The sequence below is a fragment of the Mytilus edulis genome, chromosome 14 (assembly GCF_963676685.1).
Source record: "Mytilus edulis chromosome 14, xbMytEdul2.2, whole genome shotgun sequence".
Classification (NCBI taxonomy): Eukaryota; Metazoa; Mollusca; class Bivalvia; order Mytilida; family Mytilidae; genus Mytilus; species Mytilus edulis.
Window position 1 is genome coordinate 16203602 of NC_092357.1, and position 288358 is coordinate 16491959.

Consider the following 288358-nt stretch of genomic DNA (forward strand, 5'->3'; position numbering starts at 1 on the left):
ATGTTTTTTGTTAAATTTTGGACGGGAGGATTTTGCAACAGCAGTTACAATTTTAACCTTTGGTAATATACCAAACAACATGTTGGTGTGGTTCATTAGTATTTCTCGTTGCTCGTTTTTTTTTAGAGATACGACCGTTGGTTCTCCTGTATGAAGTTTTATACATTAGTCATTTTGGGGCCCTTTACAACTTGCTGTTGAGTATGAGTATGTTTAAGGCCGTATTTTCATCTATAATTGGTTTACTTTTTACACATTGTGATTTGGATGGAGATATGTCTCATTTCCTATGACATACTGAATTTGCATAGAGAGGTTGTTTTTATCATATTTTCACCCACTTTGATGCAATTTACAATTTAAAATCAGTATTATAGCAGTCGCCCATGGTGTTTTGCTTCAATATCAAGACAGACCCCTGTTCGTTTACAGTTTATAAACTTTTCCATCTTCAGAGAATTATTGTACCCAGCACATGCATTACTTTCCTATGACATACTTGATTTGTGCATAGAAGTTGTTTTTTTTTTCATTATTTCCACCACTTTGATGACATTTACAATTTATATAGATTTACATTCAGTATCTGACAGCTTTCTTTTTTTTAACAGGGTCCTGCATGCTATAAAAGAACAAAGATGTTGATCAAATTTACCTGCATCAGTGCAGCACACAAGAGATATAATATCATATCATGAATGTAGGACTCCCAAGTCTTTCTGATTGAAAATAAGACTCCCTGGCAAACAGAAACAACTAGTGATGACTTTTTCCAAAAGTGACGGCACAGTCATGTAGTGGACTGATTACTACTATCAATGTGATACTTAAAACTAACAATGGTTATGTAAGAGAGAAAAGTACATGTGCTTATCCTGACTGTAAAATGGATAAAAAAGCAAATAAATATCTTGTGTTCAACTTCATTAGTCTTATTTATGTTTACAAAGTTTACATAGTTTTAACAAGAAACCATACATGTAGATGTATAACAATATGATGATTTAGTATGATTGCTAATGAGACAAGGATTTACATGTATGACTATCATTAGAAGGCCACTCTATTCACAAATTCCTTCCTCTCCATGGAAAGTAACATATGTAATTGTTTACATAAAATGACAAAATGTGTAGAAAAAGAAGCAAGAAATGTTCACTCTGCTACTGTACACTAGTCGCTTACATTGGTCACCATCTATGTTTGTTTAAGTCCTTTAAAAAATTGTCAATGGTGCTTATTTATATTTATCTGTTGTGTTGTTTAAGTTTACATGTCCTCATTCTGTGATCACTATTTCATCTCTCCTGTTTTGAAAAAATGTTTATGGTAATATTTTCTGCAATAAGTTGAAAAGGCACAGATGCTATGACTAAACAGAAATGTGAGGTATATATGTCAATGAGACAACAACCCAACGACAACAATATTCTTTGCACATTTATGAATGTTTAAGAATTCTTGTGAAGGTCTAAAGCACATAACGTGTACTTATATTATATCCATGACCTGGTACATGTATGTACCTATTGATGCATTCCGTCCTAACTGACACAAGTTGTGGGAAGAGACCACGCAGTTGATATGCTTATAAAAATCTGATATTAATATGAATTCCTGTATAACAAATTCCGGGAATGAGACTATTTTATTTAAAACAGATGAGATATTTGTGGTAAAGGTTTAAACAGAAGCAGGAGATGTCAAGGGGCAAATCAAAAAGTACAAGGTCGTGTAACACAGAGGAAAAAAATAACAAATGAAATGAAAATAACTGCACAGAAAATTACCTTGAACAACATAAACCCACAAAAGATCAGATAAAACTTGTGCACAATTTTAAATCTTTCTAATTTCAAACTCAAGTTTCACTGTGTATATATGTCTCTGGAAAGAGTAAAGATAAGAATGTTGAAATACTCCAGTGGTTTATGAAACAAAACATTAAAATTCTACAGTTGAGCAGGAACATATTAACGTTAGATATAATGTTCCCAGAGTTGAGCAGAGCATTTTACTGTACTTATGAAACATATTGTTTTTAATCAAAGTCTGTGATATTAAGTCTTTAAAAAAACACAAATAATGACGGATTCATATTCAATATTTCATGGCAGCAAAAAATAGTGATTTCGACAACACTATAATGTACTTTCATTGAGGAAATTTACGCAAATGTTCCATAAATAATTTTATTTTAGGTCAATCGACAATTTAACATTATAATTAAATTAAAACAGATATAAATTCAGTTCCTCACGAGACAAAATTCGGCCACAAAATTCTACTGGCTACATATTTTTATATATATGACCAGAGACATATAATGTCTCTGATATGACAAAGTTGCCTCATTTCTTTTTTTTTACATGTTAAAAGACTCTTTTTGTTTTCCTGATTGAATATACACTATAGTATTGCCGAGTGCTTCTGTTAAAATAAAGTTCTGGTCATGGTTAAAATAATATGTCAGAATTTGTAAATTTTTAAAAAAACAATTGCCAAGTAATAATCCATTTAGAATTCACCTCCGGTAATATTCAGGTGATCGGAGGGCAATAAATTGCGTAATCGCACACCTGTGAATCAACAGTCACAACTCTATTTAGGACCTAATTACCGGAAAATCGGACACACACAATTTCACTGTGTAATTAAACAAACTATTGCAAAGATATATGCCGTACCGAAAATTTTCTTGTTATAACAATTGAGCATTACCAGATTTGAAATTTTAATTATGAAATGCATATCATATAACAATATTTTTCTCAATAAATGCTTAAAGAGAAATATAACATTCAAGTTTTTTTTATTAGAAAAGAAATTATAATATGATCTGATATAATTTTCCCATTGCTTCTCTTGATTATCTATCGAGGTTATTCATCCCCGACTTGATTGCATGTTCTAAATTTTATCGACGAGAATCTCATTCTGGGCCGCGATCTTTAACGGGATTTCACGGAGTTGCCAATCTCTGTGTATATATGTCTCTGTTGGCACTCATCCCACATCGTCTTATTTTAAAAAAAAGCTTTGTATTACAATTCCTAAACGTATTTGCTTTTAAATGATAACAATACTAAGCTAGAGATAAAATATCATTCGTATTGATTTCCATCTTATATAATAAATTCCCTTCTTTGAGACAAAATGGGGAAAAAACTTATCAAAGATACCCGGATGTGAAATTTCGTCTAGAAAAGACTCATCAGTGATGCTCATATAAACAAATTAAAACGACATTAACAAATTTAGTTAAAATCTTATCATTCTGATACTGACTTTCTTATGGAACCATAAAGGCCGTCCGGTTTTCAACGAAATTTGTAAGTAGAAGTATTTCTTTTTTATCAAATCGATTATTTTACGAAATGGAGCAAAACAAAATAAATTAGAAATATTATGACAATTGCATTATGTAAAATCATGATTTCAGAATTGCGAAAATATCTATACAATAGCACAGGAAATACGTCAATTTGTAAAACATTTATTTCTAGCAGTGAAAACAAATATATTGAAACTACTGTAACAACACTTACAGCTGCTGCAATCTTCAGTCCATATGTAAGAACTGGATAATCTATGTCTTGGTTATTTAAACGACTTACATTAAATGTATCCTCGTGTTCTCTTACTAAAACTTGTATCTGATTTTCTAGATATTCATTAGACGAGATGTCATTATTCGGGGATGATCGATGTAAACAAAGCTTTGAATATAAGTGAAACAACACTAAACTAACGAGAAATTGTTCCACTGATTCGAATTGATCCGAAGAAAAGTTAGACATTTTTAACACCAACATTGTAAAAATGATAGGATACGTTCGAAAAATAAATACCATAAATTCCTTACAGAATATTTGTTTTATAGATAATGAAAATCCTACGACTTCTTCTAGGACTTTTCTGATCTCATAAAAGAATTTAGGCGTTATGTGTACATCTCCATGGTTATAAAATAAAATAACGTTTGAAGATATTTCACATTTAGTCGTATCAATTTTTGGATTTTTTCCCATAACTAGAAAGGCAACCTTTTTATCTTTAATACATTGATTCCCTTTTTTTTCCTGTTTTTTAAGAAGTCTAACTACAACTTTATAGCAATCCTGGTATACTTTGTTATATTCATTTAAAACATCTTTAAGATATGATATGCACAAAAATATTAATGGGATCCATATTTTAATTGAGATCATTAATATAACAGACTGATTGTATAAATTAAAAAGAATCTGCAAGAGGCTGCTTATATGATCCACAATAAAAAGCAAATATCTAAAAAAAGAAAGTTGAAATATATAAAAAGAAATATAACAGATGGCTACATCTTTTGAAATAAATTTCGACATTAGTAGCGACATCGAAAATTGGTTCCACATCAAATATAGATTTTTAGACATATTATAGTTCAACAGGACAGGAACAAGAAGCGTCGTATTAAGAATAGAAGAAGCTGCGCAAATGTGTACGGCCGATTTATAAATTGAAGCTAGTTTTGTTGCCACAAATAGAAATGGATTTTGTACTGTTAAAATACTGACCAAACTGAATGAAAGACATACAGGCAATGACGACATAATCGATGATTCAAATGTTTCAATAGGCTCTGGTAACAACTTAACACTTTTACCTATAAAGTTGGAAAGGCATTCAATCATAAATATGATAAATAATAGTACACTATAATACACCGAAATAAATATCACCTGATTCATATCAATCAGTTGGGTCGTTTTATGAAATATGAGTAACATAGTGTGTGTAGCGACATAACTACTACCAATTATTAATACCTTTCTAAACCAAGCTCTTTTTAAGATGTATGTTATTAACATATCCATGAACGGTGTATTGGTAGATATTAATAATGGGTTACAAATGTATATTTGAAATGACGTACCGCTGAAGCGGTAATGTGGTTTTGCCTCGGACATTTTAGATATAAAACGCCATATTTTCACAGTAAGAAAGCAGAATAAAACATAAAAAACGAGTCTAAAACATATCCAGTTCAATAAGTATGACTGTCCATCTTCAGTTATATATATTGTGTTCATGTCATGCAAATGTTGAATTATTGCGAGGTCTTCCTGGTATGGTTGATTTGGAAAAGTATATATACCTTGAACAAACCCAATTGAGGTTATAAATATAAGTACGTCATTCATAATCGTTGCACAATCTACATCCTTACTAGCAAATACCCGTATTCGTATTGTATTGTTCGACTTTGTAGTATACCTATCATGAAAAATATAATCTAAAGAGAACATTGTAGGTCTTTTTTCAAGAACAATTCCTGGGTTTCCATACATCTTATATTTATCAAAATCATTGCATAGTTTTAAATCTCCATTTGTGCTGTTGAGAACATCTTCAATCTCTGTCAAAAATTCTTCGGTTTGAAAATCAGGGAAAAACGTATGAAGTTGTATTGGATCATCGTGTTCAAGTTGATTCTGTTTTTTAGTTTGAAGCGCTCTAAGATTACCTATTGCAACAATTGTACCTGTATTGTTTACATTCAAACTCGATACACAGTTTTTAATATTCATGACTGATAAATTTTGTTCATCCATTAGAGTTATGTCCATTGGGCGTTTACATAATGATGACTGAACCAATGAACAATATCTTGGGTATAAAAGAAAAATATCTGTAGGCCCCATGCGATGATGGTTTATCCATTGCTCCATGCACGAAAAAGCACAAAAAGGTGTTGTTTCTTGTAGAACTAGATGTATCAATAATGCAACAAAAACTGAAAAAATAGAAATTAAAAGCAATTGTGTCATAATTTTTATCGGTCAATATTCTGTCATGTTGCAACACACAGTAAACCGTAAACAAGAGTGCACACGCTATAATGTATCGCCGTCTTTACTTGGCATTGATATAATGTTGATAATTCTAAATATATAGCTTTACTTCAACTATCACATACACTTAACTTAATCCAAGAAAATGAGGTCAAGATCATATACTGTGGATGCATTATTTTTCGTTTGATACCAAGTTTCATGGATTTCGTGGGTACAGGTAAACCACAAAATTAAATATTCAACGAAAGACAAATATACTGAAGGCGTTTATGCAGACCTCGGCAAAACCACAAAATTAGATATCAACAAACATACCACTTTTTCTTTATCAATGAAAATTGATACCCACAAAATGAAATCTACAGTAAACCGAAGGAGAAATACATGTACACCTTACAATCATGCAATACACTACATATAGTTGACCTATTACTTATAGTTTCTGAGAAACTGACGTAACAAACAAAATCTAAACCTTGACAGATGAACTAGGACAAGGTCAGATAAACAATACCAGGCAGACATGTATAGCTCACAATCTTTCCAAACAACAAATATAGTTGACCTATTGCTTATAGTTTAAGAAAAAATGACAAAAAACACAAAAACTGAACACAGAGCAATGAACCGTGAAAATGAGATCGACGTCAGATAAACCTGTCTGTTGGACATGTAACCCTTACAATCCAAACCATAAACCAAATATACTAGACCTGCGAGACTGACATGACATTGTACATTATAATTTTTTTCCCTACACCAAATATAGAAGACCTATTCTATATAGTATATATAAGAAAATCAGACAAGATTTGTGACTCCTATTTTTACTTTATTACATTCATTTGCCTGTTTAATAAGCGTTTTCAAATAATCGTAACTTATATTTCATAAAAGGGCAACATCTTCCGCCAATATCAGATGAAAATATATCTTATTAGAATAGTTTTATTTTAGATCTTAATTGCCCTTGAAATTGATGATTTTCTACATTATATGTAAACTAACAATCGAAAGGTACTTGGTGCAAAAACCTTTACAATTGGATATTTGGGTCATTGTTGAATGTCGTACGGTGACGTTTAATTGTTAACAATCACCTCGTTTGTTTTCTGTGACGATTTGTCCTTATCGGCAAACATACCACATAATCTTTTTATATAGGTATTGGATATTTTACACCGTATTTTGATGGTCATGCAAAAGGATCATAATCCCGCGAACCATATGCAAATGGTTTAGTAAATTCAAAATATTGATAACAGATAACAGAATTTTAAATTACCTAAGATCACCCCTAGTTTTTTGGTAGGGTTCGTGTTGTTTATTCTTTAGTTTTCTATGTTGTGTCATGTGTACTATTGTTTGTCTGTTTGTAATTTTCCTTTTTAGCCATGGCGTTGTCAGTTTGTTTTAGATTTATGAGTTTGACTGTCTCTTTGGTTTCTTTCGATCCTCTTTTAAATGAGAAAACAGAAAACAGTGAATTAAAAAAGAGTAAACAGGGGTAATTTTTTTTTCATCGTAATAACAGTTCACCACAATATCAATTTTAAGAAAACAGATAACATCTAATTAGTCAATAACAGTTATCAGCACATACATCTTCAAAACAAAAGATAATAACAGTTTAAAAATGCTTAAAACACATCAATAAAAAAGATCTTGCACCCCTTTCAAAAATCATATTAAAACATAACAAACTCAAATTTGCTTTTATGAAATATCCTAAAAAATATGTAATAGGTATATTTTTTTATAAATTACACACATTTTCTGCATCAATGATCAATGAACTAAAATATAAAGGCACAGATCCAGGACGCAGGTACACAGAACCAGGACCGTTTAACCAGCACGTCGTCAGGACAATTTTCTTTGGCAAATTTGTATGACTTTGCATAAAAAAAAGTTGTAATATTCTTTGCATGGCACATAGTATTATCTGAGAAAAAAAATAAGCAACATAACGGTTGTTTTATTGCCGTTCTGATTAAATGTAAACAAACTCACCAGCATAGAATCGTTCTATCGTAGGACAACCTTAACCGCCGTATACATGTATTTTTTTTTAATCAAGTGTATTATGTTTAGTATGTATAATATGTATATTGACGAATAATGAATGATATTGTCCATTTGTGTTATCATTTTGTAAAATATCAATTTTTCAAAGCATCATGATTTAGTATTTTATCATGGGAATATGTCAATGCTATAGCTTGCATGACTCATTTCTTAAATAACCACTTTCAAAATGTGATTGATTCTTTTAATTCTCAAACCCAACATTTGCCATTTTGAATTTACATTTTTTTTCGTAAGCTATCGTCAATTTTTTAAAATAGACATCAATCCAAACGTGTTGCTTTAAGCAATATGTTCCCGTAGTTGTATTGTCCAAGATTGAAAGTGTTTGATTCATACCGGAGTGACTTTTTAACAAAATGACCATATTGACATACACTCCAGTTGTAATTTTGTGTAACCTGTCGTGCTACATTATCTGATGCCTTAACAGTTTTACCTGACATCGTATTATCTGCATTAACAAAAGGTTAGTTCAACTTATTACCTGACATCCAACGTTGATAAATTGTTGAAGATGCTGCAGTTTGTGGCCTTGATGGCCCAGATTGGCTTGAATTATCTGAAATATAAAATAAATTTGTTAAGACAATAAGAATCAAAACCAAGGAGTAAACAAAGACTCACAAAACCAAGGGACATTTACAGTTATAAAATATAACATATTAAACATATTTGTTAATTATCTTGTTTGGGGTTATTCAAATAATATTGATATATGATGCAATATGTCATATTCTTACTATTAAAAAATATTCACTAGAATACCTCGATAAATTATGCTAATACAAAATAGTTCCAAGGACAACATGGCATTTATAAGGTGTAACACCACTAATTCGGGCCCGACCAGAAAGCACATACCAGAAACTAGTACATATTTAACACAAAATAGTTCCTACGCATGCGTGTAACTTTCAAAATATGTAGAATATTTAGGTATTGTTGGTATCAAATGAAAGCTGAAGGACTGGTGATCATTGTAGAACACTTTTGGACTTTTAATTTTGAATATTAAAAACACTGCATCAAATTTTAAAAAGAGGGTAGATTTTGTCTGTTTGTTAGATCTGATGTACCTGTTTTTGGTACATCCGAAGTTCCGGGAACCAGTTCTTTCTTACACAATGTATATGCCATTAAAGGTATGTTGATTTTTTCAGTACAAGACACCATAAAGTGTTGCTTTGAAATGCAATGATTGCCACTTTATTTGAACTTAAAACAAAAGAGGTGTGCCTGCTTGAAACGGAGGAATAAAATATAGAAAGCAATGGGACCATGAATTAGTGGTGTACTTCCTAATAGAGGTAACCGGTGAGATCACGAACCGACGAATAATGACGAACGAACGTATTAGGAGCAGTGATTTTCATATTGGGTAAAGTTTATTAAAATCGAATAATCGACTTAAATACCCCTTGACACCTCACAAAGTTCCCTTTATTAGAAAACAACGATTTAATACGAGCTTTCAAGTATAAGGATGGATGTATAAGACTATGTATTTGTAACTTATATACCGGAAGTGCCTATGTACGGATCAAAACGAAATAGTACGTATTAATGTATACCTGTGGTGGTCACCTTCTACACTTTTAATAGTCACGTGGAATGATAGCATGATTTAATCATGGGGACAATCTATTAATTGATTACGGTGCATGTGTTTGAAAGAAAAACATATAGAAGATATTGAATATATATTTGTTCAAAAAGAACCATTTTAACTAGTAGGAACCGACCATTTATGCGGCGCTACAATTTTTTTTTTTTTTAAATTTAACACTTTTTTTTGGTGTGATTATCAAAGATAAGATTTTTTTCTTCCTAAGAAATCAAAATAAAATATATTTTTTCCAAAAGAACCCCCTCCCCCTCCCCCGCGCCACCTTTTCATGTTAATCTCAAATTTCTCAAGGGACTCTAGGGGACACTGTCCATTTCAAGAAATTTGCAACCAATAATAAAAAATAAATCAGTTAGATACCCAACCCCCATTCCCCCCCCGTCTTTTTTCTATATATCATTTTATATCGCAGTTAAAGTGGGTATCGATCATCTATCTTTGAGGATGGTATAAGGAGGCAATCATTTGATTCTGAGGGGACCGGTCGAGCAGATTTGACCAGTCAGATTATTTGTTTTAGAAAATCAACTGCTACACGCAAGATTATTTATTACCCATGTATCATTTTACCGTATAATAACACTATTTTTGGCACAAATGAAATATTGTTTGTGGCGCAAATGAAAGATTGTTTTTGGCGCAAATGAAATGCCAAATAGCGCAAAAGCAAAGCACCGGGGAGAAGGGCATGTTCAAGGAAGGACATGTTCAATTTTCTCGTCAGAAATTATTTTTGTCTCTGCCATTTCTAGCCATTCTTTATTCGTTCAGTCTCTAAGAATTTGGAATCAAGTTATTTATTTCAAAGAATACCCCCCCCCCCCCCCTTTTCCATGCCAGTTAAATGATCGGACCCTTAACTCATGTTTTGGTCACAATTTCAACGCGAGATGCGTGGTTTGGGAGAGTTTGGTACTGCATTCAACGAAAGTTGTTACTTGTTTTTAAAGGTTCAAGTTTACAATAATGAAAAATTAGAGAGCCTATCTTTTTATCTTTTTATGATTTCCTTATGGTCTGTCCTGCCTTTTTATTTCAGCCCTCCCCCTACAAATCAAACGGTCGTTTCATACTCTAGGTGCTGGCCAGAATTATTTTTTTACCAAAATCAGAATCAAAATATTTTGTTCTAAAAAAATATAACCCCTCTCTATTCCCACCAGAAAATGCTCCGTGACTGACGACGACATACAAAATAAAAAGAATAAAACAGGCAGTACGCGTATCAATCAATACAAAATGCACTTATAATCAAAGCGAGATACACATGAACAGTTAGGCATCCTTACTTGAAATTAATGATCCCACTTCGTGTCATACGGCAAATTAGGTGATACTTTCGTGATTCGTACGTGATTCGTGATCTCACCGGTTACCTCTATTAGAGGTCGGTCATTTACAAACGTATCAACCGTATCGTATACGTTGACGTATCCGCATCTGCAGATATATCGAAAAATATTATGTGATCCCGAGCTTATTAATAAGACCATGCTTCATTAAAAAAAAACTAATTAGAATCTCTTCGAAACAATCAAACATATAGTTACAATATTTATGAAAGTGGTATTTTGTAAAAAAAAAAAAATAAGGGGTTCTATCAACTTCTTTTACACGCTGTTGAAAAGAAGCCAATGTAGGGCAGGTACACGAATATCGTACACAATCCTTTAATAATCTAGTTAAAAAATATTTTAAGATCTTACATGAATAAACACAAAATAAAATCAAATGTACTACTTATATATATATGTAAGGAACTTTGAATAGTGTTCATTTGCGATTGTATCATAAAATGTAATAGAAAAGTACTGAGTATCACTCTATTTTTCAAATAACAATATGGTTCTCCGTGAGCACAAGTTCATACACAAACATTTGATTTTACCGTATTCACTCCTATCATCCCTGTAAACTGTTCCAACTATCCGGAATATCTTTTAAAGTCGGGTTACATATTCCACAAAAACTCGAAATTTCCTTATTGTTTTGTAAATTTCTTCATTAGAAATTAATCAGTCGTCCATTTGCATTATTGAAAGTACATAATATTAAATTTTCGGGATCACATACTGTTTTTTGGTATATCTGCAGATGCGGATACGTCAACGTATATGATTCGGTTGTTACGTCTTTAAATGACCGACCTCTAATACAGAGAATCATCAGAAATCCAATTTTTAGAAATTGTACCTATTCCAAAGAAAATAGGTCAAATTTGATGTTAGTAATCATGTTTGATCATCTTTTTGTTGGTGAACCATCCTTTTTTATGGGAAATTAAAGCTCTTGAATTGGCATACTCAAGTATTTTAGCCTTTTATGGTCATACAACATGCATGCAGTAAAGACTTGACTCCAAGTTCTTATTTTTGCATTCTTTTTGAATGGAATCAATAAAACATGTATTTTATTACTTGTATGTGGTACAAAATAGCTCTTGATCAAAATAATCATATGATTTTTCAAGTTTTATTGTTTTTCTTATTGTAGCCTTTTACAATCTAGGCAAATGGTATATACTCATATAAGAATTCTAAAATCTCACTGTACATGCAATTTTGAACCAGTTTAGCAAGTTATCAAGCTGAGGGATATATAAATTGCTCTTAATAATCTATATTTTTTTCACAGAATTATGGTTTATACAAATAAAAAAACTTTTCCAATTTAAAGAAAAAAGGGGGGACAATTTTCTTATTGATGTCTTAAGTTTGGACTAATGTATTTTTATTTAATGAGGAACCTCTGATAACAATATGACTATTGGTAAGCACATAGCTTTCCTAATAGAAATTAATAAATAAAACAATAATATTGAGAATAAAAAAAGTATATTGGCCATTGGTAATATCCATATGCAGTTTTCTTTCAATAACCGATATGTTACTACCAGTCCAATTTGAGCTTAAAATTAGTAAAACAGTATTTGGACTAAAGCTTTTTATGTTTTTTATTGCTTGAAATATATCATAGAATGAGAAAAAGTAATGCTCAAGTCAATATAGCAAGTTTGGTTCTGTTATAGGTGTAACACCACTAATTCAAGCCCGACCAGAAAGCACATACCAGAAACTAGTACATATTTAACACAAAATAGTTCCTACGCATGAGTGTAACTTTCAAAATATGAAGAATATTTAGGTAATTTTGGTATCAAATGAAAGTTGAAGGACTGGTGATCATTGTAGAATACTTTTGGACTTTTAATTTTGAATATTAAAAACACTGCACCAAATTTTAAAAAGACAGTACATTTTGTCTGTTTGTCAGATCTGATGTACCTGTTGGTACATCCGAAGTTGCGGGAACCAGTTCTTTCTTACACAATGTATATATCATTAAAGGTATGTTGATTTTTTCAGTACAAGACACCATAAAGTGTTGCTTTGAAATGCAATGATTGCCACTTTATTTGAACTTAAAACAAAAGAGGTGTGCCTGTTTGAAACGGAGGAATAAACATAGAAAGTAATGGGACCATGAATTAGTGGTGTACTACCTATTACAGAGAATTATCAGAAATCCAATTTTTAGAAATTGTACCTATTCCAAAGAAAATAGGACAAATTTGATGTTAGTAATCATGTTTGATCATCTTTTTGTTGGTGAACCATCCTTTTTTATGGGAAATTAAACCTCTTAAATTGGCATACTCAAGTATTTTAGCCTTTTATGGTCATACAACATGCATTCAGTTAAGACTTGACTCCAAGTTCTTATTTTTGCATTCTTTTTGATTGGAATCAATAAAACATGTATTTTATGATTTTTATGTGGTACAAAATAGCTCTTGATCAAAATAATCATATGATTTTTCAAGTTTTATTGTTTTTCTTATTGTAGCCTTTTAAAATCTAGGCAAATGGTGTATACTCATAAGAATTCTAAAATATCACTGTACATGCAATTTTGAACCAGTTTAGCAAGTTATCTAGCTGAGGGATATATAAATTGCTCTTAATAATCTATATTTTTCCACAGAATTATGGTTTATACAAAAAACAACTTTTCCAATATAAAGAAAAAAGGGGGGGGGGACAATTTTCTCATTTATGTCTTAAGTTTGGACTAATGTATTTTTATTTAATGAGGAACCTCTGATAACAATATGACTATTGGTAAGCACATAGTTTTCCTTATAGAAATTAATAAATAAAACAATGATATCGAGAATATCAAGTATATTGGCCATTGTTAATATCCATATACAGTTTTCTTTCAATAACCGATATGTTACTACCAGTCCAATTTGAGCTTAAAATTAGTAAAATAGTATTTGGACTAAAGCTTTATATGTTTTTATTGCTTGAAATAGATCATAGAATGAAAAAAAGTAATGCTCAAGTCAATATAGCAAGTTTGGTTCTGTTATAGGTGTAACACCACTAATTCGGGCCCGACCAGAAAGGACATACCAAAAACTAGTACATATTTAACACAAAATAGTTCCTACGCATGAGTGTAACTTTCAAAATATGAAGAATATTTAGGTATTTTTGGTATCAAATGAAAGCTGAAGGACTGGTGATCATTGTAGAACACTTTTGGACTTTTAATTTTGAATATTAAAAACACTGCACCAAATTTTAAAAAGAGGGTTCCTTTTGTCTGTTTGTCAGATCTGTTTTGATACATCCGATGTTCCGGGAACCAGTTCTTTCTGACATGCCATTAAAGGTATGTTGATTTTTTTCAGGACAAGACACCATAAAGTGTTGCTTTGAAATGCAATGATTGCCACTTTATTTTAACTTAAAACAAAAGAGGTGTGCCTGCTTGAAACGGAGGAATTTAACATAGAAAGCAATGGGACCATGAATTAGTGGTGTACTTCCATAACAAGCGCATCATGAATTGTGATATATAGTTTAGTTACTTCTCTTGGATTAATTATATTAATCTTATAGTACCCTTTTTAAAATCACATTTGCTATTCTAATAGCCATTCAGTTAGGACTAAAAACTAGGGGTTGTTTCTTATCTTTAATTATAAAATCAAATTTGTTCCTGTGCTACATTTATGTTTCTCTTCCCTTTTTGTAACACAACATTTCATTTTTGTAACACAACGTTATAGTGAAAATGCCTATTTTAGAGGTGGCGTGAATCAGATGTGGATTCTAAAACAATCCAAAGAACTTTTAGAGTACATACAACCTAAGACTCTTTCATCTTTAAGGTTCATCATAAGGAATTAATTTTCAAAATGGATACCAAAATGACAACTTTTTGTTTACACTATTATGAACAGTTTCCTATTGTTTTCCAATAAAAGTCTAGTGCAATGATATGTGTATGTTCTGAGGTCAATTATTCTGTACAGGTGGTCTGTATATGTGAGTGTTATTTTTCAAAAACATGCATTTCTTGTCGAGCTTTTCAAACTAACAACACATGTAAGCAAAAAAAATGGAACAACTTATTGGAACATTTTCATCCCCATTTAAACATACCAAATGATTTGTTATCTTCACCCCCAGTTCCTGCCATACCTCTTTTATTTTCTCTCTCTCTGGTTAGGACAGAACAGTACTTCAAAGTTTGAGTATGCTAAAAACATGGAGGCTGCCATGTTGCAAATAGGGGTTAAGAAAGTTTGAGGTCAATACAAGAATTTCTTTCCACTGTCAGTTCCAGTTTTATAACCATTGGTTATTTTTTAAATCTACTAGTGTGTGTGCCTACTTTTATAGAAATCGGAGTTATGTATGCAGACGTATACCTTCTTTTCGGTCTCACTAATTAGCGACAACAAGAATTTTAGCGACAACAAGCGTCAACAAGCGACAAGAAGCGACAACAAGAATTATTTTAGCGACAACAAGCGACAAGAAACTATTTAGCGACAAGAAAACATTTTTTTTTTAATTAAAATTAATTATTGCAATAAATATTAAAAGAATATGCAAAAGAAAATAATTTTAGGGACAAGAAAGTTAAAATTGATAGAAAAAAATGAAACATTATTTACATAATATTTTATCATCTATTATGAATAACAGCCAGTATTACGTTTAATTATTGTATTATGAGATTACTTTTCCTTGTGTTTTAGAACATATTATTTATCTTATAATTTGTTTTTTAAAACTCTTTTCGTGCAATATATATTAAGCTCGCAAAATGAATTATTTGTGCATCATTGTCCTGAAAATATTGACACAAATTGTAAAATACAAAGAACTGAAATCAAACAGGAGGAAAAGAAAATTGAAATGTGAATGTTTTCATCTTTTTATTTGTTTATTGCCTCATTAAACGATATTTATCATGTTTATGCATATTGATTGAAGATGAAAGGAAATTAATGACAATCTTGAGTTTTCAACAGGTGTTCATAATTTACAATGATTGTATATTCTGGCGCGTGTAATTGTATAGTCTGACGCGTGTACAAAGTTGAAGGTGTTAATTGTATGTAAAAGCAATAAAACAGGGCCGGGACACGCGACTCGTTAATCTCATTTGATGTTCCACATGTTTGCTTATCAAGATGGGACCACCATGTACAAAATGTATAAATATTATGTTAGATAGGAATGTACATATTACTATATTTTAAATGACTAAAAATAATTTAAAAAAAATATATATATGGACCCCAAGGTAGAACCACGTCCTCGTCGTGGGGTCTGGAAACACGCTTAAATTATAAAGATGGCAAAGCCTGGCTGAGAGTTCTATAAATAAAGCATCGAATTGACATAACAAGAGTACACTTAGAGCATAGTATTAAGCAAATGAATCAAAATATTATATTCCATTATGCCCGCTCCATATATATCTCCATTCGTTTATTCATACTTTGACTTTGATGAAAACAGATACATACATTATCTTAAACATATTCTTCATATTTAAAAATGAAAAAGAAGCTCAATCTCTTTCTTCTTCACAAATGTTTCATTTCTTTGTCTATCCATATATATAATAAAACATTTTAATTACACATATCTGCATATATTTAAAAAAACAACATTAAATACAAATTTCTTTATATCTATTAAAAAAAAAATGTTTTCTTGTCGCTAAATAGTCTTCTTGTCGCTTGTTGTCGCTAAAATAATTCTTGTTGTCGCTTCTTGTCGCTTGTTGTCGCTTGTTGTCGCTTCTTGACGCTTGTTGTCGCTAATTAGTGAGACCCCTTCTTTTAATTTGTAAACAAATGCTATGTTTACATTTCAGCAGCATGTCCGTAAAGTGTGCGTAGGAAATTATCGTAAAAAATATTAAGAAAGAATTTTATAGCTGAATAAAATATCTTTCATATGATTTTTTGATCTTTTTAGTTTGAAATCCAATTTTTATTCCGATTTCGATCGTATGTTATATCGTAATATATTTCGTTCTTTTGGACTATTTCAGGAATAAACACTTCCGGTTACACAGGAACGTTGCACTCTGGTTGATCTTTTGAACATACGAAGTGAAAGTACAGATTTTAAGGGTTTTTACATCTTCGTACGTCTTCAGCTGATTTCATACAGGTATAAATGATGTTATTTATGGATACCATGAAAAAAACTACTTAGATCTTTCTATCGATCTCTTTGCAGCATCACATTTCAATCATTGATCGGCATGCTTTGATGATTATTTTTATAATTTAATTTTGTTTTAAAATTGTTTTCAGTTAATTATATGCAGCCCTAATGTATTGGTAAGGAATATTTCACCAAATAAATATATTTAAAAAAATGTAATAAACAATTATTAGGTTCTATATTAATTGACCAATGTATGGAGGGCTTCAGTTGCAAGCATAATATCACAAAATCAAAGTTAAATAGTAAAACAGGTTTACAAGATTATTTGAGGTTCTTACAATGGTTAATAGAAAGAAGAAAACATATAAGAGGTTTGGGTTGCCTTCGGGGAGATTTAGAGTGGTTCGCAAATCTAAACACATATATAGTGGAAACAAAAGCAAAACATATGGTTGCAATGCAGGAGAAGGTTTACGGCTGAAGATTTTTAAGAAGCGATCCCTATCATCATTTACTAGGCGTCGTATAAATTTAAACTTACTTAGAAAACATTTGAACAGTTCAGATAGGGTATTTCGAGCAACTGATGGGTCTTTAAAATCTTCCAATTACAAATCTTGTAACTCACCGGCATCTGGATACCGATTAATTGCAATTCAGAAATTACAGCAGCATTACAACGATATTGCTAATCATGTTGTCTTTTGTGACAAGGCAAGAGATATAGCTGTAAGAGGAGGAAATATGGTTGAGATCATTTCACAGCCCGCTAATTATGGATTGGCTACGACACTTCAAGCCCGCTGCTCTGGTTGTCATCATGCAGAAGCTGTCATTTGACACTAGTCCTAGACTCGAAACAAACGCCAGTAGACATTTCGATGTTAATGTCCGTGCTGTATGGGGAGCACTGGCCAGAGGAAATGGGTTAGCGCATTTAAATGAAGTATTAGCGACATTAGATTCTCCGACTATGTCACAAAACACATTTACAACGATTGAGAACGAAATCAGTCAGTGGTGGAAAGATCTTCTGCAAGAAGACTTTTCACAAGCTATTGCAGAGGAAAAAAAAATAGCTATTGCAAAGGGTAACTTTCATGAAGGTGTGTACATGTTGTCTCTCATTAATATAAATATACTCTATTATAATTTATGGTGCATATCATCATGTTTTAATTGTCAAAAATTGGACACTGCAAAATGACTGTTTGAAAGGTTTTAATCAAAACTTACAAGGTGCAAAATGTCAATTCTGGTTGATGAAATAATTTCAGTTGATAAAAATGGAATTAATATCTGAATATAAAACATATTTTGAATATAAAAAAAATGACATGTTTACTCTATTTACATTGAAGTCCATCATAATTTTTATAAGCACCATTTACATGCATATATTAAACATTAAATAAATATTAATACTCCAACAGTTTAACTTATTGATAATTAATTTTTTTATGTATCACTATGAATGTAATATAGGATATGAGGCGCTTTCACTTTGAACAGTGTCTTTACTGTCCATACAAAAAAAAAAAATATACACTGTGTCAGTTAAAATCAAGGCATTTCAATATGCACATTATCCAAATTTAACTAATTGATTACTTCAATATTTTTGTTAAATGTCAAGTGGCAAATATTTCATCAATTTTAAAGACTATAATTAATAACCAATAAATATGATAAATAGGTCATTTAGGTCTTGCAAAAGTGCCCATCAGGATGATGTGGATGGACATTTTTTACTTCCACTGTAACATTACCAAATATTGGATCAAATACAAATATTGCAATGCCAATGTCTCTTCACAATGTATTTTATTTAACATTATCTGATCATGCTGATCTAACATGTCTGCAAACTTCTACATTTATATTCCATATGGCCCACTTAAGCAATATTTTCACTACTTGTCAAAAACACAGAGTTAACATATTTCTATTCAACATGTACCCTTTTAGGAGGATTTAAAATGTATAAGGTACATGTACATGTATATTTGCAACTGTACATTGTATATATAACATTTATATTTTGTTATTAAACAAATCATATTCCTAAATAGTTCAAATACTCATTTTGCCTAGTGGAAATGACAATAAAGGAATAATTTATTATTAAAAATTAGCACATGGCATGTAACAGATAATGTTTTAAAAAATTATATACCGATTGTAAGCTGACCGCATTTTTATGCACAACCTTCGATAGTAGACAACATTTGGTTTTCTGGTATGTTCGTCCGATTTTCAGTCTGTTCATACATTTGATTGACTGTATGTCCCGCTACAGATTAAGTTTTTGGTCAAGGTTGTTTTTAATGAAGTCCAATCAACTTAAAATGTAGTACACATGTTCACAATTCACTGTGACTAAACATACATAATCCATCTATCCCACTCCAATTTATAGCTTTTACTCTAGATAGTTTTCAATCAACTTGGACGCATTTTGGTGCATACATGTACAATGTACTATGGACACATTCTTGATTAAATAACCTCTACACTCAATAAGTCATATAAATTTATATATTTCCTATACATGTAACTCATGTAATTTACGAATGTACTTATGTAAACAAATAACCATCTAACATATTTAATTCATTTTTAAGAATAAACTGAATTATAACATATATATGCATGTCTAATCAGTCTTAAAAAACTTTAAAAGCATTTTTTTTCATTTTAGATATTAAACTGGTCCCTCAATAACAGGATTCGATTATCTTAATCATGATAAATGGACAAAATAGTAATTATAATTAAACATGAAACTTCCAGTGATTTTTTTATAAAAAGTGCATTTTTCCAGTTATCATGGTTATGTACATGCTATAAACAAATGATAGAAAACCTAACTACATGTGTCATAATTTATCATGTTTATAACCTATTGTAACTATTGACATATAAAAAAATAAAACTTAGATTTCAAAATAATTATTACAATTAAAATTATAATTCAACCATCATTGACCATTAGATTTTTATCAGATTATATCACAAGTTTTATCTTTATTGTTGACTTTCTGGTTAATCCTAGGAAACATTATCAATTATAAAATTATTATTATAATATAATCTAATTGATATTATACGTGCATGACATGTACCCGAGCAACTATTCAATATTGTGTTTTATGGTTGTTAAAAACTCTAACTGTAAACTTTTAATTATGACTCCTTGAAAAAATTTCAATAACAGAGTTATCTTGTACACTGGATAAATATCATTTCATACCTGCCAACTTTTAAAAATGTCCATGGGGGTTTTGGGTTCAAGATGGCTGTCATAGTCCTTAAATACCTTAGGTGGGACTGCAAATACATGTTAATGTTACATGTTAATGTTGTTTTTTGGCTTCTTCATACTTTTTATAAGCCTAAATTCATTGGAAAATGAATTGTTTTGTTTAAATTGTAGACAAAATTGGTCTTTCAAAATTTCATTGATCCTACATGGGGAAATCCCCCGCAAATAGTGACAGTTAGCAGGTATGTCATTTCCATCATATAAATGAAACATTATGGTAATCATATATTGCATGTTTAGTTTAAACATATTTATTCTAAACTAAACATGCAATATATTGCATGTTATTATTAAAGACATGTAAGATACTTGTTGAAAAGTTAAAAAAGATCTTTCAACAATGAGCAAAACCCATACAGCATATATCGTGTTATAATATAATAAAAAATTACAGAATCATGTGTATGTAAAATATCTCGATACAGAATATTCCTTACGGTTTATACGATTTCATTCAAAACATTTATACACAATGCTTATAAAGCATTTAGGCTTCTACAAATTGTTGCTCAATATTCAATCTAAGTGTTATATATTTCATGATTATTCAGGGCAATACAACAATCCAAAAATTAGATATATCTAAACATCTTCACATGAATTATTCAAGGAATTACAATAAAAAATCATGCTATCTTCTTAAAAAACATCCATTTCTATGTTGCTTTCCTAATTAATGTTGATTATTTATTAGTTAATATTGCCACAGTCAGGGAAAATACTTGTTTTATAACGAATATATATATATATATATATATATATTGATTATAGTTCATGCATCAAATGTATACACAACTAAGATAGTGAACGACATTTTTTATTATGTATAACTTTAAATAAAGATGAATTGGGGAGATAACTACATGAACTAGTGTTAATCGACCTCCTACATGTCCTACGGAAAAGTATTTACCCTGACTGACTTACCGTTATACTTATTTACCATTTTTTTTATTAAGTTCATTTCATAACCTTACAATTATAGAATATAATTTTAATTTTTATGACTTTATTATTTTTATATAGTATAGTTAGAATTGGTATTGATGTAAACCTTTTGGATAAAAAAAACAATTAATGGAGACTATTTAATACTTATCATTATGGTTATTAATTTTGGAAGATGCATGTATATTATTTTACAAAACAAAATACCAAAAAATTATGTTCAAATTTTAAAGGGTTATGAAATGATTTGTTTTCATGAGATCTTAGTCTCCTTTGTGCCAAACCAAATTGAGATATTATTCTATTTTATATTATCTTTATTTTGTTCATTATCCTTATGATATCCTAATGCAGTTATGTGACATTGTGGTTCACAGTGAGGACATATATTTAAATTAATTTACCCAACCAATATATAATATTTGTTTAAATTTAAGATCACGAAAATGAGGAATATTATTTGAAATTTGGTTTGGCTGAAGATTTTTTATACTTTGATTTTAAGTTAATTAATTAGTTTTCATCATCGCTTGGCTGTCTTGTCGTCATTCTAAATATATATATATATATATATATAACCTAATTCACATGATTTATTAGTCTGAAACTACTACGCCGCTATCTGACTATCATCCGACATATAAGTTTAACTTATCTACAAAATGTACAATATAGGCTTCAGGGGTATACAGCAGTTTTTGGCTTATACATCATTTGTACATGTATCTCTTCAAGTAAATTTAAACATAAAAAAGTCCTCATATTGACAAAAATAATGCATTAAATTGAATGATATGAATAAAATTCCAAGATGCACATGACACATTCTATTTAGATTTTTATGTCCCACCTTCAATAGTAGAGGGGCATTATGTTTTCTGGTCTGTACATCCGTTTGTCTGTTCATTCGTCTGTTTGTTTGTTCGTCCGTCTGTTTGTTTGTCCGTCTGTCCCGCTTCAGGTTAAAGTTTTTGGTCAAATTAGTTTTTGATGATGTTGAAGTTCAATCAACTTGAAACTTAGTATACATGTTCCCTGTGATATGATCTTTTCAATTTTAATGCCAAATTAGAGTTTTGACCCCAATTTTACGGTTTACTCAACATAGAAAATGATAGTGCAAATTTCTGGTTAAAGTTTTTGTTCAAGGTAGTTTTTGATCAAGTAAAAGTCCAATCAACTTGAAACTTAGTATACATGTTCCCTTTGATAAGATCATTCTTATTTTAATGCCAAATTACAGAATTTATTCGAATTTCACAGTCCACTAAACATGGAAAATGATAGTGCGAGTGGGGCATCCGTGTACTGTGGACACAATTCTTGTTTTGAAATAATTATTTTTAGTGTACATGTATGTCATTTGAATGAAACCAAACATGGAATGAATGTTCCTTATAAGGTGCTGACTACATGTTGTTACTTAGTAGCAGCTCCATCATTAAAAATGGCCACCAGCTGGGCAGCAGGGGACTTAGTTTAACTTAGGACCTTAAGGGAAAAACATAAAAAAGTGGTCTTTTAGAGAACCACTGAATGTAATGAGACATAGCATGAATGTTCCTAATATGAGATGGTGACTAAGTGTTTTTACTTTGTTGCCGATCGATCATCAAATATGACAGTGGTAGGGGGGCTTAGTTCAACATAAGACACGTTGAGAAATACATGCAAATGTTTTCTTTTTGAGAACCACTGAATTGAAAGAAATTTTAAACTAGATCTCAATCATTTTTTAAGTGTCTGTTATGATTTTTATATTTTTTTATATGAATTAAAAAACACAAATATAGTCAGGTGAGCGACACAGGCTCTTGAGAGCCTCCAGTTTGTTTTCCCTTTTTAGCTCACCTGGCCCGAAGGGCCAAGTGAGCTTTTCTCATCACTTGGCGTCCGTCGTCGTCCGTCGTCCTGCGTCCGTCGTCGTTAACTTTTACAAAAATCTTCTCCTCTGAAACTGCTGGGCCAAATTAATCCAAACTTGGCCATAATCATCATTGGGGTATCTAGTTTAAAAATTGTGTCCGGTGACCCCGCCAACCAACCAAGATGGCCGCCATGGCTAAAAATAGAACATAGGGGTAAAATGCAGTTTTTGGCTTATAACTCAAAAACCAAAGCATTTAGAGCAAATTTGACGTGGTGTAAAAATGTTCATCAGGTCAAGATCTAACTGCCCTGAAATTTTCAGATGAATCGGACAACCTGTTGTTGGGTTGCTGCCCCTGAATTGGTAATTTTAGGGAAATTTTGCTGTTTTTTGTTATTATCTTGAATATTATTATAGATAGAGATAAACTGTAAACAGCAATAATGTTCAGCAAAGTAAAATCTACAAATAAGTCAACATAACCAAAATGGTCAGTTGACCACTTTAGGAGTTATTGTCCTTTATAGTCAATTTTTAACCATTTTTCGTAAATCTTGGTTATCTTTTACAAAAATCTTCTCCTCTGAAACTACCAGGCCAAATTTAAACAAACTTGGCCGCAATCATCATTGGGGTATCTAGTTTAAAAATTGTGTGGCGTGACCCGGCCAACCAACAAAGATGGCTGCAATGGCTAAAAATAGAACATAGGGGTAAAATGCAGTTTTTTGCTTATAACTCAAAAACCAAAGCATTTAGAGCAAATCTAACAGGGAGTAAAATTGTTAATCAGGTCAAGATCTATTTGCCATGAAATTTTCAGATGGATTGGACAAACTGCTGTTAGGTTGCTGCCCCTGAATTAGTCATTTTAAGGAAATTTTGCCGTTTTTTGTTATTATCTTGAATATTATTATAGATAGAGATAAACTGTAAAGGGAAACAATGTACAGCAAAGTAACACCTAAAAATAAGTCAACATGACCTAAATGGTCAATTGACCCCATAAGGAGTTATTGCCCTTTATAGTCAATTTTTAACAATTTTCATAAAATTTGTAAATTTTAACTAACATTTTCCACTGAAGCTCTTAGGCCAAGTTCAATATAGATAGAATGATTGTAAGCAGCAATAATGTTCAGTAAAGTAAGATATACAAACACATCACCATCACCAAAACACAATTTTGTCATGAATTCAAATGCGTCCTTTGTTTAATATTCACATAGACCAAGGTGAGCGACACAGGCTCTTTGGAGCCTCTAGTTTTTTTAGTTTTCATTGTTATTTTTAGGTGTGCCTTCCGTAACTGTAATATGTGATGGCGGTTGGAGTAAGCGCTCTCATAAACACTCCTATAATGCTTTAGGTGGAGTAGGTGTCATAATAGGTGCTGAAACTAAAAAAAAATTACATTTAGGAGTGAGAAACAAATATTGTTATATTTGTAATAGAGCAAGCAATTTGAAAGTTGATGCCAAAGAACACGAGTGTTTTAAAAATTGGGACAAATCCAGTCAGGCTATGGAGGCAGATATAATTGTAGAGGGATTTTTGAAAGCTAATGAACATGGTGTTCGATATATGCATCTGATTGGTGATGGTGATTCTAGCGTATATGCCCAGATTATGCAAAATGTACCTGTATGGGGGAAATATGTAAAAAAAATAGAATGTTCAAATCATGTTTGTAAATGTGTGCGCTCTAATCTTGAGAAACTTGTTAATGAAAACCCAGAGTACAAAGGCAAGGGGAAATTAATGAAACAAATAAGAGTAAGAATTGTTAGCTCAATCAGATGTGCCATTAGAATGAGATCTTTGGAGAGTGATAAAAGAAAAGCTGTAAAAAATTTAGAGCATGACATTACCAATTGTATCAACCATATTTATGGAGACCATTCGAGATGTTCAGATTTCTGCAAGGCCAATTCAAAAGATAAAATTTCACCACAAGCTCATGAAGCTATCGATAATGATGACACCGAAAATATTTTTGATGAACAAAGTTGTTTTTGGAATGAAGGTACAAGTAATGATGCATTGGAAGAGTCGCGTTTATCCTCAAATTTATCCATAACTGATTTGATGTCATGTATGAGACAAGATTTATCATTAATTTTAAGTCGTGTTGCAAAGAAAAGCGCAAGTTTGCTTGGAAATTTCACATCAAATTTAGCCGAAATGTGGATGCATGTTCGCACCAAGTATGATGGGGGTAAGATATATAATCATTGTAATCGTGGGTCTTGGCATAACAGATGCTATGCTGCAAGTTTGCGCTTTAATAAAGGTATTCAGTGGTCACCACAAACCTGGGAAGAGACAACTTCATCTGTCTCTGGACATTATTATACTACTTTATATAATAAGAGATTACAATGCCTGAAAACCAATACAAAAACAAAAGGAAAGCAGGAAATCAAAAGTAGGCGGTATAAGAGAAAAATAAAATCTGCCAAAGAATCAACAGCTGCTAGTTCTAAAAAACATTATGGTCCAGAAGCTATTCAGGTTGAGGCAGACATTTCCTCAGAGGAACTAGACAAGAGAAAACAACAGTACCTTAAGAAACATATTGAAATTACTCCTAGTGAAATTGATGATATTGAAATAAATACCCGTTTACAAGGTTCTTGCAAAAGATGGCGTGATGAAAGAGCAACACGACTAACAGCATCAAACTTTGGCCTAATTTTTAAAAGAAATCCGAAAATTCTTGTAACACCATTACTTAACCAATTATTGAATTCAAAATTTTATGGAAACAGTGCAACAAGGCATGGGTTGAGTGAAGAAAGAATCACAATTAAAGAATACATTCAATATAAATTAAAACAAAATGTTCATGTAAAAGTGGAAAGAATGGGATTAGTTATAGATAAAACACATAAATTTCTAGCTGGAAGTCCAGACGGAAAGGTTACCGAGGAGGAAATAGGAAAACCACCCAGTGTTGGGTTAATAGAAATAAAAAATGTTCTGTATAGGAAAGACACATCTTTTACAGATGCTGTTAAACAAGTTAAAAACTTCTGTTTGGAATTAAAAGAAAAAAAGTTACAAGTTAAAAGATCACATAATTATTACTACCAATGCCAAGGCCTTCTTAATGTATGCAACAAACCCTGGATTGATTTAATTGTGAGGACAACGAATCCATATGAACTGCACGTTGAAAGAATTTTTAAGGACTCAGTTTTCTGGACACATCAAATGCAACCCAAACTCTCTTCATTCTTTTTTAAAGCGGTTTTACCCGAACTATCAGCACCTAGGATTTCAAAGTATCCAGGAATAAGAGAACCTGGAATTTGGGTATGAAAACAGCTGTTATTCTTGATAAAGAATAAGTTTATATTTAAACTCTATTTACATTTGTTTTCTGACTAAAATCAGAAGGAGTAGTCAAACTGTTAGATATTAGATTAAAAGATGTGAATAGGTACTTGATTATGGAAAAAACTATATATTTGAGTCACATTGACAACCATATTAATATAGACATAAATAAATAGTTAAATCTATGTTTGACTGATGGTGTTTATTTTTTTTTAAATAATTTTAAACCAATATTGAAGCACTGAATAGTGATTTATTAATATCATTTACAGATATTGACATGACGTCCACCGACAGCCATATCATAGTTCTTAAAGACAATTAGAAGTTAAAGAATATATGAATGTTAACATACAACTCTTAATTTAAAACTTCATGTAGGTTACACTACATGTATATATATATAGTGTACTTTTCCATAAATTTATTGACATAATAGCTTTTCAAACAGCAAGAAAGAATGCCAATATGTTAATTTGGATTTTTGTTTATGGATATCCTTAAATATACAATTATTGTATTTTTCATATCTTTTATTTTCAGTTTGTGAGTAGGCCATCACTTAACTTGGAAAACCAGCCTTCAACTAGTACTGCACACACTAAATCTAGGAAAAGAAAATCAGACCAGAACTTGGATAGCTGTCTTTCTAATATTAGTGCTGCTGCTTCAAACACAGTTACTTTGAAAAGGTATATTTTAAAATTGAAAACATTTGCATTTCACTACAGGGTAAAGAACTAATGAATAATGTTTCAGTGCCAATTAGACAACTGTACATGCAAGAAAGAATGTATTTAAAGTGAGGGAGCCACCATTTAATTTTATGGGGGGTAATGGGGTTTAAAAAAAAACTGTCCTGCCTTTTTATGATTCATTCTGTTGGCTAATTCCTTTATATAATAGTTTATCATCATTCCTTGTTTTTACTATAAAAAAAAGCCTGTCTTATTTTTTTTTAAGTTCATCCTCTCCTTTTAATCAATGTTTATTTAAAAATACTGATTTATTGAAGAAAAAAAAACATTCACATAATCCTAAACAAATATATTATAGAAATTAGGAAAAGTTTTAAAAAATTGCTTGTATTTAACTGTGAAGAGGAATGTTCTTTTTTAGTGATTAATAAAATTTGATATTCAATTGTCTTGACATACATTTACACACATATATATAAGAGAAAACTTTTGGATCCACCAACTCCAAACTTTAGAACCTGATGGTCTTAACGAAAAAGACGAGAAAAGATACAGGAAAGTTTAAGAATGATTTAAAAACTAAACATCGTCCTTTTATCCCGTAATATCGGCCAATGGACGTTGCTAATTTCAACTACCAATTATGTATTTTTAAATCCAAGAGCAACATATACATGGAGCTGCAAATATTTTTTTTATTTTTAAAACAGCTCAATCCAAATTCAACATAGACATTGAGCTGCAAAATTTTCTTATGTTCAAGGCAGCTAAGTTCAACATATACATTGAGCTGCAAAAGTATCTTATTATCTACATCCGATTTCACCTGGATAGATGCACGCTTGATAAAGCTAGTTGGTCTAGCTAATTATTGCGTTTATTTTCATCATTTTGTAAATATTTTAAACATTCTTATATTTACATACTAAATAGTGTGTTAAAATTACATTGTTAGGCAATCTATAATTTTATTTGTGTAATTGAATTAATCTGTGTACTGATTAATCCACACTCCCATAGATTTGTATGTCATGTGCTGCTATTTATAGGCACTTATATATATATATATATATATATATAGATATAAGAACATGTTATAAGGTTGCTAATAAAACACAAAACACAGAACGACATAGAATGTCACAAGAGATCACATTGCTGCCTTCAACAAGAAGCAGAGCCCATAGTGCATATTCAGCTATAAGATCCCCAAATTGGCAGATGTCAAATAAAATGGGTAATTGATGTGAAAAATACTAAATGAAAATGAAAAATATTATGCAGCAACAAAAGATAGACAACATATTTGTATTCATCATGTTCATGGAAAAAGATATGAAAGAACATTGGAATGAAATAAAGTCAGACGTTTGATACCTATGTCATGTATGTTATGAAATTAAATTTCAAACATGCAATAATCACAAAGATGTATAAAAATTAATTGCACAGTCATTTGCATGTACATGTGTTCATGAACTTGCAAATATTTAAAAAAGCATGACAGAACATGAAACATTATGATCCAAGTGAAATGCTTGCTGTACTTAGTTTGAGCTTTCCATTTTTTTTTTTAATTTAGGATTTCCTATTACTTGAAATATGTATTGTTATCTTTGCAGATCAAGGCGAAAGTGTAGCAGCTTAAAATTTGTAGGAAGGAGAATATCACATGAATGGATTGAGGATGATGGTACCAGCAAATGGTATAAAGGGACTGTTACTGCAGTGATAGATAAAAATGACGGAGACGAAGATGCTGAGTATGAGGTTTATTATGAAAACCACAAAGAAGCAAACATTATTGATCATCTAAATGACGATTTCAAGAAAGGATCTTTGAAATTTATTGATATTTAATGGTATTTATATAACATATTTATTTATATACATGATATAGGGAACATGGGATTAGATTTTCAATTGTTAATTAAGACTATGTATTTAATATAGAAATGTGAATGTTATGTCATTATTATTGACCATTCATTAGATATAAGAAGATGTGTTCATGCCAAAATTCAATCCAAGTCACAATTTTTAAAAAAATCATTTAATATTATTTTAATCATTTGTATTTGACATCTTTATATTAAATAAAAAGATCATTATCAATGAGTAGGTTGAAATATAAATGATTATTTTATTTGTTAATTTGTAACATTATCCTGGAATTACATTTGTATTACAATTTACAACCAAAACTAGAATTTGACAAAAGCAAGAGTAGTTTATGAATAAACAAGTGTCTGATTAATGTCAGTAAAATATATTTACTGACAATACACATAGATGTAAAAAAAACCAACAACCATTAATTCAAGAAAGGCCATTGAAATGGTTTCATTTGGTATTGATTGAACTCTTTAGATAAAATGCAAGAGAGGTAACTACTATTCCTTTATCTATAAGTTATTATTATTTATTTTTTATTAAATGGGTAAAAGGTTTATACATTTGAAAGTTTGTATAACCTATATCTTAAAATTTGTAACACACTGTAGGGTTTGAATGAAACATTCTGCTATATTTGAACATTGATATTAAAATCATGACACATTTATTGAAAACAGGCACACCATACTTTAATAAAAAGTAGTTCCTCATAGAGAAATCTTAAAAGAAAAAAGTCAATGACATGATTTTATTTACTAAATTACATTGTTATTATTCATAATAACCATATTTGAAGTATGGCAGGAACTAGTATATGATCAATTAAACCTATTTTTTTACTTTTTTTAGATTTGTATTGTATTTGGAGATAGGTGCATTTTTTTGCACATTGGTGTACAGATTCATGATAAAGACACTGTTTTACATATTTTGACCAGGAGACATTCAATATATCAGACAGAGCAATAAAAAACAAACATTTTGGTATGAAACATTCTGTTATTGTTGTTTGAAATATATTTTTAATTATTTTTTTTCTGTTTGTATAAAATATAGTTATGATGAACCTTAAAACATATGACTTTTCTACACTTTACACAAGTATTCCCCATTCTAATCTAAAAGACAAATCAAACGAGTGGGTATTGCTTTGTTTCATAAAAAAGGATGGCAAACGTTGATACAACTATCTTGTCTTGGTGAGGGATAAATCCTACTTTGTAAAGAATCATACAAACAAAAAAATTTGAAACTGACATTATCAAGATGCTTGATTTCCTTATTGACAACATATTTGTTACATTTGGAGGACGTGTTTTTCAACAGACTGTCGGAATTCTAAATGGAACAAATAGTGCCTCTCTTCTTGTCGACCTTTTTCTTTATTATTACGAAGCTGACTTCATACAGGAGAAAGATAGAAATTTACAATATCCTTTAACTTTACGTTCCGCTATATAGATGATGTTTTCTCACTAAATAATACAAAATTTGGTGACTATGTTGAACGAATCCCATCGAACTAGAGATCAAAAAGACTACAGATACAGTTCATCTGCCTCATATCTTCACTTAAACTTTCATCTTGAAATTGACAATGAGGATCGGTTGATAACAAAATTTTACTACAAAAAAAATGATTTCAGCTTCCAAATTGTAAACTTTCAATTTATATGTAGCAACATTCCAGCAGCGCCTGCATACGTAGTATATATCTCCCAATTGAAACGATATTCCCGTGCTTGTATTTCCTATTATAGTTGCATTGATAGAGGGTTGCTGCCCATAATTAATGCATTAAGCTAAGATTTCCAAATGGTGAAGTTTAAATTATCCCTTCGTAAATTATTCGGACGCCATCACGAGTTGGTTGACCGTTATTGAATAACCGTTTCACAGATGATATCGGATATGTTCCTTATTTCGTAACCACAATACCCTTCTCTTTTAACGAATGTGACATACCGAATTAGACTATTAACCGGATTTGTAATAACATAAGCAACACGACGGGTGCAACATGTGGAGCAGGATCGGCTTACACTTCCGGAGTACCTGAGATCACCCCCAGTTTTGGTGAGGTTGTTTTGCTTAGTCGTTAGTTGTCTTTAATGTGTTTTGTGTACTATCATTTGTCTGTTTGTCTACTTTTTAGCCATGGCGTTGTCAGGTTATTTTTAATAGTTTTGGCTGTCCCTCTGGTATCTTTCTCTCCTCTTTAAGGCCCTTGGTTTTCTCGTTTGAATTGCTTTACATTTGTCATTTCGGGGCCTTTTATAGCTGACTATGTGGTTTGGATTTTGCTCATTGTTGAAGTCCGTATGGTGACCAATAGTTGTTATTTTCTGTGTTATTAATGTCTCTCGTGAAGAGTTGTCTTATTCGCAATTAAACCAGATCTTCTTTTCGACAAGCCTTGGACATTTAACCTGTTGTTCATTGGCTAAGAGTGGTGGTCAAATACCCTTTGATCATATCAATAAAAAAAACTACAACTGTAACGTCGGGTGCCAATTGGACAAATTCCAAATGAACCCGGGCCAGAAATGAAAAGTTTGTCCAAAAGCTTGCAACTCTAAATATCAATCAACGAAAGTCCAGAAAAAAAGCAAACTCTGATCAACAGTATACACTTGCTATGATCTAGACTTGGGGTAATTGTAATTGTAATCGTTAATCAGCTGTAATTGATTACAATATTTCAAGTAATCATTGTAATCATTATTCAGCCTAATATTTGGTTACATGTACATTAATTTAATCAATTACTTTTCAAAATACCATGTAATCCTGATTTCTTTATGATTACATTCTGATTACAATACAAATGATCTTAAACTCTATTTATGGTCAATTAATGGTTTGTTTTGATGTTGATATTCTTATTTAATAAATATTTAAAATAGTTTGGTTTACTTTATAAATCATGTGCGTTGATTTGTATACTTCAGTCAAAATTACAGTATTAAATGAGTATTGAAAAGTCATCATTAGCCTAAGAAGAGACATATAATATAGTCCTCTGTGTGGTATGTTTTGTATATGTTTGCCTTTGCAATCTTTTACTTGCTGACTGTTCTCTCATTCATATGAGGCAGAATTCCTACAACAGCTTCTTCGGAAGAATGTAAAGAAGATAGCGTTATCCGTTAACTTCATGTTTAGCTATTTAAACAATATTCTCTTACCAAATAATAGGTTTAGTGACTATGTTGATCGCGTCAATTCAACCAATCCTTAAAAAAAAGAATACCATGTGCACTTATACCGTAAGTCTGCTTAAGAATTTGACTTACCCAAATCCATTGAAATCACTCGTAATATTTCCAATGACTCCAGATTACCTTCGTTATACAAATAAAGATAAATTGTAAGACAAACTAAATACTAATCATAATAAAAAACAACAAATAGTAAGTTTGAATTTTTGGCAATTTTTTGTCATGGATTTATAAGGACAGTTCAACTATTCATCAACCGGCCTATGAATTTGCATTCATCGACAATGTCTCATTAATGTCCAAGATAAAAACATTGAAGGGCAACCATCATATGTTTTCTCCAAATGGCAACTGGGCTACCAGACGCCAACTGTAATAAATTCAGCCAAATGCTAACAAACTTATTTGTATGCATCGCCAACAAAATTTATCAATCCATGACAAAAAAATAATTTTAACACACGACCTAAGTCTGAACAAACATATCAATTTAAACAAAGTTCAACAACAAAACATTAGTTCAACGAAGTATATCAACTATACTATACAACAGTTCAACGAAGTATATCAACTATGCTATACAACAGTTCAACGAAGTAAAACAACTATACTAACAACAGTTCAACGAAGTAATCAACTTTACTATACAACAGTATAAACAACTTGCGCAAAAACAAAAATTTATTCAACTATGTATTTACAACTAACAACAAAACTGTTGTATCTTCAACAGAGCTTTCAATTTGATTCATGCGTTTAACAACTGAATAAATTATTCAACTGACATACAACTTCATGAGTCCATGCACGATGGCTTACAACATAGAACAGTTTAAAGTTCATCTGGATATAAAAATCTGTTTGGATACTTAATGAACAACTCTAATGCTGACTGAATAGCATTTATAAAAATGTCATTGCCAATATATGACAAATGTACGCCATCATCAGCGAAAAGAGTTGGATGGATATCATCAAAATCAGTATGTTTAATAGCCATGCCCCAAACTTTGTGTAGGTAAGATCTAACACCCCTATTTACACGGGCCTAGATCGTTCTATTGCCTTTTTATTCATGGCATTCCTCTACATTCGTCTTGGCAAAATGTATGACCAAATAACAGTTGAGTTTGGTAACGATGACATTAACTGACGTAAAGTGTCCTTAATATTGTATAAAAGTTTACCATTTTGAATGTTACATAAAGCATTACCACCGCAATGAATAAGAATAATTGAAGGTTGCGATCTCCAATTCAACAATGCAGTTATAATTGAAGGAACCATATGCCATAACATTCCTGAATGACCTATCCGCACAATTCTGTAACCAAGTTTTCCAGACCCAGATCAATACCAGTTGCTCTAGTTTGAGTGTGTTCAGATGCCTTTTTTACCAAAGGTTTTGAAAATTTTATCATAACAAACAGCTGATTTTTTACATGGTCAATATAAACATCCCGCCTATGTAAAACATGCTCTTGCATAACATCGTTGTAATGGCAAATTTACTAACACGTAAAAATGCAGCAAAAGCTAGGTTAAATGCTGTTTGAAACAATATTGTTTCATATCTTGAAGAGCACACGTAGTTCAAAGCCACATTTAATCTAATCAAAATATCAATAGTCAAAGGTTCCCGAAGATCTTTAGACTTGTAAAGTCTATCACAACCACCCAAAAGTTTCTGAATGATAAAAGATTTAGTTAAATCTTTATTCCCTTGAATTTTTAATTTGTAACTTATTCCAGATATACAATGTATATGATATAATCGTAGATGATGAATAATGATTAAGTGACAAAAAAACAATATAACGAATAATTTGTCTGATACTTGGTGGCCAACTAAGGGGAATAGAATATTCCTCCCTGAACATATTGAACGAATGCAATGCATTTTCATTAACATTTCTGGTACTTTGAGAAATTGAATAATTCAACAATTTTGAAGCTTCTACATCAAAAGATCTAAGAATTCTTGTGGAATAGTCTGTGGCGTCGGGTCGGCATTGCTCGTTACTTCTCTGAACTTCTTCATCTGTCCACGAGATAAAGCATCAGCAATAAAATTGTCTTTTGAAAAAATATGCAACGCTTTAAATTGAAAATTGAATAATAATGTCCACAAAACTATTTTTCTCAACAAAAACATAACCCTGTCATTTTTTGAAGATTTTGAATTTAAAATTGTAACAACAGCCATATCATCACAATGAAAAATTTTCTTCTTATTCGTAAACCTTTATTTCCATAAATAGATGGCCAAAGCAAAAGGTATTATTTCCAAATAGGTAATGTCACTTAATAAAACTTTGCTCCAATTATATGGCCATTGTAAAATTGCCCATGACCCATTTAAATAAGCTGCACAACCCAGTGAATGACCACCTTCACTGTCTGTATACAAATGTAAATCAGCATTTGAAACCCAGTCTAAATCTTGGATATTTGTATAGCCATCAAATTCTTTTAGAAAATATTGCCACATTTGCAAATCATCTCGTATTCCTTTGGTCAATCTTAATAAATGATGAGGTTTTTTGAACATTTTTAAAAGAGCCATATAAACGCCTCAAAAATGCTCATTCATTTGCTATAGGAACTTCCAAGCTTGAACAAACATTTTCAAAATGCAGTCATAAGAAAAAGACATCTTTATTAGCTTCTCCAACAAATATAAAATCATCAAGATAATGATCAAAATTTTCAGAATGCGTTTTATTTTGAACTGACCAATGTAAAAAGGTTGAAAATTTTTCAAATGTAGCACAACTAATAGAACATCCATGGGCATTGTTTTTGGATATAGTAAAGACCATTTAGTTTGATGCCAAGTAAATCAAAATCACCAGGATAACATTTAAGTAAGGAAATGCTGATTTAATATCCATTTTAGCCATTAAAGCCGATTTCCCCATTCGTTTAACAATTTTGACTGCATTGTCAAATGATGAATAAGTGACCTTGGTAAACTGAGTATCAATAAAATCATTGATACTTTCATTCGGTGGGTAAGACAAATGAGTTATCAATCTAAGTCCACCAGTTTTCTTAGGAACAAAACCAATAGAGGGCATCGAATATTTGAAATAGGTTTATGTTTGCATGGGCCTGCCGTTCGACCTAATGATATCTCATTATTCAACTTCTTTTGAGCTTCAATAGGGTTTTTCAAAACAGACAACAAATTTCTATATTCACATGAATGTCTAGGACCTTCGTAATGAATTTTAAAACCATATTTAAATCCATTCAAAAGTTCAACAGCCCTTTGCTTATCATGATATAGTTCCCGAAGCTTAGAGAGTTCATTTACATTAACCGGAGATTTTCCTAGGGCCCAAATATTAAACTGGTCTGGATGTAGTTCTGAAAAATTGTAAATTATCTCTTGTTAAAACCACCTTTTGGGTTTTGTCTATTATCAGAGTTGTTTACCAAAGGTGTAATGTTATTTCTCTTAAACCTAGATGGACCAGTATTACCTTCATTGTCCATAAAGCGATGACATCGTAAAGCAGGGTGATTAAAACCACATTTGAGACATGCATGTCTGTATTGGCAATTGCGTTTATTACAAAAACTTTTAAAATTAAAATCATAACATTTATAACCAATCCCGTTGTTACTCTCAAACGAAATTGGTGGTCATAAGAATACCATGTGCCAATGGTGTTTTTATTTGTTTTACTGTTGAAATTGTTGCGATGCATAAGGGACAAATCAATATATTCAAAATTCCAAATCTTATCCTTAAGCTTTTGACTTATAAATATATCAACCTCATTAAAACCAGGCATCATTAGAGGTTCATCAAAAACTTCAATAACCTCACCTAAGTCACCTTCATCAACCCTCCGTCTTCTTACTTCAGGGGCATCTTCATCAACCTCAACTTGGGGACGCATTCTCTCATTCCTAACTGGTGGTTGCTGTTGTTCCCTAGGAGCCATTCTTAGACGAAGTTCTTGCCCTCCTCTAACCGGGTCCTGCCGCCGACGCCTGACTCTACTCCTGGTATTGTTATAAACTATTATAATTATAAAAACAGATTAGATACATACATCAAGTATTAAAAGCCCTAATCATATTTCAAAATATAAATTCAGGTTCTTATTCAATCATTCAATTTAGATTAAAAAAAATACCACATATAACCCACTACGTTGTCTTCAATAAACTTAATACATTTGAATGCATTAAACAACTGAAGTTGGTGAGTAAACACAATTAAACAAGTGCAATGTTCTTTTTAACAAATAAAACATCGTTATAAATGGCAAGTTAAATCACCAAGCTTATTTAATTATCCGCAAATTAATAACTTATAAAAGATGAACGTGTATCAAATCAAACATTAGCGGACATGTAAATGTTAATACGGCTAACACTACAAACATGTAATTATCTGTTTAATGTCATACATTACAATCAAAACAAATATATCACCTGTATTACAGCACGTTTCATTCAGTATGTAGCTAATGGTAATATCTTTGGTTAGCTTGCTTGTTAGCTGAACCGTGAAGTCATTGTTAGGTAAGGTAAACTCCCTCCTTTTAAAGTAGCTTAGTCCTACAGAGAGATAGATTTCTTATCTGTTTGACTAGTCTACTATTAAAGGAGGGAAGTTTACCTTACCTAACAATGACTTCACGGTTCAGCTTACAAGCAAGCTAACCAAAGATATTATCATTAGCTACATACTGACTGAAATGTGCTGTAAAGCATTTTAATTTTAATGCTATTCAATGATTAATATATGTGTGCACAAATATAACTATTAAATAATAGTCTACTCTGTATAAATGCTATCCAAGAACGCGATACATTGAATTAGAATCAAACTATTGCAAGAACAACTTTCAAATAAAATAAAATTATTCGTCACAAATTACAGAAATAAAATCACTGCAATAACTATATCTATTTATCACTAAAACATATGTACTTATCTTATGTCTGAATCAGCCTATCCTTTTGTGTTCCTTCAGTTCAAATCACGCAATGAACAATTCACGAAAAGCATGCAATTTTATACCAAATAAAAGCGGGAAAACCGCTTATGAAATTATGTAGGTAAATGAAAGACGCTCAAGTCCTTCAAAATTAAAGAAAAGATAACTCAAGTTTAGCAGACGATAATCTTAATTTATGGTGCAGAAGTTTGGGGTTTTGAAAATTGTAATATTATAGAAAACTTGCATATGCAATTTTGTAAAATAATTTTGAATGTTAAAAAAAGTACTGCTCATTGTATGATTTATGGAGAATTGGGTAGAATACCATTACATATTCTTATTAAAGCTAGAATGGTTGGTTTCTGGCAACGTATCATGTGTGATAAAAGAGAGAAAAAATTCATATACACTGTATTCTATATTGTATCAGCTTAGTAAAAGGGGTATCTACCACTCTAAATGGTTGTTAGAAATTAAAAGTACTTTATATGAATGTGGATTTAATTTGATGTGGGATAATCAAACAATTGCTAAATCTGATAATATTAGTAAGAATGTCAAGAAATGTTTAAGTGATAAATTTATGTTGAACTGGAGTAATAATGTTATGAATTCTGCAAAATGTCTTAATTACAGAATATACAAGTCTGATTTTTGTTTTGAGAAATATTAAACTGTGTTACCATCTAATCTAAGAATGTATTTATGTAAATTCCGTTGCCTTAGTAATAAATTGCCCATTGAAACGGGGAGATTTTTTAATATTGATAGATCTGAAAGACATTGTAATCTTTGTAATGCTAATGAACTTGGTGGTGAGTTCCATTACTTATTCAAATGTACCTTTTTCAACAATCTTAGAGCTAAATTTTTACCTTTAGATATATGTAAAAACCCAAATGTTTTAAAATTTAAAGAATTGATGAATACATCAGATTTATTCACACTTACTGGAATAGCAAAGTTTTGTAAAAGTGTTATTAAAACCTTTTAATACATGTGCTTAATCATGTTACTATATTTTGTACTTCCTGTCAAATATCTGTATTAATTATATATACTATTATTGCACCTTTGTTAACCATGTTCTAATGTAAATATGTTCATACTTTTATAGTTTGTTAAAAAAATGTTGTACTCACATACCCCATGTGGGGGCTTTAGTGAAATAAAATGTCTTATGTCTTATGTCTTATTTATTAAATTGATTTAATGCTTAATGATTAAATCTTATTAAAATTTTGTTAAAATAATTCAATACCTGCATATGCAGTACGCTTATATAAGTCCTGGATGATACGATATTTTTGCGCATATGTTTCCTATCATACTTTCTTCGGTAGATGATTGCTGTTTACGACGACGATATTAGTGATGGTAATGTTGAAGTCAAATTATTGACGAGTAGGTTGACCTTGATTGAGTATCCTCCAGGTTTTAGTGGGACTTGTGTTTCGTAGCCTGTAGTTTTCTATTTGCTTTAGTTTAAGGATAGATATTTGACTTTCGTCGTTTAGTGGGTTTTTTTGCCCTGACTTTGTCAGTTTGTCTTCGACACCAGTCGTTTTGTTCATAAAAGTATAAATCCGTGGAAAATTCTCATTCTGTTGTAGAACGTTCTAGAACTTTTGAATCAACTCGTTGTTTAGCGAATATGAGTCAAAGTTGCTGTCTTTGGCAAAACATTTCGCTCAAATCTATCTTATGGGCAGTCAAAAACTGGAAATGAGATAAGTGTATTTGCACCATGATATCTCGTTGTGACTACGAGATGGGGAAATACAATAAGAGCACTGTTCCAATGCTTATAATTTAGTATGCGAGACGTACGTTTCATTTACATGATATTTATCAGTGGAGCTCGAATCAAAAACTTTGAAAGCCTAACCCGACATTAACAAAACTAAGAGGAAAATCTAAAAGTTGACTACAATGAGTCTAGACAACGTGCACACAAATGCTTGAGCCTAAAGAGTTGGACGTCATCATATTTGTCACATTTCATTCTAGCACTGAATAATTCTGGATAATTATATCAATAGACATTAAATGTTATCTTAGTTTTATATAACCGACTTTATCAGTTATAAACTCTTACCTGACTCATTTTCGTCATCGAGTTGTCTTCCATTCATGTTCAATCTGAAATGATACCAATTATCAAGTTTTTACAATGATAAAAAGTAAAATAACAAAAATACCGACCTCCAGGGGAAATTTAAAATTGAAAACAACTGTCATATTCCTCACTTTGTACATGCATTTCATATGTTGAAATAATGGCTGAAACCTGTTTTTATAGCTGGCCACACCTCTAACTTGTAAAATTCCAGTAAGTTAACAACAATATGTGAGCAAAACAAACATATAAATAGGTAAAAAATGAGGTACATCAGTCAACATTGAAATATAATCTTAATCACTGTAAAACAAATAACTGTTTTAACAAAGAAACACAAAGTGGCATATAGACAAAGTTCTTCAGCAAAAATAAAAGCCAAAAACTGAACTTACTTTTTCTGAATATTTTAAAATGTTATCAGACGGTATTTGTGTATAGGGGAGCTATAAACACATTGCCACTTTCTTCTGTTATGAGGTATCCAAGCAAAATAACACAAAATGGAGATGTGGTTTGATTGCCAATAACACCTATTCAAAAAAGATCTAAGGAAGTTGATGGTAGTAGTAGTAGAGTAGTTGTAGTAGTAGAAGTAGTCCGAATACAAAATGAAATGTATACCGTGTTTTTCCTTCTCTAAATGACGGGGGTATTTTCAAAATGATAAAAATATTTTACCCATTGAACTTTTAAACGGAAAGTTGTTTTCGGCGATTGACAAAACTACCGCAAACGTCAACAATGGCTTTAAGGTTGTGACAAGAACGCTACAATATGAAAGAATAGAAAATAACAGGGTGCAAAAACAATTGTGGAAAGTAAACGGATTCGATCATACAACATTGATTACAAAAATTAATTATGTGCAGAATAAAGAAATTATGTTATTGGATAAAACTTTGATAAAAAAAATCATTTGCATGAAAATTTCAAAGATAGGCAAACGTCATTTACAAATTTATTAATACAGCAAAAGGCCCGCATGACATGTTCAACTGAGACTCGATTTCACACATTTGTCTAATTTATTAGGCCTCGTTTTTTTATGTCTAATAAACCTTACTCCAATAATATAATGATTATGAATAACAACCTTTGTGTGGATGTAATGAAAGTCCCCGTGACCAGTGTTATTTAAGAAGACAATAACAATCAAAACCCAGGAGTTAACAAAGACTAATAAAAACATGACATTTACATCAACAGGTACAAATAATAAATAAGAAACAACACGAACTCCACTAAAAACGGGAGTGAAATCAGGTGATCCGGAAGGGTCAGTATTTCCTGCACAGTACACATGCAGCCCCCTCGTGATATTTTCTTTGTTCAGTTCGGTAATGATGGAAGGTTATAATGACTGAGGAAGAATATCACATATGATTTCTGACACACTTTTGTCATAATGGCCAATCAGCTCATGATGGCGACCGTAAAATTCTTGAGTGATGATCTTAATTTGATTGATTCATAATCCTGTCTTAGCAACTTTTGAGAAAGCAGTATTCCTCGTTCAACAAAATCAACGTACTTTTAGCTAGCTCTAGAGTAACGTATCACTTGAGACACATATACGCCATATGCTGGTGCCGCTGGGATGTTGCTGCACAGAAATCGAAAGTTGACTATAGGAAAATAAAAATATCGCGCGTTTGTTATAAATTTGGGGTATTTAGCCTACCATCAGTAGTCATTTCGAGAAAAAAGGTCAAAATATGAATCCTTACATGGGACACACTTTCAATTGATTTTTCAATGCAAAATTTGAAAATGAAACTTTGAACTGATAAGCTGTAATTATCAGTCATCCCGCAGTTGTATCACTCTTCTCAGCTCTTATTAAAATTGCATACCACTGCTTTTTTTAACACGTTGACCAGAACTTTATTACCTTGACCTGGAAATATCAGCTACGTTATAATGTATAACCGACTTGATAAGCTTGACCAGAAGAACTTATCAAGTCATCTTCCGGTTTGCTGGTGAAACAAAGAAAACACTTGTTGCTACCAACATGACCAAGCAAAATACACAAATACGACCTGATAATTGGTACTTATAGAGATCGTGTACAAAAGAGGGACAAAAGCAAACCGACAACGCCATACCTAACAAATAGAGACAAACAGATCAATTATAATATACAAGACACAACATAGAAAACTAAAGACTACGCAAACGGAACCCAACCAAAACCTGGGATGAGCTCATGTGCTCTGGAATAGGAAGCAGATCCTAATCCACATATTGTACCTGTCATGTTGCTTATGTTATTACAAATCCGGTAAATAGTCTAATTTGGTAGTAGGTCACATTCGTGTATAGCATATTAATCTATTGCAATAAAAAATCATAATATCTAATGAAATTTGTAGATTTAGCTAACTAAGTCCTTATATTTGTATAAAGTAACATTCGTTTATAGTAGAAAGTTGTTTTAACGTTGAATAAGCTACAATTATAAATTGCTAGCCCGTCCCTCTATGTGATTACCAATGGATAACGCTGGTTCATTTGCCAATCATTCTATCATCAAGAGAAGATAATTTGTACGATTTTCGTTCATAGTCTTTTTCAAAACTGATGAAAGGTTCTTTATATTGGTATGTTATCATTTTAAACGTTTCAAATTTATGAAATTATATTGGTACATCAATGTTTCTGATACACCAATAACAAAAACTGAAATATATTGAATTGATACATTTTGTAATTATTCAAAATTATATCAGAAACGTAAACTTAATTATAGAACAATGAACCTGTTAAGGGGGAGAATACTCGCATAACTTTTTTCGAATTGGCACATAATACAACGGAATGTCACTCTTGCATACAAATGGCACATCAATAGAATTAATTAACTGTGCAATCGTCCTCCACCTTCAATGATGATTCTAAATTATAAATATAACCAAAAGTTGTTAATCTATAGATAGTGAAGACTAATGAAAGCTAACCCACTGTTAAAATATTTCTTTGCAATTTTTTAAAACTTCCTCAGAAAAATCCTCGAGCCACTTGACTTTCAAAGCTCAAAATTAACGTTTTTACACAATATTTGAAAAAAGTAGTTAAAGAGTGTTCGCTTTTCAAAGTGTAGGACGCAATAAAAATCGTATGCTTGCACTATCCTACCGAAATACGGATTTAATTAAGTCCTTCGTATATTTATATCAAAACCGGTTTTAACCAAATCACAAGTACGTGTTAAGATCCGACTAAATACCTATTTCCCGATATGGTCAGGTAAAGTTGCTATCGATATCATATATGAAACGGTAAATCCCTAACGGTTAACCAACTCGTGATGCCGTCCGTAAAATATACGAAGGGATGGTTGTGTCTGTTTAGTTTACGCACACAGGCACTTGTTTCAGAAAAAAAATCCTAAAGTCTCAGACAAAAATACTATATACCTTATTATAATAAGGTATATAGGATTTGTTTTTCTGAGACAAGTGCCTGTGTTTACGCATCAATGTAAATATAACAGAATTTGACGAGACTGTCATCAACGTGAGAGGGTCAGCGCTATAAAACCAGGTTCAATCCACCATTTTCTACATTTGAAAATGCCTGTACCAAGTCAGGAATATGACACTTCTTGTCCATTCGTTTTTGATGCGTTTTTTGATTTGATTTTGCCATATGATTATGGACTTTCCGAATTGATTTTCCTCTAAGTTCAGTATTTTTGTGATCTTACTCTTAACTTCACAATATGCATTGGAACTCTTGGTTGAATAGCATCATTGTGAGCAGCAATCGTATATCAAGGAACTCATGATATGAAATACAAGCCTATGAATTTTGTATCAAAAGGGAACTATATACTCCGTATTCAGGCGCTGCTGGAATGTTGCTACACAAAAATGGAAAGTTTACAAGTGTCTATTTAAAAAGAAGCCTTAATTATACTTCAAAAATCAGGCAAACTATTGCAAAGTAACTAGTTAGGGATAATGATTGGAATGACTTAGATAATTGATTGATTGTGTGTTTAACACCACTTTCTGCAATAATGTGATATTTCGTGGCGGTCAGTCAATCACCGACATTTGGTAGGAAAACTGATAATCCTAGTCAGGTAAGATTGGAGTCGAGCGCAACTGCCACGTTCGGAATTTGAATTGCTCTAAATCAATTTCCAACTTTCATGTTGTCTCCCATGAGATCTCAATTTTTTCTTGTACAATTTTAAAGTCGAAATAAGGGACGAATCTATACTTTACTGTACAAGAAAATAGAATAGTTTTAATGTAATGTAATCCTAGCGGATGATGAAGATGTGAAAGAATGTCATCAAAGCTTAAAGTGGGCGATCTGGAATTAGAAGACAATGCTAATGTTTCGCCCATGACTACGTCTGTGGCGTAAAGTGGTATTAAATAAGCTCATTTCATTCACATGACTGCAGACTGGACATTTTCTACTTATTTTATGTTATGATTGCAACCATATGGCATTGCAGTACTTAGTTCCCTGGTCCAAATATTTTCTATATCTTTACGGAAAGGATCGAGTTCTAAGTATAAGGCTATTGGTATACTGATAACTTAATTCGATGATGCGTACTTTAAAGATAAAGAAAGATCATGGTCCGGTTGAATAAAATGATTATAAAGAACCATGTGGATCTTTATATCAGACTGGTGTTAATTCATCCTTTTACGCAAAGTTTGTCCACACAAAGTACATTCAATTCCATACACGACAGGTTAAAAAAATAGGTTGATAAGTTCAATGTATATTTGTTTACCGCGTTTTGTTGAATTATATCACATACTACGTATATATTGAAGTTTAAACTCGCTCGACTTTAATAAAAGGGCACCTACAAAAAAAACATTGAATGACAGATCTTTTTCAAGGCGAGACATTATACAAATTACTTGTGCATTCTTTGTTCCATAATCAAAGTATGATCACAAGGGTTAAATTCTGATCACAAAGGCGTAGTAAATATTATATAGGTCATTCAAAATATGGTATTTAAACACATCTATGGTTTATAATAAGTAGTTAAAAATATTTGATCATCAACTTCAATCAATTCCAATTATCGATACACGGTATGACGGCTACGTGTTTGTTAAACAAACAGGGGGGAGACACAATCATAAAAAAATAAGATTTTTTTCAATAATTGGTTTCAAATGGCTTGGATTACACCTTATATTACCCTGTTTTAGTCCGTAGAAATAGATACAGCGCAATACAGAAGAGGGATCTCTCAAGGTTTTAACAGATTTTTTACACCTCATGCAATTCTACACACTTAGCAAAAGAAAGAAAAAAAGGATAAAAAAACACCTCCTATCCCTCTACCAGAATGCTAGACGCGATCGTCCCCTCTGGATTAAGAATTAAGTATCCACCCTAGCGAATAGTCGCAGTGATATTGTTGGCTTTTTTTTAAACTACATTTAGCCTTTTTTATTGGGAAAATATGCGTTATTTTCATCAAATTGGGAAATTTAGAATGAACCATGAATATTACTGAAACTTCAAATTACAGACCATCTTTCAAGAGTCAAGCTTTGATATAAGACCCCGTTTTGCCAGTGATGATACATAAATACGGTATATTAGGTAAAACCAACACTTTACGGAAGAAGCTTTTAAAGGAAAATATAACCAAATAAATATGCAATGTCGTTGTTTTTCATTAATTTAGAGTGAGTAATTTTTTTTAACCACTATACAGAAAACTGAAGACTGAGCAATATGACCCTAACAAAACCCAGGGATTATTTCTTGTGCTTGGGTTCGGAACCAACTCCTCATCCACATGTATCACTTGTCGTGTTGGGCTATCTAGATTTGGATAGGTCTATTATATATACGTTCCAGGATAGCGAGTATTTTTTGTTGAAGTCAGAAGATCTACTAAATGTACTGTCTAAACAAAAATACAATAATTACTTACTGGCTATAAACAAGGAATTATAATACATACTGTGCAATCGGCTTGAAATGTGTAAATAATTTTAATTTACATTGAAAACAGAATAAAGGAGATAAACATATTACTTACCTTGATACAATGATACTAAGCAATGATACTTTCTAAGGGCTTGTATCCATTTAAAACTCTGTCCAGTGGTGTGACCTGAATACTTTGGAATTTACATTTAATTACGTATGCATTATATTTAGCCTTTTGTTTATAGCTAACTATATTTAGCAACGACTTTTTGAAAATGTTTTAGTTGTGCTGAGATGACATATCACGACATTTTTGTCATGTGTCAATATTTTTAAATATACAATACATCATTGCTCTACTCAAAGCGATCGAAACCGAAACTAAAATCAATATTTCAGTCATATAATTCTTGTTTTATCATCCATATAAGTAATTTAAAATATACTGAAGATACCTCATTTCCTTGTTGATTTAACACGTGTTTTTAAACGTGTTCAATTTATGTAAGAACATTTTTAAAGGTATCATTATTCCATTCTTACGAACTCATATGTTGACATTCATGAAAAATTGTAAATTTACTGATTACATTATATTTTTCTTTATTAGAGGCTAAACGATTTATTAAATTCCAAGTATACATTTCCTTAGCAAGATTCTCTTTTTTTCTAAATTATTTAGTCTTTGAATTTGGATGCAATGTTTGGTTTTCTCTGGTTTTCCATGAACAGTTGTCATGTTATTTTTCGGGCTTTCCTTTCGGAAATGAACAATATCTTAAATAGAATTTACTACATTGAATACAATGTCTATACTTCTCCTACAAAATGTGTTTGGTCGAATATTCATACGATAAACTTCATTTCCCATTGATTTTAGTACGTTCATTTTTGTCGAGCCTTCGACTTTAGTCGAAAAAGCGAGACTAAGCGATCCTACATTCCGTCGTCGTCGGCGTCGTCGGCGGCGTCAACAAATATTCACTCTGTGGTTAAAGTTTTTGAAATTTTAATAACTTTCTTAAACTATACTGGATTTCTTCCAAACTTTGACAGAAGCTTGTTTATGATCATAAGATAGTATCCAGAAGTAAGTTTTGTAAAAATAAAATTCCATTTTTTCCGTATTTTACTATAAATGGACTTAGTTTTTTCTGCGGGGAAACAAAACATTCACTCTGTGGTTAAAGTTTTTAGAATTTTAATAACTTTCTTAAACTATCCTGGGTTTGTACCAAACTTGGACAGAAGCTTGTTTATGATCATAAGATAATATCCAGAAGTAAATTTTGTAAAAATAAAATTCCATTTTTTCCGTATTTTACTTATAAATGGACTTATTTTTTTCTGCGGGAAAACATTTCATTCACTCTGTGGTTAAAGTTTTTAGAATTTTAATAACTTTCTTAAACTATCCTGGGTTTGTACCAAACTTGGAAAGAAGCTTGTTTATGATCATAAGATAGTATCCAGAAGTAAGTTTTGTAAAAATAAAATTCCATTTTTTCCGTATTTTACTATAAATGGACTTAGTTTTTTCTGCGGGGAAACAAAACATTCACTCTGTGGTTAAAGTTTTTAGAATTTTAATAACTTTCTTAAACTATCCTGGGTTTGTACCAAACTTGGACAGAAGCTTGTTTATGATCATAAGATAATATCCAGAAGTAAATTTTGTAAAAATAAAATTCCATTTTTTCCGTATTTTACTTATAAATGGACTTATTTTTTTCTGCGGGAAAACATTTCATTCACTCTGTGGTTAAAGTTTTTAGAATTTTAATAACTTTCTTAAACTATCCTGGGTTTGTACCAAACTTGGACAGAAGCTTGTTTGTGATCATAAGATAGTATCCAGAAGTAAATTTTGTAAATAAATAAATCCATTTTTTCCATATTTTACTTTTAAATGGACTTAGTTTTTCTGCGGGGAAACAAAACATTCACTCTGTGGTTAAAGTTTTTAGAATTTAAATAACTTTCTCCAACTAACCTGGGTTTGTACCAAACTTGGAAAGAAGCTTGTTTATGATCATAAGATAGTATCCAGAAGTAAGTTTTGTAAAAATAAAATTCCATTTTTTCCGTATTTTACTATAAATGGACTTAGTTTTTTCTGCGGGGAAACAAAACATTCACTCTGTGGTTAAAGTTTTTAGAATTTTAATAACTTTCTTAAACTATCCTGGGTTTGTACCAAACTTGGACAGAAGCTTGTTTATGATCATAAGATAATATCCAGAAGTAAATTTTGTAAAAATAAAATTCCATTTTTTCCGTATTTTACTTATAAATGGACTTATTTTTTTCTGCGGGAAAACATTTCATTCACTCTGTGGTTAAAGTTTTTAGAATTTTAATAACTTTCTTAAACTATCCTGGGTTTGTACCAAACTTGGAAAGAAGCTTGTTTATGATCATAAGATAGTATCCAGAAGTAAGTTTTGTAAAAATAAAATTCCATTTTTTCCGTATTTTACTATAAATGGACTTAGTTTTTTCTGCGGGGAAACAAAACATTCACTCTGTGGTTAAAGTTTTTAGAATTTAAATAACTTTCTCCAACTAACCTGGGTTTGTACCAAACTTGGAAAGAAGCTTGTTTATGATCATAAGATAGTATCCAGAAGTAAGTTTTGTAAAAATAAAATTCCATTTTTTCCGTATTTTACTATAAATGGACTTAGTTTTTTCTGCGGGGAAACAAAACATTCACTCTGTGGTTAAAGTTTTTAGAATTTTAATAACTTTCTTAAACTATCCTGGGTTTGTACCAAACTTGGACAGAAGCTTGTTTATGATCATAAGATAATATCCAGAAGTAAATTTTGTAAAAATAAAATTCCATTTTTTCCGTATTTTACTTATAAATGGACTTATTTTTTTCTGCGGGAAAACATTTCATTCACTCTGTGGTTAAAGTTTTTAGAATTTTAATAACTTTCTTAAACTATCCTGGGTTTGTACCAAACTTGGACAGAAGCTTGTTTGTGATCATAAGATAGTATCCAGAAGTAAATTTTGTAAATAAATAAATCCATTTTTTCCATATTTTACTTTTAAATGGACTTAGTTTTTCTGCGGGGAAACAAAACATTCACTCTGTGGTTAAAGTTTTTAGAATTTAAATAACTTTCTCCAACTAACCTGGGTTTGTACCAAACTTGGAAAGAAGCTTGTTTATGATCATAAGATAGTATCCAGAAGTAAGTTTTGTAAAAATAAAATTCCATTTTTTCCGTATTTTACTATAAATGGACTTAGTTTTTTCTGCGGGGAAACAAAACATTCACTCTGTGGTTAAAGTTTTTAGAATTTTAATAACTTTCTTAAACTATCCTGGGTTTGTACCAAACTCGGACAGAAGCTTGTTTATGATCATAAGATAATATCCAGAAGTAAATTTTGTAAAAATAAAATTCCATTTTTTCCGTATTTTACTTATAAATGGACTTATTTTTTTCTGCGGGAAAACATTTCATTCACTCTGTGGTTAAAGTTTTTAGAATTTTAATAACTTTCTTAAACTATCCTGGGTTTGTACCAAACTTGGACAGAAGCTTGTTTGTGATCATAAGATAGTATCCAGAAGTAAATTTTGTAAATAAATAAATCCATTTTTTCCATATTTTACTTTTAAATGGACTTAGTTTTTCTACGGGGAACCATTACATTCACTCTGTGGTTAAAGTTTTTAAAATTTTAATAACTTTCTTAAACTATCCTGGGTTTGTACCAAACTTGGACAGAAGCTTATTTATGATCACAAGATTGCATCCAGAAGTAAAGTTTGTAAAAAGATTACTCTGTTTTTTCTGTAATTTACTTTTAAATGGACTTAGATTTTCTTGCAATCATAAAATAGTAACAAGAGGAATATTTTTATTGATTTTTTTTCCTCATTGTTGTTGAGCCTGCAATTGACAGCAAAAATAGGCGAGACACTGGGTTCCGCGGAACCCTTACAAATTTTTAATGATTTTTTCCATATCACATAAAAAGCAAATTATTATTGACGGATTTTCCATATCAAGCGTATTTACAAAATGTATTAACGGTTATAACCTTAAAATTGTTTGCTTTCATTTCTTAAAGGCATTTTTTTTTCATTTAGCCATGAATAAGTTCATGGGTTCTACATGTATATAATCACTATCAGTTCAGTGAACATATATAACTTCTGAAAATACATGGACTTAAAAAGGTTCCTGGTTTTACAAATGCACTTCAGCATATATACCCATTATAAAACCATTATGTATGACTGTACGTTCAATTCGCCATATATAATATAGTCAGTATTGTGTAGTTAAACATACGATGAAACCTCCAGTTCGGTAGGTCCTAGTTGGAGGAAAGTATACTTATATAATTCTAAAATAATTTGCATATTTATAAATACTTGAATGTGATTGGTCTATTCGGATTGTTCTTTTTGGTTTACACTTCGATAAACCAGGTTTCCGAAACTACTTTCGTAACCTTCACTGTGATCAATTCATGCGCGATACACATGTATGCATGTATCACGGGATTTTTAGCAAATTGAGATTAAAAAACAAATGAATAACCGTTGTTACTATCCCAATGCATTACAAAACAAAAAATAAATTTCAGGTAGGTGCTATTTCATTTTACATTTTGTGACAATTATCGAACATTTATGGATTTTATAAAGTCAATACGACGGCCAAATAATTAGTTACAACCTTTCAATTGTGCATTTGATGGTTGATATATAGTACCCATTTGTCAATGCAAAACGTGGAATGTTATTTAAAAATTTCCAATAATTGGCTTAAGAATTATAAGGATTAAACACTTTTCTCTAGAGGTTATTCGTATGTCAGTCTTTTAAAAAAATGTACATTTTTTGGTTATTGTCTTTGGTCTGTTTAATTTGTAAGTTTGGCATAATTTTTCAATTAAACATCAAGAGTTTACACATTGGTTTATTCCCGATTGTCCAACTTTTTAAAATTTTTCGAAAGTATCATAAGATATGTCATAAGATATATCTTAGGACATAGTTTATGATCATCTTATGACTATCATATGATATGTCATAGGATGTAAATCAAAGACGTCTTAAAAGAGTCATTGCTATGATGCTCTTATGACTGTCATAAGTAACATTATTGTAAATAATGATTAAAAAGTGATAAATATAAAAATGAAAATGAAAAGTTTGAACATATTAATTATTACCATTCTTAATATTTACGAATATTTGTGATTTTTTTCGTTATAATGAACATGAAATTTTATACAAAAAGGATCATAATATGAGTGGATAACTTGTTTAAAGGTTGTAATATATTATGATAAATCTTGAACTTCGCTTTGAATTTCGTGTATTATCATACATGCATTGTTATTTAACTGTGAATACTTTTAAGATTCGGTACATCGAGTACCCGCTTAACGAAATGCCCGTGCACATCACTAATATAGTACTATTAAATATACAAGGAACGAAATAATATGTATATTTATTATACAAAACCATGAGTAAGAAAAGAATTCAATATTGTATGTCGCAGGCAGTAGATTCAAGTTTTAATTTACGTAGTTGACTAAGAAAAATCAAATCTTTACTGATTGGCTACTGAGAAACACAACATATATTTTTTTATTGCAATTAACATGAAATTATACATGAAAAGTAATTGAATTTTTAGTTGACAATCATAAGACCATCATAAGTCATGTCGCGAGGGGTCTTAAGTTTACGACAAATGTTATGACAAATCGTAACTTGGGACACTTTCGAAAACATATCTTATGACTATGACATGTACTAAGACCATCATAAGACATGTCTTAGTCATAAGATACTTTCGAAAACCAGGCCCCTGATTGTCCGACATGAAAAGTTCTGATTGTCCCACATTATTTTATGTAGTAAAATGTTCTTAGATAAACAAGGTAACTGTTGTTTGTTCTGCTAAATAAACAAGAATTAATTATTGCACATTTGATAGACAAATAGACAAGACAAATACTTTATTAGAGTCTCACCTCAAAATTGACATACATTTGTACATTTATAAAATTACAGTAATATTTAAAACAACATGAGCCACTCTAAAAAGAGTTATGAGAAACTATAAAATTTCTACAAAACACATTATTATCTACAATTATATAAAATACCTTTTCTTTTTAATAATACATCATAGCAGATTTTGGCTAAAAAGTAACACATATTTTCATCAGTGAATAAGAATTTGAATTTATCATCATCAGACAAATTAACAAAATCACAATTAAAAGAGCTAAGCATGTCTAAATAAAATAGCTCGTAAATCTGCATATACTGGGCAGTTACTTGATATTAATTTTATAAAAGTATAAAAAAAAATGTTTTAAATCATTCGATTGATACACTTTTGATTAAAAAAATATAATATTTCTGATTTATGAAATAGATCTTTTAAGGTCTTGAATTATACTTTTTTTCTGAACCTGATTTTTTTCTGAACCTGGTTTATATATGACTCTAGAAAAATAATTGGTGACGAAAATCATATGGTGGTGCACTTATTTTTGCTACAGCTATTTGAAAGTACCCAATTCTGATGATTTTCTCAGTTTTCATCAAATGTTATCCATTTTTTAGCTATTATCATGAAAAAAATCACAGTTTTACAATTAAACTTTTTTTTTCTTCATACTTTCAATAAAGATAGAGTGGACCAATCTGAATACATCTAACTTTAAAAAAAATAGAAGTAGGTGTTAATACAAGAAAGTTTTATAAAATTTTATTGCTTTTTTGTGTCAAATTAACCATTCTGTCAATTTGTCAATTTTGGAATTTTCTCTTTTTTTAGAACACAAATCTTATTATTTCAACTTTTATGTTATAATTGATTGAAAAAATACATATTTGAGAAATTTGAAAGATTTTTTTTTATATTGGATGCACATGCTACTGGTAAAATCATTTCTTGTACCCCCATCTATTTTCTCTAAATTTGCTGCTGTCTAAATTTTTTCCAGATCAGCCTTTCCAAGAATCACTATGAAAGGTTGTTTTTCCAATTTTCTTATTGTTTTTGCAGTCAACAGGACTCTTCATCAATTATAAAGAAGAGCCAGACTTCCATAAGAAATAAGAAGATGTGGTATGATTGTCAATGAGACAACTCTCCCAAAGAGACCAAATGACTCAGAAATTAACAACTATAGGTCACCTTACGGCCTTCAACAAAAAGCAAATCCCATACCACATAGCTACAAAAGGCCCCAAAATGACTAATGTAAAACGTGAAAACTTATGGCATAATTCATGTACAAAATAATGAACGAAAAACAAACAAACGACAACCACTGACTTACAGGCTCCTGGCTTGGAACATCACCACAACAAATACAATAAGTACAGATCTGAGAGTACTCGCAGTACTGACTGCTAGTTATAAGCCAATAAAAAATAATTTTAAAAAATATGCATCTTAGACTAAAAAAAATTTTTTTTTAAAAAAAGACTTCATATTATATTATATGATACTTCAATTGTACCTACTATGAGCAAAATGATATATGTAAATATCATTATTTGTTCTTATTTTGTTCATATTTTATAAGTTACATTGATTAGTAACCTTTGATTAACTGCAACACGCTATAAAAACAAATTAATCATTATAAAAACAGTTCCCAATTGTCCCAAATTTAAACTTCCCAATTGTCCCACTAACATATTCCCGATTGTCCCACAAAATTTCATTACCTTTTTACCTGTAATTTCAAAAAGTGGGACAATCGGGAAGACACCTGCAAGATAGTACTTGCAAATATTAGTGTGCAAAACATTTCATTTTTTTTTATTCGTTGAAGTATGAAAATTCGCTAATTTCTATGCGTTCATTTTTGATAATTAACATTTTCATTCAAATTATCTGTACATAAAACTGCATTTAAAGGTACACAGAATGATTTTTTTTTCATTAAGTAACATCATAATTGAAAATAAATAATTTTCCATATTTCAAATCATGAAAACTCTTATTCCACAGTCACTGGACCAGTGGAATGTCTGTTCATGAATATTTGTCCTTCCTGTTTCTAATTATTTGTTTACAGAATAAAACTAGTTTCTCTCTCCAATAACGGCGTTTTTTTAAGGTGACGTCGTAGGCGTGGATACAGGACGTAACGACATGGTGATTTTTTTTATATGGAAAGATTGTGGTCACCAGAATGAAAAGATCGGTAGGTATTGATGTATGCGTACCTTTTTATAATGTCTTTAATTTTATCAGTTGATAGATAATTTTTAATTGCATAAGACTATAGCTAATTATACTGCACTCGTTCTATTTGAGCAGTCAAAATGTGTTGACCGTATATTTCTATGTCATATACAGTCACTGACCTGATATCACTTTTCCTCATGAATATTTAAATAGAAATTGTCGAAATAATATTTAATTATGCATACGACGGTACGACCTCTTCAACCTGCTCTTGTTTCCAATGTAAACAACGATGAGTTGAACGACTCAAACTTGTTTCTTTTACAATTTTTGGGAAAACATATTTCACTTATTAATATTTTTTGTTTACAACCTATAAATCATTATGTTTTATGTTTATTGTTGATATTTTAGTCTGTAAACAAACGAATTCGTTCACCATTGATTGCGGTTTTCAACAGGTCACGAATGATGTACATTTCATCGTGTTGTATATTTCTCTGCCTGTGTGACATGAGGCCTTTTTAAAGGGGGATTTTTCCAAATATTTAAATCAAATAAATAACATTAACACACAAAACAACAATTGCAAATGTTTTTTTAGATTGCAGTATAAAGACAATAATAGTGCATTGACTTGACATATCAACGATATAAGAATTCGGCACGAAAAGGGGAATTGCTCGGCACAGCCTCGCATTTCCCCGTTTCTAAGCCTCATCCTTATATCGTTGATATGTCAATTCAATGCACTATTATCAGATTATTACATGGCATTTTTCATATCGCATTTATTATCAGCCCTAGGTTCAATATCAGCCCAAGAGCCGCCGCCTCGAGGGCTGATATTGACCGAGGGCTGATATTGACCGAGGGCTGATAATACATGCGATATGAAAAATGACATGTTATGATCTTTTTATCATATGCTTCAACAATGGAGAAAAATAACTGATTCGTATATTGATCCTTTTACGTGGTTCTGTAATAGAAGTTTAAAGATTGAAAAGTTCACGGACGTCGGACGCCAAATTTAGTACATTTGATATGAAATTTGTCTATCAGTTGCCTCAACAGAGAAGAAACACATTTTAGTATGGACGAATCGACAAAAACAAACAAAAATTAACAATACACATAATGAAGACTGTTTGGCAATTTTTTAAAGTAACTTTCTAAATTATGTTTGAAACTTTTAAACAATGCATTTATTTAATAATTTGTTTGGGTTTTATTTTTGTTTTTAATTTTTTTTTTTATTTTACAAAATATACTTTGCAGTTTCCAAATGATTGTTTTGTACACTACTTTGTAATAGTTTTCACTGAAAACGTAGCATCGAGGTGTATTTTCCGGAATTTGCCGAGTATTACCGGAATGCCATGTGATAACGTTACGGACAGGCATGTGATAACAATCGAAGCATGTGATAAACTTTTCATATCAGCCCGCTAAGGACCAATTCGAAAAATATGGAATTTACGGTAATTCAATGGTATTATCATACAGTAAAAATCATATGTTATTTAGTCTAAGTATATGATAATATTGTTTATTGAAACGTTTATTACCGTTACTTATGCATGGACCGGGAGTAGTCTACAACTATTTTAAAACCAATTTAAGTTATGTTCTAATTTTTCCATCCTGCTACTGTCCTTCCTGTTACAAAGACAATGGTAACAGGAGGGACAGACATGGTAACAGGATAGACATACTTTGAAAGAAACTCAAAATGCCTCTTACATTATCGCAAATAAATTGTTACACATATTTATTACCGTACGGTTTATTAATTCATAAATGTACATTTGCATTGAGGTACAATGTATTTCTAGAACAAGTCAAGTGCTACCTTGGCTGGTAACAGGATGAACAAAATTATTAATTGTGCAACTATCATTTAGAATTCAGTTGCCGATATTACTATACAGCTATTATTCAAGCGTGTCATATAGAATACGCATTGTTTCTTTTCAATACTCTTTGAATGCTTTCAGTACCCTCTGCGATTTGTACTTAAATGTTTTCTTTAGTACCTGAACCTAATTTGGTTCATTTTGTTTCTTAATGTGTTATTTTGTTCTGCTTGGGTTGTAAAACTATCATCATAGTTTGCCAGCTTTTGTACTGGTTTCTTAGAGACATGATACTTTCTCGTTATAGACAAATAGAGATACAGACCTTGCGAGACGACAGCAACACTTATGACACAAAAGAATGTCTTTTATTCCCAAAAAAGGTGTGTGTGTGTGCACAACATATAAATGTGGGTATATTATACCTCATGTTGTGGTTTGAAACTGCCCTATTCATAAAATAACAATTTGAAAATCCCTTCTCCGTCACATATAAATTCACAGCTACCACGATAATACTTAAATGAGATGATATGAGGAGATATAAATATCAGAACACCAATTTTAGTCTACAGTAGGTGCACATCATGTACATATGGGTCGACCCATTACAAATGTAATTGATATAAGAATGTCTACCCGTTGATTTATTGCCTTCTTAAAGTTGCAGGTCATTGATATATTTGCCATTATTTACCATTCCAAATATAATAAATAAAATACACACACCAGCGGCAAATCTGTGTATTATTCATTTTTATAGTGAAATACCCCCCCCCCTTTTTTTTTCCTTTTTTGGACGCCTCCGTGCTTTTCTTTGCCAAAATCCGTGAGAGACAAAGGCTGTTATAACTTCTAGAATATTGGCTATCATTCCGAATCCACACAAAATCAGAACCTCTTCGTGAACTTATGGAGATGATCCAAAAATCCAAGAATGACAAACCTTCAGTGTTCATGAAAATGTGTCAGAAACTAGATGCAATGTACATGTTTATCAGAATCATTGACAATAAAAAAAAAATCGTTCAGTTGTATTGTTGTGTTCTTTAAATTGTTCTCATGTTTTTAACATATGAAATTAGTTTTTGTTTTTTACGCGTACATATTCTACCTCCTTTAAGACGGTACGATGGGTGGTTGTTCTGGTGATGGACACTTACAGACATATTCAGGAAAGAATATGGTAAATAAATAATAACCAACATGCTCAACTAGATCTTAAAAGTTGTAGTTGACAGAAAGGCATGTCATCTTATGTACTGATTTTTACGACTTGCGACAACCACATATATATTACCTCATACTTAGCGAAACAAACACAAAACAGCAGTTCCAAGTTTTCATTTGTTTTTGTTTTGTTTTTTTTGTTGAACCGGACAGGGATGATACACGTATAAATGGTTTGTGTATAATGTTTAAATACTTATATATCTCGTTTGTATCCCTAGGAAATTCAAAATCGAGTTTTTAAGGTCTTTCATCTTCGCGAGGAAAGACCTTATTGTTTTTCTCATGTACTTCCAACATTTTTTTTAATCCCAGCATTTTTTTACATGGCCTCCCGCCGTTTCTAATAGAGTTATCAAGACCAAATATAGACCATCGGTAGATCTCATCATGAAGTATTACCAGATGAGGCTGTGTAGAATTTAATCATCCCCTTTAGAAGTTATCTCCCTTTTATTGATTTTTTTCATTATGACCCCCCCTCCTTGTTTTTAAAGATATCATAACTTTATTTGGACAATATGTAGATCTCATCATGATGTATTACCATATGAGGCTGCGTAAGATTTCATCATCCCCTTTTTTCTTTTATTTGCATTTTTCTTTAAAAGTATTAGAGATAGAATCGATTTGAAAATGGCAGCATATACAATAACAGCTGGCAATGTTTATAAACATAAACAATTAATTTGTTACTAAGCTTTAAAAGGAGTTATTTCCCTTCAAAAATTATAAATATTTTTTGAAAAGTACTATTTCGAGAACAAGAAGTCATAGAGACTTGGAACCTTCACCAATAATCTTTAATTCATGTGACCTTTAATATGCACCCAAGGTCAAAGGTCACCGAGTGCAAAAAAAAAAATACGCTGCAATTTCAAGCTTACATATTAGATAAACGATAAGACTTTGCTGCATACATATAGCGTGTAAATTGTTCCTCTCGACGAGCTCTACATTTTATACAATAAGCCCAAAAATGTCCAACTGTCTGTTTAAAAGTTACAACGGGATGATTCTTAAAAGTATAGTATTGTGTGTATATCTTTTTAAAGGTAACAGATATCAACCTACTATAAACTGCAAAGATGATCAGTAATTCAATACCTATCTTGTGATAGTTGAAAGGTTAAGTGGTCCTGAGTTGAATGGTGCTAGTCCCATGTCTCTACGACTTCCGGTTCTTAAGTTTGGTATTGTATCATATATTTGATGATTAATTGTGACCTTGGTGAACTTTGAAATTGTCCCAATTCTTTTACTATAATGTTGTCCTTCAACTGTAGATCATTTATCATTTAACAAATTTGAGATATCTTTTGTCGTTTTAGAGATAATGCAGTTTGAATTTTTGCGAGCGGAGGCAGGTATTTCTGAATCAACAAGAGCTTGCCACTTAAAATGTTTTAGAAATTGAAGCGGTTAATACAGTTATATGTTTGACTAAATACCAAAAACATTCCATGGAAAAAAACGCTAAAATTCAATTTGAAATTTTCAAGTTTTGCATTGACTTTGTAAGTTTCATAACTTCTATTTATATAGTTGATATTGCATCATTATTTGCACTTTGTCAAATGGGGTCATCTGATATATCAAATTGAAGGTCTTAATAAACTCTAATTAAAAATGAAAATTTTAAACCCCCTTTTCATCCCAGGGGGGCGGGTGGGGTTATTTAGTGCACACATTCAAATTTCTCAGATGGTAAGGTTGTCGCATATCAAATGAAAGAACATAAAGCGTACATTTCAAATTTCAAATTGACGTCCCCCAAAAATGGATTTGATGGGGTTATTGAGTGCAGTTAGTATAATTAAAAAAGGACATCATAGTAAATTTTCAATGCCACTGTCTCCACAATATTTTTTTAAGAGCGTTTGAAAAATAAGAAATGTGATGATTTTCCTGAACGAACCGACATTCTTCCGATTTTTTGTGGTAGTCTTCATAAATGATAAATGTAAATATGATTTCAATTATTATGCAAGTATCAGCCATACTTTTGATTGGATATTTTCTTTTCTATTATCACTTTTGCTATCAGTTAAAAAAAGTAACAGGATGACAAAGTTTGACACAAGCTGGCACATAATTTTAAAGTAAAAATTTCTCAGGTATTGGTAAGATTGCATATTTTGATAAAATATAAACAAAGCAATATGCTATCCTTTTTTTTTAAATTAATTTGCATTGATTTTAACTCTTTTTTTTTTTGGATTCAGATTCCGAATTTGTACTTTATTTTGAAATGACTGAAGTAAAATCTTCCTCGTAAACTGAACATAAAAGTCCCTCTATACAGTATGTGCGTTAATCGCCCCGGTTTACACATCAATAACCTCTAGGAAAAAATGTGTTAAATCCTATAAAGGTCTTCATGTGTTTAATAATATGAAACCAAAAATTAATAAATATTATAACAACGTTTTCATTTAATTAAAAAAAAGTAGAAAAGTAAATGAAATATATTTTAATGTATTTCAGTGTATATGTTAAAGTGGGTCGCATATTTAGTGAAATTAAAAATAACGCAATATATGTTTTAACTCAATACTAATAGATACATTATTCATTATATCATACCTTGTATCCATGCGGCTTTTCGAGAAGTTTCAAATCTAACATCGAATATCTTGCTTCTTTGACATATGTCTGACATCTTCGAAAAATGGCTATTTAAAACACTGGGATCACAAAACACCAATACTAACGCTAATTACACCCCATGAATGCGCATGCTCGGATGGGAAAGACGTGTTTATATATCAGGTCGAATCTTCAGTAAAATAATGTGAATAAGCATTTTGTTTTGAATTATCCAATGACAGGAAAGAATTAGTAAGTCATGCACAAACAAACTGTATAAACTGTATATAATTTGAGACTTTCAAAAGACAGATAATTTGTAAAACATAATGCACACCTGATACTCAGTCGAGTGGACCGAATGCCAACGTGACCATTGTTCTACAAGAACTTTTATTTTTGGTAATGCCAGCAACTTATTAGATCATCTGTGTATTTAACTATGTAAAACGGATCTTTAATCCTTGATGCAGAAATCTAATACTACAAACAGTGAATTTAAAAAGCGAAGACGTCGCCCATCTTCTCAACCATCCCCCCAAAATCTACAAACAGATAAAAAGCAAAAAACGTTTGATACAGACTCTGTAGATATATTACACTCTTCATCTGATGAGAATTTATTTGAAACTAGCATGAGTAATTCCACAGCTGCACCGGTAGTAAGCATAAGTCAGGAAGATATTGTAAGAATAGCACAAACTGTGAAAGAATTTCTTATTGGTGACTTACATAACCTTATTGATGAAAAACAAAAACCTGTTCTACGAGAGTTAAAAGAGTTAAAAATCAAATATGATGATCTTGACAAAAAAGTGGAAAGTTTTCAGGATATTATTACTGTTCATGAAAGTTCTGAAGTCAGCAACAATTTAAAGGCAGAAATAAAATATCTTAAAAACAAATGCGATGACCTAGAGCAGCATAGTAGGAAATATATGCTCCGTTTTACAGGGGTTCCTTTCTCTTATGGTGAAAACACTGACAACAAAATACTCCAAATCGCAAGCCAAATGCATGTCCAAATGTCACAGAGTGACATAGTAATAAGTCACCGCACTGGGAAGCAACATTCTGATCGTCCGCGCCCAATCATCATTCGCTTATCTAGTCATAGAGTTAAGGAATCTCTACTTCGATTGAGCAAATTTAACAGAAAAAACCCTCAACTTGCTAATATCTCCATTAACCAAGAATTAACAATGCTGAGAAGTAAACTTGCATACTATGGCAGATTTCTGGTACGAAACAAGAAGCTCAAATCATCATGGGTGGTCGACGGCAAAATATATATTGTAGACAACAAAGATGACAAACACATAGTACGAAATAATGATGATTTCATTGCAATGTTAGATGAGCTTGAAATTGAACCCCCAACCGAATGGTCCGAACAACCAGATGAAGCACCAGCTGCTACTATTCCTAGAGAACGATTATTAACACATGATGATAATGCTATGTCTGTCATTACCGGAGATGTTGGAAACGGTGGACGCTAATAAAATTAACCATGTTCAGTTTGACTCTGTCTAATTTACTTTGTTACCTTGTGTTTTTGTTGTTTTGGTTTTTTTTATGTTATTTGCTACATCATACTGTTGTATTAATCATTCTATATTTACCTTTATATATTGAATTGGGAATGAATGTGTTTATACAATGTGTGTGGATGTGTGGGTGAGCTTATTTTATTTTGGCTGTAATATGTAAACTGGCGAGCGGGAATACATACAAAAACAAATCAAATCAAACCAAACCAATGATTTCCCCACTTTATATTAAGTCATGCAGTGATTCTTTGAGAACGAGTTGAGCGTGCATGTATAGGTGATCATTTGTTTTTGTCCTTTTGTAACACCCCCCCCCCCCCTTTTCTTTTATTGAAGGTGTGTGACTAATTGAGACGGTATTTTCTAAATGATAATCACTTTATGAATTCAGATATAAATGAACAAATTAAGGGTTACTCTTTCTTTGGATACTTCAAATTGAAATTAAAATGTGCATTAATATTTCTCTATCGTGCATTGTGATCTGTGTACAATTTATTTATTTTCCTGTCATGGGTAAAACTCCCAAGCCAAAGAAAATGCTAAAACTTGTTTATATAATTACATATTTGTTACTTACTGTTTATTTGCTTCCTTTTTGTTGTCCCGGCGTCGGATGTGTGTATCAGTGTTATACTTATCATTTTCTTACCACTAATATTATCATTATTGTAGTGCTCCCAACATGTGTTTTGTTCTGTAATATATTCGTCTACACTAAATGTAAACAATGGGAAGTGACCTAAATACATATAGGGCACGTGTTGGGCTACACTATGTCAGGTCTACTCGACTGTCTCACTCGATCGATTTACATACCGTTATATTAGTTAATCTGTTTGCCCAAATTGGCACAAAGGCTCTCACAATATATTTATACTTCGAATTAAAAACAAATTTTAAAAATCAAAGTTGTTCTACCTGTTTGCTATCAAGTTTGAATTCGTATTTAAAAAGTACAAGATGGGTTTTAGACACCAAAAAAGCAACTCCTTTGATGGGTAGATATGAAAATACAAATGACATTTGTTTATCGATTTGTCAGTTATTTTTATATATTTTTCTTATTATTTATACGGCAGGTGATATCGAACTAAATCCGGGGCCAACGTCCGACTCACCGAATAACTACATGCATAACCATAACGATAGTTCAACTGATATGTTAGATTTTTATCGTTATAAAGATCTTTTGACTTTTTCATGCCTAAATATACAAAGCCTGCTCCCTAAAAAAACTATAGTCGAAGCTGAGCTGGGGGACAGGGACATAATATTACTTACCGAAACATGGCTTAAGTCCGGTATAGCTAATAGCCAATTAAAATTAGATAATTTTAAAAATCCATATCGAAAGGATCGGGATGGAGACAAAATCGGTGGTGGGGTCTTAGTTTATGTAAAAGATAATATACCAAGTAAACGACGTCATGATCTTGAAATACAAAATCTAGAGTGTCTCTGGATAGAAATTAACACACAAAAATGTAAATGTCTGTTTGGAGTATTTTACAGACCCCCTGATTCTAATGCGCAATACTGGGATAATATGAATTTGTCCATAGAAAATGCTTTCAATTCGGGTATTGATAAAATAGTAGTAACGGGCGATTTCAACGAAAATTTGTTGAATTATCGAAACACAAAACTTACAAATATTATTTTGCAAAACGGCCTGAACCAAGCAATTGATCAGCCGACATTTTTCTGCGAGACCAGTTCATCTTTACTGGATTTAATTTTAGTAAATGATCCTGACATACTTTTATATACTGAAGTCGGTGATAATATTTTGGAAGCTAATGTAAGATATCACTGTCCTGTGAGTGGCATAATAAACATTCAAAAAACACCAAATAAAGTTTTTAATAGGAAGATTTGGGACTATGACCACGCAGACCTAACTAAATATAAATTTGATCTGAGTGAAGTTAATTGGGATGATACTATTGAAGTGTTTGTGTGGGCTTGCTAATAACTTACCAACAATAACTGTCAGATTAGCGTGGCTTCTATAATATCTAGACTTCTTGTAGGAGCTGTGTAACACACGTCAGACATAGACCATGGGTTAGAACAGGAAGCCCCGAATTGCAAGATCTCACTTCCGGCTAAGTATATATATTTCTCCTGAGAGTAGGAGCACCTCTGAGATTCACTACACTCCTCCCTGTCATATTCTTTTTATTGACCATTCTCGGAATTTTGAAGGCAATTGCAGTAATGTTCCTATCCACAGAATTTTCATTTTTATCCATGTCTTGATATACATAACACGTTATTACGAATTTCCACATATTAAAATTATAATTCAATGTTATTAAATGTTAATGACTTGTAGGAACGACAGGTGTGGCTGTGAACGTTCCTTCACCATTCCGATCTCCTTCCTTACACAAAACTTTAGGTGAACAGCACAGCTGTCGCACACTAGAATTCTGCATAATATGAATTACTCCTATTCTTGATCATCCTATCCTTACACAAAATCCTAGGTGAACAGCACAGCTGTCGCACACTAGAATTCCGCATAGCATAAATTACTCCTGATTCTTCATCCTCCTATCCTTACACAAAATCTAGATGGACAGCACAGCTGTCGCACACTAGAATTCCGCATAACACAAATTACTCCTGATTCTTCATCCTCCTATCTCATTCCTTCCACCAAGGAATTTTATTACATATATACACATAAATATCCATCATTTACACATTCTTTAAATCCTTTTAAAGAAGTAATATTGCTATAAGTCCACATAAAAAAAATATGTACATATATATATAAGAAGTCACAAGTATTTATATATCACTGTAATTTATAGATTTTCTTTGAATTTTCGGTAGTAATTTTGAAAACATCTTCAATGGGTTGTTGTAAAAGTTCAGATATTTTAAGTGCTACTGCATGAACGGAGTAAGGATTTCCAATGGTGTGAGAATGAAGTGGAATATATGGAGCATCTCATTCCAAAACTAAACGTGTAATGCCAAAAGTTTTCACAATTTCTACAATATTTGAGTATCGATCCTTCAAAATAAATGGAGTTATGCCAAAAACAATGTTCGAGAACTGACTGACGGCTGCTGAGTACAGTTGAGTGGAACAAGTGAAACAATGCCAATGAATTAATTGGTCTGGTTTGCATATTTCACTTAGAATGGCCAAAACATGTTCATGTAGTGATGGTTTTCCTCTTGAGTGTATGACGATAGTTAAATTCAATGCTGCTGCCAAATAAAGTTGTTTTCTAAAATATGTAATTTGTCGGTCGAAATCTCTCCTTGAAGGGTTGGTAGAATCATCTAAACCAATCTCTCCCACTGCCACTGTTTTTGATGATTTTAATAAATTTTGAAGATCAGTCCAATTATGTTCCAAAGATGAAATTGATGATGAACTTATAATTTTAGGATGAATGCCAAAGGTGAATCTTAACCGGTGATCTTTCCTGAATTCGGTACGCTGTGAGGAGTTTGGCCAAGCTGACGGAAAAACAAAGTTAGCAATGGCATATTTTAATTGCGTTTTGTACATGCTTTGGGAGCCAAGGTCATCCAGATCCTGGAAAGCTCCACTACCCATCTGCCTACATAGTTGGTCTAGATGGAAGTGAGCGTCTATGATGGGTAGTGGTCCGGATAACTTGGTGCTCAACTGTCCAATGTGAAGTCCGTCTTTGTTTTTCCTTTCCTCGAATTTTAAAAACCAAAGTTGTTCGTCTGAATTCAAATAACCAATGAGATTTTTGAGTATTTTCCAGTGAAGAATATGATGGATTTCCATAAGTGGAGTGGCAGGAATTTTGTAATCAGCAGCAGGTTCCATACAATTCAATTTCAAGAAAGAATCCACGAGTTTAACTTCAGAAATATGGAATTCTGTAGGCGGCAATTGTGTCCTAATTCTCATTATGGCATTCAGTTTCTCTTCAAGACCTACTGGGTAGGAAGTACCTAATGAACGTGCTAACTCTCGTAAAAGACCGTTCATTAGCTCAGCGTACATCACTTCTCTGTTCTTAAAGGTAGCATCAATAGCATTTGTGGGATGACAGCGAGTTATGTGCTTGTTCAGGAAATTGGCTGTCTGTTCCTGAGTACCACAAATCCAACAGGCAGTCTCTGGCGCCATATACCATGGTAGATGAGTTTGAATGGTGTGTCTTCTTGGGTTGGTAAATGTGTGAAAGCAAATATCACACTCCCTGTGTCTCAAGCGGACATTTGTAGCCTCACCTCTAATAGCTACCTGCCTTTTAGGTTCAGTTAAATGATCCTGGTCATCCTCATAATCCAATTCTTCCTCACTCATTATACCATGCAGTCTGGAAAATACTGAATGAGCCTACTCATTAGTTATTGTATTTAATTTTAATTTTTTATATATAGGTTTTGAAAATGAGCAAATACTATTACCTTTGTGTGTATTCATGAAATAATAATAAAATAATAGAAAAAACAAAATAAAAAATATTACATACTTTAACATACTATACAAAAATTTTTAAAAACATTTGTGATTAACATTGTCACTCAAATCTCTTCGTTAACTACATCCACCACATAATCTGACAAATAGCTTGGCAGACACCTCTTTCTTTTTTCTCTACCTGCTGTTCCAGTTTTATCAGATACTTTTAAAGTATTCTTATCAGAAGACAAGAGAACAGCACTGCTGTCACTATTGTCACTACTCATGTTAGCCAAATCCAATGGATCAGCAAAACTACCATGATTACTATCCTTCTCACTGTCTAAATCTAATCCAGGCACTTTTAAAGTATCCTCATCAAGAGACAAGAGAACAGCACTGCTGTCACTATTGCTTTTCAATTGGACAGCACTGCTGTCACAGTTTGAATATGGAGGTGAAAATAAATAATCTGACCAACCCTCAGGCAACTCGTTTTCTTCTATTCTTGAATCTATATTCCCCTTTGGAACACCCTGACCAAACAGACGGTTTCGAAGTCTCTTTATCCACAATGGAACAATTCCGTCGTCACATTGTTTAATCCTATCATGATGTATTACCATCTCCTTCTTTCTACCTGTAATTTCATACAACACAGGGGACAAAACTCTGATTACTACATAGGGTCCTTGCCAGGGAGCCCTGAGTTTCTTGCTCTGACCTACTTTTGATGTTGAATCCAACTTGAAAACAATATCACCTACTTCGTAAGTTTTATGATATAATTTTATATCGTAAGTTCTTTTCTGACGAAGCTGAGCTGCCTGTAATTTTTCGCGCGCAAACTTATGAGCTTCCTGGAGAGTATTTTTCAGGTCAATTACATGATGAACGGTTTCCTTGGCTTCAAAATTGACAGAACAAGTTCCTGTTAGTAAATTGATTGGATGTAGTACTTCCCGACCTAACATCATCATGTTAGGTGTAAACCCTGTCTGTCTACTCACAGTTGATCGTATAGCACCAGCAATGGTTTGTAAATGAAGGTCCCAATCTTTCTGTTTTCCCTTCAAATAACTTCTGATGGCTTGTAAAATGGTTCGATTAAATCGCTCAACTTGTCCGTTAGAACATGGTCTGTATGGAGTGGTCCTAGTTTTGACGATTTGTAACAGTCTGCAAATATCATGAAACAAATGACCGTCAAAATTTTTCCCTTGATCGGTGTGAATTTGGACTGGACATCCCAATCTTGAAATGAAACCATCTAGTAATGTTTTAGCCACAGTAATTGTGTTTTGATTAGGTAATGGAAACATTTCCATCCATTTTGTGAATTGATCTACTAACACTAATACATATTTGTTAGCAGAAGAACTCTCGTGTAGTGGTCCTAGAATGTCCATGTGCAATTTTTCCATAGGAATCCCTGCGTGAAATTGACCTAGAGGCCCCTTTGGTTTGACGTTGGCTTTTTTGTTGACATTACAAGTATGGCAAGACTTCACATAATTTCTCGCGTCTTCCCTTAAACCATACCAAATGTAATTCTGTTTTAATCTTTCAATGGTTTTTGCCTGTCCAAAATGCCCTGATAGTTTAGCATCATGACAACTCTCTAAGATTTTGTGTCTTAAAGATCTTGGAACAACTAATAACAGTCTTGAATGAACTGGATCTAACCATTTATAGCATAATATATCATCCTTAAGTACTAATTGATGTTTACAATTCCATAAATGTTTAATAGAAGGGCTACATAAATACAATTCATGCTCCTCTGGCTCTTTTTTATCCTCTAACCATACTATCAATCTGTTAAGTTCCTGATCTTTCCTTTGTTCAGCTCCCATATTGGTGATTTCAGACTCGCTTATCCAATTACAATTCACTAAACTATCTAAATTGGTTTCGTCCAAATCTTCTTCTTGCTCTGAAACACTCCTTACAGACAATGGAACTACATAATCGACATCATCTTCAAAGGAACTCCAGACTTTTTGTGCTCGAGTACAATATGAGCAACCACCGCAAGGTAGCAATTTTATATCTGCACCAGCATAATAACAATTACAAGAATCTAAATCATCTGGTCTCCTTGATAGTCCATCTGCATTTGTGTGTAGTTTCCCTGCTCTATGTTGTATTACCATGTCATATTGAGACAATTCCTCTAACCATCTGGCTAGTTGTCCTTCGATCATTTTAAACCTTAGTAGCCATGTCAAACTGTTATGATCTGTCCTTATGATGAATTGTTGGCCTAATAAATAATTCCTGAATTGTCTGGTAAATACTACAATCGCTAACAGTTCTTTCCTAGTGGTACAATATTTCCTTTGGGTTGGTGCCAATACCCTACTTGCATAACATATTACATACTCTTTTCCACCAATTACTTGTAATAATTCTGCTCCAATGGTGGTGTGGGAGGCATCAGTATCTAGAATGAACTTTTCCTTTGGATCTGGATATGCTAATGTAACTGAGTTGACAAGTGCCTGTTGTAATGATTCAAAAGCTATCTGGTGTTGCTTTTCCCATTGAAAAATTACTTTCTTCTTTGTCAGAGCATACAAAGGCTCAGCAAGGGTGGCAAATCTTTGAATATGCTCCCTATGATAGTTGGTAAACCCAAGGAAAGATTCAACAGCTTTCTTCGTCAGAGGAACTGGCCAATTCAATATAACTTCTCTACTAGAGGGATTAACAGATATTCCTTTCTCATTAACCAGTTTACCCAAGAAAATAACTTCTTTTTGGAAAAATTTGCATTTTTGTGGCTTTAATTTCAAATTATTTTCCCTGAATCTTTCTAGTACAGTTCTTAAATTTACAAGATGATCTTCAAAATCTTTACCCAGAACAATAACATCATCAATGTATGCTAGACATATGTTCCATGTCAAACCTGTCAAAATTAACTCTATCATCCGCTGAAAGAATGCAGGACTGTTACATAATCCAAAACTGAGTCTTATGTGTTCGAAAAGTCCATATTTAGTTATGAATGCTGTCTTGTGTCTATCATCCTCGTGTATCTCAGCCTGATAATATCCTGACGCCATGTCTAAACAGGACATAAATTTACTACCTCTTAAAGTGTCGATACAGGTCTCTATTCTTGGAATCGGAAATGCGTCTTTTCGCGTTATAGAGTTTAGTTTCCTGTAATCAATACAGTACCTGATCTTCCCATCCTTCTTGCGAACTAGTACTGGGGCTGCACTCCATTCTGATGATGATGGCTGTATGACTCCTCTATTTAATAAATCTTTGAGATGCTTTTCTTCTTCTTCTTCTAACCCTAGTGGTGTTCGTCTCATTCTTTCTCTTACAGGAGCTGAGTTTCCAGTGTCGATCCTATGCTTAACCTTGGTATAATGTCCAATGTCGAGGTCATGTTTTGAGAAGGTATCTTTAAAGTCCAGCAATAGTGACGCCAATCTCAGATTTTCGCTTAAATCTAAATTATCCTTTGACGAATCTAATAAAGGTTTTAATTGTACAGGAAAATTGGAATACATTTCATCCCATTCATTTTTTAAGTCTCTAAATTCCCTCTCCACTGTGTTAACTGACCTTACTGATGCTCTGTCCTCATAATCACACCTTTCCTCATCTATCACCCCACAAATTTCCATTGCTGTACCAATGAAGCGATTTTTCTTCAGACTTGTGGACTTATCTGTCAAATTGTTTAGGATAATAGGTACTCTTGAATCAGCTTTGGTCAAAATATTTGGCATAATCAGCCCATTCAAAGACTTACTTGGTTGAATAGCCACTTCATTTTCAAATTCCTCTGCCAATCTTACTGGTAGTCTGACAGATGAATTAGGTGGAACAATAAGAATCTCTTCCAACGTTATGCGGCAAATTTTAAAACTACTGTTTTCTGATTTTACTTCATTAATAAAATGTTTTTCACCTCTAATTGTTATTGACAAGTCAGTCAAATCTATCACGGCATCAAGATGTTTAAGAAAGTCTAATCCTAGTATCACTTGATCATTGATTTTAGCTACTATAATTTTCCACTTGGTATCAGTCTTCCCTACCTTAACTGTAACACATTCTGTATACCTTGCTGTAATGCTATTGTCTTTTCCAGCACCTTTCAACATTAGCGAACCTTTAAAAATTACCGGAGGCTTAAGTTTCTTTGCAAATTCTTCACTCATAAGTGTGACCTGAGCAGCTGTATCAATTACCGCGTTTACAGTTACCTCATTAATTGAAATACCTAACACAAGAGTATTGGATTCTGGATTTCGATCACTGGGATACAGTTGAACCTCACGTAATTGAGGATTATCAATACCATTCTTTGTATCTTCATTTTGACCACTATTGAAGTCTGTCAAGTTACAATGAACAGCACTGCTGTCACTAATTGTAACCTGCTTTTTCCCTAATACCTCTGGTTTTAATTCTCTAAGGCCACTATTAAAGTCTGTCAAGTTACAATGAACAGCACTGCTGTCACTAATTGTAACCTGTTTTTTCCCTAATACCTCTGGTTTTAATTCTCTAAGGCCACTATTAAAGTCTGTCAAGTTACAATGAACAGCACTGCTGTCACTAGTTGTAACCTGTTTTTTCCCTAATACCTCTGGTTTTAATTCTCTAAGAGGAGATAACTGGCCTTTTTTAGATTTTTGGACTGATGAGCGACCTACATCTTCAGTCCTTGTTCGTTTAAAGTCCCCTCTCTAAGACTGTTATTTGGAGATGGTGACCTGTTGCGTCTCATTGGCGACCAGCTTTTCTTCGGACACTGTGTACTGTAATGGCCCATTTCCCTACATATATAGCATTGTATATCCCGTATATCTCTGGTTGGACTTCGTCCTCTTGGTGAAGGCGACCTCTGGCGTTCAGCAGTGGTTTTGGGACTGATCGAGTTGATAAGCTTCTTGATGTCAGATTTAATGGTCCAGATATGTTGTTCTGTAGTTGCCATTCTTGTTTCCATAGTCTCATACTTTTTCTGTAAGTCTTGCATACTAGGACTATTTGCCGTTTTTACTTGACGTACTAGACATTCTGTACTTTCTTCATCTGAGTCATCATAAAACTGAACCCTTTTTACCTCTGGCTTTCTATACCCTAATAAAATCTTTTGGTTGTGAATGGAGCTCTTAACATATTGTAAAGCTTGATCCATGGTATTTGGGTCTTTCTCCATGGCAAATAACGCTGCTTTCTTGTCAGTGCACCCCTTCAGAAACGCGTCAACAGCTATAGTATCAACTACATTCTCTGGCGTATTGAGATAACCATCAGTTGCTAGTTCCTGTATTCTCTCAGCAAACTCTTCTATTGACTCATCAACAAACTGCCTAACCTCCTGCAATTGACGCCTTATGGTGTGAGGTAAATCTTTATTCCCAAATCTTTGACTCAACTTTTGAACTAACACGTCATAGTCCTTTTGAACTGTCTCTTGGCGAGTACTCACAAATTTCAGAGCCTTATCTCTGAGGCATTCAATTAGACGATCTAATTTTTGTTCATTAGACCATTCATACTTCCTGGCTATATGGTTAAATTGCATGAAATACGGTTTCCATTCTGATTTCCCATCAAAAATGGCTAGCTTTGGTGGTGTTGGTCCAGAACGTTGACTGTATTTGACTTCCTTGGAGCTCGAGTCATCTTTTCCCTTCCCTGATGTTGAAATTTTCTCATTGTTATTAACCTCTTCTTTTGAGTCTCCAAGTTTATCTGAACTAAATGTTTGTCTGGATTTAAGCTTTGCAGAATCACTATACCAGGAACTAGCTGACATCTCAGTCACTTTACCCCTAAATATATCTCCTGGAGCTAGCTTTTCAGAAATAAGTCGTGATGTTTTAAAATGCTGCAATTGCTCTTCTAATGCAGTTAATTTCCTGCCATATTCTGCATCCCTTTGCTTCATCTGCTTATATTGCTCCTTGCTCCTTTCTCTTTCTTTATCCATCTCTTGAGCCTGTTCCATGACTTTATCCATTAATGATTGACGTTCCCGTTGCATGCTCTCCATTTGTTCTGAAAAACCACCTTCTTTTTCTGCCATCGTACTCTCATACTGATGTTGTAACTCACTCATTTCCTGTTTAATTTGTGTATTTTCAAAACTCAACTCTTTTTGACTTTTTTCCCTTTCCAGTTGATCCTTCTCCACTTCTCTTTGAAAATGATCTTTTGTTTGTTGGAGTTCAGCAAGGCATTCCTCTATCTCTGCTGACTTACGCCATAGTTGCTTTTCAAAAGTTTCTTTTAAATCTTCAAGTTGTTTTGTATAATCCCTCTTTGAATGAACTTTGTCTTGTTCTGCAATTAACAACTTTGTCTTATACTGTTCTATTAATGCAGAAGTGTCGCCTTGTGCTGTTGGTTGCTTTTCTGGAGTTTCTTCCTCTGGACTAACTTCAACTGTGCCATTCCTTATCAATGGGTCCCAAATCGTGTTTGGTACACCTTCTATCATCTTTAGATTTTCTAATGTCAAGGTGCCTTTAATTTTTCTTGCTTTTATAATTAAATTGGCTCTGGCCTCCCCTATGTCTCTAATTCCCATTAACTCTTCTTTTGTTGCAGTATTGATGTTAATTGTCGACATCTTCACTTTTATTTAATACACAATAATTACTTCTATACTAAATAATTTTTAAGACAATATTAAATACAATTATAACTAATTTGTATATTCACTGCAACTGTTCACCAATTTCACAACTATATTTACATAGGCAGAAAAAAAGAAAAAAAAAATGTTTTAATTACAGCCAGCACAGCTGACTCACTCAATACACCTCAATTAATTTTAACACGGCCAGCACTGCTGACACGATCATGTAATTTAGTTTCACTTTTTTATTTTTTTTTTTTTTTTTTTCTATTAAGATTTCAGTTTATCTTCTAATGCTATTATGTTTTGTCTCAAGTATGCTCAATCAAAAATACAAAAATAAAAAATTTACTTTAATCAATATGATTAATCATAAATATATATATATAGAGAGAATGAAGACAATTACAGCAAAAATAACACCAAAAAACACAACACAGATAAATATAACACCCAAGTACAACAAATGAAGTATGTGTGTATTTTTTTTATTTTTTTTTATTTCAATGTACACAATTAGACTAATATAACTATTCTGAATATATATATAGCATCAAACCATTATCTTTCTTGCTTTGTAATATATATTCAATTACAAACATGTATATCACACAAACTGAATATAATATGTGGTATACTTTTATTATATACCCCAAAGAAAAATATACACACTGTAATAGTATCTGCAAATTGCTCAATTATGTCTATTTCTAATATCTTTTATTAGTTTAAATTAAACAAACAACAAACATTAGGACAGCACTACTGTCTCAATAATTATATATTTTTGAATTTTAATAATTGGCCAGTACTACTGACTCAGATTAAATAAAAATTTGCCAAAAGACAATTTCAATCTTTTTATTATTGTCTCCCTTTTCGTGTAATAACAGGTTTTGTTTTTTACAATTGTCTCCCTTTTCGTGTAAAAACTGGTTTCGTTTTTACAATTGTCTCTTTTCGTGTAACAACTTTTTGTTTGTTTTTATAATTGTCTCCCTTTTGGTGTAACAACTGGTTTTTGTTTTTATAATTGTCTCCCTTTCGTGTTACAAACTGAAATTCAGTTCATACCGTTTATATTTTATTTGTTTTCACCTTTATTCAAGTGAAGTGAGTATATTCAATTCAATGGTTCAAAGTTTTATTGGTAATGGTGTGGAAATAATGCGTGAATGTTTAATTCACAGGGATAACACGGTTCAATTGACAAATTTGACCCGCGAAAATCAAAATTTCAACACGACACGTTTCGCGTTGAAAAGACTATTTTCCACTTGTGTCAGTTACTTTTACATCTGACACCAGTGAAGTGTTTGTGTGGGCTTGCTAATAACTTACCAACAATAACTGTCAGATTAGCGTGGCTTCTATAATATCTAGACTTCTTGTAGGAGCTGTGTAACACACGTCAGACATAGACCATGGGTTAGAACAGGAAGCCCCGAATTGCAAGATCTCACTTCCGGCTAAGTATATATATTTCTCCTGAGAGTAGGAGCACCTCTGAGATTCACTACACTATTAATAATAATGACGTAAATGTTGCCGCGACAAAAATTACAGAAACTATATTAAAAATAGCTGCAAAACATATACCTTGTAAATTTGTCAAGTTTAGATCTCAAGACCCGCCATGGCTAACTGGTCATATAAAAAAACTAATTCGGCGCCGAAAAAGACTTCATAAAATGGCAAAAAAGAAAAATACTGCTGATTCTTGGCGACAATTTCGGTATGTTAGGAATCAATGCATAAATTTCATAAAAACAGCTAAACTTGACTTTTTCAACAAACAAATAAATATTATAGAGAATCCAGAAACCAATGTTAAGAATTGGTGGAAGCTTTTAAGAAATTTATCTGGACAGCCTTCGAAAGCGTCAAATTACCCCCCTTTGTTAGTAAAAAATGAATATATAGAAGACGATAATGAAAAATCAAACGCATTTAATCTCTTTTTTTGTAAGCAAGCTACCGTGGATGATTCTAAAGCGTCTGTTCCTAATACCCCCATGTCCGATGATATACCAATTTTAAACAATATTATAATAACCGAAGAGGAAGTGTTTGATCACTTGTCTCTGTTAGATGTCACTAAAGCGACGGGCCCTGATGAAATTAGCGGTAGGCTTCTGAAGTATGCTGCTCGAGAGTTAAGTAGGCCCCTGGCTCAGCTTTTCAATAAATCTATACGTGAAGCTGTGTATCCAGAAACCTGGAAATTAGCAAGCGTTATACCAGTTTTCAAAAGTGGTGATAGAGAACTGGTGTCAAACTATAGACCGATATCACTTTTGTCGATCATTGGTAAGAGTATGGAACGTTGTGTTTTTAAGCACTTCTTCAACTTTTTAACAAAACATAAAATAATAACAAGTGTCCAGTCAGGTTTCATGCCTGGAGATTCTACAATTAACCAACTTTTACACATAACAGATTTATTTGGCAAAGCTCTAGACGCAGGAAAAGAGATTCGTGTTGTCTTTTTTGATATAAGTCGTGCTTTCGATCGAGTCTGGCATGAAGGTCTTATTTATAAACTTAAAAATATTGGAATAAGAGGAAACCTATTAAAGTGGTTTATGAGCTATTTATCAAATCGAAAACAAAAAGTTGTTATTTCAGGTCAATCCTCTGATACTTTTGGTGTAAATGCTGGCGTCCCTCAAGGATCAATATTAGGCCCCTTACTTTTTTTAGTATATATAAATGACATTGTAAACGACATAGACTGTAATATAAAACTATATGCTGACGATACTTCCCTTTTCATAGTAGTTGAAGATGAATATGCAGCAGCGAGCAAACTTAATTCTGATATAGAGACTATCAACAATTGGTCAGTCCAATGGCTTGTAAATTTTAATGCAAAAAAGACTGAAGCTATGACAGTTTCCAAGAAATCAGTTAAACCCCATCATCCACCTCTTTATATGAATGATGATATGATTTCAGAAGTAGAAAGCCATAAACACCTTGGTTTAATTTTTCATGAGGATGGTTCATGGCATTCTCATGTCAATAAAATAATTGAAAAGATAACACCTAGATTAAATTTATTTCGTGCCTTGAAATTCAAATTGAAAAGAAAGTATTTACAAACTATATATTTAAGTTTTATCCGACCTTTATTTGAATATACAGATATCATTTGGGACAACATTCCAGACTATTTAAGTGACAAACTAGAAAATATGCAACTTGAAGCGGCTAGGATAGTTACTGGTGGTACTAAGTTATCGTCCATAAATAAATTATACGACGAAACAGGATGGGAGTTACTATCAGAAAGACGTAAAAAACACAAAATTATAAAATTTCATGAAATGTTTCACAATAAGACCCCCGATTATTTAAGCGACATTATCCCTCAGCAATTGTTTAATATTCATAATTATGACACACGACGAACGAATGACACGCAACATATAAAGTGTAGAACTGCATTTTACCAGAAATCTTTTCTCCCCTCAGTTATTCGATCCTGGAATGCTATTCCGGACGATATCAGACTAAGTCCATCTAAGTTTACACTTAAAAGTTACCTTAATCAAAATGTAAGAAAAATGCCAAATTATTATTTTTATGGAGACAGGAAAGGACAAATACTTCATGCCAGACTTCGGATGGATTGTAGCAATCTAAACGAACATTTATTTAAGAGAAATCTTGTAGAAAGTAAAAACTGTACCTGTGGTAGAATCGAGAGCAGTAAGCATTTTCTCCTCGAGTGTTATAATTACTCCCTTGTCCGAAAACGTACGATAAAAAAAATTCCCTTCCCATACAATATAGAAACACTCCTATTTGGCTGCAATAACCTTAATCAAGAGGAAAATGTACTCGTGTTTAAACAAGTGCAACAATTTTTGGTAGATTCGAAGCGTTTTGGCTAATAGCGTCGTTCGTGCATAATAAAGATCGTAATTGGGTGAGACACTCGACAATGTCCTGTAAACACACTCCGCCGCCGGCACATATATATATAGGAAAGATCTGATGAAAAAAAAATCAACTTTTTAGTGGCAGTTATTTCCCTTTATCTTTTTTCTACAGGGAGACGGATTAATATAAGGGAAACCTTGTTTCCGAATCCTTTTGTAATATGTTAACACTGTATTTATATGTGTATGCCTGTACATGATTTTTTTCAAATAAAATATGTTTAAAGTAATTACACCCCAATAACTTTACAAAAAGAAGGATCTATGTCTTTAATATTGCCCGTTTTATATGCAGAGTATAGACTTTCAGGATAACATGGGTTCTGCAATGGACGCTGGGCTATATTCTATCTTAATTTTATCATTGAGTTTTTCGTTGAATGATTTTATTTATTTTCTTCTTGTCGGGGTCTTTTTGAAATATAGCAATCGATAGGAAAGGCAGATGATTTGACTGGAAACTGATTGCGTGTTTACAATTAGTTGTTCAAATTGATAATTGATACAGCTTACAATTTCATGCATAGCCTGTCTCCTTGAATGCCTTCTGAACTAGTACACATTTTTTCCAGGGCTAACATAGGCGGGATTTTCACGTTGCGTTGAAAACCCATTGTTGGCCTTCGACTGTTTTCTACTCTTTGGTAGGGTTGTTGTCGCTTTGAAATATTCCCCATTTCCCTTCTCAGTTTTATTTTGGAAACTTGAACCAGTAGATTATGTCCAACAATCATGGTTTGAAAGTGGCTTTTATTGAAAAATAAGTATTTTAATTCAACACAAATTATAGACCCTTTAGATGTATTTTCAACATTAAAGTTAAAGCCACACGTGCAACATTTTAATACAATAGGTTTATGTTACATATAAATGGCATATGAATTCTTAAAATTGGCAATTTAAAATCAGTAATTTTCTCTTGTCCTGCTCCTGGCTAAAATATTGTACATACTAGTTGCAAATTACATTCAAGTATAATTTATCGTGCAGTGTCCTATATCTGGTTTAATTTTCAAAAGTTTTGATTTGCATTTATGACAAAAATAAATTGTTTCGTTCACTTTTTAATACGTTATTGTATAAAATATTTGAGTGGTCCAGCAGCTAAAGTTAAACGATAGGCAGGCACATCCCATTGTTAGCTTATGTATGAAGAAATATTCTTTCTAAAATCATTCGTATACTTCTATGGTTAAATTTCCTTTTTCCCAAATCCACATCCACAAATCTGACTGCCATGTAAAGGTTACACATAAATTGATTGTCTTTATCAAAAGACTTACAAGTAAATATATTGATAATGCATTGCTTTTTAACACCCAGTGATAAGTAATACATGTATGTGTTAATATAACAGAACTAGAACATGTGTATGTGTTTGATGTCCAGTTGCAAGTATTACATGCATACCAGGACAAGAGCATGCTATTTCTTTGATGTCCAGTAGCAAATATTACATGCATACCAGGACAAGAACATGTTAATGTTGGTTGATGGATTTATTTTTTTTTATGTTCATTGGCAAGTATTACATGCATATCAAGACAAGAACATGTTAATGTTGGCTGATGGATTTGTTTTAACAAGAACATGTTAATTTGTGTTATAGATATTTTCAATTTCCAGTGGCAAGTACTACATACTTATCAGGACAAGAACAGATGTATGTGATATCAATATGAATCCTGCTTTATATTGGGCCAACAAACTATTTAATCCGATTATGATGTACACTCTACCTGGACAGAATATTCTGAATAGAATATGATGTGTCTTTACTTTTACTTTTTCGAGTCACATGCTTAGTGGAGAAGCAGCAACAAAAATTGAAGACTATATAAAGAAGAAGATGTGGTATGATTGCCAATTAGACAACGATCCACAAAAGACCAAAATGACACAGACATTAACAACTATAGGTAACCGTACCGCCTTCAACTAGTTTGGTCTTGCTTTGGATTGAACCACCAACCTCTAACACTCAGTAGACATGAGTAGGTTGATTGAACCAACAACCTCTAACACTCAGTAGACATGAGTAGGCTGATTGAACCAACAACCTCTAACACTCAGTAGACATGAGTAGGCTGATTGAACCAACATCCTCTAACACTCAGTAGACATGAGTAGGCTGATTTAACCAACAACCTCTAACACTCAGTAGACATGAGTAGGCTGATTGAACCAACAACCTCTAACACTCAGTAGACATGAGTAGGCTGATTGAACTAGCAACCTCTAACACTCAGTAGACATGAGTAGGCTGATTGAACTAACAACCTCTAACACTCAGTAGACATGAGTAGGCTGATTGAACTAACAACCTCTAACACTCAGTAGACATGAGTAGGCTGATTGAACTAGCAACCTCTAACACTCAGTAGACATGAGTAGGCTGATTGAACCAACAACCTCTTACACTCAGTAGACATGAGTAGGCTAATTGAACCAAAAACCTCTAACACTCAGTAGACATGAGTAGGCTAATTGAACCAACAACCTCTAACACTCAGTAGACATGAGTAGGCTGATTTAACCAACAAGCTCTAACATTCAGTAGACATGAGTAGGCTGATTTAACCAACAACCTCTAACACTCAGTAGACATGAGTAGGCTGATTTAACCAACAACCTCTAACACTCAGTAGACATGAGTAGGCTGATTGAACTAGCAACCTCTAACACTCAGAAGACATCAGTAGGCTGATTGAACCAACAACCTCTAACACTCAGTAGACATGAGTAGGCTGATTAAACCAACAACCTCAAACACTCAGTAGACATGAGTAGGCTGATTGAACTAGCAACCTCTAACACTCAGTAGACATGAGTAGGCTGATTGAACTAGCAACCTCTAACACTCAGTAGACATGAGTAGGCTGATTGAACCAACAACCTCTAACACTCAGTAGACATGAGTAGGCTGATTGAACTAACAACCTCTAACATTCAGTAGACATGAGTAGGCTGATTTAACCAACAACCTCTAACACTCAGTAGACATGAGTAGGCTGATTTAACCAACAACCTCTAACACTCAGTAGACATGAGTAGGCTGATTTAACCAAAAACCTCTAACACTCAGTAGACATGAGTAGGCTGATTCAACCAACAACGTCTAACACTCAGTAGACATGAGTAGGCTGATTGAACTAGCAACCTCTAACACTCAGTAGACATGAGTAGGCTGATTGAACCAACAACCTCTAACACTCAGTAGACATGAGTAGGCTGATTGAACCAACAACCTCTAACACTCAGTAGACATGAGTAGGCTGATTGAACCAACAACCTCTAACACTCAGTAGACATGAGTAGGCTGATTGAACTAGCAACCTCTAACACTCAGTAGACATGAGTAGGCTGATTGAACCAACAACCTCTAACACTCAGTAGACATGAGTAGGCTGATTGAACCAACAACCTCTAACACTCAGTAGACATGAGTAGGCTGATTGAACTAGCAACCTCTAACACTCAGTAGACATGAGTAGGCTGATTTAACCAACAACCTCTAACACTCAGTAGACATGAGTAGGCTGATTGAACCAACAACCTCTAACACTCAGTAGACATGAGTAGGCTGATTGAACCAACAACCTCTAACACTCAGTAGACATGAGTAGGCTGATTGAACTAGCAACCTCTAACACTCAGTAGACATGAGTAGGCTGATTTAACCAACAACCTCTAACACTCAGTAGACATGAGTAGGCTGATTTAACCAACAACCTCTAACACTCAGTAGACATGAGTAGGCTGATTGAACTAGCAACCTCTAACACTCAGTAAACATGAGTAGGCTGATTTAACCAACAACCTCTAACACTCAGTAGACATGAGTAGGCTGATTGAACCAACAACCTCTAACACTCAGTAGACATGAGTAGGCTGATTGAACCAACATCCTCTAACACTCAGTAGACATGAGTAGGCTGATTGAACCAACAACCTCCAACACTCAGTAGACATGAGTAGGCTAATTGAACCAACAACCTCTAACACTCAGTAGACATGAGTAGGCTGATTGAACCAACAACCTCTAACACTCAGTAGACATGAGTAGGCTGATTTATAACCAACAACCTCTAACACTCAGTAGACATGAGTAAGCTGCTTGAACCAACAACCTCTAACACTCAGTAGACATGAGTAGGCTGATTGAACTAGCAACCTCTAACACTCAGTAGACATGAGTAGGCTGATTGAACCAACAACCTCTAACACTCAGTAGACATGAGTAGGCTGATTTAACCAACAACCTCTAACACTCAGTAGACATGAGTAGGCTGATTGAACTAACAACCTCTAACACTCAGTAGACATGAGTAGGTTGATTGAACTAACAACCTCTAACACTCAGTAGACATGAGTAGGCTGATTCAACCAACAACGTCTAACACTCAGTAGACATGAGTAGGCTGATTGAACTAGCAACCTCTAACACTCAGTAGACATGAGTAGGCTGATTGAACTAGCAACCTCTAACACTCAGTAGACATGAGTAGGCTGATTAAACCAACAACCTCTAACACTCAGTAGACATGAGTAGGCTGATTTAACCAACAACCTCTAACACTCAGTAGACATGAGTAGGCTGATTAAACCAACAACCTCTAACACTCAGTAGACATGAGTAGGCTGATTTAAGGATGTCTGCTGCTCTAATTTAAAATAACAAGGATTTCATGTGGTTGCTTAAAATGAAAACAACTTTGATATTTAAACAAAATAAAGTAATAAAATCATTAGTCTTGTGTGTAGTTTTCAAAATACGAGACATTTAGAAAATGGCGGGAAAAGGGTTTTCTTCAGACTTTACTATTTGTTAACATTGGAATTGTTTTTTACCCTTTAAACCAAGAAAAAATAACAAGGATTTCATGCCGCCGGATCACTAAATCTTAAATGATCTATTTAACAGATTTATGAAGACAAAAGTGGGGTGTCGTGTAAAAAAAAATTAATACATTTGGATGGATAAAACCTGAGAAAATCGAAAATATGACAAGAATTCAAAAATATGACCAGCAGACATCCTTAACCAGCAACCTCTAACACTCAGTAGACTGATTTAACCAAAAACCTCTAACACTCAGTAGACATGAGTAGGCTGATTCAACCAACAACGTCTAACACTCAGTAGACATGAGTAGGCTGATTTATAACCAACAACCTCTAACACTCAGTAGACATGAGTAGGCTGATTGAACCAACAACCTCTAACACTCAGTAGACATGAGTAGGCTGATTGAACCAACAACCTCTAACACTCAGTAGACATGAGTAGGCTGATTGAACTAGCAACCTCTAACACTCAGTAGACATGAGTAGGCTGATTGAACCAACAACCTCTAACACTCAGTAGACATGAGTAGGCTGATTGAACCAACAACCTCTAACACTCAGTAGACATGAGTAGGCTGATTGAACCAACAACCTCTAACACTCAGTAGACATGAGTAGGCTGATTGAACTAGCAACCTCTAACACTCAGTAGACATGAGTAGGCTGATTGAACCAACAACCTCTAACACTCAGTAGACATGAGTAGGCTGATTTAACCAACAACCTCTAACACTCAGTAGACATGAGTAGGCTGATTGAACTAGCAACCTCTAACACTCAGTAGACATGAGTAGGCTGATTTAACCAACAACCTCTAACACTCAGTAGACATGAGTAGGCTGATTTAACCAACAACCTCTAACACTCAGTAGACATGAGTAGGCTGATTGAACCAACAACCTCTAACACTCAGTAGACATGAGTAGGCTGATTGAACTAGCAACCTCTAACACTCAGTAGACATGAGTAGGCTGATTTAACCAACAACCTCTAACACTCAGTAGACATGAGTAGGCTGATTTAACCAACAACCTCTAACACTCAGTAGACATGAGTAGGCTGATTGAACTAGCAACCTCTAACACTCAGTAGACATGAGTAGGCTGATTTAACCAACAACCTCTAACACTCAGTAGACATGAGTAGGCTGATTGAACCAACAACCTCTAACACTCAGTAGACATGAGTAGGCTGATTGAACCAACATCCTCTAACACTCAGTAGACATGAGTAGGCTGATTGAACCAACAACCTCCAACACTCAGTAGACATGAGTAGGCTAATTGAACCAACAACCTCTAACACTCAGTAGACATGAGTAGGCTGATTGAACCAACAACCTCTAACACTCAGTAGACATGAGTAGGCTGATTTATAACCAACAACCTCTAACACTCAGTAGACATGAGTAAGCTGCTTGAACCAACAACCTCTAACACTCAGTAGACATGAGTAGGCTGATTGAACTAGCAACCTCTAACACTCAGTAGTCATGAGTAGGCTGATTGAACCAACAACCTCTAACACTCAGTAGACATGAGTAGGCTGATTGAACCAACATCCTCTAACACTCAGTAGACATGAGTAGGCTGATTGAACTAACAACCTCTAACACTCAGTAGACATGAGTAGGCTGATTTAACCAACAACCTCTAACACTCAGTAGACATGAGTAGGCTGATTGAACTAACAACCTCTAACACTCAGTAGACATGAGTAGGCTGATTGAACCAACATCCTCTAACACTCAGTAGACATGAGTAGGCTGATTGAACTAACAACCTCTAACACTCAGTAGACATGAGTAGGCTGATTTAACCAACAACCTCTAACACTCAGTAGACATGAGTAGGCTGATTGAACTAACAACCTCTAACACTCAGTAGACATGAGTAGGCTGATTGAACCAACAACCTCTAACACTCAGTAGACATGAGTAGGCTGATTGAACCACCAACCTCTAACACTCAGTAGACATGAGTAGGCTGATTGAACTAACAACCTCTAACACTCAGTAGACATGAGTAGGCTGATTGAACCAACAACCTCTAACACTCAGTAGACATGAGTAGGCTGATTGAACTAACAACCTCTAACACTCAGTAGACATGAGTAGGCTGATTGAACTAGCAACCTCTAACACTCAGTAGACATGAGTAGGCTGATTAAACCAACAACCTCTAACACTCAGTAGACATGAGTAGGCTGATTGAACTAACAACCTCTAACACTCAGTAGACATGAGTAGGCTGATTGAACTAACAACCTCTAACACTCAGTAGACATGAGTAGGCTGATTCAACCAACAACGTCTAACACTCAGTAGACATGAGTAGGCTGATTGAACTAGCAACCTCTAACACTCAGTAGACATGAGTAGGCTGATTAAACCAACAACCTCTAACACTCAGTAGACATGAGTAGGCTGATTTAAGGATGTCTGCTGCTCTAATTTAAAATAACAAGGATTTCATGTGGTTGCTTAAAATGAAAACAACTTTGATATTTAAACAAAATAAAGTAATAAAATCATTAGTCTTGTGTGTAGTTTTCAAAATACGAGACATTTAGAAAATGGCGGGAAAAGGGTTTTCTTCAGACTTTACTATTTGTTAACATTGGAATTGTTTTTTACCCTTTAAACCAAGAAAAAATAACAAGGATTTCATGCCGCCGGATCACTAAATCTTAAATGATCTATTTAACAGATTTATGAAGTCAAAAGTGGGGTGTCGTGTAAAAAAAAAATTAATACATTTGGATGGATAAAACCTGAGAAAATCGAAAATATGACAAGAATTCAAAAATATGACCAGCAGCCTCTAACACTCAGTAGACTGATTTAACCAACAACCTCTAACACTCAGTAGACATGAGTAGGCTGATTTAACCAACAACCTCTAACACTCAGTAGACATGAGTAGGCTGCACTTATGTGGAAATACCAACTAGCTGTAGTATATGATTAGATCATTTTTGATTGATGAACTGACCTAGCTGCGGAACCGTAGCTAACATAAGGACCTATAAAGAGCTACGGTTCCGCAGCTAGACTGACCTGACAAGGATTCGTTTTCTCTTTACTAATTGCAAACATTGTTGCTTTCGATCCTCACAACTTCGTTAAAATCATAAACAACTTATCAAAAATGTCAACATTAAAGTTGCAAGTTCAAACTTGCACATTACAGGTGCATTCAACTTGAATCTTAATTGACTAGAATTGTTCGTTTCCTACCAAAGGTCTGTGATTCTTTCCAGGTACTCCAACTTCCTTCACCAACTGAAAACAGTCATCACAATAAAATAAAGTGACATTACAAGAATGTGTATCCAGTACACGGATGCCCAACTCACATTATCATTTTCTATGTTCATTGGACCGTAAAATTGGGGTAAGAACTCTAATTTGACATTACAATTAGAAAGATCATATCATAAGGAGCATATATAATAATAAATATATAATATATAATAAGTTTCAGGTTGATAGGACTTCAACTTCATCAAAAACTACCTCGACCAAAAACTTAAACCTGAAACTGGACAGACGAACAGACCAGAAAACATAATGCCGCTCTACAATCATAGGTGGGGCATCAAAAGTCTTGTAATATCCATACCTGTTAACTCTTCAAAATGGGCATTGATCCTCTTGTATGGTCATATCATATAAGTGTTTTAATCTACTATTATATTGTTTGAATAAGTACATGCACCTGTCCCAAGTCAGGAGCCTCTGGCATTTGTTAGTAAAGTTTAGTTCATTTATAGGTTTTGGAGTAAGTATGTCCTCCATTGTCACTGAACTAGTACACACATTTTTGCTTAGGGAACAGCTCAAGCATGCCTTTGTTGAAAACCCATTGATTGACTTTGGTTTTTTATTTTTATCTTTGGTCAGATTGTTGTCTTATTGACACAATACCCTTTTCCATTCTTAATCTTCCTTTTGTATGTATGTGATTGAAGACCATACTTTGACCTATAATGGTTTACTTTTACAAATTGTGACTTGGATGGAGAGTTGTCTCATTGGCACTCATACCACATCTTTTTATATATTTAAACACCCTTTTAACTCATTTGAATGTTTTAAGGTGTTCAGTTTAGTCCTTTAAGTTGCATGCTTAGCAGAGAAACAAACACCAATTTTAAAGTCTATCAGTTGACTAGACCTAGGTTTTAAACCCATGACCTCTTGTACTTCATGTGAACTCCAGGTTGACATAACAACAAAGGCTGTATCACATGTTAAAAGTACTATAGCTGTGGGTACCAATTTTCATGGATTGTGGAAGACTTGACGTTTCATGGATATGTAATTTCTTAGTTTTGCCAAAATCTGCATACCTGATAGAAAATTTGTAATTTGTTGAACATATAAACTTGTGGTTCACCTGTACCCAGGAAAAGCATGAAAATTTGTATCCAACGAAAAATGACATATGGTAAAATAATAATCCGTAATATAAAAACAAACATTTATTTTTGAATAATTTATTTTTCATGGCATGTTGGTGACAAGTTTTAATAATTTAATGCAGAGACTAGGTCCAACAAACATCATAAGACAAACTTAATCATAAACATGATTACTATCTCCTAATCATGATTATCTTCTTAACATTAATCTTATACTAAATAATCCTATTGATAATAAATTCATTAACATATTTGATATTTATGGCAAAATCTGGTATGGACCAATGAAAAAAATGTGTATGTGTCTTGTAGCCTACATTGTACTTCATTATTCAAGAAGTCAATATCTTTTTGACGATTCGGAAGCCGAGGAGATCAAACTCTCCATATTAATTCTTTTAGATAAAATAATTCGACCATACTTTAGACTTCAAAGAATATATTCTATTTTTAGATGTTTCCACGATTTCTTTTTGTTTTTAGAAGAATAACCTGAAGACATTCAAAACATGCGCATCAATAAATATGGCATACCTTAATGTTATGCATTATAAATGCACAATAATTTTCACGTATAAATTATCTACCTTTGAGGATTTTTTATTTTTACTTTTAATTGTAGGAATATATTTTTTCTAATTTTTATGTATTTTTTGGCTAACCCCTATAGTGAGTATATTTTCCCTACTTTTAAAAAAACTTTTTCACAAAATTAATCCTAAAGGGCCTTCTTACTAACTGAATACTAATAATTCATTCAAAGTAAAGACTAGAAATAATTCTTTACATATTTATATGACATTAGAAATTTAAGAAAGACCTTATAATCACTAGTAAACATATTCTGAACCGAGACAGCCAGCTCCCACTTAAAAAGACTGAATCATAAATTTGTGTCATGTTTAGTTAATTCAACTTATAAGAATTCAGTACAAATCAGACAACAGTATTATTCAATGATTTTTCTAGTATTCAGTCATCGCTTTTTAGTTATGATTCAAAATGAGCACTTTCAGAGTTTTCAAAATTTGTTTGTCGAGCATTAGTTTAAATTAAAATGCAGGTTTCCTTCATTTATTTTCTATTTGTTGTATTTCCTTTCCTGTATAGAAGAAATTGAGTTAATAGGTTATTTTTATAATTAAATAATAAAAGCTGAAAGAGATTTGTCCTACATTCTGACCTCAATTCAAATATGGTAAATTCTGAAATTTTTGCAATGAATCTTTAATTACATATATATCATGTATATTAACATTTTCAATTTTTGATAGCATTTTTTGTATGCACCAATTCCTGATAAAGTAATAATTAATCTCACATTTTCTCCATTCTTCAACAATATCAAATAATAAATTGTATCACAAAAATTTCAGAATTTACAATGCATAGAATCTTTTATCTTTTTTATTAGTTTTTATCGGTTTTTCTTTTCTGTAGATCTGTGCATACATATTTCAGAAAAATACAATTCCCAATCTATCTTATCTATACATTGCTATATGTACATACAAATATATATATAAAGATAAATAATCTGCACATATTTTTTTTCTATTTGCTGCATCCTGAGTTATCTCCCATCTTAAAAAAAATGAATAAGTTCTCTCCCTTTGATAAATTCAATATGCTTTAAAACTTGCAAAAAAGTTATTGAAATCATAATGTAAACTTTTAATTGCATGTATGCTGAGTATTAAATCTACATAATTCTATCTTAACACTGGAAGACTGATAATCTTACATATACAATTTTGTTTCTGTTTTACTTCAAATGTATTTAACTACTGATACAATATTCTGAAGACATAGACCCTACCTTAGGCCTAACCAAAAACATTTCTCAGGGTCTGTGAAACATAAAACTATTTTCATTGGCCTGATGCTTATTTCATATAATATCTATTGGCCTGTTGGTGTTAAAAACATTTTAAATAAATGAAATGAAATATACATATTACACAAGACCTGTAACAAACTGATGTAATAAAAAATTATATCAAAAACCAGTGTAAAAATCCTATATAAAATGTGTGTACACAAAAAAAGCTTTTCAAACTGATGAAAAAATACAAAATGTCAAAGGTCAAATGAATCCAGGCTGTACAAAATGATAAAAAAATCTTTTGTTCTAAGTTCTTTAGGCTATATGTGTGGTTCCAGTTACCCGACCTAACCTAGTTTACCCCTCCCCCCTTTTTAACTAATTAAAATTCACAGACTTCTGTAATCTGAATTTTTATCAAAAGTATCAGATATGACTAAAATACAACAAATTCTTAACAGAATGCAACAAAATTAACTGAAAACATAACATATCTGTTATATATTTACAACCAAACACATTGAAAATGACAAACTTCCAGTTGGGACATTTATCATACCGTAATCTGACTTGATGTTCACACAATTTTTTTCTGGATTTTCACAATCCTACATAAAAATGAAAAGTTTTTCCTATTGCTGACCTACCAACACTATTTATTTAAAAGATGTAACTAGAACCACACATATAATATTGTTTGGCCTAAGTTTAAAAATTTAACCTTGTACAAATTAAAATAAATTTACATTTATATTTATATTTGCAGTCAATTTCCATTGTATAAAACATGCATTAGGAAAAAATTCCTGACCTTTAAAAAAAACAAAGTCTTTAAACTTCTACTGACAAACTTCAATAGTTCAGTTATTGCATAAAAATCTTCTATATATATTGTACAATAATGTACAGATAAATTATAAACGAACATATGAATATTCATGAGATATGTCCTATGGCACAAAATAACGTTTTTTTTTTCTCTTTGAAAACCTTTGGTATCTTTTTTTTTGGCTTAAATTTTTTTTTAAAATGAAATATGTTCCCCGCCACTTTCAGAGTTCGTATTTATACTATGAACAAATGTACAAACATGAAATAAAACGGAATTAATGGCATAAAAAATACTTTAATAATGAATTTATTAATTTTGACAAATTATCTAAAATATTTGTGACTGGTATTTTTCTGGATAACAAAACCATAGCACTTATATGAGAGGGTATAATTAGCCCTTATCAAAAAACATGAGTTGACCCATTTTTGCTGTAGGCATTAAATGAGTCTTAAAAATTGCATCCTCATTTGTTTTGTGGAATTCATTGGTGATTTTTGGCATTAAATAGGGAAACTTTATTATTTTTATTATTATTCTATTCACAAAAATTTGCCATAAATTTCCTGAGACTGCAGGGTACCCCTAGTCCACTGTTTTCTAACAATATTATATTGTAACTTCAAAAATTATCTCCCTTTTTTCAATACCACATTCTGTTTAATTAGTAGTTACAATTTATCAACAATTCTATTGTTTGTTTTTAAAGACAAAACATGTTCCTGAGATCCTGAATTGAAATGTTTTAAACCTGTAGATTTTATAGAGTTTTCTGGCATTGTTTTGACACTAAACTGCTTAGAAACTTTCCGTTCACTGCTTGAACTTCTGAACTTTGGAATTTTAGATTTTTCCTTTGGAGTCTCTTTGTCTTTTTCCTTTATCTCTTTACTTTTGACCTTCTTCGGAAGCTTGCTATCCTTTTCTTTAGAATTATCTGTAGATTTAGTTGATTTACTTCTTGTGAAATTGAAAAACTTTTTTTCCGGTTTTTGAAGTTTACTTTTATTATCTGTAATCCCTTTAATATCCTGACACTTTTCCTCTTTTGTTTGAGAATTTTCAGATTCCAATTGTTTTTGTTCTTGAACAGGAAGTGATTTGTTTTCTGGTCCCTTATTGGTCAATTCTGTTTGTGGACACTGAGACACTGTATTTGATTGGCTGATTGTTAAACCTGTCATCTGCTGCTGAAGAGGATCAGCAGGAATCTCATCCAGGAAATCAAAGGCTGCTACTGCTTCTTCTTCTGGTTCCCCATATCGAACAAAAAACTGAGACAGGTCTACAGCTGATCTGGTACCTGTGGATCGGACTGGTCCTTTGTCTGGAAAAAATTTACATCAATTATATCATTATGTTGCTAAGGCCAAAAAAACTAATATGGTTGTTTCGTATTACATCTTTGAAAAAAAAAATTTGAGGGACATTCTGACTTTAACAGTGCTTATTGTAAAATGACCAAAAAAAAAACCTTTAGGGTAGGCTATTTTTAGCTTAAAAAATAGGGTGGGTATTGTAATAAGAAACATGCATATTTTTTTAATTGGCAGAATGAAACTAAAAACTTAGTATATTTTTCTATTTATGTGTGTTTCCAAAGAAGAAAACAAATGTATTGTTGAAGATTTAAGTTATTTTAACTTCTGCTGATTTGAAATGAAATGAAAAACTAGTAGATGATTGACAAAGAGCCACAAAAAATAAATTGTAATACTGTAAATCGACTTGTCTTAGCAGATACGTCTCACATTAACCCCATTCCAACTGATCTTTCATATTTTCACTTGTTCTGTGCTTCAAAGAATATAATAGAATTGTTTTACAACTTTTTTTTAACCCAATGTCTTTTCTATCCAGTAGGAACAAATTTTATACAAATCTACCAATATATTCTTACTAACCTCCACCTAGGAGTCGAGAGCACATCACATGATCTACACCAATGTTATCATCTAGGCTGTCCATGCTAGCTCCGCTTAAATGAACCATGGCATCCAACATAGCTGCTCTCACCTACAACCAAAAAGAAATTTATTTGTACTTAAAATTAAGTTTAACATTTTCTTTACACATGTCATGTTTTTATTGGTGATTGTTTTAAGTTTTGACACTTACATGTAAACAAAACAACCAAGGAAATCTTGATTAATAAAAATAACACAATAAATTTGTTGCTTCTGAATCCCTAGCATTAAGAAAGCTACCCCTCCCCTCCAAAAAAAATTGATACCCAAATGTATGAGGATATGACAAATTTCCTAAGATTCCTAAAGAGAAACTGTTGTTAAGGATGTTACATTGTACATATAGGGGCACCTGTCTATTGTTAAGGATGTTACATTGTACATATAGGGGCACCTGTCTATTGTTAAGGATGTTACATTGTACATATAGGGGCACCTGTCTATTGTTAAATGTTGACCTCTAGATGTCTTTTGCTTGTTTGTGATGTTGGATTATTGTTACATTGACGTATACAAGACATCTTCTTCATATTTTTTTCTTCATTGTTTCATTGACGTATACAGGACATCATTTAACAATTCTTTTTATTTTTCTCCTCTTTGAATATTATCTAAGAAGGATTTTCAAACAAAATTGAATTCTAAATAAGATAGCATATTCACCCTGAAGATAAATGATAACCACCGCAATAAAAGGCACATATTCGTACATGTATAAATAAATATGGTAAAATGTTTGAAGCACAATCGTTTTTGGCAAATAATTGTCCAAAAAAATCATTATCTTCTTTAGTTTTGTCAAATATGTGGTTTAATTGAATTCATTTGGCTAAGATCATTTTTTTCTAAGAGTCAATAAAACCACATATTTACCACATCAAAAGACAATAATTGTATGTCATCATTCATAATCAAAAAATGAACATCACCAAAAAAATATATAAATAAAAAACTTAACTAAAAACAATGCCAATGGTCATATTTTTAATAACAATTTCAAGTTAATTTCAGTAAACTATAATTTACAATTGACCAAATGAAATTCCAAAAAGTGTTATTATTTGAAAAATTTAATTCATAATTTCAAAATAAAATTTCAAGCTTTTATCAGAGAACAATTTATTAAAAATTAATGAAAAAAATTCCCAAAAGTGTATTAAAAATAAAGCTATGCTTAGCTTCAAATTTAATGAATTATAAACATATAAACAGTTAGCTTTTAATAAAAAAATAAGAAAAAGTAAAATGAAGAAAGCTTACCCTAATTGTACCAATTCAAATATAAATCTTAATATGATTAAAGATCATTGTAGATGACATTTGTGAAATCCCTTCTTAGCAACAGGAACTGACTAAATACAGGTCTGAGTCATCTGACTGACATGCAATTTGACTTTTTAACTTTTTGAAATATACATTTATAAACACACATGTAACTAACTCCTCGGAGTGTGAATAAATTAGTATTGAAATTATTTTCAATTTTCTATTTATGCCTAAGGATAAAATTGTGGTGAAAATTGCATAAATGCATTACATGTATATATGCTAAGTGTTTTCCAATGTTGAGAGATGAAATTTTCATCTGTATTTGTATTCTGAATTCAAATCAATTGTCAAGTTTTGTAACCTTTTAAAGAACAATATTTGTTTGTGTTAAAGTTATCTTATGATAAATTGATATATGAAAATTAAATTATCAATTGGCTTAAGGCTGCAATTGTGCAACACCTGCATGTAACATGCATTTAAGTGTATACTAACAAATAAAAACACCAAAAGTCCCTCCCTTTTAACATTTCAGATTTAAAATCGAACTCACAAAATATTGTTATAACATAATCCTGTAATCTTTCAAGAATTGGGAAGTACCAGGTTTTTTATTTGTAATATTTTAGACATGAGAAATATAAGCCTGTAATCTTTCAAGAAGTCCAAGTTTTTTTACTTAAGATATTTCAGACATGTAAAATACATGTATAAAATGAGCAAATTGTAACATGTATAGGAGAATTATCAACCATTCTGCTATTAGAGGGCCTAACATTTTCCATGGATGATTTTTTACTTGATATATTTTAGAAATGAAAAATAAAAAATGTGCAGCTTTTGTAGGATATTTATCTATGAAATCAAATAAATTTGTGCTAAAGATGGAGTTTTAATTTTTTCATGGACGTTTTTTTCAATATTTCAGACATCTGAAATTTAAATTTCACATTTGTATGAGACTAATCATGGTTACTTTTTGCTACAAAAGGGACATTACATTTTTCCTGAGTGTTTTTTTTATTGAGATATTTTAGATATGTGAAAAATGAAATGTGCAGATTTTATAACTTACGGTACAAGAATTACCTATGAAATCAATAACATTTGTCTAAAAATGGGGCATTATATCTTTCATGTTTAACAGTTGATATATTTTGAGATATTAAGACATGTGAAATGTAAACATGGTAAAAGGTGCAGATTTTGTAACTAGTGTATGGGAATTACAAGTACATGTATTTACGAAACCAAATAAAACATTAAGCTATTAATGGGGGCATCACCTTTTTCGTAGATTTCCTGGTACACCAGGATGTTTAATGTAACACACTTGTAAAGACATAATTAAGTAATTTGTTTCTTGAAGACTCTCAAACCGCAAATTAGACACATCCATTAAGTTTTAATACATATAAACATGATAAATAAAAAAAAAAGATGGTTAAACGTGGATGAGAATTTTACATAACATACCATCAAAATTGGTATCAATGAAAATTTTGTTGCTGCAATTTATTATACATGTATAATCACAATTTGTATTCTGTTGGTGTTATGTGGTGTATGTTTTAGTGATGAAATGAATTTTAGAAATAAATTTAAATTATTTACAGTAAATACAGAAATTCTTTGTGGTGTTTTTGGTTTCACAAGAATAAAAATTATTTTTTAGCATTTATAAGTTTGATAGCTTTATATCATCAAAGATATAACCAATTTGGGTCAGAGAAAACAGGTTGATTATACATAAACTGCACTTACATTACTGTGGATTAATTTATTTTCGAGGGTTTCAATCTGCGTGGATTAAGGAAAACTTGCATGTTTGTGGATATTTAGTTTTATGGTTTAGCAGACGTCTGTATTCATTCCTATTGAAAATTTGTTATTTGTTGAACATTTAATTTCATTGTTCATCTCTACCCATAAAATCCACGATAATTGGTATACAACAAATAATAATGTACCCATAGTATGTTATGATGATAAATAAATGTGTTTGCATTTTTGGTATTTAGCTGAATTTTGTTTCCCAATGACCTTAGATCTGCTTTGAATAACATTCTGACATCAAACAACAATCACTTTTTTTTAAATTGTGATGTCAAAGATTACGTAATGGCAGACAAATCCGCATACAAGTGTAAATTCGTCTTTTAATTGATATATTTACCTGTGGATCAGACATCTTGTTATCTTCAGTTCTCTCCCTTGATCTATAAATAGAACCAATCCTTTCCTCTGTTCCATTTGCCTTGCTCTCATGATTGATTTTAGAAAGATGTCCATCACTATGGTGTCTTACATGACCTTCACCTCTTAGTTTTTTCAGTGCTTTCTGTTTACTGTAACTGTCGCATGGCTGAGGACCATTTTTACCTCTCTGAATTGGAGATTTACTTTGAGGTGGAGTTACTGTTCTTGATTCTTCATATTTGTGAATTTCTTCCTCCTCTTTGATTGGAGCTTGGAATTGACGAACATCTATTTTTTCGTCAGCAAAGTTTCCGTAAAATTCAAATTCATCATTACAGGAAGTATCATCTGCATATTCATTAATCCACTCGGCACAAGCACCTGTATCAGAAAACGGAGACGCACCCATAATGAGCTCACCTCCGCATGGTGTCAAATAAAATTCATCATCCTCAACCCATTGATAACCGTCACCATGGAAATCAGAATTTGGTGATATAAACATGTGGGAATGGTCTTCGTTAGATTCAGCATCAGAATCACAGCTATCCACACCGGTCAAGCTCTGCTGTAAGGCATTCACAGTTTTCGAAAGACTTTGAAGTTGTCGAGAAATTTCATCAAATTCTTCAGTATTTTTAGCTTTTGTACATTGTCTACAATTTAAAGGATCTTTGCAGTTAACACACTGTGGCTCATCAATTAAAATTTGGTCAGATTCACCTTCATTACTTCCCGAAAATAAACTACGATTTGATCCTACCATACACAGACTGTAGTAATCACTTCTAAACTTGGAAGGCTTTTCCCCCATTGGACTAGATTCTTTACTGGATTGTCTACCCTTATCTTCTCCTCTCTCTTCATTAGACGAAAAATTAGCCTCATTTTCATGGTAATTTGAAGAGAAAGAATCTTCAGGGAAATCACATTGGTTTTTGAATGGAGCTGGTTGGTTGAACTTTGACTGAAAATAGATTGATACAATGTAAAATTACCATGTTTAATTTTCATAAAAATTTTGTCAACTTTTACCTGTTGACAAAATTTATACATTTTAAGAAATTTGAACCACACAATTTGCAGGAAAAATTTCTTTAGATGTACAGCAGTTTGACAAACAATAATTCTAATCATTGAGAAGCTTGATTTCTATTAGGTAGTAATTAGTGTGTAATTTAAACATTCTTCTGATTTTTAAAGAGTTAACTTCCTTATGTGTTCTGTATCCACTATAAGTTTTTTATGTTGTTTCTTTTTTCCCTGTTTATTTTTAGGGTGGTGGTTGTTGTTATTCCATTTATGTTAATGAAAAAAAAAAGTCTTTGATCAAAACTATACAATTTTCCCAAGGTCAATAAATATTTAATTGTTCAAAAATGTAAGGGAAGTCTGTCAACATGGTCAATCGAAGAAAAAGGTTTATTTTACATTTATCAAATAATTAATTTTGTATTCAAAATAAGGCCCCCAAAAATGCTTGTTGTTCCCCATAAGGATGTACCAGCTAGTTTTGTGGTGTTCTTTTTTTAAACCTACCTCAAAAGACTGTGCCAGGTAGTTTTGTCTTTGTTTCTTTGCCAGAAGTTGATCAAAGCTGTAATTTTGGAGATCATCATCTGACTCACTGTCAACTGAATGGGCAAGCTGTAAAACAAATATTGTTCTTTGGTAACAATGTACAATGTCTACAATTTTTAACATTCTGAACTTGAGGTAATTTAAATCATGTTTCGATAAAGTTATAGATTTTATTTTGCCAAACATCAAAATTGCTTGATGTACAGTCCTATAACAATTGAGAGAAGTTAAAGAAAATAGATTTATTTAATGTGTAAATCAAAGCATTCATTCTCTTTATTTGAACTTTGGTGGATAGTTGTCTCATTGACAATCCTATACCACATAGAATCATATTCAAAACAGTGTAGCTGTGGCCATTGATTGACACATTAAAATCATCCATTGACTGGGACAGATTATGTGACATTTGTCTATCACGACCACTGCTCACTATGTACTTTCTAAAGACACTTAAACTGTGGGGTCACCAAAGGTTCTCAACACCTAAATAAAGTAATTCGAAAAACTAATCAGGAATAATACGATATTTGATTTATATCAATAATATAAATCAAAACATAAAGGTTACGCCTGAATATTTTTTCGAATTATCTTATTATTAAAGGCGTTAAGAACCTTTGGTGACCCCACAGTTTAAATTCTATAATAAGTAAGTAGTGATCAGTGGTCGTTACAGACACATGTTCACCTTATCTGTCCCAGTCAATGAATGAATTTAATGCGTCAATCAATGGCCACAGCTACACTGTTTTGAATATGATTCTATCCTTATTTTATAACCACTCTACCAGATCAATTGTATTGTTAATGTACTGCAGCTGTTTAAACAAAGGGGAAGCATGATATCCCTTTTTGAAGTCAGGAAAAGAGAAACTTATGGACAAGGTAGTTGACGGTCAAGATTGTTTGAAAAATTGCTGCAAAAGATGCTGCTACCATATGAATTTTTTCCGAAGGTATTGCTTTTCCTTTGAAAATCACCCCTCCAAAAAAATTAATAGGGTTGACGTTTTAGCCACAAAAAAATTAGAGTCGGTCAGTTGACTGGAAACATATATTTTTTTGGCCTAACCAAGATTTAATCAACATACCTGTTTTAGAATATGCTCCTTGACAATATCTTGCACTCTATCATTGACGTTAATCTCATTAATCAATGATTGACGACAACTTCTACGCAATGTTGGCGCTAGCTTCATGTTTGCTAATATCTCTGTTTTTGTATTAAGACCTGATAGAGACACTGATCTCTCTAATGCTTTTCCAGAACTGATATTGCCAATGTCTTTAAAATTGTCAACAGACTGCCTCTTTGATATTTCAGCAAGATCAGAATCAGACAAAAATCTACACAATCCCAAAGTGGATGACCAGTAATGCTTAGTTGTGGAAGTTTCAAAAAGCTGTAGATTTGATATTTGGTCTTTTTTCAAAATTTGCTTTCTAACAGGAAAATCTAATAATTTTTCATTAGAAGCTCCCGACATTTCTCCATAGTCTTCTTTTTCTTCTGGAATGTCCGAAAGAAAGTTCTCTTCACTGTCATTTAACATGTGATATATAGAATTTCTGTCTGATGTCATGTGGCTTCTGGAAGTTGATGTCACATGATCAGAACTCAAAGTCACATGATCAAGTTTTGAGACATAATGATCTTGTTCCTTTAAATTTGTTCTATCCTCAATTTGTTGCTTATTTTGTGAATATTTATTATCCTTGTCCAAGAGATCTGCGGTATCATTTTGATGCAAAGAATCGGTCACTTGATGAGAGTTGTTTCCCCATGACGATGACCTATTTTTAGATTCAGTCTGGTCAATTTCAGTAACATTAAGTTGAACATCATCACCAAGAGATCTGCGGTTTAAAGTTTTTTCATTGTGCCCTAATTTACTATCAACGGAAAATGATTTACGGAGAGGAAATCTTTTACAAGTATCATTTTGTTTTTGACATTCAGCTTCAAACATTTGTTTCATAGCTTTAACTCTTCCTAATGAATTATACCCTCCATTTTTATCTTGCATGTTTGGTGAGGAACGTTTTGGAGAATTTGAATTCACAACAGATGTGTCCAATGGAGAAGTCCCACAATTAACAAATTTGTGACTAGAATCCGTAACATGCATGACAGTCATATCGTTTCTAACCTGAAAATCGTTTCGGAATATAGCATCTCTTTTTAATGAAGAATCACTAAATTTTTCTAACATTTCTGGTTGAATATCACTAGACATAGTTGAATATCCATCATCTTTACTTCCCGATCTTTCCACTTTTTCATTTTTCACGCTTTCGAAACTTGAATCAGAGGACATGTATTTATGAGTCTGATTAACAGTTTGTTCAGCGATAACACTGACTGAATGAATAGCATCAACATTATCAAACACCCCAGTTTTGAATTCATGAGGTCTCAATAAGCTCAGTTCTTGGTGAGTTGAGAGCATTTTGTTACGTAATCCAGGGGATTGTATACCCATTATAATTCCAGGCGAGCGGCGGCCAGCTATTGGAGGTTTTTTAGGAATAGGAGGTGGAGGTCCTCTTTTCCTATTTAGAGAGTTAACATTTGAATTATCAATATTTTTTACAACAATCACCTCTCTATAAATATCCTTGTCCCTAGCCTCAGTTTGAGAACAGAATGATTTTTCACTCACGGTAGGTGTTAGTTCCTGTGACGATTTCAACTGGGTCTTTTCCGACAAGGAACCAGACATACTTCCACTTTCACTACTTCCTGATTTATTGCGAGCTTTGTACAGTTTTAACTGGTACTGTCTTGCAAATTGTGGGGACCAGTTTTCATCACTTTCACTACTACTCAAGCTTGAAGAACTATATCCATGTTTTATGTTATTTTTGTCTTTGGAATTCAACACAAGTGACGAAGGTCGATTTGGTTGTTTTGTTTTATTAGAATGTGGTAATGAACTTCTACGTCTATGTGATCGTGGACTTTTTATTTTATTCTTTTGTTCACTATATTCCGTATCCTTAACAATATCTGGCTTGCCACGTAAACTAGAAAATATTGATTTCTCCTTCTTTTTTCTAGCTTTTTCCTTTTTCTTTTCTTCAGCTTGCATAAATTGTGGAGTTTCAAAAAAAGCAAATTTTTCCGCAGTAAAGTCTGCATCTAATAATGTATCTGTATCGTCGTCATCATCTAAAATTTCGTTAATTGAAATCGTTGATCCGTTACTACATCCTGAGATTGGACGATTAATATCACTATCCTCGTCACTATAATCATAAAAATACTGGCCGTTTGGAAATGATGGTACTCTAGCTGGCTGATTATTTGTGGGAGTTACTTCCCTTAGTTTTGTATTTATATCAGACTGAGTACTAGTTTGATGGAGTTTCGATACAGATGATCCCTGAGTTTTTATAGATGGTACAGTTTTAGGCACTCTTGAGTTAGAACTACCATGAGTTAATTGTCCTGAGTTTTTTCTGCCTGAGTTGTGTTCTGTCTTTTTCTGAGGAAGTCGACTTTGTGATCCCATGGATTGAGGTAGTGATGATTGAGATTTACTCGTCTTTTTAGTTGGTATACTTGACGAACTTGAAGACTTTTGTAATTTTGAATTCAATTTACTTGGTGATTTACTCAATTCAGTCCTTGTAGGCTTGGAACCAGTTTTAGACTGGTTTACATTAGTAACAGCTTTATTGATATGATCTGGTTGAGACAGGCTTCTTCGTTTAACACTTGAATCTGATTGGTTAATTTGTACAGCAGTTTCTATCTGATTGGCTGATACATTTGAAGAACTCTGAGAAATTTTACCAGGAGGGACAATTTTACTTTTCCCTAATGATGCATTCGTTGAATTAGATCTATAAGTCCTGATTTTACTTCCTGTATTTAACGATGACGTGGAAGAGCTTCGTTGTTTGGCTTTTTCACTTGCACGCTCTACGACACTAATATGCTTCATCTTCGGACTAGAATTCGTTGCAGGAAATTCTGTTTCTATTTTTGTCCTACACTTTCCATTGTCACAATTAGTTCCACAGTTTGGTGAATTACATTTGTTATTGGTCAGAGTATTACAGTCTTCAAATGCCTGAAAATAGCATAAAAAAGATTAGAAACACAGACCTCTGTAAAGACAGTCAAATAACAAATCTTATCAATGAAAAAAAAAAGAAAAAAGAAAAAAGATACCAAACTTTTAGTTGGTTGTATGAAGTAAACGTACTGTGCAAGACTTTCATAAGATGTTAAGGTCAGTAAATAACAAAGTATTGGTAGAAGAAGTATTATTTAAATTTTCTATTTTTTCAATCTATTTTTTTATTTTTTTTATTATTATTGTATGACCTCAATCTCAGTCATATCTGTAATTTAATTTAAGTGATATTTTTCGCCACTTATCATGGATTTGGCTATTCTCTGTTTCGTGCTGTTTAAATATTTTTTTGTCTGGAGCATACCAGATGAAGATTATTCCAGGTACATGTGTCATGTGGTTTAACTCGCAAAAGGCTGATTTCGTTTGTTAAATAAATCTTTTCACTCTATTTGCATAATGTAAAATGAATGAACTTACAGGACAAATAATACTACCGACTAGCATTGTGTATCATGTTACCGTACTTTGAGCTGTGGAAGCAACCTCAGCCACCAACAAAAATAAACTAACTTCAAAGCCAACTAAAGTGGATTCATTTATTTTCGTTTGTATTAATTTTTCATTGATTGAAAAAAACTTGTGTTTTACGTGGATATTTGATTTCGTGGATAAGCAATCTCTGTAAACATTAAGCCTTTAAGATTTGTAGTTCGTTGAATATTTAAATTAGGGGTTCATCTATATTGACAAATCCACAAAAATTGGAATCCAAAGAAAAATAATGAATCCGCAGTAACTAAATAACTTATTCAACACATTAAGGGAAAATAGCTGTCTGCCAGCTACCCAATAAATAGTAAAACCAATGACTGAAATAAAGTGTACCAAACCAAATAAATAATAACATACATTGTCTGAACTGGGTAGAGAGTCTGTGCTTGTGGAAGGGTGATGCATAAGTGCAGTGGACTGTACAATACTATGTGATGTGGACGTGATGTGCTGAAATACAAAACATAGAAGTGAGAGTGTGTAGTCAATGGTATTGGTATATGTGTAAGTGTGTAATGCTAAGGGCATTTGTGCAATTAAACCAGGAATTCATTTAGCTATGGCAATACACCTTATCGCTAATCCCGGCTGACCCGGCCGCTTTAACTTTTGACGTCAACAACAATCACTTTTCCATTGGGGCATCAGATATTTTGCTTTATGACGTCAAAATTTTACGGGAACCTGTATGATATCCAGTAATGGCGGACAAATAGCGATAAGGTGTATATAAATAAGCAAAAACTTTGAATTAAATAATGCAATGTTGCTATATGTTGTAAAAACAATATTCATGGTGACATTTGTTGAACTCATGAATGCTGAGAAGTTGAGGACAAAGTTTTCTGAATAGGAGGGAAATGTAACATACATACCATAGTTTCTACAGATACAGATGATGATGGTGGAAGACTACAAACACTATTGTAATACCCTGTACTCTCACATAGTGTACTGGTAGATACTGTCTGGCTGGGTGGTAGAGACTATAAAATAAAAATAAATTTGTTGAATCATGTTTTCATTCTTGAGATACTTTGTATAAAAAAACAAGCAAATATACAAAAAAAGTTTTTGAATCAATGTTAATCCGTCAGCCATCACTTAGCCAACCCCTTTAATTAAATCTTGTGGTCAAAATATGTATGTTCTTTAACAATACACAAGGTCTATAATACCTTATGTTATACTCAAAATCATCCTGAAGCATAAAGTTTTATGTGAATGAATTCATCAAAGACATAAAAAGCTTTCAAAGACCTGCCATCAACATAAAATCCCTAATGAACAAGTATTTAAATTTGTGGTTTTCCATTTCACCTAAAATTACAATCTCAAGAATATAATGAACCAGCGGTGGTTCACAATACAAGCTACATATATGGAATTTTTCTATAATTGACCTTTAAAAGATGTCATCAGCAAAGTTTTCAAAGAAAATAAAGATTGACACTGTGCAATAAAATAATTGTATTTAATAAAAAAAAAAAGGTTTTCTAAAACAGCATTATTATTTAATATCAAAGACTTACTTGTAGAACAGTATCTGATGAGTATTTCACTTTCTGTTGGAATAAACAATTCAGTTCTTTGTTCTGAAATTCTAAATCTTGAACTCTGGTCTGTAACTTCACACATTCTTCCCTGAGAGCCTGTAAATAGTAAAAAAAAAACATTTGAATTATCTCCCCTTGGACTGTATTTCTTATATACAGCTATAATAGCACATTTCATTATGTACAAAAAGTGTTGAAGTCTATAATTTTCTTCTGGAAGATTGCTTTGTTTGTAGTGTTGTTGGAGAACATTTTTACGCTTAAAATAATGCAATTTTCAGGGTACTTATAAAAAAGAAGATGTGGTATGATTGCCAATGAGAGAACTATCCACAAAAGACCAAAATGACACAGACATTAACAACTATAGGTCACCGTACGGCCTTCAACAATGAGCAAAGCCCATACCGCATAGTCAGCTATATTAGGCCCTGATAAGACAATGTAAAACAATTCAAACGAGAAAACTAACGGCCTTATTTATGTAAAAAAATGAACGAAAAACAAATATGTAACACATAAACAAACGACAACCACTGAATAACAGGCTCCTGACTTTGGACAGGCACATACATAAACTTAGTTATGTAGTTTCATCATTTACTATTATCCTCCCATTGTATATTCTATTACCATTACTAACCTTTTTGAATCAGAAATTTTCAGTGAGTAATGCCTGAACCCCCTAATTATATTCTATTACCGTGGCAGAACATTTGGAATCGTACCTTTTGACTGAGTAATTCCTTTAACTGCCTAATTATATTTTATTACCATTGCTAAACATTTTAAATCCTACCTCTTGAGCAAGTACTGCCTGAACCACCAGGTTATATTTTATAACACCTCTGAACATTATAAATCATACCTTTAAAGCAAGTAATGCCTGAACCACCTGGTTATATTTTATAACACCTCTGAACATTTTAAATCCTACCTTAATTGAGCAAGTAATGCCTGAACCACCAGGTTATATTTTATAACACCTCTGAACATTATAAATCATACCTTTTGAGGAGTAATGACTGCACCACCTGATTAGTGACCTCTTCAGACATTTTTCATATTGTAGGTTAACATTTTGAATCGTACCTTTTGAGCGAGTAATGCCTGCACCACCTGATTAGCGATCTCATCCAGACATTTCTCGTACTGTTGTCGTTGTTGTTCATTTTCTAGTACCAGTGATGAGTTCTCTGCCTCTAACATCTTCAGTCGTTCTAACAGTAACTTAGTCCTCTCTTGATCTGTGCCATTACTCATCTACAAAATTGATTTATCAAATATGATTTAATAAGAATCTACATTAATACATTTTTGTTATTAAAAAATTTAGTCTCTTTTTCCCCCCAGATCAAAGGCTTTCTAGAAAAGTATTTTTTACAGCTACATTAAGTATGTGTGATAATTTATTTTCATTTTGTATTAAAATCAACTGAAATTTTTTTTGGTTCAATATAAATACCAAAACCTACAACTTCTGTTGATAACAATAATATTATCTTGTAACTATGGGTTATGCAAAATTTAAAGGTTCTCATCCAACTCTTCAGAACAATTAGGTTGTGGGCCTTGAACTGACTGTATGTGATGGATTCTACACATTGTTGAAGGCCTTACAGTGACCTATAGTTGTTAATTTGATTATCATTTGGTCTCTTATGGAGAATTGTCTCACTGGCAATCATATCCCATCTTCTTATCTTTTATCTTATGAACTGGTTTTATCATTACACTTTCTGAATCTTAACAAAAATACCAATTAAAGCACACAAATTTAGCTGAATATTTATATTTATAAATCTTATCAAAAGTTTAAAAAAAATTACCTTGAATGATAAGTTTAATCCAAATCCACAATTGTATTTAATATATCCTTACCACACAAAAGTTACAGAAAACTGACGCTGTAGTACAAGTCAACAGAACGTTTTTTCATACCTGATTATTCATAAGAAGTGTATAAATTGCTTTGATAAGTAACAAATCAGGGTCAAATTGCTTGATCTTCACCTTAAGCTGTTAAAATTTGTTTGAAAAGGTAAACAATCCTTCGATCAATAAAAGCAAATTATACAGAAATGATATTGTATTCCTATTCCCATGTCAGGCTTATTATTGGCCAATTTTATCCAATTTCATTTTTTTACAATGGACAATCTATGTATTAGCCAGGTGTATGCTTAATCAATTTTTGTAGTAGTTTTTTTTAAAAATCGTCAATGTTTTGATGGTTTGGCTTTAGGACAGATTGTTATCACAGTTAAAATTTAAATGTAGGAGTTATTCACACTTTTAACAATTTGTAAGGTTAATTTTTTATTCTGGCCCTCTGGCAATAAACTTACTTTAGTAGACGGGACCTCTAGCTCTGACTGTATTTAGAAGGCTATTGTCCTTCTTGTACGAGACCAAATTCAAGCAAAGATACAAGAATAAGTAGTTTTCTTAAGTGATTAAATCTGTTAATTTCATTTTAATCTAGAGTAATGGCCAAACTCAATTACACTGTTACCACATTATCTAACATGGAGTCAAGGTATTGCAGTAAAGAGAGAAAGAAAAGTTTTGCTTCCTTGATGTGTAGCCAACCATTATTATTCGTATTTTGATATAATAAAACAAATTCCACCCTTGTCATCAGTTTCTTTAATCTCATTGATTTTTAAATACAGAAGTTCCACTTTAAAATCATGGTATTTACTGTACTGTTAAACCTGTATAATGAGTTTTAGTCATAGGAAAGATCTGTTTAGTTTATTTACAGAGCTACATACCAGTATATGATAATGTATAGACTTTTTACAAGTTCCCCTTCTAACAGTAACACATTACCTTGACTTTCGTAATTCAAACATTTACTTATGTATTTAGATATATAGAATCTAAATGCAAATTTCTCAAATCTTCTATGTCCTACCTGTTGTTCAAACTTTTTGACATCGTTCAGTAACATGATGTTTTCTCTCTCCAAACTGCTGATGTGACTGTTATACTTCTGTAGATTATTCTATAAATAGACAGAATGTAATGTGTTAACCTATATTATTATTATAATTCTTCTAAAAAATGGACCTAAAATAACCAGTATGTGCCAAAAACCAATTGTCCTCAGCTTGTGACTCATACCAAGTTGTTTGGGTTCCAAAAAATAGTTCATAAAGATGTGCAATTTTCTTGAAATGAGCTAAATTCAGACTATTTCGGCAAGGGCTGTAAGAGTTATGAATATGCATGAAATATTCTCAACTTTTCTTTCATGGTATGGTACATCATTTTGGTTGCCTTTCATACTTATCCACTTCAGCATTTATTATTTTATCTGGCATACATGGAACAGCAAACAGTGAACCAGTTCGAATTCTGCACTTAACGTTTACACAAACATTATTTTCTATCAATATCAAAAAAGATTTCCTAATGGTTGATGAGCGATTTGAGCTATTCTTTATCTAGATCAGAATTTTCAAATTAAACAAAACCCAATTATATTACAATGCCAGGAACCTTGCTATCAATTATATTATCAGAGTTCTCTAAACAATTGTCTACGCTTTCCTTCTGGGCTTAAAAAACTGATGGATGAGGATTCACAATTCATTTAGCTTAATAAGCTCAGAATGAAAGAAATCAATGTATGATACAAAAAATATTATTTTATGAAAGTCCAATTTAAACTAATTAGTTGGTTTCAAGGTTCTAACTTCTAAAATTACTTTCTGAGATCCATTGAATTGTTTGATAACTGTAAGTTGTTAAACTTGTAAGGACAATTCTTCTATTCAATTGAGGAGTTTACAATTTTGTTCAGAAAGATTTCAAGAGAATTAATAAATTCAATACTGAAATGTAGGAAATATGTTCCTCAGCTTGCCTTTTAAGACGAAATTTAAGATTTAATGTAATTTTTGTTCTTCATATTTTGCATTGGAAGGTAAACATCAAATGCATGATAGATGATTCTTAATTACATCAAAGATGTATTGGAGATGCTAAGGATGGTATTTTGCAGACATAAATCTATATTCAATGTCATGAAAGTAATGTAACTGCTACTTGGATAAAAAAATAAAAGTGCATAACTCTTGATCTTGAACTTAAAATTCAAACTTGACCTGTGTTTTGTAGAAATAAGCATTGTGTATAAGTTTCATAACCTTTGGTTGAGGCAAACTTAAGTTATTGGAACGGAAACCAATTTTGAAATGTACATATGTAAGGATGGACGGAGAAGGGTAAACTTAATGCCCCCGTTGCTTTGTCGGATCATACAAAGATTTTTTTCTCTGCATTTTCTAAACCTACCTCATACTGCATAGAGAGACTGGATTTTTCATGTTTAAGCTGATCTATCTTAGATTTAAACTGCATCATCTGGGTAACTGCTTGCTCCATGCTGTGGACAAAAGAAAATTAAATATTTAGGGATATCAAAGTTTTCATGCTACCCTTTTTGATATTCTATAGCTGTGAAATTTACTCAAAATTTATACAATAGTACCTTAGAATTTAGACACAGATAATAAATTAGATGTACTTTATATTCAGAGATTGCCACCCTATATTTACTTGAAATTTATACATTGGTACTCCAGATTTACTTTAAATTTGAACATGGATACCTTATATGTACTTAAAATTTATACACAGTACCCTAGATTAACATTCAAATTTATACACTGGGACCTTAGAATTACTTATAATTTGGACATGGATACCTTATATTTACTTAAAATTTATACACAGTAACCTGGATGTACTTTAAATTTAAACACTTGTACCCTAGATTTACATTTAAATTAAGACACTGGTACCTTAGATTTATTTTCAATTTATATACTGGTATCCTAGAATTTAGACCGACTTTATATTTGGACACCGGTACAATTTCTTTCAGATTTATTAACTCCAGGTACCCTAGAATCAACTTCCGACTTCTTCACTTTTTCTATCATCTTCAATCTTAAAACATACCACCATGTCACAAGAAGTGACGACTATAAAATTACCCTATAATTACTGTATCGCATGTCAACATGAAGATTTTACCGTCAAAGTATATAAAAGGAGGAAAATAAATACTGCTATAAAAAGGACACATTCTAAGTTCTGTAATGAGATAGTTCATCACCCATGAGTTTAAATACATATTCAGCTTTCAATATCGGAAGTAAAAAGTAAATAGCAATTTTTTCAGTAATTAATCAATACAAACGAGATTTTTAATGAGAAGGGAGCATCACAAAACAGGAAACTTCCTGTAGCGACATTCCAGAAAACCAATTCTTCATAGATGTATGCTTCTGTTAACGGGGAAATCGGCAGTTTCTATCAACCAATCTGTTCAGAGTAACATTCGTAATAGGTTTTGACAAAATTGAATCTTACGTTTAATTTCTCTGATATAAAATCTATCAATTCTTCCATCAAGAAAAGTAAACATTTACGTAAAAGTATAAATTATATGGTATTTAGACAAGACTGAACTATCGGGAAAGCCTTTTAAATAAAGTAGTGAGTGGCGATACTCATCTCCTTTATTGCATCAAAATAATAAATTATTCTACGAATTCTATATCAATGTCAATTTAGTCAAATAAACCCAGATTTGGTGAATAGCAGTATCTGGTACTACAAAATGATGACTCTAAAAATGCATCATTGAATCTTAATTAGCCTTAACCAGCATGTTTAATTGTTATTTAAAAGGTTTTTAACATTTTAAATGATTTTGAATTTCTAAAAATGTTTGATGGTAATTCAGATACTCAATACATTAATTTTTGTGATGGAATTCAATTGTTATGGTTATTTTCAATTTTTAATATCTATATTATGTATATAGCAAAGTCATACAATGTATATACACAGATGAAGTTTAGTAAATTATCATTACATCAGAGAAATTCTAGTCTGCCTTAACATTTCTAGATAGAATTCAGACACTTATTTTGGGTTGAGAAAACTCTACAGAAAGTTTGGAACTTATTTGAAAATGAATGTATGGTTAACCTTAAGAAAACAGACCCAAATTCATGCTTTATTTTACATTTGAATGTTCTTATTTTAAATCAAAGTCTTATATGTGAACATGTGTACTTAGACACTTACATCAACTTTTTTTGATTCGAGCATCACTGATGAGTCTTTTGTAGACGAAACGCGCGTCTGGTGTATACTAAATTTGGTCCTGATATCTATGATGAGTTTATTTTTTATATTAAATAGTGGATTTATTTTAGGGAATGAATTACGAAAAGCAAGGGGTACTCAGATAGTGTATAGATAATTGTCTGGTGTCTGAAGGTGGAACCTAACACTACAGGGAGATAACTCTGTAAAGTCAGCTTAACGTTTTAATTACATTGTGTTGTAAAAGGAATATTCAAGCTTCACAATTATCAAAATTGGTGTTTGTTAAACTGCTATATAATCAGTGTAATTTTTCTGACAAAACGGTTGGTTCAAAATTTTTGAAATTTTTATCTTTTTGTTAAAGGGTCAAGACAAAATTTTATGAAAATAAAACGAGCCAATTTAATTTTAGTGAAAGTGTTGGGTACCACCTTAAATGACTTAATACATGTCAATCTCTGAATGCCTTTTGATTGTTTGTTTTGTTGTTGTTGGCATAATTAAGTTATTCATGATTATATCAAGCTGAATTCCTTTTTTTCCAGAAGGACATTTTTCCTAAAAAGGTTACAAAAGTACTTTATTCAGTCTCCAAGGATTTGCTATCAGATATCAAAGTTCCAATTAGTAAAGTTATCTAATAATTGGTATCAACCCTTCAAACAAGTAATATCCTTTCATTGTTTTTATCTGTACTTTTAGTCCTACTAAATTAGGAATTTCCTAAACATTGTGATCATAATTTGGATCTGATGTTTTTGTATATGGAATTTCCAATTTCTAAAGATTCTTATAAAATAATATTGAATGAAGCTAAGTTTTATAAGGTTATTTTAAAATAGATTCTTTATAAGCTATAATACTTATATGCCTCTTTAGAAATCTAATTTAATCATGCAAAATTACAATTCATCTTTTGATTTTGCAATATAGAAACAAATTACAAATATCATGTTCTAATTAGCAATGCTTATTTGCTTTATATATCAATATTTTTATTCAAAGTTTTCACAAATTTCATTGACAGTTCAATAATTTTTTTTTAGAAAAATAACGGATCATGTTAACCAAAAATGATTTCTATAAAAATATCAATAAATTTTCAACACTTCAGATGCATAATAAACAAAACAAAATTTCAAAAAAAACATCATATTAATGAAAAATGATTTCTAGAAATATATCAATAAATTTCAGACACTTCAGATGCTAATAAACAAAACAAAAAAATAGAAAAAAAACATCATATTAATGAGAAATGATTTCTATCAATATATCAATAAATTTCTGACACAATAAACATAGCGGAAGTTGTTGGTGGACAGATTTATTATAGAAAAAAACAATTACGATATCACATAAATTTCTACTAAAAATCGTCATCTTTACACTTTATATTGATCATTGATCATGTTATTAACTCCCTTTATTTAACGTCAGTCTTTCTGGAGCCAGTGGAGCATTAATCAATGACACAGTGGTCATTCATTATTTTTTTTATGATTTCTGATTGGTCAAATATCTTTTTCACATTTTTGTACCAAGATTAACACGAAACATCTGGGAAATCCAATTTAATAAAGAGCATATATTTTATGATAAATATACAAATTGGTTCTAAATATATATCTAATTTGTTTAGAGAGTACGATTTTCTGAGATTGTTAATCTCTGAAACAAGTGGGTGCTAAAACTTCTCTGCTTTGTTTACGCTTTTACCGATTGTTTTGACCTGTATCTGTTTAGATTGAACTTAAAACTTCAGTTTATTGTGCAGTGCAAGTTTAAAGAATTATTCACTCCCTAGATGAGAGAAAAAAGTGCCATTGTTATAGAAGCTATTAGTTACATTTTGACTTACAGAAAAATTATACATGTTCATGGAATTTGTGGTATGATACCAAATCCAAGATAAAACATTAGAACTTATACAATCAATAACATTTTAACTTTTTCTTACTTTTGAAATTCTGTTTGGATGTGACGCAACCTGGACTGTGATTGGTCTGTTTCAATGGTGAGCTCTCGTAGCTTTTTTTCAGCATCAGCTCTCAGCATTCTTTCTCTCTCCAAATCTTTCAGAATGTTGTCCTTCTGTAAAATAAAGATACAAGACACTTAATAAAAGAGACATATAAATCTATGTTGCATTGATTTAATGATACTTAAGAAACAGTTAACGAATCAAGAATACTATTGTAAATTCAAAACTTTGTGCACGCGCATTTATTATATTGCAATATTTGAACAATTTTGCTATATGAACATTTGAAAAATTTCTGAATTTACATTTATTCTTTTAGGACAAAACACATTGTATGTCGGTTGGAACATACATAATAGTTCACTTTATCTATATGTTATATTCCAATGGACACAAAAAGGAAATGTTTCCCTGTTTATCCATTTCCTGACTTACTAGACATTACGACACCTAAAACAAACACAGACATAGGTTAACAGAACTAGCTATTGTTTACTGCCATGCCCCAATACAAGATTTCTCAATTTAACAACAACATTACACCTTGTGACACTATGTGATACAACTTATCACACCTATACAGATGTCCATTTATAATGTCCACTCATATCAAATTGAAATGATCTGTTGAATTGAGGCAAGACTTAATCTAATAGTTTGTTTCTTTGTATGTTGCATTGTCATTTGTTTTTTATTGTACTTCGTGTTTCTGTTTCATTGTTTTCCTCTTATCATGCTTATAGTTGATGTCTTTCTCTCGGTTTTAGTTTGAAACCTGGATTTGTTTTCTTCAATTAATTTATGACATTTGAACAGCGATATTATAACTTAACTGTTGCCTTTATTTTAGTTGTTATGTTTCTACTAAGTCATTTGGTCTCTGGTAACTTTTGCTGCTGTAACTTATTACGATTTCAAGAACTGCTGCATAAACATACGAACACTTTCAAAATCAAAATACAAGTTTCCATTTAAGTTAAACCTTAATCCCTTTACAACATTAGCTAGAACTCAAACTTTAAAATAAACAATTCAAAGTCAGTTTTCTTGCAAATTGACAAGTGTTGAAAACTGAAATTGCTGCCAGGTTTTTACATAATTTCAAGGTAATGTCGTCACAATCAAGCTATTTCACGCAATTGTTTAAATAATTGTTGTTGAAATTTAAATTGGTTTGATAAGTTGCAAGGATTTTGTCTCACACATGAACAATTTATGATGTAAAGAAGTGCATTGTAGGATATAAAAAGAAACAAAATATCGACTCTATATTTCTGTACAAAATTTTTAGAATTGATCATTAAATAATCATTGTGACATTCGTTAGAAAGCATTTCTGATTTGGTAAAATATTGCAATATTTTTGAGCTGGAAACATGTTTTAAACGTGTATAATATAATGTATTCTGATATTGTGTAACGGAACTAATCCCATAGTTAGATCAGAGGACCTTAATCCCTAATCTACATGTAAACTACATTAGTTTAACAAATCAGGATATTAAACAATAATACCAAATATTATAATAACCTCCTTTCTACAACAACAAATATGTAAATGAATCAATTTGCATAAAAAGCGTTATAAGAAGTTTTAGAACTTAAAATCAACCGACTAAAATGAGGTCAAATTTACTCAAACAAAAGAAACTAAGAAACAGGTATGGAAAAATCAGAAATAAGAAACATAAACAACAAAAACTTCCAACTGAGGGCATTACTACTAAATCTATTCATGTAATATTCAACTTGGGAATCGGATTCAGATTTTATTTTTAAATTGCAAGCAACAAGGGTACTTTTACAGCTTACTGTATACAGAAGATTTCAGATCAGGATACAGTAAACATGCATATGACGGAATACTTCATTCCTTTTTTTAAGCAGACTTCTTTACTCAATACTATTTATTGAAAATGCTACATGGTTGGGTCTGAATCTGAACAAAAAAGTTTCTTTGCTCGACTCGAAATGTCAAGGTCATCATGTCTCATTATAGAGAAAATATAATTAAGATTATTTGATGAACAATATAGTTAACAATGTCTTGCATCTCAATCCTAATCATTCTAATAGAATTCTTTCTTTAGATTAATAACATTTACATAATAAGCTTTATCAAAGCTACAATTTTTAAGTAAATTCAATTAATAAGATATTTTATCTTTAATCCAGAAACATTCTATTTCTTTCTCCATTAAATTAACCCTACTGCTGATACAATTGTATTACGATTCAATCAAATTCTTTGGCAAGAAAAACAAAAGGATCATTGTTCAAAATACAACTTCAAAAACATTTTTGTATATTGGAATTTTAAAGTTATCATAATTAAGATAAGAATTATTATTGCAAATAAAAATAATCATTTACCTCATCAGCCAATTGAAATTCTAGATATACCATTAAATACTCTTGATATAGAAAGACAAACATTGCTTTTAATCTAAATATCTGAAATTCTTTACAATTCATATTCATATACTCAGAGGCTGTCCAATTTGATAGAACAACTTGAACTTAGATCTAATTTTCATTATATTATTGTGGGAAAGCAATTTTCATTCGTTGGTACTTTAAGAGACTAAGCTTTCGTTTTTTGAAGCCCACAAATTTAAAAGAAGTTAACCCATTTTCTAAAGGATTGTCAAAAGCAAACTTTTGTAAAATCATGAAATCAACAGACAGACGAAGGGATGAACGGACGGAGGAACAGATGCGCAGACCGGAAATAGGGCATAAAAATCAACTAAAAGTCACTACATTGTATAGGTTAAAGCAAAACAATCTTTTTGAGTTTTTTGTGGGTACATCTGGTGAACCATGAATTTAAATGTTCAGCAAATAACAAATTTTCTAAAGGAATGTACATTTATGCAGACTTTTCCAAAACCATGAAATCAAGTTTTCCTCTAACCTCGAAAATTGGTACCCACGAAAATAAATGAATCCACAGATACTGGTTAAAAATTACATAAAATAAATTTACATGAGTAATTTTTTTCTTTCTGAAAAAACAGTACACAAATTACAACATAGCAAACTTAGTAAAGACTGGGCAACAGGGTCCCCATTAAAAAGTTTGGGTGATCTCGGTGTTCCGGAAGAGTAGAATTCTTCTTTTTTGGCACTGTGCTATTAACATGGGTGACAATGTACATAAGCATTTAATATATAAAGTTACATACATCCCTTTTAAAACAATTTAGAATCTGCCCATGGAAGAGATACTTACTTTTGCATAAATAAATTAAGCAGGGAAAATACACTGCTATAATAAAAGGTATAGCTTTTTAAGGGCATATAACCCCTAAAACTGAAATATTGATGCATGTTTAATGTGGATGTAGGCTTCTTTAAACATGTATAATTTGAAAACTATGTATTCCTGACTACTGAGCCAATATGATTTTCCAAAAACGCTGATTCAGCAATTTTTATTTAGTGAGGAAAAGTTAAATAAATGCTGATTCAGCAATTTTGTAATTTTTAGTAAGTAAAATTAACTTAAGTTCTATATTACAGACAAATCCGAAATTAAAACCTGTCACTGTTATATATTTGTAAATATAACATCATTCCGGGTAGAAAATCCCTCCTGTCTCCCATCCAGGAGTGGGGTCATGCAACTATTGACAAAATACTAAATGGCCTTACCTTAAAGAACTTAAACATTATATATCCCTGATCTTTATGACCATTTCAGCCTCAATGTTACATAATTCAAAGATTATCAAACCATCATCTGACATTTATCTACCAGCAGTAATTTGTTCTAAACAGAGGAGAAATCGGAATTCTGATAAATTGTTCCATTTAGGTATTGATTAGAGAAAACTGAGATAATTCTCACTTGGGAATCTAAAGCTAGGCTTCCTGTAAGTGGTCAGACATTGTCTAAAGTCATTATTACTGATTAAAATGACCTGCTTGACCACTACTTGTCTTAGATAACTTGTAGATATTATTGGTTCAACAGAACCCTGTAAATCACATCTGTTTAGGAACTCTGATTAAAATGAAGATTTAATTAATTGTTTCTTAAAATAGATCAGAATTATATAATCAAGGCCAGTATATTTATAAAATTTAAAGGTCATTTAGTGGTTATGCTGACAAAATGTTATTTGATTGAATTGTTGATATTCTAAGACCCAGTGGAATTATCCCTTTATATTTCTTCTGTATTCATAATACTGTAAAATTCACTATAAAAATAAGACTTAAATATCTACACTTGTCCCTTTTCAATTTAGGTCAAATATATTTTGAATCAATAAATGCTATTTTTAAACTACTTGTAGGACTCCTCTGATCAATTCAATGATAAGATAAATATTAATAACAACACTCTACCACTATGCCCAGCTCTCTCCCCTTTTCTCTATCATTCTGATCGAGAAGGATAAAAAATGTCAGTCAGAGAGTTTCCTTGACGCCTGCTCCCTCCTTGTGGTACCCTCTATTTTTTGCCCATTTTGTAAAGACTCCTAGTTTTTCTGATTACACCATGGTTGGCTGTCAAGTTGATTATGGACAACCATTTAAGATTGGAGCTTGGTCAGATGTATGACCATGGTCACAATGGTTAAACATGGTTAAAAAGTAGAAAACCATAGCTGACCATGGTTTAAAGCACATCCAAACATGTTTATCAATGGTGACAGTGAGCCATGTTAACAATAGTGAACCATGGTAGCAGTTTGACATGTTTACTCTGACTCCCCTCCAGCCCCTCAGTTTCTCCACCTTCTCTATCATCCTGATTGAGAAGATCATGTCATTGTAAGGGTTACTTAGACTCCACTCCTGACCTCCAGTCTCTGAGACCCCTCTATCATCTTGATTGAGAAGATCATGTCATTGTAAGGGTTACTTAGACTCCCCTCCTGACCCCCAGTCTCTGAGACCCCTCTATCATCTTGATTGAGAAGATCATGTCATTGTAAGGGTTACTTAACCTCCCCTCCCCCTCCTGACCCCCAGTCTCTGAGACCCCTCTATCATCTTGATAGAGAAGATCATGTTATTGTAAGGGTTACTTAGACTCCCCTCCCCCTCCTGACCCCCAGTCTCTGAGACCCCTCTATCATCTTAATTGAGAAGATCATGTCATTGTAAGGGTTACTTAGACTCCCCTCCCTCTCCTGACCCCCAGTCTCTGAGACCCCTCTATCATCTTGATAGAGAAGATCATGTCATTGTAAGGGTTACTTAGACTCCCCTCCCCCTCCTGACCCCCAGTCTCTGAGACCCCTCTATCATCTTGATTGAGAAGATCATGTCATTGTAAGGGTTACTTAGACTCTGATTTAATCTTCTTTTGTTTGACAAATAAACATAATATCTTTGTATTAAACCTCCCATGATGTCAGCTTAGAAATAATGATAAAAGAAGCCTCAGGAATCAAACTTGGTATTACAGTGCAGAGTAAGTATCATCATGCACAGACCAGGTTAAATCAATGAAGTATATTATTAACCCTTCTCCACAAAAATTTACACCATTAAGAGTCACATCTCTGAGGTCCAGTACCTGTAAGTTACTTTAGAAAAAATTGTTTTTTTCTCAAATGTTTTCAATATGGGCTCTGTTTGGATATATTTTATGACTAATAAAGGTTAGATTTATAAGATGCCATTTTAATTCTCTTATAATCAAAGTTTCAGGTTTCTTAATGTGTTGCAATTTTGGGGTGAAATATTTTGTTTAAGAATATGTGAAACATCCCCCAGTCTAATAGTCACTTCTGTTTTATTTTTAGGACATATCAAAATACCACTGAATTCAAAAGTAGTTAAAAAATGTGTCCCTTTTATAAATGAAAGAAAATTTTGTCTCCCTTTTTTTTCTCGAAAATGTTCAACTCACCAAAAAAGGTTGTGAACTATCTTAGTTTACTTGCCTAAACTTTATACAACAAATATTCACCAGCTTAATTCATAAAAAAAATTATTTAAGGCATTCAACATAACCTATTGAACTCATAAAAGTGTCATTTCCTGAAAAAATCAAATCAAAACAATAATTTATATGAATCAATGTAAGATGTCTAACATGTTATTTTCTTAAGTGACAGAAAATGTCTGATTAAGTAGTTATTGTAGTATAAATCTTTCTAAGGAGAAAAATAATCATGCTTAATGGCCATAAATAGTTTCTTATTCCATGTTATATAAACTGGAGAAAAAATAAAAACCATCAAACCTGAGGAAAAATGTCTTTTTGTTGGAGTTTGATAGTTAACCTTTAATCCTTATTTTGCTACATGTCGTTAAATAAAAAAAAAAACGGGAGACAACAAGGGGCCCACTTGGCAAATCAAAATCCCTGAGACATGTGAAAAAAGAAAATGTTACGACTTGACACTAACAGCAATCATAAATTAAAGAAAAGCGATCCCAAGGTTTTTATTTTTTTTTGTATTTCTTGTTCATTATGAAAGATGGTCTTCATTTAAGAACAAATTTAAATGAGGTGATATTTTCTTGATTTACTCTTACATCAAACCATAACAAAATTCAATTTTCTTTACCATACGTAATGTTTTCATTGTGTTTCAAGTAGTTCTTACTATATACATGTAGTGTTGTCCTGAGCGATACTCTGCTGTACAAAAAAAGTGTTACATACAAAAAATCTGGCATCAAAAATTAATTGAAGCTAAAAATAACTGACTCACCCCAATAAATTCCATCATTCATTGCTATCTTGTCTTACAATGTTAAAACAACCAAAGGAATCTTAAACTTGACAGGCACCCCCCACAAAGAATTGACCACTTAAAGATTAGGGAGGTGATAGGAATGATTTTCATAGGGATATGTCAGAATAATTATTTTATAGGAGATAAGAAGGATTTAGATGTAAATATAAGTTGATGAGACATAATCCATTTCACTATATACCTGACATGTACAAGATATGTCAGATAGATACATACTTATATATGCTACTGGTTCTTCATGAACTATTAGAGTACACCCCTTTGGCAGGAGTGTCAAGAAGTTCTGCATTACGCATAATAAGATTGGCTCTGTTTATTTTACATTTTTTTTTTAATGAAATTAATTCTTTTTATTTGTGAAACTGTTATGTAAAACCCTAAAATTAAAGCTTTTTCAAAGAAAATGCAGATAAATATTGTTTTCAGGGATTATTGAAATATATGTGAATCCAAATGAAACATTTAAAGTTTTGGTCCATCTATTTTTGAAATAAGGAGCTGTCAAGAGCCTTAGGTTTAACATCAATAATACCACAAGGAAAGATAGGGATTCTTTTCACAAAAAACTAAAGAACAGAAATCGATTGCAAGTGATACTGAAATGTTCATGTGAAGAGTGTTTTTTCCTAAAATAAATTGTAAAATTGATTGCAGAATCCAAATTTCTACTTAAGCATATATGATGTAGCTTACCTTTTGTCTTGTCATTTTCATTATGAGCTATAACAGTTCTAATTAAATGTTAATAATCCAAGGTACAATACTTATTCACACTCCAGTTAGAAAATACTACTAATTCCTGACTAGTGAATAATGCACACAAACAGACCACAAATTAACAGGAAATGTATCAATACTTGTCAGAAACAGGAAAAGGTTGGCCAGAAACATACTGACCAAAGGCTCTGACCATCTATATAAATATCTGTAGCAGGTAATACTCAAACTGACCACCTATGTAAATACAATCACACCTCATGTCAACATTGACCACATAGTGACCACTGACCTATCAATTACAAAAACTCAATTTATTTGATTTATCCATTAATTGTTAAAGGTGAGAAAACCACAATAATGGACTGTGTGTCCAAAACAATATTGTTTTTAATGTGTTTATAGGAAATGTAACATTAAGTGGGGATTTTAATGTTTCAGGTAGACATGCTGTAATTATTGTAAATGCTTATTAGACAATGTTATCATACCAAATCACTTTTTTATGTAAATACTTGTAATTCTTAAATGACATTAATATAATAATGTTCACAGTTTAATGTTTACAAAGAAATAAATGTAATTGTTTAATTTCACATGTAATTATGAAGTTTATTTGAATATTAAGGAGCTATACTATTAAAGTTTATTGGAATATTCAGGAGCCATTATTAACTAAGTTTATTTGAATATTCATGAGCTATACTAAGTTTATTTGAATATTCAGTAGCTATACTAAGTTATATATAGTACTAGCTATGTAATACTGAGTAATAGTATTAACTGTCCTAAATAAGGCTCAATGTCATGATGTCTAGTTCAATAATGTGTTGTTCTATTAAAAATTCAGCACATGTCTACCAAATTGAAAGCTTGTATAAATCAATGAGGGATATAGTTCAAAAGAAGATGTAATAATATTTTTCTATTTGTTATGAAATCAATCAACATTATTATCATCAATGACCAGAGACATTAAACATTAAGTTTGTACTAATGGTCAAGAAAGCTATTTAGTAAGTCCACAACAAAAATGGTTTATATCTTAATACATAACAAATTGTATACTGGACTATTTCAGAAGATTAAAAAAACAATTACATAACAAAAGAAGTAGGACGTGTCATTAGCAAGTAATAAGCCACATTCATTTCTATTATTTTAAAAGACCTTGTCTGTAGATATTTTTTTTCTCCATTTTATTAACTTTTTCATTAATCAGTAATTAATTTTACATTAACAAAGTTATCAAAGTTTAAGGTTAAATTTAATGAACATAAGGGTTGTCACAGTTGTCTCATTGGCAATCATACCAGGTAACAAAGTCTGTTGTCTCATTTGCAAATATACCACATATCCCTATTTTAATAGCTGTTGGAATAAAACGAAATACTGGTAGATACATTCACAGGGGCGGTTCAAGCCATTTAAAAAAAAGGAGGGGTTGCCAACAAGGGAGAGAAAAAAGGGGAGAAGGTAGGTTTCCAGCCATATGTCTCTGTATTCCCCCATTCAAATGCATTGATCGTCCAAAAAAGGGAACCCTCCCCCTGGATCTGCCACTGGATCAATTTGAATTCTAAAACCAATTTAAGGTACCGAAACACTCCTTACATCAGCAGTAAATGACTTCAAGGCAAGCTAAAGATTGCCCAGTCTGGCTTTGTACTGCTGAGCGAGTAATATGTTAATTAAACCACCTGCACTTTTATCACATTCCAATAATACATTTTTTGGCTAAGATTTCTAATTATCTAAAGAAAGGATAAACAATTCACAATGTCTTAATGAACCAAAACCTGAAACAAAACAAACAAACATTTACAAAATATACAACCAAATACCAGTAGAGATTAGCTTGATCTTTCTCACAGATCAATTAAATCAAGGTATGGTATATTTATTTTGTATAAACATTCAGCATTTTTATAACAAGTGGTTCAATAATGGAATCCCAAGAGCAATGCTGAAATTTCATGAGGATGTTAAAGGAAGGTCCTCAAATTAATGTATTCTTTTTTTTCATGCTGATGTTTTCTATTCTTTAATTTTATCTATTCTTAATTTTTTTGGCCTTTTTCCTTTTTCAAAATTTTTTTGGCCTTTGAAAATTCCGCATTTTATTGTCCATTTTGCTCTATTCTGTAAGCCCCATCAAGACCCTTGTTTATTGAGGAAGGAACAACCTATCACCTCTGGAAAAAAAGGAATATCAAGTTTAAATCACAAGAAATAACATTTCAGTGTGAAAAAGTGATTGTCAAAAGATTGAAACACATTGGCAGAAAACAACTGTGAACAAGAAAACTGCTGATTTTACAGAAAGCATAAAAACTGATTTATAAAGATGGACAATTCAACCTAAAGAAGAAAAACAACTGAAAACTATAACAATCTTTTGAATTTTACAGAAGAAAAAAAGAGATTTATGTTCATTTAAATCTAATGAAAACTTGCTCAGCTGTTTCTTACATTACCATCAATGCTTCATTAGGCAGGATATAAACAATACATTTATAAAGTGATCATAATCTTAAATATAACACATAAAAACATTATGTTATTTCTAACCAAAGACATTTTTAAAGAGATTTTATTAGTTGACAAACACCATTAAAGGCATTTTTTACATATCAGTGAAAAAATCTATTTTGTTCAGCCATTTTCCATTTCGTATTTCTGCTTCATTTGCCTCTGATCTCAAAACGCTACTTATATGTTGTTACGCCTCGTTAGATTTTATAAAATGGATCATTATTTCAAGGAAAACAAAAACAGCAATCAATATTTCACTTTCTGAAGAAATGGAGATTGTCTATTTAAAATAAAAGTTAAGTGTAAATGTATTTATATCTGGTTTATTATGTTTTTTTAACAGTAATGAAATTCTCTACGGGAAGTTGGTGATTTGAACTTCATTATGTGTAATGTACAGAGAAGTTTTCAAAGCAAAACTGAAAGTCAGCAGTTTTATAATTTCCATTACTCTTTTAAAAACAATACTTAATTTCTTTTTCTTAAATAATTGTCCTTGGTTGAGGAATGACATTACTTATCAACAGATATTGAACAAATTAATCGTCTGTAAAACATGTTAAAATGTTAAAGAACGGGATTGGGCATAATGCTTGCATGCAAAGCTAAAGATTCTATTGGGAATTTAAAAGTCAATGTCTTATTATGAATTTATCTGAAGCCTGAAACAATTTCAACAAAATAAATGTTTTCCCTTATAATCAGTATTTACTGAGAATATTTTATGCTGTTTTTATAAATGCAAATTTGTTATACAACAGGAAAAATTATGTAAAAATAACTTTGCAATTTAAGTTTTGATAGCAATATAATACTATGCGTGTATTTTGGGCCATTGCTCAATGGTTGAATGGCTGAATAATAAATCCGTGTAAAAAGTTCTGAAGTTACAGTAAACGAAAAAGGATTAATAAAAATATTTTGTGCCACTTTTACAGTCATAATTTTAAACTTTTCGTACTGAAATAACATAATTTCTGGAAAAAAGGCAAAAAATTCCAAATTCTTTTTAAAATTCCCCTGAAGACAGACATGACAGAAGAGTACATATCTCATCCCCCTAATGACTATACTGAATTAAAAAGCTGCATTCCTTACACCACAGGAGAGACTACCATACAGTCTTTATAAAACCATGACTGTCAGCGCTAATGCATTTATGTTATTTGTTCAAATCTATGTTAACTTTCTGACTCAAACATGAAAGAGCCATGCACAACAAAATTCTTCATTATCATTCAATCAAATAAAATGTGCAATGTGCTTTGCTAAATGGAATATTTCTTTTGATACACTATAATGATTAATTAATTCTCTGCAGAGAGGGAAAACAACACTACAGAATGGCAACACAAAAGATATTGTAATGTAGGGACCGTCCACAAGGGGATATGTAATGTAACACTCAAAATTGAAAATTTCACTTTTTCTTTTCATCTGAAAACCAAAACACATCAAGATTTGTTAAAATTGAAAGCTATTAACTGCTAATTGTTTCATTGTTTTTATCTTAATGATATATTGAAATGATCTACAAATATGCAAAATGCCCTTTAATGGACTGAAGAATAGTTTGAACTTACTGTATTCCTATTCTTATTGTTTAGTCTCTATTACTTTGTAGGTGACCATGGTTGTATTTTAATTTGAGTATAGTCAATCCAGATCATTTTTGAATTCACCATGGTTATCAAGTTGACCATGGTTGACCATGGTCAGATGTAAAAGGTAGAAAACCATGGTTGTCAAATTGACTAAACAACTTGAGATTTGAGCTTGGTCAACAATGGTCAGATGTATGACCATGGTAACTAAAGATGGAAAACCATAGTTGACCAAGGTGTTAGGCACATCCAACCATGGTTTGACCATCGTTTGACCATGGTTATCAATGTTAAACATGATCAACCATGGTTGCCTTTTGACAAGGATTACGAGACAGCTGCAAAAAGGGATCTGTCAGATATACATAGTCAGTATCTAGTATCAAGTCTATCTACTTCAATGATGGATCTTTTATATCAAGTCTCTCAAATTAAATGAGGTATCTTTAATATTAAGTCTCTAAACTTCAATGAGGGATCTATAAAACAGGTATCTCAACTTCAATATAAATTTAAAATTTTTCCCACCATATCTTAGACTTATTCATGCTACACAACAATCAAATATTGTATATCAAATCTGTACTTTTATAGATTCCATATGAAAAAGGTCATAACCTTTCTGCTTCTTAATTCATTTTATAAATTCCTTTCACATTAATTGTACATTAAACAGTTTTTGCTTAAAACCCCAATCATCCTCATTTTCTTTGATCTTAAATTAATTAATTTGTAATAGCAGATTTTTCATAGTCTATATTCCACATGAGAACCAATATATCTATTGCACAAATATCTTTGAATGAAAGATACATTTTGTTTTATGATAAAAATCAGAGAGCAGTATGGCATTGACATTGACAATGGACTGTTTTGGACCTGCTTTTAATTATTCATTTATAAATGGCTGTCATGGACTCAATCTCATCCTTAATCTAAGAGAAAAGACTATAACCAATAGTTCCTTCTCAATTAAATCCATGTCACCAAAGACAGAATTACATCAAAGCTACCTTCCAAACCAGTACCTTAATTACTGGGTGCCTAATGCTGATTTCACCATTTTCAACAGAAATCAGCTTTGATGATTCATGCATGAAAAGTACACACATTCAAATATCATTATTATTTTTAATATAAAAATGTCTCATTATTCAACAGAATATGAATTATTTAAACTAATTAACAAATTAGATCATTTTCACACCGAACAATGGAAAAATTATGAGTCATTAAAATCATTTAGTAACAGTCCCCCCAAAATTAAATTTAAACAAAAATAATTAAAGATAATATCTGCACATACCCATTTTTCTTTCATCTGTTTGTTGCATAATTAAATTTCCTTGAAACCTGAACATGCATGCATGTTACCTGATGATATTAATCGCTATGGTAACCTGACAGCACGACACAGCAGGTGACTCATTCACTCACCTGAGTCGAGTATAACTGCATGATCAATACAAATTACGAAAAAAATTACAATATGAAAATTTACATTAAAAATTAATAGACTTTGTCCAAAATCAAGGCGGTTTGCAGTTTTCAATCTAAAATTTTAAATATAAAATTTGCACAATTGATTTAAAAAATATATCTTTCACTTGCAGAAAAATGTACGTGTTAATTGATTTCAAAGGTAATTAAACAGTGAATCACCTTTATTTTATTTTGACATGAAACAAAACGTCAATACTTAATTATATTGTTTCTCTTTTGATATAGGAATATGGTGTACAATTAACTTGTGTAATTAGACATTTTTATAACACATAACCCGACAAAAAAATATCGTTGATATTGATACTCGATACTTTATGCAATATTTAAACAAACAGTTGTTTGTTCTGATATTGAAATGAAAACAAGTGCAGAAATTGATTTGACAGAAATTTAACAAAGAGAAAATATGAGATCTCAGTCTATTGTTCAAGGTCACTGTAGATGTCACCTTTACTGTACAGTAAAACCTGTACTTTAAGGTCACCTTCTGCATGGACCTTTAAAAAACTAACATTATAATTAAGAGATACTACCTTGATGAATTAAAAGGTTCTCAAAATTCAACAGACAATTACTAGAACACAGGGGTGATCTGAGTGTGTAGAAGACAGATTTTTGCTATAGAGCTAACCTTTTAAAAAAAAAATATGGAGGCAGATAATGAACCTTTGGTCTATAGGCTTTAAATTTAAAGGTGCAGAAGAAAACCTGCTGAAGAAGCGATGGATCCCAGTGGCCTACAACATTGTAGATCTTTTATGAAAACTACAGAAGAAGTGAGGCCCCAGTGCCCTACTAGATGACCTACATTACGTAAAACTACTGAAGCAATGAGGCATCTGTGACCTACTAGATGACCTTCATTTGGAACACTGTATTACAATAAGTCTTAATCTACAGTATGACTTTAATTGTGCTTGGAGTTGAAAATCTAAGGGTCATAAACCCATAATACTTAATGTACTAAGTGATAGATACCCTGGTCAAAATATGTCCTCATTTGATTTATTTAGCCTTGATAGACTTTGTTACCTACATGAGCAAACATAAACTATACTGACACAATTTATATTCAAATTAAATCAATTAAAACTGCAAACATAAATCATGATAAAAACAGTATGTCCATTATTCTTTAAAAGAATGTCTTGAATTTTAACTATGTCAGCGAATAAATATTCTGAAGCAACAAAGGAACTCTAAATACCTCTATATAGACAAGATAATAATTAAACAGTAATAAATTATCCAATTCGGATCTACTGATTCAATACATTACGATACCTCAGAAAGGTTTTTCATACCTATATGTATACATTACATCAAATAACCATTTAGAATTCAAAGTCTGGTCTTTGATCAGCTATCAAAAGGTTTTATAAATATAATCAAACCATAATTTATCTTTAAAATTGATTAATAATTGTCATTAAGTACAGCTGTGTTTCTAGGTACAACAACTTGCTTAATCAGCAAATTTTATTTACTTGTCATCAAGTCCATTACTTCAGCATTGTCAGCAGTTTTTAAATTCAAAATTCAAACTAAATCTTTAAGTCCTGTTTTCTGATTTACCTTTGTAGATAAACAGAGACATATTTATGCTAGTCAATTTTGAGGGCCCTTTATAGCTTGCTGTTTTGTGTGAGCCAACTTGCTCTGTGTTGAAGACAGTATTTTGACCTATAATGGTTTACTTTTACAAATTGTGACTAGGATGAAGAGTTGTCTCATTAAATGGCACTCATACCACATCTTCTTATATCTATACAATACAGATATCCTAACCAGCAGAACAAAATACAAATTATAAAGCTAAATCGCTTAAAGGAGACACTGACTCTCTGCAATAGTTTAAATGGTATAGAAGTTAACAACTATTGGTCACCTTATGACGTTTTAGAATGAGCAAAACCCCTATCACAGTGAGTTAGCTAAAAAGGTCCCTGAAATCATATCTAAAAAACTTTGGTAAAGAGTTTTAAAGACTGATTTGTGTACAAAACAATAAATGCTTTGCTTAACAGTCATTTGTATTTTAAGTAACACATATAAAGATTCAATAAAGATGAACTGTGAGATTCATACAATTCAAACATTAAAATAAGAGATTTAACATACCTCAAGCTTCATGCAATTATGATATATGTGACTTCGCCATTAAACAAATATTTGTAAATCAACGGTTATTGTATACCACAGTAACACTTTTGAAGACATTAAAATAAGAGTTTTAACATACCTCAAGCTTAATGCAATTATGATATATGTGACTTCGCCATTAAACAAATATTTGTAAATCAATGGTTAGGTGTACATCACAGTAACACTTCTGATGACAAAGTTATACAAACATTATATAATTCTATGTGTAAATAGACATCGATAATAGTCAAGTAGTCAGTTTATCTAATGCTCAACAGATTTAAATAAAATTTGATAGGAGCACTTTAAATTTCACCCCCTGACTCGGCTATAACTTTTTGTTATGTCATGTAACAATCTTATTTGGGACATTATCAAAGAAACATGCAGCGTTTAACATTATTCCTTTTTTTTGTGAAGGTCACAGGTGACGATGGGACTTTATATATGCTTATGGTACAACCAGGGATACATTTCACCAAAAAAAAAAAAAAAATTGTCTGCTCTGACAAACCTTTATATGATTGAACTTTATTTTTGGGTCAAACAAAATATGAAAATAGAATTTTTCTGTCTGCAAATTAGAATATTACATTTTATATTTGTCTAATTATTTTTCTTCCATAATGTACTACAAATTATCAGTAAACGGAAGTCAAAAGTCACAGGAAAAAAAGTCACGATATATTTTTGTGTAAAATTATTTATCAGAAGTATATTGGAATGCACATGAAATAGTCACAATGTACATGTATGCAATAAATAATTAAACTGTTTTTTTTATATGCATAGTAAAAAGTCATAATAAATTTGAACCAAATCAATTAATAATTATATCTTTTTTCAAAACTGACTTTTAAAAACTAGAGGCTCTAAAGAGCCTGTGTCGCTCACCTTGGTCTATGTGCATATTAAACAAAGGACACAAATGGATTCATGACAAAATTCTATTTTGGTGATGGTGATGTGTTTGAAGTTCTTACTTTACTGAACGATTTTGCTTCTTACAATTATATCTATAATGAACTTTGCCCATTAGTAACAGAGAACTATATTTGGTAAAAATTTACATAAATTTACCAAATTAATGAAAATTGTTAAAAATTGACTATAAAGGACAATAACTCCTTAAGGGGTCAATTGACCATTTAGGTCATGTTGACTTATTTGTAGATCTTACTTTGCTGAACATTATTGCTGTTTACAGTTTATCGCTATCTATAATAGTATTCAAGATAACCAAAAACGGCAAAATTTCTTTAAAAATTACCAATTGGAGGGCAGCAACCCAACAACCAGTTGTCCAATTCATCTGAAAAATTCAGGGCAGATAGATATTGACTTGATTAACAATTTAACTTCTTGTCAGATTTGCTCTAGATGCTTTGGTTTCATAGTTATAAGCCAAAAACTGCATTTTACCCCTATGTTCTATTTTTAGCCGTGGCGGCCATCTTGGTTGAATGGCTAGGTCATCGGACACATTTTTCAAACTAGATACCCCAAAGATGATTGTGGCCTAGTAGTTTCAGTGGAGATTCAGTAAAAGATTACTTAGATTTATGAAAAATGGTTAAAGATTGACTATAAAGGGCAATAACTCCTAAAGGGGTCAACTGACCATTTTGGTCATGTTGACTTATTTGTAGATCTTACTTTGCTGAACATTATTGCTGTTTACAATTTATCTCTATCTATAATAATATTCAAGATAATAACCAAAAACAGCAAAATTTCCTCAAAATTACCAATTCAGGGGCAGCAACCAAACAACCGATTGACCGATTCATCTGAAAATTTCAGGGCAGATGGATCTTGACCTGATAAACATTTTTATCCCATGTCAGATTTCCTCAAAATGCTTTGGTTTTTGAGTTATAAGCCAAAAACTGCATTTTACCCCTATGTTCTATTTTTAGCGGTGGCGGCCATCTTGGTTGGTTGACCAGGTCACGCCACACATTTTTTAAACTAGATACCCCAAAGATGATTGTGGCCAAGTTTGGATTAATTTGGCCCAGTAGTTTCAGAGGAGAAGATTTTTGTAAAAGATTACTTTAATTAACGAAAAATGGTTAAAAATTGACTATAAAGGGCAATAACTCCTAAACGGGTCAACTGACCATTTTGGTCATGTTGACTTATTTGTAGATCTTACTTTGCTGAACATTATTGCTGTTTACAGTTTATCTCTATCTATAATAATATTCAAGATAATAACCAAAAACACCAAAATTTCCTCAAAATTACCAATTCAGGGGCAGCAACCCAACAACCGATTGACCGATTCATCTGAAAATTTCAGGGCAGATAGATCTTGACCTGATGAACATTTTTATCCCATGTCAGATTTCCTCAAAATGCTTTGGTTTTTGAGTTATAAGCCAAAAACTGCATTTTACCCCTTTGTTCTATTTTTAGCCGTGGCGGCCATCTTGGTTGGTTGACCAGGTCACGCCACACATTTTTTAAACTAGCTACCCCAAAGATGATTGTGGCCAAGTTTGGATTAATTTGGCCCAGTAGTTTCAGAGGAGAAGATTTTTGTAAAAGATTACTTTAATTAACGAAAAATGGTTAAAAATTGACTATAAAGGGCAATAACTCCTAAACGGGTCAACTGACCATTTTGGTCATGTTGACTTATTTGTAGATCTTACTTTGCTGAACATTATTGCTGTTTACAGTTTATCTCTATCTATAATAATATTCAAGATAATAACCAAAAACAGCAAAATTTCCTCAAAATTACCAATTCAGGGGCAGCAACCCAACAACCGATTGACCGATTCATCTGAAAATTTCAGGGCAGATAGATCTTGACCTGATAAACAATTTTACCCCAATGTTAGATTTGCCCTAAATGCTTTGGTTTATGAGTTATAAGCCAAAAACTGCATTTTACCCCTATGTTCTATTTTTAGCCGTGGCGGCCATCTTGGTTGGTTGACCGGGTCACGCCACACATTTTTTAAACTAGATACCCCAATGATGATTGTGGCCAAGTTTGGTTTGATTTGGCCCAGTAGTTTCAGAGGAGAAGATTTTTGTAAAAGTTAACGACGCCGGACGCCGGACGACGACAGACGCCGGACGCCAAGTGATGAGAAAAGCTCACTCGGCCCTTCAGGCCAGGTGAGCTAAAAAAGGGGAAAGCCCATTATTTCTTTTTATTCAATAATGATCCCAAGCTGTATTTCATTGGTATGGCTTTTTTTCCTGTGACTTTTTTTCCTACATTCTATCAATCATAGCACATAATTATAACTAAAATTTAGTCTTTAAAAATATCTGTACAAATTTTACGATCAGATGTTACTAGTTTGGATCAAATGATCTTGTTTTTGCAATCAAATCTTCTCTACTCTATTTATTTATTTATTTTGACAATAATAAAATAGACCTCTAAACTTTCCCTATTTATTTATTTTAACTGACATCTATAACAGAAGCTCCTGACTTATCAGCAGGATGTCCCAGATTGACAAGTTTGTGTTACATCATTATGATGACAAACTGACAAAACATTACATAAGGAACCAGGCTAATAAAGCTGCCAGGGGACCATCACTCATACTGGGTATAATTGAATTACTTCAAATGTTTGTATACAAAACCAGGTGAGGCATGTGACATTAGATTATTTTTACTACTGTGGAAGAAAATCATAAAGAGATATAAAAACAATAAAAAATTTCCTTCAAATTTCCTGTAACTTAAAAGATAAACAGATCACTGTTACACAAGGTTAATAAATGACAATTATCTATCAACATTAAACTGGCTTTAAAGATGTAACAATATGACATTCATGTTTTGTTTTATAGTAGGATACGTACTTAATATTTTAATTTTGGATGTAACGCGTCTTCTGATTGGCTGACGTTATTTTGTTATGAGCTCATAGACATAATTTAGTCATGTGACAGTGACGTCATCAAAGTTTTTTCATGGTTTTCTACGGTTTAAAATGGAATTTAGAATTAAATTATAAGAAATGACTGTAATATTTTTTCTGTCTATTCGAAATAACATAAAAAATGTGGTGCACACTGTTAAATAACCCGCTACGCGCGTTATTCAGTGTGCACCACATTTTTTATGATATTTTTTCATAGACAGAAAAAAATTTACAGTCATCCTGTTTATCATTAATTTAGGTAGATTTGTCTAATTAATAATGTATGGGGACTTATTTAAATTACATCTATGAACTTATTAGATGCATTTTGTAATGACATAGATTATTTACATTTTAAGGACACATTTTTATTGATAAACAGCATAACTAAGAAATACTGATTATTGCTACTTTTATTAAGAATTATGAAAATAAAAAATATCTTTTGGTGCCAATTGAGAAAATTGTAATTTATTGGACAAATAAGAGCAAATGACTGGCAACAGTGAGTGAGTGTGGGACGATCACCAGAGGTGCCATCAGTGAAGCAGGAACTACCTAGCCCAGGCACAGATCTTACAACATAAATTTTGGTTGAGTTCATGTTGCTCAATCTTTTCACTTTTCATGTCACTGGGCTCAAGCTAGCAGGTGAAAAGGGTGACAAATTGCTTTCCTGTACATCACTTCGCTTTCCCCGACTGTCAAAAGTGAAATTTAGTTGCCTTAATTGTTGTTTAAGAATTACTTGCTTTCAGTTTCTTTAGTCATTGGCAATATTAATAATTTACCAAGTGGATGAAACAGCAACTGGTATCTGTACATGTCTTAACTGCATGTAATTTGTTGACTAAAAGTTTTTTTTATTGTACCTCAGTATAATATCCTCACATTTCTTCAAACAAGCAAAGCAGAAAGACAAACTTATCCATACAAATTCTCAACAAATACATTTCTCTAAGTATAGAAGACCACCAAAGAAACAACAACACACAATATTATGATTTATTGTCTATTGATGGGTGGTTTAATAATTCTTTATTAATTAATGTCTGTTCAGTAGAGTGCCAAACTATGTCTCTCCACTTAAAAACTGTTAATTATACTAAAGTATGGAGAAATGATTAAAGTAATACTTAGAACTGTCTAATGGGTTTGTACTAATAATACATGTCTTACACTATATGTACTACCAAGGAATTCTTCTTTGTTATTTTTACTTAGTTTTTCATGTACTAGCTGTCATGTATTTGGCTGGAATTTTGGTCAATTTCAAAGACACTGAGATCACTCCAAGTTTTTGGTGGGCTTAGATATTTGCTCATGCAGTCTTCAGTTTTTTTCATTTTATGTCTTACAACTCGAACATTGGTTTTATATGCAATTAAGTGGGGAGTAGTGGAAAGGGATTAATATAAGTTGCATTAACTTGTTTCCAAATCCACTATTAATAAATATGTTTAAACTTAAATTAAGTTGTGAGTTTATCTACAACTTATAGAGTTTTGACTGTGTCTCTTTTTTCATAGCTTGTTTTTGTTTTTTTAATTTTTATTGTGGCATCGTACCTTTGCCAATGAAATCAACAACAACAAGAATGTGTCCATAGTACACGAATGCCCAAATTGCACTATCATTTTCTATGTTCAGTGGACCGTGAAATTGGGGTCAAAACTTTAATTTGGAATTAAAATTAGAAAGATCATATCATAGGGAACATGTGTACTAAGTTTCAAGTTGATTGGACTTCAACTTCTTCAAAAACTACCTTGACCAAAAACTTTAACCTGAAGCGGACGGATGAACGGAGGCACAGACCAGAAAACATAATGCCCCTCTACTATCGTAGGTGGGGCATAAAAAGGGCCACAAGGAATAACAAAAGATTGTACATTTAGAAGACTTACAAAAAACTAATCTAAAAACACGGTAAAAGTTGCTATTTTTCACTTACATATCTTATATAAGCAACAAAAGTTGAGACGTGAGTCAACAGTCTCTACAAGATTTTGAATAGGCTTAGTGCTTTAGCAGTTGATAACGGAACTTGAAGTAATATATATTATAAACACTGAAAAACAGTATTATAGACCAGAAGGCATGTCACTTGAAATGAGAAATACATATGCTTTGAATTGATAACAATTTCACAATCAAGCAATCTCCAGTCCTTTGGGAGAATAAATTGATTACAAGTTACATTATTATGCAAATTAAACAGAAAACACAAAAGGATGTGTCTTTTTATAGTTTGAAGCAATGTATGGTAGTTAATGATAATCGTTTATAATAAATTATAAAAGTGATTTTTTGTAGAAAATTTGTTTTTTGATGTAGAGATTTTCAAACAAATTGTTCTTTGTAATGTAAGCAGTAATAGATGAAAGACAAGTACTTGAAATTACCATGCATTCATAATTTTGCAAAAAGTATTTGATTTTTTGGGGTTTAAAACTTCAAAGCAGATATCTAAGTGTGAGAAATAATATTTTAAATTGCTTTTGGTTTTTTATAATATTTTCGGGGTATTAATTCCTTTGATTCCCTTGGGGACTCTCTATGCATCAACCATGTTACATTCATAGTTTTAAAAATACACACATTAAGTACTACGTTAGATATAGGCTTTTATGCATAATTTGTCTAAACCACAAAATCAAGAATGCATGGATCATAACATTTTATTTTTTAAGTAATCCCATCAAAATAACTGAATTCTAAAATATGGTGTGAAGCACATCCAACCATGGTCAGATGTTTGAGTATAGTCAACCATGGTCAAAAAGGTGGAAAACCTGTGGTGACCATAGTTGACCATGGTGTAAAGCACATCCAACCATGGTCAGATGTTTGACTATTAATAATATATCAGGACAACCATGGTTATAAAGGTGGAAAACCCATGGTGACCGTAGTTGACCATGGTGTTAAGCACATCCAACCATGGTTAGATGTTTGACTATGGTCAACCATGGTGAAAAAAGGTGGAAAACCCGTGGTGACCATAGTTGACCATGGTGTAAAGCACATCCAACCATGGTTACAAAGATGAAAAACCCATGTTGACCATGGTCTAAAGCACATCTTACCATCAGGTCAAATGTATGACCAATATTGACCATGGCACACGATGGAAAATTTATGGTGCAAATAGTGTATGATCTGTCAAGGTCATGGACCTATAATACAAGACACAAGAACAATTGGTTTAGTCAAAAACATATGAATCTTCAGGTACTTTAAATATACTAATCCAAATCTTCATCCTTTTTTCTTGCATTTCAATTTTTACAACTAAGCTCCACTAAAAGAATAATCACAACTTTTAATATTATTTACTTTATAAGCATTTAATTGGTTCAACATCTTAAATAGATCATCATGTGTCTTTAATAACAAAATGAAACAAATATTACAGAGTTACAGCTTGGAAAAATCTCAGTGACATCTAACACTGTTTATAAGAATTAAGTGTCAAAATTATTTTTTCAACTCTTTAGAAAATACCTGCACTAACCTGAAAAGACTGCAAGAGCCTGCATGTAGTAGATTGAATGTTTGACCAGGCAAATATAAACGATTTGAAATTAAAATTGGTTAACCATAAAATTTAGACACTTTGTTTACAATGCCAAGTAATTCAAATATAGTCGTATTTGTCTTGTAATACTTCAGCTGTACTCGTGGAACTCTCAAGAGCTGTGCATTAATGATTGCATTGAAAGCGCGAGCATGCATGTTCGTCCACACGACAGTAATCCAATCATTTCACATGAACTAGCACAGTTGACAAGAATGACAAGTAAATTAAATAATCATGCATGATTAAGTTGACATATTGCAGCCATGGGGAGATGCAGGATGCTTATTTCTGGGCCTAATTTGCATAATTTGTATCATCGATTTGATACCAGAAATCAATCAATGTGTTTTGTTTGCTCTACTTGTTTGGATATCAAATATTGTCATGATTGGTAAAATAAGTGGGAAATTATAAACAAATTAAGATGAGAACTAAAATATCTTACAAAATTAAAAACAACAATTCAACCTTTACTCAAATTTAATTGAAATAATCCATAAGTTAATTCATTTAGTTCCATTAAAATGTATGATTTTAGAACATCAGTTTTTTAAGAATTTTTAATACCATATGAATACTTTGTGTATTACAGACAATATAACAAAATATCCACGAAGATAACCCCAGTTAGTCTTCAGTGGACAATATAATAGATTCTGGTAAATGTCAACAAGGATAATCTTCAAACTAAAATTTTGTCATTCCAACCCAGTTTAAGGAAAACGAATCATTGACTGTTAATATCTCACAAACTCTTAACATTTTGCTTGAGATGGTGTCTTAATGACATCAGGTTTTATGTATTAAAGTTTTCGCTGAAAGTCTGAATAGTTCAAAAAGTCAATATGTATTCTAGCAGGCATAAATTACAAGACTTATACTATCTGTAAGACCTGGGTCAAATTTCAAAAGGGGACCATTTTCCTTGTGAAGTAGATCTGTACATTTGTATAATGATCTACATCAAACATATCTATATGTACAAAGTCATTTTACAATCCTTTTAAATGCCATAAAAACATGTACCACGCTTATCAAAAAATGTAAAGAATGTCTAATGTTCTTATATAGGTTGATAAAAATGAGGATATTTAATGCATGCATGTATAAAAATTACAAAAAGATGTGGTGATGATTGCCAATGAGACAACTCTCCACAGGAGACAGAATGACACAGTAATTAACATCTATAGGTCATTGTACTGCCTTCAACAATAATATTTTGGTTAAAATAAAATTGTCAATCCTTAAAATATAAGTACTAAAACATCAGATTGAAAATTGTGTGGGGGGATTTGTATTTGTTAGTTTGACGATCCTGCAACTTTTTTCAAGGACTAACCCGATATTTAAATTTTCTGTTTTGCATATATTTAGCTATCCCACTTTTGTCATGAACAAAAGAAATTTATTTTACCTGATAATTTCACATTCTAATTAAAGATTGAGATTTCTTTATACTTTTCTGACTCCCAGATAACCTAGACTTTTTTCTTCTGACAAACGTCTCAACCTTATAATTTGTAGTAATCATATGGAAAAACTTTGTATTCATTCATACAATTAGCATCTTGAATTGTTAAAAACCTGGATATTACCATAAAATTAATAATAGGACAAAAAGGTAAAATTTTTACCTGTAATCATCAAAACAGCTGTTCCCCCAGTTCTATAATATCCAAAAGTGTCAATAATCCATTTCCAATATGAAATTAACATGAAATTTGACAGCAGCCTTCTCACCTGATGCTAATTACTACAGAACTGATTCACCTGGCTCAGGTAGAAATACTCCTGACTAAAGAAAACCAAATCCTCTTACCTGACAGCCTCCTAGATGACTGACAGCCTGTCTTCTCACCTGAAGCAGGTAGAAGAGATTGCTGATCTAAGAAAAACCATAACCTATTACCTGACACAGGTAAAGACAGGCATTCATACAACAGACAGCCCCCTCCTCCCTCCTTCTCCTTGCCTGGCTCAGGTAGCACAGATTATTGACCTAAGGAAAACCATATCATTAGACCTGATGTAGGTACACAACAGTCTCAGACAACTCTCCCTCTCCCCACCTGGCTCAGGTAGCATAGATTCTTTGCCTTAAGTAAACCATATCATATCACCTGATATAGGTATGCAACAATCTTACACAACTGCCCCCCCTTTTATCTCCTACTAAGACCAGGTAGTATAGATTCCTAGCATATGGTAAATAGTACACAACAGTCTCAGACAATAACACAACATACCCCAGTGGCGGATCCAGCCATTTTAAAAAGGGGGGGTTCCCAACCCAGAGTAAAGGGGGGTTCCAACTATATGCTCCCATTCAAATGCATTGATCGGCCAAACAAAAGGGGGGGTTCCAACCCCCGGAACCCCCCCTGGATCCGCCACTGTACCCTCTTGCCTGACACAGGTACATTACAGCCTCTCAGACAGCTGACAGCCCCCCCCCCCACCCCCTACTCCCCTAGATCAATTAAGTAGCACACATTCCTGACCTATCAGGAAAACCATTCTCTCACCTGACATAGGTCCACAACAGTCTCAGATATCTGACCGTTTCACTAAACCTAGAAGACTTACCTTACAAAATACTTTTTTCAGCATGATTTAAGTCCACCTGTCTGTTTCTATTATTAGATCTTCAATATCCATTTATCTTATTTGTTCACTTAATCATGATCAATAAGTAAACACAATGTATACCAATATACATTTCAAACTTGAAGGTTACAGTGTTTGAAATACAATATTTCCAGTGTAATAATTTCTATTAAGTCCATTCTATTTTTTCCTAATACTTTGATATTTCAATTAATCCATTTTGTAACTTATTCATTACTTTGCAACTTCTAAAACTCATCCATGCATCCATTTATGTAAAGCCATGGAATTATATAATAATGTTAAAGTACAAAAATAAAATCCATGCTTAGAAATTTTACAAATGCCACATTTTTTCAAACATTTCATTTTTATAACGGAACTTCTTGAAAACTTTTGACTAACTGATTGATCCTATTACAGAGTAAAGAATGCTATCATCATACAGTTTTCCAATAGATTTCTCTTGTATTAAACAGATTCTTGATTGTGTTGTTATTTTAGAGTACTGTGCATTAAACTTTAACAAGAATCGTATATTGATATCACTTGAAGGAAATAAAATTACTGTTTGGAATGAACTCTCAGATATCTAAAGCAAAACATGAACATGTTAATATACGTATTACTGTAAATTCAGAAATTATTGCATGTTTTAAAAAATGCGAAAAATGCAACAGGGTTATAATCGAAATAATTAAACTCACATTTTGAAATTTCTTATATGAATTAAACAGGATTATTCTCAATATCGCAAATATTAAAATCCCATTTTAGTCTAAAATGACAAAATGGCAACAATAAATGCACGCAATAAGTTCTGAATTAACAGTATTAAAAATCATTCTTAAATTAACATATTAGTTATGAGTAAAACTTTCTCCACTAAATGCTTTCAATCATCCATTCAAATATAGCACAACTATTTCTCAAATTGCTGTCCTGTAAGTCCGTCTTAAATAAAACACACAAGAACTAAGTACACCAACACAATAATAGAATACCAAGAGAAATTCTTCATACATTAAAAAACACAATGAACTTTTATCACCCTGATGTTATTTGAAAGTTAATATATATATAGATGTGGATGTTATTTTAAGAGTATAGCGTGTGTTAAAGCTGCTTGTGTTGAGCCATCAATGTTGTAAGTTTAAAGCCTTATAAAACATTATACATCCTAATAATTCTACTTTATTGCCATTTTACCGTGTATGCCTGATGCTGAGCCATTAACCTTCTACACCATATAAAGTTTTTATGCCGTATCTATTTAAATATTCATGTTGACACCTCTTCCTTATGTACTTTTGATTTTTTCAGCATATAAATCTATAGACTGATTACTTGGTACGTCAGTTTTAAAATACAGTCAAACCTGTATAAAAAAGTCTTATCCTTGAGACCAGTGACCCAAGATGACAGTGCCCAACTGGTTAAAATAACTGATGGGTAGTTCAGGTTGTTAAACGCCCCCTAGGAGTAGAGAAAACTGACCTTATATGTCACATGACATTTAAATTGAGGTTCAAAATGTTTTATTTTTCAGCATATAAACCTATAAACTGATTACTAAGCACTAAATACAGTGAAAACTGTATATAAAAATTTGGGACCAAAGAAAAATGACCTTGTAATAGAGGTGACCTTACAGACAAGACAGATTCACTTCTATAGAGGAGACCTTCAAGACACCAGACAGGTTTAACTGAACTTTTAATATTTTCAGCCTATAAATCTATAAAATGATTACTCGGCACTTTTAAACAAAATACTTATTGATTACCAATGAATTCAAAATCAAGAAACTATTTAAATATAGTCTTTAAAATATCATTTGTCAGTTCAGAACTTTTTAAAAATAAATATATAGTTTGAATGACTATATAATTATAAGTTGTAGAATTCCTACTCTTAAACTCAGTACAATTATGTATTGGAAAATATACAATTAATTTCAGCGTCACAAAAAGCTTAAATTATAGTATGTCAAAAAGCATGTTTCAATTACTAGCTTATATCATACATCAAAAAGAAACGAGAAAAATACAAATTAGAATGTATAATATAGCTTTCTATAATTGATCTTTTATACCAGTAGACAGTCAGTTAAAATTCTAACTAGCAATATACCAGTTTCTGATGAATATTGAAAGCCATCATTCATGTTCATATATGTGTGAAAGAGTTAATCTTAGAAAAAGTGCATTGGGAGTTTGTACTTGATGGATTTCATTACTTAACTAAGAGGAGACAATCGTACAAGTAACCATGCAGCATTTACAATTGACCGATTTCATTAACCAAGAATATTTGTAACAAATCAAGTAAATATAAAAATAAATGTAATGAAAGCTGTGGCTTTCAATTAGGATTTATTATATTGACATGCATGGAGGCACAATAGCATCATTTATTCAACAATTGACGTTTTTGAATACAATATCAGGGAAAAGGGGAGTAACTCTCATCAAAGATTGACAATAATCTGAATTGTTGAGTTATAATTGAATTGTCAGTGAATGAAAGTTATCAGTTGGGTCTAGACAAATTGCAACCAGATGAGATTTAGTTCTATTGTTATTTTCAATATCAAAAAGTTAAATATAATACTAATTTAATATAGATTATAATTGTTAAAAAATATCATCTAATATTAGAAGATATGTGTTGATTTAGATTACTAATTGATTTGTATTTGCTAAATGTCCAGTTCTATGATTTATCTTGTATGAATATCAAAAGTGATGACAAATGAAATTATAGATAATACAGACAGGTTCTGAATAGCAAGTTGATCAAAACACATCTCATAAAAATTTTGAAAAAAAATCCTTGTAGCAAAATCTGTGAGTTTATTAGAAAATCTTCATGAGTTATATCAGACTCAATTTTCTCCGAAGAATTTTGCATACAAATGATAAAATCCACAAAAATTGATATCCCACATCAAAATGATAATAAGCAAGAGTGTTTAGATCCACTGTATATTATATTTTTTAAATTAAAGATTCATTAAAGACTTTTGCAAAATTGAAAGAAATAAAGTTGTTATAAGCCTGAGAACCATCAGTTAAAGAATAATCAAGGTTTTGTTACTTTTATATTCATTTTATCTGTAATCATCAGATATAATCATTTATCAATTCTTTAAGATACACACCTCTCATAAACTTCAAAAACTTTACTATAAAACTCCAAGTAGCAAACCTATGGATTTATATCAAATTTGAGCTAGTTTTAATATTTAAAATTTCCAAAAAATCTGTTGAAATTGTAGAATTTCACAAAAAGAATAAAGAACTTATTAAGAAAATTTCCAACAAAGCATTACAAGAAACAAAAACACTCATCATTTATATTGTTATTGTTTTTTTTTTTTATCTATATAAAACAAATTATGCAAATGTTGTTTACAAAATATATTTATCAGGATGTTGATCAACAAAAACAACTGAATACACCTTTAAGGTAATTTACCATTGTAGTATCTATTTATTTATGCATGCATGTCATTTTGTTCTCTATTTTAAGTCAGTCCATTCTGTAAAGTACTTCATCAAAATATAAGACATCAGTTCTATATATAACCTTCAATCAACTGGGCCAGGCATTACATGTCTAAGAGCTAGACCATTTTATGGTTTGTATTATATCATGTAATGTCTGTGCAAGGACTTGGAGATACAATTCAAGGGAAATAACTTTCTTCTGGAAAATGATAATTTCAAAATTACATCTAAATATTTAAATAAAATTGAGAATGGAAATGGGGAATATGTCAAAGAAACAACACCAGATCAAAGAGCAGAAAACAGCCAAAGACCTGAGTCTGTATGCAGCGAAGTTTTGCTATAAATAACTCTGAGTGACTATAAATAAATCTAATAGTACACATGAATTTGTACCTGATATTATGCATATTGGTTTAAAACAAATTTATCAAATAAAGCAATTATCTCACCTTTAGAACTTGTTTCCAAATTGTAGACTCACATCTGTCCAGAATGATATTAAGGACATTAAAGTCATTCACAGTTAATTATCTGTTTCAAACTGTTAAAATTAATTCCTGTAATTATATCCTTACATTTCAATATTGTTCCAACATCTGGATTTGAATTGTACACTTAACAAGAAAGTTTGTCAGTAATATTTGTCACACCTCTATTCCAAATTCTGACATTAAATTATTTGCCATACAAATTTTCAATCAAGTCACATTAAATAGTCCAACCCTGTAGTTGTCAGGTAGAATTTTATATTTGATTTGTCTCAGGTTTTACCTACATCTGACGATCCTACCTGTAGTATGTTTGTTGACATATATCATATAATTAACACCTTCCGTTTGTACCCATCAATCAACAACGTTTCGAATTTCAAAACCACAATTCACAATTCATGAAATATTACGCTTACTTTACGATTATGGATGTCAAACAAAAACTAGAATACGTTTCATTACACCAAGATGTTCATTATGGAGTGGTTGATATGTTTCTGATATCCTTTAACACACTAACATATTAAATTTGCTTTTAATGGTGTGGCATTTAAATGCAAATCACACTTAAGTCTCCCTATATTATTAATTCGCATTGAAAAAAGTCATTTATATTAAATCCCAATTCTATGTAAAGTTAGATCAATCAGTACCGATTATGATAACGGACAGAGAAAAATATAATTTTCGTCAGTAAACAATTAGTTCACTAAGTGTATATTATAGTGCCCATAATGGAAAGATAAATATAATTTTCGTCCAGTTAACAACTTAGTTTACTAAGTGTCTATAGATGAATTAGTTTCAATGTGTCTCCAAAGTTGACAGAAAAAACATTTACAAGCACAGCTAGTTTTTATCCTTATGTGAGATATTATAAATTTGTTTAATCAAGCGAGCTGTCAGGGACTCCTGTTTTGATATCGCCTACATTGTATTTTAATGCAAAAAGGAAATCTAAAAATGCAAATAAATTATATAATTAAGGTTTTTAATTCCGCCAAGCCATTAAAGTTGTCTTTCATGAACTTCTTAACATTTGAAAAGAAATGTTGTTAAGTGTGGGAGAGTAAATGTTAACATAATCGAATGGGCTTGTCAGCGTGTTTTTAAATGGTGTCAAATTTAAATCCTTGCATATACAAACTTAAGTATCATGTATTCCCTCTTTAATGGATAGAAAAGTTATAAAATCATACTTTAATCAAAATCATTTCCGTTCGTTTTACAATGTATATCAAAATCCACAAGAACAACACATTAATGTCAAAATTAAACTATTTAAATACCAATTAAAAGTATTATAAAGCTGCTTACTATTGTTCATTTTGTGCTTCATGTGCTAAAAATATAAAGAAAAAGAAAAAGAAAATCCTTGGTTGATACAATTGTTTAACGATCAACCCCTCCCTTCACAAATTTCACTTTTTGGGTGCTGTCTTTCACTGTATATTAACATTTTTTTCTTGACATGCTTGATGTATTCGATCAATAAACAATTTCAATACATCTAACTGACTGGTTCATCATTGAAAATCCTACTACATGGTATTCTTATAAGTTTAACCCAGTGACATGCAATCAAATTATCATTACAGATTCCTCTAGACATTAAGTCCTCCACAAATACAGACACAAGTCCTACAAGTGCAACTGTCAAGGCCAATAAAAACAAATTGCTGAGCAAGTCAAATTTTTATTTTAAATGGACAAGACATATTTTAAAATTTTACAAGGTTTATGACTGATCTTTAGCTTTATCTTATTTTTTGGTCATATTTCCCTCTCTTAGTCCCTCACTCAGCCACTGACCATTTAAGATCCTCCATTTATCCAGCATGCAACATTCCTAACATACTAACCAGTTATCAATCAGAGGAAACCTAATACCACTATAACTAATATTAATCTCTTTTTGATAGATGATGCTTGTAACTCACAGTAATCAACTCTCGACCTGGCACATGCAGTCCTGCTTATTAACAAATTACTTTTTATTTTCTATCAAAATGATACATTATTTTGTTTGCCGATGCAAAAAATAATAGAAAAATTGTTCTGACGTCAATCTTTGATTGTTGCTACCTGAATAAAATAATTCTTAATAAAAAGACCTAGATTCTATCTATGGTTCATGAATTACATTTTTTTTTTTCAGATAAAAATCCAAATTGAACCAAATTCACAAACAAGAATGTGTCCACAGTACATGGATGCCACACTTGTTCTAATTTTCTATGTTCAGTGGACAGTGAACTTGTAATCAAAACTCTAATTTGAAAGATTATATCATAGGGAACATGTATGCTAAGTTTCAAGTTGATTGGACTTCAACTTCATCAAAAACTACCTTGACCAAAAACTTTAACCTGAAGTAGGACAGACTGACAAAGGGAAGGACGAACGGAGAGATGAACAGATGAAAGAACAAACAGCAGACACAGAGACCCAAAAACATAATGCCCTTTAGTAGGGCATAAAAATCCCCACTGAACAAAATTCATAAAAATGTTTGTCGTCCCTGCAACAAGAAGGCTGAAAATCAAAAAGTATTATCTTACCGTAATTTCCTGCTTTACAAGTTTATCCTTTGCACCTTAACTTTCCTTTCTATAACAAATTCAGTATTCATCCATCATAGACATTGTCTTTATTGTCATTCTCATGGTGTTGGGTTGCTGTCTAAGTGACATTTCTAAGTCTCATTCAATTAGTTTGATCCACAAAAAAATAAATTGACATATTTAACTTCTGTCTTACTTTAATATTCGTTCCGGGGAATATATAAATATATACATAATGGACATGTTGCAGAGTTATGAAAACTAACAAAGAATTCTCTTTGGTAGAAAAAAAACTATCCCTTGGGGTACTGTTATATGAAAAAAACATCAGCTGTAAGAGTTAAAACAGTTGTTTTTATGTTACAAATATCCATAAAGATAGAAAAATGTCAGTTTTTATCTGAAAAATTTTATAACATTTTTTCATCTGGGAGTTTACTGTTAGGATAAGGAAGTCATCACTTAAAGTGGGGTTCAATATATCAAGCTTAATTCACCCTCCTCTGGATCCTTAATGTTAATTTAAAGATGTATGCAGAAGTCATTCATATATATATTATAAGAGAGTCATTCTGGAGCATATTGCTTTCGCTTTTTTTTCTTTTGAGAGAGAATAACACATACGTCGGTCTCGGGTCTGAAGGCTACTTGAATAAACCTTATTTTTTACTCCAAATGCTCCACTTATAGTTAATGTAGGAGTTTCCAAGCTCCAGAATTGATATCTGAAGATGCTTCTCAAAATATGTGGACTATATATTTTTTCAAGGGATTTTTTTTTTCTTTTTTATGTCCATATCATGTCGTTTAATTGTCCTTTTGTTCTTATGTAAAAAAAACATGATGATCATGTCCAATAGCTGTTTCAAAAATATAAATACACAGAAGCAGTCCAAGGGCAATTTATTACAAACAAATTATGACAAACTGCCTAGCCCTATGTTAATTACTACAAAATACTTCCATCATAATCGTTGACAGATACAAATATGACAAATGGTCCCTTCACTAACTAAATGTCATTTTAACAAGCTTTATTAATGAAAATCAAAATAGACATAAATACATGTTTCTATAAATAAATGTATACATATCTAAATCATTGAATTCCATTGAAAATATGTACTGTATTATGATACTAATTATCTTTATATTTTTAATTTCTGGGGTTGAAAAAACTTCATTCTTCATGAAGGACATCCCCCCTTTTTTCCCTTCCGCCACGCTCCACCCCCTTCTGAATCCAGAGTATTTGTCCAATTCCAGAGATATGTGTTATTAAATTTTGTTCCATGTTCATTATAAATCTAATCAAGTCAATCTGATTTGTATCCAAATTCTGTAAGTGCATTATCATCAATGAGTGTTGCAGTAGTGCTTAAACATGCTTCAATATTGCAGATAATAACAGCCAGCAATTTAAGACAAGAAAAATGCAATACCTCAATGAGTGTTGGGGTAGTGCTTAAACATGCTTCAATATTGAAGATAATAACAGCAAGACAAAGGAAATATTTCTTCAGAGATTATAATACAACTCCCTGTATGGACATAAACATGTCATTAACCAATTAACTCAGGGCATCTTAATTATAGCTGTCTGAAGCAAAGAAAATGGAGAGAAAGAACAGAAATGGATCATTTAATTCCAGCACCAAGTCAAAGAACCCTCTACTGGGAAAACAATATTTCAAAGATCTCCCTACTGAGAGGACTGCATGTCCATGATAACTAAGTGCTGATTCATAAAGACAGTTTATATGATTAACATGGTTAAGGCATGGAGACTCTTGTGCACTATTTTAAATTATTCCAGTTAAATATCTTCACTGTTTATCTTTCTGACACGACAAAATTCACTGGTCAAAAGACATGAGTATATTTTTTTGTTATAAAAATAGTTTTAAGTAGTTCGAAATCCTTAAGCACAGAAGCAACAGCACTTTGCAAGTAAAGGCTCTTAATGTGTAAATGAGACATTCTCATTACTGATCAAGAATTTCAAATATCTACAAAATTATATCAACTCAAATTTTAGGTGTGCAGATATTAATTTCACTCTTCAATGAGAAATAATGGCTCAATATAAGAATCATTTTTATATTGCAATGCCTCACTCCACCCCACATCTTTGTTCTTCTCTTCTAACTAACAGATACACTATTATTTATATTTTAAAATTTAAATAATTTCATAATGATCAAAATTTTGATTTTACATCCAATTTAAAAATCTTAGAATTCAACATTTCAGTGGCGGACCCCTTTTGTTTTGACAATCAATGCAAGATAAATGGGGACATAAAGTTGGAACAAAATCCCTTTATCCTTGGTTTGGAACACCCCCCCCCCCCACCCTTTCTTTAAAAATTGCTGGAACTACCCCTTCCTTTGACATCTCAACAACTATTTATAAAATCACAAAATTCTTACCTCAGCTCGTAAAGTTTCAATATATTCCAAAATCACCATTTTGTTTTTATTCCTTGATTTCAGGAATCTCTAATCCATTACACTTACAGACATGTTGTAGCAGACAAAGACATTACAACATGAAAACTGTCACTTTGTCAAATGTCCAATCATTCCCTATCCCCCAACAATGTAATTAATTTTACACATTACTACAAATTACTAAGGGTCATAATGTCCAGATACTTTCCATAAGATGATTTATGACCAATGTCCAGTCTGTCATTGCCATGTGTTCAGTTAATTCCTACTTTCATTTTGCATGGCATTGTCAATAAAGTGATTTTCGATTTGTCATGAAATCAATTTTTTTTTCATATTCTTGTTCTTTTTGCAGAATATAAATATTCATTCAAAAGTTATCTATGCAAAACTTAATCCAGTACAAACAAATCGGTTCAATTGAAATGCACACACAAAAATTTTGTATAATACAAAGCAATCTTTTATCATCATTTTTGAAAATGAAAAAAAATAATTCAAATTCATTACCTTACATGAGCCTGGCGCATTTTCATCAACTCACTCATGCATGACCTCATTAAATTCAATTCAGATAAAGGAAGTGTGACTGTGTTACTGAACAGAGAAGTTTACACAAAAGATGATTTCACACATGGAGCAACAGAGCCATCCATAATGGCCTAGAATTATACCGCCATAATACCATCTGTTGGTACGGAATTATTTGTATCCCGCCAAGACGGAAATAAAACTGGGGATACAATTTAATGAACCATCGTTTGATATAGACAGGACTTTTAAAACTCATTGAAATATGGACTCGGAGGTGAAATCTAATGGTTATAGTGTTAATATTCCGAGTCGTTTCTTTCAATACAATGACAATAGACATGATATAACCCAATCATAAAGCTCACATAAAATACACTATTTATGGGAACTTTGTTCAAATATTTAACTAGATTTTAATTTATTTGTTTGCACATTTAATTCCGATTTTATTTAAACAGAAAATCGGCATTGATAAATTAATTGTAAATTTACTGGTTCAAAGTGCCTGAAACATCTGTTCTTTAATACTACACAAAAACTTTTACTAAATATAAAAATAAGGAGATTGTTAATAAAACAACTATCCATCTGAAGACCAAACATAAACAATGTAAACAGCTATAGATTTTCAACATTTCAAGCAAACCTATACTATACATGTAGCTATCAAAGACCCTGAGATGGAGATTATGTGGAATAATTTAAAAGATAAATCCAATAGGCCTATATACATTTGTAAGTTAGACTTCTTATTTACCAAGAAGATTTATCAGACTATTAGGAACTTAAAAATAAGAAGATGTGGTATGGTTTACCAATTTCAGACAACCCTCCTTTTTAGAGACCAATTGACCTAGAAGTTACGAAAGGTACTGTACAACAATCTCAATATGATGATAACTTACAACTTTAACTGGTTTTCCAATTTTTTTTAATAAATTTCAATGGTACATAATTAAATATGGGATGAATGCATATTTTACAAGTCAGACCTATTTTTTTTTAAGTGCTGTGTATGAAACTCTATCTCTGATATAAAGCATTAAACCATTCAATTTTATTAACCATATATCATATATATAAAAATGAAAATGGAAAGAAAATTTTATGTTTAAAATTTAAATTCATAAAATTTCAAGTAAGTATGATTTAATTGCCATTTTTGGTTTGAAATTTATGTCAAATTAGGAAAACCAACTAATAAAACTTTAAAATTACTTGTACAGTCTTGATCTAACACCTTTTATTCAAATCAAATAATGTTTGGAGTTTTTAAACCTATTTTATTACATCAAATATAACTTTTGCAATATCACAATCAAATGATTTTAACCTTCAAATTTCTTGACTTAAATCACTAATGCATACAATTTTTTGCATCAAATATGGACTTAGGCAGAAAAAAGTTTTACTGTAATTCTTTGAAGGTTGTTTATTACTGTATCTAAAATTTTGTTTGTTGTTTTTTAACATAAATCCGTCGCTGGGTTTTCTTTAATTTTGTTACTTTTCGGTATGATGGGATATTTTTTAGCTTGCTAAGTATGCAGTGAGAGGGGAGGGTTAAATTGATCATTATTGAAGGCTGAGTACAGTAACCTATAGTTTCTAATTAATCAACCTCATAAATTGACCTCTGATGCCATCATAATCATGGTTAGTTGTTTCATTAGCAATCATAGTTTGTATTTTGTTAATAGCAAAATAAATATCTTGTTTAGTATGTTGATGGTATCTGTTTCAGCACTGTACCTCCCTTGTATGGTATTGCAAAAAGCCCTGAAAATGGCATTAAACACAAACAAACCAAAAAATATTATCGATGTATCTCCCTTGAAAATGAGTTACTTCCCTTTACTAACCTCTTTTACTTCTTTGTCGCCTTTAAATCTTGCTAGTTCCCTATGTAACCTGGCAACATGAATCTTTTCTCTTCTTGAAACTTGTTTTTCCTCTGCCAAATGTCGACTGAGTTCTTCAATCTTTCTTTCCAACACATCCTACAAAACAAAAATATTCGCTATGGTTACAAAATGTGACTTATGTCAAACATATTTTTTTATGGCCGATCTTTGTGCATCATAAGAAATCTTTACACCTTTTTTGTACCTCCTGGGAATACAAATTATCTTTAATTAAATTACAAAATTTGATGAAAGCCTCCAGGGGGAAAAGATCTTAATATACACCTGTCTGGGTCACTTCAATGTTTGATACAGATCATCATAAAACAAGGGGGAGGTAATTAAATGTGCATCACCTTGTCTATTTCCATAGGGTAGACAAACACATGTTTTTTATTGGTCATAAAATTACAAGGTTATATAATAAATAATATCAGTTTTCTTATCCCCCAATATAATGAAACAAGGTAGCTTAGTTTTCTCTTTTGTATGACTTGTAAGACCCTAATTCAATAAATGGATGGATATATAAAATTACTTTTCATTTTTTTCAGCATATATACATGTATCACCTCAACCAAGGATTTGTATAGTAAGAGAGAAAATATTTAAAAATGCATTTTTTTTAATGATCTTCTCAAAATCATTCCAAGCCTATTAAGAACATTTTGCATATATACTAGTCTGTGTTTAATTCTTATAACCTCCTCTGAGTGAGTGGGCAAATAATTGCCTAAATCAAAGAGGTTTTATAAAATCAAACATCTCCTCCACAAACATACTTGTTTCACAAATCATTGTAGATTCCCCTTTTAATCAAATTCCATATAATCTGCGATCATAAAAAGTGACAGAATCAAAGGAAAAACATATGATACTAGAAAAAACCTAAGAGAGGAATAATTACCAAACTAATTACCAGAAATAAAACTTTTATTAAGTCTAAGAAGTGTGAAAGGTATCATTATATTATCATTTTTAAACTGTTTTATTAGATTAATAACTTTTCATATTACCATCTGAAGCAGGATTGGATGTCTGTGAAAAAAGGCTACATAATATGATTTAGAATGATTACTAAATTTATTTTGCTTTTGACAATTCTGTCAATTTTTCATATGGTATCAATAAATCATTAAATCATCTTTCTTTTTTTAATAATTTAATGGTTAAATTTTCATTATTTCTCATTATAGATGTAAAGTTGAAGACACAGTGTCAACATCAATACAATTGCATTATACTTTACATACATTACCATACAATTTAAACTTTGTAACATGTGCCCACACTCATAAAAAAATAATTCAAATGCAATCTGCAAATCCCCAATTCTCCCTCTTCCCATACGTTTTTTTCAGGATTTTTTGTCAAGGGGGGGGGGGGGGGGGGGGGTATTAGCCCTTAGACTAGGTCCCTTATTTAAAAGTTCAATGTATGGGGTATAAATATATCAAGACAAAACTCAATGTGGAACCAACCCTCCCTACTCAATCTTCCTCCTATATTTTAAAACATTAGAAATCTCTGCTTCTGGACTCGATGGATACCATATTTTTTTTTATCTCTTATATTCATTATCATCAAAATTTATATCTTACCACCAACAGACATTTCGGAGATGGTAATCCATAACAATACAATTCAAGCTATTATGTGAATGTACAAAACTTCTTACAAACCATAAACTTTTATGATACACCACTAAATTTACATAGTCTGAAAAAACCCAATGATTTATTCAATTTCATTTTTTTTCAATAACCATATGTCAAAACTTTTAGAATGGAATGCTTTTGAAATGTTTTTTTTTTTCCAAATGTGACATCTATATGAATGAATAAATTTGTATAAAGAAAGAGCTTCAAGAGTTCATAATGACTAAAAATGTATTTAGATTATAGTAAATTTACATAGGTTAATATTGAATAAAAAAAACTCCAAAAGTTGAAAGAGTTGAACTGTACTATTCAATATCAAGGTATTCAGTATATTCATAGAAATTGGGAATGTCACAACATTTAACAGGGAAATTGGCAACTATAACCTTTGCATTCAGAAACAGATTTGGTACAGGGCCTTAGCTCCCCGATGACTGGCCCTTTAGGTGGGAAAAATTTTGTTGATTATATAGGAAATCAATGAGGCATCTGTTAACTGGAGAGTGCCCGGTCAGTCTGTGAGTGACAGTGAGTGAGTGAAAATGAAATTATGAAAATTTTTCAATTCGCCACTGGCTTGCCACCGTCCCGGACTCAAATATTGGTGCCAGATGATGATGATCCTTTGCAAAATGTGACCATGGTACAGTTCTGCAAGAGTAATTGCCACATTTCAAAGGGGAAATGTCACTCTTAACATCTGTAGAGATTTGTATAATTCTGATATTTTTCGCAACATTTTTAAGATTAATAAAGTTATCATCAAAATAACCCATTTGCATTTAAAATTAGTATAATGTACTATTTGCAGAGTCACCTTCACTTAAATTGCAACAAATTATTAAGGGTAAATAAAAATAAAAAAAAAGATGTGGTAAATGATTGTCAATGGGAAAACTCTCAACTAGAGACCTATAGGTCACCGTACGGCCTTCAACAATGAGTAAAACCCAAACCACATTATAGTCAGCTCTTGTTCAACAAAAATAAATGCACAAAAAATATTAGTGAATTATCAGTAATTATATACTATGGAATGTTTACATCAACAAACAGACAGACCCCACAACTGACATTACTAACACTCATCCATTCAAAACATGCAAAAACACAAGATTTTTTAACTAAATCTGACAGATTTAAGATTGGTAACATTGTTTTTTATCAGATAAGTCAAGTTTAACATTCACTTTTTGCTCTATTTCTGGCAGAATTTGGACAAGTTACAACAATAAATACAGAATTCCAACATAGGTTTTTGAATATTTTACTTCTTTAATTTCAATGAAAATTACTTCATTAAATGCTTAACATAACTTGTTATGAAGAATTGCTAATGGGGGGTATCTTTTATAATTATCTTAAGCTGAAAGCTGACATTTTAAATACCAGTAAACTATACAAAGTGTCACAAAACAAAAAAAACACTTCACATTTTAATTTTGATAGCATTATTTGTATACCAGATATTTCAATATGATCGATCTCAAATTATTGTACATTATTAACAAAAGCAATGATGAATGCATGCAGAAATTTCTAAAAAATTACAGTAGCAATTAAGTATGATGAGGGGCGTAAAGGGGGAACGGAAGAAAGTGAAATAAAATTGCCATTTAACGATGAACAAACAATTAAAAATTTCTTTTTCCCAATTTCACAAAACACAGTGAATAACAAACCTTTTTCACGGCGGCACGTGAAATATAAATGGCAAAACACTTTACACGAAAATAACCATTTACCACCCTCTTTGATACTACTAGATATGAAGACATTACCAATTAGATAAAACACTTGAAATAAATTGTAAGCATAGTAACAGGTGCTTTTAAGACAATATAAGTCAGATAGAAAACCATTTAAAACTAGCTGTAACATTTATAAGCATACCTACAGGTACCCAGCTGTTGTAAGCTTAACCTACAGGTGTAATAGACAGTAAGTAAGACAAAGGGGAGATAACCCTGTAATCAGGAGGTGACAATACTTACAGATAATACAACTATTAGTCATCATCAAATCAACTAAAAGCTATTTTTAATACATAAATGTCCACGTCTTAAGTTTAAGGGGGCAATCTTTCTGCAAATACATGGAACTTAAGGTGGTACCTAACACTACAGGGAGATAACTCTGTAAAGTCAGCTAAACGTTTTAATTACGTTCTGTTGTAAAAGGAATATTATGCTTCTCAATGATCAAAATTGGTGTTTGTCAAACTGCTATATAACCAGTGTAATTTTTCTGACAAAACGGTTGGTTCAAAATTTTTGATTTTTTTATATTTTTGTTAAATGGTCAAAGTAAGTACTTTTACAAAATTTTATGAAAATTAAACGAGCCAAAGTAATTTTAGTGCAAGTGTTAGGTACCACCTTAATTCAGATTCAGCATACTGTTAAAATTATAAAAATTTTGCTCATGCAGAGGTCATATTGTAATCAAACAGATTAAAATTTCTTTGTAAAGGGAACCGAATTAATAATGCCTGTAATCATCAGGACCTGAGGTTGGATTTGTAGTAGAAGAAACAGGGCCCTCTGTCATAAAACTGAACAGTACTAGGTGTACAAAATCAGTGCTCGAAACATTAAATCCAGGAGTGTGATTAGTGGATTTCTGAGTCTGAGTATGAAAATTGTGCTAGAACATTATAAGATGGTTGCAATTAGAACACATTATTGTGTCGTGTACAATGGAGATTGTCGTTACTTTTTTCAAGTGGGTATTTTCAATACATTTTGTTGAATTTCTATCAATTAGCTTTTCACCTGACCCAACTTCTGTACTGCATATTCTTGAGGGAGGATTATATTATCTTTATGTGGTTACATTAGTGAGGAAGGATTAGATGAGAAACACAATATTTATACAATTTAAATAAAAGCCATTAATCATCCTGTCACTGCACATTGTCAGAACCATTCATAAAATGTTTAAAATATATACTCTCAATGTCACTTTGAACAACTATTCATTTTATAATTATCCCTTATTCAGCAAATCTGAATCGACTATACAGAAAATTGCTCTTTAACTAAAATAACTCCTTTGTATAGTAGTTGCCCAAACTTTTTTTTTGGTGATATTATATTGCTATCATTTCAATAATCTAATCTATATACCATGATAATTTAACACCCACCCACCCACCTTGCTGTAGGCATCTACCACAGACTTAATTAAATTGAGACAGGTACAAAAGCATACAAGCCAAAAAGCAAATTTACTACCAAAACAATTATTACTTATTCAATTATGTCTTTATCATACATATTGTGGAATAAGCCCAAATGCAGAATGGTCATTTTAATGGACCATTGCACAAATATGAACATCATTGGATTAACAATTTTCTTCTATAAAGCCCCAAAAGATTTATTAATCTTCTTTTTTAATCTAATGGTATTGGAGAAATTTGCTCAAAATTAACTTTAAGGTCCAAGATTATTTGAATTTTCAAGGGCAAGGAATCTCCTTAAGCCTTAAGGAAGCCAAAATGTCCTTTACAAAGGCTGAAGTCAAGAATGGGAGGTCCTTAGACTTTAAAGTAACTTAAATCAAAAGTCCCCTCCTAAGAAAAACAGGATCTAGACTAATTTGAACCCCTGGTCCATCTTAAACAAATTTTCCTACTGTTAAGTGTTTATCAATATAACTCACAGCTTAAGTAACAAAGATCACATTTATATCCAACACTGAAACTCAACATTGTATCTCACATTTGACACAATAAAACCACAGATTGATGTCAAGAAATTTAACTGTGTCTACTATTCACAATCCACAGATTTAACCTTTTCTGTAATTGTCAATATTTATCCTAAGAAATTATAAAATTGACTCCACTAAGTCCAAATTTTAAAAGAAATGTCAAAATGTTTAATTAGAATTACAATTGAGATATTCTAATGTATGACAGTCAATTGTCAGTTTGAACTTAATTTAAAATCCTTTACTAAATAACATGCAGACACTGACGAGTCTAAAAACACAATATCAAACTAAAAAATCAAAGTTTTACAAACATCGTGACTAGGCTAATTTATCTTTAATTACAGTTGAAACTAAAAAGTTTGAATTTAAATCAAGCAAAAAATTCTTCCGACTTTTTAAATGTTGTGCATATTTTAATGTTAATGTTTATGTATTTAACATTGTAGTAATTTTAAATTCAAAACATAAAAAAAAAATTGACCCTTAAATAAATCAAAATAATAAACTTGTGTCGTCAATGTTTTATAACATCCACTTGCCTCTAGCTAGATTATAAAATGGCCCTTTCAAAGAGTGGCTGAATAAAAAAGTCCAAAATTTATACACAAAATTGCCAAAACATCCATACACTAATATAGTTGAAAAGAATTGTGTCTTAAGAAAATAACATCCTTTAGATCACAGATCTATGCAATGAATGCCAATATTAGATTGTCTTAATTACAGATAAATCTTAATGATTTGAATAAAGACAGTCCCAAAAACAAACAGCACTATTCTATTTCAAACAAATATTCCATGCAAAATAATTCAACTGAAAAACTATTTAAGAGTTCATGAAGCATATTCTAGGTGATGTGCAACGTACTAGACAGCATACCAGAAAGAAAAAAAAAATTTGTCACAAATATTCACAGAGGCTCCCTGTGACACTGATGCCACTATAAAATTACTCATAATAATATAGTGTTTAGGAACTGGGCCAAAAATTAACTTGGATTTAACAGCATTATAATCATTATAGGGAATTAGTGTCCTAACTGTAATTTAAGATTGAAGTTTAATTCACACTTATTCTTTCTTTAAGTTTAAATTGTATTACTCAATCATAATTTCTTCTGGTGTTAATTGTAAGATCATTATAAACATTTGACTAACAAGGTATAATTGGAGTGGATGTACATGAAACTTAGTCCTACAAATTTTTCAACAAGGAATTAAGATTAAGTCTTGAGTCAGGCACCTGGAAATCTTACATGTATAAGCCTTAAAGAAAATTATGTTTTTCACTTATATATTCATACGAAGACTATGTTACATTGGCAGTACCAATTCATAATTTTTTTGTTGAATTTAATAAATGATCGAGTGTTGTAAAGTTCTTCCAAAAAAATTGTTTTGATCAAAGGGAAATAACTCCATTTTCCCAAATCAAATTTTCAAGATAGATAACTCCTCCAATTTTAGATGTTTTGAAGGGAGATAACTTCAATAAAACCCAATTCTAAATATTTGGTTCAGATAATTTTTGTTTTACAGTATGTACCAACATAGTAAATAAGATTGAACTCTACTAATTATTAGATAACCTTCATGCTTAAATGATATTATCTTATAGATATTCCCTTTGTCAAAATCATATCATATTTAATATTTTGAACAGTATCCAAAGTCTTTCAAACTTCAAAGTCCATTTAAGTACAAAGAGAGAATATGGGACACAAAGGGAAGATTTGTGCATGCAGGAATGTAAACAAAAAATATAATTTCGTGTTGCATGGACAGAAAATAATTTTTAGGCTGGTTACAGACCAACATAACTGGATTTGTTACAGATACTTTCCACATGAAACTACACTAATTAAAAACCTTTTCAAATGTAGCATATAAATAATACTTTACAGCTAGCTATAATAAGGTATGGTCTATGCTCCTTGTAGAAGGCCGTACTATGACCTATAGTTGTTAATTTCTGTCATTTGGTCCCCTGTGAAGAGTTGCCAATCATACCACATCTTTTTTTTATATATATAACAATCTTTTTAGAAGTATCAGTTATTAGTCTGAGGTAAAGAAAACCTAGATTTTTTAAAAGTACTGCAATTTGGATTGGTTAAGGACTCGTTTTTATTAAAACATATGATTTGCAATATCAATGAAGAATATCAGACTATGTTTGAAAATATAAAGATAATAAGGACTTAAATGGACTTGAAAAACTCTTCATCCTACAGATCCCCCTAAATATGAACAAAGTTTAATGCCTCATTGTTGATAGACTAGTATCTTTAACAAAGTTAAGAAATCTGATCCACCTGATGAAAACAAGTTACATAACAAGTTAGTTTGAGGTTTTTCTTGTGGTTAAATCTTAAAACAAACAATAGTGATTTGTATAAAACTAGGCCAAACATTACATAAGTGATGTGTTGTTTTTAGTAGAGCAGCTAGTTTGTATTGTGTAAGAACATTTTGTCATTTTAACAAAATTGTTTAATTAACATCAAATTGAGAATGAAAATGGGGAATATGTCACAGATACAAATCCCGACCAAAGAGCAGATAACAGAATTTTATTATGATCTTTAGCAGAAGTCTGATCTTTAGCAGAAGTAAATATAAGAATTGTACAAAATCCAAATCAATATCTACATTCAAAGCCCCTTCAAATTTAATCATCTTTAAAACAATCTATTATGCACATCTTTTTTTTTTTACTTTTGAAACATATCAAAGACATATTTACTTTGGTTTTTAATCGTCAGTTGTTACACTTTTGAATACATGTACAATAAAAACACATTTTTTATACAATTTCAAATAAATTATCTTACTACACCCAGGAAACAGTAACCTATAATCTATAATCTAGATAACACTAAACAGTGACCTTGTTTGATATACTTCAAGGATAATGAAGCATGATCTATGTACATGTATCTGCAAGGTTTGAAAAAGTTGTCCTAGATTTAAGTCAAAGAAAGCAGATAATTTGATTTTTACATGGAAAAAAGTTGCACTGGATTTTAGTCAAAGAAAAACAAATCTTTGAATTTTTTACATGGATAAAATAAAGGGAAGGTTTGTTAAAAACTAAATGGTATTAAGATAACGATCACTTTGATTTTTAGTTATTTGAAAATTGCTATAAATCTTTACAGTGTAATTTGACCTATGTTTAACAGAAAGAACTTCAGGGTCAATAGAAACTTCAAGGTTATTTTCCTTAATGATTCTTTGATCAAAACATGGAAACTTACACTATGTTAAACTGCATGTCGATATTATATCAGCTTCTTTGATCTTAACAATCGCATCAGGTTTGGGCAAATTAATTTCTTAGCATTTGTTTGTGCTTAAACAAGGATGAAAATTACACTGTATTAATTCCTGCATCCAATTTTTTTATTTGGATTTAACTTCATTTTGTTTTCAGGAGAGATTTAATAAAAAAAAAAATTGTTTGTTAAACTAATCAAATATGTATATATATATATAAAAAAAAAGCAAAAAAAAAAAAAGCAAGAAAGCAAGAAAAATGTTGAATATTATAATTCTCTTAATCTCTTTTCAAAATTTTAACATATGAAATGCTTTTGCCAATTGCAGTCAAGTATATCAGAAGGAGGCAAATATCAGTTTATATATACATATGTATAATGTTTCTCAAGAACTAAGAAAAATGTAAATTACAATTACAAAAAAAACATTTTATTGTCTTCAGAATCCTTTTTCCTGTTGTTTATTGAAAAAATTATTTTTCTAAGATTAAATTTGAAAAAGGAAATTGTGTGTCCAAGATGGAAGCCTCCAAAATAAGTGGTCAGTGCCTAATACCAAAAATAACAATTATAATATGGTGTAGCATACCTTAGTGGACACATAATAAAGTCTCATCCTACTTCGAAAATCTGTCCATGTACAGTAAAATCCTGATTAAAGTGAATGGACATGTTTGTCAGGAGTTAACCAAGTCTATAATTGACAATAGTTATATATAAATGCTAACATACATTCCTCCCTGCAACATGTGTTGGACTTACACAAACTTATAGTAGCTAAGTTTACAAGTGTTACATAAATTTGTAGCAATCCAGCTGAATGATCTGTACACTAGATTTGCTTAATAACCAGGTCAATATGAACTTTAATATAAAAATAAAAAGATGCGATATATTTACTTTACCCATTTTTTATCCTTTTAAATCATTTTAAATTTAAAATTTTTATTTTCTAATTTTAGCTACTTTTTTAATCTCAGTGATAAATAATAAATTTTCTCTCAAGTGAAAACCTTCCCTGTCACAAGGTCATGCACACATGTCGTGTCCCACTGTAGTAATACCTATGCATTTTTCACCTCAGTTCAAAGGTCAACTCTCTATATTGAGGCCAGTTTTTCTGGTTTCTGCTCTAGACATTATCAAATAGGATTAACTGTTTAGATGAGCATTAACCAACATCCAGACTCTACATATTTGCACAAATTGAACCAGAATTCCTTAAAGATCAGTTTTAATGCTCTGGACTCATGGTTGACCTTGACATACAGTTTTGACTTAAGATGTTAGTCACTGAATTCCCCATTAAGGAGCATTGAACCAACAACAACCATGTAACATATTTGCACTTATTGAACCTGAATTCCTCAATTCAAATGTTAGCTCTCTCATATAAAGTCAGTTTTGTCTGGTGTCAAGGATGACCTTGACAAACAAATTTGACTAGATGTTAGTCACTGAATCATCCTCAATGTAAAGAGCAATAACCAACATCAAGACTCTACATATTTGCACTTATTGAACCTGAATTCCTCAATTCAAAGGTCACCTCTCTGGTCTCAAGGTTGACCTTGACATACACAATTGACTAGAAGTTAGTCACTGAATGCCTTCAATTAAAAGCAATAACCAACATTAAGACTCTGAACCTGAATTCCTCAATTCAAAGGTCACCTCTCTAATATAAGGTCAGTTTTCTCTGGTCTCATGGTTGACCTTGACATACAGGTTTGACAATATGTTAGTCACTGAATGTTCCAAATAAACATGATAAAGAGCAACAACCAACATGAAGACTCTACATATTTAACCTAATATTACACAATATTCAATAAAAAAAAGTTATTTTGACATGCATGTAACATACTGTAATAACAACACGATTGGCGACAAGAAGTCTGAGTTTAGTATGGAAATCCTTCCACATGCAGGGAAAGATAGATTATACTAACTTGAAACCTTTGTCAAGAGTTAACAGGGTTTGTAATTGACAATATTTACACATTAATACGCACAACATTCCTGTGTGCAACATATGGCCGAAGAAATTTACTACTATATGTCTTAGTATAATGTAGTAAATAGCAAATTATAACACGGGGTCTTTAATATCAGTATTAAAATATCAGTATGCCAGGGTTACATAAGTAACTTTAAGTGCTAGAATTATTTCAAGAATATTTTAATGTTTAATTAATGCAGCAAGATTTACAATTTTCTATCTATATCAAATTGCAAATAGTCATAAAAATTTTAGAAATTCCAGTGTAAAATTTTAGTTATGTCATCAAAATTGTAAGAAACTAATGTCAAGGTCAGTATTTTCAAGTTCCTAGAGCAATCAAAAGATGCATTCCAAGTACTAGTCCATCACAGAAAAAGTTGTTGAAAATATGAAGGTATTGGTAATAAAAACTTGATACATAATTTTTTCCCTATTTCATGGTACTTTTGCTTTAACTTATAATTAGAACACCTATTAAACATGTCCTTTCTTATTCATTGAAATTAAGGGGCTAGTCCAGCCATTTTTAAAGGGGGGTTCCTAACCAAGGAAGAAGCAGGGATTTCAACCATATGTCCTAATCTAACAGCATCAATCATAAAGCATGCATCATAAACAGTTACTTCAAATCAATGTTAAATTTTTCATTGAGTAGGCCAGGAATTTTTGAAACACATGCGTAATTTGAGATCATGCATGTATACCTCATATTCTATACTGGAATCCGTTGACGAATCAGAGTCACAGTTTGGAAATGTGACCCGTTTTAATGTTTCTTCTCGTCTCTTTCTAGACATTCTCAATTTACCCTGTAACACAAAACACTGGTTAAAATTGTGACCTAATGTGACAATTATCGACTAAACAAGTACCATTGAGAGAAAGTATCATCTTTTTCAATATTACAGAGAACTTGCATCTATTATTGTGGTTGTACCTTTCACAACTTTTCCAATGATTATCATGATTATATATGAATTATAATTACTACCATCGATACCTGAGTAGCTTTATTTGTTACACAGCAGAGATTTATCAAAATACCATTTTCTGTTTGAAAAGATGATGTGGTAGTGTAGTATACAGAGTTGAGAAATCATCATTACTTTCAACACCCAGACTCTTCACTTTCCAAAAATATATAAGATATCAAAAATCTAAGCAGTCTTTTAAATACCATAACGTAACATTTCTATAAACAAGCTTTGAAAAAAGAATTTGATAATAAAACATTTTAAAACCACACTGACTTGTCAGAATAACACAACTTAACAAAGTTGCATACTGTTTCGTTTTTCAATTTTAGTACATCAAAGAAAATTTGTATGTTTTGATATCAACAATCATAAGAGTAACAGAGTGGAATTGTGATAAAATTACAAAATACTTGTGATATGATGAGCTACAAAACTTTCAATAATGGAAAAACATTCTTTTCACACAGATAACAAAAAATAGAATCTTGAATATTTTTCAATAATTGAATTTGCAGCTATGATGAGTTGTGAATTAGATTAGTATTAGATAATCTTTACAGAGATATGAAATGTTTTTACATCACACTTTAGATAATGACAGATGTACCAGAAACGTTTGAATTAATGCAGAACTATCATAATCTACTCAACAACCTCAATGATTGTGATCAGAAGTTTGTGGGAGTTTCAAATTAGGGCGGAATTCAGATTAATCTGTATTTTTAATGCTCATAATATACAAATCTAAAGAAATCTTCTGGATCCCTCTATTATGGTCTGTTATTTTAACCTTTATTCAAAGTTTATGATCATTTGAAGAGTAAACATATTAGAATTCCTCTCAAATAAGTGCTGAAGGGGCTATCTTAAAAGTTTTTTTAGAGGTGAAATTTTTTTTTGCCCTAAGTTAAAGACTTTGTGACTTCCAGATGAAGAACAGCAATAAAAGTGCTGTTCCTTTTTTTTGTGTCTATTTTTATGTACACATACTGATTTTTTGTCATGGATGGATCATGATTCCCATATTCCTTGTTTTTCTATTTTGAAGCAATGCGATTAATAATTTAAGCCTGAATATCACAATTTGCTAGACATATTTCCACCTGGATATTTCAAAATAAATGTAAGCAATCCAACAATACAAACACAATTGACCAAAGTGACAGTTTCTTCAGAGAACCATCAACATCATGCTGAGGTACAACTATATACAGTAGTCTTTAGAAAGTCATTGACAAAAAATTCAAGCTTGTGAATTAAACATGATATACTCACTGAATGCTTAAACCAAAATATTTGGAACCAAAGATTGTAAAAATTACGTAGAAACAAATTGCACTGAAGAGACATAAAAAGAAAAGCCAAATTCATCTAACATGTTGTCTAAGGTCAACTTTAATCTCTCTGGGAGTTGGAACCTTCTCATTAATCCAAATTTCTTTATTTTTACCATCATCAGAGTACTGAAGCACTGACTTTAGAGCTATAAATAGTTTAATCAATACACATCAGGGAAATTTCTTCTGAAGATGTTACTATCTAACTGCTATTAGTTACGCCCAAGAAAGTTTTGATATATCAACCAAGGTGTCTACAGTTCCAGATGGTTGATCATCAAATCTGATAATCTCTTTAATCTGATAATCACTGCCTGATTATCACCCACACATAATTAAACTTACATTAAAAGTGCTATTTCAATCCTAACTGAAGTGTTTTCAACTTGATTATCAATAATTCTAAATTTGACAAGACAAGATGTCACTCTGATTCAAAGCTATTATTTCTTAAAATATATATAAACCAGAAAGACTTTCAATGACATAAAGCATAAATTTTGGTTAATATGTTTAATTCAGTATTTTGTCAATCTCGTTCAAAGCAAATTACTAAAAATATAAACCATAAGGAGGAACATAACGACGCCCGAGGATTTACTTCTTAAAAATTCATATTTCCAAAGTCACTTTTTTTTTGTACCTGAGGCCCCTCTGTAAATGGACTCAGAATTTTTTGGGGTTTTTTTTTAGGGGGGAGAGAAAGGGGCACATATTACCCTAACAATTCTTAGATACACTGTGCCATTTTTCAGTGTAATTGCTTTTATCAGCAAACCAAAATTTAGATTTTTATTTCAATGCAAGTGGCCATATTTCAATGGAATTTTTGTACTAGGTGTAAAATTGTCTAGCATTCATTCTCTCTCTGTTCTCACCATATTTCCAAAATATATTCATATTTACATTTTTCGTTATGCTATGTTGATCCTCTTATAACTCTGGCAATTATTATATAAACAATAAATACCGCAGAAAAAACTTTTTGTTTGACATATATCTGTTATAATAACAAATCTGACTTACGCTGATGAAAATACAACCCAGGTCACCTTGTACTAATTAAGGTAAGTATATTATATGTCATTACTAATTAACCTGCATACGCTAAACAAATATCAATTAATCCACCTGTATTATAGCCAATATCTTATTAATCCACCTGTATTATAGCCAATATCTAATTAATCTCACAGATTTAAGCTCTACATTCCTGATCCTGTATACAAGCACCTGTATTATGGTTGATTTCTATCTGGCTAAAAGGGTACTGGTATGTATAAAGAGTGTGGAATCCAGAAAACAGAGGGAAATTAAGTCCATAATAGAGTTCCATTTAAGAATCTACCTAACTCAATATCTAAAAATATATGAAATTCCAAGCCAGAATTATTAACTTTTGAACAGAATAATTGTAATAAAGAAAATCATTGAAAATATCATAAAAGAAAGCAAGGCAAAAATGCATCAAATAATATTGCTTGAGAATGTTAGGGAGTTGACCATTTGATTTTTATGGGGGGGCTAGGATGAAAAATTTTGTCCTGCATTTTTTTTTAGCTGTAATCTCTGTCCTGCCTTTTTATTTTTCACTCTGTTCGGTCCTGCCTTTTTTTTTTTTAGTTTATCCTGACTTTTTTTTACCTAAATTGTTGTCCTGACTTTTTTTTTTTGCAAGTGTCTCATCCTGCCTTTTTTTTTAACTCAAAACTCCTGTCCTGCCTATTTTTTTCAAATTTCATCCTAGCCCCCCCATAAAAATCAAATGGTAGCTCCCTTATAAGCATTACATATAATACAAAAACAATTATCTGTACTTTGGCTTAAAAGGCCCACTGTGGTTTCAGAGTAGCTTTTTGAAAAGTTTACAACTAAATGACCAAAAAAAACCAAAAAAAAACAAAAAAAAATCAGAAATTTGAACTCAAAATAAGCATTGGTATTTTTAGAGGCTTGAGTATTGAATTCTCAATGTTTCACATTCTTTTTAATGCAACAGTATAGCACATAATAACCTTTTCTTACTTCACAATGTCACACAGTACAACTTTACATAAACCAATTACAACCAAACAATTTCTTGTTTAATCTTTCTTATTCAAATATAGGAAGGATATATATTGTACTTATTTGTATGTTACTCAAGGTCATATTGTAAAACCTGGACTGGTCTTTAGTTTTGGAAGAAGTTTCTACAAGTAAATGTTTATTTGCTTATTTGAATCAGTATGATTTTTACAGTATACATTGAATTCATATACTTGCCAAATTGTTAGATGGGGTATCTGCACTTTAAATGTTCTTTCCTTTTTAGACATTTATTTAAATGATAGAAAATACTCCAGTCAAGAAATACAAGACAACTGATTGGTACCTGTCATTTTGACCGTTAATTGTGAACTTTCTTGAGCCAGGCTCAGCTTTTTATGAACATTTAGAGATGTACTCTTCCTTTTAATCGGTCATTTAAATGATTGAAAATACTCAAGTCCAGAATAACAAGACAGCAGATTAGTACATGCCATTCTGACCGTTAACTGTGAACTTTCTTAGCCAGGTTGAGTTTTGTATAGACATAAAGAAAATGTACTTTTTCTTTTCATCTGCCACTTTGATGCATTAATATATTCACTTTATGTATATCTGATATTTATAATTTAATCTGTCATTTCAACATAACAATAGAAGGAAAACACAGCTTGTAAACGGAACAATAATGAGGAAAAGTCAACGGCCAATTCACCTTATAAAGACAGAGGATGGAGCTCAGGGGTCTTTTAGTTCAATTGTATTTGAATGAAGGAACAAATGTCACCTTTTAACATGTTTAAGAAGAGGATGAAAGCAGTGCGCGCACGCTCCAGCTTTCATTTCATCAGTATTTGAACGCTTAGGCAAATGTATGTGGCCTTCAGACTATAAAATCATCTGTATTTGAATGCTTAGGCAAATATATGTGGCCTTCAGACTATAAAATCATCTGTATTTGAATGCTTAGGCAAATGTATGTGGCCTTCAGACTATAAAATCATCTGTATTTGAATGCTTAGGCAAATGTAAGTGGCCTTCAGACTATAAAATCATCTGTATTTGAATGCTTAGGCAAAATGTATGTGGCCTTCAGACTATAAAATCATCTGTATTTGAATGCTTAGGCAAAATGTATGTGGCCTTCAGACTATAAAATCATCTGTATTTGAATGCTTAGGCAAAATGTATGTGGCCTTCAGACTATAAAATTATCTGTATTTGAATGCTTTAAGGCAAATGTATGTGGCCTTCAGACTATAAAATCATCTGTATAAATACTTATCAACATTTGTTTAATAAACAATAAGTTTAAAGGTCAAATGCAATTGTAACAGATGATTACATCCTTGACAGAAAATGAGGAAACTTCAAAATAGCAACAGTCAATTGACAGTCAGGATTCATCTATTTTTGGATAGTATATAAACTCTGGTGGAATGAGGCACAACATGTATTTTCATTCTTTATTCTCGTAAGGTTTGCATAAATTCTGAATGTCAATTTTGAAGGAAACTTGTTGAATTTATCAAGTAGTTCACCTCAACACAAAGAATTCCCCAACGTTAGCACCCATAAATACATATAATGAACCACTGTCAATTTTCTAAACAATTTACAGAATCATAAGAAATAGAGATCACTTCCAGGATTTTCAGAACATGTATGTCATCATTTCAAAGCAAGCTTTGCAAAGCTTAAGAGAGGAAATGAGGCCATAAACAGCCTACTGGGAACACATATTCATGTGACTATTTCAAGATTTAGACTTCCCATAGAGATCCTTAAAGTCTGCCCTTTATGACCTCTTATTAAATTGTAGTCACCTTCATCACCTTACAGCTTCTATACATCATTAACTCAATAATAATAACAAACATTTCTATGACTTTGACTAAGTATGTCCTTAATAACTATACAAGCTGTAGCAACATGTTGGAAATGAGAAAGTACTGGTGGTTACAACTTAACCTCTGGATCAAAGTAACTAAAGTACAAATGTTTGATGAGTTCAAGTTCTCTAAAGCTTGGTTAAAAAATGCATTCAGATTGGCTGACTTATACCTGATTATCAAATGCTTTTAAAGCACCAACAAATGTATAAGAACTCAATGGAGTATATCCCCTCCATTTCATCAAAAATCTCTGAATGACAATAAAACTTTTAAAGCTTTCACAAAAAATATGACTGACAAAAGAGATCCAAAAGATACTAGAGTCGACATTCAAATTCATAAGACTAAAAAAAATAACAAAGCTGCATGGCTAAAAAAGAAAACGACATTCAAACTCATAAATCTAAAATAAACTGACAAAACCAATGCTAAAAAAGAAAAAGACCTGGACTTTAACAAACAATAGAACACAAAACACAAAATAGAAAACTAAAGACTGAGCAACATGAACCCCACTAAAAACTAGGGGTGATCTTGAAGGTGCACAGTGTAAGGAATTATGTTAGAAGATCCTGCTCCACTGATTATGTGGCCGCTTAGTCATGTTGCTTGACAAGTTTCCATACTTCAAAGATACAGACACATTAAAATATGTCAGATTAAGGTCTCAACCTGAACCTTACTTTTTATTCTCTATGACAATTGATCAGTAAAAAACAAAAGTGTATGCAAGATCGATATTATTACAAACAAATCTGTACAAAACTACTTTTCAATTATACTCAGGTATAAAAGATAGCCACAAAGTGAAACATCATTATATAACTGTATAAATGTCTTTGTTGAAGTCAATGGAGAAATGAATTGATCTCTAGCTATACTTAAAGTACATACCAGCAAGAACATCCTAATCCAGGTGTTGCTTTAAATTTGTAATAAAAATTCAATACTTCAAAACGTATTGAAGATCTTCAATAAGTATACAACAATAGCATGGCACTGCAAGATACCAGTATTTAAAACAGTCACGGTGAGAATTATAAAGATTTACCGATTTTTGCAACTTTTTATTTTCTAAACCTTATTCATCAAAGCTATTTAAAATCGGAACTCTCATCCGAACAATTAGAATGCACTTCAGCAAACTTTTCTGGAGCTTTGAATCAAACTCTGAAGCATCTCTGAGAGACGAGGAAATAAGTCAATCATGTATAGATTGTCAATATTTTGTGTTATGTTATACAATAAGAAAGATTGGTTTGAACGAATGTTTAGACAGCTGACTTTGGTGAACCAGAAAATATAAGTACACACAAATATGTTAACATAGATATGACTAAAAACACACAAATACGATTGCTCATGGATTATGTAAGTCATATAAAGCACTTACTTGTATATTATTTTTTTTCCGCAAGAAAAGGAAAAGAGAAATAAAATGTATTTCTATATCGTATATATAACAATTGATTTTTTTAAAACAAGTTGCTCAATTTTGAATCTGAATTATAATTGTAAATACAAAACTGGGTTAAAATTCAATTAAAAAAATATGCTTAATTATTAATTTAATTTATCTCTCAGTCTGGAGTTATGAAAGTTATAAAAACTTCAAATTATTGCTTGTTCATTTTGTAGGGAATATTTTTTTTTTTACTGCCAAACTTTAAATGATGGAAATTAGGAACTGAATTAATCTATGCTTGTCCATTTTACACTATTTTGTATGCAGTTTTTATCAAGCACGATATTTTGCATGGAAAACTTTTTGAGGAAGCTGTTAATAATCAATGAAAACTAACCTGTTACTTTTATTAACATCCAAGCAAAGACACAATTATATCCTCCAAAAAACACCATATAGCTTCCCTACTATAGTTTCTTATATAATGACATTGTCAAAACACAAACATTCACCATGACGACACACTTATTTCTTCTTTCATTCCAACTAGATCAAAACATAAATCTACATACTGTACAGAAAATGATGAATGCGACTGTCAATAGAACAAATTCTCTGATGTACTACAAATCTATACCATGCTCTGTGTGACAGTATGGGATCTATAGTCTATTTCTTATTGGCCTAATGCACAGTTTTCTCTCCAGATGTTCAAAGTAAGATGAAAGTGAGATATAAAAGAATGAGTAAGGTATACAAACACAAGAGTGACAAGAGATGGAAGAAGGCCATTGCATTGGCATTGGGCAGGTATGGAATCTATAGTCTATTTCTCGTTGTTATCAATATTGTTATCAATATTGTCATCAATATTGTTTCTCTGTGAATAAACTGCTACAAAATAATACAATCTTACATTGAAATGCAATGCAAATTTGAATTGAAAGTTAGCTGATCTGTAGAGCCTATTTCTTTAAATTGTAACACTGCTGATGATTATTATCACACATTAAAATTGAGTAAAGCAAGTTTCCCTAATCAGTGGCGGATCCAGGGGGCATCAACACCCCCTTTTTTTTTGACACTCAAATTTTTTTGAATGATATATTATTGAATCCCGCCCCCTCCCCCTTTTAAAAAAAACTGGCTGAATAAGTTTATCACTATGTTGTGACAAAATTTCATATACACAATCCTGTTGTTCTTTCCCCCTTATGTGATCAATCGCAAGGTTTGTACTTAGACATGAGCAATGGGACATGTGCCACATGTGGAGTAGGATCTGTTTTAAGTGACTTTTCCAGACTCATATCTTGAGATCGCCCCCGGTTTTTTATGAGTTTGAATGTCCCTTTGATATCTTTAACCGATCTTTTATATTATTCTTACAACATGCTTAAAATATAATATACAGTATTTCATCAGATATTGCATTTGTGATTCAATTTTTATTCTTTGGTTTTGCATATAAGAATTTTTGCGTGAAACTACTTGTATTTTGTTAATGATAACTAAATTTACCATGAACTCATTTATGTGTGATGTACTTAAGCTGCTAATGATAATGTGATTCTACCAAGGTACCATTATGTAAGGTAACTAATATTTAAGTATCTAATACAGCTTTACTTATACTTTACTGTTTGATGTTCCTATTACTGACAAATACTCAGTCTCATATGTGTAAGAGACAATTTGTAAATAACAACATCAATCATTCAACCCATGCTAAATTCCTTTTTATATCTTTTATTCACTATTGTTGTTTTTCAGTCAGTGCCAATATTATGCAGACGGAGAGCATGATTTTCGTTTGAAATTAATTTTTTGTATATCGCATGATTTTCATTTGCAATTGAGTTTTATATAAGTGCTTATACCATAAAGTCAACAGCTAAGATTCTGAAGCCCTTTCACTGATGGTAAATGTTACATCCTTTACAATTAATGTGCAATTTATTTGAAAGTTGTCTCCCTTTTAGAGTAGGAAACAATTCATTGTCTGTGCTTTATTATGCAATTACCTAATTTTATGTTCACACCAAATGTACATTCCTCTTACTTGTTACAGCAGCAATTAGTTACTCATTCAAGTTTATATATAGAAAATAAAATGGTGAATGATTTGTAATGTTTATAGTAAATTTATTTAAGTTTATCAGTCAAAGGGCAATAACTCCCATATATTATTCTTTGATTTTTTGGGATGCATTTAAATTTATCAGTTAACGGACAATTATAAACTCCCATATCTTTTCTTTTTTTTTTGGTTCTTTTATATTTTTACATAAACGATTCCTACAAGAAATGTAGATGAAGATTGCAAAAAACACCATTTCCATTGAAAATTCTGAACAATCAATGGAATGTCTATATAACAGACATAAACTAATTGGTTTTAATTTTTCAGATAATAGAATGAATTCATTTCTTTTTCCAAACATATTGCAAAAAAGCAAATATTAATGTTTATATTAAAAAGAAAAGAATAGATCAAAAAGATATGTATAATAGATAAATGGTTGGTACTTTTGGGAATTGAGTGTAAAAAATCTTTGTAATTGCTGAGTATTCGGAATGCTACTCAGTCTGGCATTTTCACAACCCCAATTTACTTTGGAATTATCAGCTTGTACTCTTGAGTCTTGACAATATGAAATAATGCAAAACTTTACATTTGTATCTTAACCATTTTTAACATATGGAGAAACTATTGTTCTTAACAATATGGAAGAATGCAAAACTAAATGTGTTAATATTATAACATATGTAGAAACAGATTGTAATATGTCTCATTGTAAAATTATGTAACAAATGTTAAAGGATTTACAAGTTACAGCAGAGAATGTGTCGTTCATTGATGCATGCTGTCTGTAGCAATTTGCTTTGCAGCTTTTATAACACATCACAAAAATTATCAGAGAGCGCATATCATCAGTGAGTAAAGAATGGACAAACTGCATACAGGCAATAATTTTATTGATTGACAAATCACATCACAAGTGAAAAGGATAAAAAATTGTTGATCATGCTAGATAACTTAAATGACAAAACAAGAATGTGTTCCTAATACAAGGAATATCATATTCTATATTCAGTGAATTATGAAATAAGGGTCAAAACTTTAATTAGGTATTAAAATTAGAAAGATCATATCATAGGGAACATGCGTACTAAGTTTCAAGTTAATTGGACTTCAACTTATTAAAAACTACCTTGACCAAAAACTTAAACCTGAATCGGGATGGACAGACGAACAGACACATAATGCCCCTAGGTGGGGCATAAAAAGGACTCCCAAAAGGGGGTTTATGGAGACTGGGAGGATGGAGGGCTATTGAAAAATAAGGCGAGCCTCAGGCAGGCATTAATCAATTCAAAGCATCATGTGAACCCCATCCCCCCTATTTTTTCCCCCTGGATCTGTTCCTTAAACAAGAAGTCCAAAGCTTATTGTTACAAGCACACTAAAAATGCATTTTACTACAAGAAACAGACTATAGTTATGATACAGATGTCTAAAGATGAGATAGTTATTTGATGTGATACCAAATAGATTATTTCCATCTCGTTTTCGTTAATCAAGTCATTCAAATAATCTAAATGAAATTTACGTACTCTGAAAAAATAGCATGCAGCCAGTTTGGGTCTTACGTAATGATCTAATTAGTCCTATTTAACTGGGAAGTGTTTCCAGAATATGTCTTTGAAGTATGCTGGAAGCCCCATACCTACCTTGATTTAATTAGTTTATGATTAACTTATAAACCAAAGCATTATGTTGTCACTGTTTGTATGGTGCATGCAAGTTGGAACACAAATATCAGTACCGAATCTTCTTTATGAATCATTGAACATAAAGCTGCCGATCTACATTTTAGGTTTTGAAAGCAATACTTCTTGACTGGTTGCAGTAAAACACTGAAAATCTTTTGGAAAACTCTTCATGATTAAAAACTATACATCTTTCAAGATTTTGGAAAATACTTCCTCAAATTGGAATAAAGATACTTTCAATACTGTATTAATACAAAGAATATTGCAAAATTTAGGTATTTGTTCATATCTGAAGCTAGCTTGTATACTTTGAAAGTAAGTTAAAAAAAAATGTCTCATAACTGTAGCTTCAATTGAACTATCTATAGACAATAAAATAAAATTGAGAATCATGGTAATGTCATCAAAGAGACAACAAGACCCGACCGTTTTAAGAAGCTCACTCCTCACTTATACTCAAACTATTAAAGTCCACAAAATATATTATATAATCCAAATTAAGCCAAAAAAATAATACTATGATATATGTCTTAATGTTACATGTTCAATCAGAATCACTTTTTTTCTGTCAAAACTGTTCAAAGCTGCCCTTAAATACTTTAAGGATCCATCCTTGGTTTTATTAGTGTTCAATACCAATTTAGAATCCTTTAAAAAGCAGGAAATCTAATGACAGTAGTCTGAAATATATTGCCCCTCACAGGAGGGGTGGTTATCTGTGAAGGCCATGTTAACATGTAGTAATAATCAATAACCAATTTATCTAGATACCTCAGACTATTAAATACAACTTAAAACCAGAAATATGACTTAGGATGTCAAAGTTTATCATAACCACTTCCTTTGACATTAAACTTCAAAGTAAGATACATCTTTACTTATTGATGAGGTATGAAAGTAACCTGAAGTTAACCTCATCTTCCACCCCAGGTAGCTGATTAAATAGAGGCATATTTTAAAATAAAGACAGGAAATAAAGACTGGAATTGAACAACCTTCTGAGATAAAACCTCAAAGTGAGATACACCTGAACTTATTGATAAGGTATGAAAGTAAACCTGAAGTTAACCTCTCCTTCTACCCCAGGTCACTGGTTAAATAGAGGCATATTGTAAAGTATAGACAGTGACACAGACTGGATCTGAGATTAATAGGTAGGGACACAGTTTGAACTTGTTACGACCTTCCAAGATAAATATTTAAAGTGAGATACATGTATCCATGTTTTAGAGTCTACCCATATGTTTCTGTAGGGGAGAGATCCATCATATGGTGCATGGCCTTGTAATTCAATGTGTAAAACAATGATGAAGATTTAAGGAGGTTACCACTCAAACCTGCTCCAGACTTATGGCAGTGCCCATGTTTTAATATGTACCCTATTGTTGGTACTAATGTTTCTCTATGGTAGAAAACCATCATTTATTTAGTAATTTATTAATGCACACAATCCCAATGTGCTCCAGATTCTAGGTAGCATCAATGCTTTAGAATCTACCCTATTGTTGGTACATGTGTTTTACTATGGGAGAGATCCATCATATCGTGCATGACCTTGTAGAGAGCAGTGTTAAACAATGATTTAGATTTAATGAGGATACCATACCTCATAGGAATGTATACAATGAATGAGGTATGTCTGTTCTGATCGATGGAAAGTGAAAGTAAAACATCTGAGAAAACACCGGTCACAAACAAAGAAAATCAACATTGGAAACATCTCAAAAATTAAAAGGACAAGCTAATAAAAGAGCGGGGAAAGATACCAGATGGACATTCAAACTCATAGAATTATGCCATGGCTAAAAATGAAAAAGGCAAACATTAGTTCACAAGACACAACATAGCAAACTAAAGATTCAGACCTGCCAACTTTTGAAAATCTCCATGGGGGATTTAGCGCGCGACCAGATTTTAAAGGGTTAAAATTTTAGCGAATTTTCTGTGTGCATTGTTTTTTACTCCTAAAATAGTCTAAGTTCTCTTCTTTTTTCTTTTGGTATAATAATGATGAGCTTGTAGGCCTTGGTTTCTTTTATTTGCATGATTCTTGTACTATTAAATTATAAAATTGACAAAATAACTGAAGAATAGAGAAAAATGGCATTAAAAATAAAGGATTCAAAGTAGAGACCCCCCCTTTCCCCCTCCAAAGACCTTCTTAATCTAATGAACCTTGACTCAAAAGACCTAAAACTACATGTCCTTAAGTTAGAATTTTTGATTTAGTCTTACTTATGGTCTTATCAGTATCAAGGAGAAAATGGATAAAATTTGAGTTATCTTTCTTTGTATTCAGAGGTGCTCTTACCGAAGGAGGCTTATACAGTAAAACAGTAGAAGTGAATACAAAATGGCGTCGATTTTAAATCAACAGACACACGACGTCTGGTTTAAAAAATTAAACGGATTTCAAGATAAACGATGTTTTCTTGAGAGTTCATTACAGTTCTCATCTTTCAATTAATTATGATTTTGTTGTGGAACTACGGCACATGTTGCAAATTGTGCTTGTATGATAAATTGATTAAAATTGAAAGGCTTTTTGACCAAATGTGTGTATACAAATTAATTTTGAGGACTGTTACGACCCATTAGGTAATCTGATTACATACAACCACTAATTATAACACCTGTTGTGACTGTTGATTAGTGTAGGGTCGTTAACTTGTCATAATATGTCCCCAGGTAAAATTATAGATTTTTTAAAATTGATCAGAAAAACTTCAAAATCGGTAAACAATAATTTTTTCGGGTATATTTGGTGAAAATCGGGATTTTGACTAGATTTACGATCCCGATATCGGGATTCGGGTTGAGGGATAAAAATCGGTATGATACCGCGAAAATCGGGATAGTTGGCAGGTCTGAAGATTTTAAGCAACATGACCCCACCAAAAACTGGATGAGCTCAGGTGCCCTGGAAGGTACAAGATACACCCAAGAGGGTGTTAGTTCATTGGATGTACCCAATTTACACTTAATATTATGGCTGAGTGTACCTGTTAATATGATAGCTTTCAATAAATACTTAAAGGTTTTGTTCTGTAATATAACCTTATTTCATGATAAAGCATGTTAGAAAATGCAGCGTTTTCTTTTGGTTTATCATGGCATCATGGTTTAAATACAGAAAATGACTGGTAACTCAAAAACACAATGGATTACTCTAATCATCATTGAGAACAGCATTTGTCTTTGCTGAACTTTGTTATAATTACTATTTCATCTTTCAAGTACAGCATTTGTCTTTGTTGAACTTTGCTTTAATGACTATTTCATCTTTCAAGTACATTATTTTGTCTTTGGTGAACTTCTTTGTTATAAGTATGTTATAATACAAGTAGATTCCTTTGTATTAAATAAACACAGTGCCAATCTTAATGAAGTACTTGTTTGTAGAGACAACAGAAACAAATATTTGTAGTCATTCAGTTCATTGTATATAATACCACTTAACTTTCATTATCATTAATTACATGTTAAATTATATTTATCCATTTAATATCAAGTAAAACAATCCTATTGGCTCTATGACAAACTTCACTTTATATTCATCATAAAAAGGGGAAATAATTCATTGACTATTTTATATTATATAGAAATAGATGACAAAGCTCAATTTATAACATCTGATTAAGTGATATTATATAACAAAAATAGACACACATAGCTTATTTGAAACATAGATTATATAAAGTAGGGGTCATAACTCATTTAACATCTGATATTATATAAAGTAAGGGCCCTAACTCATGGAACATCTGATATTATATAAATTAAGGGCCATAACTCAAGAAACATCTGATATTATATAAATTAAGGGCCATAACTCAAGAAACATCTGATATTATTTAAAGTAGGGGCCATAACTCAAGAAACATCTGATAGTATAAAATGTAAGAGACATAATACATTTAACACATGATATTATATCATTAAGGGGACATAACTCATTAAACAAATATTACTTATCACACCAAACAGGAGACATAACATATATTTAACTGACAAAAAACAGTATCTTCTATCTTTATAAAATGCATAATGTTCAACAGTAGTTTTCTGATTGTAAAATTTTCCATGTCTTAATTATATAATGTCAAATCTATCTGATTAAAAGTAAAATGATTTGAACCAAAGGATAACAGGGGCAGATCCAACCGTTTTAAAAAGGGAGGTTCCAACTATATGCTCCCATTCAAATGCATTGATCGTCCAAAAAAAGGGGGGGTTCCAACCCCCGGAATCCTCCCCCCTCCCCTTGGATCCGCCAATGGTTAAGTCATATACAGATTCAAACTTTACATTTTCCACAAACTCCATACACATGTTTTATTAATAGTATTCTTTATTTATTGTAGTTTTGGAAATGGTTGTCTATGGTAGTATGAACTATATGTCTTAGAAGAGTTGCAGAGACCAGTCAAGATAGAGACATTGATTGATTGAATGTTGGTTATTTAATGTCCAGTGGCAAATATTTCATGCATACAAGAACAAGTTAACAATAAATACAATAGGTAGGTCTTGTCACGATAGAGGCCATCTGGGATGATGGTCAGGGAAATTAGAACTGGAAAATGAAGAGTATATTGGATAGGGACAGAAAATTGGCCTTGCAGCAGGCCACCTACAGACCCTTCAAAGAGTTGTTGCAAGGGTTCTTAATGTGCAAAGAGCATGGCACTCTCTTTACACGAGGCATCGGATTTAATGTCCCCATCAAGATGGAGACATGTGTCAAAATGATATCTGAAATACAGTGCACATTAAGATACATGTATCTTCACAGTAACATGGCTCTTATTAATCTCCATGTGTCAACACAGACCTATAAATAAAATTGGCATTTAGTTTTAAATAAATATTTCGTTTTAGGTCTTCTTAATTTAAGTTAAATTTCCCACTTCTGTAGACAATTATTATAAGTTTTCTTGTTGTTGTCCTCGTCCAACTGGCCAAGACTTTATGTCATAAAACTAGTCAAGAAATATACTCCAATATCATTTTAAGAATATTGATTGATTGTTGGTTACTTCATGTCCAGTTGCAAATATCTCATGCATGTTTAAGACAAATATTTTGAAGAGAATTTGCCCCAAAAAAGTCAAAATAGACTGTTAATGTGATTGATTGGTTGATTGTTGGTGTTAGAACACCTGACTTTAAAGCACCACATTTGGTCTATTTTGTAGCGGCCACATTTTAAAAGTGGAGGAAGCCAGAGTGCCTGGAGAAAACTACGACCTTCGATAGGAAAACAAGACAATCCTTTAAGGTCAATTAAGACTGCACCTGTTAATTTTGACAATTTAATTGAATAATATACCTTCCATTGCAGTGCACTTATCTTCCGCCTTTCTTATCCCAATGTATTATCTCCTGATCTTTAATATGCATTCATATAGTAACCTATTATTCTATAAGGAGTTTCCTTCAATATCAATTATAATCAAAAGTATATATCTAGTGTATTGTTGTCACCTATAAATCTTATATCTGTCTTTGTGAGTTACTTCCCCTTCAATGCATTTTGTCTTGTCATTGGAAACTGATATCTCCACAACAATCAGATTTAAAAGTGTCCTCTGTCTAAAGTTCTCTATTAAAAGGAAAGATTTTGATGTGGAACATTAGCTTACACCTAGTTGAAATATTAGAATGTTTACACCCTGAGTATATTCACACCTAAGTTTCTCATATTCATAATATTTGAATATCTGAATTTTTTAATTTCGAAAAAAAAATCATAAGCGAATTGTTAATTTAACACATTTTTCCATATTATATTCTAATCTAAGTCGTCATTAAGGATTTTTATATTGATTAATTATTTTTTTAGTGTTTCGGTGGTAATGCACACTTTCAGCAATATTGGCTATTTTGTTGTGGTCAGTTTCTAGTGGTGGAGGAAGCAAGATTGCCAAGAGAGAACCATAACTTTCTGCAAGAAAACAGACAATCGATGTCAACTAAGATTGGAGTCGAAGTGCAGCTGCTATGTGAGGGGTTCACACACTAGTGATACAGTGGTACAGAACTACTAAGACCACTTGGCTATCAAGGCTTCATTGAATTTTTGAATAATATCTACCCCATGTTATGTTAGGTAGCACTACTTTTAAAACATCCCCTCTGAAGGGTCATCAAAAATTGATAACCTCATTACAGCTACTTATAAGAGATTGCAATCCATCCTTTCAATTGCTTTAGTATTTTTTTGTCAAATCAATTCAATGATAATACTTACATTTATAACCAGATGGATCATGCACATATTTTCATATTACCAAAAAAATAATTAAGTCATATCTAATCTGAAAGATTCTAAAATTGCTGATATTCCATTTGTTCCATTTTATTTCAATCCAATTTTTCAATGAAAATAAAATATTTAAAAAGATTTTATATATTTTTTCATTAATGTTAAGTCATTCACAAGTGAAATGTGAGTCAATAATTGCTTTCTCCTTTGTAGAAAATTACCTTGATATTGATAAAGGTTATTTCTGATAACTCTCTGGGGGCAATGTTAAAGTAAATCATATAGTTATCTACAAATGATACTAGAAAAAGCTTTATTGCAGATGAATAAAGACTTCATTCTATTCCACAGAAAAATTTGATAAAAAAAAAGTAATTTCAGTTCAATTAAATTTTTTCCACCCTAAACACAAAATCATAAATCATGTTGCAGGGGAGATAACTCCAACTCAATTCTGAGTTCAATATTCTGAAAAAATAATAAAAATATTGATATAAAATTGAAAACTATTTAATGTGAAAAAAATTTAATAAACACAAAATATAATACCCTTGACAAGTTTAATCTATAGATGATCAAGTGATAAAAATGAAAGAAACATATTGTCTGAAGTGAAGTTTATTGAAACCAGAATATGAAAGTGGTAATTCCGCGAGATACACATCACATTAAAATGATAAATGTTAACGTACTTTTATCACAGTGTATAATGTGAAACAACAATTACATTTTGTTACGAGTCGACCCTGCATCACATAAGCTTTATAGTATCTATTTCAATATAAACATGAAACCTAATTTGCTGTTAAGTAAAGATACATAAATTAGTCCTATCAACTTTAGATTTGTTCTCTCCTCAATGTTACATCAACGTCATCAACTCCTTTCTTTATTTACAAAGTTAAAAGATAAATGATAAATATCGTTTACAGCGTAATGACCCTGAAAACCTATATCCATCACAAGTCTCACTTAATGTGATTTTTTTTGTAGTTTTATAACTGGCTGTTCACGTTGTAACATTAACCCTCATTTGTTACGTAAAAAGATACACTAAATAGATACATGATAAACGTCAGACAATGTTAATGGTTAATCAACCCTGAAAAGAAATATCGTTGATTATATCATCAGTTTATTTATATTCCTGCGATTTTGAATTACGTCTATTTACTTGAAACATTAACCTTAATTTGATGTGTTAACATCTAACATGTTATAAAAGAAACGATAAAATCAACGCTGAACATTAAATGCATTGGATGATGTAATTTTGATTTTTCAAACTTTTTTCCAAGATTTTAACTATAAGCTATCAAAGTGCAGGTCATTTAAAGGTTGCTACAAACAAATTTGCCGTTAGTTTTCTCGTTTGAATTGTTTTACATTGTCTTATCGGGGCCTATTATAGCTGACTATGCGGTATGGGCTTTGCTCATTGTTGAAGGCCGTACAGTGACCTATAGTTGTTAATGTCTGTGTCATTTTGGTCTTTTGTGGATAGTTGTCTCATTGGCAATCATACCACATCTTCTTTTTTATATTGAAACTGCAAGATGAGTTCTATTTTACCTACATTTCGAACTGTTTATAATTATGATCCCAAAAAAGTTGCTTTAATCAAATAAAAATATTCAATTTTTTTTTCTGAAGGGAATAAATAAACCATAAAGTTACGCAATTGCAATCCAGCTTTTAGACCAGAAAAATTAGCTGCTTCTTAATAAAGGGAACTTTAACTTCTTAATAAATTACATGTTACCAAAATTAACAAGATCTAACAACAACACTGAAACAAAGTCAAAACCTCCACAAGTCAAAGTCTAAAAACTCGTCATAATATTCTACTTATCCAAGGTTTGGGTTATCTGAAGTCAAGGACTACATCAAAGTCGATTTGAAAAGCTCACTAGAGCTTGTGTTTATGTAGTTCATTGAATATCGACTCTAAATAAAACTTTGAACATCAGGTCTAAAATTCTGTCTCAATGTATATTGTTTGACACCTATTAATTACAACTATATAATTCCATTTGAAGATCATGGTTGTCATTTATGGACCAATGGTTTGTTTACTATGTGACTTATAATAATATGTTCTTCCTACAACTACTAACTATAACTAATCACAGGCCATATATGTCAAATCAAAAAAAAAAAGAGAAGAAGGAATCATCCTGTATGACTTAATGATGAGAAAATAATCTACCTGAATACCAAAACATTAACTTTTTTACACATTATAAATACAAAGATACAAAGATACAAAGATCTGATAATTTACATATTAACTAATTTGACTTTGTTCCTTTTCACATTAATTTTTTTAAGTTATATTTTACTTAGATCAAATAAGGAGATGTGGTATTTATATTGCCAAATTGACACAACTATGTATATCCATAAAAAAAAAACTAAGAACAAGATGTAAACAACTATACTTATTCATGTAATATGGAAAAGTGAAGCAGTTATATATATAGAGCCCAGGTGGTCGTGTGGACTCTAGCGGGACGGCTGCAGTGCAGGCGATTTGGTATCATGATATCACAGTAGCATGGGTTCGAATCCCGGCGAGGTAAGAACCAAAAATTTGCGAAAGCAAATTTACAGATCTAACATTGTTAGGTTGATGTTTAGACGAGTTGTATATATATATATATATATATATATATATATATATATATATATATATATAGACAAATTTACCAAGAATCATTTACACTGTAATTTTCAAGTAAAAGCAAAAAATAATGTCCTTGATTGTAACAGCCACTTACAAAAATAGTATTTGTAAAACTATTGTGATTCATGTAGTTGGATATGTTCTGTTATTTCCTGGACATGTTTTCCAAATTGAAATGCTAGCTAATAACTATATATCTCTATTGTAATATAATGAATGGTTCCATAATATTTTTTCCTTGTCTTAACAATCCAAACAAGGAAATATAACAAAAGTTAACAATATTATGTATGTTATGTAACTTTTACAACAATGATTTAGTGATAATAACAAACAATATATATTCTTAGAATCTTTTCTATTAAATGTTAGGATTTTTTTTAAATATTTATAAACTATAAAAGTGATTCAATTTTTTTCTTTTCTAAATACACTTTCAGATATATATCTAGTAAAAGAGGGACAAAAGATACCAAAGGGACAGTCAAACTTATAAATTTAAAATAAACTGACAACGCCATGGCTAAAAATGAAAAAAGACAAACAGATAATATATCTAGTAAACTTTCCATGAATTTAAACAAGGATTCTTCTTTATGAGTTCCATTGTAATATGCAATCTTTATATAGAGTTCTGTAAAACCATAGATGTAACTAACTACCCACCTAATTGTTCATTAGACCTCTCTAACAAAACTCACTGTAATTTGTTTTACCACAATTTTATAACTAAACTTTGTCATTTATGCATACATATTACATACAAGTTCTGACAAATTTTTACAATTAGAATTCACTAAAAATCACCGGCAGAGAGTATTCCAAAAGTGTTGAATTCTAAATATCACCTACAGGATATATTGTTATACACATCAATAATAATATAAAGTTACGGCATACATATAAATACATACCTTCATAATACTAAGTCATTGAGATGCATCATCAAGAATAAAAAAATTCAGTTGAAAATAGTCTGATAATAACATCATCAACCATATAATACAGTACACTCAAGGTGGTTCAGTCACAATTACTTGTAAGAGTTTTTTTCACAGTGATTGTTCGTGATTTAGGTGGTGTGGTGTCTCTTTAGCAATACCTATATGCATATTCTCTCAAAATATTTCACTGGGCAATAAATCAGACTATTATCACCACAAATCACCAGAAATCACCTGGATTCACTGTGGAATCACTCCAAATCAACTACAGTGATGTTTGAATGAACCACTTTGACTGTACTGTAGTCATAATATATATGGAAACGGAAGGAATTGAGAACTTTATTTTGTCAAGTGGACCCACACTTCTCAATTGATCTGAGGTGGTAAAAAAACTATGTTATAATGATTGATCAAAGTAAAGAGGGAGATATAGCTCTTGAGAACTACTTGTTATAGTTTGAGTCATCAAGTAGACAGACACACAGCAAATATCATTTCAATTAAAAATATTCATTTTCTGAAATCACCAACAAAGGGAACTAACTGTAATTGTTTTTAAATTGTGGCATTCAGACATAATAATCTGTATTATGCTTATTCAATTACAGAAAGTTGAAGCATCTCCATAATACAGCTTCATACTAGATTTGCAGCTGACATTTTTATATAAATTTTTCACTCTTCAGTGTAAAAAAAAATTCTTTTGAAAACTGCATGTTCAGATAATTTTTCGGTTGTAAAAATGGCAATAATATTGCTCAAATGCAAAAAGAACTAATAGACAAAAAGAAGTATAATGCATCAATCCAGTAGGTTAAATTTTTCTATGTGAAAAGAAACCTTTTTGGTGTGATTTTGAAAGTTTTAGATGGTTTCCGTCTTAAATGAAAGTGGCCGCATTCGTGTTCATTCTTAATATTGAAATGCAAGTTGCATTTGATGATAAAACATAACATATATAAAGGTTGAGGATGAACACGGATGCGGCCACTTTCATTTTTGACAAAAAGCATCTGAAAAGTGACAATTTTTTGATAGATTTTTCATATCTAAGCTAGAATCGGATCGATTTTAATGAGTTAATCAGTTAAAATCTTTCACATAAACTAATTGAATCAACTGAAATAAACACGTGTTTAAAAAGTGTCTAAAATCTCTCGTCAGATGAAATTGAAATTTGAGGCCAAAATCAGCCCTTACCAGACCTACTCCTTTGCAAAACAACAAAATCTATATAAGAGAAATAACTCCTGTAGATAGTTGTCTCACAATTTCACATGACTAAATTGGACAGAAGTTACATACCATTGACATTGTGAACTCTTTTCCTTGATAGATTTTCTTTTTCCTTTTTAGCAAATTATCTAATAATGCTGACAATTATTCAGGCCAAAATATTGTAATATACCTCAACAGTTCAAGAGTACCAAATCGTCATTTGACCTATAACCTTCCTGTAAAGACAAATTTAATTCTAATCTATAACAGCTCCTCCCCAGACAGATATTAACAGATATTAAACAATCGATGGATCTTTAATAATACAAGCATGTCATTGCCTTTAAAGTCCTGACACTTTGATTATTGAAAAATTTGATCGTTTTGCTGATACAAGAAGATATGAATTAAGGCCTTTCAGAACGTTTTGACATAAGACAAGTTTTTAAATTTGTCCTTTTGTCCATGAGCGATGTCATGATGTCGGGATTTTGTATATATGTTTGCTCGTCAATTATTCGGATGAGCAGGTTACAGTTAGACTGTGCACTTACAGTATCGCTTCATTTAATACAAATTATACACTTGTTTATCTGATAGGGCTCACATAAAAATTAGATAATTGGATAATTATGTCAAATCACTCAACTAATCATACTGCATGTTTCAATGGTGAAAAGTAGGGTAACTTGACACTGAACAATCATTTGAACTATTTGGAAAAATCGTTGGGAACTCCTTTAACAGCATTCAAATCAGAGACTCATTATGTTGGCTAATGTTTAAGCACATCGTTCAAACTTGCTAAAAAAGATGCTAAATGTTGATCTATATATTGCTTTCTACAACATGTAGATGTCTGTTAGGGATTTTTTTTTCTTTCTAAGTTTCTGTTCGACATTGACATATATCCCTACATTTAATTTTTTCTCTCAAAATTATAGTGAATTTTCACTTAAAATTTTTATCAATTTCAAATATTTTAGTTTGGCTACAGAAAAATTGTCCCTATCCACAAAAAATCAACTGAAGTTGTGAATTAAAATATCTTGCTCATCAAAACAATTAGAATGTCAGGAATAAAATTCAGAATGGAACTGGGGAATATGTCAAAGACAACAACCTGACCTTAGAGTAGACAACAGCCGAAGGCCAGTCTTTTGGGTCTTTTAAAAGATACACATGAAATAGAAATATCAGAATTTTGTTATACCATACTGACCACCCAGTTAAGAGACAGATATAGGGTGTGTTTGATTACCGATGTGACAAGTGTCATCATGATTTGTACTAGTCGGAGGTACGACACTATCAGGATCTATCAAGATCGTCTATATACCTTCCTTTTGTACACATGTTAATAATAAACGGAAGATATTTATCAGAAGTTAAAAATATAAACCAAAATATAAACAAAGAATGTACCTAACTTAAAGTTCATGGCCATGTAAATATCTGTAATGAAATACTTCCTTTATTTTAATCTTAAACTTATGATAATTTTTAAATTGCCCTTAATTTAAATCTTTAATTTAGAATAGTAAATTTCAAATAAATATTCAAACAATATCAAGTACTTCAATGATTTTAAGCAATAACAAATATAACTATAACTAATCGATTTACGATCAAGGCCATTACAAGAATGTACAATTATTTTATAAGTTTTTTTTGTTTGTTTTTCTTCACAGAAACAGAAGTCTCTATCTGTGGTGAATTTATTCGGTTATATTTCTATTTGTATGGAGTTAATTGAGTCAGCAACTAAAGTTTATTAACATACAAAAAATTCCAAACAAATAAAGCAGGGAAGCTATATAAGCAAGCAACTTTTGATGGTCCAAAAAACATTAGCATTAAAAGGTTATCCTCATGTTGCAGGCTGTACAGTGACCTATAGTTGTTGTAACACATCTTCTTATTTTTATATTGAAGCATCTCAAAAATTTTCATATTAACCTAAAATGCTGCATCTTCGCCTAGAGGAACTTGGTCACCAGACTTTAAAAAAAAAAAATTTGAAGCTGGATCGATATTTTGTTTTATAAGATGACATATCAACAAGCCTTGTAAATATATCAAAATGAAAGTCCATATAATGAATAAAAACGACGGTCCATATAATGAATAAAAACGACGGTCCATATAATGAATAAAAACGACGGTCCATATAGTGAATAAAAACACAGTACATGGACTCCTGTCAATAAGTAAGCGTTTATGGAGTATGCCTTATTTAACACAACATCGCAATCTGACAAAAAGTATCCAATTAAATGGGATAAATCACCTGGCCTTGGTAATTCTATCTTAGATGACATCAAAATAATACATTTAACACTAAATTTAAAATCCACAACAGTACAATTTACCTTTCTTTTAAGTTGTTACCTTGGGTTTTGTATACATGTCAACCCGAGTTTTCTATCTTAGGCACGCTGATGTGAAAATGATAGTGTTTGTGTCAAAAATACCACATTAAGTGTTGACACAAATTATATAATTTACAAAACTTCTATTACCAAAAGTTTCTATTGAATTTGTGAAACTAATGTTATATATCTATAAGAACTTTTAAAAGAAAAGTCATGAATTGTCAATATGCAGAAACAGTCAATCCCAACACTCATAATAATCATGGACCTAGGAATTTCTAATTCAAAAAGTCACTTTTATTGAACTAATGATATCGCTAGAAGTCAATTTCCATAAATATGAAAACATAAAATTAATGTCCAGTCGTGCCATTACTGACACTGCTTGAATCTAATTCGAAGAATGAAAAATATGAATCTCACAAATGAGGTCAACCTTCAATAAACGAGGTCAACCTTACACACATAAGGTAAACTTTCCACAAATAAGGTAACTTTTACACATTAGGTCAACCTTCATCAAATGGGGTCAATCTTCCACAAATGAGGTCAACTTTCAACAAGTAAGATCAAATTCCACAAATGAGGTCAATCTTTCCACAAATTATGTCATTGTTACCTTCCATAAATGAGGTCAGCCTTCCACAAATACAAATACGTAGAAGCAATTAACATTATTGAAATATGCATCAAATATTATCAACCAGACACGATGTCATGCAAGAAAATATTTAATCAAGTACTCCGGTTTATCAATGCAGTCATCGTTTTACAATATACCTTTATTTTTATTTGACATGGTTTATTATAACTTTTAATTAAAACATAAATTTTCGGGTCAAATTAGTTTACACCTGAAACCTTGTTTTAACTTCAAAGGAATTTTACCTGTAATAATTGAACTTGCAATATATTTATTATAAGTAGAATTGTTAGCTTGTTTATTACAAAATTATTACATGAAAATACAGTTATATATTATGTAATTAAGCGACTTGAGAAGCTTTCATTATACCTACATATATCAAAATCCCACTTCAAATTAATAATCTGTTATGGAAATATGTATTAAGAGTTGTTGACATAATTCCAGTCAGACATTTCTTTTATTCAGATATTTCAGATAAACCATAAGAAAATTAAGTACTTATTTAATTCCAAACAAAGCATAAATGAAAAATTTCTGGATCCATTTTGTCTATACACCAGAAGATTCAATCCTGAAAAACCTTAAGAATTTTTTGCTTTTTTTTGTTTCTTAAAATTTTTTAAGATTTGTTTAATTAAACGTCCTATGTAAAAGCAATTAATGTTTGTTAAAAATTTGTATATTATATCTGATTAATGTATAAAGAAAAATCAGACAAAGACCAGTATAACTCTCAAGAGCTTGTCAAGTAGCTGACCAGTGTCAGATATCTTATAATGCAATAGTTTATAAGAAATCAAGAATCTTAATCATGAGAAAGTATGCAAGACCACGACGAACTTTTAAATCTACAGGCCCGGAGCTCAATTTTTGAAATTTTTTAGTTAGTTTCTGTTGGCCTGTAGATATGATTTTTACAGGCCCGAGAGCAATTTTACTAGCCTGGGCTGCCTGGGCTGCCACTCAGCGTGAAGACTGCCTGTCACAGGATATCTTAAATATATTGTCTTGGGTAAAAAATGTGGTCTCTGACAAAACTCATGTTTAACCCAAGATGTGGCCCAGTCAAGATTACCAAGTCTATTAGTAGTCCTAAGATTTGTCACTCAAGGTAGTACATAACACTTCAGGGAGATAACTCTGTAAATATCAGCTGAACATTTTAATCATGTTCTATTGTTAAGGAAATATTAAGCTTCTCAGTGATCAAAATTAGTGCTTGTCAAACTGCTAACGAAATATTTCAGATAAAATATGACAGTTCAATTTTTTTTTAATTTTCATACTTTTGTACCATCTCGATAAGGATATTTTGACGAATCACAGTAAACTTTTAATCAATTTGACGTTAATGGTAGCCAAAAATGGCCATTTGATGCCTCAGACGGTAAAGGACATTGCTTTTTCAACATATAAAATTTAGGATTTTAAATTCTAAAAATAAAGTCTGTTTTACCTTATGTGTCTGAGGTATGATATTGAAACATTTTTGTGACAAAGTATTACCTTATGTGAAAATGTACATTGTTAATTTTTCTCTATTGTTTTTTCTTTTTTAGTTTCTCCACTTTTATCTATCATGCCTATAAGATTTGACATTATAAAAATCTATTCACACACACATTGTGAAAAAGTCTAAAGCTATAACTTACAACTACAAAGTAACCTTACACTTAATAAACGTATATCAACATTTCTGCAAGCAACAAGACATATACTTTGATCTTACAAAAAAAAATGTCTTTAATCAAAGAGCTGAAAGCTCTGAAGAAAAATGACGCCACTGTCTCTAATATTGGGATAGTTTTTATGCAAGTCTTGATTTTCACATACCGTAATTTGTTTAACAATGCAACATGTCTCGTAAGCATATAATTAATATTCGTATATGTGTGTGTGTGAAGTGAAGGTGCCAACTGGCTGGGTTTTTTTTTAAGACAAATGAATAGGTCAAGACTACCTGAATTGTACAAATAAATCCCGTGGAAAGGCTTCTATATTTCTCACTGGTACATAGGCTGAATCCGGGTCCATTCGCGCCCATTCACGTTTGCGCCAACTCATGTTCGCCCCCTTTCACTTTCACACCCTACATGTTCGCAACTAATCTTAATTGGTTTTGTGTTTAATAACTCTGTAAGCAAGTGTTTTCTTATAAGTATAATTGTTGTCATTGTCTAAAAATAAAGTGAGACAGCATTTTTTTTTTGTGTTGAATAAATCTTAATCATGTTTTGGATAGCGTATTGTTAAAGATAATAATAATCCTTTCTAAATAAAGTGGTATTTTGTCAACGTTTTATTTAGCGTTGAATAACTCTTAATCATGTTTTGGTTAGTGTATTGCTATACTTTGTTTCATTGACCTCTTTCATAATGAAGTGAGATTCTGACTATTTTTTTTTTCTGTGTGTTGAATAAATTTTATCATGTTTTGGTTATAATAGTGGATTGCTATATTTTGGTTCCTATATTTTATTGTTTCGTTGTTTCAGATCAAAGGGCTTAAAAACAATTATCTTTTGTGTTTTTCCTTTAAAATCTTCAATGTTTTACTCATACCAAGCTATAAATACATTCAGTATTTACACCAAAGCAATTTAAAACAACAATCATGATTTTCCAATTATTCAACTTGAATTTGAATTAAAATTGGGCGCGAATGAGTAGAGTGCGAACAAACCTTGGGTGTGAACGTGCGAGGTGCGAAAGTGTATTGGGCGCAAACAGACCTGATACCACATAGTCTGAAACCCCTTCTCCCACAAAATATGAAGTAAATTAAAAACAAATTGTTCAGAGAACAATTGAAGTCTTTCCACTAGAAAAGATCTATTTTTATATTGAAATATGAAAAAAATCAGTTTAAAATGTTAGTTCCTATGGCTTTATGACGTCCTATTAACCTATGACCTTGACCTCAATTTCAAGGTCACAAACCATGGACCTTGAATCAAAATATCCTAGGTCTTTAATATGTTTGGTTAATGAGTACTACCACTTGACGCGTAATTTTAAATGTAAGATGGACAAAAACTCCCTTTTATTGTATGCGCAGCCTTTCAACCAAAATATACAAGTAAGGACATGTCGCAACTAATAATTTATGAAAAATTATTTGTCAAAATGTCATACAGTATTTGAAAAAAAGTGAAAATAAGCCAAAATCAAAATTTATAATATGACCTTGACCTTTGACATTGACCTCATTTTCATTTTTAGTACCAATGACCTCATGAAGACCTTAGGTCTCTATCAGTTATGGTTTACCAGTTGAAAATGCATATCGCTTGAATCAAATGAAAAAGGGGGAATAACTCTCATATGGAGTCCCCATAGAGCTATGGTTCAAACGAATATTCTTATCCTAAATATGTAACGAGCAATTTGGTAAAACAAAATCTTTTACGGTTACGAAGGAGAGGTGGCCACAAGAAAAACAGTGTTTGGGGAGATAACTCTTACAACATAATGTATTTTGTTATAATTACATTTGATATATGTTTCATTATAATACTTTATTCTGATTGGCTAACTGCACATCACATGTTATTCCTCAAGCAATTGCATCACTCAATAAAACTTTTCATTCATGATAACACGTGGTCCCACAATAAAGTGCACAGATGAATTGAATAAAAAAGTTATAAAATTCGTGTTTTCATGATCCTAGCTAAAAAAAGTAATTATAAGTATTGAATGTTTCTTTTTGTAACCTCATAGGGTTGCAAAAGTGTTGACCGTGTGCACATTTTTAGAATGAAGCGCTAACGCTTACGCGCTTCATACAAAAAGTACTTCGGTCAACGCTTTTACACCTCAATGAATTTACAAAAAAAAAGCATTCAATACTTAAATGCAGTTGTAAATTTTTAAAGCAAAAAGAGTTAATACTAACTTTCACTTTTTTTGGATGTTCATGTACATTTTGTATGTATTTATTTTTCTCAACTACATGAATTTTTTGGTGTATTTTTAATGATATATATGAGTAGTCCAAATAATTATTACATCTGGCAAGGCTTTTTAAATTTTATTCTGGGACACCTTCCTATGACCACAAGGCTATGTTAATTTTTTTCTGGGACGCCTTCTTAGGAAGCCTTCCTACGAACGTCTTAGGAAGGCGTCCCAGAAAAAAATAAAATAGCCTTGTCAGACGTCATTATTATTTGGACTAATACATGAGATATTGGATATTTTTATGCATTATTTAACCAGATGAGTCTTTTACAGGATTGTTTGTTTAATGCTGTTTAAACATTACTGAAAAAAAAAAACACCTTAAATTTGCTAATTATTTGGCATGAAAGTTTGATTTATTGAAAGGGACTCATATTTTTCCATTTAATTTTAATAATTGTCTAATGGTTAAAACAATGGCACTGGCTACGGTTACATGGAAATGTAACAATAATAAAAATATTATTGTTACATTGTAGAGTAAATGCCGGAATGCATGGTTGGGTAAGGACCTGTTTAATTACGAATGTAACAATAATTATTGAGGCTACGGTTACATTGCGTTATTGTTACATGAAAAACAGCAATGTACGATGGGATTAGTAATAGCCCTTTATAGCTTGTTGTTCGGTGTGAGCCAAGGCTCCGTGTTGAAGGCCGTACTTTAACCTATAATGGTTTACTTTTTAAATTGTTATTTGGATGGAGTGTTGTCTCATTGGCACTCACACCACATCTTTCTATGTCTAAATAATAAAAGTTGAAGACATTTATTTTATATTTACAATAAATACATTTATTACATACAATGACAATTTCTACCAATCCAGTAAGTGGTTTTTAAAGTCCGACACATTTTTGATGAACAAAATTCCGTCCTCCACGGATACGTGTACATATAGAAGTTTTTAGTATTTAAGTTACAGTTAGCAAACTTTGATTTTGATTTATCGATTTGCGTCAAGTTGTATAGCTGTATGAAATGTATTTCTTGATATTGTCATGATTGTTTCAGTTTCGTTTAAAACGCATCCCAAGTTTTCATTTTTTTTTCACCCTAAACAAAATTGGTTCAAATTATAATGTCAGTATTAGAGTAGGTGTGCAGTTATATATAAATAATTTAAAAAAGTGAAACCATTGAACTATATTTTTCGCCTTTGACACTCCTAATCTTGAGTAGTATCTTTAAGAACCCTTCTAAACCATTAATACGTAAAACTATTCAAGTTATACACCATTTGTTGAATAATATATTTATTATTTATCAGTACATGTATTACAAGTATTGTTTAGTACATATGAAAGAATTAAGCAATACAACTATAGAAGATTTAAGTTTAATAAATCTAGCGTACATTGCTGTTTTTCATGTAACAATAACGTCATGTAACCGTAGCCTCAGTAATTATTGTTACATTCGTAATTAATCGGTTCCTCTCCCAACTTTGCATTCCGGCAATTAGTCTCCAATGTAACAAATATATTTTAATTATTGTTACATTTCCATGTAACCGTAGCCAGTGCCTAAAACAATAGCTTCGTTGTTTACTTTTATACACAACAACATATTCACTTTGGTTTCGTTGTTTACCTAATATTCACTATGTACTTGGTAACAGTTATTAATTAATTGAATAGAAAATATTATAATAAATATTATTGGAAGCCGAATTGACGTCAAATAGGTGCCGATTTGACTAGATGCCAATTTAACCAGGTGCCGACTTGACTTGTACGTTTCAATTCCTCTGCGATCGTTTGCGGTATTTTCTTGAGAAAACCTATTTTCCATCATCAAAGAGAAGAAGAAACTGCTTGAAATGATTCCCGAACGCTTCGTGATTGTTAAAATAAGTTTAATTCACTCAAAAAACAATTTCAAACTTGCGATGTTTAAACAGGAAGTTTTAAAAGCACGTGTAAAAGAAGAAATTAACCGGTGAGAGTGGAAATCCGTACATAACATATATCACTATAGTACGACTTTTAAAGCAAAACAGTTTTATCCTTTTGTAAAACAGTCTTAAATATACCTATCACATTAATGTTTGAAGGGTCTTAAGCTTATTCAAACCATATAAGTCGGTATGAAACACCAAAACGGAATGATAATAACCGATTACGTTTTGTAGTTTACAAAATTCTGGACTGGTTCCTGTCAAACTACAACACTTTGTTCGACTGTAGTGGAAAACAAACAGAAACCAGTTAGTTTGTAAACTGGTTCCTGGCTGATTACTACACAATGCTCATGCATAATGATAACACAAGCACATTCCTCCAGTTTGTATTGAAATTAGTAAATACGAAACCAAGCGCGGTAGGCAGAGAAATCAGGTCGGCAGTTATGGAACAATGACTGCGTCATTTTCCAAAAATGCATAATAGTTTACCTTTCTTAAACATATATCCATCATTCAAAACAATTTCTTTTAAGAACCTTTAAAATCCATTGACACATTCTTATAAATATTGATATTTTGATTAACAAGTATTGCTACAATACATGTACATGTAACTACTTGATCTGTCCTTGTTACAAATTAGGCTCTATTATATCATAGGTCACTTATGTAACACACATCAAATTCACAGCTGCTCATTAATGGGCATTAATCAAAGCAAATTAAGGAAATGTATTTTAATCTGTTTTTTTAGGGGGGGTTGGGTTATAAGGCATAGTGGGGTAACCATTTGATTTCTTTTTTTTCTGGGTGCATGGGGGAGAAAAATTTTGAAAAACAGATCAATTGGTATTGTAAGAACTGACAGGATCAAAATGAATATTCCGCAATATCAATTCCAGAATCAAATGTGTACACGACAAATTAAATATATATATAAGGCAGCAACCATTTGATTTTCTGGGGGGGGGGGGGGGGGGCTATGGTTTTTTTTGGAAAAAAAAGTTTGTTTCCAGTTTTTGGAGAAAAAAAATAATTTGTTTTGAATTCTGAAAAAAAAAAATTGTTTGTTACTCCCTCGATCAGCTGCCACTATATGTAATGCTAAAATTGAAAGAAAAAAATTGTTTTTGACTTGTCGCGAAAAAAATAGATTGTTTTTCAAAAAGTTTGTACAGAAAAAAAAACCATAGCCCCCCCCCCCCCCCCCCCCCCCCCGCCCAGAAAATCAAATGGTTGCTGCCCAATATAACTGCAAGCGTTACAGCTGAAAAGGATTGATCAACTAGAATACCCCCCCCCCCCCCCCCTTCTTTTTTATTTATGCTGAATTTTAAAATGTCAACATTGCAGGTGTCATGTAAACTTATAGAGCCACCAAAATCTTCAATGTATTCTTACAATGACAATTATTACATAAAATTTTGCAAAACATAATTTGACTTTTATGTACCTAAAATATGTGATGTCATCAGTGCTTTTGACACTGGAACTGAGTCAAATTTGCAGTGGAAATTTGGAATTAGGTAAGGAACTTTATATTATGACATCTTATATTATTTGGACTAGTATAAATTATGAAAGCACTCTTTTTCCAACCAGCATCAGACATTCTTTAAATTCCAATGTTATGAAAGTTCAAAACAAAGCCAAACAAGCTCAGATCCACTTTCATTTCAATGTTTAAACCTTAGATTACCATCAGTATTTTTAAAAGGTGAAAATTACAAAAATATTGCTGGAACTAAATGCCTTTTACTGGGGTTTTTCTCATGCATGTGAACATTAGATACGGCAATGATTTCTGCTTATTGCAATGCATGTCTTTATATTAAGTGTCCTTTAATTAAAGATCAACTATCCCAAATGTTATAATTTAGTCAACTGCATTTTGCATGGTAAATGGTTTGAAACACTTTAATCATCTCACCCCTACTTTACAAATTTAAACACAAGAATAAACAAGGTGCAAAGTGGTAATAAACATTCAAACTTAAAACCTAGCAATCCACGAAAATTGATACCCACGAATATTTTTTCTTATATTTCAAATTTCAAATCTACCATCAAATATTCGATGAATAATTTTATAAATTTTAATAATATTTCATGATCTTTAAGTAAGAACCCTACACTTTCCTTTATCATTATCTTTAACAAATCTAAATCATTAATTGTTATGCAATCTAACCAAGTATAAAGTCTTCATTGTTATTCTTTGTTATTCAGTGGCGTTGTCAAGAAATTTGTAACTACAACAGTATGTCATAAGATTTTTGACAAACTAAAAAACAGATCATAAGTCTGTCCTTTGAAAAAAACAAGGTAAGTCTGTTGTCATGGTAATAGATCAAATACTTAACTGTGGAAATTCTGTATAATTGAATCATGAATTGTAAGTTAGCTTAATGGTTTTCATATAATTAAAGTTTTAAATTAATTAAGAGGTTTGAAAAGACTACTTTCATATTACAAACTTTTAGACTCTGCTTAGATAAAGCTCTGATTGTTAAGACAGGTTATCTACTATATGGTAAATAGACTCGTCATAGATACCAGGATTACATTTTATGTTATGCCAGACGCTCGTTTTGTCTACAAAAGACTCATCAGTGACACTTGAATCCAAAAAAAGTTAAAAAGGCCAAATAAAGTACGAAGTTGAAGAGTATTGAGGATCAAAATTCCTAAAAGTGTTGCCAAATATAGCTAAGGTTATCTATTTCTGAGGTAATAAAGCCTTAGTATTTCAACAGATATTTGGTCCACCACCAAAGAAATAAAAAATTCTTCTTTTAATACAGTATGGTCCTCTATAAAAGGCGATGAAATGCAAAATATAAAACAATTTGATTAACAAAACTAACAGCCTAATTTATGACAAAACAGTTAACGAAAAAAACAAATATGACAAACATGAACCTGTGAAAACCACTGAACTACAAGCTCCTGACTTGGAACAGGCACATAAAGAATGTGGCAGGGTCAAACATGTTTGTGAGGGCTTTAATAAAGCTCTCCACTAACCTAGGACTGAGGTGTATCAGTACAACATAAGAACAATTATAAATCAGTTAAAAAAAGTAAACTCATGTTACATTTTTTCACATACAATAGACACAGATGCAGCAGCAGCCATATAATTTACCAGGGCCCAGTCCTATGTCATTACAGCAACCATTTGTCATGGCTCCACAGCAACAAGGTTAGTTACTTTGAAATACAAGAAAAAAATAATTGGTATTCTAGATTTGATATACAGCTTTTTTTATTTTGGATTACATCTCTGCTAATTTCTATTCATCAAGAACTATAATTTAGTGACATAACTAATGGCTTCAAATACAGCAATTAAAGATTTTATCTTTGATGAGTAAATTTATCATATGATAATCTTATGCCAATGAAACGGTCATGAACAAAATTTCTGGACTTCACTTAAATGTTGCATGGCCAATATCTTGTTATCGCTATTTTACGAATTTTTCATTTGATCTTGCCAACTGATAATTTCTGTTCTCAGAGAGTCGAGTGATATGAAAATTAACGCTAGAAACTAAGGGAACATGTGCTGTTGAAATTAACAACGTCTTCATAGGTAAAATAGTGATAAACAGATTATCATTGTTCATCTCAACTCAATTTCTTTTCTCACTTTCACTGTACCAGCTCAAGCCAGAAAATCAATCTGGTTGAGATAACCAACGATAATCTATAATCATTGTAGTTTTAATTTTGCATAAAACTTATATGAAACTGAATCCTCTCATTCTATTTTCTATGAAACTTAACATGCACCCTACCTTTCTGCTTTGTACATTTCACAACATTTATGTCACAGTCTTGACAATAAGGGTAAGGTATTTCAAAATCAAATACTGATCAGGTAAATTCAAGTGTCCAGGTATGGCGTCACTCATGGTCATAGTGATACATGTTAATGAACATTGTACCAACAAGATTTATTAGAATTGATTTAAACTCAATCCATATTGAGTTCATAAAACAAATATCATTCTTTTTAGTCATAAAGTACTAAATTGCAAGTATACTGATGGGAAGTTTAGTAATTGTTATCAATTTTACAGGGAAGGAAGTACATAGAAGGTATAAAGACATAATGTCTCTACATTATGGAAGAAATCCATTTGTTCAGAAGAATGACATTAACAATGAAAATGTCTATAGGTTCAAATTCAGAGGGAAAGACGTTTGCATTACTCTGTATCATGATGTTCTATATATGGAAGATATTTTATATATGCATGTAGATGGGAATGGAAAAACAGAATGGTGTGATGCAGCTACTCCTATTTTAGATAAACAATGTGAGGTAAAAATTTCTGAACTTCTATAAAACAAGATAACTCTTACCAATCAATATTTTCTAAAACTTTCATTACATCTACATCAATAAGACTATAATCTGTAAAGAGCACCTTCTATATTGGCCATAATCTGGATCACAGTAAATTAAATTAATATCAATAAGTGACTAATAGTAGTTCACAACCAATATCTAGTCAACAGCTGAAAACATTTTGGACATAAGCAAAATATTGACTGCAACAGTTCCTTCTCCACAAGTGACACCAGCAACAATCATGAGGAAATCAAATGGCAAAATCAAAAGATCAAACAAATGGATATGGATAACAACTGACACATTTCCCGACTTGCTACAGACATTTTCTTATGTAGAAAATGATGGTTTTAAAGCTAGCCTAACCTCTCACATGTATTACCTGATCACAGTCCTATAAAATTCAATGATATTTTTTGGTATTTTTTTTAAAATATTTATCAATGAGTGGCTTAAAAATGCCGTTTAAATGTTCTTTATATCTGTCATGTTTTCTTCATAAGCATAAAAAATGCATTTTACCCTTATGCTCCATTTTAGCCTTCCTGACATACTAGGAAATAAAATACAAAATTTATACTAAATGCTCTGAAACTCATTCAGCTCAAGCTTGACTGAAATTGATTCAAAAGTTTCAAAGGATAAGATTTTTCAAATGTTAGCCAAATCGATGAACAAATTGTGAAAACAAGTCTTTTTAGGACATTAACTCCTTAAGGGATCAATTAACAATTTTGGTCATATATAACTTATTTGTAGATCTTACTTTTCTCTTTTGATATATATTGAAAATGAAAAATAGTCATTGATGAAAGATTTAAGCAAAAAGTTACAGGTGAAAGATTTAGGATCTTGAGTGCCTCTAAATGTTTATATTGTTGCATGTCTAATATATTTTAGGGGCTTCAATCTGGAGAATTGAAATTACCAGGTGTTAAGACAGGTTAGTGTATATGTACTTCATATTTCCTTGTTGACATATCAGTTGTCTATTCCATATTACCTTACCTATGTTGCATATATGCCTACCATGCAGGTGGATGTTAGCTTAGTAAATCCTAAAATATCAAAGGAATAATTGCAACATTTCAACTCAACTGGTAACTCTTCACTGCAATAGTTATAAGCAATAACCCTCTATCAAGGAAATCATGATACAAAACACAATCTAGAATAATTGGTATAAAAAGGCATAAAATTGATGTAGATAGATTGGTCAACATACAGTCTTCAATATAATAAAATTAGATTTGTATATTATACAGCTAGGTTACCAAAATATATTATCAAAACTCACTCACAGCTTGCAGTAAACAATGCAACTATGTATTTTCTTCTTAAAAAAGAAATATATTTTCTAGGTATTTTTTTTAAATCAAACAAGTTCTGATTGTTTATCCCCAATGGTAGTACAACATAAAAAATCTAATACATGAAATATGAACTGAAATGCAGTTTTTACTTCAGGTGAAAACAAGAAAGAACTTGTATCAGAAGAAGAATTTCATAAATGCTTTGCAATTCCTTATGCTTATGGCACAAATGGTCCAAAATGGTCTCATGAAACCATTCTACTGTATAAGTACAGCTCAAATTCAACCACTAAGTATTGGCAAATTCCTGAGAACACTTGGAAAAGAGTACACAATATACCAGGTAAACAACATGCTGAACTTAAAATGATTAAAGACCTGGAGAACATTCAGGACTACCTAACAATTCAGCCTGATGACAATGAAGGAAGTTATCAATGTATACTCAGTGTAGAAGTCATTCTCAGCTACTCACCATGTGATAAATGTTCATATGCATTATTTCATGACAAGGAAAAAATGGATGAAAAATTAAGGAAAAGAAAGGAAGGAAATAAGGATATTGCTGTTCTGAAGACACTTTCTGCTTTTAGCCTGACACAAGAGGTTGACAAAGAAGAAGAAGAAGAAAAAATTGAATTTAAAATCACCTTTTCAAACTTCTATAATCATTTAGAACGTTTTCCCGATGGTAAAAATAACATGAAAGGTTTGGAAAATCTCATGAGAAAAGAGATTAAACTTGACATCTTCACAGATAACAACTGGCAATATTTTTTTAATGCTGCTGGGTTGGTGACCAAGAGACAAAGAAGAGAAAGGGATGACGAGAAAATTCTACAATATCTTGAAGGATTAGTGACTTCTGAAAGGATACTAGCAATTGAACAAGACTTGAGAAAAAATAAACTGCTCTAGAAGATACTATTAAGCCATCATGAAAGAACTTCACCTGATCTAATAGATTTCTTTTACATTGAATTTAAATTAACTATTGTGGTATCTATTTGGGTATATACATGTAATATATGTTATTATGACTGCTATAGATGTAAAAAATAATTAATAGGTCAGCTACTATAATATATATCAATATATATATCATAAAAAAAACTGCAAGAATTATCTTTGTAACTAATAAATCTTATAATTTCATATTTGTCTTGCTTGCTATGCAGCAAAACCTCAACCATATTGGAGCTGCTCAATCACATAAAAATCTGGCACTTGATTTACTGAGTATCATATTATCTTCTGCTACAAAATAAATACATGTACAAGAATCATAAAAACTAGTTATAAAATTGGTACATAAAAATGGGGTGAAGGTCAGATGAACCCTGTCTTTTTTACAACAAATATTGTTCAACTCTAATTCTTGCAATAACTGAGAATCTAATATAATCAAGAAACTTGAGGTTCACCAATATACCATAAAAACACAGTTTAAGGCAAGCAGTTGCAAGAAAATAAACCCTATAAAACTATTTATAGTTGACTCATCACTCTAAATGCAATTGAATAGACAGTAGATCATGTCTCAATTCAGGAATAACAACAACCAAAGAACAAAAACAAATGCAAAAAATGCTTTTATTGCTTTTATTGCTGTTCTATAAAACAAAGTCATTTCTAAGGCTTCAACATGAAGCAAACGTTCACAACTCACTTCTAATTCAGTTGGTTTGAGTTGAATTTGTTTCCAGATGTATAATACAACATATTCTTACATTGAATGACAGTTATGTGATAGGAAATACAAAAACACATTACCTTAAACTACAATTTATATATTGTATAACCTTGCAAAATCATAATTAAGAATCATAAAGATGTCTATCACTTATCATTTACAAATCATTTGTTTTATCCTTATACAAATAATTTGGAACCAATGATGATGATTGATTGTTGGTTACTTAATGTCCATTGACCAATAAGAAATCAAGAAGTGTGTCAAAGATGGAGAAACACTCATATCAAATCATAAAATTGAAAATATCAAGCATCTAAAACTTTGTTCAAGCTTGTCACTGATAACAACATGTAAGTATAAACTATATAAATACTGTTCAGAAGGACTACATTAAATTCATAAATTCTGGAGTGGTCATTCTTGCTGTCATAAGGACCTCCTTGACCAGTGTCCATAAGAAATCCAATTTATCAAAACTATTGCCAAGTGTCATAGAGCTCTTAATAATTCCATTTAAAGTGATACATTTGTAAACAAAGTTAAGTGTTTGCCTGGGATTTATACATGACAAGTTAAATCCAGAGTTTTTAGGTTATAATGGATACAGGCTGAACTCGGGTGTCAAAACTAAGGCAGGTCCTGTAAAAACTTGTCCAATATTGGTCAATTATTATCCAGATTTTAGGAGGTCATAAAATGGATTTATTAATTTGGTATCTGGCTATTTCTTGGTCAAGGTGACATGGTCAGTTTTGACCTAATAATAATTTAAGTTACATGGAAAAACAATTGAAATTCATTATATAGGCATTAAAATTGAGAATGAAAATGGGGAATATGTCAAAGAGACAACAACCTAACTAAAGAACAGACAACAATGGGTCTTCAACACAGCCAGAAAATCCTGTACTTGGAGGTGGGTCTCAGCTTGCCCCTAACTAAAAATGTGTATTAGTTCATCAAACATTTTGTTTGGAAACTTCATGCTCAGAGGGTGTCATACATTGTTTGTCAAACAGGAAATTCCATACTAAATAAAAGATGAAAGATAAAATTTCTAATTTTTTTTATTGTCTCTGTAAAAGTTCATGAACAAGTTATTAGCACATGTATATCAATTAATTACTATTCTTAATGACAGATTAAATATAATGTGATCTTTAATCTGAATCAAGATTATCAAATTTAGACAGCAAAGGGTACACACTTAGGCATTTTCAGAATTACAGACATGTATAAGGTTTTATTGCAATGCAATGCATAGGTAAAACATCAACTAAAGGTCAATTGTTAGATCTGTTACAAATAAATCAAGACATACCTCATAGGTTCATACTGTCTCAAATATATAGGTCAATACATAAAGTTTTAATTAATTATTAATAACTAACAAGCAAATATAACATGAATAATTATTTCATAACAAGTTTTTATAATTAAAATTGAGAGATTGTGATCTGTATTAAATATTAATATTATAGTGATTGAATTATCTCCCTCTTAAAGGTAATAAATCACCCATGTTAACAGATATTGGACAAGATTAAATGTAATATCTGTTTGTCTTTCAGATGACCAGTCGATAACTTATCAAATATCACCCTGTGTAATATTAGCTTTAACATCTTTAATCAAATGGATCAAATTTTATACCAAGATGGAAAATAAAATAATAAAATTTTAATATTCATGTTGGTAACAAGATAAGACAGCATGAAAATTTGTGTCTAAACAAGTGTCCAATTGATAGTTCGTTTAATATTGACAAACACAATTTTAAGTTTTTGATATTTTAAAAGTGTAGAAGCCATGACTGAAGCACTTTTTGGGTGAAGCACAAAAGCAGTTCTCACATTAAATTGTGTGCATGCTTTTACAAATTTGTAAAATTACAAAATTTCAATTCCTATAATTGCAATTTTTATTCTACAACCATAAAATAACCTGTTATATCAAAATGTGTGTTCCTATGCATTGTAACAATTTGTTGTACCTGCTGTCATGATTTTTGAATTTTTATTCTTTTTTCTCATTCAAGATATACCGGTATATCTTTACACATAAGAAGATGTGGTATGAGTGCCAATGAGACAACCTTCCATCCAAGTTATAATTTGTAAAATCATGTTTCAAAGTGTAATCTGTTACAAAACTTTTCCTATTGCGATAAATTCTAAAATCATGTGGCCATATTTTCTAAGTTTCCACCCCTTCATCTAAGTATAACTTACCAAAAACATACAACAATCCAAAGCTATGAATGTTCAATATAATGACAGGACAAATTCTAGATTGAAAATTTAAACCTTATGTCATCTTTTTCATTGCACCATTTGAGGAATCATAAAAGCCCTTAACGGGACAAACCCAGGTCATCCACGAAGCAAAAGAATTTAACAAGCTTTGTAATTAAGACATGGGTTGAAATCAAGCTTTCCGTTTCTTTCTACTTGTATCAAACTAAACATAAAGAGAAAAAGAGATTTCGTCTCTCGGACAGACAGGTCAATTTCAGTAACCGAGGAATGATGACAGATTAAAAGGAAATCAATGTGTTGTCATCATATCATTGACCCTGTGACCCACTCAGTAGGGATGTTTCAGACGTTAGGGTGTTAAATATCTTACACATTTCATTGCTGTCACTTTACACATTTCTTTTATCTATACTGTCAATATTAATGATCAAACATTATCAATATTCAGTGGGAGGACCCTCTATAATCTGGAGATTTGTGCAACCATGTGTGGGCATTCATTTTTGTGTTGTGCTATCATAGTTGGGCATTCATTTTTGTGAACTAATGTAGTCTTTGTTTAGGGGTAAGCTGAAGCCCGCTTCTGGGTGCAGAATTTTCTCGCTGTATGGAAGACCCATTCAAATGGCGGCCTTTATGGCTGTTTTCTGTTCTTTGGTGGGGTTATTGTCTCTAGACTTATTCTGATAGATTGTTTGTTTGTGGTTAAAGCGATTCACAGCACTATTGGCAATATTGTGGCAGCCAGCTTTTATTGGTGAAGTAAATAATATGACTTGGGATAAAAACTAATCTTTGGCAGGTGAAGTGGCAATCATAGCCCATTAAGTTTGGTACCTGGTAACTTTTTTAAATGCCCATGGGGGTTTTGCATGGACGATGGCACTAACAGTCATAAAAAAACATCAAGAGGGCCTTAAAATGCATCGCTTTGATGTTTTTTGTCTTCTTCATACTTTTTAAAGCCTATAGCCATTGTAAAAGTTACTGTTTTGTTAAAAAACTAGAGGCTCTAAAGAGCCTGTGTCGCTCACCTTGGTCTATGTGAATATTAAAGAAAGCAGATGGATTCATGACAAAATTGTATTTTGGTGATGGTGATGTGTTTGTACATCTTACTTTACTGAACATTCTTGCTGCTTAAAATTATCTCTATCTATAATGAACTTGGCCCATTAGTTTCAGTGGAAAATGTTAGTAAAAATTTACAAATTTTATGAAAATTGTTAAAAATTGACAATAAAGAACAATAACTCCTAAGGGGGTCAATTAATCATTTCGGTCATGTTGACTTATTTGTAAATCTTACTTTGCTGAACATTATTGTTGTTTACAGTTTATCTCTATCAATAATAATATTCAAGATAATGACCAAAAACAGCAAAATTTCCTTAAAATTACCAATTCAGGGTCAGCAACCCAACAATGGGTTGTCCGATTCATCTAAATATTTCAGAGCAGATGAATGTTGACCTGATAAACAATTTAACCCCATGTCAGATTTGCTCTAAATGCTTTGGTTTTTGAGTTATAAGCCAAAAACTGCATTTTACCCCATGTTCTATTTTTAGCCATGGCGGCCATCTTGATTGGATGGCCGGGTCACCGGACACATTTTTCAAACTACTAACCCAAAAGATGATTGTGGCCAAGTTTGGTTTAATTTGGCCCAGTAGTTTCAGAGGAGAAGATTTTTGTAAAATATTACTAAGATTTACCAAAAATGGTTAAAAATTGACTATAAAGGGCAATAACTCCTAAAGGGGTCAACTGACCATTTCAGTTGTGTTGACTTATTTGTAAATCTTACTTTGCTGAACATTATTGCTGTTTACTGTTTATCTCTATCTATAATAATATTCAAGATAATAACCAAAAACAGCAAAATATCCTTAAAATTACTAATTCAGGGGCAGCAACCCAACAACGGGTTATCCGATTCATCTGAAAATTTCAGGGCAGATAGATCTCCACCTGTTTAACAATTTTACCCCATGTCATTTTTGCTCTAAGTGCTTTGGTTTTTGAGTTATAAGCCAAAAACTGCCTTTTACCCCTATGTTCTATTTTTAGCCATGGCGGCCATCTTGGATGGTTGGCCGGGTCACCGGACACATTTTTTAAACTAGATACCCCAATGATGATTGTGGCCAAGTTTGGTTTAATTTGGCCCAGTAGTTTCAGAGGAGAAGATTTTTGTAAAAGTTAACGACGACGACGGACGACGGACGACGACGGACGACGGACGACGACGGACGCCGGACGCCAAGTGATGAGAAAAGCTCACTTGGCCTTTTAGGCCAGGTGAGCTAAAAATGGGACAAAATTTCTCTTTAAAAATTTCGGTTTGGGATCTTTCATGGTGGAAATCCCCCACAAATAGTGACAGTTGGCTGGAATATTGGCATCAAATGCCTTATATGGGGTTAAAACCTCAGTGTTGGCAAAAAAGTGATAGAGCCAATAAATTACTTATGACCACTCAACAACATAGGGCCTAAATTATATTGACATTAATTGTACTAATTATCTTGAAATATTTAACAAATTAACTATGACCACACAAAGTAATAATGACCCACTCAGTAGGTGTGTAACTAGGGGTAAACATATCCTGCCCAACTATGACCCACTCAGTAGGTGTGTAGCTAGGTGTAAACATATCCTGCCCAACTATGACCCACTCAGTAGGTGTGTAGCTAGGTGTAAACATATCCCACCCACCTATGACCCACTCAGTAGGTGTGTAACTAGGTGTAAACATATCTTGCCCAACTATGACCCACTCAGTAGGTGTGTAGCTAGGTGTAAACATATCCCAACCACCTATGACCCACTCAGTAGGTGTGTAGCTTGGTGTAAACATATCCCACCCAACTATGACCCACTCAGTAGGTTTGTAGCTAAGTGTAAACATATCCCACCCACCTATGACCCACTCAGTAGGTGTGTAGCTAGGTGTGAACATATCTTGCCCAACTATGACCCACTCAGTAGGTGTGTAGCTAGGTTTAAACATATCCCAACCACCTATGACCCACTCAGTAGGTGTGTAGCTTGGTGTAAACATATCCCACCCAACTATGACCCACTCAGTAGGTTTGTAGCTAGGTGTAAACATTTCCTGCCCTTTTCTCCTCCTCCTACATCCCATGTTATATTTACCTATTTCTTACATGAGATCAAAGGACGTTGAACCCTTTGATCTATACCTGTAGCATCAGGTGTGATTTCTTACCTGTAGTTTTATACTTTAAGTCAGAAACATTATCTAACACAGATTTATTGACTGTCTGAGCAATTTATCTTTTATCTAGATGACCCGTTTGATTTTCAATAAACGAATATTGAAATGAAATTTGTATGACAGAATTTTATCGAAATCAAATATTAACATATTTATCGAGAGAGTAGAGGGCTGGAGTGAAATGATTACATTGTAAGGACAAGATAACATGGGATTTAGTTTACATGTAATCTTGGTAGATTTAAGCGTATGTAAATAAAATTTAGTAATATTGTCAAATGATGGTATATTTATTTTACTTTTAATATAAGTATCTTTCTAGTTCGTACAAGTACGTACAAAAAAATACATATTCAGATAAGGATTCGATATACACTATGAAAGGCCCAGTACAAATTTAAACATGACATAGCTTCTTAGTTCTTCACTATTGAACCAAAGCATAGTAAGTATATGTAGATATAGGAAGATGTGGTATGAGTGCATCCAATGAGACAACTCTCCATCCAAGTCACAATTTATAGAAGTAAACCATTATAGGTCAAGGTACTGTCTTCAACACAAAACCTAGGCGTACAACAGCGCGCAAGCTATATTTTGAAAGACATATTTCAAACCCCAAAACTATCATAAGGAGTGACAATTAGAAAATTTAATGGAATATTTTTATTACTGTCACATGTAACTACCTTGGAGAGCATCACAAATATTCAAACTCAAATTCCTTTTTTGATTAAAAAAAATCTTCAAGAAATAATGTTTCTAAAAAATAATTTCCACCCCAAAAAAATAATTCTAATAGCAGTTTGTTAAATGAAATCTTTATCATATCAAACACATGAACTAGAGTTCCGATTCAATCAATATTTGAACCTATGTCTTTTAACCAGTATAGACAGGGTTAATACTCTCACAAACTGGCCAACTTTTTCTTATTACTCATTATGTATACATATATAAATATTTACTTAATTGTACTTTAGAACCTTCGTATCTAAGCTGTTACACATAAATGTCCTTTTTCATACATTTTAAGAATTCTTTATGATAGTAACATATGTTTAATTATTAGATATTATTTTATTCCCTTTTTTGTACAATGGACAATTTATAAAAATAAAATTCTCAAACTTTTCCAATTGAAGAAAATTAGTCTAGATGAGTTCTCTTAAAAAAGAACTGGTCCCTAAATATTTATTTAATCTGCATACCCCGCCCCCTAGTCAAATTTAACTTTATGATTTAGTGACCACTATCAATATTGATTTTCGCAAACTGATGTTGTTAGGGTATTGTCAAATTTACATTTGATTACCATATATACTGGTATGTACTTGTACAAAGTACATCATGTCTACTTTTAAAGCTGCTAAACATACCAAAAGTTGATCCAGATCTGGCCCTACACCTTATGAACTTTGTCTACTCATGTATTCAACAGATTGTCCACCTGGAGAACTTAAGTAGATATATAGATAATCTAACGTAAGCTACTTATGAGGAATTACAACACAAAGTTTAATATGACTTATAGTACTTAGCCTATTAATTTATAATCTTTTTACCCTGTATATCCAACAGTGTATTTGTCACCTCTCCTACTTAACTTCTATTTTTCTTTCGCCTGGTAAATATCTAATGGTGTATTTGTCACCTTTTCTTTATAACGTTTGTTTTGAATTATGTAATCATTTTTGGTCAAGAGGTCATTTTACTTAATACAATAGAAATAAAAACAATGACCTAGATGTCTTTTTATGGAATATCTGTAAACAGATATAGGTCTTTTTAGGTATTGTAAATGCTCTACCATTATCTTTTCTACCCTAACTCCATAAGTCCCAAAGACAAAGATGTGAACAATTGCAACTAACCATATATGCATTTCAACAGTGAGCAAAAAATCAAATACCCTGTACTGTAGTATTCAGTGGAGGATCCAGAAGGGTGGCTTTCCAGCCCCCACCACTTTTATGACGATCAATGCATTTGAATGGGGACATGTAGGTTGGAACCCTCCTTTATTCTGGATTGGGAACACCCCTTCCTCTTTTTAAAAATGGCTGAATCCACCCCTGGCATTAGCTATATGATGCATTTCCTAAGATTACATTTTTTTTTAAATCTACCTTTTTAACAATCAAGTCCTTTGTATGTATATATGAACCAATAACCTATATATGTATAACTGGACTATTGTAGAAGTAATTTGACCAGGTTTTAAATCTGGTCTTAATCTACAATCTGGACAGGTGATAACAATATTCAAAACACTTTTTACTTGTTAATTGTGCTGTGTTGATTTTTGTACACCAAATAACCGTAAGAAAAATTAAAGAATTCTAATTTTTAAACTGACCATGGTGATATGGTATGATGCCTCTTCGTTGCTGCCAGCTGACAAAAGTGTAAGTTAATAATGCTGGCTCATCTGAGTTTGCCTTTCGTGTTAATTCATTGCTGGTGAGATATTTAACTGAGGGAAAGCTGCCATGAAAATTATACTTTCCAAACAATCTCGAATCTATATGTTTATTAAACCTTTAACTAAATTAACCTTGGGAAACTTTCATGATTATGGTTTTCATTTACTTTTCAAAAATGTTCTTAAACCACAACAACTGAATCTCTGCAAAACTAGGGGGTCTCATTGGGGGGTTCTGGTCCCGGATCCCGCTTACTGTTTTGTCAGATTCCAGTATCCAGCTTATACAATGTACCTAAGCAATTCTCATTTTTTTGTAATTTCCCGTGTCCCGCTAGACCTTAATTCCTGTTTTCACGGCACAATAATTTGACTTTCCCGTGTCATGCTTACGAAAAATCTGCAATCCTGCATCATGCTTAGACCCCAATGAGACCCACAAACTAGTGTAACATTCAGGTTTTTCATTTAGTTTCCAAACTTCCTCAAATTGCTGTAAATTCAGAAATAATGGCATGCATTCCTTATGGCGATTACAGAAAAAAAGCCATTTTAAATTTTTGTGATATTACAAAAGTCCTGTTTTATTCATATAATTAATTTCAAAATGCATGTTTAAAGTATGGTGACTATAACCCTGGGTCACATTATTCGCAATAATAAAAACAATGCAATAATTTCCTAATTTACAGTACCGATATGTGAAAACCTTCAACCTTATAACCATAGGAACCTGTCATCATCTCAGGTTTGTCATTTGCTTTCCAAACAAGTCTTCAAAGTTCAAACTATGTCTGTATTACGGATTAAAGACTATCATACTACAAACTGACAAACAAAAGGGGATCTTTGGTCTATCAATAACCTGTATTGAAGTACGGATTAAATCAACGTTTCCGATGGATTGATAAACCGGAAACAACATTGTTATCATTTAATCATCCACTCGATATTATCTTCTCTTTTGTCAAAATTTGTCGAGTGTAATTCCTTCATTGACGGGATGAAATTACGACAACTTTATCATTTTCAAAGAAACATTTTAAACAGCACACTTCCACTACTGATAAACTGCATTTACAAATTTCAACATGGTTTTCCTTTGATATATGTAATAGGCAAAACAATTAATACATGTGTTTCTGTTAACGTGTGGAAACAAAAAGGGGTAGGTAGGTATGCAATATCATTTTATTTAACAAACATTTTTTAGCTGGTTACTTCTAAAGTATCAGTCTGACTGTAACAGTGCTAATTCCAAAACGACATAAAAAGTTGTAAGGTAGGCACTAAAAGTTCGGGTAAGTATGGTAAGCAGAAACACATGTATTATTTTGTTGCCATACTTTTTTTTTTTTAAATTACACTTCAATATAATATTAGTTTAAATGAACTACAATTGACAAAAGTAAACATTTTATGCTATTTACATAATATTATGACCAAAGTTAAAGTGAACCACAGTTACATGTACATTAATTTTTATCTTCAGTGATGCTATTTTTTATTTAGAATTTAGAGAATTTGAAGTGTGCAACATACATGACATAGTGTCCCAACGGAATTTACCAAAATCAAAAAGATTCATAATAAAGCTATTTCCAAGTGTCTTCAATATATCAAACGAACTTCACAGCATGTGGTATGCAGCTTTATCTACTTCTCAAGATTTCAGAATAAATAATAACTAGTTTTAATTTTACAAATTTCATCTATTTAAAATTTCTTTTGACTGTTTACGATTTATCTTCTAGCCATCATAAAGAACATTTTATTTCATCAGATAAAGACGAAATTACTTTCAGATTTACTGATCCATAAAATGATGGTTTTTGTGTATTGCTTTTCTATTAGTACCTATTTAATTCAATATTTAAATTTCAATTAAATTGCTTTAAAGTAATATGAATTGAGACGCTCCATTAATTTAATGTTTTCTACATCTCTCAAACTTTCACATGATTAAAATTTTATTTACATTTTGACCATTTAAAATATTTTTTCAATTTAAAACATTCATTAGACCGAGATGTAAATCAAGATTTTAAACTTACGGCCAAACCATAATTTTTGAGAAAATATTTTTTATACCTGCATGTGTGCGACTCGCACTTTAAAAAAAGTGGCCTTATTTCTGTTAGTGGTCATGCTCTCCAATAAAGACTAGCCTCTGAATGAACTTGAACTATGAAACCTTGATGTAAGTCTGATACCAATTCTGCACTGCAAAATAGCCTTTAATTACGTCTGATGCGCCAGAGTAGTAAATATTGATTTGGAATATATAACATTTTCAAAATTTAAAATAGTCATTATAGGGATAAGTTTATGGACTAGTAGATGAAGAAAGTTTTTGGCACAGATTGTCTGATACTCTATATCAAAGATAAAAATCTCTTCTGTCTTTGAACATACATCTGAATTGAGTGGGGGGGAAGCCAAAGGTTGCAAAATATCGTGGAAAAGTTGAAAAGCTTTGAGATTTGTAATATGGAGACAAAAAACAGCAAATAAATCACTGTAGAAAATAAGAATATCTAGTATAACTGTAAATGAGACAACTTCAATAAGACAACTTCAACGAGACAACTCTCCACCAGTGACGTAAGATGTCCCTCTTCCTGAACATGAATATAGCTTGTCTCAGTTTTTGACACAATTTCTTTACTTTTCCGTTCGTTGTTAAAAAAAATTCCCTGACTTATTAAATACAGTGTTATATAATCTATACATAATGTTACGTAATCTATACATGTATTTAACATTGTATTTTTCAATTAAAGCTATCAGAATTACATCATTAAACGAATACTTTTCACTCGGACTAGACGTTAAAAAATTCAACATTCATGCAGTTATGTCATGTAATGCTTACTTGCACAAAACAGAACTTTACAAGAACATAAATGCTCAGATAAATAACACTTTATGCTTTTTTGCACATTTAAAATTGAATTAAATATTCGTATATCAATAGCAGCAAACATAATTTTTTTCACTTTTATTACATAATTTGTGTCAAATTAAAAAAAAGTTGAAGAATTTACGGCAAATCATAAAAGTTAGAAGTAAATAAAATTTTAATGTTTACAAACATTTATCAATTAATGGGCAAAAATGTAAGAGTGAGTTATTGAACTTTATAAGAAAATAGTAAATTTAATATACAAATAATGCAATAAAAATCTAATATGAGAGATTTTATCATTGCGAAAAACTTATTCATAGCAATTTTTGCAATAATAAAAGCAATTGATAATAAATTTCTGTAATGGTCAACAACTATATATAGCTATGACTCCCATCCTTTTTCAATTAAATATGCTAAAGCTATGACATCTATTTTCAAATTCATTGGTTTTTCTTTTTAATAAGAGCTACCACAGTAAAAATAAAGGTCAACAATATCAAACATTTGCATTAATGGCCACAATTCATAGGCAAGGATCAAGCACTCATTCAGTAATTTGTATTTCTACAATAACTTTTGTTAATATTAAACAACTTCATGAATGGCCAACATATTTTAAGATCAGATTTTCAATATTGAAAAAAAAAACACACATCCATTAATCCATTATTTGAATTTCATTTGATTTTTCAACAATGCCTTTTTTTTTCTTTCTTAACAATTCTTAAATAACTACTTCAATAAATACAATTTCTACTTCAGTTTTTGTTAAAATTAAATATTTTTCCTGAATGACTATAACAGAATAGACCCTATTTTCAATAGTACCGTTTATTTATTTACAATCACATGACATAAAGCTGATAAAAGCTCGCGTCCATAATCCTATTTGTAACTTTCAACCGTGATACTACACTGAAATAACATTAAATAATTACACTCTTACAAAAGTACAAAGTATTTTCCACGATAACTTTTGTCAACATTGGACGTATTCATCTACAGACAATACAGTGACTATCAGTTTGATCTAACTTATGACCCAAAATAAATAAAATGAGAAAGTCCATCCTGACAAACGATGATTTACTTTAAACGGTACTTCTGATTCAAACAATTATATTTATATCGTTTATAGAGTGTCAGGTCATCATAGTTGTAGAGTTAACTAATAATGTTTAAGTGTTTTAGCAAATACACTCAAAATAAAAACAAATATTACCTTCAATTAGAATCCATTTCTTTAAGAATGACAGATAAATTTGTAGGCGCCAACATTTCGATTGAGACTAATTTTTGTCAATTGATATTCTTTTAAAAAAACTGGCCAAGAGTTAGAAGTTGAAGTTGAAGTACTACTGCATGTAGTTAAGCCTATATATACATATTCTGACTCAGCAAAAAGTATTCAATCGATATACTCTAGTTGAGGCAACGAAAAAATGATAAGGCAATAATTTGAATTTTCGTCAGATTTGATAACCTTTTTTAAGTACATTCTATACACCAATAGACCAAATTTCTGGAAGTTTCATTTTCTGAAAATCTCATTTTGTACTCTGATGAAATCATACGAAAAAAAAGTATCAGTACTGAAAGTGTGAAAATCATATTAAACTATAAGTTCTTCTTAAATCACATATTTCCTGTTAGTCTTTACAAACAAATGCTTAGACATGTCCCCCTTTTTTTTTAGTTAGATATTTTCAAGTAAGCTTAATAATATATAAGAAACACATTTAAAATAGGTTTGATCGATTTCTTCAAAGAATTTGTTGAATTGTGTAATCATTTCCTTCAGTAAATACACTGTGAAAATTAGAAACTATCAGCAAATAAAATAGTTTGTTCAAAATCAACACAAAAACCACAACTGTAACTTTCATTAATGATCAAAATATTTCACATATAAATACCAAACTTGGATTTCCTGACAAAATGAATATTTATTTCAAGAGATCAAATGAGAAAACTATTTAAAATATAAACAAAGATAAAAAGAACAAATATATGAATGCTACACGGTTGAGTGTGACCAGCCATTTTATTATTTGTATTTTATTCAAGACTATTTTGAAAGAATGCATTTGATCAGGCTTTTATCTTTATAAGAGTAAGGAGATGTGGTATGATTGCCAATGAAACAACTACCCAACAAAGTTCAAATGAAATAGATATATTTAGCAATTATATATGATGGTATGGCCTTCAACAATGAAAATTTGATCACTATAAAAAAAGACGATATGGTATGATTGCCAATGTGACAACTCTTCACAAGAGACCGATTAACACAGACATTTACAACTATAGGTCACCGTACCATATGTATGAAAAAGCTAAATGGTCTTTCTACCTTTTTTATATTTTTTTCCAAAACTTAAGAGCAGTGACAAGAGATGGATCCATGTGCGACAGATCAGGCTCATTCATTGAGAATGTTGGTTTTAAAAGTGTTTTTGACCTACCCGTACCTGTGGCTCTTAAATAGAGAAAATGTACTGATATATCTCATATCAAAAACGGAAAGACTTACATGTAATCAAAGTTCTAAATGCTGAAAATGACCCAATTATTAATACTCAATCATATTAACTTAAAAAGTTAACAAAAAATAATGGAACTAATTAAAAAAAAAAATGTACTTTTTCTTCTATAATCTCATTATACATGTTATAAGTTCAAACGGCCTCTAATATTAACATAGCTGAAAAGTCTGAACCTGTTGGTCTGGCAAAAGGCAAAACCAGAAATCCTTTAATATTGGTATTAAGATTTTAATAGTTGTATGTGACAGCTATTTGAGAGCAGAGTCCTTTTTATCGCCGTGGATTTAAAACCCAATAAATCAGCATGACACTTTATTGAGGTCGTAGGTTCAAACCAGCGACACCACAATACGTCAGATTTAACTCTGTCACGGAAACCACAAATATCTTATCATCTTTTAATGTACAGAATGACCATTTAAACTTAAACATAATCAGTATTATTCTTTCATCGGTTCATCACTTTTGAAAAGAAGAAATTTTTATTACGGACATAATCGGATAGATTTGCGTTATTATTTTAGTCAATTTTAAAAGTGCTGAGTTTACACAAAGAATATGGATATTCAGATGACCAAGAAATAATTGTCCCAAGTCAATGTCTGTCGACCATTAAATTATCAATTTTCAAGCGTAAAAATACCATCAATATTAGCTTTACCGCTATACTGACTTTCTTAAAGGCTAAAAAAAATGTTTCTGATCAAATAAAAATTAAAATTAAACAGACAAAAACTCAAAACAATTATCAAGTGTTAAAAAATCATTATATTAGCTTCACCCCTATACTGACTATCATAAAGGCTAAGAAATAGTTTCTGGTCAAATAATAATTAAATTAAACAGACAAAAACTCAAAAAAGTCGCACAAGTTTGTTTACAATAACATTTTGCCTACTGTCACAACGACCTTGGATAAAATCTGATATTGAATGAACTTCCCGACCTTATATAACTCGTTATATTTAATTTCTTTTTAACAAAATAATGTCTGCAGTAGGTTTAGTACCAGTCGACATAAAGTACACTTCACTTATTTCAAATTTCAAATTAAAAAGTCCTACAAATTTTTAAAATCAATTCTTTTCTAAACAACTCTAAAACTTGAAGGAAATCTAAACAAATTACATGACAAGAAAATACAATATATATATGGTAAATTATAAGTAAGATATATGCAAAAGTCCTGCCACACTAAAATGAAATTTTCACTGTTTCGGTTGTTTCGACTAAGGTCCCATTATCTTAGTAGTTACACAGATAATTGAGTCCCTAGAACTTAGACCTATACAAATTTGATAAATTTTACTACAGATCTTTTTGGGAACAAATCAATAAAGAATAAAGTATCAGAGATTTTGAGGTGTAGACATATTAATGTACATTTAATGCTCATGGTAACCTGATGTCTATGGTGTAGCTCCATATTACCTATCACAAATTGTATTACAGTGCTGACAATAACAACGATCAATTCAAAGGTCTATAAGCAAGCCCATTGATATATTTTAGTAACTACCAGCTGGTCCACTATATATTAATGAGACTATTATCTGGTCCACTTATATAGTATTGGGACTTTAAGCAGGTTGGATTCTATATTAAAGACTATAAATCCAAGGATCAAGAAGCTAACCCATTTATATATTATAGAGAATAGGAGCTGGCCCTATTATATATTAATAGGACTATAACCTGGCCCACTTATATAGTCTAGGGACTAAAAGCAGGTTGGTTTTATATTAGAGACGATAAATTAAAAGATCTACAAGCTAACTCATTTATAAGTCATACCCTAAAAGTTAAATATAATAAGGACCAATTATATAAATGAAACCATAAACTGGCCCACTTATAGTATAGGGACTATTAGTAAGTTGGTTATTAAAGACGTAACTCTCTAATAAAACAGTTTATCAAATTTAATGACAGCTTTCTAAATTTGTGAATAATCAATCTGGTTATTCATTCAACTTTTATAACAATTTATCACAAGTTTTTTTGTATTGACTTACATAACAACATGAAAATATGGGCCAAAGTAAATCAATAACTCAACTTATGAATGGGGATCAATAAGTCACCTAGATTTCAATATCGTGCAGAATTTTGTACAAATTGCAAAATCGTCAAAAAAAATATTTTATGGGAGATTCAGGTATTTGTTTCACACTAACAAACTTAAGAAAAAATGATAATTGAACGAGATAAATTTTTCAGTATAATAATAATCAATTTTTATCCTAGGATTTATGTGAAAAGGGCAGTTGATAAAAACCATGTCACGGAGGTATTCAATAATGTCACTGAAACATTGCTCAGATAACTTGTATAACATTTGATTGAAACAGATGTGAAAAACAGTCAGTTACCTTACTGATCACATATGTTATTTTAATTTTTCTCAAATAACCTTCAATATAAAGTAAGGTTTGATAACATTATTTTTCTTCAATACTTAAATTCTGTTTTTGTATAATTTTGTTACATTTATGAAAATTTCATTTCTGATATTTGTAAAACAATGAGAAATAAAACAAAAAAAATTTCAACCTGCAAACTTGTAACATGTAGATTAATATTTATGTCAGGTAAGATAAAAAGTTGATCAATAATTAAAGTAAAATTTTGCAACCTCATGTTGCCACCTATATCTGCTGATTAAATCATTCATGTATCATTTGAACTTTACTAAAATTACAAATTTTTGCTGATAAAATTTTAAATAAATTAATCATACTTTAAAATTACAAATGTACTTATTAAACAATATATTGAGAAAAAAATTAAAAAAACTAATTAGAAATTCTGAAACTTTTAAAAGTTAAAGACCAGTACTATGAGAGAGCCTAGCTATATACAATATAAATCTGCTGATTAGCCTTACCTTGATATCACTTGTAGCAGCCGGCACGAAAACTTTCTCCTGTCTACGATTTTCCACTTTTTTCATTTTGAATTATACAATTCCTTTATCCATAATTCCACAAAGTTTTAATTCCACATCTGAAAGACAATAAATCCCCTGACATTATAAATTTTTCTATTTACAAACATTTTCACCTGTTCGACACTCTCCTATTAGTTACCTATATAATAATGTTATACTAACAGTTCTGACGGCCTGGGGTGATTTAATACACGATCGGTCTACTCATTCATATTCCCATCGAATCAATGAAAGTTCAAATCCATTCACTAAAAACGGTTAAATCCTCTTTTCTTTCATTCAACTTTTCTCAAATTTAAATGAACGAAATTCAAATTTCACCTAGATATAACAAGAGTCCAAACTTTATCAGATTTATTACGTAAAGCTGGTATCTAAATCTTCCAATGGCTAAATTATTTGATAGCCTTCAAACCCCCAGTCTGACAACTTCGTACTGATTTGTTATTTTTTAAAGTATTATTTAAATGTTTCAACACTCTGCTGATATGGTATTAAAATCCCACTTCGTCAACTTGGTGCAGATTTGTAACTTTAAAGTCTCGAGACTCATTCTTTAAATCTTTATAACTTTTAAATCTGGGGTATTATAATTGCAGCCAGGCCTAAAGCTGCACATGGTATTAGGTCCGCTTTTTAAATCCTGTATGTGAAATGCACAATTGTCTGAATGCAATGAACGAATTAGGGAGGAATAAAGATTTAATCCTATCAACAGAAAGTCAAAATTTAATCTTTCAATCATTACTGAAAAGGTCTGAAAAATGGGGCCCTTGCAAAGGGTTGTGAGGGTATACTAAATAGGGTACTAGCCCAGGTCACTGAAGGTATCCAAAATATCTTCTTTTTTATGGACTAAAAGTTTGAAATGCAAACCATCATCTTATCCAAAAAAAGAAAAAAATGCTGTGGTTGCAATTTGGATCAAGGGGACTACTATAGATAAATAAAAAAAATACTATTGGAAATCTGTATCTTTTTCATATTAATGTCATTGTAAAAGTATTAAGTGGGTTCAGATTTTAAATGACTGTATCTTAAATGTATTTGCTGATTACGTAACAAGGATTTAGGTACATAAATTATACACCCTTATTTCTTGTTTGTTTTCTCCTGATTTATTTGCTTAGAGTTTAAATTGATGACTGAAAATTGATAGTAAATTCTTATATAACTGCCATAAAATCTGCAAATACTGAGAAAATAATTATTTAATATTTCTAATTTAAAATATCCTTAATATTACTATTTTTGTTCTTTTTGTTTTTATATTTTTTAAATTATTAAATAAAATTTGTCACCTCCCAAAAATTCACCCAGACTGGTACCTATCTACACCTTTGTCTGTCTTCATTCAACGTCAGTGACCCTTATATTAGAATGGAGGTGACCCTATCAATGATCAATTTATCAATACTTGGATGATTCCATTTATAGAAACAAAGGCGCAGATATATTGATAAAAAACGCTTTTGACGAGTGTGAAAGAAAAACTTTGGTTAAGTTTGTATGAAATCTATAAAATGTAATATTAAAGCATGTATCTGATTTTATACTTTAAATTTCATTTGTATTCAAGGTTTACCTAATAACAGGAAGATTTCTTCTTTTATAACATCGAGGATTCGAAAGAAAAGATTTGTTCAGCTCTAGACATATAGACATCACTAAAAACAAGTTGTATTGTGAGCTTTTTCACTAATAATACCCCTGAAATAAGTATTTGATAATCATTGATGTGAAAATGCATCACACAGAAAAAGTTTACATTATATTTGATTTCAGTCAAGGCCTAAATTGGCTCTAAATAGTACCTCTTTCACCATGAAATGTAACCCATCGAAATTAGATCTTCTGATAAAATTTTAGCTCCTTCTTCCATTCTGTATTACAAAAGTAAAAAACACACTGCCACCATATAGTTGATACTAATAAATCATGGAAGTTAACTGGAAAATCGGTTTCTTTTCCCATCCAATTTCTGAAATAAAAAGTTGTAAAAAAATTTCCAGCCATGTTTATGGACGTTGTCCCAATTTTTAACCCCCTACGATACATTTTTATCACTATATCCCATTAAGGACAAATTAAGTCTCAATATCTCCCTAAAACACTTCAAGTTTAAAATAAGTAAAAAAATAAAATTCTTCATGTTAATTTTTTTTTTAAAGGGACAGTAAACACATGTATGTTTATTTTGCTCAACTAAAGAAATACTTTTCAAAATTAGTATTTGACAAGTCATATAGTACATTATCCATAATTTTAGTAACAATGAGTATTTTGTGACATGTTTTCCTTTATAGTTTTTATTCCACAGGGGAGTGGCAAATTCAGGTTGGACTGAAAGGCATACCTTTTGATGAAATTTTTTTTTTTTAATTTTTGCATAAAACTTTTTAAATGATTTTTGCCTTTTTGAGCTGTGGGGTGTTTTTACAATTAAGGATATTTATGCCCCGTTTTCCTCCTATCCAGGATATACCCATAAATGATCATAAAAACAGCTTTAAGTGTTTCTCAATTCTTGTTTTTTTATATAGATTAGACTGTTGGTTTTCCCATTGGAATGGTTATACAATAGTTTTTTGGTCCCTTCATAGCTTGCTGTTTGATGTGAGCCAAGGCTCTGAGATAAAGCGGGTACTTTGGCCTGTAAGGGTTTACTTCTACCAATTGTGACTTGGATGGAGAGTTGTCTCATTGGCACTCATACCTCATCTTCTTATATCTATCTACATTATCTATAACTAAATAACCCTACCATAAGTTTCTGTCAAAATTCATTGCTGATGACGCTTCATCTCTCTTATCTTTTGAGAATTAGCTGTTTCGGTCAGATTATTTAAAGATTGCCATATAGTGTCTGTGTTGGGTTGTTGTCCATCTCTGTAGATTGTATAATTTAACTGTCAAAAGAAATTCTTTTAACATAAGTTTGATACATTTTAAACATTGAAGGTAAATTGATAATAAAAATGGGGAATGTGTGAAAGAGACAACAACCTGTCAGACCAAAGATTAAAATAAAAACAGCCCAAGGCCACCAAAGAAGTCTTCAACACAGCAAGAAAATCCAACACCTGGAGGCAGACTTCAGCTTGCCCTTAAACATGTAAAGTTCATGTTATTCTAATACGGATACAAGTTAATAGGTACTTAATTCTTCATAGTTAGCTTTTTAAAGTTTTCTTGTTTAAATTGTCTTATCTTCTCAGTCATTCCATGGACTTTTATAACTGACTATATATACACGTGGTATGGGCTTTGCTCATTGTTGAAGGCAGTATAGTGACCTATTGCTGTTAAATTCGGTGTCATTTGGTCTTTGCAGAGAGTTGTCTCATTGGCACTCATACCACATCTTACTTGTTTTTTATAAATGATGCATATTCGAGAGAAAAAAACGACATCATATAACAGTTGTTGGCATTGACACGGGTTATGTTCTTCTCATATATGTTATGATGGTATGATACTCAACCCCTAACGGGAAGGATTGTGCCTGATGTTCATATGATGAAATCATAATCTTTCAGTCAGTTTAATTGAAGTCTGGAGCTGGCATGTCAGTTAACTGCTAGTAGTCTGTTGTTACTTATGTATTATTGTCATTTTGTTTATTTTCTTTGGTTACATCTTCTGACATCAGACTCGGACTTCTCTTGAACTGAATTTTAATGTGCGTATTGTTATGCGTTTACTTTTCTACATTGGTTAGAGGTATAGGGGGAGGGTTGAGATCTCACAAACATGTTTAACCCCGCCGCATTTTTGCACCTGTCCCAAGTCAGGAGCCTCTGGCCTTTGTTAGTCTTGTATTATTTTAATTTTAGTTTCTTGTGTACAATTTGGAAATTAGTATGGCTTTCATTATCACTGGACTAGTATATATTTGTTTAGGGGCCAGCTGAAGGACGCCTCCGGGTGCAATAATTTCTCGCTACATTGAAGACCTGTTGGTGACCCTCTGCTGTTGTTTTTTATTTGGTCGGGTTGTTGTCTCTTTGACACATTCCCCATTTCCATTCTCAATTTTATCAGTTAAAGGAGTAGGTCCGGTATTGGACTCATTTTGGCCTCAAATTTCAGTTTCATCTGACGAAAGATTTTGACCACTTTTTAAAGACTTAAGTGTCTATTTCACTTGATTTAATTAGTATAAGTGAAAGATTTTAACTGATTTAGTCATTAAAAACGATCCGATTCAAGCTCAAATATGAAAAATCTCTCAAATATGCCAAAAAACATCACTTTTCAGATGGTTTTTGTCAAAAATGAAAGTGGCCACATCCGTGTTCATCCACAACCTTTATATATGTTATGTATTATCATAAAATTACATTTCAATATTAAGGATGAACACGAATGCGGCCACTTTCGTTTTACAAGGAAACTGTCTAAAATTTAACTAAAATGATAGAATTTTGAAGATTTCAGTAATTTAGCATGACTTAATGGTGCTACAACCCGATATATGTGCATTGTATTGTCAAAAACAGCCCATATTTATGTAGCAGAAGCATTCAACTGTCCAATAAATAACTAAAAGTTTACATTTTAACAATTTTGTAAAACTTATATTTTGGGGCCAAAAAGGGGTCTTACCGGACCTACTCCTTTCTATATATATTATATTCATTTTCTACCTTGCCATGACATCTATACTTATATACTTATGAAATAATGAAATCCCATGTGAATCTTCTGATTTTATTAGGCATGTAATTCATAACACCTTTTTTAGTTAATCTGCATGCTTAACAGAATATCATACTTAAACAGAGACTTTAGCCACTAACAAAAAGATTGAAATAACATGTGGTCACTTTGTAAACAATGGAATCAAACCATAAATCTTTCTGATACTAGCCTTAGAAGTGGACATGGGAAGAACAAGACCTCTGTATGGATCAAAGGAACATCAAAGCTTTACCTGGACAGGTACAACATATATGGTTAATTGTCTAAGGGTACTACCCACTAATAAGTTTAATCTTGCAAGCCATTTCCTCCATTTTATCTCACAGCACTGAAAGACCTACTACATTGTTGTACTATGCAACAGAATCTCCTATCAAAATGGATAAATGTGGAGAATTAAATTGATAATACATGTGGGTAAAACATTTCAGTCCTTGTAAAATGTTTTATTAAAATTCTATATTAGAATTCTAGATTATCTAATATAAATCTTTTATTAAAATTCTACATTATTAAATAGGAAATTATTGATGAAACATAAATCAACCATCTATCATGTCTAACTCCTAAAACTAATAAAAAATCTAAATATTCCCACAGCAATTTTTGAATTTCATTGATAAGTTCATGTGGCGCTAAATTTATTCATCATCTACGGCTGTTCTTGCTTTATTCAACATGGACAATAACCAACATTAGCACTCATTGTAATATCTTATTCATGAATGGAAGGAAAACATAAGAGATGGTAAATTTGACAAACTTTGACCAGCGGTCAATTTTAGGATACTGGACACGCCTACTTTTCCTTTAAGGGAGATTTAAATTGGCTGTTTAGGTTTATCTAATTATACCAATAAACTTAGAAATTGTCATACCCTAAAATTAATGGGTATCCCACATTGTATAGAAGAAATGAGTTAAAAGTCTGGTCTATAATTATTGAAATCACAGCTCAATATGAAGGGGAGACAATTTAAATTATAATTAACTGTATTTGTAAAAAGGGTGGTCCAGTTATGTAAGAGGTTTGGAAGTTTTGGGCTATATATAGAACTAAGTCATATCATATAAGATGTCATTTTTTGGGATTACATCAGGAGTCTTGAATGTTTTTTTTGGCTGGGGTAACTTCGATATTTTTTTGGTAGGGGTGTGCCATTTTCGCCTCAAAAAACATACCCATTTTAATATAACATTCATTGAAATTCAGTACCTATAGTTATATAAATATTTAAGAAAGAATGACCTATATTTATATATTTCTAGTGTTCATTTTGGAACTTATTTGAAAGGTGAACTTTCAAATGAATTGATTTAATTTAATATAATAATTGACCATTAATAATGTAAGATTCGCAATAGCATATTTATATATGATATGTAGATCATACCCCAAATCAATATACAGTTATCAAACGTAAATGCATTTTAATATAGGATGTCATTAAAAAGGAGGGTCATTTTTATATAAAATCTTGCAAAATTATGACCCATATTTTGGCACATCCCCGTATACCCGATAATAGGAAGTTACCCCCCCCCCCCCCCCCCGTATTTCTTACTTCATACTTGCTAAATATTTTCATCATTTTCTGTTCGATGTATTTAATTTTATAACCATTGTCATTGGATTGGTTCCACCACCTCCACTTAGTAGTATGTATGTACTGGTAAATGCCCCCGATATCCGAAGAACCCCTCGAAAGCTGCGAGGGTACAGTGGCATCCATGTACACTCCCTATCGGGATTAATGGAGATGTGTCACTAACGTATATTTATACGACAATTATTTTTACAAGGACACTGAACTCAATCCCCACCCAACACTAAAGGAGTGCTAGGACACCGGGAAGTCTGTTATTATGGTGGAGGAAGCCGAAGTACTCGGAGAGAACCACCGGGCCACTCGGTGGAAACAGACCAACCAGAGAGATATCAGAAGATTGATCTCCAGGTCAAGTAGGGAACAACTTTGACCAACCGAGGCCCCCAAAGTACCCATTCTAGTTTAAACTCCGGTCTGGGTACCAGAGATGTGTGTGAGAGGGTGAAAATTACCCTTCTGATGTACTGATATTTTTAGCACCCCGAGTGAGAATCGAACTCGGGACCTTCAGCACTGTAGCCATCGGTCTTAACCACTAGACCACGAACTCACATAAACTTTTGAACTTTGTCGGCAGATACCTGGGCAGTAATTTTGGTCTTATTCAACACTGACAGCATATGTCAGAGGGTAGGACAGATATCATTTTTAGTGACGAACATCGTCCTTTTTAAAGAAAAGGAAATCCATTATCGCATAGAACTTGAAAGTCCCTTGAAAGTAACTTGAAGCTTGCCGCCTTTGCTGCATGTGGTATCGGAGCCAAGAAGGAGAGGGGAAAGAAACTAACGCTGAAACCTTTAAAATCACCCTTTGACTTGATAAATTGTTATGTCTGTGACATAATGTTTGTGTTATGCATTGCTCTTCCAAGGTTAATTGGTTATTTGATGCAAACAAATAATTTTGTTTGAGAATGCGTATTTCCTTTATTCCACTGGATCAGTATGAGTCGGGTGGACTCGATTGGAGTTTGGACTATTTTGATATAGTATACTGCCGCGGGTCAATCACGGTAGCGGATTATTTAAACGAATGTCTTTTTATCCGCATTTACATCGTACAAGCAATTGCTCGACATGTTTACTCTTTCCCTGTAAATTGCAGCCTGAAAAGGTACACGTAACCGTTTTGTTGTCCAGTGGCAAATATTCGTAATGAGCGATAGTCAAACACTATATTTTAAGTTATTTCGATTCTGTAAAAATAGAAATTCGTTTAAATGCAAAATTGATAGTCTCTACAAACAAAAGAGCATCATATGCAGTGTCGTTCCAATTCTGACCAGACCGTCCGGGATGTTACTTGAAGTAAAACTTCAATCATTTACGGAAAATCTCGGCGCATATAGGTTATCAAGCGATCTATAACTATTTTCAACCGAAACTACTTAATGTCATTCAAATCTACTCATAAGTTATTGTATCATACTTAATCATATTCTTAAGTATCATTTTGAAGACAGCGGAGACGGGAGTTATCTCCCCTGCAAAGCTTCAGTCTAATGTACACCACTCTGGAGATCTGAAAAGTATGAATGAATGAATAAATAGTTTATTATAGTGTAACCTGGATAGGATTACCAGTAGAGGTCCAGAATTTCATAAGGGTGGCTCACTGACTAAACTAGAGGGGGCTCTAGTCATACCTCAGTGATTCCCTACATAAACAACAAAAATTTTCCCACGAACGCCCCACCCTTTTCCCCTTGGATCCCGATTCTGCCCATGATTACGGTGCGCTATCATGTTTTAACTTTACATATAACAGATATAAGAAAATGAGGTCTAAATTATAGCATTTGAAAATGACCTGCGTATTGTCCGGCTTTACTTTGATATTTACAATAGACATTAACATTCGGGTGTTCCTTCCTCCGCTTACTGTAAATGTCCTACTTTCAACAAAACGAAATGATACACATATTACATAAGAATGCACATCTATAAGACCATCAAAGAGAAAGAAAAGACTTCGGTATCATAATTATAAGTCATTGTATTGTCTCTTGTACCACTGCTTAAATTAAATCATATTCTAGTTGAATATATATAAAAAAAAAAGAAGATGTGGGACGATTGCCAATGAGACAACTGTCCACAAGAGACAAAAATGACACAGACATTAACAACTATAGGTCACAGTACGGTCTTCAACAACGAGCAAAGCCCATACCGCATAGTCAGCTATAAAAGGCCCCGATATGACAATGTAAAACAATTCAAACGAGAAAACTAACGGCCTTATTTATATAATTTTTTTTTGGAATAATCATGTATAGTAATGCAGAAATATTCCACAAAAAAACCCAAATTAATGAAGTAAAATCTAATTTCCTATTTAAATTATACAATCATATTGGATTGGAATCTCACGGCATTTATACTTGTGTGTAATACTTTGCATTTACCCAACAAGGAAAAAAGGACAAAATATAGATGGTGCGAGTTTCCAAATAAACGTAATTTTCCTGTTACGATAAATGGTAGCAATATCTGACGTTGCTTCATATGCATATTAAAAGGTTATATATATTCACGTCTAATGTTGGAGCACTCTTATATAAGATTAACTACACGTTTGCGTTTAGCATTAAAGATTTATGTAATGGCTTCGTTTGGAAATAGTTCATCAATGTTTACTGGACGAAGAGATGGTTATTCTATATTATAACAGTATAAAACAGAGACATAAATATGACTTTTAGTTTAGATTTTTTATGCGCGACACATGTAGTGTTCCTGCTGTTTTTTTACCCACTACACTCTCATTCTTCTTAGTGGGTTTGAATCCTAAGCATGAAATAGTATTGTAGTCAAGTACACCCGCCATCAGTATCCGTTTAACTTGCAATTTTATCACTTCATAAGAATCATAATTTGCCGTCAGAATTTGACATTCTGTTTTAGAGACCTCGGTATTTGCACAGGGTTATTATCTATTGACATTTGTCAACGATTATAGGATTGTGTTAAAGTTATCAGGTTAATGAGTTAATAATCCTCAAGTTTCTACATTAAATCAAATGAAACATTACAAGATGACAACCGAATCCGCTGTGTAGAATTCGGGGTTTTGTAACGGGAAAATGGGCTTTATGATTAAGAACATAATCTTGGGTTTGAGTTTGGAGAACGCCACGGTCCTAACATGTAAAAGAACCATGGTAACAACTCTTGTGATGGCTTCGTCGATGAGTTAAAGCAGGCCCACACTCTTTCCAAAAAGGGAATGGGATTGTGTTAAAGATATCAGGTTAATGAGTTTATAATCCATAAGTTTCTACATTAAATCTAACGAAACATTGAAAGATGACTACCGAATCCGCTGTGATGAATTCGGGATTTTGTAACGGGAAAATGGGCTTTTTGATTAAGAACATAATCGTGGGCATGGGTTTGGGTTTGGTGAACGCCACGGTCCTAACATGTAAAAGAACCATGGTTACAACTCTTGTGACGGCTTCGTAGTTGAGCTAAAGCAGGATCACACTCTTCTTAAAAGGCCAGTTACCGATGTTGGAAAAACTATTGTTTGTAGCAATCTGGCAATTGGCCAACCAAATCCTAGAAATAAAGTTATTTAATGTATTCTATGGCAATAACACGATCATACGTCACATATGGGAAATACATATTATCTGCTCTGGAGCCAACGAGATCTACCACAATTTTTGTTGGGATACGTGGTGCCTAGTTAGGCCCCAGTTTTTTGTTAAACGTTATATGTTTTTTTTCCTCCTGAGTATTAATTTTGTACTTGAAGCTGAGCGTTCGGCAGTACTGAAATATGAAATGTAATAAATGTCTTGAGATAAGTAGAAAGCTGAAATAAGAGCTAGTTCACAACCGGCACAACACTCTTTTACTTATCGTAATAAATAACTGATAGAAAACATTTAAGGCAATTCAAAATAACATGTAACTTGGATGAAAAAAATACAAGGACTTGTAAACTGAGATAAATAGATAACAGTCATACACACACAAAATCAACACAAACTGGAACAAAAATTTAAACCTGGTTATCATATCTCAGGTGCTCTGGATAGGTATCCCATTTCCTATTTGTTAATACCCGTCGTAACACTCCTTTTTATTTCCACTGAAAAGTCGTAGATGTAACCTGTGATCTGACAATACAAGAGCAGTTTGGTGGATGGACACTGCATGGCTTACTCATAGACATGTATATCATGGATAGACAATCCTTTTACTGATATAATCAACACCGTCATTGAAAATGAAATCTAAATATCACAATAAAACAATCAGCTAAACTAACACGGTCCCCATTATATCTTTTGGTGTGACAACAAGGGCTGTGGAAAGTCTAGTAGTAAACGTTCAATAGTTTGAAATCGGCGAAAGTCCTGAACGTGTAAAAGAGGACAGCATAAAACCCCTTCTTTTATAGAAAATATGATAAATTAAAGATTATTTGATAGTTTCTACTATGGTATTAGCATTTCGTACAAGCATAATACTATTATAGAAAAACAACTACCAAGACAACCAAGGGTCCTATCTAACTCAAGAACGATTGTACCAGATATAATATATGTCTCTGGTTGTACTCAGTAACAAACTTTGTTCAGAATAACAAATACATACAAACAAATTTAAATTCTCGCGAAATTGTGCAATATGGAATCACAGAAAATACCATTGATAAGTGCCAAATATTGTTTATCTCTGAATGGACTTCAATTCCCCCACCCTACTTTTTACGATACAGGTTAATGTCTTTGTCTCATGATTTACATGTTATACAAGTACATGTATCAATGTTAAATTGGGCGTGTACAAAACTTTCACTTGTAAATTGTATTGTAACCATATTGAATTTCTGTGTGATTCAAATGCAATGATATACGTGTTAATTTATCTTTAGGTAATTATACAGGTGAAAACTAATTGATTGACAACAGGTGTGTTAGATATCATTAAGTTTCACACCTGTTTAAAATGAAGCGAGGCATGATAGACAATTTCAATCAGTGTAGATAACGTTACCAATAAAGGTATCTAACATTAGTAAAACGATCTTACAAAAACGAAAACTGTTTGATTGTTGATTGTAAATTCGTCATAAAATATCAAAAGGATTGCGACATTGTATAACAAAGATCAAATAATGATAAAATCTGACTATTTTTTGCTTTATCGCTTTCTTGGTTCAGTTTATTGTCCGTAGAGAGCATATATCACCGCTAATAGTTCTCAACATCGGTCTATTTCGTGTTATTTCTCAAATTATTACCACTTAGTAATGTCTTCTTTCTTTCTTTCTTTCGTTCGTTCTCATATCACATTTATATATTGTACGTTGATCTTTTCTGCCCCCCCCCCCCCCCCACCATACGTGCTCCTCGGTCTTTCCTGCAATGCACGCCCCCTTCCGGTGGAGGCTTTTCCTCGTACTTGTTCCCTGGAATTTCCTACAATCTTTAACCTCGTACGTTTTCTTGTGGTCTTTCCTGCAACTTTAACTCTTATACGTGTTCAAGGCCTTGGTCATTTCCGCAACGTTTTGGGAGAGCACATCTCATATATTCTTATAACTTGTGTCTAATCTCCTTTTGTAGCTTTATGAATAAAATATGCTTTATTCAAAACTAACGTTTCTCCTTCCAAAACTACTGGAGCTTTCTGCAATTCTTCGTCATCTGTAATGTGTACCTTTGTCACCGTCACTTCAAACCTTTTCAGTTTTACTCAATTGTTGGTTTGTCCTTTTCAATATATATTCGCCAAGTATCTTCTCCACGTATCTTCTTCACGTATCTTCTCAGTCCAGCTAATATCAAAGCTCCGATCAATTGACATTAAAAAAATAAGATTTTCGATCTGTGATGTTAAAGAAATATTCTCAAATAAAATATTTTTCTGCGACCGACAGAGGTAAAAAAAAAAGATACTCATCAAAGAAGTCTAGTGATCCGTTTGTATTCCAGACGCTTGTTTCGACTACATATAGACTCACCAGGGATGCTAGGATTAAAGACAACCACCAAAAGACCAAATAAAGTACGAATTTAACGAATATTTAAAACCTAAAATCTAAAACGATTCTACCAAATACAGCATTTGTAATCTATTTGTACATTTTTTGTCATTTTAATCAAAATCATATCAGTAAAACAGGACAGACAACACAAACAAAAAAGATTTTACACAACATTGGACCGAAAACTATATAATGGGCACAGGTACAAGGGTTAACTTAGCGTCCCACCAGAAAAGCGTTAGATAACAAAGATAACTAACGTTAAGGAAAATTCAAAATGAAAAGTCCCTAAGCAAATGACAAAATCGAAAGCGCAAACACAGCAAACGAATGGATAACAACTGTCATATTTCTGACTTGGTACAGGCATTTTCTTATGTAGAAAATGGTCGATTAATCCTACTTTATGAACTAGCCAAACCTCTCACTCGTAAGACAGTCCCATAATGTTTCATTATATTGACAGCGATGTTTGAACAAAACAAAGACATATATATAATAGGTAAAGATGTCAGAAATAAGGGAACAGCAGTCAACATTGTGTAAAATCTTAATCACTGTAAAACAAACAAATATGTATAAAAGAAAAAGAAAAAGGCATATAGACAAAGCACATTGGCAAAATTTAAATACAAGAATACAAAATTTTACCTAAACACAATTATACAATGACGGAAAATATTACCATACATGCACTAAACAGTACAAGTAATAATTCACAAAGAAAAATAAAAGGAAACTATAGTACATTTGTTCAAACTCTTTTAGTTCATTTTTAGTAGTAACAAACAAAATAACTTATCAATTGGACATGCTTTGATATTATATATGCGGTTGAAATTTTACTTTATAACATTTTTGTTCGCTTTGGAGATTACGTATTTCGTCAACTTATTGGAATTCCAATTGGGACTAACTGTGCACCACTTATTGCGGACTGTTATTGTATTGTTATAAGTTACAATTTATGACTAAAATTAGCAAAGACCCATCGAAACAACATTTGATACAACAATTTAACAATACTTTTAGATATTTGGATGATATATTGGGCTTTCAATAATGACGACTTCAGTATGTATACTAAAGAAATTTATCCTGTTGAAATTACTTTAAATAAAGCTAATACTAACAATGACCACTGTCCTTTCCTCGATCTTGATATATATATCATTAACGGGAAGCGTAATACACTAAGTTATGAATGATAAAAGAGATGATTTTTCTTTTCATGTTGTTAATTATCCATTTTTAGATGGTGACGTTCTCTTGTCACCATCTTATGGTGTTTATGTATCTCAACTTGCACGATTCGCTCGTGTATGTAACAACGTATTATATTTTAGCAAGAGAAATTTATATATTACTGAAAAATTATTACACCAGGGCTTTCGATATCACAAACTAGTCAAAACATTTACTAAATTTTATCATCGGTATAAGGAAATCATTCGTAAAATTTAATATAACTCAACATGCAGACATCTTATACGTTCAGGTATTTCACATCCAATCTTTTATGGTAAGCACAAAAATGTCAGTATTCACCTCAAAAGCTAACAAAACCTTTAAACAGACTTATTAAGAAGGGATATAGTTACAATACTGTTGTCGGATAATTAAAGATTACATATTTGGCTTTAATATTGATTCACTTATAGGATCTTTGCATCGGAATTAAACACATTTTTAGCTCACCTGGCCCAAAGGGCCAAGTGAGTTTTTCTCATCACTTGGCGTCCGGCGTCCGTCGTCCGTCGTCCGTCGTCCGTCGTCCGTCGTCGTCGTCGTCGTCGTCGTCCGTCGTTAGCTTTTACAAAAATCTTCTCCTCTGAAACTACTGGGCCAATTTTTACCAAACTTGGCCACAATCATTATTAGGGTATCTAGTTTAAAAATTGTGTCCGGTGACCCAGCCAACCAACCAAGATGGCCGCCATGGCTAAAAATAGAACATAGGGGTAAAATGCAGTTTTTGGCTTATAAATCTGACATGGGGTAAAATTGTTAATCAGATCAAGATCTATCTGCCCTGAAATTTTTAGATGAATTTGACAACTCGTTGTTGGGTTGCTGCCCCTGAATTGGTAATTTTAAGGAAATTTTGCTGTTTTTGGTTATTATCTTGAATATTATTATAGATAGAGATAAACTGTAAACATCAATAATGTTAAACAAAGTAAGATTTACAAATAAGTCAACATGTCGGAAATGGTCAATTGACCCCTAAGGAGTTATTGTCCTTTAATGTCAATTTTTAACAATTTTCATAAAATTTGTAAATTTTAACTAACATTTTCCACTGAAACTACTGGGCCAAGTTCATTATAGATAGAGATAATTGTAAGTAGCAAGAATGTTCAGTAAAGTAAGATGTACAAACACATCACCATCTCAAAACACAATTTTGTCATGAATCCATCTGCTTCCTTTGTTTAATATTCACATAGACCAAGGTGAGCGACACAGGCTCTTTAGAGCCTCTAGTTTTTAAACCAGTTGTTGGCATGACACGGGTTATGATCTTCTCGTATATTTCGTGGTGGTATAATACTAAACCCCTAACAGGAGGGATTGGGCCTGATATTCATATGATGAAGACATAATCTTTCAATCAGTTTAATAGAGGCCTGGAGCTGGCATATCAGTAACTGCTAGTAACCTGTTGTTATTTATATGTATTATTGTCATTTTATTATTACATCGGACTCGGAATTCTCTTAAACTGAGTTTTACTGTGCGTATTGTTGCACATTTTTTCTTCTACATTGGCTAGAGGTATAGGGGGAGGTTTGAGATATAAAAAAAAACAGGTTTAAAACAATTTTGCGCCTGTTCCAAGTCAGGAGCCTCTGGCCTTTGATAGTCTAGTATGATTTTTTTATTTTAGCTTCTTGTGTATAATTCGGAGTTTAGTATGACGTCCATTATCACAGAACTAGTATACTTATTTGTTTAGGGGTCAGCTGAATGACACCTGAGTTTCTAGCTACACTGAAGATCCATTGGTGGCCTCGGCTGTTGTCTGGTCTATGGTCGGAATGTTGTCTCTTTGACACATTTCCATTCTCAATTGTATACCACGTTGATCAGACGACGATAAACAACGTCAGTACCTAGAATTTATACTTCAAGACCATCGTGTATTATTTTTTAACTTGATACGGAATATTTATCAAAAAGGTCTTAATATCTTCTAATGATCTAATGATGTGCTTCTTAAATGAGGAGAAGTTATTTGACAAACCCCTGGTTCATCAATTTTCTGCTCAGATATAGATGACGTTATACAAAGTCTGTTTTATAGATGCAAGCTCTTGAATACCGAATTAGTTAAACAAAATGTATATACATCATGCATAAGAAAATGGCATATTGCTACTAATGTGCAGGAAATTGATAATTTTGAAATTAAAATCGTCTCGTTTGTACTGAGATGACCGCCTGTGTCAAACTTGTGGTATAAGTCTAAATATGAGACAGAGGAAGTCGTGTCTGTTGTACCTTTGATTCAGAGATCTGGAGGATATATAAATGGAACCAAATCAGAAATGTTTGATTGTTAATGGAAGGAGCATCATCAATATACATGAATCCGTAATTTTCGACGACTTTCTCATGTTAAAATCCGCTGAAGAATCTTAACTCAATAAAGTACAGCGGCGTCATGCTTCAGTGATTCCATATAAAATCAACCACATTTTCCCCCAAAAGTGGTTACCGCCCCCAGCCCTCCTAAATCTGCATCTGAAGTAGACAAATATGGTGGACTGGTTATCGACTCTTGTGTAACACTTTGACATTGACAAACAAATAAACCATAGATTTAAGTGATTTTTACCAAATTTAAAACACAATGAAAAACTTTTCCACGGGATCGCTGTTTATACAATTATGTGCTTACGGTACCAATGTCACTGCACCAAATGCAGATTTCCACTATCAACTTCTATTCTGAAATATATGAGGCTATAATGTTTGAAATTCCAATTCCAAAAACTAATGAGCTTATAATTATTAATCCAAACTAAAAAGTCAAGCCAAACCTTGACAAGGAATCAGAGCTATGTATATTGGCGTTTGTTTTTGTTGCAATTTATTGATTTTGTTGTTCCGTTGTTTTCCTCTTATGGTTGGTGTGTTTCCTCGATTTTAGTTTGTTACCCTGATTTGTATTTGCTAAAAAGAGTAATAACTTTTGAACAGCGTTAAACTACTCTTGCCTTTATCTATAAATAAGGAAGACCTACTCCTTAATGTAAAATACATAAGACTCTCAAAATTGTGTAACATTCTACCTTCATGACAAATATGTTGTTGTACCCGCAGAACATCGTTTTTGTGTGTAAAACTCATTATATTAACTGCTTGATGAACGAATTAGGTATTGACAATTCACTTGGAAACTCAACATATACCCTCACGACACTTACCAAAGAGGAAATCCTGGATAATCATAGGTCTGTTCTATGTTCCTTTGGAAGTTCAACCAAAGATGAAGAGCTGGATCTTCCATCACTGTATTGGATACCTAAACTACATAAGTGTCCTTACAAACAACGGTATATTGCTGGGTCTTCCAAGTGCCCCACGAAACCTCTTTCTAAATTATTAACATCTATTTTATCGGCAATCAAAGACGGGCTTCAAAGTTATTGTGAAACTGCCTATTTTAGAGGTGGCGTAAATCAGATGTGGATACTTAAAAATTCCAAAGATCTTTTAGAGTACATACAATCTAACTCTCTTTCATCTTGTAACAGTATTAAAACATTTGACTTTTCTACTCTTTACACATGTATTCCACATTCCAAACTAAAAGACAATTGAAAGAGTTGGTATTGCTTTGCTTCATAAAAAAGAATGGCCAACGTAGATACAAGTATCTTGTCATAGGGAGGGATAACTCATACTTTGTAAAGGATCACTCTGATTCAAACAAAAAATGCTCTGAAACTGATATTATCAAGATGCTTGATTTCTTGATTGACAACATATTTGTTACGTTCGGAGGACGTGTTTTCCAACAGACTGTCGGCATTCCAATGGGAACAAACTGTGCCCCTCTACTTGCCGACTTGTTTCTTTATTATTATGAGGGTGACTTCATGCAGGAACTTCTTAGGAAGAAAGATAAGAAGTTAGCAATATCCTTTAACTCTACCGCTATATAGATGATGTTCTTTCACCAAATAATTCAAAATTTGGTGACTATGTGAAACGCATCTATCCAATCGAACTAGAAAGAAAGGATACTACAGATGCAGTTAAGTCGGCCTCATATCTTGACTTACATCTAGAAATTGACAATGAGGGTCGGTCGAAAACAAAACTTTACGACAAAACAGATGATATCAGCTTTCCAATTGTGAACTTTCCATTTCTAAGTAGCAACATTCCAGCAGCACCTGCATACGGGGTATATATCTCCAAATTGATACGATATTCCCGTGCTTGCATTTCCTATAATGAATTTCTTGATAGAGGGTTACTGCTCACAAGGAAGCTATTAAACCAAGAGTTCCAAATGGTGAAGTTAAAATCATCCCTTCGTAAATTTTACGGACGCCATCACGAGTTGTTTGACCGTTATGGAATAACCGTTTCACAAATGATATCGGATATGTTCCTTATGTCGTAACTACAATCTCCTTCCCTTTCATGAATGTGACCTACCGAATTAGACTATTTACCGGATTTGTTATACGACAGGTGCCACATGTGGAACAGGATCTGCTTACCCTTCCGGAGCACCTGAGATAACCCCTAGTTTTTGGTGGGGTTCGTGTTGTTTATTCTTTAGTTTTCTATGTTGTGTCATGTGTACTATTGTTTGTCTGTTTGTCTTTTTCATTTTTAGCCATGGCGTTATCAGTTTGTTTTAGATTTATGAGTTTGACCGTCCCTTTTGTATCTTTCGTCCCTCTTCTGCAGATAATAAATTACGTTGTTAAGAAAAGTGTGAATAAACTGATGATTCGTTTACTTTGCTTAGTGTGGAATGTGGAATATTTTATGTATATTTTTGACGACAGAAATATCAATTACCAGTTTCTAAGAAGCAACATTCCAGCAGCAACTATATATGGAGTATATCTCTTTGATTGCGTTAAGCCATTTCAATTGACATTTTATAGTGTGTTTTTCTATGTTGTGATGTTGCACTGTTGTTTCAGATAGGGGTGGATGTTGATACCTAATAAAACGTTTAAACCTGCTGCATTTGTGTGCACCTGTCCTTAGTCAGGAATCTGATGTACAATAGTTGTCGGTTTTTTTATGGGGTTCATGAGTGTTTCGCGTTTTATATATAGATTAGACCGTTGGTTTTTCCGTTTGAATGGTTTTACACTAGTAAATTTTGGGGGCCTTTATAGCTTGCTGTTCGGTGTGAGCCAAGGCTCCATGTTGGAGACCGCACTTTGACCTATAATGGAATACTCTTACATATAGTGACTTGGATTGAGAGTTGCTTCATTGGTACTTATACCACATCTTCTTATATCTATATGAAACAACCAGTTGATATAATAATCCAGGTCTTTGGAATTTTACCTGTATACCTGTTTGGCCTTTAACTATTTTAATCTGAGCGTCTGAGTTTTGTGCAGACGAAACGCGCGTCTGACATATCAAATTATAAGCTTGGTACCTTTGATATCTATTCGTATCATGATTTCCTTAATGGACGGTTGCTGCTCACAAGGAAGATATTAATCCAACAGTTCCAAATAGTGATGTTGAAATCATCCATCGGTAATTGAACATCTGTAATCATGAGTTGGTTGAATGTTATGGAATTATCATCGAGTTTGTACTTACATAGGCCACAAGACGGATGTTACATGGGGAGTAGAATCCGCTGACTCTTCCGGATCACCTGATATCAGCCCCCAGTTATTGGTGGGTTTCATGTTGTCTAGTATTTAGTTTTCTTTGATGTGTTTTGTATATTGTTGTTAGTTTTTTTGGTCTTTTTATCTTGCCATGGCGTTGTTAGATGTCAGTATTTTATAATCAAATAATAAGTTTCTGCAAAGTTAGGAAGGGCGAAAATTTTGTGAAAGAATAAGCTAGCTATTAAATCAGGTTTAATCGACCATTTTCTACATAAGAAAATGCATGTACCAAGTCAGAAATGTGACAGTTGTTATCCATTTGTTTGATTTGTTTAAGATTTTGTTTTGTCATTTAATTTGAGACTTTTCGTTTTAAATTCTCCTCGGTGTGATGTATTTTTGTGATTTTACTTTTTACAACTGCCACTTAAAACTGAGGGTATGTTTACACATGTACAGGAAATTGTTCTTGCTACATGTAACTTTTGAACCCCTTAAAAATTGTCGCAATGGTTCTTAAACCCACAGAGAGCGTGTCATTACTCATTGCGTATTGTGCTGGTACATTTACGTCTCATATAGAAACTGGTACTTCTATCTCTAACATGTGTTAAACTTTGCATTGGCGTTTGTTTTTTGATGCACTTTCAGTGTTTCTATTGTTTCGTTGTTTTCCTTTAATAGTTGAGTTGTTTCCCTCGGTTTTAGTTTGTAACTAGAATTTGTTTTCTCTAAATCGATTTATGACCTTTGAACAGCGGTATACTACTGTCGCATTTATTATTCACTTCCGAAAGAGTCATTGATAGAATAAGTTGTGGGGTTGGAGTCTTAGAGACAATCCAACTATACAATCTTCAGAACAAATAGGGAATATTAGTACATTTAATAGAAAATACCACAGAAAAGGCATATCGAAAACAGTTTCTAATAAATTGTAAAAAGATTCTATTTAACTTTATTAGATCGCAATTTAGCCTCAAATAGGAATCCGGACATCTGAAGATCTTTCATAAACCTAAATAAGACTTAGTATCGCTCTATGTGATTATCTGAAGTAATTGAATTATATTAACATTTCTGCTGGAATTCTTTAAAGGTATAATACTGCAGACAAATTACAAACAAGGAACTATTGTGCCCAATTAAAAGCCGAAAAAATTAACTAAAGCCCTATTTCAAAAGAGTGGGGTTTACTTGAGAAAGTGCACTCTTAGTTGTTTGGAAATTGTCTAAATTTTTATCAACGAATAATCGTGTCAAACAATACAAAGAGGAGTAGTGCCACGATATCTGTGTGATTAAGACAAATAGTAAAGAATAAATCGATCTAAAAGAAAAAAAAACAATGCCAAAATATAAATGAAGATACTTTTAGTTATTTTAATACATGTTTTTCTCTTTCGGAACATGGAATAAAACAATTACAGTCTTTTGTTTTGGTAAATAAGTGGTTTGGTTGACTTTTAAAAATCCTAGTGACATTCAGTTCGGCCGTTGGCCTCAGTGAATATCAGTTTTATCAAAAGTAAAATAAAATCGCACATTTACTTCATCAAAAGACAGTAATTGTATAGGATTTAAGGCGAGACAACTCTGAAATTTAAATAAATTTGAAGATGATGTTGTAAAAAATGCATTGCCTATTGAAGTATGTTGAAAAAGACTGCTAAATTGTATGGAATCCGCATTTAATATGAAAAGAAAATATATATTCCGTCCCTAATCAAAATACAATTGGTTGCAATTAGTAGCCCCATTTTGAAGTCCTTAACACTCTTTGACCCACTAGGAAAAACCTTCAAAATGGATTTTTTTGGTATTTTTTTTCTCGTCATGAATATAAATGCAATATTTACCATTTGCATTAATCTAACAACAAGCATGGACACCAAACCACTACGATCAATAAACAAATAACTAAACATGAGTATCTTTTATAGTTTTATATATATTCTTGTGAAGTTTCCGGCTATTAAACAAATGTCTGTTGCACTTTACCTGAATTAAATGATTCATTCAGCTTAGGTGTTTTACAAAACACTACAGGATTATAGCTCTTTAAAAATCAACTGAATGTTTAAATCACGTTCTTTTGTGTAGGAAATAAAAAGCTTCTCAATAATAAAAATTAGTGTTTGTCAAACTGCTATATAACCAATGAATTTTTTCCGACAAAATGGTTAGTTCAAATTTTTTTGAAATTTTTATATTTTTGTTAGAGGGTCAAAGTAAACACTTCGTCAAAATTTTATTAAAATTAAACTAGTTAAATTAATATTAGTCAAGGTGTTTGGTAACATCTTAAAAAAAAATATATTGTGATTTATCACGAAATGTTTCAGTTATTATGAGTATTGTTTGTGATGTTTACGATTCGTTGATATACACACCAAATGTCAGTGCATTTAAGATGGTATAGGTGTCTTTCGCCATCTTGGATTGTAAAAACAGAGAATCTAAGGACCAGTTTTTAAATCAAGTTAGCAAAATTTGATGCAGGAATGAAGAGAAATTGTGTGAATTTGCATTTAAAAGAACAAATTTATAAGATTATAACTCATAAACATCATTATTTTTACAAGTGATGACTACTTCTGCTTTTTTTTAAATTTAAAATTTGCATTTTAAGGGGAGGTAACTCTAAAATAGTACATTTTCTGAAGGAATCTACAAGGAAAATATGCACGCTGACCATATATATTTTTTTGATATTCTCAAAGCATTTTCCAAAAGCTATCTTCTCGTATTTTATTTTACAATTCTATCATTTAGATTAGCTTCACATAATGATGCTTTTCCTGATTAATCCATACAAAATGTGTCATTTTGCAACAACCTGTAGCTTGAGAAAATGGGATATGACCTATCATTTTTATTATATGTTTTAACATATATCAATATACATGTATACTACGTTTTGGCAAATTATAAACAAATTCTATCATTTTTAATATAGACTCCTATAGCACCTTAAAATGTTATAATGCTATTGTAAAATGTGGTCCTGTCAAAAATAAGGGGGAGTAAGATACCAAAGGAATATTCAAACTCTATAGTCGAAAACAAATACTGACCATGCAATGACAAAGAAAAACAAGAATGTGTCGGATGTCCAACTCGCACTATTATTTTCTATGTTCAGTGGACCTAGAAATTGGGATAAACCCCCCATTAAAATTAAAAAGACCATATGATAGGGAACATTTTGTACTAAGTTTCAAGTTGTTCGGACTTCAACTTAATCAAAAACTACCTTGACTAAAAACTTTAACCTGAAACGGTACAGACGAACGAAAGAACGAACGGACGCACATACCATAAAACGTAATGCACCTCTACTATCGTAGATCGGGCATAACAAACGAAAAACGACAAAAAGGCAAACAACAGTTTACGAAACACGACATAGAAAATTAAAGACTTAGAAACACTTGTCCTCCATACTTTCTATTGCATAATAAAATTGAGAATGGAAACAGGGAATGTGTCAACGAAACGACAACCCGACCATAGAGCAGACAACAGCCAAAGGCCAACAATAAGTCTTCAATGTAGTGAGAAATTCCAGCACCCGGAGGCGTCCTTCAGCTGGCCCCTAAACAAATATATACTAGTTCAGTGATAATGAACGTCATACTAATTTCCAAATTGTACACAATAAACTAAAATTAAAATAATACAAGACTCACAAAGGCCAGAGGCTCCTGACTTGGGACAGGCGCAAAATTGCGGTGGGGTTAAACATGTTTATGAGATCTCAACCCTCCCCTATACCTCTAGCCAATGTTGAAAAGTAAACGCATATCAATACGCACATTAAAATTCAGTTCAAGAGAAGTCCGAGTCTGATGTCAGAAGATGTAACCAAAGAAAATAAACCAAATGGCAATAATACATAAATAACAACTGACTACTAGCAGTTAACTGACATGCCAGCTCCAAACATGTATAAGTTTTTTGAAGTATTGTTTTTTGTAAGTTGTATTTTATTCCAGGGCTTTTATGTGCAAAACAAAGAAAAATATTTACACTAGGTATCTGTTAATTATTTCTATCTAAAACAATAGTGTACGATGTTCGTTTATAATTGTATAACTGATATGATGGCATCACAATAAAAATAAAAAGCAACAGTTGTTCACCGCTGTTCAATACTTATCAAGCGATTAAGAGAAATCTTGGTAACAGAGTAAAACTGAGTTAAACACATCAACTATAAGAGAAGAACAACGGAACAAAAGAAACACTACTTTTTGCTATTATTTGACAACTATTATATTCCTGACTTAGTGCATCTTTTTGAAATGAAATAATGTTTAACCAAGTCAGTAGTTGTAAGTCAATGGTTGTCGTGTTATTTCATGATGTCAAATTTGTTGTTTTTTGTTCTTGTATTGTTTTGCATTAATCAAGCTGTTAAAAAAGATCATATACCGGAGGGACATTGAAACTCATAGATTGAAAATAAACTGACAACGCCCTGGCTAAGAAAGAAAAGACAAACAGACAAATAATAGAACACAAGACACAACATAAAAAAACTTAAGACCAAGCAACACAAACCCCCCAAAAATTATATTGATCTAAGGTGTTCCGGAATGGTAGGCAGATCTTGCTCCACATGTGGCATCCGTCGTGTTGCTCATGTTATTAGAAACCCGGTAAATTGTCTAATTCGGTAGGTCACATTCGTGAAGAGGGAAAGGGGTTGTAAGTACGACATAAGGAACAAATTCGATATCATTTTTGAAACGGTTATTTCATAACGGTCAACTTAATCGTGATGGCGTCCGTAAGATTTACGAAGAGATGATTTCAACTTCACCATTTGGAACTCTTTGTTTAATAGTTTCGTTGTGAGCAGCAACCCTCTTTCAAGAAAATCATGATAGGAAAAGCAGGCCCGGCAGTATCGTATCCATTCGGATACTCTTTATGCAGACGCTGCTGGAATGTTGCTACATATAATTGGAAAGTTCACCATTTGAAAGCTGACATAATCTCTTTTGTCGTAAAGTTTTGTTTTCAACCGACCCTCATTGTCAATTTCTAGATGTAAGTCAAGATATGAGTCAAACTTAGCTGCATCTGTTGTAACCTTTACCTGTAGATCGATGGGATAGATGCATTCAACATAGTCACCAAAGTTGAATTAGTTAATGAGGGAATATTATCTATATAACGGAAAGGAAAATTTAAGGACATTGCTAACTTCTTATATAAAGTTCCTGTATGAAGTCAGTCTCATAATGATAAAGTAGCAAGTCGATAAGAAGAGGGCACAATTGGTTCTCATTGGAATGCCGACAGACTGTTACAAAAGACGTCCTCTAAACGTAACAACTATATTGTCAATCAGAAAATCAAGAATATTGATACTGTAAACCAACTTATTTTCGCGAGCGATTTAATTTCGCGACTTTCGCGAATAGATAAATAACGCGAATATAAATCGTCGCGAAAATTGATTTCCTTATCTTACACATAAAGGGAATTAGAAAATCGCGAAAATAAATCGCCGCGAAGTGGGCTAGAAAGGGCTGAACGCGAAATAAAGTATTCGCGAAAATAAGTTAGTTTACAGTATTTTAAGTTTCAGGGAATGTTTTGTTTGAATCAGAGTGATTATTTTCAAAGTAGGATTTATCCCTCCCTAAGACATGATACTTGTATCTACGTAGGCCAATCTTGTTTATGAAATAATTACATTAGATGTATGTTTCATTATAATACGTTATTCTGATTGGCTAACTAGCAATCTCGTGATATTCCTTAAACAATTGCATTACACAATGCAACTGTTCATTCATGATGACACGAGGTCCCACAATAAAGTGCACAGGCAAATGAAATAAAAACTTGATAAAAGGCGTTTTTTATTATCCTATAGGTAAAAATGTAATTATAAGTATTGAATGCTTTTTTTTGTAACTTTATAGGGTTGTAAAAGCGTTGACCGTGCGCACATTTTTAGTATGAAGCGCTTCCGCGCTTCATACAAAATGTACTTCGGTCAACGCTTTTACACCCCAATAAATTTACAAAAAAGAGCATTCAATTCTTAAATAAAGCAATGCCAGCTCTTTCAATGTGTCTTTTAATTTGGAATTGGGAATACTTGTGTAAAGTGTAGAAAAGTCAAATGTTTTAATACTATTGCAAGATGAAAGAGTCTTAGATTGTATGTACTCTAAAAGATCTTTGAAATATATCATATACAAGCAGCAGCTAAATAACAATATGAATAGAATAAAAACAAACCGCAGTATTTCAAAAAGAAATTTTAATCAGAGTATACATGACATCCTCATCTCTGCTATCTGATCTTTAAAAACCTTGAAAATTAAAAACAAAAACAAAAACAAAATCATAATCATGTTATTTATATTTCGATTACCTTTTCATAGCAGAATGCTGAATAAAAATGAACCAATAAAATTGAGAAAGGAAATGGTGAATATGTCAAAGCGACAACCACCCGACCATAGAGCAAACAACAGCCGAAGGCAACCAATGGGTCTTCAATGTAGCGAGAATTCCCGCACCCGTAGGTGTCCTTCAGCTGGCCCCTAAAATATGCATAATAGTACAGTGATAATGGACGTCATACTAAACTCCGAATTATACACAAGAAACTAAAATTTAAAATCATACAAGACTAACAAAGGCCAGAGGCTCCTGACTTGGGACAGGCGCAAAATTGCGGCGGGGTTAAACATGTTTATGAGATCTCAACCCTCCCCCTATACCTCTAGCCAATGTAGAAAAGTAAAAGAATAACAATACGCACATTAAAATTCAGTTCAAGAGAAGTCCGAGTCTGATGTCAAAAGATGTAACAAAAGAAAATAAATAAAATGACAATAATACATAAATAACAACAGACTACTAGCAGTTAACTGACATGCCAGCTCCAGACCTCAATTAAACTGATTGAAAGATTATGTCTTCATCATATGAATATCAGGTACAATCCCTCCCGTTGGGGGTTTAGTATCATACTATCATAAAATATATGAGAAGAACATAACCCGTGTCATGCCAACAACTGTTTTTTTAGAAATAAATGTGTTTAGTTCCGATGCAAAGACCCTATCAGTGAATCAATGTTAAAGCCAAAATATGCAATCTTTAATGACCTGACAACAGTATCGTAACTATATCCCCTTTTAATAAGTCTATTTAAAGGTTTTGTTAGTTTCTGAGGAGAATACTGACATTTTTGTGCTTTATAAAGAATATTTCCATAAAATTTTGGATGTGAAATACCTGAACGTATAAGATGTCTGCATGTTGAGTTATATTTACGAATTATTTCCTTATACCGGTGATAAAATTTAGTAAATGTTTTGACCAGTTTGTGATATCGAAAACCCTGGTGTAATAATTTTTCAGTAATACATAAATTTCTCTCGCTAGAATCTAATACATTGTTACATACACGAGCGAATCGTACAAGTTGAGATATATAAACACCATAAGATGGTGACAAGGGAACGTCACCATCTAAAAATGGATAATTAACAATAGGAAATGAAAAATCATCTCTTTAATCATAAATTTTTGTATTAAGCTTCCCGTTTATGATATAGATATCAAGATCGAGGAAAGGGCAGTGGTCATTGTTATCATTAGCTTTATTTAAAGTAAGTTCTACAGGATAAATTTCTTTAGTATACATACTGAAGTCGTCATTATTTAGAGCCAATATATCATCCAAATATCTAAAAGTATTGTTAAATTTTTGTATCAAATGTTGTTTTGATGGGTCTTTGCTAATTTTAGTCATAAATTGTAACTCATAACAATACAAAAACAGGTCCGCAATAAGTGGTGCACAGTTAGTCCCCATTGGAATTCCAATAACTTGACGATATACGGAATCTCCAAAGCGAACAAAAATGTTATCAAGTAAAAATTCAAGTGTATAAATAGTATCAAAGCATGTCCAATTGACATAGTTCTTTTGTTTATTGCTACTAAAAAATGATCTAAAAGAGTTTGAACATATGTACTCGCATTCCGACTTTTTAAATGCCCAGTTAATTAGGGATGTGAATTTTTTCTTAATAAGAATATGAGGCAAAGTGGTATATAGGGTAGAAAAATCAAAACTTTGAACAGATTCAAAATCACCAATATATGCATGCAATTTATCAAGTACTTCCAACGAGTTTTTGACACTCCAAAAGTAATTAATTCCACTATTTTCAAAGGCCTTATTTGAACAATTTATTATCAGGTTTTTTATTGTACCAAGTGTACTAGTAAGTAAAACAGACAATTTAGTAGTTGAACAATGGCTGGAAGATGAAATAAATCTATATTTGTAAGGTTTTTTGTGCAGCTTCGGAAGCCAGTACATAGTTGGGACTTTCATTGTGTTTGGTTCTGCTTGTAAAGAAGTAGCTAAAAGTTTATGTTTGTTACAGATGTCGTTTTCTGAAAATGAAGTCAGTTGGAATGTTGGTGAATTCGTGATTTCCTTTTGCAGAACCTCTATATAAAATTTACGTCAAACAATAATGATATTATTAGCAGCTTTATCAGCCGGGACAAAAACAAATTCCTTGGCTAGTTCTGTTAGTTTATTTTTGATACGCGAAATAGGGTTTTTATAGTTTTTGTTGAGGGTAAAATGTTCTTTAAAATGTTGTATTCGAATATCAACTATCTTCATTACTGAATTAATAAAAGAGTCCAAAGATTTTTTGTCACCTTTTTCCCGTTTTACACAACAAAAATCTTCTTTTTCATTCGATTTGTGCGCTTGGCAACGTTAACCCCTGGTATCGGTATAAATCTGTTTGTGTCTATCGTAATTTCAAATTAACATATCAGCACAAGTAGAAATTAAAAGAAAAAATAAAAAAATCGCGAAACATTTTTTAAAGATAAAAAATATAGTACTATATAAAATGGAACTGTCGTCGTTTTTTCTTCATCTAGAATTTTATAATATGCACGAAAATTTTAACACAAGTATTCCTGGTCTTGATAGCAGTAAATGAAATATTTACAAATACAATACAGACGATAAAAAAACAATATAGTTCATCTTGTGACATTTTTTTTTAACTTTTAGATGATATATGTAGACTTTTAAAAGTTTGGTTTGTTCGGTATAATAACACACTTAATGACTGTTGTTCAGTATAATTAATCACCCTATAAGGACTGGTTGTGCGGGAAATAACAAGTTTGCTGTCCCTTCGCCTCGAGCAATAATTGGTGTCCCAGGGACAACAACCTTGCTATTACCCTCACACCCAGTCAACAGGTGTATACTTTCAACCTTATCGAAGAATGTATTGTAATCATTTGTTACATGATGTAAAAAAAAAAGAAGGAACTTAATCATCCCATATTATCTTCCCTTTTTCAAGCATTTATATCCAGAGCAACACCTGTGTATGGAATATGCACAGATACATTCTAACTTTCTTTTTTGAACATTACTATGAAGGTTTTGAACAAATATTCTCATGTTCTGTCCCTTCCCCTCCTTCCTTGTCTGTTTTCGGAACTGAATACGACTTCGTTGAGAATGCCTATTGCCGTTATCAACACCATTAGTGTAAACACCAGAACGATAATTGATAACCCTTCAGGATTTCATTCTGGTTGAATATTTGTAACTCAATCTCCGTTTTCTGTAGTTTTTGTAAACTGTATGATATGCCTGAACGTATTTTTTTCTATTTGTTAATTCATTATTGGTGTTCAACGTATATAACTTGGATCTTTTTGATTTTCTATTTTGAATAATTATATAAAGTGATACAGTATGTTAACTTACAAAAGTTACTTTCGCATATGTATAAAAAGTTTGCCCAGCAAGCCGCATCGAACCAATTTCCGAAACTTAGAGTATCGTAAGCAGCGCAATTAAACGTAGTTCCTTTTGAACCATTCCCATTGCTCCATTGTTTGTACGTTACATTTGACTGATCGAAAGCCCAACGCCAATCTCCTTCCTTTAGATCTGTCAATCCTATCCAGTAACAAACGTTCTCTATGAAATAAACATAGGGAAATTGAAAATGGAAATAATTTTGAATATTTTCTTTATATCGAACCTGTAATATTCTAACTACTCTATCATATTAAGCTTAGAAAATATAGGGTGATAATTATGTTTTAACAATAGTAATGTTTAGTAAAACGTATATAGTTCAGTTATACATGTACTTTTTTTTGGTCTGTTATCAGCAATCCATGTGTTTTCGGACGAATCGTCGACTTTAACAATATATCCACCAATTTCCCTGCATCGGCGCTGTAAATAAAAAAAAAGAGGTACGAGTGAATACATATTTATCCAAAATCTATGGTGCTAGTAAGATTTTACTCAGGTAAATTAGTTCAACGTAATTAGAAAATTACGAATAAATGGAGATGGACTTATATGTCTATGTCTATGCATTTTTCAGAATCCTATTATTTTCTCGTGAGGAAACCGTCGTTCATAAGTTGCAAGGTAAGAATTGTATGACTTTTTTATTATTTTATTAACAGATACTTTCTTACTCTCTAGAGAATGACTTTACACATTTCTTGTTTGGAATTAGGATTTTTTTCTATATGTTTATTTCTTTCTTTCAGAAAAATATACCACGATGTAAAATATGCTGTAACACGGTTATTATTCAGTTTTATCTATCAATATTATCTGAACATGTTAAAGTCAACTTTTTCTGTAGTAAGTTTTCGTGCATGTTATACTATGTTTTTTTACTGGGACCGACAAATCTATCGCAATATCCTGGTGTATCTAAAGACACAGGCGATCACCAATAATACAAAAGTACAATTATACAAAAGTACAATAATTCAAAAGTAAAATGATCACTGAACTAGTATACATATTTGTTTAGCGGTCAGCTGAAGGACGCCTCCGGTTATGAGAGTTTTTCGCTACATTGAAGACACATTGGTGGCCTTCTGCTGTTGTCTGCTCTATGGTCGGGTTGTTGTTGCTTTGACACATTCCCCATTTCCTTTCTCAATTTTATAAGTACAATATTTATCACACGGATGCTTGATGTAGTAATAAGTGCTTAATATTGTAAACAGTAAACAGCTTCATTTAACATGATATGCTGTATTCAAGTTAGTACCAAGACTGTAATATACTAAGTAATGTTAATAGAGGCTACATTTGCTTCCTACCTCTGCTGTAAACCAGTCATGTTTTTCATTGGCAAAATAATAACAATGTCCATTATGTTTCAACCACTTTTTTTCTGAAATAAAAATCAATAAATTACAATTCTTTTGATATGAGTTTGAATTTGAGGGTTACACAAATTATTTTTTCTCGTGAACTCTCAAGATATAGTGATAAAAATAGCATCTCAATTTTTTCTTTAGTAGAAGCGTAGAAAATACAATTCCTTTGGTTAGTTTGATTTGAAATTCACTCTAAATTATTTGATAAAAAATTCACGTGAGTTTCATGTATAAGCTCGTTTGAAATTAATGTCACGTGAGATTCATGTGATATTAACAACAGCACAATTTTCCGTCAATGGATCAAGCTCTTAATCGGCCCGAATCCTATAAAATTGTCAAACATGATTTAACACATACTATATATCGGGCATATATATAGTTATGAAAAGTACCAGGATTATAATATTATATACGAGTCTAAATTGAAAACTACGTTCAAACCTATGATTGCGTTGGATAAAAACCGCAATTTTTATACGTGTGCATGTAAAACAAATTTCGTTGTAGAAGGGTTTAAAAACAGCACAAACAACATTTTCCAAAAGACCAAAAAAGTGAAAAAGTATATTTAAACAAAACGTATTTGACTAACAGGTCGAACAACTGATGTTCTTTAACCCTACTGACTGCCATTGGCGATTGCTATATATATATATATATTTACGTTTTTTGATTGAGTTAAGTCTGCCAATTGATATTTTATCGTATGTTTTTCTTTGTTGTGATGTTATGCTATTGTTTCAGAAAAAGGGAGAAGGTTTGGATCCATTAAAACGTTTAATCCCGCTGCAAATGTTTTCACCTGTCCTAAGTCAGGAATCTGATGTACAGTAGTTGTCGTTTGTTTATGTAATATATACGTGTTTCTCGTTTCTCGTTTCTCGTTTTGTTTATATAGATTAGACCGTTGGTTTTCCCGTTTGAATGGTTTTACACTAGTAATTTTGGGGCCCTTTATAGCTTGTTGTTCGGTGTGAGCTAAGGCTCCGTGTTGAAGGCCGTACTTTAACCTATAATGGTTTACTTTTTAAATTGTTATGTTTATGGAGAGTTGTCTCATTGGCACTCACACCACATCTTCCTATATCTATATAATATATAACAAGTCAAAAAGGGTACAACATCACCTTTTTGACTTGTTATATATTATATTTTGTAGTGTACAGAAATATATTACATGATCCATCGCCCTGTAAGATTGATCGTTGACTATTTATTCAGTCATTCTCTCTCTCTCTCTCTCTCTCTCTCTCTCTCTCTCTCTCTCTCTCTCTCTCTCTCTCTCTCTCTCTCTCTCTCTCTCTCTCTCTCTCTCTCTCTCTCTCTCTCTCTCTCTCTCTCTATATATATATATATATCACAGTAGCATGGGTTCGAATCCCGGCGAGGGAAGAACCAAAAATTTGCGAAAGCAAATTTACAGATCTAACATTGTTGGGTTGATGTTTAGACGAGTTGTATATATATATATATATATATATATATATATATATATGACAGTTGGGTGCTAGAAAGAACTCGTGTTAGGTCTATCTCAACCTTCGAAACATAAAACAAAAAAATTGGTCGTAAACAGGATAATGATCCATTAATTGTTAAATACTTATTTTAGAATTTTTTAACAGAATATAAATATTATAGGTAATCCTAATGCTCAAATCCCTGACTTACTTCTGAAATCTTCTTCCAACACCTTAAGGTCAGCATCAAGCCTCTTTACTTTGCTTCCAACATTACTTTTTAAAGTTCCCAAATGACTCTTCAAGGTATTGAGAGTTTTCTGGATGTCACTTTCCAATGTGTTCACTGTACTTCCAAGATATGTTTCCAGAGCAGACAGAGCTTTTCTTGAGTCATCGAAGTCTTTTTCTGATTCATTTGTCAAGCAAGGTAGGCTCATTGCATATTTACATATTATGCAAATGAGAAGAACTGAAGTCACCGATAGCATAGCTTGCTAATACACTAAAAATAAAACCAGAAACAAGCAGATTTGATAGCTTGCATCGTAATTCAGAAATTAAAAAAAAAGAATTAAAAGGACGTAGAGCATCTCAAATTTATCTTTACGTAACAAATCTAATTTCATTTTTTTTTCTGAAGTCTTTTGAATATTTTATTTGCCCCCGTCAGCTTTTGGCAGCTGATCTAGGCAGAAATATTAGCTGAGATAAAACAAATACATTACGCGTAACTTAGAAGTTTACAATTCCGCTTCTTCTAGAGAACTAAAGGAATTATTTAAAAAAAATATGTTGAAAAAGGGAGGCGAAAGATACCGAAAAGGATATTAAAGTCATAAGTCTTAACTTGCCAGGGGAAACAACAACAAAAAACAAAACGTCGAAAATTACCAGCATGACAGATACCACCAACTTGGAACACTACATTTTGAGCAACAGGAACCCCTACCAAAACCCAGATAACATTTCAGTTGCAAACTTAAGGGCAAAATAAATTGTCATTTACAAGGTTTCGTGGTGACCTGTGAATAAGGTGACGTGACATGATTCCCAATGAGACAACAATCCATTAGTGAATTACAACTGCTGTGTCAGTATCTATTGCTTTTTTTAAATTTATTTCGGTCTGAGCTTTCTTGATGAAGGTAACTCCAGAAAAGCGCTTTGAACCCCAAAAGTTTGTTATGCTCGTGCATTTTCACACTGTACAGATTTCATATATAGGAGTTTGCTGAGTTATGAGGAGGAAAGATTGAAGAAAAAAACACCTCGTAAATTTTATAAAACACCATCAAGAATTGGTGGCTTTTACGATTTGTCTGTGTCTAAACTAATAAAGTTTTTACCAAGTCTAAGATTATTATTTAACATCGATGTAGTCAATCTGCTAAATACAGAACTTGACCTATCACCTATTTCCGAATATGACAGTTTTAAGCAGACACATCGTAAACAACAACCAATTCGTGATGGTGTTCATTAAAAGTGTCATTTTCAATCTTTCATCAACAAAGTTGAAGAGCATTAAGGACACAACATTACAAAAAAATATGCCAAATACGGCCAAGGTAATCCATGCCTGGGATAAGAATAATTCATACTTTTCCAAAACCAATATTTTTTCTTAGTTACTGATTTATCAAAATAAACAGATTCGCATGAAATGCAATCACATTAGCATTTTTTACAGGAAGTATTTAAAACTACGTCAGAATTCCAAGCTAAAGTGTTGTCAGGAATAGATAGATAAATATCACCTATATTCTTTCATTGAATAGAGGCGAAAGATACCAAAGGGACATTGTTTGATTAATTTGAGGATGTAATCAGTAATGCAAGGCAATAAATAATTTTGAATAAATTTCAATATGTATTGATAATATTGTACCAACACGGGTGTCACATGTGGAGCTAGATCTGCTTACCCTTCAGGAGCACCCGAGATCACCACTGGTGGGGTTCGTGTTGTTAAGTTAGTTTTCTATGTTGTGTCTTGCGTATTATTATTTGTCAGTTTGTCTTTTTCTTTTTTAGGTATGGCGTTGTCAGTTTATTTTCGATTTATGGGTTTGACTGTCCCTTTGGTATCTTTCGCCCCTCATTACTACTGCAGTAAAATTTATATGATCAGTCTTGATAAAAATGTTATCAAATTCATTATAAAATTGAGAATGGAAATGGGGAATGTGGCAAAGAGACAACAACTCGACCAAATAAAAAACAACAGCAGAGGGTCACCAACAGGTCTTCAATGTAGTGAGAAATCCCCGCATCCGGAGGCGCCCTTCAGCTGGCCCCTTAACAAATATATACTAGTCCAGTGATAATGAACGCCATACTAATTTCCAAATTGTACACAAGAAACTAAAATTAAAATAATACAAGACTAACAAAGGCCAGAGGCTCCTGACTTGGGACAGGCGCAAAAATGCGGTGGGGTTAAACATGTTTGTGAGATCTCAAGCCTCCCCCTATACCTCAAACCAATGTAGAAAAGTAAACGCATAACAATACGCACATTAAAATTCAGTTCAAGAGAAGTCCGAGTCTGATGTCAGAAGATGTAAACAAAGAAAATAAACAAAATGACAATAATACATAAATAACAACAGACTACTAGCAGTTAACTGACATGCCAGCTCCAGACTTCAATTAAACTGACTGAAAGATTATGATTTCATCATATGAACATCAGGTACAATCCTTCCCGTTAGGGGTTTAGTATCATACTATCATAACATATATGAGAAGAACATAACCCGTGTCATGCCAACAACTGTTTTTAGAATAAATGTGTTTAGTTCCGATGCAAAGACCTTATCAGTGACTCAATTTTAACGCCAAAATATGCAATCTTTAATGACTTGACAACAGTATCGTAATTATATCCCTTCTTAATAAGTCTATTCAAAGGTTTTGTAAGTTTCTGAGGTGAATACTGACACCTTTGTGCTTTATAAAGAATATTTCCATAAAAAATTGGATGTGAAATACCTGAACGTATTAGAAGTCTGCATGTTGAGCTATATTTACGAATGATGTCTTTATACAGATGATAAAATTTAGTAAATGTTTTGACTAGTTTGTGATATCGAAAACCCTGGTGTAATAATTTTTCAGTAATACATAAATTTCTCTCGTTAAAATCTAAAACATTGTTACATACACGAGCGAATCATAAGTTTGTTTTTCTATACAACTACCTGTTAACGAGTGCGTTGATCCAAAGCTGGGTCTAACGACATGCATCTGCAATGTTCATAGTGATGATAAAAATAAGTATTAGGTGTAATACCGAAGTATAGTACGTCACATTAGGGTCTCAAAAAATATTCCCTTGAATTTGACAGTTGTAGGAAATTCTTACATGCAATTAAATGTCATGTAAAAATTTGTCTATAGTACTGGACAGGATAAATCTACTCATGTTAAGTATTTCTTTAAAAACACTGATAAATTATGCACAATTTTTTTACGAAGACTAATAGGGGAAATTCAATGGTGGTATATTACCTATTTTATAAGAGGAAAACGGATTTCAATCTTAAATTCAAAATAATATTTCGAACAAAGTGTATTCACTGTCAGTGACTTTAATATAGGATCACTCATCGAACATGAGGGTGAATTCATTTTTCTACAAAATTAAGTATAAGATAAGTGTACATTCTGTATGAGCTCAATTGAAACTATGGTACACATATTCTTGATTTGTCAAAATGTAATTGACATGTGGAATGAACTAAATAGATTCTTGTATTCAAAAGTCCACTTAAGCTAGAATTTTTACGAGCCTTATTAAAAAAACGAGATAAAACGTGTTACTTTTTTTTGTTATATTGTTAAAAAAAAAAGTGTATATGCAGAACACCAATGAAGAGCGGGCAAGCAAAGATTGTAGCATTAAATAATTATCTCAAAGATGATTTCAAAACTTATCATATAGATATAAAGCATTTCAAAGTGCGTTTTCATGCTGAGACCATTTGCTTCAACAAATAGAACAATTAAAAACAAGTGTACAATGTACTGGAAATTACATAGATATCCTTACAATTAAGATACCTTCTAGGTTTATCGGAACTAAACACATTCATTTAAAAACCAGTTATTGGCATGACACGGGTTATGCTCTTCTCATATATGTTATGATGGTATGATACTAAACCCCTAACGGGAGGGATTGTGCCTGATATTCATATGATAAAGACATTATCTTTCAATCAGTTTAATTGAAGTCTTGCGATGGCATGTCAGTTAACTGCTTTACTTGTCTTCTTTTGTTACATCTTCTGACATAAGAATCGGACTTTGCTTGAATTGAATTTTAATGTGCGTATTAATTTGTTATGCGTTTACTTTTCTACATTGGCTAGAGGTATAGGGAGAGGGTTTAGATCTCATAAACATGTTTAACCCCGCCGCATGTTTGCACTTGTCCCAAGTCAGGAGGCTCTGGCCTTTGTTAGTCTTCTATTATTTTTAGCTCTAGTTTCTTGTGTATAATTTGGAGTTAAGTATGGCGTTCATTGTCACTGAACTAGTATATATATTTGTTTAGGGGCCAGCTGAAGGACGCCTCCGGGTGCTGGAACTTCTCGCTGCATTGAAGACTTATTGGTGACCTTCTGCAGTTATTTGTTCTATGGTTCGGTTGTTGTCTCTTTGAAACATTTCCCTTTTCCATTCTCAATTTTATTATAAATACTTACTTATAAGTTTCAAGTGATTCTTTTAAAGAAAAGGAAACAGAATCTGACTATATATACATGTCTTGCCCTTTAAAATTGTGGACTAATTAGCCCTAATTATAAGCTTTGTATTCGATACTACATTGTTTTTTTCAAATGCTCCTATAGATAAATATGATAGATACAAACATATTGCGTTCTTGTGGTGGAAAGAGCAAGATACATAATCTAGAGCTTTATTCCTCCATACGGAATAGCCTTATATCACAACTTCTGGTGTAGGACAGGGTCATTTCTAAGTTTGTTGATTGGTAAAACCCAAAATTGTCTTGTTTTTCAACAAATGAGAAAAGAAAGGATCAACTCAGGCCAAATATTCTGTGTTCGACCGTGAGCAGACTTCTTACTGTGCGCACAAAACCAGATTCTTTGTTAATTTACTCTTTACATCAGGCTCGTTTCAAGGACTTCAACAGACACAAACTATATTAGCTTTTACAAGGCTGGGGTATGCGAAAAATCCAAATCACACGTTAATATTAATAATGTGGAAGTGAGGATTGCAGGTATTGAACGAAAGTTTGAACGGTTCAGGGAAAATAATTTACATGTGTTGTGTAAGTTATGTATATTACCATGCAACTTGATTTCTACAATAAAGTGCCGTCCTTTCCCACATATAGTCTCTTTTCATTGAAAGGTAGAACGTAGCATACGAAAAGTAACTCGGCAACAGGACTAGTTTTACCAGACAATAAGACAAGTTTTACCAGACAATAACAAGTTTTTCCAGACAATAAGACAAGTTTTACCTGGCAAATGAATTAGTTTTACCTGGCAAATGAATTAGTTTTACCCAGCAACAGGACTAAATTTAATCCGGTAACAGACTAATGTACCTGCCAGGAACTTAGTCTGCAGTTTTTTAATGAAACAAAGGAGATGTGGGATAAATCTGTATCATAGGGTATATATGTGGATTGAGGATTTTTTCGGTGTCTGAAATTCATTTCAATTTGCTTCTGCTTGATTTCTAGCTACACAATATTCTCAATTCAATATTCTAATGGCCCATTGTTCATTACTCTTTATAAATGTAAAACCAGTCCAAACCCCTCTATATATAAATAAGAAGCTGTGTTATAAGGGACAATGAGACAACTAGCCATCCAAGGCACTATGTATAAAAATTTAACAATTACAGGTCAAAGTACGGCTTTCTACACGCAGTCTAAGCTCACATCATGGCCCACAGCAAGCTATAAATTGCCCCAATATGTCTTTTGAAAATGAATACTTACCAAAGTCAGATAGTTATTGAATGATAATCACTGAAGATTCTGTGCAATTTTACTACACAATGGTATGAATGTCTGTTTTCATCTGCTGAAATGTTGGGCAAAACCCCAATCACCGAAGTTCATTAAAATGAAACTCTAACTTCTACTTGTTTCGTGTAGCATGCATACGGTCGACTTTTCTCAAGATATCACATTTCATTGCGATACACTGTCATATTGGAATAATATACATGTACAAAGAAATATAATATTTTCTATTTTGTTAATTCTTTTTTTTATTCTGCTTGTTGTTTGTGTTTGTTTGGATTTTTTTTCGATATAGAATATGCTTTGTAAATATACATTATTTTTTAAAAGGAATAATATAACGACATTCCCCCTGCATGTATTTATTATTTAATTTACGTTCTACTTATAACGACATTCCCCCTGTATGTATTTATTATTAAATTTACTTTATCTACTTATTTCTGTTCCAAAAAAACAGTTTTTTTTATATGTAAGTTATTCCCTGAAGGAGATATCACATTGGATATTCCGATCCTTATCCGCGAACGGGTCCATATCGAGAAGTGCAATTACTGAAAGGTTTGTAACGTTGGGTTCGTAAAATATTGATCCCCAGGGAGGAATAATGCTACGTGGTAATTAGATCCTGATTTTACCTATTCACCGTTCAAAACTCTCCGTTAAATGCCCTTCGGAATTTGGACCCGTACACGGGGTTCATATAGGAATACCCGGTGTGGAATTTTCTCAATGGCTATTGTATACCTTACATATTGTATAATAAATTCTATAATGTAACACGTTATCAAGTGACATGGACTTATTGAGTTAATTTTCATTTAAATGCAATATTTCCAAAAATATTCTATCATTGATGTACACACGAGACATTCTAAAAAATAAATCACAAAAATACCGAGCTCCGACGAAAATTCAAAACGGATAGTTCCAAATCAAGTGGCAAAATCAAAAGCTCCAACACATCAAACGAATGGACAACTGTCATATTCCTGACTTGGTACAGGCATTTTTTTAATGTAGAAAATTGTGGAATTATAGCTAGCTTAACCTCAGTTTATTGACAGTCGTATAAAAGTCCATTATATTAACAACGATGTGTAAACAAAACAAAAACAGACATAACAGGTAAAACTGTCAAAAATAGGGGTACAGCAGTCAACGATACGTTATTATCCTAATCACTATAAAACAAACAGATATATAAACACACATTTGACCCTCTGCTGTTGTTTTTTATTTGGTCGGGTTGTTGTCTCTTTGACACATTCCCCATTTCCATTCTCAATTTTATTTACCATGACACATTAACACAATGACGGTCAATATAAATACAGAGCAATGTCACATGCAAGAAAGAAACACAAAAAGGCACACAAAGAAATTACATTATCAAAATTAAAAGACAAGATTACAGACATTATAGAAGAATAAGGCAATAACAGGATGCATAGGTACAGACAAAATAAAGCAATAGTAGTATATTGCTGTTCAAATGTCATAAATCGATTGAGAGAAAATAAATCCAGGTTACAAACTAAAACCGAGGGAAACACTACTTAGTATAAGGGGAAAACAACGCAACAACAGAAACACAGAAGTCCAACAAAAAACAAACGACAATGCAACATACATAGAAACGAACTATAAGATACCATTGCCATTGTCCTGACATTTTAAGAATGTATGCCGTTTTGTGTTTCTTTCTTGCATGTGACTGATTAGTGCTGTTTATTGGAAATGTATTTTTACGCTAACATTGTTATAACAATCTAACTGTCGTCACCTTTGAAATTTTATAGTCGTACAAGTTCATTTCGCACGTAACTATTTCTATTTGAAGCATATATTTACAGTCTCTGTTGGAAATAACTATATAACCTAAGTCACTCTTTAGAAGTATACTAGTATATATATATATATATTAATAACAAAACAGGCTGAAAATGCACTAAATACTTATATTCAATATGAAGAATCACATATTGTATATTTCAAATTCAAATTGTTCTGACATTTATTATTCATAATCTACTACCGGTTTCCTTGTTTAACAGATATTCATGGATATGGTTGCTAGCGACGTGACACGATGCTTTCTGTCTTTGGATAGCATTATGAAATATAAATGAAAACATATAAGAATTCATCAATCTGTTCAATCCAATGACTGGTGAAAATAAATATGATCACATTGGTCTTCTCCAAACGGCAGTAAATTCCGTGTCAAAATAGGGTGTCCGTTTTAATGATATTGACATAGTACGTAGTCAAGTCAGGTAATAATTGGAGCATTACACGTGTTGCATAGTGTTGAGGGTGTAACTCTCTCTGCACGTTAAGAATCCTTGCAACAACTCTACAATGGGCCCGAAGATGGCTTACATAAGGCAAGACTTCTGTCCCTGTCCAATATACCATTATTTTCTAATGGCAGTCAAAATTTCCTTAGACAACTGCATTGAACATACATGAAATTATTGCCATTCAACGTTTAAAAAATATTAGTCAATCTGATATTCCAAGAATGATGAATGAAGAACATTAACAGTACAACATAATTTTCTATACGTTCCTGTATGAAAAGTAAATTATTAACTAAAAATAAGTTAAGGTTCTATGACCTCGATATATATTTTTTTTTCATTGCGAGGTCAATAAATGTTGCTTTAACAGTTAATAATTTTGTATTTAAAAAAAAAAAACAAGTTTCATAAAATTTATAATTTGATGATCTAATTAAAATATAAAACTTTGATGAGAGATGTTTGGAAATAAAGCAGTTATAATTATTTTGAATTATAATGTGTACCGTAAATTGTATTTATTCTACCTGTTCGATAGTGCTGCTGGTTTTCCCGTGATGTCAACAGCCTAATATTAGAGATTTACGAAAAGTCTCGGATCCGACTGTTGACACCAACTCTCACCAATCGTTACTACTAAGCCATTCTCGCTATACAGTACATCTTAACTACTCGGCCATTCTCGTTATACAGTACAATAACCTTGTATGCACTACGGAGAAAATCTTCTTATATTATTCGCCGAAAGTATATCCCCTCGCTTCAAAATATAGTTCCTCGGAAGTGAAACCAATCTAAGATGGAGTTGAAAATAAACCTCGCTAGAGAAATACTCAAGATAACTTATCCATTAAAAGACAAACAAATAAATACTTTACAGGTTTTACATCTTGGGAATGATTGTATTAGCATTCTACCGACTGGATACGGGAAAAGTTTGATCATTCACATGCTGCCATTGGTCCTTATGACATAGGAACATGGGATAGTTATTGTCATTTGTCCATTGACTTCAATCATGCAGGATCAAGTGATGACACTGAAAAATAAGGTATCCGGGCTTCATTTGTAAATCTCCAAGGAACTGCAGCCTACATTTACAGCAGTTATAACGAGAACTCCGATGAATTCAAGCCGAAAATGTGAGTATTACAAAAAAAATCAAAAATTAATGTAGTTAATACTGGTGCTAACAATGGAATATCTGTCATTGGAAATTAAGAAAGACAACATTCAATCAATGTAATGTTACTACTTTATCTATTCTTGCTTTCTGGTGTGAGCCGAGGTTCCATTTTGAAGGTCATACATGTACATTTGTACTTTAATAGTCAACTTTAAATATGTGATGACTTGTATTTGTATGGAAAGTTGTCTATTTGTCTTATTATGTATATTGTCATGCCTTTTTATTGTGTAACTGTCGATGCTGATTAGAGATATTTTTGTAATGCAGGACAACTCGGCCCAGAAACAAGTCGGTATGAGTCCACTCGGACCGTTTAAGAAGATAATTTGGATCGTCTAAAGAAGACAACTAAGTTTGTCAAAAGTCTTATTTTATACTAATATTACAAGTTGTCTTGCATGTATTGACTGTCCAAGTTTTCTTCATAGATGGTCCAAGTTGATGAGCTCCTAAAGTTACTTTAGAATAGATACTTCTGTTTCAGAAAATATTAATAAATAAATATTTTTCATAAAAAGCTATTCAACATATCTGGTTTGAGTTTATTCAGAATTAGGAACAGACCATCTATGGAGCACCTTCAACATTAAACAGGTCATGGAGATCCCTGCAGCTACACTTCTTTTTTATTGATAACCTCTTCATCTTTTTTTGTAATGTTTTGATTTTCAGATTGTTTTTGCATTGGCCATTACTGAAGAGACAGCTTTGTTAAATGTGCATCTGGTGTTGAAAATGTTATTACTGTAAAATCAGAAATTATTGCAAGCATTTTTTAGTTGGTTTTTGTCTTTTTAAATCAAACTGCGACTTTAGTTTAGTGTTATTGAGAAAAATCCTGCTTCATTCATATCCAAAATTCCAAAATGCAAGTTCAAATTACTATGATAACAACCCTGTCATGCCACATTTTGCAATAACTTCTGAATTCACAGTTCAAATTTTTCTTATATTAAAATAGTTTTACCAATTAATATGTCTTATCAATAATTCATTAAATCCTCTCAAAATGACCCTTAGATATTTCTTCGTGCAATCAGAAAAGCCGCGTAGTTCCGATTGCGACTCTGACAGGTAAAATGAAGGGGGTCATTTCAAAATAGAAAAAAAATACGAAATAATTAGTTTTTCAAGAAAAATGTGCAAGTAATAATTTAACACGATTTTACACAAAGATTTAATTAATGAAGTAAGGTTTGTCTTCTGTCAACAAATCCTGCACAAGTCTCCCCAATCAGTCTGAGCTTTTGTCTTGGGTGCCTCCACAAAGTACCCATCACTTTATAATTTTTAAGGTCACCCATGGCCATGGTATGTTCAACAAGAATTGTTAAATTTTCTTTCTGATGGTCTGGTTTTCTAGTAATTTGTTGACGCGTAAATGGCGTAAATACGGGATGCCGATTAGAATAGATTTTTTATGTCCCAACAGCACACATTCTTGTGGAAAATTTAGCGGTACATTGGCTCCAATTTATCTGATTTTCCTTTACTGCTGCGCATTAGTTTGGTGGCCTAAAAATCCGCTTTCAAAATAGCAAATGCTTCCCTCTTTGGCAACTATCACTTGAGTATGTATGGCGTGGTAGTGACAATGGCAGGAATAATATATTTCTTGCGCCTCAATTTGTGGCCTGTATATCTCTACAGAAGTACCGTCGATTGCACCTACGGCAGCAGGGAGTTTATGCCAAATACCTCGTTTTCCTCTCCATTCGTCCAAAGCCGGCCACTGCACGAACGACTTCAAGGCTCTTTGAAATATTGGCATGCACGCATTAATTTCTGCTTGAACTGTGGCAACACTTACATTAAAATTCAACGCGAGAACATGGTATGATGGATACGCCCGAAGCCACATAATGTACAACATGACCCGATTCTTCTGTGATAATTTGTGGGGTCTACCAGTATATTGTGTAAATGAGTCCTTGACCAGCTGCAGAACATCTAGCATTGTTTCAGGGGTTTCACCGGTTTCAAGATAAAAAGAATATCTGTGCTCAGAAAATTGAGTAAATACATAATTTCCACTCCATTCTTCTATTGCATCACCATTAATTCTACGACGCAGATCCATTTAAGGATTCGGGGGAGGTCGAATAATTGAAAGAATGATCTGAAGTTATTGTTGTACAAACTCGGAATTAGGAGGGTTAAGATTGAAAACTGGATAAATCTCAAGAAACATTTGTTTTCTATCAGGATCCATTGTTATCTACAACAGATTTATAGAAATTAACCTGCGGATACGTAAGCATAATTGCAAATTTGTCGTTTTAAATAAAAATATGGAAAGCTCTCTTATCCCCCAGGCGGATCCAAATTTTCGAATAAGCGATCGTTGATGGTTATCATCCGCGAAAAGCATTCCTTCATTTTTTTATTTACATGTATATAGTTTGAACATTCACAAATCTTATTCACTGTTTCTTTGCTCAGGTATTTGTGAGTTATAGTACTGATCACTTGGCATCTATAGTTTTTTCCGTAATTTTTTGCGACTTAAACCGAAACGAGTTTTAGCTTTACATTTCAAAAGGTAATCTTTATAAATTACATAATATATCTCCTTAACTCAAAGCTCTGTTTTCCTGTCCGGATTTTTTGCAATATCGTATGTCTTTATTCGCCCCGTCATTTTCTATTAGGATTTACCGATTGCTATATTTTGTGCTTTATGAATGATGAAACAGATGTTAAAATTATCGAAATGTGAATCTGGTGCAGTAATATTGGAACGTCACTTACTTTTATGTAATTATGTTTTACTTTATACCTTCACTACATTTTTATCACACATCGCTGTCATCATATACTAGAATTTTATGCGAATGTTCATTCAAGTAAGAAGTTTAGCTTGCTATAAAACAAGGTTTAATCCACCATTTTCGAGGTCATTTACCACGTCAGGAATATGACAGTTGTTTTCCATTCGTACGATGTGTTTGAGCTTTTGATTTCGCCATTTATTAGGTACTTACCGTTTTGAATTTTCCTCGGAGTTCATTATTCCTGCGGTTTTACTTTTCGATACGAAAAATGTTTTACACATCCTGTAACTTATTCATCAACCCTTCATTGTTGTGGTCATTTTAATTTCTGTCCCTTTCATATTCTTTCATGATCATATTATTTACCAATCAAGAAAAGCAGCACCTATGAATTAACCTGGAATTATGCTAAGTTCTTGTTCTGTACATACATAGTGCTAGATTATATATTTTTTGCAATGTTCATGAGTATGTTACCTTGTATGTAACAATATTTTAGATTTTAACAAGAGAAATTTATGTATTACTGAAAAATTATTACACCAGGGTTTTCGATATCACAAACTAGTCAAAACATTTACTAAATTTTATCATCGGTATAAGGACATCATTCGTAAATATAGCTCAACATGCAGACTTCTTATACTTTCAGGTATATCACATCCAATTTTTTATGGAAATATTCTTTATAAAGCACAAAGGTGTCAGTATTCACCTCAAAAACTAACAAAACCTTTGAATAGACTTATTAAGAAGGGATATAGTTACGATACTGTTGTCAGGTCATTAAAGATTGCATATTTTGGCGTTAATATTGATTCACTTATAGGGTCTTTGCATCGGAACTAAACACATTTAATCAAAAAACAGTTGTTGGCATGACACGGGTTATGTTCTTCTCATATATGTTATGATGGTATGATACTAAACCCCTAACGGGAAGGATTGTGCCTGATGTTCATATGATGAAATCATAATCTTTCAGTCAGTTTAATTGAAGTCTGGAGCTGGCATGTCTGTTAACTGCTAGTAGCCTGTTGTTATTTATGTATTATTGTCATTTTGTTTATTTTCTTTGGTTACATCTTCTGACATCAGACTCGGACTTCTCTTGAACTGAATTTTAATGTGCGTATTGTTATGCGTTTACTTTTCTACATTGGCTAGAGGTATAGGGGGAGGGTTGAGATCTCACAAACATGTTTAACCCCGCCACATTTTTGCGCCTGTCCCAAGCTCTGGCCTTTGTTAGTCTTGTATTATTTTAATTTTAGTTTCTTGTGTACAATTTGGAAATTAGTATGGCGTTCATTATCACTGAACTAGTATATATTTGTTGAGGGGCCAGTTGAAGGACGCCTCCGGGTGCGGGGATTTCTCGCTACATTGAAGACCTGTTGGTGACCTTCTGCTGTTGTTTTTTTCTATGGTCGGGTTGTTGTCTCTTTGGCACATTCCCCATTTTCATTCTCAATTTTACCTTAATTGAATGAAACGCACAAGCTTGAATAATAAATTAATCGATTTAATAAGCTTCATTACAAATATATCATATAATTCAAATACATCTTTAATAATACATGGCGAAATCCGTATGCTGTATCATCTCAAGTAACCAATATCAGTTCTGATGTTTATCATATTTTACTTGAAGTAGATTCATGGGATATCCTTTTTTTTAATCATCCGAAAATATAAGAGAGTCAAGAAACTCTGATACTACTGAATCTATCAATATAAATAGAAGATGTGGCATCATTGCTAATGAGACAATTCTTCCACAACGTTCAAGTAAAGTGGATGTAAGCAATTATTGTCAACCATACGACCTTCAACAGTGAGTCCATGCCGTGTAGTCAGTATAAAAGGCTGCGACATAAAAAAAAGATGACAATTCAATCGATAAAATATAACACTATTTTTCATAACCTAACAAACAAAATAATAATAATTTTTACAGCAAAATCAAGAGAAATGTAGCTATTCGTACAAATAACCCATCATAACATGCATAAGAGTTTCTAGTCCTAATTTGGCATAACTCACCATTTTGTTTTGCAAGAATTTGGTATCAAAACAGTCTTTCCTACTCTTTTTTGGATGTATGTAATTTTTTTCAAATTTTAAACTTCATTTTGATAGATATACATGAAATTATTAACATTTTTTTTCACATTTGCATTATTCAAAAATAATTTGGATTTTGAAGTGAACAATTCGCTATTTAAACCCTTGATTTAGGAAAATCATTAATACGCAAACATGAAGTACTGATTTATACAGATGTTTTATAATAGTATAAATCTACAGATTCCTTACTTTTGTGACCTCAGTTCGATTGCACCAAAATTGACACACATACATGCACATGTACTTTTAAACACAAAAAAACTAGTGAAGAGAGAATGTGCCTATTTCTGAAATTATAACTAAACGTGGTTACAATTCGTAACATTCCAGGAAATTCAGGAACTGGAAGTCATTTTTCCAACTTTGACGTCATCCGATATATGACGTCACGCCTAGTATGCGGTACTGGTTAAACTGGGTATGCAATACAGAGGGTGATAAAGGGAAAATTTCGTGCAACGTGATCGCCGTTCTTTATTTCACGTTCAACGTGTTTTTACTCTTTTATTTAACGTTCAGTCTTGCAAGACAGATGACTCGTTCAACGTGTTCTGCTTATTTAATTTTACGTGCATCGTGATTTTCAAATGCTTATTTTGCGGGCTCGGTATTTTTCAAATAAGATTCAAACACTTAGCAGGGATCTACGTTTGTAAAAGCCGTAAACCATTATATCATAAATGTGTATACTAAATCGGGAATATGGCGTAAAACAGAGGTACAAGAAGACAGTGACTCAGTCACAAAAGGTTCACATCAAAGTCTTTATTTTTCGTTCAACTATCATGACAGATACGTTCAACGTGAAATTAAGTCTTATTTCACGTGTTTTCCGTGCAAGCAACCAGCTTTACCACCCTAAATACAGTTCAGATATGCGATAGGGGGTTAAGCTATACGATCGTGGTAAATGCTAAAGCCAGGAGAAAAGAACCTTTATAGAACATTTTAATTCAAAAGCATAATGTGTAAACTCCTTAAAAAGAACTAAGTCCATATATACTTACTTTTATAATATAAAAAAATTAATAACAAAAAAGCGTATTAAATTACTTACACCTTGTTTAAATAACGTTTTTAAAATTTTACTTTATTCTTTATGTGTAAAACGCAATATGTCAGATCTCTCACAATTTATTATTGGACAATCTTTTTAAAATAGAGAACTCTGATTTCATTTTAAAATTTCGGCTATGTTGACCTTTTTATGGACATTGTCTTTCTGGTCATTTTTAAAGGTTACAGCTTTTCTATGAACTTTTTTTTAATATTGCGTCACCACTTATGTAAAACAATTAGTAATAATCATCAATAAAGGACCTGTTTACTCTTTTGAATAAATACGGACAATTATTTGCAGAGATACATTTGTATAAAAATATTCCTTTGTTTTGTTTATCTTGTCAAATATAGTTTCAAGATATTCAAGGTGGATGAAGACTTGTATTAGCAGTCTTAAAATGTTTGGTGGAAATCAGAAGTATCCAGAAGAATTTAAAACAAATACAGGAACGAATAGTATGCAAACCCCGGCTCTGAGAGTGGGGAGTACAATGCAAGGTATGACAATTGGATATTAGCTTTATATCCTTTTCATGTGCTATTGTCATTTGATAACATGCTTTATACACTGTATGATTTTCACTTGGTATCTTTATCTTGTATATCAGTTGGTTGCTGTTTCATTATTTATCTATTTACTTAATATAGATTCCACAACTGCAACCAGTGTGTTACGATATTTCCCCACTATAGACAGTTAAATTTTAATATTCAAAGCGCTCGGCTTTGCCGAGCTTTTTAAATAGTTAAAATTTAACTGTCGAGAGTGGAGAAGCATTATAATACACGAGTTATAGTGGTGGAATCTTTTTCTCTAATGATTTTTATCCTTCTTTTTCAAAGATTTGAAGAAAGTTGTGTACTTTTTATGTGACGTCATCAGAAATGGTCGCCTTTTTGCATGACGTCACAATAGGAAAATTCAGAAGAAACGAAGAAAATTTAACGTCACAATAAAATTTCGACCAATCATTTGCTGAGAACAAATTTTTCACTAGAGATTAGAAATATTTTTCACACACGGTCAGGAAATGTAAAAATAGCATGAAAATTAGAGAACATGTTTTTTTATTCAACGTTATTAACTGATAAGTATATACCAATTCTCCTTTTCAAATGATATCTAGAGATCTAACACAAGATGAATTTTGTAAACTTTCCTCCTGCATGAATACACAAGTTTGTTCTTTTAGTGGTTTTTAACCAATTCTGTTTTAGTTGCACTGGGGTAAAATGTAGTTTATTTTATCAATATTTACCTGTTGTGATCTAAGATATAAGTTTTACATCCTTGAATGTTATTTGGAAAAAAAAGCAATGGTAGAAATTAGTAGATAGAGTGTTTTCGGGTATATTCGGCCACTTAACCTACTTTCTCGTCTACTGGTTACACACTAAAACGTAAAATGTATTTTTAGGCAAACATGGTGAATTTGGTTGTTAACCTATGGAATGCAATATTAAATATCTGACTGAGGACAAGATATGGAAAAGTTCATGATCACATCAAACATCGTAGGGTGTTTTCGGCATAGATCGTCAAACTTCGGCCGGACTTCGACTATTTCCGGCCATTAATTTTTCGATAGGATTCCAGTCAAATTATTCATATTTGTTATGAATGCATCGGTTAACAAAGTCTGCTCATGCGGATTATCGTTTTATTTCATTTATAACCTACATAAGTTAATATCATGTGAAGGTCGTCAATTTTCGTCCACTTTTCAGATTTAAAAAAAACAGTATCGACCTTCAGAGAAGATTGCCTATTGTTGAAAACTGTCAATATGTACCAAATTTCCCATCTGCTGCACACAATATGTTCTTAATATTTTCAAAAAATCTCTTTCTTGTATCTGCATTTTGAGAGAGCATTTTTGAACTATCTTCCCACCATAAAATACTGGATCTTTGGTAATTGTCAAAAAATATTTCCCCATAAAACCATGTCCTTCCTCAATAAGTGGATATTTCTGTCTATCTGGGCATGAAAAATAGTTCCAATAACAGGATTCTTTGGCAAGTAGAACTTGACCCCAGTGATGTAAATGTTTGGAATGACAATAGTGTTCAAAGACATAGCTAATCCTGAAATGAAGAAAATGGTACCAATTTAAAAACTGTGTGTACGATTGTTCGTATGATAATATTACGAGATTAACAATTGAAATAAATTAAATAGACTTGTTACGTTATTATCTTCCTCAGTTTGCGTGTCCTATGAGTTAAGACTGAATATCAATCAGATACAAGAAAACAAGTATAATTTCTCGACAGTTTAATAATTTGTAATTTTATTTGATTTGAAAGTGTGAGTGTCACACGAATTAAGTTACTCATAAGACTTAGTGATGACTGAGACAGGGACAGTTCTCATACTATATATATCATCCACAGCCCAAATGACCTATAGTGAGCAAAAATGTGCAAAAAATGTTTAACCGTATTCCATATCCAGATCTCTAATTGACGTTTACCGGCCAACATTTCATATTAATATTATGAACAAACAATATTATAAATGTAAGTGTCTGAACTATTGTTTGTTGTATGTTTTACACAATTGCTGTCTCTTTGTGTTTGTTTTTCTATGTTTTCATGTACATTTTGTATTTCAGATCTGATCCCTTTGTACCAGATTTTATAATGAATAACAGTAGTTAGTTAGTTAGTTAGTAAGTTATTATAGAAGAGAATTATTAAAACATTAAATAATTTATTTATCTAAATAGATAATTCAACAATAATCAGTCAGATCAGTCAGTTAACAGAATTCACACTCAAAGTAATCTGGGTCAGATTCTCCTTCTAAAACTCCACACTGCGACAAATTTGCGCACGCTCTGTGGAAGAGACGTTCACAGTTATCACATTTAATTGATAACACCATTACTTCTATTTCACTCTCACATTTATAGCAAGATTTATTTTCCCCATTGTTCGTAGCCTTATTTTTTCGTTTCTTTTTTCCCTGTTTTGGCTTCAAACTTTTCTTTTCCTTCTGTCGCTTTCTTTTCTCTCTTTCTTCTTTTCTTCTTTTGTTTTCCCGTTCCTCATGCTCTTTTTTTTTCTTTCCTTTCTGTCAGGATTTTGTTCATCTGCAGACCAGGCAACGCTTTAGGCAATGGAACATACGTTTTTTTTCTTGCAGACGTCTCTTTTGCTTTTGGCAATTGTAGGAATTTAGCAAAGGAGTCTCCAGAAACAGAAGTTTCAGAAATTGATTGATTATGTGAAATCAAAGTTGGGATCTCTGCTTCTACTGCTTCTACTTCGGCAGTGGACACATTTGCAATTTGAATTGTTGGTCGTGCAGTCGGGATGGTCTCAATATGACATGTAGGAAGCACAGTACTTACTGTAACAATGGAAGCGTTGTCATCAACGGCAGCAGTAACTGTGGATGGAAGCACAGTACTTACTATTGAAGCATTGTCATCAACGGTAGCACTGGAAGCGTTGTCATCAACGGTAACAGTAACTGTGGATATAAGCACAGTACTAACAATGGAAGCGTTGTCATCATCGGTAGCAGTAACTGTGGATGGAAGCACAGAACTTACAATTGAAGCATTGTCATCAACGGTAGCAGTAACTGTGGATGTGACTGGTAATGGATCGTGCTTGAACTCTGGATCAAACAGCTTGGTTCTAGTTTTGGATTTTCTATTACAGCTGAAGGTTTGTAATGGAAAAGCCCTGCCTCTTTAAATCCTTTCACAGCATTTTCTACATTAGCTGATATGTCCCATGCTGATTTAAATACCTTTGCAAAAACCGCTTTTGTAACCGTTTCTCCTGGATTTTCCATCTGGTAAGTTCTGACAGATTTCCTCCAATTATATTTTAGGGAAGAAAACAAACATAAATCTAGAGGCTGCATGATATGACTTGCGTGTTGCTGCAAGCAATACATCACAAAGTTTTCTCTTTGACTAAATTCATTGGCCTCCAAACTGATGTGTGTAGAGTGGCCATCTACAAATAACACGACTGGAAGGGAAACCTTTTCCTCTCATCGTTAAAACTTTGCTTGTCTTTGGACATAACGGAAAACCACTTTCATCAGCATTATACAATCTGGATGGGTCTTTTAGTATGTCCATTCCACCCTCTACCTCTTCCGCCATATACTTTGAAAAATCTTCAAACCATTTCTTTATCTTAAAAGATGAAACCATGGCCCTTTCCTCTCCAAGATCATTGGGTGTTCTCTCTGAGATTTCTGGATGACGCGATTTAAAACTGTAGTACCAGTCTTTGCCAGGAAGATTGTCTCTAAACTTTGTTTGTCTGCCATCGTCGTCCAAAATTTTCTTTACTATGTGTAACCATTCATATCTGGTTCTTGGGTACCCAATTTTTGCCATTTCTATGCACCATTCAACAATTCTTGACTCTTCTGTGGTTGATAGTACAGGTTTAGGTCCAGATCGAGCTGCAATTTCAGTCCTCCCATTTGTCTTGTATTGTGGATCTAGGGATACCATATGCCAAAGCAGCCTTTCTCATAGATATTCCACCATCTTTAACTAACTGGACAACCATTTCTAAAGTGGTGTCATTATAATTTTGTTTGTATTTCTTTTTTTCTTTTGACATACTGAAAGAAAGAAAACAGGACAATTACTAATACTAAAATATCCAAATTATTCATCATAGAACACTTAAATCATATTATTTAATACATGGCACAATATATAAAAATATTCAGTAATATTTATTGTTATTTTTTTGTTTATTAATTATAAATTCCGTGGAAAGAACCATTGCTTTTGTACTGAGTATTAGGTCTTTCCACTTTTTGTGGAAAGACCTATTGATTTTCTTCTGCTTATTATGTCTTCCACTTTTCTGTGTACAGACCTGTTGTAGTTTTTCTAATTGTTTTTAAAAGTAGAAAGACCTTTTGCTTTTCTTCTGATTAATATTTTTTCTACCGTCTAACTTTTTCCTTGCGCGATTTGTTCGTTTCACAAGATGTCGCTTAGATTTTTTAGTATAGGATATCTAACAACGTCATTTTGAAACTGACACCGTTTAACCGAACACTCTTTTTAGCTCACCTGGCCCGAACGGCCGAGTGAGCTTTTTAATCACTTTGCGTCCGTCGTCCGTCGTCGTCGTCGTCCGGCGTCGTCTGTTAGCTTTTACAAAAATCTTCTCCTCTGAAACTACTGGACCAAATGAATCTAAATTTGGCCACAATCATCATTTGGGTTTCTAGTTTAAATAATGTGTCCGGTAACACGGCCAACCAACCAATATGGCCGCCATGGCTAAAAATAGAACATAGGGGTTAAATACAGTATTTTGCTTATAACTCAAAAACCGAAGCATTTATAGCAAATCTGACATGGGGGTAAAATTGTTTATCAGGTCAAAATCTATCTGCCCTGAAATTTGCAGATGAATCGGACAACCCGTTGCTGGGTTGCTGCCCCTGAATTGGTAATTTTAAGGAAATTTTTACTGTTTTTGGTTATTATCTTAAATATTATTATAGATAGAGATAAACTGTTATCAGCAATAATGTTCAGCAACGTAAGATTTACAAATAAGTCAACATGACCGAAATGGTCAAAAGACCCCTTTAGGAGTTATTGCCCTTTATAGTCAACTTTTTACCATTTTTCGAAAATCTTTGTAATCTTTTACAAAAATCTTCTCCTCTGAAACTACTGGGCCAAATGAATCTAAACTTAGCCACAATCATCTTTGGGGTATGTAGTTTGTCAAATGTGTCAAGTGACCCGGCCATCCGACCAAGATGGCCTCCATGGCTAAAAATAGAACATAGGGGTTAAATGCAGTTTTTTGCTTAAAACTCAAAAACTAAAGCATTTAGAGCAAAACTTACATGGGGTAAAACTGTTTATCAGATATCAAGATCTATCTGCCCTGAAATTTCAGATGAATCGGACAACCCGTTGTTGGGTTGCTGCCCCTTAATTGGTAATTGTAAGGAAATTATTTTTTACTGTTTTTGGTTATTATCTTGAATACTATTATAGATAGAGATAAACTGTAAACAGCAATAATGTTCTGCAAAGTAAGATTTACAAATAATTCAACATGACCGAAATGGTCAGTTGACCCCTTTAGGAGTTATTGCCCTTTATAGTCAATTTTTAACCACTTTTCGTAAATCTTAGTAATCTTTTACAAAAATATTCTCCTCTGAAACTACTAAGCTAAATGATTCCAATCTTGGCCACAATCATCTTTGTGGTATTTAGTTCAAAAAGTGTGTCCAGTGACCCGGCCATCAAACCAAGATGGCAACCACAGCTAAAAATAGAACATTGGGGTAAAATGCAGTTTTTTTGCTTATAACTCAACAACCAAAGCATTTAGAGCAAATCTGACGGAGTAGAATTGTTTATCAGGTCTATCTGCCCTGCAATTATCAGATGAATCGGACAACCCGTGGTTGGGTTGCTGCCCCTGAATTGGTAACTTTAAGGAAATTTTGCTGTTTTTGGTTATTATCTTGAATATTATTATAGATAGAGATAAACTGCAAACAGCAATAATGTACAACAAAGTAAGACCTTAAAATAAGTCAACATGACCAAAATGGTCAATTGAACCCATAAGGAGTTATTGTCCTTTATAGTCAATTTTTAACAATTTTCATAAAATTTGTAAATTTTTACTATCATTTTGCACTGAAACTACTGAGCCAAGTTCATTAAAGATAGAGATAATTGTAAGCAGCAAGAAAGTTCAGTAAAGTAAGATGTACAAACACATCACCATCACCAAAACACAATTTTGTCATGAATCCATCTGCGTCGTTTGTTTAATCTTTACATAGACCAAGGTGAGCGACACAGGCTCTTTAGAGCCTCTAGTTTGGAAGAGGTATCTCCCCGACTACTGTTTTAGCCTTCTTGGTTATATCTTGGAGGCCAGTTTTGCATTGATTGTCTATTCTTTTACTATTGCTTTACCATGAATGTAAAGACAAACGTCATAATCATCATCAAAGGGCCTGTTTACTTTTCTGACGCACAGTTGCAGATCTGCCGATCTATTTTGCTATTAAAAGATTTCTCTGTCTTTTATAATTTTAAGACATTCAACATGTTCAAAGTTGATGAAGTCTTGTATAAACAGTCATAAAATATGTGGTTGGAACAAGCAGTATCAAGAAAAACATCAAACAAATGGAGGAGCAGACAGTATTAACGCCGCACCTCAGAGAGCGGGGAGTACAACGCAAGGTAAGATTACTGGGTATTAGCTTTATATCCTTTTCATGTGCTAATGTCATTTAATAAAATTCTGTGTACACTGAATGTTTTTCACTTGGTATCTTTATCTTGTATGTCAGTTGGATGCTGTTTTTTTATTTATCTTTTTATCAACATATTTTTTTTATTCAATTTATATATCAATTCTCCATTTCAAATGATAACTAGTGATCGAACACTGTTGTTAAGATGAATTTTGTTAACTTTTTTCCTGACTGTATGGATAATTAAGTTACTTTGTTCTTTCAGAGGTTTTTAACCAGTTCTGTTTTAGTTGCACTGGGGCTTATTGTAGTTCTTTTTATCAGTATTCACCTGTTGGGATCTACCTTATACGTTTTTTATTCCTGTATTTTATTGTTAACAAAACTTTGAATTTTTTGAAAAACTAAGGCTTTTCTACCTCAGGAATAGATTACTTTAGCTGTATTTGGAAAAACTTTTAGAACTTTGGTCCTCCATGGTATTCAACTTTGTACTTTATTTGGCCTTTCAAACATTTTTTGATTCAAGCGTCATTGATGAGTCTTTTGACGAGGCAGAAATATATATATTTATCCTTGTATCTATGATGAGTTTATTATTTGTAAAAAGCAGTTATAGAAAGTAAAACATATACAAATGATTCACCATAGAACACATAATTATATTATTTTATAAATAGCATCATATAAAAAAAATATTCTGTTATATGTATTTATTGTTTGGTTTTTTTTTTTTATAAACTAGGTCTTTTCAATTTTCTGTGGAAAGACCTATTGCTTTTCTTCTGATTATTAGGTCTCTCCACTTTTCTGTAGAAAGACCTATTATATTTGTTCCGATTATTATTAGGTCTCTCAACTTTCCGTGGAAAAAATATTGCCTTTCTTCTGATTATTTTGAAGAAAAAAAATTCTTCCTGATAATTATTGTTCATGCGCTGTATTGATATTTTAAAATATTTTGCTTAGATAATTAACATATGATATTGAACAGTTAATACACTTTTGAAACTAACACCGCCTTACCAAACAATTTACCATGTAAGAGTTTTCTCCCCAAACACTGTTTTTCTTGTACGTACCACTACTTTGCAACCGTAATTAGTCACAACAAATTTATTTTACCAAATTACTTGTTACATTATCAGGTTGAAAAGAATCATTGAATCGAAGGGATCTGAAAGTTATTTCCCCTTTTGTATTATACATGAGAGAATGTAGTAGAAACTCATTTGGCTAAAGTGATAAGGACATAGAGTCTTCTGATCAAAGGACATGGGTTCATCAAAATGAAAAAGGTCAAGGTCAAAGTTCAAGGTCATGTTTATTGTTGGGGTTTTTTTTTTTGCTTTAGCTTGTGCATGCTACCCCTAAGGAACTTAAAAGATACCTACAAAAGATTTTCACTTAATTTTAAGTTGTGATATGTCGAAAAAGGTACGTTTTATTTGATGCGAAGTGGTAACTTTCAGTTTTCTCCTCTTAAAAATTAAATTTAAAATGTATTGAATATAACTTACTAACAATAAAATTGAGAAAGGAAATGGTGAATATGTCAAAGCGACAACCACCCGACCATAGAGCAAACAACAGCCGAAGGCAACCAATGGGTCTTCAATGTAGCGAGGATTCCCGCACCCGTAGGTGTCCTTCAGCTGGCCCCTAAAATATGCATAATAGTACAGTGATAATGGACGTCATACTAAACTCCGAATTATACACAAGAAACTAAAATTTAAAATCATACAAGACTAACAAAGGCCAGAGGCTCCTGACTTGGGACAGGCGCAAAATTGCGGCGGGGTTAAACATGTTTATGAGATCTCAACCCTCCCCCTATACCTCTAGCCAATGTAGAAAAGTAAAAGAATAACAATACGCACATTAAAATTCAGTTCAAGAGAAGTCCGAGTCTGATGTCAAAAGATGTAACAAAAGAAAATAAATAAAATGACAATAATACATAAATAACAACAGACTACTAGCAGTTAACTGACAAGCCAGCTCCAGACCTCAATTAAACTGATTGAAAGATTATGTCTTCATCATATGAATATCAGGTACAATCCCTCCCGTTAGGGGTTTAGTATCATACTATCATAAAATATATGAGAAGAACATAACCCGTGTCATGCCAACAACTGTTTTTTTTAGAAATAAATGTGTTTAGTTCCGATGCAAAGACCCTATCAGTGAATCAATGTTAAAGCCAAAATATGCAATCTTTAATGACCTGACAACAGTATCGTAACTATATCCCCTTTTAATAAGTCTATTTAAAGGTTTTGTTAGTTTCTGAGGAGAATACTGACATTTTTGTGCTTTATAAAGAATATTTCCATAAAATTTTGGATGTGAAATACCTGAACGTATAAGATGTCTGCATGTTGAGTTATATTTACGAATTATTTCCTTATACCGGTGATAAAATTTAGTAAATGTTTTGACCAGTTTGTGATATCGAAAACCCTGGTGTAATAATTTTTCAGTAATACATAAATTTCTCTCGCTAAAATCTAATACATTGTTACATACACGAGTGAATCGTACAAGTTGAGATATATAAACACCATAAGATGGTGACAAGGGAACGTCACCATCTAAAAATGGATAATTAACAATAGGAAATGAAAAATCATCTCTTTTATCATAAATTTTTGTATTAAGCTTCCCGTTTATGATATAGATATCAAGATCGAGGAAAGGGCAGTGGTAATTGTTATCATTAGCTTTATTTAAAGTAAGTTCTACAGGATAAATTTCTTTAGTATACATACTGAAGTCGTCATTATTTAGAGCCAATATATCATCCAAATATCTAAAAGTATTGTTAAATTTTTGTATCAAATGTTGTTTTGATGGGTCTTTGCTAATTTTAGTCATAAATTGTAACTCATAACAATACAAAAACAGGTCCGCAATAAGTGGTGCACAGTTAGTCCCCATTGGAATTCCAATAACTTGACGATATACGGAATCTCCAAAGCGAACAAAAATGTTATCAAGTAAAAATTCAAGTGCATAAATAGTATCAAAGCATGTCCAATTGACATAGTTCTTTTGTTTATTGCTACTAAAAAATGATCTAAAAGAGTTTGAACATATGTACTCGCATTCCGACTTTTTAAATGCCCAGTTAATTAGGGATGTGAATTTTTTCTTAATAAGAATATGAGGCAAAGTGGTATATAGGGTAGAAAAATCAAAACTTTGAACAGATTCAAAATCACCAATATATGCATGCAATTTATCAAGTACTTCCAACGAGTTTTTGACACTCCAAAAGTAATTAATTCCACTATTTTCAAAGGCCTTATTTGAACAATTTATTATCAGGTTTTTTATTGTACCAAGTGTACTAGTAAGTAAAACAGACAATTTAGTAGTTGAACAATGGCTGGAAGATGAAATAAATCTATATTTGTAAGGTTTTTTGTGCAGCTTCGGAAGCCAGTACATAGTTGGGACTTTCATTGTGTTTGGTTCTGCTTGTAAAGAAGTAGCTAAAAGTTTATGTTTGTTACAGATGTCGTTTTCTGAAAATGAAGTCAGTTGGAATGTTGGTGAATTCGTGATTTCCTTTTGCAGAACCTCTATATAAAATTTACGTCAAACAATAATGATATTATTAGCAGCTTTATCAGCCGGGACAAAAACAAATTCCTTGGCTAGTTCTGTTAGTTTATTTTTGATACGCGAAATAGGGTTTTTATAGTTTTTGTTGAGGGTAAAATGTTCTTTAAAATGTTGTATTCGAATATCAACTATCTTCATTACTGAATTAAAAAAAGAGTCCAAAGATTTTTTGTCAGCTTTTTCCCGTTTTACCCATTTCAAACAGTAGAAGAGACATAGAAGAGACATACAGTCTATTATCCTTGCTTGATGACATCGAAAATAAGAAGAAGTCCATAGGTAAATACGATTGTGTAGATTTTGACCTTTGCTTCAACTTCATATTTATACATGATACAACCATAGGACTCTTTGTTTTAGGTTTAAAGCCACATAACCTTGACAATTGCAAACGGAAGGTGTAAACTGGAAGTAGCTATTTTTGTACTTATTCAATATAAAAAGTATATAAAACCATATATATTTGGAATCAGTGTCAAGTAAGCTATCAAAAAATACGTGAAGTGAAATTCTTCAGAGAGGAAGTAACGAATAATATCCCTTTTTCCCAAAAAAGTGTTTAGAAACCATCCTTGTTTTTAATCAGCATACAATAAGCTATCATTTGACATTTGTAATGACATTTTCAACTGGTAAACTATAACTGATTGAGACAAACTTTGTTTTTATTTGAGGTCCTTAATCAACAAAAGCGAAAATTAGGTCAAGGTCATAGGTCACGGTCATATTCTTAATACAAATTTTGATTTTTTTTTACCTTTCAAAAACAGTGCAAAATATATGGACAACATATTTCTATAAAATTCTAATTTTTAACATGTCAATTTTGGAATAAAGGGTGCGTAGACTATAAATGGAAGTGTTCTCCCCTTTAATATTTAGAATGATGCGTAAGTGATATAACTCATTAACCATACATAATTAAGACCTAGGGTCTTTGGATTTGAGGTGCTTGGTTTATAACATTGTAAATGAGGTCAATTCCATAGGTTAATTGAACGTTCTAGATTTTGACCTTTGCTTCAAATTCATATTATTACGTCATAGAGTCATAAGTTTGTGTGATTTAAGCTATAAGAGTTTGAAAAGCAAACCGGGAGTGACCTTGTGTAAATTGGAAGTAGCTATTGTTTGATTTTTTCCTATAAAAGTGTGTAGAAACCATATATATCTTTAACACCAGCTAAGAATTTCCTATCATTTGACACGAGCAATGATATTTTAAACCGAATTTTAATATTTTTATATCAAAATAAATCGTTAGAAGAGGAAAGACCTTCAATAATTGGTTTTTAAGAATTCTGTTTGTTTCCTTCTACCATCTAATTTTTCTTGCGCGGTATGTTCGTTTTATAAGATGTCGCTTACTTTTTTGGTATATGATATCAAATAGTTTATACGCTTTTGAAACTGACATCGTTTAACCGAACAGTTTTCTATGTAAAAGTTATTTCCCAAAAACTATCTTTTCTTGTGGCCACTACTACTTACGCAACCGTTAAAGAATAGACAAAATTATTTTACCAAATTGCTTTCTTTATCTCCGGGATATGTTGAATAACTTTGACCGAAGTCATCTGGAGATTCCATATGAGAGTTATTTTCCCTTATGCATTTGATATAAATGATGTGGATTTGAAATTTTTGAGATAGAGACGTTTGTTTATTTTCACTTTTTTCATAAACCGTGCAAGTTATAGACAACATATTTTTCTTTAAATCATCAGTTGCGACATGTCGTTTCTCAAAAATTATGGTTGAAAGGTTGCTTAGAGATAGAGATATAATTTTAAGTTGTTCTTTCATCCCCAGGAATATTTGGCTAAATTGGATCGAAGCGATTCGATGAAATTTTATAGGAGCTATCTACCTTCACAAAATAAATTTGTCGGTATGTTATTTTACTCATAAACCGTTAACCGTATAACACTGGACTCTTTTTATTTGAGGTCTCTATGTCCTAACTTAAAAAATGAGGTCAAGGTTAAAGGTCAACGTCAAGTTCTCAATTTTGACTTTTTTTTGTTTTTGCAAGTTTCTCCAACACTTTTAAGATATATATGAAAGAACAAGTGCAATATGTCTGCTTTATTGTAATGAAGATATATAACATTTGATCTGAAACAATCTAATGGCATCTTATAGGAGTTAATGCCCCTGAAATGTCAGAATATCAGGTTTATACTAATTGATTATTACTTCAACATGGTTCATTATATAGCCATATGGTCTTTAACAAAAGGTTGGGTGACATATGACCTTGAAAAATGTCAACCAGAAGTGACCTGGAGAAAAACTATATATTTTTTTAAATCAGTGTGAAGGAAGCTATAATATAACACCGTAAGGACATTTACCTCACCGGAAGTAGCACATATAAATCTCCCTTATATTACTCAAAAGTAAATAAAAACCATTTATTTATCGCATCAGTATAAAAAAAAATATGATTTGATACTAAATTTACCTTTTGTAAACTGGAACTATTTTCTTTTTAATAACTTTTGAGAATTGACGTGGAGACCCTTCAATTGTTCTCTCAACAATTGGTTTTTAATTTTATTTAAGATTTGTCTGTAGTGTAGCCTTGAATACATTAATTTAGTTTTGATCAATTGTGCAATTTTTTTTTATATCAGAGTGTAGTACTGAATATACGACTGTTACTGATGATAAAAGGGTTACATTCACTGACACAAGCACTTGAACTCTTTGAGTACTTTAATTGGATCATGTTGTTGATATTTTGGCCGTCTTCATTCATTTACTGGCATCTTATAGAAGTTAGTGCCCCTGAAATGTCGTAACATTATATGGTAAGTTTTAGAGTTTCCAAAAGCTGTTGCATTAATCAAAATGAAAATATTTGCAGAACTATTATTGGCGAAAGATGTTCGATATTGTCAATGTTGTTTATTATTAAGGGCATATCTGACCGTTGCCTAATCGATCGTCATTTCAATCTTTAGTTTGCTTTTACTGTTTTATCTTGACAAAAATATCTTATCTTGATATTATGTGAATGATATTGTTTAAAGGTTACTTTGTTTAAATATATTAACATGTTTTGCTAAATGTACTTGAAAAAAGTAAAATCACAAAAATACTGCACTTAGAGGAAAATCAATTCGGAAAGTCCATAATCACGTGGCAAAATCAAATATCAAAACACATTAAAAACGAATGGACAAGAACTGTCATATTCCTGAATCATTGTTATCATTCGAATCGTTTACTGTGCTTTATTTTGTGATATAAGTAATGGATTTGATTGTATCGTTAATATGTGGGCACCATGAGTTACTAATAAAAATATTTTATATTATCTTATCTTATAAAATGTTTTTCTATCATTGAATAGCATGAATCACACGAATAGCATGAATCGCATGAATAGCACCAAACAGAACAAGCACACAGGAAAATGTGTTTAAATGTGAATTCCCATTACTTTAAGACGTGTCACGGTACTTTTCTATCCCAAATTCATGTATTTGGTTTTGATGTTATATTGGTTATTCTCATCGGATTTTGTCTAATGCTTAGTCCGTTGCTGTATGTGTTACATTTTAATGCTGTGTCGTTGTTCTCCTCTAATATTTAATGCGTTTCCCTCAATTGTAGTTTGTTACCCCGATTTTGTTTTTTGTCCATAGATTTTTGAACAGCGGTATACTACTGTTGCCTTTATTTAAAGGAATACACTGTAACATTGAGTTGCACCCAGACACACAGGTTTAGTCCATAGCTTTCTACTCGTTTGCAATGTTTGATCATTTGATTTTGACATTTGAGTTGGGTTTTTTTTTTTTGGAGTAAGGTATTTCTGTTATTTACTTTTTTATATATACTTGTACTCTTAGAATTAAGGACTTAACCTTGATGATGCTGATAATATTTTTTCTGTCTTCATTCAATGACTAATTGTATATGGTAAGTACAAGGGTTTTTGAAGGCGGTCACATTTGGGGAAACAAATCTTCATGGTGGCCTAAAAAATATTGATGGAAGATTTTAGCGTAATAAATTTGACAGTACGACACTGTTCATATTGTTCATTATTTTGGGACTATCATTTCTACAACTTTAATGGTCAAAATTAAGGATGACAACGACATATTGTCTATCTCTACCAGTTGTAAAATTGCCCAGTAATTTTAGGAATTTCGTTATTACAAATTATTTTTTTGTTGATGTATAAATTTTGTCTGTGAAAAAAAATCGTAATACAACATTTAGTTCATACTGAATAAATTACAACACAAATGAAAAAAAAATAGAACTTTTTTTATGCAAACTAGTAAGCACGACTTTTTTTTACGAACAAAGCAATAAAAAACCAACATGAAAAAACACGTTAAACTGTTTATATTTTGTTTATATTTTCTAGTACATCTCCATTTTTTTGGGGTTAATTAAACAGCATCTGTTATAATTTTTTCTTAGTTATTTTTTTCGGACTCTTCCCTTTTATTTCCAAAATTAGATTTTTTTTTAAAGTGTTTCAATGAATGTGATGAGAAAATATTATGAGAAAATATTACTAACAGTAATGGTAGTTTGTGGAAAACATGCGAAGGATACCAAACAGGGTGTTTAAACTGACAACCAATGGTAACAAAGAAAATGTCCTGATTATTCGTACATGTAATTCATCGTAAACTTGTCTTTGTGTCTATATGTTACTATATTATAAAGGATATATGTTTCAGACATTCGCTTAGATAATTAAGAAAAATACATTTTGACATGTTTTGATATAAATAAAATTAGATTTCTGTTGTTTTTATTTTTGTGGAATTATACCTAAAACTGCATTTTTGGTTAAAGTCTTTATATCATTATTTTACATAGTATAATATATAGTTTTTACAGAAAAAATGAATTAAGTCATTAACAGAATACATGTGCTTAAATTATTTAGTAAAATCTATTTGTAAAAAGTTCAAAATTGATTAAGGATTTTTTTATTTCCATTTCCTTGTTGAATATTACCATTGGAAATTTTCTTATCATTATATCTAACCAAAAAGTAAGATTTGATATTAATTAAAAATATTTAGTGACGAGAAAGTGATCTTATATCTGCATCCATTATAACTAATCTTTTAAGTTTGTAAATGAAATGTTAGCCAAGCTCTACACGTGTAATTGCAATATTATTCAACATCAACTTCAATTTCAACCTGACACAGTTTTTATCGATTACGAAACAGCAACCAAGAATGAACCATGCATGGATTGCCCAGGGGTAAGAGTTAAGAGTGGTTTCTTCCAATTCATTCAATTCTATACAAGAGAATTCGTCTACTGTAAGCCCGACAACAGAGGTATAAGAAGCAGATTAAATTAAGAAATAAATAACTTTTTTTTCGAATTTCTATAAGCACAAAAAGTCAGTAGCCCTTTCCACAAAAAAAACTTAAGTGTAAAATTAGTCTTACGATAAAAATATTTAGTTGGACTGTTCAGAAATATTTTAGACTTACGATAAATTTTCTACTTAAGATTTTTTTGTGAAAAGGGCTGCAGGTTTCAAGGAAGGTTTGATGGATCTTTTGGAAAAAGATATCAAACTTGAAAACTTCTCAGATGAAAACTGGCAATATTTCTTTAATGCCGCTGAATTAAAAACCGATAGGCAAAGAAGAGAAAGAGATGACAAGTTAATTCTCGAATATCTTGAACAATTGGTACCTTTAGATGCGACCAAACACGAATTGTTACAACGAAAGCTTATCAATAAATATAACCTTTAAACTATCCATCTTTTGCTTATTGTGTTGTACATAAAGAATCAAGACCGTTAATTCTTTAATTTGAACTATTTTATATTTTATATTTCAAGTTTTTGTTTGTTTAAGAACGTATAACAGTACTTCTCCTCGGTTTGCATGAAAAACCAAATGTATTGTACCCATGAAATATTATCTACCCAACGTTATGGAACCATGCAATATAGAAATAAAGACCCAAATGAGTATAAACAATAAAATGAACCATATCACTGCATTGTGAGACTTTGTAAAGGTTAAGTGGGGCTTTATCATGTCCGTCACCTTAATCTGATGATATTCCCAACAATGACCAATTTTTAACATCAAATAATAAAATATAATTCATGTTGTATGAAAGTGATGATGTAAATGGAGAGAATAGAGATCTCAACATTCTAAAACTGTTTGCTTCGTCAGGTTTTCTATGTAAAAATGTAAACAACACGTTATAAATATCATACGTCCGACGCGCTTTTTTTGGTTTAGCTTCATCAGGAACGCTCAAAGCCGAATATCGATAGCGGTTTAATAGACAATACAATTTTCTAGTTTCTAGTTTCTAGCTTTTTGGTCAATACGTAGGATTATCTGACAGATGGAGTTGTCATTCTCGTTTTAACAATTACATCATTGACCAGTGTCTATTCACTCGAATTTATTCAAGATATTGGCAAAGAGATGTTAATGATTCAGTTTAAAAAAAAAAGGAGAGAGATACACGAGGGACAGTCAATCTCATAGATCGAAAATAAGCTGATAATGCCATGGCTAAAAATAAAAAGACAAACAGACAATTAATAGTACACAATACACAACATAGAAAACTTAAGACTTAGCAACACGAACCCTACCAAAAACTGGGATGATCTCAGGTGCTCAAGAAGTGTAAGCTGATCCTGTTCCACATGTGGCTCCCGTCGTGTTGCTCATATTGTTCATACCAGGTAAATAGTCTAATTCAGTATGTCACATTCGTGGTTAAAGTTTTGACATGGCTGAAATTATTCATGCTCGGGGAGTGTTATACATGTTTTGTATAACAGGAACGTCCATGTTTAATACAAGGTTAAATCTAAAACTACATGTATTTATATCTGTATATATATAAACAACTCGTCTAAACATCAACCCAACAATGTTAGATCTGTAAATTTGCTTTCGCAAATTTTTGGTTCTTCCCTCGCCGGGATTCGAACCCATGCTACTGTGATATCGTGACACCAAATCGCCTGCACTGCAGCCGTCCCACTAGACCACACGACCACCTGGGCTCTCAAAAAAAAGAGCTTTCGGTGGGCATGTGTTACCTTTCCACGTCAGTTTTAATCTAGCGGCGTACTACAGTACATGATATATAAGGCATGAAGATGTTATTGTTACAGATCAGCTAAATTATCTATAGTAAAGGATCCTACAAATTAATGTAAGATACAGTCACAGAAAATAATTATATTCATAAGTACGTCTGAGTCAGTACAATGTTAGATCTGTAAATTTGCTTTCGCAAATTTTTGGTTCTTCCCTCGCCGGGATTCGAACCCATGCTACTGACTCAGACGTACTTATGTATATATATATATATATATATATATATATATATATATATATATATATATATAATAAACATGTGTTTTTCTTCAATTAATTACTATTATAGAAAACAGATTACAAAAATTCAATTTGTATGTATCCTATTTAAAATGTAAAGGATAAACATGATTTTTTTTCAAAATTGTTGTCTCAAATATGGTTTCTATGCAAGATTTCAACGAAGGTTATGCATGATTATTTTATTTTTATATTCAAACCAAGTACTCCATTTAGGTCTTCTCATCATAGGTCATTTTATTACACTCAGTTATATTCAGAGTATCATTTTTAAGGACAGCGGAGAATTGCATTCTGTCTGTCTGATATTCATATTGTATAACATGAATAAATATAAAACCACGTTGTGAATTAGGAAACTGCTTGTTATAAATACAATTGTATTTATAAAATGAGATGCGAATGTAAACGACAATGAGATTGCATATTGACATACGAATCTTATCTAAAATAAAAAAGAGGCGAAAGATACTAAAGGGACATTTATTTTTCATGTTGCTTAGTCTTTATTTATCTATGTTTGTGTACTATTGTTTGTCTGTTTCTCTTTTTCTTTTGTAGACATGACGTTGTCAGTTTATTAATCTATGAGTTTGAGTGTCTCTCTGGTATCTTTCGCCCCTATATATTTCGCTATTCCTTTTAAGAAACAAAGCAGAACCATTTCTCACTTTAAATCTATTCGTTCTGTAGCTGAGTATTAGAATGCGGTCCTCATAGAAAGTACCCTCATTGATAGTATCCGTTCTGTACCAAACAGAGCCCCTTACATTAATGATTCTAATGCAATGGTTCTGAATGAATGACAGTAAGTGTAAACTTCTCTATCTCATTGTCTGTATATAAGGAAACCAACATTTTGAATTGCGGAATGTATTGACATTTAATTTCTACACTAATTAGTATAAAAAAACTCACTAGAAATCTTCTTTTTGTCAAATTTTATTATATTCTAAAGCGGACAAGAAGCCAAAAGACGCCTGGTGTTTGCGTTTGACGCCGGAAGCACTTATGACATCAAATAGTTTAGGGGCCAAAGAAGATAACATTTTTTTCGCGGAATTTTCGTAAATGATCACTTTACACTGAAATAATGATTGAAATTGAATTGTGTACTGGTTTTGCATTAGAAAACGCTACGCGTTGCCAGGAAAATAAAAGACAGTAAACCTACTGATGGACGTCCGCAAAGATTCAAATACAATACATGTATTTCTTAAATAACGATATATATGCCGTTACTTCTGTTGGATAACGTTAAGACTCCACCCGGGTTACAACCCTACAAATGCAACTTCAGCTCTCCTTCTATTCCACTTTGGAAAGACACTTTCCTGAAAGTCAAATATACAAGATTCTCATTTTTTTTATATTCAATAAATAGCGTATACAACTGTTAACGAAGGCGTTATTATATATAGATAAATAACATTTGTGTTATTGATAATGTCTTAATAAGCAAGGATATGAAGCGAGTCCGCTAGGACGAGCTAATATTCGAGATTATAAGTCAGTATAAAAAAATGAATGTCACTATTCTTTTTTATCAGCAAACTGTATATCGTTTGTTGATGAGAATATCAATAAACTCATCATAGATACCAGGATTAATTTTGTGTATACGCCAGACGCAAGTAAAATGAAATAGTTAGTCAAAATTTCTTTTACGTGTACAAAACGTTGGATAGTTGTATGGTTGTATAAGTAAAGTGTTGTTCATTTCAATGACAAATTGAGGATGATGGACTTGAGCACATGATGTTGTCGTACTGATACATGCCGTCATTGCCTACTACTTTTCGAGTATCATGTCCTTTCTATGATCTTAAAAAATATACGACAATAAGATTAAAGGAAAAATGTACAAATTTCCGATAACCAGATTGATTGATTTATGTTGAACAAACTTGACAAACGATAGCTGAAATGTATTTTTCAAATAGTCGTGACATAATTATTTTTTTATATGAGTAGGTTCTTCAAAGTTGACAGACATGTATGCAGCTCTGAAATTTCTATCGCAATTGAAAAATAAAGGTATGTTGGACCTATTGTTACAGGTCACCACAAAGAGTTGTTGCAACGGTTCGTAACCCCCGTGTTTGGCTCTACTGGACACATCGGATTCATTTCACCGTTCTGATGAGTATTAATCACGGGTGCCAATCCACTGCCGCGTTTGGATAATTCGAGAGATAAATATATTAATTGAAACACTCAAACCTTGAATCACGAAAAGAAGATAATGAGGTGTATACATCACAAAGGCAATCTAAGTTTCTACAAGTTTTCTAGCAAGTGGTGGATAAATGATACAGATACAGAAGCAGAAGAAGAGGTGAATTCAAACGGACATCGGAGGGAACATTGAATTTTCTTTGTATATATTTTTATTATTTGATCGCACCCTAGTCATGAATACTGGATTAACGCCTACAAAGATTTTCCATCAACCCTACAGAAGACTAAGCATCGCTTCTTGTGTAAAGACAGAAATTAAACTGAAATCTTTGAGGATGTTTTAGTAAAGTTATCGATATAATGCTATATTATAAAATTAATGCGAATTTTCATAAATCATTCTAATCTGCAGTTTGTATAATCGGGCAATTTATAAAACAAACTGTAACATAATTGTAATTCATTATCAAACAAACAATTCGAAAAAAAATTCACCCAAATCTCTTTAATTCACCTACTCTGAAATTTTCTAAATGAGCTGAAAGAAAATGCACATGCTGTATACATGGTATATTCAAAGCGAAACAACTCTGAAGTATTTTAAGAAAACGCGCATTTGACGTGTGAAGGCGCGTATTAGATATAAATCATTTGACGTGTGTAAGCCATTTCAGATACTTTTTTTTTTTTTTTTTTTTTTTTTTATCTTTGTTGGTTAGTTTAGTGTTAAATGTTGAAGTGTCCCCATGTTGTACACAAAAAGACTATTATTCATGTTAAATTTAATTTGTATAATTATCAAAATAACAAACATCAACAAATAATATATTAGAGTATCACCTCTTTAAAACATTAGCATGATTAGTTATAAAATACAATATAATTTAAACAGATCAATTTATAAAAGAACCACTCTAAAAACAGTTATGAGAGACTGTAAAACACACCTTAAAAATACATTTATATTACATACATAATATATATCAATATAGCTTAGCATAACATATCATAATACTAAAATGCAATTCTTTTGTGATCATATCATGAACTCATTTCTTTTCACTATTAACTGGGACTTATGATGCATTAACTAACAAATACTTGAATTGTTCGAAATATTCAGGATTTTCAACACCAGGTAAACATTACCTTAGCTGTATTTGGTAAAACCTTTTGGAATTGTTAGTCCTAAAGGATCGTAATTGCGTCACTGATTCGGTATATTGACCAACTAAATATATATATTGGCCCCAGCTGTGTTACAGAGAATATGTAGATAACTACTGCTTAAATACAACTGTTGCATGATTTACAAATCTATGAATCTGTAAAAAAGAATAAATAAATCATTATAAATTTAATTAATGGCTAATGTATTAAGAAAAATTATTGAAAATGATGATTTTAAATGAATAATTGAACTACTAAATTAATGAACGCTTTAGCTTTTTATTCACAAACTTGAACAGATAGACAAAAAAAGAAACAACTGTGTATTCAAATTTTTCATTTGACTAATTAATAACCATCAAATAGGCATGATATCTTGTTTACGATCTTACAACATCACCGATAGCATGCGTAAAGTCAGCACAGTATTCAGCTCTTATGTGCTTGCATGAAATATCCTTGATTGGTTATTTCATATACTATTCTTAAATACTTAAAATCAAACGAAATATTTGATTTCACAATCGTTAAATGAATATGTTTTAATTCTATGGATCTTCTTATCCCAGGCATAGATTACCATAGCCGTATTTGGCACAACTTTTTGGAATTTCGGTCCTCAGTGCTTTTCAACTTTATACTTGTTTGGCTTTCTAACCATTTTGATATGTAACGAGATAAATACTGGGAAACTATTAGTATGCTATTAACAGAACAGCATGCCAAGTGTAGTGTGTATAAATCATCTATTTTTTCCTTCCTTGACGTAACCATGGTAACTGAAATGTTTATTTCTAATGATAAGGGTGTTTTGTTCCATATGTTGTATTTTTTTTTTATTAATATTGCAACGAAATGGGGGTCCCTTGGAATGGAACTTGTTTTCCCTAAAATTGTGTGATGATGTTGTTAAAACCTTACCGTTCATTGACTGTTTTTATTATATATTTCTTGCATAACTATGTTTGTTAACTTTTTATTATTCTTGTCCATGTTTTTACAATCGGAACACCTGTGAATTGTTTACTTCAAATGAAGTACACCAATGACGTCGATAACCTATTTTTGTTATGACGTCGGCTCTGGCTTTGGTAATTTCGGTAAATGGTAAGCCGAAATGGTAAATGGTAAGCCGAAATGGTAAATGGTAAGCCGAAATGGTAAATGGTAAGCCGAAATGGTAAATGGTAAACCATTTCGGTAGATTGGTTTACCTAAGTATAAATACGGTGGAGAAAACCGATAAGGCTTTAGTACGACTTTACCCTGGGCAAGTAACACACGCTAATTCCAAGCGATTTAAATATACATGTACCGAAACCATTTACCAGACTATTAAAGTAGTAACCAGACTATTTCCGTATAATGTGGGCTTGTTAGTTCCTTTTAAACAAGTGAGAAACGTTATCTTTTTACATTGAATTCAATTTACCATTTGCCGATTACCAAGCTATAGTTCGTAAACTTTCGAGATATATATTTCCGCTATCCATTTTCTTTACGATATTCTAATAAAGTAAGGTATTTATTTGTTAGACTAGAATACTGTTAAGTTATATACTATTTGTATGAATTGTAGATATTTAGCGCATCTTAAAGATAATACAAGTTGATTTTTATTTAACGAGTCTGTTATTCTTTCAAAAACCTTAACAGAACTAAACTAAGATCTACCAGAATACCACTAAGTACCACAAAACCTATACAGAACCAACCTTAGATCTACCGGAATACCGCTTAGTACCACGATACCAGAGTACCACGCTACCAAAGAAGGGTTCAGTTCATATATACTTATCCATGTTATAAAACACATTCTTATTGCAAAACACTAAGGATTACACATTTATAGTTTAACATCTAAGCCTGACAGCTTGGTTTTCGTTACAATATATTACCCTGACCAATACAGGGCGGCAAAAATAGTCTATAGACTCATTAATTTGTTCCTCTCCACGGAAATCTTTAGTAAAAGGCGAAAGATTTATTCGTGGATTGAAGAGAAACCAGAGTAATTGTAAATAGCAATTTAAAGGTTAATATATAACTAAAACTTATTCTAAGTTGATGGTATTGCTGTAAAATTTTGTAGAATTTCATGCTTCAAATATAATCTGTACTGATTCAAAAATATTAATCTGATCAAACAATTTAGTAGAAATTATTGATAACAAAACAATACATATAGCAATAATGAAAATATCTTATTTTTGAAAGAAATAAAGTTGTAAATAGACAACATTTGTCGAAAGCTACAAAATAAGGGAGGTAATGAAATAGTTATTATTTTTATTATGAAAATTTATATTAGTCAACAATGGAATAGAATTTCCTTTATAATACTTTCGATAATGCTAATTCCAAAATCATACATATCATGGAATAGTATGTCCAATGCATGGGAGAAAATCAAATACTACGTAATAAAAAGAAATAAATATAAGCTCGAAAAGCAGCAAATATTACATAGCATTGGTTAAAACTAAGTTTTCTCATGAGGCTCTGTTAGGAGGAACCTCAGGGAGGAGCAATTAAGCGTTGACATGTCAAACTCTCACACTTGAAAGGAAACTTGATCAATGAAATGTTGAATAAAGATGAATTGTTAAACGATAAACAATGTGGTATGTATTCAAATACTCATTGTAGAAAGAAAAAAAACATTTATATAATTTAAAAAAGTCAATATAGTTATAACGGACTGGAACGTCCTCTCCGACAAAGTCATTCAGAAGAGGATTCAGACACCATCTGTAGACTGTCTTATATATCCATAGAGATTATTTTTGGTGGATGCTTGTAGTAGAATGCGGTTCTGCTAACTATAACATTTCATTTTCAAGCTTCACTGATTATCTGAATGCTAAAATATATCAACGAGACGTAAAAATGTTTTAATACTGATAAATATGTGAACGAATTTCAAAATCCATTCGGGTACGTCAAAAATTGAAGTTTTATCCTGTTGATTCGTTAATGAGCGATAGACCAGTTTCGACCCGGAACAGTCATTTTAACAGCATTTGCACTTCTTAAAAGTTCTGAAACCTTAGAAAAGCGAACTTAAATTACCTCATAGAAAGACATTTGAGCAGATTTTTAGCGTTATTTTGACAAAATCAAAATTCATGTAGTCGATGATTTGCTCCCATTGTATCAGTACAAAAAATGAACTCACAATGAGGGTTATGTGTGGATTATCGGAAAATAAATGAGAACATCATAAAAGATGCGTTTCCAATACCGAGGATGGAAGATAACTTGGATATCAAAACGGAGGACTTTATTAGTATTAATCAAATTCATTTTAACTGTATAATGTTGCGTCAACGTTCCAGAGTATTCTTGAAGCATTAATGAGCTACTGGACTTCAAAAGTATATTGCATTGTTAAATCTTTGTGATGTTTTTTTTAATGAAAAATCAAAACATGACAAACTTAGATCTATTAGACTAAGGTACAGTTCTTTTTTTCCAGGAAATTCATTAAAAATGTTTGTCAATAGTATAATACATATATGTAAATTTACAAAACAAGACTGAGTTAAATGGAATTGGACAGAAGAATGTAGTAACAAATTTGAAATTTAAGAAAAAAGTAATACTGTACAATGATGTTCATTATAATATTTGTAATATTTAGGAATTTGAAGTGTATGTGCGACAGATTGTAGTAATTATATTATGGTTAGGTTTTAGCATAATTGCATTTCGTGGTTTGTTTTTTTTTTTTTTAATATATACGCGTTTGAGTGTTGCATATATACCGCTCTATGACTTCTGAGACACCTGTTGATATCGGGAACGGTCGCAGCACCGCCAGGAGGAAATAACACAGGTATAGGAGAGTGTGGTAGACTAGGTTTATAGTGTAGTTATGAGATACAGAAACCAGTGTATTTACTTCTGTTAATGGAGGTATCAGAACATGTACATATTGTTATATTAATTGAAAGTTTAGACGTAAAGCACGTTATTGCGTCAATGCATTGAAATGCGACAGAGCAATTTGATAAATAGCTCTTCTATGAAATCTAAATAGTTCAGCTTTATGAAATTTATATCCATAGATTAGGCAGGTATTACTGTTTCCAAAAATATAAAAAAAATATTCTTTAACTTTTCATAATAGTTTCAAATAATGATACAAATGTTGCCAAAACGTCAAAAATATGCGTGTCAGACGTAACAAATTATTCGCAAAATAACTTTTGCTGGAACTTTTGTGGTCTAAAAAAGAGTTTAAAATCCGCGAAAATTCGCATGAATGATAAACGTCATATATAATATATTATGTCATTGCTGTTTTTTGTGTTGATGGAACGGTCAAAGCTGATTTTTTCAAAAATGAATAATCCTCGCCATGGTCAGGTTTCGGAAAATGGTAAGTTATCAAAAGTTATCGCTTTTTAAAATACCAGATGATATAAAATTTTGTTTTCATAAATTATTCCTACAAAAGTGCTTAGATAGACCATTTCAAATCCGGAATTTTACAGCACTCACACCACAAATAAAAACGCATTGGCTTCGGGAAAATGTCTTGCAAGATTGTCCAATGTCGAATTTCGCCGCTTTTTACCAAAAACACTGTCAGTTTCAACGTCATTATATTAAACATTTTATTTGTAGCATACCAAATAGTGCTTTTGCGTAATTGTGCTTTCACCCCACAATACGATAACATACTTTTGGATAGTCTGTTAAGTCGAAATGACTTCCTTTTTTAACAAATCAAATGTCTTGCAAGTTTGTCCACTGAACAATTTTCTTACGTTTTGAACGTTTTCGACGCTATACATATATATGTATTTTCAAATTATTTCTAAAATTTTGTTCTTTGTTTTGGTGTTAAACACCACTACATCATGTACATGTATAAACGACATTTGTTGTATTTTATTGACCTGTCATCATAGGTAGGAGAAGCCGGACATCAGGCGACCTTAAGTTAAAATATTTGCAATAACTGTCGATTAGGATCGGACTCGAACAAATCTCGACACGAGCTTATCTTAAAATCGCCGCAGGCTTTTTATCACTTTATATGAACTCATTAGGCCAATCACCCTCCTTGACCATCGAAATTGAAAGCAGTTCGTATTATCATATGATATATGAACGATATTTCATTGTTTTTAAATAACAAGTACGGTTCGATTTCATGTTTTAAGATCAGAGGACAAAACAAATTAACCAAATTACAAATTTCGAAAATAGATAGAATCATAGAAACCACGATAAGAACTGTAATATATAACAGTAGTTATAATCAAATAGAAAATGAATAATTATCTAAAATAATAATAAAAAAAAAAACATATGGTAATTTGTCTCTAAATAGGTAAAATATTTCAGATTACTGGGGTTGTTCATTTAACCAAGATTCTAAAGTTGTGAAAGGGCTATATTACGAGAGGATAAAAGATCAACCGTTTATTTTCAAACTTGTGAAGTGTAGAACTGCGATTCGCTATTCATCTTCAATACGGTTCATTTGTGCTGAAATTGAAGGAGGCAGTAAAATTGTTGTACCTGAGGAGTTACACCTAGATTTTATACAAAGCTTGTAAACATATCAGATGAATATAATTACTTTTTCACGCAATCATTCTCTTTCTTGATTTAATTACTCCGTTGTAAACAGAGTTTCCTTAAAATCCTTTCACTTATCATCACACACACCCCCCTTCCCCACCCAAAAAAAACCCACAAAAAACAACAACATTAAAAAAAAGATAAAAGATAAAAGCACAAAACACAAATGTTATTTAAGCAACATGAATTGCTTCCTCCTTTCCCTCTCTTCTTAAATTTAAACGGGTGACCAACACATTATATTATATACTATAGGCACTATTTTCTCAACCAAATACCTATTTTGTATTGTTAATTTTTGCTTGAGTAACTACCAGTAGGAAATATTTCATACATATTGAAGACTTTGAAGTATCCATATCGATCAAAAATGAGTACAAACAAAACGAACAAAGATACTCGATTACCGACGTAAAACGTAAAATTTTGACGTTACCAATTGGGACGCAATATCGTGCGTAATGTCTTAGTTATTCTTTGTTGATATTAAATGTCTGTTTTATAGAGATTAAGAGTATGACATAATGTTCACATCTGTAACCCTATCCGTGATATCTTTCCTATTATGTCTGTGTTGCTCACAAATTAGTGTCAATGAATTGGAAATATATGCTATTATCATACAAACGAGAGGTGTAGCTAGCTATAAAACCAGGATTGATCCGCATGTTTTTCACATAATCCTGTACCAACCATTTAATTACGGGCTCCCAACCTGACACAGGCACATATTTAATTTACTAGTAGTTCAAAAAGAAAGTGATAAATATGAAAAAAATAAAAGCACATGTAGATGAGTTTTTTTTCGAAATATTAAAAAAAACCTACCATTTCATGTTAGCTTTAGAAAAAGAAACACTTAGTTATTGTACCAGTTTGGGCTAAACTTATTTTTACGTGTTCTTACGTTGCTGTTACATAATTGATCCAGGTTAAGGGAGGGTTGGGCGATAACTAATATGCAAGCAAGTCATTCCGTACCCTGACCATTTCGTACCTCTGCCATTCCGTACCCAAATCTGCCATTTCATACATTTAACAGTTCGTACCCACGATAATATCCATTTCGTACACCATTGGCCGAATTCATCTACCATTTCGTACCTCATGGACTTAATACATGTAAGTGTAGTAGAACTTTCTAGGGCTTATTAAAACACAATACGTTTGTTGGTTCCTTTTATTTCTGAACTAACTTCAGGATAATAACAAATATATAAAAAGATACCCTACAAAATAAATACAATAGTAAGACTCTGACCGTTTATCAAATAAATAATCTGATACATAGGTTTCTATCCATGTATTATGATAAACAAATGTTTTACTATTTAAAATATAATTAAAACTGTTCTGCATGTATTTACAACAATATGCTTATATTGTTGAGCGTAACTGACAAAGTCTAGTACATATGCACTTAACGACTCGTATTAAATAAAAAGTCTAATATACGAAAAATAACTAAAGCGGTTAACACAAACTTTAACATAAGCAAACTAACAAAACTAAAAGCAATAGCTGCATGCTGTATGAATGCCGTAAGCACAAAATAGCAACAAACAAAAATACGAACATAACAAAAATAACACTTAGCTTACCTCGCAAGAGGTGCAAAGGCCTCCTGATTTATCTATATGGAAATTAATTCACATCATCCCAGGATTACTTAAACGTGTTGTTTTCCATTTTTTAAAATATACCTGTATAACAAATAAACAAATTGTAATCCATGTTTTACTGTAATAAAAACCACCTATTTACGATTTGTACTCTTAGCTAAAATAATCAATCAACTGTTATTATGTTTATATCTTTACCTTTAAAAATATTACATTCATTCCGGAACACACGAATTCTCATACAATGTGTATTAGATTCATAATTTACCAAATTAGTTAAAAGTACTTTATTTATGAAAATATGTAAATAACGTCTCTTAAGCAATTTAATCAAACAGATAATACTTTACTGTACTTTATCTATTTTATATCGTTTTAAAGCATTCATCTCGCATTCAACATTTACCGTTAGGGCATCATAACATATATGAGAAGAATATAAGCCAACAAATTGTTTTTAAATAAATGTGTAAAGACCATATATTTAAATCAATATTAACGCCAACATATGCAATCTTTAATGACCTGACAACAG

General features: G+C 31.9%; 5 protein-coding genes and 1 non-coding gene across 13 annotated transcripts; 2 read left to right on the top strand and 4 right to left on the bottom strand.

Moving 5' to 3' along the window:
* Window positions 1-344: 344 nt before the first annotated feature.
* Window positions 345-45665, bottom strand: LOC139502696 (uncharacterized). 2 transcript variants are annotated; one of them, XM_071292238.1, is made up of 6 exons: window positions 45472-45665; window positions 39408-39451; window positions 36184-36378; window positions 32421-32468; window positions 8413-8487; window positions 345-5776 (listed from the first exon to the last, which is right to left on the bottom strand). In XM_071292238.1, exons 2-6 carry the CDS (start codon window positions 39442-39444, stop codon window positions 3366-3368), a joined length of 2766 nt encoding a protein of 921 aa, XP_071148339.1. In that variant the 5' UTR covers window positions 39445-39451; window positions 45472-45665; the 3' UTR covers window positions 345-3365. The 2 variants fall into 2 exon arrangements, with proteins under 2 accessions (XP_071148339.1, XP_071148340.1); XM_071292239.1 differs by lacking the exon at window positions 32421-32468.
* A 28638-nt stretch (window positions 45666-74303) lies between these two features.
* LOC139503632 (uncharacterized) lies at window positions 74304-75973 on the top strand. Its single transcript, XM_071293449.1, has one exon. The coding sequence runs from the start codon at window positions 74419-74421 to the stop codon at window positions 75730-75732; it is 1314 nt and encodes a 437-aa protein (XP_071149550.1). The 5' UTR covers window positions 74304-74418; the 3' UTR covers window positions 75733-75973.
* Window positions 75974-85112: 9139 nt separating this feature from the next.
* LOC139502863 (serine-rich adhesin for platelets-like) lies at window positions 85113-212361 on the bottom strand. 7 transcript variants are annotated; one of them, XM_071292491.1, is made up of 16 exons: window positions 211808-212181; window positions 211583-211701; window positions 157206-157310; window positions 145793-145930; window positions 109021-109154; window positions 105231-105321; window positions 103846-103935; window positions 102018-102188; window positions 100902-101021; window positions 100245-100355; window positions 99727-99819; window positions 95821-98808; window positions 94685-94792; window positions 93123-94112; window positions 89615-89726; window positions 85113-89037 (listed from the first exon to the last, which is right to left on the bottom strand). In XM_071292491.1, the coding sequence occupies exons 2-16, from the start codon at window positions 211646-211648 to the stop codon at window positions 88382-88384; spliced, it is 5973 nt and encodes a 1990-aa protein (XP_071148592.1). In that variant the 5' UTR covers window positions 211649-211701; window positions 211808-212181; the 3' UTR covers window positions 85113-88381. The 7 variants fall into 7 exon arrangements, with proteins under 7 accessions (XP_071148592.1, XP_071148593.1, XP_071148594.1 ...); XM_071292492.1 differs by lacking the exons at window positions 211583-211701; window positions 211808-212181 and adding an exon at window positions 177789-178120; XM_071292493.1 differs by lacking the exon at window positions 157206-157310 and having other exon boundaries at window positions 211583-212361.
* LOC139503172 (uncharacterized) lies at window positions 189403-194764 on the top strand. Its single transcript, XM_071292905.1, has 6 exons — window positions 189403-189459; window positions 190163-190258; window positions 191051-191138; window positions 192022-192266; window positions 193197-193239; window positions 193764-194764. Exons 3-6 carry the CDS (start codon window positions 191057-191059, stop codon window positions 194525-194527), a joined length of 1134 nt encoding a protein of 377 aa, XP_071149006.1. The 5' UTR covers window positions 189403-189459; window positions 190163-190258; window positions 191051-191056; the 3' UTR covers window positions 194528-194764.
* A 49391-nt stretch (window positions 212362-261752) lies between the features above and the next one.
* LOC139504001 (uncharacterized) lies at window positions 261753-263478 on the bottom strand. Its single transcript, XM_071294051.1, has 4 exons — window positions 262978-263478; window positions 262552-262889; window positions 262348-262489; window positions 261753-262067 (listed from the first exon to the last, which is right to left on the bottom strand). Exons 1-4 carry the CDS (start codon window positions 263476-263478, stop codon window positions 261753-261755), a joined length of 1296 nt encoding a protein of 431 aa, XP_071150152.1.
* Window positions 263479-282498: 19020 nt separating this feature from the next.
* LOC139504534 (U5 spliceosomal RNA) lies at window positions 282499-282618 on the bottom strand. The gene has a single exon (XR_011659253.1). It is a non-coding gene; the product is annotated as a U5 spliceosomal RNA (small nuclear RNA).
* Between the last annotated feature and the right edge of the window lie 5740 nt (window positions 282619-288358).

Coding starts and splice junctions, on each gene's coding strand:
- LOC139503172 (XM_071292905.1), top strand. CDS start 191,057: ATGCAGCAGCAGCCATATAATTTACCAGGGCCCAGTCCTATGTCATTA. Junction 192,267..193,196: donor TTTTAGATAAACAATGTGAG/GTAAAAATTTCT, acceptor AATATATTTTAG/GGGCTTCAATCTGGAGAATT. Junction 193,240..193,763: donor ATTACCAGGTGTTAAGACAG/GTTAGTGTATAT, acceptor TTTTTACTTCAG/GTGAAAACAAGAAAGAACTT.
- LOC139502863 (XM_071292491.1), bottom strand. CDS start 211,648: ATGAAAAAAGTGGAAAATCGTAGACAGGAGAAAGTTTTCGTGCCGGCT. Junction 102,189..103,845: donor TCAAAAAGTTTGAACAACAG/GTAGGACATAGA, acceptor TCAATTTTGTAG/ATGAGTAATGGCACAGATCA. Junction 99,820..100,244: donor CTGTATCTGTAGAAACTATG/GTATGTATGTTA, acceptor TTTGTATTTCAG/CACATCACGTCCACATCACA.
- LOC139502696 (XM_071292238.1), bottom strand. CDS start 39,444: ATGAATGGAAGACAACTCGATGACGAAAATGAGTCAG. Junction 36,379..39,407: donor CGATGACGAAAATGAGTCAG/GTAAGAGTTTAT, acceptor TAATTATAATAG/TTTATAACAATACCAGGAGT. Junction 8,488..32,420: donor AGTGATTTCAATGGATTTGG/GTAAGTCAAATT, acceptor TTTATATTTCAG/ATAATTCAAGCCAATCTGGG.
- LOC139503632 (XM_071293449.1), top strand. CDS start 74,419: ATGAGCTATTTATCAAATCGAAAACAAAAAGTTGTTATTTCAGGTCAA.
- LOC139504001 (XM_071294051.1), bottom strand. CDS start 263,478: ATGGTATCCCTAGATCCACAATACAAGACAAATGGGAGGACTGAAATT. Junction 262,890..262,977: donor AAGGTTTCCCTTCCAGTCGT/GTTATTTGTAGA, acceptor TATTGCTTGCAG/CAACACGCAAGTCATATCAT. Junction 262,068..262,347: donor ACAACGCTTCCATTGTTACA/GTAAGTACTGTG, acceptor AAATCCTGACAG/AAAGGAAAGAAAAAAAAAGA.